Here is a 288,358-nt window from a genome sequence, read left to right as displayed (position 1 = left end):
GCACAAGGATGAATTCCACTTAATGTCCTGGCCACTTAACTCGCCCGCATCTTGACCCGATTTAACACATTTCGGATGCCATGGAGCAACAACTCATATACCACCATATTGCAATATCTCGATTTTGCACGACTTCTGCTTACATTTGGTACAGCCTGTCTTCAGTCATCCACCAAGACCTTGTGCCATCCAAGCCAAAGCAAATTGCAACTGTTTTGAGGGCAAAAAGTCGCGCAACGCGCCGTTGAGTAGGTGGTCATAATGTTTTGGCTCTTCAGTGTAGTTTGAAGCTACATCCTTCCGCTTGCAAGGGCTATTCGAAAATATACTGATTGGAATGGTTGTAACTTTTTCAATGTACTGTTGCATAAGTAGAATCCAAAAACATATTTCTTAACCATATCAATTCTACTTAAGATACAATAACACGCCGAACAACGATTAATTTTAAAGTTAAACAAGAAAAATCAGATATAATTAATTATAGAAGCCCCAAACAACTGGGAAAATTTGAAAATATAACGCTGACTTTCGTTGTTTAACTTCTAAATTAATATTGATCATATCACTTCTAATTTATTATAACTTGATTTGTAGCTGACATAATTTTTCTAATGAATTTTGGCTAGATACGGCTTTGAAGAATTATTTCAGTGATGAATGTGTATGAAGTTGACAGATCATTTTCAACACATTATTTAAACAATTCTTAAAATAATTCAAAATTATAACAGTTTTGTTAGAGACTAATGAATTAATTATATTATTCATCGGTAATGATTACGCTAAATAAATAATACTGAAGAGTAAAAAAAGAATAAAAATAAGCCTATTTTTGTAGACTATGATGAAATTCAAACTCATTTCTAGTCTCACTTTAAAATTTTCTTATTTCAGTTAGAATTTTTACATCTAAATTGATCAAATTTACAAATAATTCACCAGTGGCTGAGCGGATAAGACTGCTGCACTGCAGTTCATTGGTGGTTTGGGATGAGCTTGCTGTCTTAAAGAATTGCCCGTGAAAGCATCCTTTCCCTTCTCAAAATACACAAGCCAAATTTATGACCAATAGAAAAATTCAGGAGGAATAAAGATATTACATTCATCTAATTGATTAAATGATGCATATACAGAAAGTAATGGTTTTATTTTAGTATTTAAAAAATCTATCAACTTGATATTTTTTTCCTTTTCAGTTGTAGTTGCATAAACATACGTACCTTTATAATTTGAACATTTGCACAGATAAATTTTCAAGTGCATCTGTAATATTTTGTTGTTGAAATTGATAAACTAATTTAACAGCTTCAAGCTTCTCACTGGTTAGCTTCATTTTCTTTCGTTGAACAAGCAGTTCATCTAATGCAAAGTTAAAATTAAATAGGATTCTATATACAATAAACATTTAATAGGGAGTCGTCTTAGACCTACATCGCCCTTATAAAAGTGTTGAAGATTAGAAATCATGGCATTTTAGAAAATTTTAATAAGCAGTACAGGAAAAAAAAAAAAAAAAAAAAACTAAAGCCAAGTATTTCAGTCAGCCTTGGTATTGTTTGATTTTCAGACTTGTAGATTCGAACTGTAATAAACAGTGGCGTAGCTAGGGTGGGGCAAGGGGGGACATCCGTCCACGGACGCAGCATCCAGGGGGCGCCAAATTTATAATACACATTTTAGAATGAAATGTTTTCCATTCTTGGAACACAGAAAGGAACGCAAAATCTTTAGGTGTCCTCGGGCGCTGAAAACCTTAGCTACGCCTCTGGTAATAAAAAGTTCATAGCACAGAACAGCTAAGACATGTTTGAAATCAAATGATCAAAAAGGGCTAGAAAAAGTTAAATTAGGCATTACGTAAATATAGCAAAATCAGCGAAAAAATATGGCATATTTCTATACAGCACAAAGTCCGTAATCCGGACTCGTCGATTCTGGATTCTAGATCATCAATTTAAATCTGGTATGATGGCAGCCAGAAATTATACAATTAAAAATATGAAACCTTAATTTATGAAATAAATGCAATTTTGATCTAAAGGGTATCAAAATTTACAAAAAAAAAAAAAAGCTTAATATTTATTTGTTTACTTTATTAAACATTTCTTTTAATGTAAGTTGTTTCGTTTTTTGTGCTAATACTTTGTCTTTAATTCTATAAGCAGACATAATTTCTTGTTCAGTTACAAAGTTCCACTGTTCAAGTCCTGTAATTGCTGTGTCGAGAATACCGACTAACTTGTCAATCGAAATTTTTTCGTTTTCAATAACCTCTCTGTCACTTTCTTCACTATCGGAAGAGGTATTTTCTGGATATAAAACTATACTACAGATTTCGCCGTCCGTTAATTGATTGATGATTGAGGCATTGTCATTGCAATGAAATACTTCTGTTATATCATCTTCATTTATTACCACTTCTCCACATTTCTTTACAAAGTCCAATAACTGAAAAATCTCACCTTTAGTTTGCGATGTCCGAAAACCTTCAAATTAACGCCTATCATATTCATCGTCCTCTCCATGAAATATGGTAACTGGCCATAAATTATGCCAGGCATTTTTTAACGTATCTGGAGAAACATCCTCCCAACGCGCATGCGTAAAGCATACAAAAAAAAAAAAAAAAAAAAGTGGCTTTGAGGTCCGGATTATAGATTATTCCGGATAACGGACTTTGTACTGTATATTTTAGTGTTACTTGTTAGTTAAGTAATAATAGTAATAACATTCAGGTGAGGTACAGCAATAATTGTTGAGAATGACAGAACTAGGGGATGCAAAATGTCGTGGGATTATTCAAGAGAAGTTAATTTTTTATTTGGATAATTGAGATAACATGGAACAAAGTATACATAGAATATTTTATTTGTATTCTTTGTTCCTGCATAAAAAGAAGATTGTGTAGGTTTTCAGACTGATTTTGAAGGCAATCACTCACAGGTCCCTCTTTTTCAAGAGAAAAAAATAACAATTTTTTTTTTTTGAAGAACAGAGAGCTATGTCCTTGAAATCAACAAAATTTTATTTGAAGTCTATATCAAAATAATGTTGCTGTTTTGCCTATTTATATTTACTTTGGCATATTTCTCTTTGAAAGAACAGTTTATATCTGGGATTTGTTGATTTTTTTTATTCTATATTTATTATAATAAGCTTTTCTCTGAATTAATAATTTTAGATCAAAAGTCAATATCATCCTTTTTTAACATGACTTCATTCTTCATATTTTCCTTCATACAAATTATGCAGTTGTGATTACAACTATATTAAAATCTTTTGAAACTTGAACAAAAAAGCAAGTACCATGGTTTTACATTCTCATTTTTTAAGCAACTGTATTGATTAAATGGGTAGTCAGATGCACCTTGACATGGGATTTCTGTGTAAATCTTTTCTCACATAGTGGGCACTTAAAAGGACGCACTCCAGTATGGACTCGCACATGACGCTTGACACACGTAATATTAAATGATGAGTAGTTACACATAATGCATACATGTTTAGTGTAGTACTGTTTATTGAATAACTCTTTAGTAGAAGTAAATAAAACTTGATGGACTGCAGCACCACCATCTAAAAAAAAGTATATACAATTTCCTATTAAACATTAATCATGTTAATATAAAATCAGTTTGTATATTGCCACAAATAAATTTCATATATGTCACATCTTAAAATTTAAATGCTATTATATAAAAACTTATCATATTAATTTGAATATTATAAATCCATACTATCAAATATTTTCATGCCTAGAAACTTGCCAAGAAGTTCTCTGCGAGTAAGATTATGCAATTTGAATAAAAGTAACATATGATTTCTCTTCTAAATTAATATTTTGAAACTAAGCATTATGTCAAAAAAAAAAAAAAAAAAAAAAAACTGAAAGCCTTCAGATTTTATATTATGCCCAAAAGGGCATTATTTTAATGTTTTGTGTGTTACCTTTATTTATTAAATATCATATTCTTTGCACTTAAACAACAGAAAATACAATTCAACAGCAATATCACAAAAGATTTAAAAATAGCAAAACAGCATATCTTTAGAATTTCCAATACACAGTCTCACGCTGGAGATAAAAATGATTTTTCCGTACAGTGTTGCAATTACTCACTTTGAAATTAACAAGTTTGTTAATCAAAAATTCGTTAAAGCTTTACAAAATTTGAAATAGATAATAAAACAAATTAAATATTAAGACTTCGAAGTGCAGTTGGAGGGCTACGTTATTCAAAATTTGATGGCTCTAGGTACCGTTGTTTTTTCACAATGCAAGAAATATTCATGCATACATGCAGATTCTTCATTATTTAGTTTCTCTAAATATAATACGTGGCTATAATATTTGGTGGCAACAATTTGAAATGTCAATCAATGCAGAGTGAAATGATGCAAAATGCCGTTTTGAGATTAATAGCCCTTTGGGCTAAAAATTTGTCGTTGAACTTTCATTTATGATGAGAGGAAAACAAACGTAATCAAATACTGTTTTGATGTTAGAAACATCTCGCCCAACAGTGTTGGGCCAACACCTCCTTATAGAAGGAAGCCGGGACACTGGATTGTGACGTCACGCGTAGTCGTCTATGTCGAAACCCCGAGAGAGCAACGAAACAAAACAGGCTGTGCGCTAGTGCCGTACTTAACGTTGATTTCACTATTTGATATAGATACTTGGGTGGGATTTTATTCAGAGATTCAATTATATATAATGAATAATTTAATTACTTCAAAATTTAACACAATAAAATTTGACATAAATTTAAGAATTTTTTGTTTCTTATTTCTTGACTTTAATGAATTATACTTCCTTGTAGGTTTCACAGCAGCATTTAAAAAGTTAAAAATCAGCCATACTAACTTAAAAAAGGAATTTCTGACTTTTCCCTCATAATTTAATATTGCTTTATATTTTTCTAATATTTATGAAAAAAACCCAAATTATCTGCATACAAACTATTACTTATCATTTCATTTTTCTTCCAATCAGTAATTTGTCTTTAAAAGAAAATGGTATAAAAATGCACTAAATTGTGTCTATAATATGCTATGTGTCTTGCAAGTTTCAAATAAATTAGTATATCAGAGGTTTGCTTAGCAAATAATTCAATGTGCAATTTAAAATTATTGCTTAAATCTGTAGAACCAATAATATTAGTTGTATATGTACTTAACTGTATTGTGTTAGTTATATAGCTGAACTTGAAAATAAAGATTCACAAGTGAAAAATAAAAACATTTTATTTACAATTTTATGCAAGCAGTCAGCATAACAACACAACACCTAAGTTATAACATACAAATAAGTTAAAACCAGCTGATCTCTTTTTATCAATAAATTATTCAAACTTTCTTGTAAAAATTGAAGCAGAAATCTCATTAAGCATATTGCCATACTAAGAAATCTCATCAATTCTTATTTATTAACAGGTGTGAAAATTTCAAAACTGCTTCTATATTAATTGGGTCTCATCAGAAACAATAAGATGAGACTATGTGACCTTAATATTTAAATTTTGATACTGCAAGTTCAAGTTTCTATTCATTAAATTTCAACCCATTTTGTCTGGCAATTACAAACACCGTTATTAACTTTTTACAACAGCCAATTAATAGTTTCAAAATGTATTACGATACTGCCATAATATGGATAAATATCGGGCAAACACTTGAGAAGACCGTCCATTACCATTTAAAACACTTCAGGTGCACAAATGATATTAAATTTTATACGATGGCTATTATTATTTATGAAGCATATAAAGATACATTCAACAGCAAATGGATGTCAGCATCACCAGTATATGTAAAAACATTTATTGATGTTGTGTAAAGGAAGTGATTATCAGTTAATGTTTCAAATATAGAAAATAATAAAAATGTTTTACCTATGCACCAGTATCCAATTTGAAAGTATCTGGTCACTACATGCAACACAATTTTGTTGTAATTTTTCCAAGCTAAAATCGTGATCTTCTAAGTTACTCGCTATCAGGCTTGTTTAATTTAAGCAAAGAATATATCAAAATGATTTGTCCAGAAAGCCACCAGTCTTAATTATGGGACACCGATAATTTCAAAATGCACATGAAAATCACAGGTTTGTGAAATGAGTGCTCCTAATCAGAGACACCCTTTATTCAGCCAATTCCCAGAATAATAGTAGGAGTTATTACAAACCTGTTATTTTGTCACCATGCTGAAACACATAACTGTTATCTTGATAAAGTAATTTATCATATGGTAACATGAAAATTATACTCAAATGATATAAGTAATGGCCACTTAAAGACACAACATAGACCCTTTTTTACACAACAACAAATTAAAGACAAGGAAATGAATTTTTCAATATTTTTAAGTGTAAAACAGTCAGTACATGCCCATATAAAAAATATAAATTATAATGACCCATTCTCAGTATAAAAGCAGCAGTTACCATAAACTTGTCATCTTGTAAGCATGCTGAAACACAACTTTTATCATGAGAAAGCATTTTACAGTATGTTAACACCAAATGATAACCACTTACTAAACATTAAGTGGTAGCCATTTAAATACAACCCAGATACCATTTTATGCAGCAAACACTCAACAGCACGAAAATGAATTTTTCAATATTATCATCTTTCAAGTGCTCTGAATATAAAACAGTCAGTGCATGTCCATATGAACAAAATTATAATGACCCATTCCCAGTATAATAGCAGCAGCTATTATAAACATACAATTTTCTAATCATGCTGGAAACATATAACTGTTACCTCGATAAAACATTTCACCATATGTTAACACAAAAATTATATCAAAATGATAAGAGTAGTGGCCACTTAAAACATAACCCAGACACATTTTTATGCGATGACAAATTAAAGGCAAGGAAATTCCTTCTTCAATATTTCAAGTCATAGAGTGGATATATATATAAATATATTTATATACGTTTGGTGTGGCCGATTGCAACCAAAATACGAGGTGCACATATACATGTTATAGCAGTCCTATATACAAAATTTCAACGTTCTGAGGCTACTCGTTTTTGAGTTATGTGAGATATGTACGTACGCACGAACGTACGTACATACGTTCGTACAGAAGCCACGAAAAATTCTCTTCAGAATTAATTTTAGTTTAAGTTTTTTTAAGCAGTTTTATAATTTTTTTGAAGGAAAAGAGTATTTTATTCTGTCCTTACGTACAGATATGGTGCAAAAACATCGTTAAATTGCATTCGATAGCGGTCAAAATGGATATTTTCGGTGAAATATGCTGCCTGAAACTTTTCGCGATTACAATACTTCCTTTTTACTTCGTACAAGGAAGTAAAAAGGACATGCCTTCTTCAATATTTCAAGTCATCTAAATATAAAACAGTCAGTATATGTTCATATCAACAAAATTATAATGACCCATTACCAGTATAATAGTGGCAGTTATTATATACATATCATTCGGTAAGCATGCTGAAACATCACTTTTATCAGGAGAAAGCATTTTACCATATGTCAACACCAAACTTATACCCAAATGATAAAAGTAGTGGCCGCACTAAAACACAAACCGAGATACTTTTTTACGCGATGACAAATTAAAAAAAGGACATGCCTTCTTCAATATTTCAAGTCATCTGAATGTAAAACAGTCAATATCTGTCCATATCAACAAAAGTATAATGACCCATTACCAGTATAACAGTGGCAGTTATTATATACATAACATTTTGTAAGCATTTTGAAACATATAACTGTTACTTTGATAAAGTATTTTATCATGTTAACACCAAAATTATACCCAAATGATAAAAGTAGTGGCCACATAAAAACATAACGCAGACACTTTTTTACACAACAAATTAAGGGCAAGGAAATGAATTTTTCAATATTTCAAGTCAATTATAATGATAAAGAATCTTACCATATGTTAACACTAATTTGATATCCACTTAAAATACAACCCAGACACTTATTTACATAGATGCATAGAAATGAATTTTTCGTTACTATTACTTTTCAAGTGATCTCAAGGTTAAACAGACAGCATACATGAGTAGAAAAAAAATAATAAAGAATTCACAATAATGTGTAACAGTAACTGTTAGATGCGAAAATATTTTTTCAACAGAAATAAATCTGAACTAACATCACTAGGCTTTGCAATTAATTTTTTGCGTCTTGTTACATGCATTAAAGTTACTAAACTTACTAGTCTATGAAATACAGCATCATTTGAATTAAAACCTACATTTTTTAAATGTTTAATTGCTAAACACCCATTACATTTTTATTTATGCTTTAAAGTTTTCAATTTGCGCTCTTTTGCAATGCTTTTCTGGTTTAGTGTATCATTCTTTAATTTGCAATAATTATTTAAAAATGTGTTCGTTGATGACCAAAGAATCTGCTTTAACACTTTCTGTGACTCATGAGCTTTAGGGCAATCATCTAGATTTAAAAAAAATGTCATTTTCTATCAGTATGTCTAGAGTTAAGTTACATGCTATATCCCTCTGATTTGCAGAAAATAAAAATTCATTCTCAAATTCTTCAGATACAAGTTTTTGAATAACAACATAATTATATATTACTGAATTTAGTACATCAGGATGAGGATATAGAAGTCCTCTATTAAATCTTTTTATACAAGACTGTCCTTCATTTTCTACAATTAATTCTTTATCAATAGTTAGATTGCCTTTACAAATATCACAGCTTAATAGTTTCACAACTTTATAACTACAGTAACCAGCTATATACATTAAAATTGGTATGTCATTTTGAACATTTTGTATATCTTCATTTGTAATAGTTATTCTTCCTGAGAAAGTGCATCCAATATTTTCTTGCTCCAGAGATTCAATACACAGGTTTTTACAATTTAGATAAATAGGAATTCCTCCATACTTTGATGATTTAATAACAGTTGGCAGAAGACTTTGTAATCTTAATTTTGCTTCAGTTTCATATACTTGTCTTATAGAAATATTATGTTGTGAACCAGCCAGCTGTCTATATTTTCCGAATCTATTCTCTAGGAGATCTGTCTGAACTTTTCCTGGTAAAAAGTAAGTAAATTTTAGCTCTTCAATGCAATACCTTGCCATTTCGAGCAACGAATAGCTAGTATGTGTTAATGCAAAATGTGTTTCCTTAGTTAGTCCACCACTAGAACAGCCTAAAAGTTTCCACTGATCTAACCACTCAAGTAACTTATTTAAATAAATATATCTAACATCATCATTTTGCACAGTTAACGGCTTTTGATACTCATTCATCTTATGGTGTCCTTTAAAGATACTTTTGACATTGACTATTGACCACCATGTAGATATAATTTTAATAAATTCAGCTGTTGTTTCGTAATTTAAAATACTATTTTCTTTACCAATAACCATTATTGCCTCTGCAAGACGACTGTCAAATATTTGTAATGCTAGCTTGACATTTTGTCTTTCCAAATTGGTTGGATACAGAGCTTTCAGAGTCAAACCATAACTATATTTTACAATTCTGCCTGCCTCTAATGAATGGAGACTTTTTATACATGCAAATGCCGCTGTTTCGACCTTGGAAAAATTTTCAAAATTTGGATAAAATAAACATTGCCCAGAAGTTTTTTGATTTATCCAGTTGTTCCTGACACACTTCAAGATGTGCACTGAGTCAATAACAAAAAATAGTGGCCGAGATAAGTCTGCAGGGTTTTTATACACAATACTAATTTTTGGAGGCATACAAAATAATGACATGGCTTTTTTATTTATTGAATTATTGTCAGAGACAACTGCCACAATTCTATAACCTATATTTTCTAAACCAATTATAATTTTCTTAAGATATTGATACAGATCCTCAGCATTTAATGATTTAACTGGTAATATATGTGCCACATCCTTGAAAGGTGATAATAAGCTACATATCATAAAAACATAAGCACTTGTAGCAGCTTTTTCACAGTTGTAGGCCATGCCACACAAATTTCCTCCTTTAAAATCGAAACATGAATTTAAATGCACTTCATCCATCATAATAATTAGTTTTATCATTTTCTTCTAAATCCTTGCACCTTTGTTTAACATATCCTAAAAAGTCATCATTAAATTGCTCAGTAATAGGATTAAGAGAAAACGTTGAACAAATTCTACGAATAGTACGTGGATGGGGAATAGAAATGTAACCTGAATGTCGTAAAAACTTGTATGCATGCGGTGAGATCGAGTTTAACAAACTGCAAAAAATAAGTAAATCTGGAGTATATCGATACTTCTCTTTCTTTACATTTAGTTTATTTACTTGCTCTGAAAGGAAGTTCAGTTCAGTTTCTTTTTCAGGTAACACTCTTTTCAATTCTGAAAGCATATCATCCACAATTTGTATAGAATTCTTAATATATTCTTCATTTTGTAAGTTATGAGACAGACTTTCAACTTCCTTTAGTACTTCTAGAAACATATTTACATTACTAATTTTTAGAGGGAAAACAAATTTACCAATAGATTTTATAGCGATGTTTTTAATATAAACACATACTGTTAAATCCTCATTTATTACTACCGATTTCTGAATTTCTGGAGCTGGGTCACTTAAAATATCAAGTAACATAGTTGAATTTTCAGTATGTACAGTTGTCCAAAATGTTTCTAAAATCTGATGTTCTAGGCAATTATTGAATTCAATTAAACTTTCAAATGATCGTTCATTATCATACCGTTCTTTCATTTTCAAACTTTCTTCTATCTCTTTCTCCAGGTATTTCTCTTCTAAACGAGCTTTCTTCTTTTCTGGTGACATTCTCGATACAGAATTTGATGACATGTAGGATGGGCCATCAGGGAACTGAGAAGGTATGCATCCTTTTTTCAAACGTGGCCTAGAAATTGGGGCTTTAATTAACTTCGCTGATTTCTCACCATACATTTCGATTTCTCGTATTATTTCATCTGATCGAAAATGTAATTCACATACCTATAAAAGAAAATATTCAAAAATCAACTTGTTGTGAGTACAAAAGTTAGATGCATGTTAATATTTAGTAACAGAAGTCAATAAGCCCTATGATTTAAATAAATAATTTGATACATAAATACGAATTAAAAAACCAGTAATATCATTTCAATTACGTGTATAATTTAAGTAATTTGTAAAATCTGGAATGCTCATCATAATGATTACAGCTTTATTTACATTTAAAGAAAATTATATATTTGAGATAATTGTTTACAACAAACACTGGTTACCAAATACAAATAATTACCTTAAATACATCATACCAAACTTTCATATATCATTACAAAAATTTTAAAATGAAACCTATTATGATTACTTAGTAGTTCTTTGTCATATAAATTATGATAAATTTGGAATAACTACAGAATCTGCCTGCACAGTATACTAGAAAGCATTTACAAATTATTGGCATTTATGTAACTACTAAATTTAGAATTATTCCTGTTATATGGAACTTTGTTTCATTCATAAAACTTTGAAGGAAAATATTTTTTTGAAATGATTATAAAACAGGCAAGATTAAAATCTTTCAAACATAAAACTTCTTACCCACAGATCAAAATCTAATATCGTAAGCATAAACATCACACACCTATCAATAAAAGTAATAAAAAAATGTAAAGATACAAAACATAAAAAATGCAGTAAAATTGAACTTACTCTGGTATGTTTAGTAGGTTGAAAGCCATCTTTTCTTCGTAGACTCCTTATCCATTTCATCCGGAGTTCAGTCTCATTTGGAAACTTGAATACAGCCACTTTTGGTCCGTTTTTATAATTACCACGACATGTGGCTACAGCACATTTATGAGGCATCGTATAAAATTATAAAAGCACGAGACAATATATAAAAAAAGCACGAGACAATATAAAAACTCTGTCGCTAACGCAAATAACCACTCTACGTTCGTCGCTCTTGGCTCAACTACGGGGCTTTGATTTTGTTTGAAGGAGTGAGGTGAGTCAGAGACGACTACCTGTGACGTCAGATCTTCCCCTCGCTTCAGTGTCCCGGCTTCCTTCTATAAGGAGGTGTTGGTTGGGCACGGCCAAAGGTTGTGTCACCAGTCCAAAAGGGGCTATTAGTCTCAAAATAGGATTTTGCATCAGTTCCCTACAAATAAAGAATCCCTTTTTAAATTGTTGCCATCATATATTATCACTCTGTATTATTTTAAAGAAATTAAATAATGAAGAATCTGCATGAATGTATGTATTTTCTTTGCATTGCGTAAAAACGATAGTACTCAGAGCTATCATATTTTATCCTCTACCCAAACATATGCATCTGGAAGTCTGAATTTCTTCTGTTACCTATTTTTTAAACTTTAATGAATTTTTTATTAAGAAAATGATATCAAAGTAAGTGGCAATACACTATGCAGATTAAAATATTTTTATCTCCAGCACGACCAATGGGGGGAAAAAAAAATTCTCCAGCATGTGAGACTGTCCACTGGATATGCTGTTTTAAATATTTTCTTGAATTGATTTTTATATTGCATTAAGTGCAAAGAAAGTGATATTTAATAAATTAAGTTAACACGCAAAAAGTTAATAATAAAAAATAAAAAGAGTGTTGTAAGCCATCTTACTAAGAAAACTGAATATTGATATTATAAACTGAGAAAGGACTGGGAAAAAAATAGAAAAATGTGTGTCAGTACTGCATCAGGAATTCTAAAGACACGCTGCATTTAAAATTTTTTGTGACTTTACTGTTGAACTGTATATGATATAAGGGTGAAGAAAATTGTGCTTAAAATAATAAAAGCTAAAAAAAAAAAAAAAAAAGTTAGATGGAGTGAGTGCAACAGCAGACTGTGAGCTTAACGAAAGCACAAGAAACCTTAACAAATTCTCTTGGGACACCGTCAAAATCTGAAACCATTCAGATTTTTTTTAATATGTTTGATCCCAATTCTGGTATTTAGCTGGGCATGACAGTAACTTATGCCCAACCATTGTGTAAGCATGGATTACTTTGTTTCCAGCAGGTAATATTGCAAGTTAAAAAATACTCATGAACAGGTTTGAAATATTGCAGTGCTATGTATTTCAAGAAACTAACAGTCATTGCCTTCAGTACTATTCTTTATACTTTCTCACTGTATATCATTACAAATTAAATTGCTAAATTATGTTTTATAAAAAAAGGAACATGATCATCAACTTACAAATACACTCCAAAACATTATTATGTATTATGACACAGCATAATTGCTTATGCAATGACCAGTTTTGTTAAACGAGGTGTTTTTAAGGTGGAGAGCGAACTCTTTTAATAGAAATAAGTACGCATAATCCACATCTTAATTAAATGTATAATTTGTACTTTAATGTTTTTATTTTGGTGCTTATGAATATAGACATGTTTAGTTTCCCAATAAGATTGTATAAATGATCTCAAAATTTAGCAATCTTACCAATAAGATTAATAAATGTTGAGTAATCTTATTGGTAAGATCAGTAAAATATTCAACAATAAATCTGCAATTGTTATTTAAATAAAATACAATTATTTATTTGTAGGTAGCTTAAATTTATTATTTGCTTATACTAGTTAGCCAAACATCAAGTTTTTTTGGACAAAACTCATATTTATGCATAAATACATATGCTCAATGAAATTGGGATGAAGATCCATAAAGTCTGTGAAACTTCTTGCAGAATTTTTCTGATTCTTTCAAAGTCTCTGTGATAAAAATTACATATATATATACTTAGCAATTCCTGTATTGTGTACAGCTGTCATACACATTAACTTTTTTTTTTCATACTGGAGTATAGTTTTTTTTTCTAAGCGAAATTTATGTATCTGAAATTTTTCAGTAATCTATCTACCTCTCAAAATTGACTGTTTAATAATTTGCTATAATTTTAAACATAGACATTTTAAGACTGAAAAAAAAGTTTAATATCTAGCAGTGAATATATCAGTATTCTATCTAAAAGTTGTTTCAAGTAGATCTAGGAGCAAGTTATTATGTAATTATAGAGTATTATACAGCATATGTAATTTTTCCTAGTATCACATGGTAGCAACTAATATATAGACTTATTTACGTCACAAATACTGGACTTGGTTGGTGTAAATGAACATTTTCTTCAGACACACACACACATAAAATGTTTTTTGGGGGGGGGCAGGTTACTGGTGTAATTTCTCGCATCATTTAAAAAGTTCACTCAATACTTATCTACTACATTTGCATGATTTAATATGTTAGCTATTACATACTCATCATACAAAAGATATCAAACTCTTTTTTTTTTTCGAACATCTCTCTTATAGTTATATCTCTTATATTCAGTTTGACTAATTATTAGTTACATCTTTACATTTAAATACTTTTAGCTCCTCTCTTTTTATCTTGACCATGAATACATGCATATTTGAAGACTACTTAAAATTTAAACATTTCTTTAACCCGCAAGCACACGCACCAATCCGACGAACACGAGAACAAGCGCCGGGTATGTCATACCTGAATAAAAGAATTGTAATTAAAAGTTTGCCGAAAAAATCAATCAGTTTTTTAAAAGAAATTAAAATGTAAAACCAAGTTAATACTTCATTTTAGACAAAATAGGAAACAATAAGGAGAGGAAAAATTATTTACTTACAATTTTTTGAACATTGTCATATGTTCCATATACTTTTGTTACAATTTTCACAAATAAATCTAGTCTTTCTATCTTTTTTCCTGGGGTGCTCGGTACACAACTTAGGTTTTTTGGTGGGTGGTCCATTGTTAACATGTTCATCGGTGGTCAGTGTTTGTCCAGAATCAGGAACCACAGATGCTCGTCGTCGTTCATTTTGAACATTTTCTATTAGCTGCATCCCTAAGGCTTTGAGAAAAGTACTCATCCCGTTCACGAGTGAAATTTTCTTGTATTGAATCAATATAAATATTTGTATTGTCAACTACATGTTTTAACATATCTTCATCGATAAGCAATGACCAGGAATCTAAAGGTGTTGAGACGTCTTTGGAATACTTTGTATTTCCAGGGAGTTTAGTTATAATATTTTTGGCACCAATTCTAACATTCGTCCGGAATTTATTTTTGTTCCATTTTACTCCATTTTTTCCAACATAAAACTCATGGCTACATTCCAGAGTTTCATTTTCTGTTTCTGTATCTGAATCACTACTCTCTATGGGTGAATCATGATTACTACGTTATTCTTCGTTATCAACATCTTCCTCTTCTACACTAAATGAATCCTCATCAGAAGAAACTGTTTCAAGAAGATTTCTCAATCTTTTCATCTCTTCATCGTAAGGAATATACGGCACCATGCTTACAACTCAAGAAAAACCTATACTAAAAGCTTGAAAACGAGAAGTGCAAAGTGACTCACTGAGAAACACGAGTATACGTGTGGGCAAGACATGCCCGAACAATACTGTTCCTAAAAAACCGTTGCACCTGCCACCTCAGGAATTTCCCCATTTAAGTATGTGACCTTGAACTCATCTACACCAAATTTTGTCCTTTTATGAAAGAATAGGCGAGAAATATACAAAAAGAAAAATGCACATGTGTATGAAATACCAGCCGTGTGTGCTCGTGGGTTAAATGCAATACTTCTTCTCTACAACAACTTTAAATCTGTCCTACCAAAAATAACCATTTATTTACACAAATGTGTACTTTTTGATAATTAAGTTATATTCCAAAAAATCTTGATTTCAATGTGAGCGGCACTGCATCATCAGATTGTGGAGTACCTGATGCATTTGAAGACGCATACTTCATCTTCAAAATGTTGACAAAAGGTTATGGAGTGTGTGTTCTTTTTGAAAACAATCAAAGTAGACCCTACGTGAAAGACTGCGTAGCGAATTTTTGCTATGTCTTGAAGAACAGATACTACAGAGGAAGGTTTAAATAAGCTTTTTGTTTGAACTAATGTAACAAGATGCACTCACTCGGTGCTCACAATTCATCACCACTTGTGACTAAAATAAACTGAACAGAAAATAAAAATCTAAAATCACAATAAATTAGGATGGCTAAATGACTGGCTCCTTAGTTACCTAAACTGCTAAATCAGCTGTACACAGCAAAGCCAACACAGCATAAATTCAGACCTAACTCCGCTACTCCTCCTCATGAACTTCTTAAATAATGCTTCTGAACACACTTAGATTTTGCATACTGTGTCATTATAATTTACATTCCAGCAGGAAACTGGAGGGAAAGGAAATTCAAACTAAAAATGATTGGTTAAAATAAAATAAGGTCTTTACAAGGTAACTGAATTTGTGCTGTCAATTAGTTCCTTTATAGTGTTTCCGGACTCCTGGTACACAGTTCATTTCATATGTTCCTATGAGATTAAATGAATGGATTTTAAGTCTGGCTGTCAACAGATATTAGAATAAATCATGGATGGCCTTTCGTTTAGTCAGCTAGAGGTAACATAATGTGATTTAAAACTGCATACTTTCTGAACAAAGCAATGCATTAAAACCATTCCAATGATATTTTGTTTCTTCTAACTACCTGAATAAAACAGTAATATGGTTGCAGATTTCTTCTGGAACATCCTGTATTTGAAGATTAATGAAGCTATCTACTTGAAGTAAATTATTTTCTAACATAATATTACCGTCTGCCTTTTTTGTAGCTAGCTTCTTGCTAAAACACCTGGAAAATATTTCAAAAAAATCTTTTAAAATTTGTGTTGGCTATTTAATACAGAATCAGCTTTTACAGTGCAAAATAATATCTTTACATAAAATCATTACACTTTTATCAAGCATAATTAGGTTAGGTTAATTGATTAAGGCAAAGCAGCTCAAGGGCTATCTGGCTATGGAAAGGAATGATTTTGTGAACTACATTTTAAGGGGAATTGGCTCATACCAACATCACACATGGGGAAAAACCATGCAAACCAACCATGTACCCAGCACATGCACCAGTTTGGCAGGATCCATTATATTATTCACACTAACAGTATCTTTCTGCTAACGTTTGTATATTATTATTACAAAAGCATACTGGGAAAATGCAATCAAAGGCAAGTTAATTTTTTCTCATATTTATACAAATATTATTAAACTTAATAATGCACTAATAATTTTGTTTATCATATAATATTTATATAAATTGATAACATAATATTTAACTCAAATGTATTAGTAAATATAATAAATCATGTTCACTTTATGACTAGCAAATTTTGAAAAATATATACTTTATTTTGTTTTTTATTACTAATTTTAATATATTTTTTTCAGAAACAATGTCATCCCTTTCTAAAAAAATAAAATACTTCACACTTACTCTTCAATGTGGAATTTTGTAATAAAAAGAAGACATTCCCCTAATAACAATACCCATGGCAATACTCATTGAGAGGTGACAACCATGCCTGTGACCATAAATTTCAAACAGTCATTTTTCTAGCAGATACTGGATTACACATTTTCCATTCTAAAAATGTGTCAATGCTTTTAACTCAAACACACATAAATATAAAATGTTGACCAGAGTAATAATAAACTACATATTTATGCTGTGACATACTGTTACATCCAAATTAAGCTGAATAGCAAATGATTGCAGAATTAAAATTATCTTTCATAATACAGTACAAAGTCCGAAATCCAGACGTCCATTATCCGGAATGATCTAAAATCTGGACCTCAAAATCACCAACAACGTTTTCCTCGTAGGCTGTATGCATGCACATTTGATTCCCCCCCTCCGTGCATAATAAAACATCTGGAGAGTCCCGATTCTTAATTTCACTTCGACATTAAATAAAATGCATTGTTATTGAAGAAACAATCATTTTAGCATAAATTTGTATGATCAGTAATTTGGCTCTGGTGCAGCATATCTGCTTGGCACACATCTCAAACCGAAATATTCCACATAGATACATCATTGATCTGACGCCAAACTGGCGAATAATTATTTATTATACTTTCCTTTCATCACCGCATGTTTATCAAAACATGATAACTTGAGCATACCTGCTAACCTCTAAAGATAAAAATTCAGAAGATTTCTCCCCCAAATTCAGAAGAACACGAAGAAAATAATATCATGCTTTGATATAAAAAAATAACAATTTATACAAATAAAAAAAAAGAAAATTGTACACTTACATTAGTAAATCTCAATTAAGTAGTAACTAAAAATTTTATTAGGAAACATAAAACAAGAACTTAATGTTACACAAAAAAATTATTGCAACGAATTTAGAGTGCATTTTTTGGCTTTAGCCAAAAATTCTTTGGAAAATTTCCTGTCATAACAATTAGTTTCCTCATAACATTTAGCAATTAAAATGTTTTCTAGAGTGGTAAAATCCTAGTATACAGTGCAGCCTTGGTGCGACTTTGAAAATTATCGCCAACACCAAAAATGATCCAAAGAACGTCTATATATATATTATACACACATAGTATATATACTATATACGTACTATATACTATGTTTAACTGTATATTTTCTTTGAATGACCCGTTAACTACTCACCGTATACGTCCCGTTTTTACTGCTCATCATATAGTCGCCAAAAGTAGCCAAATCCCGTGTGCACCGGATACTAGGATTAAACCTCTAGAGCTTTTGGTGAAATTGAAGAACGAAACATAGTTTTGTTTTTCTTCACAACACTGAAGACTCTCTCGCACTCAGCATTACTGTGTGAAATTACGAGAATGTGACAATCCACGCTCGCTGAGTAATTCCCTTGCTGCTGAAGCGAACGCGAAAAAATAATCTGGTGCCCACAAAGAAAAGAGTGGGAGAAACAAGTTCAGCCCATTGGATTGGCTGGTTAAGCGGCGAGTTGGGAGAGACTGCAGGTTACTAGATTCGAAATAGTCGGTAGTTGGCGGTAAAACACGATACAATTGGCAAAAATTGCTGAATTGGCGAAAAATTCTAAAATTTTAACAAAAATCACTAAAAACACTTGAAAAAGGAAAAAAAATCGTAAAAAATGGATTACGATCGTAAAATCGTAAAGAGAAACACATTTTCGTAAAAAATACGAAAAATTCGTAAAAGTTGGCAGGTATGCTTGAGTAATGACTCATTTAGCAATGCCTAAATAATTTTTTTGTTAGTAATTGAATAATAAAGGAGTATGGTAATCTTTTACGTTGACAATACGCTTGGAGATGATTACAGATGCAGAAGTTAAATGCGAAAAATTTACCAAAATTTTCTTTCCATATGCTAAAAATAGATTTTGTTGCTGATACTCATAAACCTGCATCAGGCGGTAAGACATCTAGTGCTAGCTCTCAATAAGGCTTAAGTGCATGAGGGAATTTATTTATTCAGAACTCTAAAAAGCTTAAGCATGTGCAAGAAATAGACATAAATATAATATCAGTGCATAAATTTGTGCATATTAAGAGTATGCATGGAATTCACTATGATGCATTTACTAAAACAATACAATTTTGAACATGTTGAAACTTGTCATCATTTAACTAACATATTATTCAGTTCATTACCAACTTTGGTAAATATCGAACACATTTTAGTACCCATAGAAGATAAATATAGATAATCAGTACACACATGCTGTGCTACATTTTTTATTTTCATGTGTTGAATCTGCCAGGTTTGCAGCAATAAAAATTAATAGTGTACATGGTGATTACACTGTTAGTGTAAGGACTGCCCAGAAATGGTTTAAAAAATTTTAAGTTGGAAAAAGCAGCATTGATGATGAACCCCATTCAGGTCATTTCGAACTATCACAGTCAAAAGTCGTTAATCCGGACTCGTCGGATTAACGACTTTTGACTGAAATTCAGAAGAACACGAAGAGAATAATATCATGCTTTGATATAAAAAAATAACAATTTATACAAATAAAAAAAAAGAAAATTGTACACTTACATTAGTAAATCTCAATTAAGTAGTAACTAAAAATTTTATTAGGAAACATAAAACAAGAACTTAATGTTACACAAAAAAATTATTGCAACGAATTTAGAGTGCATTTTTTGGCTTTAGCCAAAAATTCTTTGGAAAATTTCCTGTCATAACAATTAGTTTCCTCATAACATTTAGCAATTAAAATGTTTTCTAGAGTGGTAAAATCCTAGTATACAGTGCAGCCTTGGTGCGACTTTGAAAATTATCGCCAACACCAAAAATGATCCAAAGAACGTCTATATATATATTATACACACATAGTATATATACTATATACGTACTATATACTATGTTTAACTGTATATTTTCTTTGAATGACCCGTTAACTACTCACCGTATACGTCCCGTTTTTACTGCTCATCATATAGTCGCCAAAAGTAGCCAAATCCCGTGTGCACTGGATACTAGGATTAAACCTCTAGAGCTTTTGGTGAAATTGAAGAACGAAACATAGTTTTGTTTTTCTTCACAACACTGAAGACTCTCTCGCACTCAGCATTACTGTGTGAAATTACGAGAATGTGACAATCCACGCTCGCTGAGTAATTCCCTTGCTGCTGAAGCGAACGCGAAAAAATAATCTGGTGCCCACAAAGAAAAGAGTGGGAGAAACAAGTTCAGCCCATTGGATTGGCTGGTTAAGCGGCGAGTTGGGAGAGACTGCAGGTTACTAGATTCGAAATGGTAGTTGGCGGTAAAACACGATACAATTGGCAAAAATTGCTGAATTGGCGAAAAATTCTAAAATTTTAACAAAAATCACTAAAAACACTTGAAAAAGGAAAAAAAATCGTAAAAAATGGATTACGATCGTAAAATCGTAAAGAGAAACACATTTTCGTAAAAAATACGAAAAATTCGTAAAAGTTGGCAGGTATGCTTGAGTAATGACTCATTTAGCAATGCCTAAATAATTTTTTTGTTAGTAATTGAATAATAAAGGAGTATGGTAATCTTTTACGTTGACAATACGCTTGGAGATGATTACAGATGCAGAAGTTAAATGCGAAAAATTTACCAAAATTTTCTTTCCATATGCTAAAAATAGATTTTGTTGCTGATACTCATAAACCTGCATCAGGCGGTAAGACATCTAGTGCTAGCTCTCAATAAGGCTTAAGTGCATGAGGGAATTTATTTATTCAGAACTCTGAAAAGCTTAAGCATGTGCAAGAAATAGACATAAATATAATATCAGTGCATAAATTTGTGCATATTAAGAGTATGCATGGAATTCACTATGATGCATTTACTAAAACAATACAATTTTGAACATGTTGAAACTTGTCATCATTTAATTAACATATTATTCAGTTCATTACCAACTTTGGTAAATATCGAACACATTTTAGTACCCATAGAAGATAAATATAGATAATCAGTACACACATGCTGTGCTACATTTTTTATTTTCATGTGTTGAATCTGCCAGGTTTGCAGCAATAAAAATTAATAGTGTACATGGTGATTACACTGTTAGTGTAAGGACTGCCCAGAAATGGTTTAAAAAATTTTAAGTTGGAAAAAGCAGCATTGATGATGAACCCCATTCAGGACATTTCGAACTATTACAGTCAAAAGTCGTTAATCCGGACTCGTCGGATTAACGACTTTTAACTGAAATTCAGAAGAACACGAAGAAAATAATATCATGCTTTGATATAAAAAAATAACAATTTATACAAATAAAAAAAAAGAAAATTGTACACTTACATTAGTAAATCTCAATTAAGTAGTAACTAAAAATTTTATTAGGAAACATAAAACAAGAACTTAATGTTACACAAAAAAATTATTGCAACGAATTTAGAGTGCATTTTTTGGCTTTAGCCAAAAATTCTTTGGAAAATTTCCTGTCATAACAATTAGTTTCCTCATAACATTTAGCAATTAAAATGTTTTCTAGAGTGGTAAAATCCTAGTATACAGTGCAGCCTTGGTGCGACTTTGAAAATTATCGCCAACACCAAAAATGATCCGAAGAACGTCTATATATATATTATACACACATAGTATATATACTATATACGTACTATATACTATGTTTAACTGTATATTTTCTTTGAATGACCCGTTAACTACTCACCGTATACGTCCCGTTTTTACTGCTCATCATATAGTCGCCAAAAGTAGCCAAATCCCGTGTGCACCGGATACTAGGATTAAACCTCTAGAGCTTTTGGTGAAATTGAAGAACGAAACATAGTTTTGTTTTTCTTCACAACACTGAAGACTCTCTCGCACTCAGCATTACTGTGTGAAATTACGAGAATGTGACAATCCACGCTCGCTGAGTAATTCCCTTGCTGCTGAAGCGAACGCGAAAAAATAATCTGGTGCCCACAAAGAAAAGAGTGGGAGAAACAAGTTCAGCCCATTGGATTGGCTGGTTAAGCGGCGAGTTGGGAGAGACTGCAGGTTACTAGATTCGAAATAGTCGGTAGTTGGCGGTAAAACACGATACAATTGGCAAAAATTGCTGATTTGGCGAAAAATTCTAAAATTTTAACAAAAATCACTAAAAACACTTGAAAAAGGAAAAAAAATCGTAAAAAATGGATTACGATCGTAAAATCGTAAAGAGAAACACATTTTCGTAAAAAATACGAAAAATTCGTAAAAGTTGGCAGGTATGCTTGAGTAATGACTCATTTAGCAATGCCTAAATAATTTTTTTGTTAGTAATTGAATAATAAAGGAGTATGGTAATCTTTTACGTTGACAATACGCTTGGAGATGATTACAGATGCAGAAGTTAAATGCGAAAAATTTACCAAAATTTTCTTTCCATATGCTAAAAATAGATTTTGTTGCTGATACTCATAAACCTGCATCAGGCGGTAAGACATCTAGTGCTAGCTCTCAATAAGGCTTAAGTGCATGAGGGAATTTATTTATTCAGAACTCTGAAAAGCTTAAGCATGTGCAAGAAATAGACATAAATATAATATCAGTGCATAAATTTGTGCATATTAAGAGTATGCATGGAATTCACTATGATGCATTTACTAAAACAATACAATTTTGAACATGTTGAAACTTGTCATCATTTAATTAACATATTATTCAGTTCATTACCAACTTTGGTAAATATCGAACACATTTTAGTACCCATAGAAGATAAATATAGATAATCAGTACACACATGCTGTGCTACATTTTTTATTTTCATGTGTTGAATCTGCCAGGTTTGCAGCAATAAAAATTAATAGTGTACATGGTGATTACACTGTTAGTGTAAGGACTGCCCAGAAATGGTTTAAAAAATTTTAAGTTGGAAAAAGCAGCATTGATGATGAACCCCATTCAGGACATTTCGAACTATTACAGTCAAAAGTCGTTAATCCGACGAGTCCGGATTAACGACTTTTAACTGAAATTCAGAAGAACACGAAGAAAATAATATCATGCTTTGATATAAAAAAATAACAATTTATACAAATAAAAAAAAAGAAAATTGTACACTTACATTAGTAAATCTCAATTAAGTAGTAACTAAAAATTTTATTAGGAAACATAAAACAAGAACTTAATGTTACACAAAAAAATTATTGCAACGAATTTAGAGTGCATTTTTTGGCTTTAGCCAAAAATTCTTTGGAAAATTTCCTGTCATAACAATTAGTTTCCTCATAACATTTAGCAATTAAAATGTTTTCTAGAGTGGTAAAATCCTAGTATACAGTGCAGCCTTGGTGCGACTTTGAAAATTATCGCCAACACCAAAAATGATCCAAAGAACGTCTATATATATATTATACACACATAGTATATATACTATATACGTACTATATACTATGTTTAACTGTATATTTTCTTTGAATGACCCGTTAACTACTCACCGTATACGTCCCGTTTTTACTGCTCATCATATAGTCGCCAAAAGTAGCCAAATCCCGTGTGCACTGGATACTAGGATTAAACCTCTAGAGCTTTTGGTGAAATTGAAGAACGAAACATAGTTTTGTTTTTCTTCACAACACTGAAGACTCTCTCGCACTCAGCATTACTGTGTGAAATTACGAGAATGTGACAATCCACGCTCGCTGAGTAATTCCCTTGCTGCTGAAGCGAACGCGAAAAAATAATCTGGTGCCCACAAAGAAAAGAGTGGGAGAAACAAGTTCAGCCCATTGGATTGGCTGGTTAAGCGGCGAGTTGGGAGAGACTGCAGGTTACTAGATTCGAAATGGTAGTTGGCGGTAAAACACGATACAATTGGCAAAAATTGCTGAATTGGCGAAAAATTCTAAAATTTTAACAAAAATCACTAAAAACACTTGAAAAAGGAAAAAAAATCGTAAAAAATGGATTACGATCGTAAAATCGTAAAGAGAAACACATTTTCGTAAAAAATACGAAAAATTCGTAAAAGTTGGCAGGTATGCTTGAGTAATGACTCATTTAGCAATGCCTAAATAATTTTTTTGTTAGTAATTGAATAATAAAGGAGTATGGTAATCTTTTACGTTGACAATACGCTTGGAGATGATTACAGATGCAGAAGTTAAATGCGAAAAATTTACCAAAATTTTCTTTCCATATGCTAAAAATAGATTTTGTTGCTGATACTCATAAACCTGCATCAGGCGGTAAGACATCTAGTGCTAGCTCTCAATAAGGCTTAAGTGCATGAGGGAATTTATTTATTCAGAACTCTGAAAAGCTTAAGCATGTGCAAGAAATAGACATAAATATAATATCAGTGCATAAATTTGTGCATATTAAGAGTATGCATGGAATTCACTATGATGCATTTACTAAAACAATACAATTTTGAACATGTTGAAACTTGTCATCATTTAATTAACATATTATTCAGTTCATTACCAACTTTGGTAAATATCGAACACATTTTAGTACCCATAGAAGATAAATATAGATAATCAGTACACACATGCTGTGCTACATTTTTTATTTTCATGTGTTGAATCTGCCAGGTTTGCAGCAATAAAAATTAATAGTGTACATGGTGATTACACTGTTAGTGTAAGGACTGCCCAGAAATGGTTTAAAAAATTTTAAGTTGGAAAAAGCAGCATTGATGATGAACCCCATTCAGGACATTTCGAACTATTACAGTCAAAAGTCGTTAATCCGGACTCGTCGGATTAACGACTTTTAACTGAAATTCAGAAGAACACGAAGAAAATAATATCATGCTTTGATATAAAAAAATAACAATTTATACAAATAAAAAAAAAGAAAATTGTACACTTACATTAGTAAATCTCAATTAAGTAGTAACTAAAAATTTTATTAGGAAACATAAAACAAGAACTTAATGTTACACAAAAAAATTATTGCAACGAATTTAGAGTGCATTTTTTGGCTTTAGCCAAAAATTCTTTGGAAAATTTCCTGTCATAACAATTAGTTTCCTCATAACATTTAGCAATTAAAATGTTTTCTAGAGTGGTAAAATCCTAGTATACAGTGCAGCCTTGGTGCGACTTTGAAAATTATCGCCAACACCAAAAATGATCCGAAGAACGTCTATATATATATTATACACACATAGTATATATACTATATACGTACTATATACTATGTTTAACTGTATATTTTCTTTGAATGACCCGTTAACTACTCACCGTATACGTCCCGTTTTTACTGCTCATCATATAGTCGCCAAAAGTAGCCAAATCCCGTGTGCACCGGATACTAGGATTAAACCTCTAGAGCTTTTGGTGAAATTGAAGAACGAAACATAGTTTTGTTTTTCTTCACAACACTGAAGACTCTCTCGCACTCAGCATTACTGTGTGAAATTACGAGAATGTGACAATCCACGCTCGCTGAGTAATTCCCTTGCTGCTGAAGCGAACGCGAAAAAATAATCTGGTGCCCACAAAGAAAAGAGTGGGAGAAACAAGTTCAGCCCATTGGATTGGCTGGTTAAGCGGCGAGTTGGGAGAGACTGCAGGTTACTAGATTCGAAATAGTCGGTAGTTGGCGGTAAAACACGATACAATTGGCAAAAATTGCTGATTTGGCGAAAAATTCTAAAATTTTAACAAAAATCACTAAAAACACTTGAAAAAGGAAAAAAAATCGTAAAAAATGGATTACGATCGTAAAATCGTAAAGAGAAACACATTTTCGTAAAAAATACGAAAAATTCGTAAAAGTTGGCAGGTATGCTTGAGTAATGACTCATTTAGCAATGCCTAAATAATTTTTTTGTTAGTAATTGAATAATAAAGGAGTATGGTAATCTTTTACGTTGACAATACGCTTGGAGATGATTACAGATGCAGAAGTTAAATGCGAAAAATTTACCAAAATTTTCTTTCCATATGCTAAAAATAGATTTTGTTGCTGATACTCATAAACCTGCATCAGGCGGTAAGACATCTAGTGCTAGCTCTCAATAAGGCTTAAGTGCATGAGGGAATTTATTTATTCAGAACTCTGAAAAGCTTAAGCATGTGCAAGAAATAGACATAAATATAATATCAGTGCATAAATTTGTGCATATTAAGAGTATGCATGGAATTCACTATGATGCATTTACTAAAACAATACAATTTTGAACATGTTGAAACTTGTCATCATTTAATTAACATATTATTCAGTTCATTACCAACTTTGGTAAATATCGAACACATTTTAGTACCCATAGAAGATAAATATAGATAATCAGTACACACATGCTGTGCTACATTTTTTATTTTCATGTGTTGAATCTGCCAGGTTTGCAGCAATAAAAATTAATAGTGTACATGGTGATTACACTGTTAGTGTAAGGACTGCCCAGAAATGGTTTAAAAAATTTTAAGTTGGAAAAAGCAGCATTGATGATGAACCCCATTCAGGACATTTCGAACTATTACAGTCAAAAGTCGTTAATCCGACGAGTCCGGATTAACGACTTTTAACTGAAATTCAGAAGAACACGAAGAAAATAATATCATGCTTTGATATAAAAAAATAACAATTTATACAAATAAAAAAAAAGAAAATTGTACACTTACATTAGTAAATCTCAATTAAGTAGTAACTAAAAATTTTATTAGGAAACATAAAACAAGAACTTAATGTTACACAAAAAAATTATTGCAACGAATTTAGAGTGCATTTTTTGGCTTTAGCCAAAAATTCTTTGGAAAATTTCCTGTCATAACAATTAGTTTCCTCATAACATTTAGCAATTAAAATGTTTTCTAGAGTGGTAAAATCCTAGTATACAGTGCAGCCTTGGTGCGACTTTGAAAATTATCGCCAACACCAAAAATGATCCGAAGAACGTCTATATATATATTATACACACATAGTATATATACTATATACGTACTATATACTATGTTTAACTGTATATTTTCTTTGAATGACCCGTTAACTACTCACCGTATACGTCCCGTTTTTACTGCTCATCATATAGTCGCCAAAAGTAGCCAAATCCCGTGTGCACCGGATACTAGGATTAAACCTCTAGAGCTTTTGGTGAAATTGAAGAACGAAACATAGTTTTGTTTTTCTTCACAACACTGAAGACTCTCTCGCACTCAGCATTACTGTGTGAAATTACGAGAATGTGACAATCCACGCTCGCTGAGTAATTCCCTTGCTGCTGAAGCGAACGCGAAAAAATAATCTGGTGCCCACAAAGAAAAGAGTGGGAGAAACAAGTTCAGCCCATTGGATTGGCTGGTTAAGCGGCGAGTTGGGAGAGACTGCAGGTTACTAGATTCGAAATAGTCGGTAGTTGGCGGTAAAACACGATACAATTGGCAAAAATTGCTGAATTGGCGAAAAATTCTAAAATTTTAACAAAAATCACTAAAAACACTTGAAAAAGGAAAAAAAAATCGTAAAAAATGGATTACGATCGTAAAGAGAAACACATTTTCGTAAAAAATACGAAAAATTCGTAAAAGTTGGCAGGTATGCTTGAGTAATGACTCATTTAGCAATGCCTAAATAATTTTTTTGTTAGTAATTGAATAATAAAGGAGTATGGTAATCTTTTACGTTGACAATACGCTTGGAGATGATTACAGATGCAGAAGTTAAATGCGAAAAATTTACCAAAATTTTCTTTCCATATGCTAAAAATAGATTTTGTTGCTGATACTCATAAACCTGCATCAGGCGGTAAGACATCTAGTGCTAGCTCTCAATAAGGCTTAAGTGCATGAGGGAATTTATTTATTCAGAACTCTGAAAAGCTTAAGCATGTGCAAGAAATAGACATAAATATAATATCAGTGCATAAATTTGTGCATATTAAGAGTATGCATGGAATTCACTATGATGCATTTACTAAAACAATACAATTTTGAACATGTTGAAACTTGTCATCATTTAACTAACATATTATTCAGTTCATTACCAACTTTGGTAAATATCGAACACATTTTAGTACCCATAGAAGATAAATATAGATAATCAGTACACACATGCTGTGCTACATTTTTTATTTTCATGTGTTGAATCTGCCAGGTTTGCAGCAATAAAAATTAATAGTGTACATGGTGATTACACTGTTAGTGTAAGGACTGCCCAGAAATGGTTTAAAAAATTTTAAGTTGGAAAAAGCAGCATTGATGATGAACCCCATTCAGGACATTTCGAACTATTACAGTCAAAAGTCGTTAATCCGGACTCGTCGGGACTTCGGCGATTCCGGATTATCGATTTTTCCGGATTATAGATCATCAGTTTAAATCTGGTAAGATGGCATGCAGAAATTACAAAATTAAAAATATGAAACCGTAACTTATGAAATAAAGAACAATTATGATCTAAAGGGTATCAAAATTTACAAAAAGAAAAAGCTTAATATTTATTTGTCTACTTTATTAAACATTTCCTTCAATGTAAGTTGCTTCGTTTCATGTGATAATACTTTCTCTTTAATTCTATTAAACAGACATAATTTCTTGTTTAGTTACAAAGTTCCGCTGTTCAAGTCCTATAATTGCTGTGTTGAGAATACCGCCTAATTTGTCAATCGAAATGTTTTCGTTTTCAATAACCTCTGGGTCACTTTCTTCACTATCGGAAGCGAATTATAATGACGAGGAACTTAATTTAAATCATATCAAAGACGGAGTATATCGAGATGAAATACTACACTTAGTACGGAATTATAAACCAAATAAAATAAAAACATCTGCTCTGAAGATAAGGATAGTGCTGACAGATCAACTTCCTATCCGCAGCGTGAAATTGATAAACAGATTTCGGATTTCAAAACATACTTTCGCTTTGTAGATACAAATTACATATTAGTAAATATATATCGGAAATTCTATTTGACATAATCTTTCTAATCTATCATAATCTAATAATGACGTTTCTGCCCCCCCCTCTGCCGCAGAGCAGCGTGAAATTGATAAACAGATTTCGGATTTCAAAACATACTTTCGCTTTGTAGTAAATATATATCGGAAATTCTATTTGACATAATCGAAAGTTCAAGCTTACTTTTATAAAATTGCTCTAACAGTCTGCAAAATTGATAAGCCGGATCCAATTCGAAGATTAAGGAACGACGCTATCTGCAACATTAACTGAATTAGATAACTTTAGCTTAGCGTATAATTCCGTTACACATTAAACGCGCATGCGCACAAACATATTCGCAGCTGTAAGGGTCTTATGCGCTCTCGTAAACGCCTGTGCGCATGCTTAAACGCGATGCATGCGCAGAAAGTTTGTAGCTTTGAGGTCCGGATTATAGATCATTCCGGATTATGGGTGTCCGAATTAGCGACTTTTAACTGTATAACCAAATCAAACGATTAATTCAGAAGTTTATAGTGAACAACTTAGCCGTCTAAACTCAGAATTGATCAAAAAACACCCACGATTGGTGAATATCAAGAAAGTGTTGTTTCATCATGATAACGTTTGAGCGTACGGCTCGAACAAGGCTGCAAAAAATTAGTGAATTTAATTGGGAGCTTTTGTGTCATCCTGCTTACTCACCAGATATTGCCCTAAGTGATTTTAACTTACAAAACTTTTTACTGGGAAACAAATTAAATTCTAAACAGGATGTACAGAATGAACTTTCAAGGTTTTTTTGCATTAAAACCAGAGTCTCTCTACAGCAATAGCATAAAAATGCTGCCTGTAAGATGGCAAGACATTGTAGATAATGGAGGAAATATATAATTGATTAAAATGTTAAATTGTGTTTTTTTTTATATTATTCAAAAATTTACCAAAAAATGAGCACGAATTTATGGACTGACCCAACAGATAACTAAACTAATACAATTCAGGCTTAATTGTCTCAGTGTGCAAGATAAAATTTAATGGAACAACTTGTCATTAGTTGCCAAGCTCATGATGCATAGCCAAATATGTATAGTGAAGGATAGCTAAATTTAATGATGACAGCCACTAATTTTAAAGGTTTTCGGATATCGCAAAACAAAGTGAAATTTTCCAATTAACGGATTTTGCAAAGAAATGTGAGGAAGAAGTAATAAATGAAGATGATATAAAAGAAATTTTTCATTGTGATGACAATGCTTCTCAATCATCAATCAATTAATGAATGGCGAAATCTGTAGTATGGTTCTAGTTAGTCGGAATTCTCAAAACAGTTACACGACTTCAACAACGTAACTAAACAAGAGATTATGTCTATATACAGAATTGAAGAGAAAGTATTAGTACAAAAAACGAAGCAACTTAAAATAATTTACATTCAGAAAAATGTTTAATAAAAAAATAAATATTAAGAATTTTTTTGGTAAATTTTGATACCCTCTAGATCATAAATGCTTTATTATTTCATAAATCGCAATTTCAACTTTTTAATTTTATAATTTCCACACGCCATCTTACTAGATTTTAACTGATCTAATATCCGGAATTGCCGAAGTCCTGACAAGTCCTGATTTCGGACTTTGTACTGTATTTATGTTTTATAAAGTTTGTCAGGTTATTCAAAGAGTATCAGTTGCCTGTTTATGTAAGCAATATTGTATATTAATTGTATAAACGTATGTTGATTACCAGTTCAGTGGTGATTTTTACGAGATAATATCTTTGACTGCAGATACTCAAAATTAAAATTTTTTCTCACCATTTCCAATATTTAGATTAAAAACCTATAAACCACTTTATGGAGGAAGAAATAAATAAATAAAATAAAATTATATATTTGTAAATAGCATATTTATACATTTATTTTGCATAAATATTTAAAAATGAAAAATATTAATGCAGTTAGCATATTATACATGCATTATACAATATTTATGCAAGACAATTTTATGTAATTTGGAATGATCTTAGAAACTTCTATTCCAGTAAGAAATATTATAAAAAGTTCAATGATTCAAGTTCTTAGATATTATACCACTGATGAATACCAGTGACGCCTAATTCATATTTTTGTTCCGGGTAAGCTGCTCAATATGTACGTGACGATGAGTCTTCAAAGAAATCTTATCCTTAGAAGATTTTGAGCAGATACAACACACATGAGGTCGCCCACCAGTATGTGTAAGAATGTGACGTCTCAAATGTGAAGTACAGTTAAAAGTCGTTAATTCGGACACCCATAATCCGGAATGATCTATAATCCGGATCTATAATCAAAGCTACAAACTTTCTGCGCATGCGTCGCTTTTAAGCATGCGCACAGGCGTTTACGAGAGCGCATAAGACCCTTACAGCTGCGAATATGTTTGTGCGCATGCGCGTTTAATGTGTAACGGAATTATACGCTAAGCTAAAGTTATCTAATTCAGTTAATGTTGCAGATAGCGTCGTTCCTTAATCTTCGAATTGGATCCGGCTTATCAATTTTGCAGACTGTTAGAGCAATTTTATAAAAGTAAGCTTGAACTTTCGATTATGTCAAATAGAATTTCCGATATATATTTACTACAAAGCGAAAGTATGTTTTGAAATCCGAAATCTGTTTATCAATTTCACGCTGCTCTGCGGCAGAGGGGGGGGGACAGAAACGTCATTATTAGATTATGATAGATTAGAAAGATTATGTCAAATAGAATTTCCGATATATATTTACTAATATGTAATTTGTATCTACAAAGCGAAAGTATGTTTTGAAATCCGAAATCTGTTTATCAATTTCACGCCGCGGATTGGAAGTTGATCTATCAGCACTATCCTTATCTTCAGAGCAGATGTTTTTATTTTATTTGGTTTATAATTCCGTACTGAGTGTAGTATTTCATCTCGATATACTCCGTCTTTGATATGATTTAAATCAAGTTCCTCGTCATTATAATTCGCTTCCGATAGTGAAGAAAGTGACCCAGAGGTTATTGAAAACGAAAACATTTCGATTGACAAATTAGGCGGTATTCTCAACACAGCAATTATAGGACTTGAACAGCGGAACTTTGTAACTAAACAAGAAATTATGTCTGTTTAATAGAATTAAAGAGAAAGTATTATCACATGAAACGAAGCAACTTACATTGAAGGAAATGTTTAATAAAGTAGACAAATAAATATTAAGCTTTTTCTTTTTGTAAATTTTGATACCCTTTAGATCATAATTGTTCTTTATTTCATAAATTACGCTTTCATGTTTTTAATTTTGTAATTTCTGCATGCCATCTTACCAGATTTAAACTGATGATCTATAATCCGGAAAAATCGATAATCCAGAATCGCCGAAGTCCCGACGAGTCCGGATTAACGACTTTTGACTGTATACATAGTCGAATAATTACAATAGCTACATCTATGGACCTTATACTTGTAACCAGAAGTTTGTTGAACAAATTGCTGAAGATTTTCATGAACAGAAGATCTGTGAGAAACCTGCACATTTAGTCTGGTAGAAGAATCTATTAAAAAAATTAATAATAATAATTATAATAATACAGAGAAAGCATATATAACACATTCCTAAAAACTAATCATTTCAATCAAACATTTCTAGAAAACTAAACAAATCATAAAAGTTAAGCAAAGGTCATAAACTTTTTTTTTAAAAAAATTCTTAATTAGCAAAAATTTAAATCTTCAAAAAATTGTTCTCTTAATGTGTTGTATAAACCATTATGGTAAAAAATTCATTAACATTTTCTTAAATGAACAAGTTAGAACTTATTTATTTTTTCTTAAAGGGTTAAAAAAACTGGTACTGTTCTCTTATCCGGTATAAATTTAGAAATATTGCATTTTATTTAGTTTGCATGTATATATGTAATTATGAATGTATGTGTGCATATGTATTTACATATACTATATGCACATTTCTGAATCCAGTCCATAACAGAACATTACTAAAAATCTTATATCTTTTTTATTCAAACAAAATATCATTTCTGTGGGGGGAAAATCAATTTTTCTGCTTTTACATTAAGTGAAACTTTGCTGTTAGATAACAGCTGACAGTTCTTGCAGTGAATAGATATTTGTAATTTATTTTACAATGTTACAAAATGGGATTAATAGTGGATTTATGTTAAAATATAATACATTTACATTCTGAAAGCTAATACTACTAATAATAATTTTTCTTGAATTTTAAAAAAAAAAGTCATCCAAAATGTACTTTAGGATTTTAAATGCTCATAATGCACGTTTTTGTTTTCATGTAAAACTGTAGACACTGTAAGTTGAGAAGTATACAGGTTTGGTTGATGGCATTATTTTCACAACGTCAAGTATTCTCATCATAAAAATTTCTAATGGAAATAAATGTTCCACAGAAATATTCATGAATCTTTTGGTGCTTTCAATCACTCTACTGAACAAGCAATTCGCAGCCTAATGAAAAAATTTGAAGAAATTGGATCTATTCATAACAAGCTATCTTCAGCTGGACCAAAGGCTGCATGTTCTCATGGAAACATTGCTGCAGTATGTGAGAGTATCATGAATGGTTCCTCAGCATCAATTTGTCAATATTCTCAAGAATTACAAACCTCTCAAACCAGGCTCTGGAGAATTTTGCACAAATATTTGTTTTTATGTGCCTATAAAATCCAATTAACAGAAGAAGTAAGGAAGGGAGATAATTTGCAATGCAAAAATTTTCCAAGTTGAATGTTAGAATGGAGATGAACAAATCTAGAGTTTCTCATCAAATTATCTTCAGTGATGAGACCCATTTCACTTTGACCATTCAAAGTGAAATGGGTCTCATCACTGACTCTTCACATCTTATGATCATGTCAACACTTGAGATGAGGAGAATTCCTGTATTATTCACCCAGAAACATGTAAAAATTTATTGTTTGTGGTCTTTAAGAATCTGAATCATTGGTCCTTTACCTTTGAAAATGGCAATGCTGTTACAGTGAATGTGGAGCATTATAGAGATGATTACAGATTTCTTGTGGTCTCAACATTATTGATGTTTAGGAATAGTCAATAGGAAAAGGCTACAAATTATACCATCTGAGTTAACATTGTACTGTTATATACTAAATTCCCTGGATGTGTGATTTCAAAAAATGATAATGTGAATTTGGCACTGAGGTCTTGGGATGCTGCTATTGGCTTCGAAAAGTAAAACTAAACAATAACCCTCAACTTTTTTAAAGGGAAGAGTCTTCTTCAGAAAGTATGAAGACCCTTCATAGGGTCTAAGGGAAGAGGAAACTTTTGCTTTATGAGGTCGTTAAATTCCTTGGGCAGGCAAAGTGGGGTAAACTTCATTTGAACAAATGGGCTATACCGAACATTTCTCCCTGACAAAGGACAATAATTTTTATTCATAAATATAGTAGAACAGTTGGACTGATATATTTCTTTCATATTTTAGACAGTAATTCAAAATTTATAATTTTAAACATTCAATGCTTTTGCAAAAACTTAAAAAAAAAAAGTGAAATTAGTTCTTTTATTACTTATCAGCACATACTATAAATGGTATGAGATTCAATTGCTAGGTAAGGTATTTGCTACATTAAAAATTTCTTTCATTCAAATCCAAGAATTTAATTTTTTCCATATGTCATAAACTTCAGTATGATAAACATTCAGTTAAATAGGGACTTGACACATTTTTAGAACAATTTCAGGGCCATTTAATTAATTTTTAAAATGTTAAGAGTTGTTTTTTTAAATGTCCAACCTGATAGCCTTTTTTCTGGACTATAAGTCTTTATTATGATTTCTATATATACATGTTTTCTATATGATACAAGGCCTTTTCTTAAAATTTCCAGTCCTCTTTCACTACTTTAATTGCAGTAGACTATACTAGAATAACTAGAAAGAGCTCTTTTCAAGGGACCAAATGCATAGTAGTTCATAGGTGAAATGTCATGGAACTTTGCAAGAATACATTGAAGATGTATATATGCAATACTTGTATAAGTCTTTATTTTTTTTCCAAGGAATGCTTTGGTACTTTTTGAAGTAAGACCTACTGCTTTGTCTCGAGGAAGTTTCAATTTCCGAAAGTCATTAGGATAAATAAATGGAATTTCTTTTGTAAATACTGGACATAAAACTTTTCTTTCGTAGCATGCTAAGTTGATCTTAATATTTATACAATCTGACTGAGACTTTATTTGCATTGACGAAATCAGGTTTGTCCACTTTTCTACCCTCTTGTTTTCAAAGAAAAATTTGCCTTTCTTTATTGCAGTCATTTAGGTAAACCCATGTTTGGTGGTCGTGTGTGCTTAATGCATGATATAACTAAAGGAAATAAGAGTAGACAATCTCCTATAACAAAAGAATATATTAAATACTAAATTACAATTTAAATTACATTGCAGAGATCAACACAGAGCTCGGAACACAGTTCGTGCTAGCGTCGCGTACCTTGTCCGACGAGAAGTTTGAGTGAGTAAAGATGTCGCTTTGCTGCTCCGATTAAGAACTGGATTTTACACGTGGCGCCATCTCATGAATAGAAGTTGAAGTATCTGTCGGAACGCCACAGTACTCCCCCCCAAGTACCATCGGTACGTTATAAGTAGTTTGGGTTAAATTTAACCTTTCTTCCAGATCTGGTAGTTTTAGGTTGCTCTTTAACGGGATGTAAGCTTTCTTCCGGGAGTGATGTTGATGAGGAAGTTGTTGGATCTTGCATTAGAAATGCTGGTTTGAGACGATCGATTCCAATCACTGATTGTTTGCCATTGCAGATGATGGTGAAATGTTTCGGTGTTCGTTTGACAACTTTGAATGGACCATCATATGAAGGTGTTAAAGTTGGCTTAATTGCATCGTTGCGCACGAATACGTGCGAAGATGTCTCAAGCGCAGGATGTACAAAATAGCTTGGCTGGTTATGCGAAGATGCTGGGGTTGGCGAGATATTGCTCATGGTCTCACGTAAACGTTGAAGGAATGTTGGAGGGTCGATAACTGGAGTAGATTCCGGGTGAAAGAATTCACCTGGCAGACGGAGGGTTGCACCATATAACATTTCAGCACAAGTGCTACCAATGTCTTCTTTGAATGCTGTGCGAAGACCAAGCAAGACTAGGGGTAAGGCTTCTGTCCAGTGTGTGCTACTGTGGCACTTCAGACCTTGTTTGAGAGATCGGTGAAAGCGTCCCACCATCCCATTTCCAGATGGATGGTATGGTGTTGTGCGAATACGGTGAATGCCAAGAAGAGAGGTGAGGGATGCGAACAAGTGACATTGAAATTGTCGGCCTTGGTCAGTAGTGATGGTGGTAGGCATGCCAAATCTTGAAAGCCACTGGGAGATGAATGCTCGAGCTACAGTTTCAGCGGATATATTTTCAATAGGAATGGCTTCAGGCCATCTTGTGTACCGATCAATACAAGTGAGGAGGTAAGTGTAACCATTTGAAGGAGGCAATGGGCCAACCAAGTCTAAGTGCACATGATCAAAGCGTCTTGCTGGAAGGTTAAATTGTTGAATGGGGCTGTGAGTGCGACGGGATACTTTACACCGTTGACATCTAATACATGAACGAGTCCATTCTGTGATGTCTTGATTCATTGCTGGCCAGACAAATCTGTCTACGATCAGCTTTTTGGTGGCACGGATTCCAGGATGTGCCAAATTGTGCAAGGCATTAAACACTTCACGTCTAAAATTGACAGGAATATAGGGACGTATTCTATTGTTCTCTATGTCACAGTAAATTTTAAGCGTTGGATCAATGTGCAGCGGTTGTAACTGAAGGGAGGTTTGTGGATTTGAGATTAGGTTCTTGAGTTCCTCATCATGCAATTGAGCTTTTGCAATTTCAGAGAAATCTGGGGTAGTGAGGTTGATATTGTTTACCCGAGACAAGGCATCAGCGACACAATTATCAGTACCAGAGACATATCTGATATCTGTACTAAACTGGGCGATGAAATCCAGATGTCGTCAGTTTTTCCTAAAAGCGAAGGTTAATGGTCGATGATCGGTGAAAATGATGAAGTCGTGTCCTTCCAAGTTGTGCCGGAAGTATTTAACAGCACAGTACACAGCAAGTAGCTCTCTGTCATATGTGCTGTATTTCCTTTCTGCAGTAGTAAGTTTTCTGGAGAAGAATGCCATTGGGGAAAGTCCTTTAGTGGTATGGGCTTGAAGCACTGCTCCTATGGCCGTGTCAGATGCATCTACCATTATAGAGAGCTGATCACTAGGTGAGTGATAAGAAAGTGTGGCTGCATTTGCCAGATCGTGTTTGCATTGCACGAATGCTGCAGATGCAGATTCAGTCCAAGGGACAGCTCGTTGATCGTTTTTTTTTGCTATTCTTCAGAAACTCATGTAGGCAGGCTTGTGTTTTAGCGGCATTTGGCAGAAAGCGTCGGTAGAAATTTAACATTGCTAGAAAACGCTTCAGTTCAGAGATGGTTTTGGGCTGAGGTAGGTCGTTAATTGCTTTGACTCTTTCCGGTAAAGGTTTAACTCCGTTCTGGGTGATAAGACATCCAAGAAAGGAAACTGAGGGTTGACCAAGTACACATTTGGATGGATTTAGTTTTAATCCATGATCTTTAAGGCGAGTGAAAATCTGACGCAGATGTTTAAAATGTTCTTCCGCATCTGTAGATGCAACCAGGATATCATCAAAATATGGGATGCAGAAATCGAGACCAGACAGTACTTGGTGTATGAAACGCTGAAATGTTTGGCCAGCATTGCGAAGGCCAAATGGCATATATAAGTACTCAAAGAGACCAAATGGTGTAGTCACTGCGGTCTTGGGGACATCTTCAGCATGCACTGGGATCTGATGATATGCTCTGGCAAGATCGAGGGTAGAAAATATGTTTGTTCCATGAAAAAGATGGGTACAGTCTTGGATATGTGGGACTGGATATCTGTCAGGGACTGTGACGGCATTAAGTCGACGATAATCTCCACAAGGCCGCCAGTCACCATTAGACTTTTTAACCATGTGAAGTGGACTGGCCCATGGACTTTTAGATGGGCGAATGGTTCCCTGTGCTAGCATGAATTCAAATTCTTTGCGAGCAGCTTTTAGCATCTCTGGAGAAAGACGACGAGGCTTGGAAAATACAGGTGGGCCATGTGTTTCAATGTGATGATACACTTCTGGCTGATGAGTATGCTGCCCTGATTTGGATGGGTTTAAAATGTCAGGGAATTCTGCTAATAACCGATGAAACCGTGTGCTGCCCGATAAAACACTTATGTTGGTAGGTACGTTCGATATGTGAGAAGCTTGGCCCTGTGATGTCAGCTGAGTTGTAGCATCAATTAAGCAATTATTCTTGACATCCACTAGAAGGTGGAAATGTGTCAAGAAGTCGACACCAATAATTGCTTGAGTTACATCCGCAATAATAAAAGGCCAGTTGAAAGTCCGGCGCAAGTTTAAATCAAGTGTCAATAGTTTGGTGCCGTAGGTTGCAATTTGGGTACCATTGGCTGCATACAGTACAAGTTTATTAAGTTGGTGAGCATTTGTTTTAGTTCTCGGGAGCACTGATATGTCAGCTCGAGTATCTACTAGAAAACATAACTGAGTTGAACGATCAGCCAGTACTATTCTGTCGATGTGGCGGACATTCTGTTGGCCAGCAGAAGACCGCCCATTTAGTTTCTCGCTTGTTCAAAAGTGCATGGAGGGGCACACTTGCGAGCTTGAGAGCCAAAATGCATATGATAAAAACATATGCCACTTGTGGGTTCTTTGTACTGTGTTCGAGTATTAAGACGAGATGGACTCCTGCTTCGGGCACGAAATTTATTACGTGGGCCCTGATTTGATCGATTGTATCTCCGTGAAGCATGAAGACTTGCAGAGAGTTCAGATACTTTTTTGGTCAATTCAGCCACTTTTTGTTCGAGGGATGAACTGGAAGGTGCAGCATTAGCAGCACTGACATAAGCTGGAGTAACAAGTTCATTAATTTTGTCAGCCATTGCTGCTAAACGGGTTAGATCTTCATTGGAAGCAGCAAGAATTATTTGTATGTTATTAGGGAGACGCGAAAGCCATAGTGACTTCAACAAGTCGTCACTAAAATGGCTTCCTGCCAGATCACGCATTCGTGACAGCAAGTATGAAGGTCGCTGATCTCCAAGTTCAAGTCCTTGTAGTAAAGTACGTATTTTTGAAGATTCACTTTCTGAATAGATTTCAATGAGCCGCTGTTTCAGTTTGGAGTATTTATCACAATCAGGTGGTTTGAGAATTAAGTCATGCACTGAATTCAGAATATCAGACTCAATTGCTGCAACTGCATGGTTGAATTTTGTAGAATCCTCACTAATGCGAGCGATAGAAAATTGTGCTTCGATCTGAGCGAACCACAATGAAGGATTATTTTTCCAGAAAGGCGGTGGCTTCACCGCAACGCGTGTGATTTGTGGCTCCGGTGGAATATCGTCGGGCATACTGATAGATAATTTTCACTTTAATTAATAAACACTTAACAGCACAAATATTGTACCAAGATGATACACTATTGATATTTTGCCATAACAATAAATATTTTAACCATGCATAAAAAATTTACGTAACGATACACACACAAATAAGACAGGGTCAGCAATTACACACACAAATAATATTTTACCGAAATGCATTTGAAAAGAAACCCTTATTTGAGAAAAAAAATGATGCGTTCATTTTGTATTGCGCACACACAAAATCACACAAAAAAATGTAAGTTGTTTATGTTGCTTCGTTTTTTATGCTAATACTTTCTCCTTAATTCTATAAACAGACGTAATTTCTTGTTCAGTTACAAAGTTCCATTATTCAAGTCCTGTAATTGCTGTGCCGAGAATACCGACTAACTTGTCAATTGAAATTTTTTCGTTTTCAATAACCTCTCTTTTACTTTCTTCAGAAGTGCCCATTAAACACGTAAAAAGCATACAAATAAAAAAAAAGGTTTGTGGATTTGAGGTCCGGATTATAGATCATTCCAGATAATGGACATCTGGATTACAGACTTTGTACTGTATAATTTTTACAAGTAACAGATCAGAAGAGGGAATATTTTCAGGAAAGAAATATAAACTGTTGTTACATATTTTTGTTGCCAATGTCATTATTAAAACCATTAATGCTGGGTATTATTATATCTTTTAACTAGTGGTTTAGAAAAACTTGTGATATAAATGCACATAAAGCTTGATTATAACATTCTAGTTGATGTGATAGTTATTTAGGTTTAAGTTTCTTTGTCTATATTTCAATATAACCTTACATAAATCTTCAAAATGCTTTTGTCACACTCTATTCTATATAACGAGTGGCCAACCTGCGGCTCTTTGAAGGATTATTTGTAGCTCTCGATAAATGTACTCCAGTTCCGTTTTCATTTTTGTGTTATTATATTTTTAAAAAATTATTATCGTTCCGTATGTGTTTCAAAATGTCTTTTAAATTACAGACAACAAATATGAAAGACTAAGTGCAAAGTTGTAACAAATTTTATTTCTGTCATTGTCTCTTGATTTTTTTCAGAATCCATTTGAAATTAACATAATTCAAGGTGAGTTTTCCATTTCCAATATAATTATGATTCAAAAAGTATTTGGAGAATCAGAATTAATAGAGGTGCAAGATCAAGCTCTACAATTAAAATATACATCGATGCCGATTACTGAATTTTGGAAATTTGTACCAAAATAGAAGTATTTTGAATTAAAAATTGCTTCTCGAATTATTTCAATATTTGGAACAACTTAATTATGTGAATCATTTTATTCCACTTTAAAATTCATGAAATCCAAATACCGATCAGTATTAACTAACCAGCATCTCAAAGAATTGCTGAGAAGTGCTGTCAGCAATTATTCAACAAATTTTAAAGAATTATCAAGAGAAGTAAAATAAATGTGTTTAAGTTTTAATATTTAAATTCAATATGCATATTTTGTACTTTTATTTATATGTTTTCAATAAATATAATTTCTGTAAAAAAATTTTTTAATACCTTTTAAATATGTATTTAATTGCGACTCGCGAAAAATTTCAAATTTTAAAAAATGGCTCGGACTATCAAGGAGCTTGGCCACCCCTGCCATATAAGATGCACTCATATTTAGTATGTGTATAAAATACAGCAAATTTAATTGTCTATATGGGGATTTTTTGGCACTGATTACATATAAAAAATTTCAATGCATTCTAAGAGACAAATAAGCAATTTCTCTTCTTCCAAATTGTCTCTTGAAATGCTGTGAACCTTCTTATATCTCGAAATTTTGCTAAACTATTATATTTTCATGCTAGAAAGCATGTACTAAGCATTAATCTGCTGCAGTAATTATTTGCATTTGTAAACTAACATAATGTGTGCTAAACTAATAGTCTGAAGCTATACGCATATAATCACATTAAAACATTAACCAGCTGTTAAACTTATAGTGGATTAAAGTAAAAATTTCTTATTCTAATAAATGATTGAATTACATAACTTTTGAATCTAATATGGACTGTAGAATTTATTAAATATGTTAAAAATCATAAATAAATAAATAGCCACAATACACTTCGGTACTTTCCATTTTGAGGACTGTAAAAATTTGCAGCGAAAATGTATGCGCAAAAGCACCAAATCTAGCAAACGAGCCCATTTAACAGCAAGCCAAATCTAGCGTACAAACTGATTTCAAATTGCGTACCTTTAGATAGTTCTATATTTCTTAAGACGCCATTGAAATACTAATTTTATTTGTAAATCCTTTTTTGATATCCTATGGATTTAACAATTTGGGAATTGCCCATGACAAAAAGTCTGCAATCCATGTACACATCAACCTATTTTCACTTTAAAAAAAATTCCAGAATTGCACAAAAATGGCACTCGCCCTTGACTTTATCTATGTACACATTGGACTATTTTCACTTAAAAAGTAAAAGAAAATTGACAAAAATTCAATTGTTTTTACCCTTGTAAAAAGCACCAAACAAATAAGTGGGTGTTTCTGCACTTTACCGAGAATGTTTTCAAAGAAAAGGCATCATTCATTACAGAAAATTATGTTTGAACAACCAACGAGATGAAATTATGCTTTAGCGATAACTCGGTAGCAAAATAACGATGCAGTAATCCATTCAGTTATGTTTAGCTTTTTTATATATATATTATAATAATGATGTGAAATAGTTATATTTACTCTTATGTTTCCATTCAGTTATGTTTAGCCTTTTTTATATAAATTATAATAAAAAAGTATTATATGAAATTAACCTTTCATCTAAATTAAAACAATAATCTTTAGATAGTTATTTACTATTATACTTCTTTTCTTGCGTTAGGGTTGCCGCAATTATTTTTGGCAGCACTGGCATCAATAATTGTTTGTTGATTTTTTACGGTTCTCAAAACGGAATAGTACCTAAACTTCTTACATTCATTTAAACAACTATATAAAAGATACCCTCTTTTAGTAATATTACTAACAATAATCATATGTGTAAAATAAAGCACAATGAAATTTACTAATTTTGCTTCTCATCCCATTTAGGCTGGAAATCCCGTTTCATTTCTCATAAATGATTAAAGAGACTTCTTTTCATTTTCTTGATATAAGAATTATATATTAAAAAATGAGTGACATTTATGCAATAATGTATACTTAATATTCATATTTATTTCAGATTAATTTCTTGACATGCTCTTAAAAGTCCTCATAAAAAAATATTTAAAAAAAATATTAGTTTTCATTCTTAAAAATTGTAAAACTATTTCAAGGCTTCTATTATACTCAAGTGGGTTTAGCTAAAATAAAAATACCTATACAATTAATATTAAGCTCCACCATTTATAGATGTAACTAGTGAAAAAGCATACAGCTTTACTACTGAAATGGCAGGCAATACTTTTAAAGACATACAAAACAAAATTTAATTTATGTATGGACATATTTTTTAATATATAAAATACATTCATACATCTTATATTCACATATGTGTTAACTCATACACATTTGAAATGAGCAAAAATATGTACAGTCAAAAGTCGTTAATCCGGACTTGTTGGGACTTCGACGATTCTGGATTATTGATCATCAGTTTAAATCTGGTAAGATGGCATGCAGAAATTACAAAATTAAAAATATGAAACCGTATTTTATGAAATAAAGAACAATTATGATCTAAAGGGTATCAAAATTTACAAAAAGAAAAAGTTTAATATTTATTTTTAATAAAGTAAACATGAACTTTCGATTATGTCAAATAGAATTTCTGATATATATTTATTAATATGTAAATGATCTACAAAGCGAAAGTATGTTTTGAAGTTCATTAAACAGAAAGTGGAATTGCTACAAAAAATAGATAAAGGCATATCCTTTGTTTATCTAAACTTTAACGTTTGTTTATCTAAACTTTGTTTATCTTTAATGCCGCGGCGCCGCGCAATGAATTGGAAGTTGATCTGTCAGCACTATCCTTATCTTCAGGGCAGATGTTTTTATTTTATTTGGCTTATAATTCCTTATTAAATGTAGTATTTCATCTCGATGTACTCTGTCTTTGATATGATTTAAATCAAATGCCTCGTCATTATAATTCGCTTCCGATAGCGAAGAAAGTGACAGAGGTTATTGAAAACGAAAAAATTTCGATTGACAAATTAGTCGGTATTCTCGACACAGCAATTATAGGACTTGAACAGCGGAACTTTGTAACTGAACAAGAAATTATGTCTGTTTATGGAATTAAAGAGAATGTATTATCACATAAAAAACGAAGCAATTAAAACAACTTACATTGAAAGAAATGTTTAATAAAGTAAACAAATAGATATTAAGCTTTTCTCTTTTGTAAATTTTGATACCCTTTAGATCGTAATTGTTCTTTATTTCATATATTACGGTTTCATATTTTTAACTTTATAATTTCTGCATGCCATCTTACCAGTTTTAAACTGATGATCTATAATCCGGAATCGCCGAAGTCCCGACGAGTCCGGATTAACGACTTTTGACTGTATCTACATTAATTTTAAGTTAAATATTAATATAGAATACAAGTTTAAATGCAAAAATTATTTCAATTTGTACGAGTAGCTTACTCAGAAATTATGTAAAACCGCATTGCTTTACTTCGCTAGTGCATTCTCATTAGAATTGATGAATTTAACCCTTGATTTTGAATTTTCTATATTTTTGCCTTCAGGTGAGCGATGTGAGTGCATCTTAATTGACTTAATTACTGCGAATGGTCTTAGGGCATAAAATTTAACTATCTAGGTAAAACTTCTATGTAATTGTATGCCAGTATTGAAAGAAACAGTCAATCTGATAAGTAATTGCTGTGAGTTGTTTTGAAAATGAAGCGTAAAATGTTATCAGCGAAGATATTCCGTTTGGTGACTTTATCGTTTGCGGCGGCAATACAGAAAAGTACCAAGTATATTTAAGGGTGCGCCTTGGATTATCTCTAAGTTGTTTCATTAATGGTAACCTTAGTTGAATATTATGGAAATACTATTATTATGTAATTGGTTGTGTGATTGCAGTGAATTTGAATGATGGGAAAAAGATTTGTAAAGCCTTGTTTGTGTGTTGGATGCTGGTTAGGAAGTATGTTGTTATTGTTAGGAAGTATGTTGTTATTGTTACACGGTAAAATGTCTGAATGTGGTAAGATTAATTTGAAGTGTAAATGAAGGTTTATTTAGTAGCCATTATAAATGTCTTGTTGTATGAAGGAAATGCATATGGTCGAAAGTCAGAGGATATACTTTATACTTATTTTTGAGAATTTATGTGGCGACGCCGCGTATTTCCAAACCCTACCCCACTTTTCAGGGAGGTTAGAATAGAAGGAGGGAGGGTTCGCAGTTTTCTCCACTATCGGGAAGTGAAACTCCACGGAACAAGCAGCGTCCATGTTTGTTACTTCAAAACATTGCAATACGGTAGTGAAACGTACGTGTTTGTAAGCTGTTCTATGCATGCATTTCCCAGTAAAAATATGTTAAATTTATAATGAAATGCTTCGCTATTGTTAGTTTTTTTGTTTTAAAGTTATAAAGATGATATCTGTAATTTACTAAGTACAGAAAATCATTAAGAAATATTTCGAAATCTAAATGCATGTGCATAACATTAAAGCCTTTAAAAATTATGATTCTGCATAATTTCAAGAATTTGTTTAGGTTTTATTAGCAACTTCTCGGGTATTATACTTTCCAATTGTTTCTTTAAGAAGTGATATTTCTGATTTATTCGCAATATTATTATAATTTATTAAAGAATCATTTTTACCTGAAATTAATAACAGATAATTATCTAAAAAATGGTAACATGTTGCTTTTCTTTTAAATGAAAGTTTTAAATCGATTCTTTTCACAACCAATAATCAACTTATATCAACAAGAAAATAAATATTAATAAAATAAAACAGATTTATGTGAATTCAATGATTTCAGTTTATGCGCGTTTCATATTTATGAATCTCAAAGAAATTACCTTGAATTAAGCTGAATTACAGAAATATACCTATATAAATTTTTGGATATATCTTTTCACATATTCAATTGTGTAAATATTTTACTTACATTTATCGCTGTACTGCCGAAAAATTTGTAAGCTTATGCAAAAACATTTTAACAACAGAACAGTTTATCTTGATCAAATGCACAAATTATACCCGTAACAGTTCACAAAACTTAAGAATGAATATTAATTAATACATAAAGAAAAGCGTTGCTTTATTTAACACCTTCACAATTCATAAAAATAGTAACAATTGATTTCTTACTTTTCATGAAAATTATAAAACGAATTATCTAAGCGTTCAAGTTATACAGTTTAAATCCTAGCATATATCACTGTATGTTAAGGAACGAAGATACCAGCTGTAAGCAAAAACATTAAAATGTATTTAACATGTTTCGATTATTATTAAGTTATTTTTGTCACATCTGGGAAGAAAACAACATGACATTGTTATATTTTTTAACATATTTCTAAAATTACATCAAAAAAAGAAAATCAATACTTACGTGTGAACAGTAATCCCAGGAATATTTTTCGAAAATCTATTTGTGCATCCATATGCAGTATAAGCTGGCATGCTTCAAAAAGAAAAGGAAAAAAAAATGTTACAATTACAGACTTCCTTGCACAAGTCACAGCGATAACAGTAACATGGCCGTCAAGCTTCACCGTTTAAGTTAAACCTTCCCTCCTTCTATTCTAACCTCCTTGCCACTTTTCGAATTTTTGACGTCATGGACAAATCGACTAGTTTCGCCTGGATGGTAATTCTTGAGCATGCGCTGAAGGGCGAGAAGTAACATAAACAGAACTTTGGCTTGCGCTTCTAAACAGTATTAAGTATATTGTCTGAAAGGGGATGTTTCCATAACCGGCACTTGGCGAAATTGCGGATTTGTTTACATCGGAAGTGAGCGTACGTGCGCCAGAATATGGTAACCCTGGTAATTGTTGCAACCCACACAGGGAATTTTCCTGAAGGAGGAAAAGGGAAATTTTCTGTTTACTTTTCGAACATTACGGTAAGAGAAAATAAAGTTTTTTATATTTTCGCAAAACGTTTATGGGGTTTTGGGAGTATCTTGTTTTCTTGTTGTATTTTTTCTTGTTTTTTCCATGTTTGGTAGGTCAGAGTTGTTTTCCCTTTCCGATTTCCCTCGGACAGGGAAAACAATTTTGGCCGCCATCTTAGATTTCAAAAACGCGCCAAGAGGCGCGTTTTTGAAATCCAAGATGGCGGCCAAAAAATAGCCAAGGGCCGGTTACGGAAAATTTCCCTTTTTTATTAACAAGAGAATTGAACAAAGCATATCGATACCTTTGTATCAGCAATATGAGTAAGTTTCTGTTTATTAAGACTTTTAAAGTTCTCAAGATGAATTAATTCGAATAATGGAAATAATTGACTGTAGCATAGAGATTTATTCATATTGCGTCCACTCTCGTATACAGCAAGAAAAAAAATTAAATATGAAGAGCGGTCTTTATCAATTCCGCAAGATTTTCCATATACAATCTTACCACAATTCCACATAAAACGTAAACAAAGTATCGAAGCTTCGTAATCGATTACAAAGCGCAGTGGACGCAATATGAATAAATCTCTATGCTACAGTCAATTATTTCCATTATTCGAATTAATTCATCTTGAGAACTTTAAAAGTCTTAATAAACAGAAACTTACTCATATTACTGATACAAAAGTATTGATATGCTTTGTTCAATTCTCTTGTTAATAAAAAACAGCAATTGTGCATGTAATGACAGTAAAAAATAGTGAAAATTTCTATATGTCTGTATTGTTGCCTAAGTAGTAATAATGCATGATTATAAAATAAATATTAGAATCTACTGAAGTAATAATTACATATGTTAGAACACAAGAAAAGAATCTGAATTTTTATTTATTTTAGTGACCCGTATTTTTTTTTTTTATTATGTTCATAGAGTTCTTTTTTAAGTTTCCCCCAAACAGCAGAGATGCGTGACCTAAATTTTGTACTGAACAACACAAAATTATGTTCAAAGAAAAATTAATAAATTCATTCTGCATTGCCTACGATTGCTAGTTAAAAAAAAATCATGTTTTCCATTTCTCCACATCGAAAAATTATACTGGGGGGGGGGAGACACCACTTCATTTGGCATTTGATGTTTTATATCAATAAAAATCCCATGGTTTTAACCATTGATTCTAATTTTAATCCTTCTTCATTGTTAGCTTTTAAGGAAATTTGCTTCTTATTTGCATTTTAGTCTCTTTCTGTCAATAGTGGTATTAAGGATTTGGTTTTTATCATTTAACCATACTCTCCAGTTTCTTTCTGTTGCTTCTCTTTCCTTACACCCAGTGTGCATGCCGTGCTGAATGCATTATTTCAGATTCAAAATGTGTAGACAGAAAACTGTACCAGGACGACAAAAGTGGTAATTTAACAACATTGGCATCAATTATCCCCTCCCTAAGACAACCACTTCCATAGAAATATTTTTATAGCAGCTGTGTCTGGCTGTCTTACATATGGTTTACTGTATTTTGTGATTTAAAATTTATTAGCTCGTTATAATACTGATGCAATTTAAAGTTTTTTCTTAGTTCAAACATCCCATGTTATGGATCAAAAAGTAGTATCTTATTATTATTAGTCATATTATTAAAAATTTCAAAATGGCTTTTGGAAATTTTCTTCCTTACGCAATGATTTGCAGTTTGGCAAAAAATCTTTCACAAGTTGGTCTTACTATGGGCAAGTATTGAATTTTGTTTCCGAAACGATAACCAGTAATTTTGTTTAGAGTTAAAAATCATTTCTATGGTATATGTAAATCTTTTTAGTTTTTAATATATTTCAAAAGTTCCTTTTCTTATGCCATAAGGCATGTGTAAAATAAGCTTATTTCCTTGTATTATTATTATTAAACCATTCAGAAGAAGCCTTTCTGATAATTAATCACTGAAACTTACGCCGTACCTTTCTGTTAATTAGAAAATAATTTTGGATAATAAAATAAATGTATTAGAAAAGTATTATATTATTAAAATATTTTTAAAAATATATTAAATTAATGTATTAAAAACCTCTGTAATTTAAAGCAAGCTTTCGTTCTTCAACTACATGTCCATTTCCGATACCCAAAGGCTAATTCCATCATAATAACTTATCTTTTACCCGGTCATTATTCAGTGAAACCTTTCTATTTGAAAATTCTGTGATTCAGATATTCAAATTAAATACATTAGGCAATTTGTGTTTATTATCTACATTTGTTTCAATAATGATGTTTTTGTTGGCATTAATTTCTCCAAGTAATTTAAACATGAGGTTGTTTAAGGCCATTTTTTATCTATTCATTTATTGAAATATTTACATTTATTACTTCTTATATATTAATATTTACATTTATTACTTCCCCCCATTAGATAATCCAAGAATTTTATATACTTATAATTTATGGTATAGGCTTGTATATATGCAATATGAATTTTTATTTTTAATTTTCCAGAAGAAAAAAATTCTTATCTTCTACTTGTTATCTCATTATCGGATTGTTTTATAAGGTATTTCTCCTGCCTTCGTAGCATGCCTCGGCACATATTCGGGAGGTCCATGGTTCTAGTCGCGGAGAGGGCATTGCTCGTTTTTCACGTCTCTCAGCTTCCAAAAAAATCCTAATGTCTCTACAATGTCTTCTTCAAAATAAACAAATAATCTGATGGAATGAAAATATTTTGGTCATTACAACTTTTAATCACTGCTGTTTACATCTACATTTCTTTTTTCACATAATTTGAAGTTTTCAAACTAAGTTTCAGAGAAATTTTAGATATCGTGCAACTCCTCTGGGGCATCTTCAAGTTAAAATCAAAATTTAAAACTATTTTTAATATTACTGGACATGCAATAGAATAAAAATATTTCTTTAAGTTTTTGTTACAAAAAATATTAAGCAGATCTGTTTTTATGATTAACATTATAATGAAATAATGATTTTCTTTTCACTTTCTGCATAAAATGCACAAATTTTGTATTTCAATTCTTTTTTAACATTTATTTTTTTGAGGATGGAAATGCTTCTCTCTAAAAAATTGCAATTTTAGAGTTTTTTCTGAATTTACAGATTTGAAGACAGTTGGATAGAAAAGCCACAATTTTTTAAATGGAGGAATAAATACAGCCCTGGCTTTTGTTATGCTTTATGCATTTAATAAATTTCCGCCCGACTGTTTATTAATTCTACCTAACACAATTAATCGATACTTGTTTCTAATATAGAATTTTAGCATCAATTCTACATAATAACATGAGTAATCTTTTTTTAATTGAATTTTATCAATATTATCAAAATACTTTGGCAAATACATTGACTTATACATCACTAAAGAAATACGAGTAAATACACTTCAGAAAACCTGTTTTAATTATAAGATTATTTTGAAAAACGTTGCTCGTTATAAAACTAAAGAATGGATTTTCTTTACACACTGACTGTTAAATTATTATATTTCAAATCAACAGACTGCATTTATACAATAAGACAGGATGAAAAATACAGTAGTCATTGAGGCAATTGTTGAGTTTCTGAAGAAACAATGAAAATTTTCAAATCTATCATAGTATACCCTGTTTAATGTTTAATATAGTATGGAAGGTTTTGTAAAGCATCAGCTATTAAAAAAAAAAGCATGCAATAGCTGTCAATGAAACCAAATAAAAATCAAACAGTGTTCTATTACACGTTATGGAACAAAATTAATGAATATGAACGTCTATAAACATTTTTTTCTTTTTTTAACTTGGAACAGATCTGGAAACATCAACCAGATCTTAGGCAATAAAATTAATAAAAATTTATGTTCATAAATACTTAAGAACAAAATGGCCAAAATTTCAACTAGATAACCAAATAAAGTGTTTGCGTTCTAGAGGATTTTATTTACTTCACATACATACATACATTATCTTTACATTTACTTTCATAACTCGTATGATATATAACATACTTCGTAACATACTCTTATCATCGAATGGTTATGATTTTCGATAATAATAAGCAAATTTTTTTTAACAGTTTCTACTTCGTGTCTGCAAAGTATTCCTTTAAATTGCAAGGTTTCGCGATATTAATTTTCCTTCTAACAAAGTTTATACACGAATCCAAACATTAAAACCTTCGTAATCGATAAACAACGGCCATTTCATTATCGGTGGCAAAAAGCTGCCTATCGATAGTAAAAGGACAGTTTGGGCCATCCGAAAAAGCGGCGACCTCCTAATGTAAGCAAACATCGTGCACTTCCGTTGGCGTTCCTCAGAAAACCATTCTAACTTCCCTACTCCTCGATGAAAATAATAGAATCGCCTCTCTCATAGGCTGCCGTTTTGAGATGTAGACGCTAGTCATAAATTATGAGTTGAAAGTTCGTTACCATAGCAACCAGAATTGAATTATCAGGCAGCAACGCCATCTATTGTTGCAAAGACGCACTAGTAATTCGTTTGGTAACAAAAAATACTAAACACCTTTTTTTTATTAAATATCATGTTTTACGCACTTAAACCATAAAATTCAATTCAACAGCAATATTATATAATTTTAAAAAAGCATATCTTTAGAATTTCCGATACATAGTCTCGCGAGCTAGAGATGAAAACGTTTTTTTCCGTACAATGTTGCCATTGCTCGCTTTGAAATCGTTGGGTTTCTTAATCAAAAACTTATAAATGCTTTACAAAATATGATATATGAAAGTGGGTAATAATACAAATTCCCAGTTCCAAATTTGGGCCTCCAGATGCCTATATTAGAATGGAGGATTACGTTATTCAGAGTTCCATGGCTCTAGGTACCGTTGTTTTATCACAGTGCGAGAAACATTCATACATTCTTCAGATTCCTCATTATTTAATTTCTTAAAATATAATAGAGTGCGATAATACTTGGTGGCAACGATTTGAAAAGTGAAACGCCATTTATCGTGAAACGCCACAAAATGGCAAAACGAAATTAATAGCCCCTCTGGGCTAAAACTTATTTTTAAAAATATCACACTAGTAGTAGTACAGCTACTGAAAAAAATATAAAGCTATTTTATAGTTTTATAATTATTATCATTATTTTTTTTATTTTTATTTTACAGTAGTGTGAATTTCGGGTATAATAATGAACGACATTTTTGTGTTCACAGTATTATTCGTAAGGTATTCAACTGTTAGATTTTAAAGTAAAACATTTTAGTTAGTATTTTAGTAGTAATATAATAATGAACGACATTTTTGTGTTCACAGTATTATTCGTAAGGTATTCAACTGTTAGATTTTAAAGTAAACGTAATTCTTGCTGTACATAAATCGAGTAGAAGCTTATCGGATGTCTATATTTGTATTAAATGAAGAAGGTTTATGTGCTTGATAAACTTATTATCTTCTACATTTTTAAAGCGTACAATTACAATTTATATCTATAATTTCAGGAATAGTATAACCTTTCTTTCAGTAGAAATTGCGTTCTTGTTTTCTGAATGTGGCTCCATATACTCTCTCAGTTCATCGCAAATTAAAATAACTATAAATTTTGGCAATCTGAAATACGCAATGAAAACATCTTTTGGCAGAGCAAAAGCATCAACATATTTTCTATAACTTCGCCACCGATTCAGAGATCTACGACCGTATTCTTCGTTTAAATATAAAAAAATCAGCGGCGAAAACACATATAAAGGCATTGTCTACTTAGTACGTCAACTGCACAACCCTGATTGACAACGCGGCAACACGTTTTCACGCGCTTTCGACAACTTCCGTACTCAGAGAATATAGGATGTCGGGCAGACCTGCTTTTTACTAGCAGCGACATCTGGCAGCCCACAACTTGCTGTCGACTTTCGTAGCGTAGAATAACCGTCCTGGTCTATCTGCTTGCTTCTTTACGCTATGCGTGCGAGAAACAGGTTTCAAGTTGTCTTTGAGTTTCTCCTTGCGGAGAAGAGCTTCTTTTTCGGCGGCCATTTTGGCAATTTTCTCTTTTTCTAATAGTTGCTGAAATTCTTGTAAGGTGGCAGGGAGTTGGAATATCTGTACATTAAGTCGGTTTGCAATGTCGTTGATTTTATTAAACAGTGTCTTGCCCGCTAGGTCTAGTTGTTGGTATCCAGATGTATCCAGGGGGGCTCCAGTTCGTTTTAGAAACATTTTCTGCTGTTGAATGGCTTCAAACTAAATTTTGAGTCCGTAAAATTCAATAATAAGATTAGATCGGACGTCTTGGGTATTTTCATCAGATGGATTGCTCTCTGTACACGATTGCATGTTTGGAGTATCCAAAGGTGTTTGTTTGCGAAGAATCACAAAATTCCATGCATGAAGGCTGTGTCGGCAGGCTTCCGAGAAATGTTTCGTCTATCTAGGAGGAACATGTCCCGGCTACGAGCAACATTTTAAAACTTTTCCGAAAATGTTCCGGCTGGAGACGTGTTCCTCGAACGTTCAACCAATCAGGCGAAAGTTCTGCTTCTGAAGGATCACGGGTAACTTTCAATATGGCGGTGGTTCTCACTGTGAAGTCATGGACGGTGGAGATAGAGGCTTTTTTAATTATTACTGTTTTGTTGTAATAATATAACTGCCTGCGTCATTTTTAAAATGTTTATATATTCATTAAATATATTCATTAAATATATAAACACGTAAAATACTATATTAATGAATATATTTTACGACGTTTTTGCACTTGGGATTTGTTTACAAATTGTTCATCGCCAAAAGTTCGCCAACTTTCGTATTTCGTGCTGATCGTGTATTATCACTTATATAATAGAATTTTATTTCTTAAATTTAAGTTGAATAATTTTTTTAAATCCGTTTGTATATGCGCGGCTTTTCTCCTAATTACTTATCTTTTAAATTGTAAATTGCATAATCAGTGACACATTTTAAACAGCATAAAAGATGCATAAAAAAAGAAAAGCATAGCTTATGTAATAATGAGAATACTCATTAAATTTGTCTATTATTTTCATGTTATTAATGAAATACTTTTTGAATTATAAATACATTAGAAACTATACTTTTATTGTAAATGCTACATATTGAAACATTGGAAATTTATGGATTTATTATTATTCATGATGAAAAACATTTGTAATCTTATTCATTACATTAATACTAATAAATATATATTAATAACTTCTAAACCATCGCATCTCTCTATCTGTATGCAAATATATGACTTATTAGATGTGTATATATATGTATGTATGAATACAAAAATGAACATTGGGAAAAAGTTTACTTGAAATTACTTTTAATTCATATAACGATCATGTAATTGGCAGCAACTGTAGTCATCAGTTCTTTGCAAATTATTATGGATATGTAATAATCAATTGAAAACTAAATGAGCAGCATTTGAGTACTAAAGAGTGTACACATTTTGTTATTGGTTTAATTCATAATTATATCATATGTATGATCTACGTAATATAAACATGACTAATAAATAATAAGAAATGTAACAGCTGTGCATTTATAAGATTTGATTACATAAAACAGTGCACAACTGATTATCACTTTCATATCTGTTTACATAATGAATTTTACTTTCGAATGAAGTACACGGGCCTATAAGTGGCCGAAGCGTCATTGAACACTGGTAGTTCTGTCTCAGGTTAGAATGCCGCTGTAACGTCAGTACACCCGTGTCGGGTGAAAGAAAGACAGGTTGTCTTTTAAATTATTTATTTGATAACCTAAAATAGATTTCTTGATTAAAACATAAAAATAAACTGATCATTACAGCCCTAAATCATACAATATCCGCTAACGCAGATTGGACGCAAAAAAGCGTCCTTTTTACTGTAGTTACAGCACAAAAAAAACTATTTTTCTACAGAAACCACTGGCGTGGTTTAGAACGTAAAAGATGCGTCCTGTCACCTCAAAATCACATGAAGAACTCTTACACAAAGATTTCACTCGTTTTGTTATCTGCGAAGAGAAACATAATTAGTTCCTTGTGTCCGGAAACTCCCAGGGTTTTTTATCTGCAGTTCTGCTTTTTGCAGGTATCGTCCATTACGTCCGCGAACAAACAGGAAGTTATAATTCAGCACCTGTGCCCGCGGGGGTGCTAGTAGTTGTATCGTCACACCGCGAACGAGCTGGCTATATGGGCGTTTTCTTGGTTTTCCCAATTTATAACTGGTATAAGAGCCGGTTTAAAAAAACTTCTACAAAGGGATCCCTCCTGTTATTATCCCTCGAGGCTTTGCGATAATCACATAAAACAAAATGTGCCCACCAGCGGCCGAGCGGTAAAGTCGCTGAACACTGGTAGTTCGGTCCGAAGTTCGAATCCCGCGAACGGGCTGGCTGCATGGGCGTTTTCGTGGTTTTCCCCATGTGTAACGTGTATACGAGCCAGTTTCCCTTCGAACGTCCTCCACGAAGGCATCCCTCCCCTTAGGCAGATAGCCCTAGTGTGCTTTGCTGTAATCTCAATAAACCAAACCATAAAACAAACTCATGATGTGAACACCTAATTTCTAGAGTTGGTATAATTAATGTGTTTTAGGTATATTACCGAGTGTTCTATGGGACAGTAAACAACTCGCACCTGTTTGATGGCTCATGTATTCATGTGCTTTATTTGATCTTCATTTTGCTGAATAGTATCTGCTGGCTGTGAGGATGTAAATATCAGCCATATAGATTTTTTGTCATAGAACGTCTTTTTTTTTTTTTTTTTTTTTTTTTTTGTCTGTTTGTTTGAATGGACAGAACAGTAATTATGAGCCATAAAGTTAGTCAGAAAATGCTTTCACCAGGTGACAAATTTTCCAGTGAGCCATCAAATTTTCAATGAAATGCAGACAACAGAAAATACACATAAGCGATGTGTGATAAATAGACTTATCCAGGACACGTTTTTAAACTATTCTTAGTGTATACAGAATTTGGCTATTACTGATGTAATTGATTGCTATAACCAGAAGTGTGTTTATCTGTTACATGAAGTGCCAGAGTGGAGGTCAAAGTGATTAACTTGATAGCAATCACCTTTCTATTATCTTCCATTACTAACAATAAAGTTTAAAACGAAAAGCGTGTGAGCGATACAAAACAAAACGAAGAAGCGAATGTCACTTGAAAGGAAACGTCACTTTCGCCAATCTGAGCGATAATTGATTCTTGTTTGGCTTTCAGCCTGTTTATCAAGTGAAGATGGTAACCCTATTTCGCCAAAGGGCGTTTCTCAGAACTGTTGCTGTAAACGTTTTGTTCCGGCAACAAATATCATATATGAACGAAACACGCAGTATGATTTTTTTCTGTTTTGCCCCTCAGCTACTTTAAATTGTATGCTTTTCAGAATAATGTTTGCTTTAATTTTGTTAAGAGTAAAGGTCATGTCATAATAATTTTAAGAGATTTCTTTCGCAACAGTTGTTAGAAACAATTGTTATTATTTAACATCTCTGATACTTTGAATATAACTGTACAATACGAAATACATTAATGTAAAATTTAAATTATGTATGACTTAGGGATTCCTCTTCCCAAATGTAAGTTTCCAGAAATTTTTAAAAATTTCTAATTCTGTGTGATAATATTTACATTTATCGAACGATAAGTATCTACACATAGTTGAACAAGTTTGACAGATTTAAATGCTATGACAGGTACAAAATCTCAGCTAATCATAAACAAATTTTCTACATAGTGCATAGATTAAAAATAAAAATTAAAAAAGAAAAAATGAAACTATCTATAAAATGATATCTGTAATATAATCTAATAATAATACAACTTCTCATGTTAAGCTTTAAGAAATAAAATTTAAAAGAAAATATTAAGAAAAATATCTGAAAGCCTGATTTTACATCACGCCCAAAAAGGCCTTTTTTTAACATTTTGTTTGTTACCTTTATTTATTAAATACCATGTTCTTCGCACTTAAATCATAAAATTAAATTCAACAGCAATATTTCAAAATAATTTAAAAGAGTGTATCTTTAGAATTTCCGATACACAGTCTCACGCGCTGGAGATAATTTTTTTTTTTCCCCCGTACAGTGCCGTCATTACTCGCTTTGAAATCGTTGAGTTTCTTAATAAAAAACTCATAAATACTTTACAAAATATAAAAGAGATAATAAAATAAATTCCAAATTTGGGCTTCAAAATGCCCATATTCGGGTGGAAACGTACATTATTCAAAATTTGATGGCTCTAGGTACCATTGTTTTATCACAATGCGAGAAACAAACATACATCCATACAGATTCTTCATTATTTAATTTCTTTTAAAATAATACAGGGTGAGAATATTTGATGGCAACAATTTAAAAAGCGATTCAGACTTTTAAAGTTTTTCGATGCACAATGCCAAAACGAAATTTGACCAAAAAGGTCAAACGTTATATTTCTCTTTAAGATAATAAACCATGAACGCAATATCAGTATAGTTGTACATTGCGGGAAAAAAAAAAAAAAAAAAAAAAAAAAAAAAAAAAAAAAAGGAACAGCTCTATATTTCCTGTTCTATTGGATCGATTGACGAAATTCAAATTGCGTTTTTCATGTCTCCAAAACGCGACTTAAGATATATATTAGAGTTATACATAGCATTATTCTAACATGGATATTTTGACACAAAATATGGACTTTTTCTGAAATAACATGCCAATTTTTTTCCATATTTCGATTCTACGACTTATATTATGCCAGACTGCCAAGTTTTCTAAAAATCGCACGAGTGGTTTTTAAAAAATTAGCTCCTCAATGTTAACTGAATTTGGTATATATTTATAAATCTTTTTTTTTTATTCTTCCTTTCACATTTCGAAATTTAGGTTCATTCCAAATAAAATTCACCAAATTTTTATTATTTATTTTTAAAATTTCTATTTTTAAATAATTTTTAAAAATTCTTCGAAAAAAATTTGAATTATAACCTATAAAATGTTTACCATCATTTTAAAGAAGTGTGTATTGCTAAGCATCATGCAAAAAATTAGAGTTTTTTATTCAAAATTTTCAAAGAAATATACGAATTTACATATTTTCTCGTTTTGAAATTTGGCATCTTTTTTTTGAGCGATAATAACGCCAAATGTGGTTTACGGATTTTGTTACAGTGATTTGCCACAGCTATTTCTAGCCTTAAATTTCAAATAAATTTTTACGGAGAATTAATTATATGATTTTTTTCCCTCAATAATGCGTAATAAATATTAATACTATATGAAAAGCTATTTTTTTTTTAAATTATTGATGATGATATTCACATTTTTAACTTTTTAAGAAAAATTTTTTCTCGTATCCTTTTTATTTTTTATTTATTTATTTTTTTTTTTAATAAATATTTGTTAGAGTAAATTTTTACCTTTGGCGTGTTATTGTCTGCTACTTTACTTCAGCTGCATTTAAATTGAATTGTCTAAAAAACTGAGAAAGTTCATTTGATGTTTATTTTAACAATGTTTTTAAGCAAACAGAACGTTGACAGTTAGGTCATGTCAGAGCTTTGAAAAATATAGATAAAAATATAAATTTTTACATTAATTCTCTTAGAAAGAATGTTTTAAGTAATAATTTCCTCTCATGTTGTAGCTTATATAAAATCACCTTCTTTAATATGGAAATTTTTAGTCTTAAATATCTAAATAATATGATTTAGATTGTTTACACCCGGTATAAGAATCGGGTCACTCGGTGGTACAGGATAAGCGCTACTGAGGTGGTTTATTTCTTTATCATTTAACAAAAATCTTTTAATTTAAATATTTATTCTTTGGACTTTGCTTTAAACTTTATGTATAGTTAAAATGTCTAGAAAATGAAAAGCATCTGATGCAACTGATATTTTAAAAAATTTGACAAGTATGCAAAATTTATGGAAGTGTAACAATCAAAAAATGTTAATTTTCTTGTGTCAGCACCGAAAATAACTGCCTGACTCTAAAGACTGAAGCAAAGAAGGAAATTAGGGGGAGGGGAAGCAAAAATTTAAAGAGGAATCTACTTCAAGGAAGTTGGGTGTTCAAAGAGAAAACACTTGGACGTGTACACCAGCAAATAGCAACAATTAATTTTGTACTAACGGAAAAGACAAAAACGGTAACATTGCAGATTAAAGTGAAGAAGACTGGATTTCGACTATATGGTTGTATAAATTTAAATTGCGTCACAAAACATCATATTGTACCATAAACGGAGCACCTATGATTTCTCAGTCGAATTATTTCCAGATTCAGGAATTCATACAGTGACGTATATGGATATCATCTAAAGACGTTTATCCTCTTGATGAAACTGCCTAGTCTCTAAAGACTGATAAAGGCTCTGACCAAATACTAATGAAATGGATTGTTAAGTTATGACAAAGCAGGGCTATTTGCCTAAAAGGAGAGATGCCTTCGTGAAGAACTTTCTAAGGGAAACCAGCTCGTATACATGTTACACATGAGAAAAACCACGAAAACTCCCCTGCAACCAGCCTGTTCACCGAGATTCGAGCCCCAGAGGAAACTACCAGTGTTCAGTGACCGCTCGGCTGTTTGTGGGCCCTTTTGAAATGGAAGGCGATAACTTTATTTAAAATTAATGTCAGAAATACCAAGATGTTTCAAAAAGTTGGATATACTTGCAGAATGCCTGGAGAAAATGAACAAGCCATTAAGAAGAAAAAATAAAGGATAAAATTTAGTATTTTTTAAATTTTTATGATATTTAATTCTTGTGATTTCAAAAATAAAATATTTGACTAAAATATGAATAACATTTTAAGAAATTAAATGTAAGATGATAAAATTGTGTAAAGCAATGGACACAATAATAAAACTGTTTGTAGCAATTTATGCAAGTCATCCTAAATTAAAATGTTGGATAAACATCTCTCATTCATATATCTTTTTTGAACGGAACATTGAAAGGTGTGTTAACAGTGATTTACTGTACTTTCTCTTTTAATATATGCAGTTTTCAAATGCATCGTAGTCTGGGTTACAAAGTATTCTTTCGAAAGAAACGCAATTCAAATAAATAAAACCAAATTCTGGAAAATTTATATTAATAAATATATTTAAAACGCGCAGTTCGAATGAATGAATAGGAAATTTTAAAACAATTATCTGAAGAGACAATGCAACACAAAAAATTAAAATAAAAGTCTAAACATTCAAAAATTACCTAAAATAATAACTAAAATATCTAATATAAAGAAAACTATTTAAAAAAATAATAAATAAAAGATGCACCTTTTATTTAAACTACGCAGTTTGAATGAGTAAATAGAAATTTTTAAAACAGTTATTTGAAAGAAACCATGCAACTTAAAACAATTAAAATGAAATTCGAAAAGAAAAAAATATTAAAAATAATAACAGAAAAATATAATGTAAAGAACATTATTTGAAAGAATGAACGAGTAGCTTTTCCCATCTCCCGCGCAATGTAAAAAGGGAAAGGAAAATAGGTTGCCATATATTAAGAAGTTCGCCAAGTGAACTAGTCTTGACGCAACTGAAAAGATAGCACCAAAACAAATTTTGAATTCCTCAGTAAATTTCGCACCAAATTTTACAAAATTTAATATTTAGGCATAATTTGAGTAGTAGAATCGAAATATGCAAAAAAATTGGCATGTTATTTCACACAAAGTCCGGTTTTGTGTCAAAATACCTATGTTAGAATAATGCTATATATAAATATAATATATGCTCGAAATCGTGCTTTCAAGACATGAAAAACGCAGTTTGAGTTTCGTCAATCGCCATAGTAGAACCGAAAATATAGGACTCTCCTTTTTTTTTTTTTTTTTTTTTTTTTTGCGCAGTGTATATGTAACAAATTGTTAAAAAAAATATTTTTTATTGTGTTTGTGTTTGGGGAGGGAATTTAAATCCTACCATATTATTTTATAAAACGATTCTTCAGAAAACGACATTATTTTGCAACAATATAATATCTGAACAATGGTTTCAGCTACTTGAAATTATGACATTTGGTTTAAAAGAAAACAACTTATACATAGAGTCTATATATTCGCATGTAGTATGTTCTAAGGTTTACCACAAATATGTAAAACCGTGAATGATAGCGAATATTATACATAATACAGGATATTTGTGGAAATTATGTAAATAGGATCACTTATAATTAATAAATTAAATAATAATAAAATATACTTTAGGCTGCACTATGTTACATACTGTAGGACTCTAATTAAAGTAATGCAAAATATACTACAAACTGTCTCGTACGGCTTTTCTCGTTTTGTTGAATTAATCTAATCCTCCAAAAGCCGAGTGAAGGAAAAAAATAATAATTTTATGTACAATATGTTGTATCATAAATTATAATACGACGTTTAGCTTAAGAGAGCTTCTCCTGACCCTTGCGCCGTTCGCGTTTATCCGCGCGGTGAATGATGACATAACTGTTTATTACGTATGTATGTATATGTATACCATTCTTACTTCTTCGCCTTTTTTCTCTGCTGTACGCAACTATGTTTAAGTTAATCTCTGTCATCAAAAATGTTCATTGATATTACAATCTATTTAGGCTCATTTATTTCTTCAATGGTTATGGGCCCAGGAACGTTTCAACTGTGCCTAATTAGCAAAATACTTATTTTAAAATGAACATTTTGAAGTTTTCGAGCATTGAACTCTTAAGCCTAATTCAGTGCAAGAACGGTTACGTCTAATCAACGGTAAGAACTGATCAGCGTTAAGCCTATTTTTATAGCGCTCAATCTTGTTTTTTTGGCTGTGAGAGACTGTATTACATTATGTCGCATTTGACTACTATAGAAAAGCTCGGAAAAGATAATTTTGACAGTTGGAAATTACAAATAGAAGCAGTATTGATTAAAAACGACCATTGGGATTATGTAACCGGTAAAGTGCTAAAACCTGCTGAAGGAACCGAAGACGAAAAGAAATGGCTCCAAGCTGATCAAAAAGCTCGCGCAGATATAATTCTTGCAATTAATCCTAGTGAACTGTGTCATATAAAGCATTGTGTGACATCAAATGCTGTGTGGAATAAACTCAAAGCCGTATATGAATCGAAAGGACTTGCGAAGAAGGCTACATTATTAAAACAGCTTTTATTTAGAAAAATGGTGGAAAGCGAAACGATGTCTGAACATTTGAATAATTTCTTCGAAATAGTTGATAAGCTTAAACAAATGGAAATTGACATAGCTGATGATTTATTATCGATTCTTCTGCACTATAGTATTCCAGAAAATTTTGAAAATTTTAGATGCACCATCGAATCAAGAGATCAGTTACCTAGTCCCGAATCTTTGAAAATCAAAATGTTAGAAGAATGGGAAGCAAGAAAAGGGAAAACGTCTCAAGATTCACAGAATGCATACTATACTGATTATAAAAGAAGAAATCAAGAACAGAAGAAAAATGAAAAATGGAAGGTAAATTCAAACAAAAATTTTCCAGCTGAAAGAAATTTTCGAAACTTGAAGTGTAATTACTGCTCGAAAATTGGGCACAAGGCATCTGAATGCAGAAAGAAAATAGCTGATAGAAAATATGCGCAATCAAATAAGGGAAATCAAGGTTCTATGATGGCTTCTAATTATGAAGAGCAGATTAGTTTAGCAGTAAACAATGCTTATCATAAGACCTTCTCATGGTGCTTAGATAGTGGCTGTACATCTCACATGTGCAATGACAGGTTATTTTCAGAATTTCACCCTCGAACGAATTCAACCATAAAGTTAGCAGTTAACAAAACAGCAAAAATTACAGGAATTGGAACTGTCCTTATAACAGTACCTAACGGAAATAAGACAATTAAACTTACGCTCAAAAATGTGTTATGTGTTCCGGAATTAAAATGTAATTTGCTGTCAACATCTAAAGCTACTGCAAATAATCGTTCAGTGATTTTTTACAGAACGACATGCTAGAATAATAGAACCAAATGGATCTATACTAGTGCAGGCTATTCGTCATGGTGATCTTTATTATATACATCCAAGCACTGAAACAGCTGCAATAGCACAGGTAAGTTTTTTGTAAAGTGGCATCTTAAATTAGGTCATTTAAATGAGTCTGATTTTAAAAGACTTAAGTCTGATAACATAATTAGAAATTTAAATTTTAATAACACTGAATCTAAAAGACTGCAAAGTCTGTATCAGAGGTAAACAAACTGTGCAACCTTTTCAAAAAGAATCAAAATTTCAAAGTGATGAATTACTGTACTTGATTCACTCAGATTTGTGTGGACCTATGAGAGTCCCATCCCATGCTGGTTCGCGTTATTTTGTTACTTTCATAGACGACAAATCGCGTTATGTCGAAGTCAGTTTTCTTAAAACTAAAGATGAAGTGAAAAATGCATTCATTAAATACAAAGCTGCGGTCGAAAATCGTCTAGGAAAGAAAATAAAAATCCTTCGGACTGATAACGGTCTCGAATATCTCGGAGAAGAATTTAATAAATATATTCAAGAATGCGGGATTAAACGAGAATTTTCTGCACCAATGACTCCTCAACAGAATTCGAGAGCTGAACGCATGAACCGCACTTTAACTGAAATGGCCAGATATTTGTTACTACAAAGTAATCTTCCCCAATCCTTTTGGGCTGAAGCCTTGAACTGTGCTGTTTATATTCGTAATCGTTGCCCAAATCGAAGCCTGGGAGTAAACAAAACACCTTATGAGTTATTTTTTGGCATCAAGCCAACTGTATCTCACTTCAAAGTATTCGGACAAAAATGTTTTGTACTTAATAAAAGGTCTAAAGGGAAATTCGATCCTCGATCAGAAGAACATATATTTGTAGGATACTCAAATGAATCGAAAGCATACAGGCTGTGGAATAAAAATTCCAGAAAAATCGTTATAAGCCGAGATGTTAGATTCATTGATGAATTTGAAAACTGTACTAATTATGATAAAGATTTAGAAGTTTTATTTCTCGATAAATTCCTGATAAAAAGAAGGAAAAACCTCTGAACGTAAATCAAATATCGGCTGATGAAATAACAGAAGACCCCTCAAATATGGCAGAAGCATCTGCTGAATCATCTGATAATGAAGATTCTGATTCCGAAGCACTACCTGAAATGCAGATTAAAAGGGGGGCAGGTCGTCCAAAGAAAGTCAAGACTGGGAAGCCAGGAAGACCAAAAAAGGAGTACCACAATATAAACATAGAAAAGGAAGAAGCACAAATTGCTGAAGAAGATACAAATCCGACATTAGAAGAAGCATTAAATGGAAGTTATGCTGAAGAATGGCATAAGGCTATGCGAAGTGAGTATGAAGCACTTGTTAAAAATGGTGCATGGAAATTAGTAAAGCGACCACACAACAAAAAGGTAATAGGATGTCGCTGGGTTCTTAGAACGAAATATAATGCAGATGGAACAGTTCAAAAGAGAAAAGCTCGATTGGTTGCTAGAGGATTTGCACAGGAACCTGGAATTGATTTTAATGAAACCTTTGCTCCAGTAGCCAGAGCAAGTTCTATAAGAACTGTGATTGCATACAGTGCTGAACAAGACCTTATGTTATATCAACTAGATTTTGTTATGGCTTATGTTAACGGAGATTTAAAAGAAGAAATTTTCATGGAACAAGCTAAAGGTTTTGAAGACCAAAATAATCCTGATTATGTTTATGCTTTGCAAAAGTCTCTTTATGGTTTGAAACAAAGTGGACGACAGTGGTATGAAAAATTAAACAAAAAACTCAAAAACTTTGGATTACAACCATTACGATCAGATAAGTGTGTATACAGAATGAAAACATCTCAAGGTGAGTTAATTCTAATTTTATATGTTGATGACTTAATAATAACAACAAATAGCTGTGATTTATATGCTGAACTTAAAGGTTATCTTTCTAAAGAATTTCATGTTAAAGATTTAGGCAAACTTCATTATTGTCTTGGAATAGAATTTAATCAAGATGTAAATAATAATTCTATTAGTTTATCTCAGCAGAAATATGTTGATAATATTCTACGAAGGGTTTAATATGCAAGATGCAAAACCAGTAGCAACTCCTTTAGATCCTAGTATAAAATTAAGTAAAGAAATGTGTCCTTCTGAAACTGAAAAGGAAGAAATGAACAATGTACCTTATCGCCGTCTAATTGGTTCACTTATGTATCTTTCTGTGTTTACTAGGCCGGATATTACATATGCCGTCAGTCACCTGAGCCAATTTAATAACAATCCTGGAAAATTACACTGGTTGGCTGCAAAGCGCGTTCTTCGATACTTAAAAGGAACTAAAAGTTATTGTTTAAAATTTCGAAAGACTGGAAAAGCACTTATTGGATATACCGATGCCGACTGGGCGTCTGATGTTAATACTAGAAAATCGTATACAGGTTACCTATTCAAGCTTGCTGGAAATCCGATAACATGGGAATCACGAAAGCAACAAACTGTTGCATTATCAAGTACTGAAGCAGAGTACATCAGTCTTTCAGAAAGTGCCAAAGAAGCAGTTTATTTACGTCGTTTTCTTAAAGAATTAAATTTTACTGCTGATTATCCAACCATTATATATTGTGATAATCAAGGTGCACAGAAGCTTATGAAAAATGCTGTTTATCACTCACGCACTAAACACATAGATATTAGACATAATTTTATTCGTGAAATTTATGAAAGAAATGAAATAGACGTTAAATATGTGCCAACAGAGAAAATGCCTGCTGATGTACTGACAAAAACATTAACTGCTTCGAAACATTCTAAGTGCTGTAAATTAATTGGAATAACTATAAATGATTAATGTTTATTTTTTTTTCAGCCGCCAAACGTCGAAAGGGGGGATTGTTGTATCATAAATTATAATACGACGTTTATCTTAAGAGAGCTTCTTCTGACGCATGCGCCGTTCGCGTTTATCCGCGCGGTGAATGATGACGTAACTGTTTATTACGTATGTATGTATATGTATACCATTCTTACTTCTTCGCCTTTTTTCTCTGCTGTACGCAACTATGTTTAAGTTAATTTCTGTCATTAAAAATGTTCATTGATATTACAATCTATTTAGGCTCATTTATTTCTTCACAATATAACTAAACTATTTCAAGTGATCGCAGGGGGGGGCGGAGTTTTTTTATCATCACAAAAATTAAATATACTTAAAGTATAGCTGATGAAAATTCATATAATGCTAGAAATAGGATGAAACAGAATGAGGGTGTGAGGGTATGAGTGGGTGGAAACAAAAAATTGAGGGGAATGTTGGTGAGAGAGAGCATCCTCTTTGACTACGGCTCTCTGGCTGATATAATTACAGTCATCAAGCGGATGTGCGTCAGGGGTAAAATGAGTTCTGAATCTGACTCCTCAGGATGAATGTAAAGTTGCTGGTTATACTTTTCGCTCCCCAATTTGGTTTACAGTTTACATTAGTGGATACTGTGGGAAGACAATGTATAGGACGTGCTTGAGCAGTTTATCTCAGTATTTCACTATTATTGTACTCGCTGTCACTTAACGCACATTTAAGAACACAAATTTTCCTTCCTGTGAGGATAACTAATTGTAACCATCAATAACAATACATTAGATACGATTGCATGGCGAGAAATTTAAACATTCCTAAACAAACTCCCACAAAGATGTGTGGCTAGAAATTCAGAGGTTGGGGATTTAAAACAATTTTTTAAAACTAACGTAATTACAAAAAATCCATTAGTTAAATAATAACCAAATAATTAAATGTTCAATTAAAAATAAGGAAAGATTAAATAATTAATTATTTATTGATTAAAAATAGTAATGAAAAACTAATTTAAAAAATGCCATCCATTATAAACCGTCATCAGCACGAGGTAAAAACAAAACTGTTCAAACATCATTTCTGCCATTAATTGAAAAACAAAGTTACCATGTATGATGCAATCCAGCCTGGAGACATCTACGTCATTTGCAGATATCATACGATTCTACTATGGGTCTACCTCCTAGACCATTTTCTGTGACATCACTTCCATCATCTTTTTATTGCTGCTTACTAGTACACAGAACAACCAATAAATCTGCAGTTGACAAAGTTAATAAAATAAAATGCTGGCTTGATAAAGAAACAGAAATAACCTTGATAGAAGTAGGAATGCCTGAAGAACTTACCAGTGGTGAAAAACAGGGAGATTCAGAATAGAGAATATTTACCACAATTCTCGATACAACTCCACATGATTCTTTCAATAAAAATTTTGATATATGAAAAGATTTGAACTCCCTAAGAACTTTAACAAAATAAAAGGCACAATTTCTAAAATTTGTTCATAAGTACAGGGTAATTATAATTAAAGTTCCACTTAGAAAAAGTTGTAGGAAAAGAACCACTGGTCAGAATTACTGAATGTACATGAAGTAATAAGGATTTTTTTTTTTTTAGTGTGAAACGGGGAAGGGGAGTGATCATAATTTTATTAATACATGGCGCTGTACTCATAATATGTGACATGCAAACCACACATTATACTTAAACAATAAACACACATGATATGTTCAGTTCCCTTTATTTGCAGAAAAACCTATCATGACTGTCAATCAAGAATCAGACTCAACTTATCAGGGTTTCTTACAAGAATGATGAATGTGTGTCAGCTGCCTTGATGAAGTTCCACACATTAATGGTATAAGATTCAGCACTGGTCCAATGTCTGTCAATGGTCTGCAGAAGATGATTTGTAAATTCGAAGAGACCTTTATTTAATGTGAGAGTTGTTGGCATAGTGAGGAAAGCAACTGCTTCAATATCAGTGGAAGATATGGCTATAGCATTGCAGAAACAGATGAGCAGTGGTTAGAGAAAGCACAGTGCAAAAGAAATTACCCAGTCTTTAGACAGGTAATTACTTTTGCACTGCCTATCAGCATGATTTGTAAAATTTTAAAAAACATTCAGCAATGCTATCCATTCAAGATTATTCATGTTCAGGAGTTGTTCCTGATAATCAGCCAATATGATAAACCTTTTGCTTTGCAATTTCTTGCTTCAATGGAAATGGACAATGTATGGCCATGGAATATTTTGTGAATAGAGAGAGTTCATTTTCCCATCTCCAAAGTTTTGTCAATACTCAAAATTGCAGAATATGGACAATGAATAATCAATTGCCACTTCACTGTGAAAAGAACACTGTACTGTGGTATATGTTTAAGCCAGTGATTATCATTGATCCATTGTTTTTCAAAGAGCTGGTCTTGTTAGCTATACCATTGATGGAAAATGGTATGAATTTCTTTTAGGCAACCAGATCATTCCAGTATTTCAACAGCATGCGTCAATAAGACAATTTTTATGCAAGATGGCACTCCTCCATGTATTGCAAAATGAGTGACGCAGCTGTTGAATATCCAATTTGGAAGTGACAGAATCAACAGCCATCATTTTTTAATAGCATGGCCACTACGATCACCTCACCTCACCTTAATTCTTGTAATTTCTGGCTTTGGAATTACCTAAAAAAATGTTGTTTACATTGGTGCAATCTTAACTGAATTGAGGATACACATTATGCAGGATATTCATAACATCACTGCGGATATTGTCCGTTCTGTCATGGAAGATGCTATTTTTGATTTCAACTTGTGGCAGAAAATGATGGGCAGCATAATGAAAATTTTTTAAGCACTAGTCCAGGGACAATTGAAAACCAAACCTCTGATTTCTTTTTACATAATCTGTGGCCTAGAGAGAATTAAAAACTCATTTTTTGGGAGGGGGGATAAAATTTCAACCTATTTTTTCATCAGATGAATTCCCATTGCTTTACACATATTCAGGTCAAATTTTAGGCCATTCTTCTAGTTTTTTAAAATAGTATTTTGAAAGTGGAACTTGGATTTTAACCACCCTGTACTTTGCAAAAAACTCAAACTATTCAGTTTAGATGACATTATTTTAGAAACGCTTCAAAAGCACATACTAAAATCATAAAAAAATTACAGTACAAAGCTGTCCCCTCTTTAAAAAAATCTGATAGGCTTCAGATTTTAAATTACGCTCACAGGTTTTTTTTTAAAACATTTTGTTTAACCTTTATTTATTAAATATCATGTTCTTTGCACTTAAGGCACAAAATTCAATTCAACAGGAATGTTGCAAAATAATTTTAAAATGAGCATATCTTTAAAATTTCTGATGCACAGCTCCGCGCACTGGAGATAAAAGGTTCTCCCTCCCTGTAGAGTGTTGCCATTGCTCGCTTTTATATCGTTGAGTTTGTTAATCAAAAATTCGTTAAAGTTTTACAAAATATGAAATTGATAATAAAACAAATTCCAAATTTGGACTATCAGATGCCCATATTCACAGTAGGATTACGGCATTTAAAATTGGATGGCTCTGGGTACTGTTGTTTTATCACAATGCGAGAAAACACATGCACATTTATGCAGATTCTTCATTATTTAATTTCTTCAAATATAATACAGGGTGATAGTATTTGGTGGCAACGATTTGAAAAGCGATATGTCGTTTATAGGATTTCGATGCAAAATCACGAAATGAAAACAATAGTCCTTCAGGAAGAAAAAGCCCCTTTGGACTAAAATATTTAGCACAATCCAGGAAAGAAGCAAAACTGCAACATAACCTATGAGAATTGATAATATACTAGAATCATAAACAAGAAAAACATTCCATTGAAAAAGTTTGTAAATTACTACAGCAGAAAATATTGAAAATTTAAGATTAGTCCATATAAAAATGAATTTGATTTTTTATGTAATAAAAATATGTATTGGATTTCAAACTTTCCTTATGGTGTTATGCAACTGAATACTATTTGATGAAAATTAATAATAATAGAAAATATACATAAAAGTGCTCAGACATTACGTAATGAATAAATAAACTAATTAAAATTAAAAAAAAATTTTTTTTTTAAAATTTCTATTGACTATTACACTGTGACAGAAAATGATTCATAAAAACAATGTGATAAATAAAAATGTTTTATTTAAAAATATTTTTACAAAATAAAAATATTTACAACACATATTTATATTTTTGGTGGCCATTTACATTCTACTTCCAAATGTTTCTCTTCAGGTAACCATGCCCAAAATTGCTCTAATAAATCTGTAAGTATAACAAATATGCTTTATTTAAGTACCTAATAAAATACAAAAAAACTATTTTATGATAATATGGGAATAACTAAAACTTCAAATCGATTGGAATGCTAAAAAATCATTAGATACTTATTTTCTAGTGAACAAAAAGTAAAATATAAGAAATAAGTTTACAATGGTTTTTAAACAATGTAAAAATAAGCTTGATTTTCAAAGATTACTTTTACCTTATGTTTTAGAAACTCTCTTCATAATAAAGCAAACACTAGGTTTCTCTCTCTCTCTCTCTCTATTTTTTTTTTTTTTTCCCAATGCATGTATGCACATACACCATACCACCAAAGTCCCTAGCCAGCCCTTATTTTTGCATCTGTAGGTTGTAGACATATAGTATTACACTTTGAAGGGAGCAAAACACACACAATAAGTCCAAAGATAACATCCATGGAAAGTACTGGCACAAAGGTGGTGGAATCATATTACTAGTAGGTTTCATCAATTTGAATGGCCACAGTGACCTACATATTTTTATCAGTGCAACTATGAAAACTGACATACATCGTGATAAAGTTCTTGATCATAATGTCAAGCTGTTTAGGAGTGCAATCGGTAATAACTCTCTTCTAATGGATCCCACTATCCTGCACTAGCGACTAATTATCTTGAGGGTGATGGGGGTAGTCTGTATATTTTCTGAATTCAAATTTGATAAAACATACTAGGGCACCAACTTGCACCTAACAATTTGCAGGAAGTTCAAGCTATCTATCATGAACGCACTTCCTTATCGCAAGAATTCCTACACAATCTAATATACAGCGTGAAAAATTGCATTTCAGTTAGGGGAGATTCTACACATTATTAATTTTTATAGGTATTTCTAAAAAGCTGTAACACCAGCTTTTCTCTGTCCTTGTTTAAATCACATTCCCTGTGCTTTTATTTAAATTTGATTTTTGCTGAAGTAGGCAATTCTTTATTTTGAAGACATACCAGGCATAACAAATAATGATCTTATGCAAGTTCCATATTTTTAGCAATGCGTTCATTCAAATTACATCAGTTTTTAAAGTTGTCCCTTTAGTTTTTCCTGCCAATATATTAAAACTAATTAGAATACCATACTTTAAAGAGTTCACTAGTTACTAGCCCAAAAGGGTTTTAACCCAAATTGGCTATTAGTCTCAAAATGGGATTTTGCGTCATCCGCTAAAATGGTGGAACACTTTCGCATTTTATTGCCCTGTATTATTTTTAAAGAAAATTTATGATGAAGTATGTATGTTGCTTGCACTGTGAAAAAATGAAAAAATCTAAATCCTATGCTGTGTCCCATCTAAATCCTACGTTTGTTATGATTCAGAATAAACCCACTTTAAAAATTCAAACAGTGATGTCAAGACCTAAATTAACATAATAAATAATTATTATTGTAACAATTTGTTTTCATATTATTATTTCTGTTCTATAATGTTGGAATCAATTCTATAATATTGGAATTTATTAAAATTCTTGTAAAACAATTCTAAAAATTAAAAAAAAGTTCTTCTCTGTGGACATGTGCTAATTTTATGTCAATAAAAATTTTATCATCAGAACTTTTTACTCTTTCCATCAATCTGCCTAGAAGTACATATTAAGTGAATGAAATAGGGCTTCATCTCTCATATTCCTCTCAGTTGTATAAATACACAGGTTTTTGGTTTTTTCAGTTTACAACTTGAACATAAATTAGATTGGTTGATTATTTAAATATGGTAAAGCAAATGGAGGCTATCTGCCTAAGGGCAAGAATGCCTTCATGGAGGACTTTTCGAAGGAAAAGTGGTTTGTATTCACATTGCAGATGGGAAAAATCATAAAAAAACCATACAGCCAGCTCCTTCGCCTGGACTGGACTGTGGGATGAACTATCAATGATGTTTAATTGCTTGGCCAATGTTATGATGCTTAAATAAGTTATTAGATTATAATTTACTATCTAATTTGAATATATTTAAACAATTATTACATTCTCAGTCACAAACAGTAGAATTTTGTTAACACATTAGTTTTTAAACTACCAACAATAACGTAAATAAACTTCTGATTATATTTGCTATTACTGTATTCAGCCGGTGTTCTTGGAATATAAGCTAAAGACAGATGATTATTGTCCAGCATTTTTCATCCTGAGAAAATTAAACAGGTGTTTAAATTAAGTGATATTAAATTTATGTTACAAGCTAGGATGTCAAATAATACAGGAATTTTAAATGTTTCACTGAGTAGCTGACTTATAATTTAAAGAAGATGATTTTTAATTTTACGTTATTCAGTCAGAAACTCCTATATTTCACAATGCATCTTCCCACTGTAAGTAGTATGTCACAATAACCTCTTCGCAGAGCCACTTTCTTCTGAAAATAAGTATGCGTACTTAGTAATAATGCATGATCTCTAGATTTGTCTCTTTGCGATTATTTTTCACGTCACAAAACTAAAATGTCCTATCAAAGGACAGTTTTTTTTTTCCTGATATGGAAGAGGTAAAAGAAATGTAACATTCTACTTACAGAGCCATGACAAAATCAGGCCTCTAAAACCTTTCTCTTTAATTACCTGTTGTATTTGTTTTAAGACAGGTTGTTGCATTAACGTAACTCAGTAATATTTCTGTTTTTAAAATACACTCCGATTACTTAACCGGCATATTGTGAACACTAGAACTTCAATTAGGCAAAATTTTTGAAAGTATGATCGTCGGAACTAGAAATTTGAAAGTAAGTAAAAGTAAATATCGAAACATAGTATTTGAAATTTTTACCAATTGAAAGCTGAATTTATATTATTATTTTTCTGAGGGGTGTATTCCTTCAATTTTGACTACATTTAGACTGATTCTTCGCTTCTTTCTGTAAAAGCGAAAATCTTGTGCATGATATTTCTATATTGTAGCACATAGTTTCAAACTAAGTATTTAATAATATAAACTACATTTAAGAGTTTGACAGTTCTGATTATGTCACATTTTTATAAGAATGTATGAAATATAAATTCTATATTATCCCTCTCATAAAGAATACAGTCAAAAGTCGTTAATTTGGACACCCATAATCCGGACCTCAAAGCTAAAAACTTTCTGCGCATGCGCCACGTTGGCACATGCGCACAGGCGTTTTACGGGTGCGCGTAAGACCTTGACTACTGCGCATATGCGTGTGCGCAAGTGCAGAATACGTTTTCGCCTGCGCGTTTAATGTATAGCGGACGGCGTAAGCTAAAATGATCTAATTATCTATTTCAGTTAATGTTAATGATTGCGTTGTTCCTTAATCTTCGAATTGGATCCCGCTTATTATTTTTTGCAGACTGTAAGAGCAATTTTATAAAAGTAAACTTGAACTTTCGATTATGTCAAATAGAATTTCCGATGCTGGAATTTCCAAAGGATCTACAAAACAAAAGTATGTTTCGATGTCCAACAAACAAAAAGTGGAATTACTGCAAAAAAAATGGATAAAGACATGAAGAATGTGACAGAGAGGTTAGTGAAAACGAAAAAATTTCGATTGACAAGTTAGTCGGTATTCTCGGCACAGCAATTAACGAGACTTGAACAGCGGAACTTTGTAACTGAACAAAAAGTTATGTCTGTTTATAGAATTAAAGAGAAAGTATTATCACATAAAATGAAGCAACTTAAACAACTTACATTGAGAGAAATGTTTAATAAAGTAAACAAATAAATATTAAGCTTTTTTTTTTGTGAATTTTGATACCCTTTAGATCATAATTGTTCTTTATTTCATAAATTACGGTTTCCTATTTTTAATTTTAGAATTTCTGCATGCCATCTTACGAGATTTAAACTGATGATCTATAATCCGGAAACGCCGAAGTCCCGACGAGTCCAGATTAACGACTTTTAACTGTATTTTAAATAACTAGTTTTTCCTCATACTGTTACTACTACCAATAATAATAAAATTGTACTCTTTAATATGTTATTTTCTGGTCTTAAAAATGATCAGAATTATAAGATTTAGAGTATTTGAAACTAATATTAATATCAGATTACTAAGTGGGGCATAATAAATGCTGGATTCTGTTGACTAAAAACCTTTGGGTGATACTACTACATCCAACATTTGATAAACATTATTTTAGTGTTATCTGGTTTACTTAAGCTTAATTTGCAGTTAACATGTCTAGATAATAAAACACAGTCTCCATAAAAGGTAAAGTTTTAAAAGAACTTGAAAAGAACACAAAATTTATGAAACTATAACTGTAAAAAAATATTATTCTTGTGTCAACAATGAAAACAAATATTTCTGAAATAAAGAAATTAAAAGAAAAAACAACGGTTTGTGGAAAACAGCTTCAAAGAAATTGCACATTCAAGGTGAAATACCTGGAGGTTTGGACTATATTTTGCTGAGTGCAGTGTGTCAAACATTCCAGCAAATGGACCTAGGCTAGCAAAAAAAGGTAAAAGAAATAACATCGTGCAGGGGAACTGTTTTTTCACTGAAGGGCCACATAAATTAGTAATAGAACCCTATATCATATCCTAAATGGAGAATTCAAATATGTCTGTGCCAAATTTGTTGAAGATTAAACAATTTTTCTGTCAAAGATTAGCTAGAAATGTTTTTAACACAGATCTTCATTTAATCTCCTGCCTTCAAAATGCCTATCCTTTAAAGATGGAAGATTAATGCAAGTTAATCAGAAATGTAATATAGGCAAAAATTTAAAATAAGGAAATAGTTTAATTAAAAAAAAAGTGTAAAAATAAAATTTAGTTTCTTGCACATATAAAAATTATAAAAATGAAAAGAAAATTTACTTTTTTGAAGCAGCCATAAGAACATTAAATAAATATTAAAATACAGGAAAAACATTAAAATTTTTGTTTAAAAAATGTAGAAAAACTCATAAAATAATTTAATAAAGAAACTGGAAAATTTAGTTAAAAAATTCTACTAAGTTACTAATTTGAAATATGTTATGTTAATAACTGAACACTGAGAGATTTTAAATTTCTCACTATCAGTGAAAAATTAAAGAATAAGTATATTGTGCTCTATTACAGGGTTCATACACATTTCTGCACATGGAAATTAAGTACTTTCAAGGACCATTAATGAAAAAAATTAAGGACTTATTAATAAATGGGAACTGAATAAATTCAATTAAAGATATTAGCTATGCCTGAACTTCACTTTTGTGATAGGATCCTGAGAATAAAATAAATCCACAAGTAGAATGCATTATTATTAAACATAATTATAAAATAAATTAGAGAATACAATAAACTTTATAAAATTTATCAGGTAGCATTAAATATTTTACCCTTATAATGGTTTGACACAACTGGACATTTGAAAGAAGATTAGTGACATTCTATTTATGTTTTACTAACAGCTTTATGTTGATTTTTTCTTTTATGTCTCATTTTGTCCCATATTTGCTTAGTTTAGAGGCTTAGTAATCAGCAGGTGGACTTGATGTCAAATGGCATAGGTTAAAATGAGAAGTAAAATCATAATCAGCATGATTTGTTACAGAAGACTGGCTATTGCCACCGTGGCTGCTGACTCAGGGTTAGAGATACTGTGAGTCATTATAGATTTACATGTCCCCTATTAAATTTATTTTTTAAAGTGGCCTAGTGCACAATTTAATTTTAATCTAAGCTGGCTCAGTAATTCATCATAACGTAGTTATCCAGGGTTCGTACACATTTCTGCACACGGAAATTAAGTACTTTTAAGGACCATTAATGAAAAAAATTAAGGACCTATGAGCAAATGGGAACTGAATAAATTCAACTGAAGATATTATCTATGCCTGAATTTCCCTTTTGCAATACCATCCTAAAAATAAAATAGATCCCTAAGTAGTACACATTATTACTAAACATGAATCAATTAACATAATTGTTAATAAGTTTGAGAATAAAATAAACTTTATGCAATTTATCAAGTAGCATTAAATATTTTACACTTATAATTGTTGGTCATATTTGAAAAAAGATAAGTGATATTTATATTTTACTAACAGTTAGCTTTATGTTGATTTTTTACTTCCTTGTACGAAGTAAAAAGGAAGTATTGTAATCGCGAAAAGTTTCAGGCAGCATATTTCAATGAAAACATCGATTTTGACCGTTATCGAACGCAATTTAACGATGTTTTTGCGTGATATCTGTGCGTAAGTACAGAATAAAAGATTCGTATTCCTCCAAAAAAATTATAAAACTGCCTTAAAATTAATTCTGAAGAGAATTTTTCTTGGCGTCTGTACGAACATATGTATGTACGTACATATCTTGCATAACTCAAAAACGAGTAGACTCAGAATGTTGAAATTTTGTATATAGGACTGCTGTAACATGTAGATGTGCACCTCGTATTTTGGTTGCAATCGGTCGCACCAAACATATATAAATATATTTATATATACATCCACTCTGTTACGCGGCTCAGTGATCTCAGTTTCTTTACTCTTATATGTTTGTAAATTATACATTTTTTGCTTTAGAAATGATTGAATTATGTTGTTTTTATCTTCCGGTTAACCCCTTCGGGCCAAGTAGCGGAAACGCGTGCTTATCGCGTTGACGCATGCACGTAAGACCTTTGCGGCTGCGAATATGCATGTGTGCAAAATACGTTTACGGATGCGCGCTTAATGTATAACGGACGGTATAGGCTAAGCTAAAATTATCTAATTCAGTTAATGTTGCAGATTGCATTGTTCCTTAATCTTCGAATTAGATTCGGTTTCATAAATTACGGTTTCATATTTTTAATTTTATAATTTCTGCATGCCATCTTACCAGATTTAAACTGATGATCTATAATCCAGAAAAATCGATAATCCAGAATCGCCGAAGTCCCGACGAGTCCGGATTAATGACTTTTGACTGTATACTTTAATTACCTTATTGCTTGTTTAAATGCATATTTTACACATTTTATTTTCATTACTCACCATTTTATGACTTTTAACATTATACATCTGAGAACTAAATACAGTCAAAAGTCCTTAATCCGGACTCGTAGGGACTTCGGTGATTCCGGGTTATAGATAATCGGTTTAAATCTGGTAGGAATCAAGATTAGGAATATTAGGAAGGTTTTTCATCAAAACTATATCTAAAATATCCCCTAGTCCGTTGTGCATATAGTGCGTTGGGTGATTGGGAGCAATGAGATTGATGTTACTATTGTGGATGAAGTTGCTTAAATTTTCTCCATTTCTGTTTGTGACTCTACAGTTTCAAGAGGAATGTTTAGCATTTAAATCACCTGCTATTAAGGTGGGGTAGTTATTTTCAGTAAGTAGTTTCAGATTATTGAGATCAAGAGTGCTGGAGGAGGGATTGTAGACGGAGATAAAAAGAAAAAGTCCTCTAAAACCACTATAGATAAGTACTGCAGCATTTTCTATAGTACAAGCAGGATTTAAATCATATTTGGCTGTTTTGATATGGTTTTTAATGAGAATTGCGTTTCCTCCCCCTCTATTATGTCTTTTCTGTAGATGCGGTAGCCTTGTATTTTAAATTTGTCGCAAGAGCGGAGATGGGTTTCATTTACTAGCATAACATCAATGTTATGTCTAGTAAGAAAATTTGAAATTTCCACTTGTTGGTATCTGATGCTGTTTGCATTATAGTAAAAAATCTTTAAGAAGCTATTTGTAGCTGAGATAAAATTTATTTGACTATGAGTTTGATTAAAATTCATAGTTTAGATTTGAGAAATATTCGAAGGCCGCCATACCGACCTCTAGTTTGTCTAATATTGTTTTTGCTGTTTTAAATTTCTGGAAGAATTCTTTAACTTGAGTGAATTGGATTTTTATCCAGTCAAAAAAGCCAAGTGGGTTTGAGTTTGTGTCTTCTGTTTTACTAGTGTTTTCATTTTCCTTGGAAGTATTCCATGCTTTTTTTGGTTTGTTCTCAGGCAGTGAAGGAAAATCCTTTTTGTTAAATTTAAATTGTTCTTTTTTCTTTTCTTCTTTGAAAGCTTTAGATTCTTCGATTTGCTTCTGAACATTATAAGGATGTTTACTGCAACCTTTGAAGGAAGAAACGTGATTTTGCCCACAGAGGGCACAGACAGGGAGTTTGTTGTCATTTTTTGTTTGTTTACAAGTGAATGTTTCATGAGGCTCTGCACATTTTAAACAGCGAAGTTTATAGTGACATTTGTCCCGTGTGTGCCCGTACCTTTGGCACTTATGGCACTGCACGGGTCCAGGGCGAGCTTTAAAAGGCTCAATGAAGACATCCAGACCTCTGAGTTTCTTTAGATCATATATTCTTTTACCTTCTTTATTTCTAGTACATTCTGCTATAAAAACAGGAAGATGAACTTTCTTTCCTTCAATAGTGTGAATTACTTGTCGAATTTTTTGAATTGGGATACCTTCTTGGGCAATTTCATTTTTGATTAGTTCCATATTAGCTGTTTTTGGAAGTTTTTTTAATTATTGCCTTGATAAGCTTTTCACTGTTGAGTTTAAAAGTATGAAAAGAAATAAGTAGTTTAGTTAGGTATTCAGTAACTGTGCGGTAGTGGTCTGAGTCAAACTCTTATGGTCAGTGTACCTCCACTTAGGTTTCTATGATATTTTTTGATATTTAATTGCTCTTCAAAATCTTCTTTCATCTTATCCCAATCCCCCGTGAAGTCTGCTAAGACTATAGGGGGAATGTGTCCTGCTTTTTTGTTGGGTGTAATAAATTCACCTTCCTCTGCTTCCATATTGTCTTCAGGGTTTAGTTCCTCGAATTTATTTTTTTGAGCTGGTTCTTCAATTTCGGAATTTGATAGAGTTCTTTTATGAGTTTTTCTAGGGGTTATGTATCCTTCTTTATCTATTGTAGTTTTCTTTTTGATTCTAGATTTTTGACTAGTAGTAATATCAGATTGATTTGTTTCCTCTGTTGGATTATTTAGGGTTTCTTTTTGTTTCATTTCATTAATGTATAATTCTAAGATTTGTATATCCTTTTCTATAGCATTGACGTGGGCTAAGTGAACTTCAGTCGCATTATTTGGATTAAATGAATTTTGATAAGCATGAAACTCAGAAAGCATAAGTTGCTTAAGTTTTTCTAAGTTATCGCAGGTAACTTCCAGATTTCTGTGATCACACACAGATTTGATATGGTTTTCGATCGCCTCCTAGTCCATGATATGAATGAAACCTAACTTTTAACCTAATAGCGAAAAGAATAAAGAAAACATACTTATCGCGAACATCAAGAAGAGACGACAGCAACTCAGGATCAGCTTCAGTAGTGAGAGCAATGTTGTTTTCCCTTACTTCACAAAATCGCAGGAATAAAGCAACGCCGTAGACAGAAAGAACAATTTCTTTAACCAACAGCAACACCTCATGCCAGCACTACTAAATCGAAAGTGAAGTTGCGAAGTCTGAGGGGGTTGAGCCAAAGCGACGCGAGATACTTATAGCAGAAGTAGGAATGACGTCATCTCACGGCAACCAATCAGCTATCGGCACGAATCGGCTTTTCAGATGACGTAACATCACGTTTCGTTTTTGCATCTCAATTAGGTTGAAACAGTCCATTCTCAATGCAAACAGTGGCAGCAAGAAAAAGAAGTAACTACTATATTACTTTAAAATAAGTACTAAACTAAATAAACATTTCAAGGAGGAGAGATGATGCAGTAAAAGGTTTAAAATAAGCTATATTTTCCAACAAATGCCACCCACATCATCATCTCCGACCTGAAATAAAAACTGAATGCCAGTATCTTTACAAAATTCAAAACAAGAATAAATAAATATCACAATTTCATTCAGAAATTCTTAAGAAAATTTTCCTTTAGGAAAATCTTATCCCATTATTCAAAAATTTTACCGTAGCAAAAAAGTCCAACATGTTACAAAACAATACAAAGACATATGTATGATCATACACTCAATACATTTACCCAGGGCCCTGGTCACTCATACAACATTCTACACTATACAGTTTTACATTTACCTAATATCCATCATAATATGACTTATAACATATTAGTTTCAAATAAACAAAACTCTTAATTTAAATACACACAAAAACCAATTTCATAAGAAAATTGTTCCACAAAATCTTATCAGGTTATGCTTAGTCAGCGGTTTTGTCATGGGATCAGCCAGATTATCTTTACTTGGAACATATTTTAAATCAAAAATTTCACTGTTCAATACATCACGAATGAAAAATAGTTTCACATCTATATGTTTTGTCCTTGAGTTTTCAATGGGTGATTTTGTAAAACATATAGCAGCCATGTTATCAGCAAATAATATTGGCCTCGAAACATAGTTACTTGCAATTTTAAACTGAATGCATTCATCCAAAATGTTTTTAAACCAAACTAATTCTTTTGCTGATTCAGTCATGGAGATAAATTCAGCCTCCATAGTAGACAAACTCACTCCCCTCTCTTTAAATGTACGCCAAGATACAGGTGATTCTCCCAACAAAGCTATTTGTCCACCAATAGACACCATATCATCCCTGCTTGAAGCAAAATCCAAATCTGAATATATATTGAGCTTCAGTTCCTTGCATACCAGTTTAAGTTTGTGCTGTCTGGTATTGGAAACGTACCCTAAAATTTTAAGTAATCTTTCCCAGTGAAACTTACCAGGATTGCTTTGGAACTGAGAAAATATATTAACAGCATAATCTATATCCGGACGAGTACGATTGCAAAGAAACGAGAGACATCCCAAAACATTTCTATAAGGATAATTCATCATTTCAGTCATTTCTTCTTGTGTACTGGGACTTTGAGACTTTGAATATTTCACACCTTTAACTATTGGAAGGGAAGTAATTTGTATTTTAAAAGACTTAAATCGATCAACTATGTCTTCTATATATAATTGCTGATGAATTAAAACACTACTATTCTCATATTCAAACTCCACATCCAGAAGCTTTCTTGTTTTACCCAAAATTTTTAAATCAAAATGTGAACTCAGGACTTTTAATATCCTTTTGGCCTGAACTTCACTTTTTCCCAAACACTACTATATCATCAACATAAACCAACAGAATGACAAAATCTTTAAAACGATAGACACAATTGCACCACTCAAACTTGATAAACCCTAGGTTACATAGTGTTCTATCCAACTCGTAGTACCATAATCGGCCACTCTGATGCAAACCATACAAGGCTCTATCTAAATGACATACAAAAGTTTCTTTATCTCGCTCTACAAAACCCTGAGGTTGGGACATATAAATTTCCTCTGATAAAGGAGCGTAGAGATAGGCACTTTTTATGTCGCATTGTATATTTGCCCATCCAAGGTGTGCAACTAAAAGGGAGAAAAAGAGCCTTATTACTGAAAAGTTGACTACAGGTGAGTAGGTTTCATCATAGGTATCGTATTTAATTTGCCGATAACCCTGAGCCACTAAACGAGCTTTAAAACGAACAATGTTTCCAAATTCGTCACGTTTAATGTTGAAAATCCACCTGCAGCCTAGTGGAGTCTTGTCTTTAGGAAGTGGAACAAGATGCCATATTTTATGCTTTCGCATGTTGGCCATTTCCTCTTCCATTGCCTCTATCCATTTAAGCTTTTCTGTGGATTTCATTGCCTGGTTATAAGTGTTTGGAATTGAAACATCTAGTCAGCTATCTTGGGTATATGACGTTGAAGGAGTACCAGTTGGGTCGATTTCACCACTATAAGTGTTGCTTTACTTGAAATCAAACAAGGTAGGATCATACTGAATATTATGTTCAGTGCAATACCTTTCTACATCATTTGGTGATTGTAGTCTTTGATTACACCCCCTCTCAAAATAATACACATCTGTACGAGTGCCGTCTGGCCTTGGAACAGGTTTACGAAGCCAAGTTACTTGTCTCAATGTAGATTGAGTGTCACTGCCAATTGTAGAAGAAGGTACATTGGTATCGGTTCTTTCCTCTATTTCAGAAAATAGCCAACTGGAATATCATTAGATTGGAACTCTATCCTTTCTTCAGATTCCAAATCAGGAAGGGTGCTCAGTGCAGCTCCACTGCCACTTTTCTGCATTCCAATTGACTCTTTAAAAGTAGCATTTAGGGTTTCTACTACCTTTTGCTCATTTTCCAACTAAATCTTGTACCCTTTTGTTCGTACACTGTACCCAATCAATCGGCCCTTCGTTGCCTTTGGATCAAGCTTAGAATTTCTTTTAGCCTTTGGAATTCCCACATAGGCAATCGTTCCAAATGCCTTAAGATGACGTACTGATGGTTTCCGCTTAGTGTATAATTCAAATGGGGTTCTATCTTGGCCCTTATGACAGATTCTATTAAATGAATATGCAAAATACATTACTGCATCTGACCAAAATTCGGAACTCATTCCACTATCATGTAAGATTGCACATACATTGTTGAGAGCTGTCTGATTAAATCTCTCACAAACTCCGTTCTGTTCTGGAGTGTATACATCTGTAAATTTGTGTTTACACCATTTTTATTACAATATGACCTGAATTGATCATTATCATATTCTCGCCCATTGTCAGTCCTAAAGTATTTCAATCTAAGGTTCAAAGATCTTTCCGCACGTGCTATATGCCTTTCAAATACTTCAAACACCTGACTTTTCTCCACAATGGGGTACACTACCACATAACGAGAATATTTGTCAATAAAGGAAACGAAATAACGTTCACCATTCCTACCTGGAATGTTAATAGGTCCCCATACATCAGAAAAAAACCCTTTCAAGTGGCCTCTTTACTTGAATACCTTCTAAGGGTCTATAGGAGATTCGTCTTTGCTTATTGATTTGGCAATGTTCACAAAACAAATTAGGTAAGTGCTTTAACACAGGAAGACCTCGAACTGAACGTCTCTTACTAGTCCTGACAATAGCACCATAATTTATATGACCAAACCGACCGTGCCATAATTCACTATTATTATGCTGAACTGTGAATGCCTCAAATTTTACAGATTTGCCCCCCTTTTTGACTATTTTCGGGAACACATGATAGTTACTTCCTATCAACTTAGCTTTGTACAAAGTTGAATTTTCATCATCAGTAACTTTAATTTTCCCATTTTTACCATAAAATCTTGCTCCATTGATATCTACTCTAGGTCCAGATATTAAATTTCGTCTCAGTTCAGGTGAGTATAACACATCTTTAAGCAAAATAACCGTATCCCCAAATTTCATTTTAACAGTACCCTTCCCATGAATTGGAAAAGTTACTCCATCAATAGCTACTAGCATATTCTCATTTTTCACAGGAGAAAAAGTATCAAACAATTCACGATTTTTACAAAAATGATGAGATGCAGCTGTATCAAAAATCCAACTATCATCATTTTCTTCCAAATTGTTAACATTAGCTTGAGCTATAAAATGTGACTGTGCATGGGAATTATTTTTACCTTTACTCAACTTGGGTTTGTTCTTACACTTAGGAGATGTTTTGTTACTACTAGATACAGCTGAGGAAACAGAAGAAGCAGGTGAGGGTGATTTGGAAAAATTACCTCTCATTCTACAGTATTTTTGAATATGACCTGGACGGCCACATTTATAACACTTGAGCCCTTTAATCTGCTTACATTTGGGTTCACAGTGAGTACTTTGAACTTCTATAGTCTTATTGGAGTTTTCCCTATCTATTTCTCTTGAGTTAAGACGTGTTTCCTCTGCTAGTATTTCAAGTTCAACATTTTTTAAAATGAACTTTTCATCTGGCCACCTCAAAATATTCTGAACTATTTGATCAAATTTATCTGGAAGGAACCTAAGAAACTGGAAACATATATATACGTCTCTTACAGCCTGATTAATATCAGCTAATTGTTCAGTTATGTGTTTTAATCTAGAAGAAAAAAAACTAATACTTTCATTTGGCTTAATTTTACAATTTAAGAACTCTGAAAAACAGGGACATATGTCTTGACCGATAATCTGGCTGAAAGTATTTGGCAAGCGTATTCCATGCCACTACCGGGTCATCAATTTCACATATCAAGTTTCTATATTCAGGGCTTACATTCATATAAATTAAAGATAATGCCAATCGACTTCTATTTTGATAGTCGGCAATAATTTCTTTTGTAATACCCTTAACATCATCTAAATCAGGACATTTTTCAATACCTTTAACCAAAAGCCATGCATTTTTTTCATTTAAAACAAATTTCATATCTTTGGACCATGTAAAGTAATTACATGCCTCAAGTTTAGCAATATTATGCATGACACTAACAGTAGCCATATTTGAATTTTAACAAAAACCGCCTCCCAATTTCTTAAGTCCTAAATTAACTTTAAACTTCAAAAGTCTGCACTAAAAATAACTCAGGGGCTAGTGGCCCATAACCAAAATGATGCTAAAGCAAAGTTTAAAGTTTGAAAAAAATTAAACATTCAGCAGTAGTAGCAATAAAAGCTCCCTGAGATATGTTGTGCAGACATTGAAGAAAATAAAAAATTTTGAACTTTACCAATTTATTAATTTATATTATTAACCAATTTATTTAATGATTCTGCTGATCTTGGTGTGATATTAACATTGGTGCTTTTAGAGGAATACTGATAAATAATTATATTAACTAAATTAAGCCGATAATTCAGGAGAGGAAGATTTTTTTTTACTTTTTTTGTTGAAAAGAGTATTGGCATTAAATACATCCATATCCATGATATTGAAGAAAAGCTTCTTATACCATTTAACAGTTTTTCTGAAAGATGGGTACTGACTAATGACGGAATCGCAAATTCTGCAAATTTTCTATTGTGGATGATCATGGAGAAGTACTTGCTTTCGACGTACTCGGCATACAGATGTCCGAAATGTCCTCATCATCATTAGATTCGCCAGATTCTTTATGATCAGAATATATCATAGTATCACTATCACTACTATCAGAATCTGTTTCAGAATCAATATCTGAAATATTTTGCATCATATCTGTTATTTCATGCTCTGTTAAACATTTTCGAGGCTTTGACATTGCAACGGTAAAAACAGAAAGAATTCACGTCTCACACGATCCAATTATTTTGTAAAAACTGAACTGCAAACCGAAATACCCAACGCTTATATAACTTCTCTACTTACAATAAACAACTACCACGTGCGAATTTAAAGAGACGTCATAAATCCCGCCATTCGGAAACATTTATTTCCCCTTTTGTTTATATAATCAAAACAAGTGTATGTGAGTCATGCTTCTCTCATTTCGAGTAGAAGGTCTAATGTACATGTATCTGAAACCATATGGACATACAGTGCCATCTTGTGGCAGAAATTATAGTTTTTAAAATGTTCCAGAACACTGGCACAAATACGTGACAGTCGGGGGTGAACGGGAAAACTCTCTGGCACGCCTGTGTGTTGGCCGGGAAGTGAGTGTGTTCGTTGCTGGCACGCAGACGTGACAGTTGGCGCGAAGGAGTTAAGGTTTTTGTGCCTTTAGTAAATCTGTATGCAATATGTTTAGAATTATCAACATTTTTAAAGTTGTTAAAGTGCTGCTAAGCCTTTTTTTTTATGGCGACCATTGATTGTTTACATTTGAAACAGCAGACTAGTGGATTTGTTGTCAATCTAGAGAAACTTCTTCGCAACAACAAAGATAATGCCTTCATTTATTATTGCGAATTAAATCATGCTTAACCCATTCTGGAATTTTTTCGAGGAAATAAGTGTTTAAAACTTACTTCGTAATTTTTAATATAGATATTTTGAGTTTTTATGTATTTTTGCCTTCTCGCGAAGTGAGAACTGAATTAATTGAATGAGAAATACTCAATCGTCTGTGAAAAACTGTTTCTTTTTTGTTTTGTTTGCTTAATTTCTTTTATACATCATTCTAGCTTTATTATAGTATTTGAATAGAACATGTGGCAACGATTAGATAATTCTATTCTTTAAATGATATAAATTTGTGCATTATGAGTTATTATATGAACGAAATATAATACTGTTAAGTGAGTTTAGCACCAGTGTGTTGCTATGGCAAACAAATGCTAGAGTGAATTTTAAAGAATGCATTTATTCTATTGTGGTTTATGCACTGTCGGCAAAGTAGATTTAATTCAATCCAATAAGTTTAAATGAAATGCAAGAAAAAATGCGTATAATTTAATATTCCGTACAAGGAAGTCATGTGGTGTACACATCAGATTTTTGTATGTCTCATTTTGTCACATACTTGGTCAGTCTAGAGATTTAGTAAATAAGAAGGTAGATTTTATGTCAAACTGCATAGGTTAAAATGAGAAGTAAGATCATAATCAGCATGATTCATAACAAAAGACTGAATGTTGTCACCGCTGCTGCTTGTCTAGAGAGAGACCTGCTGATTAGAACAAACCTGAAAGGCCTGATGTAGGCAAGGTTGGCAAGTGTTGAAAGTTAGTCAGACCCTGTTTTATGCAGTTAGTGTTGCAGCTTCGTGTACAGTTCCAGGGGTTGTAACCCAGTTAATATACTTTAAGGTTCCAATAAGCCATTAAAGCACCAGAGGTGATAAGTTGTTTTGTATTATTTTAAGTCTAAGATGCATAGAATATGTTTTACTTGAATTTTTACATTTTTATATTTTATCTTGTGACCACAGTAAGTATTAATGAAAGGCAATAACTCCCTTTAATATGTAGAGATAATTTTTAAGGTTAGTTATAAATAATTAAATAGTTAGTTATAAATAATTAAATTAGGTAGTTTGATAACCTTAGTCATTATTGATTTACAAGACCACCATTAAATTTTATTTTTTAACAATATTTGTTTAAAAAAGCCCTATTAAAATCAAAATCTAATAAAATTTCACAGTTTAAAGTATATGTAATTTATGACACAGATTCTTAAATGATATCAAGAAAATTATGCATTAAAAGCTACAGAACATTTATTTTTTGTAACAACAGTCAACAAAATATTTATCCATCATTTTAATTTGAAGCTTTCCCAGACATTTTGGCTACTTTATATCGATTTCCTTCTCTTTAAGCATCTTTTCTAACAATTGGAGATTTGTCTCAATATGCAAATCAATGCTCTCACTAATTTCTGCGTCTTTATCACCTAACTTGTCAACCTTTCCACAATGTACCTATGAGGGTTTAATTGATCTGGTAAAAGTTAAATAGTTCAAAACTCCTGACAAGTGTGAAGCATATTATCACTATGTCTGATATTAACTACAATATCAGACAAAGGTTTAAATAAGCCTCTTATTTAAAAAGAGCTTAGAACATAAAGGCATATTCTGATGCTAACAAAATCAATTACAGCTCACAGTGACATAATTAAACAAGAACAGTCAAATTCAAACTAATAATGTGGACTAGTGGTCAAAGATTATACAATTTAATTTAAATTTAATCTGGCTCAATAACTCTATCATATGAGGAAATAAAAATGGGGAATTATAGTAAAGAATGAAATCATAAACAATTGGGTAATTTACATAATAATAACTGCACATATCTTTGAAGAATAATTTCCTTTATGTATTCAGTTTCTTTCTTCAACACGTTTCCTTTTCATTTTAGAATTTTTGGATTTAATTAAGGATTTCTGTTATTCTAAAAAACACTAAATGTATTTATAATGTACAGAAAAAGCAGCTAATTTGATTTCTTTAGTACTATGAACATTCAGAAGCAATATGAAATATATATAGTAAAGGCCGGTTAGAGCTGATGTGGCAGAATTTCTAGAATTTAGTGACACACCGAACAATAAAATCTAGAAATGGCAAAACTTTTAGAATTTAGAGCGGGCATTGGAAGAAGAATTTAGAAAGGCACTAGGCAGCAGAATTTAGGATGCACAGAGACTGCATCAGGTGGGAAAATGCCTAGTGCCAGCTATGTGTATGATGCATTAAGAAATATTAATAATCTTTTAAACTGTAAGTTTTCAATTTCTTTATTAATAAAAAAACTCTTTCTATAATGCCTGCCCAATTGATAAGATTAGAAGCATTTTTGATATTTTCCATGTTTATGTCTAGTTAAAAGTAGAGAAAATAAAGGGAAGATAAACATGTTAAGAAAAAGATTCTAGCATCAGGAGTAAAACATTCAAATATTATGTCTTCATTGTTCTTCCAGACATTCTCCAAAAAGTAAGAAATTCATTGGAAACTTTCTGTAAAATACATCCATTACGCGTTGATACCATGGAGACATTTTTCATTTTGTCACATATTTATCGAATCTTCTAGAATCATAGGTCTATAAATCTTGCCTTCAAATCTTTCTAAATTTTCCAAGCTGCAATGTCAAAAATACTACAGAAAAATTATCCCAACCATTTCTGTAACAGCAAAAAGCCAGAAATATTTTGGGGGGAAAAAAAAGGAGGGAAAAGTACAAAATTAATTTTATAGAAAAAACTGATGCATATTCTGAGAATTTTGAATATTCTGAGACAATTACATGGGAAATATGCTTACTATGAAAAAATTAAAAACAAGATATTTTTAATTAATTACATAGTTAATTTTGTTTTTGCTAAGAGATGTTTCATAAATTATGCTTTATAGCATTATACCTTGTTTATTTTTTAGATACAAAATATTGTATAATAAGTTGCCAAAATGAAACTTTATAATATGACAGCAAAAATAAAAATGTTTTATTTTAATGTTACTTTTGAAATATAATTCCAAAATATAACACAAAATCTATCAAAGTTATGATGTTTTTCTTTTTTTTTTTCAATTTCTTTATTAATTAAAAAAACCCTTTTTATAATGCCTGCCCATGTTATAAGATCAGAAGCATTTTTGATATTTTCCATGCTTCTGTCTAGTGAAAAGTACAGAAAATAAAGAGAAGATAAATATGTTAAGTAAGAAGAAAAACATTCAAATATTATGTTTTCATTGTTCTTCCAGATGTTCTCCAAAAATTAAGAAATTCATTGCAAACTTTCTGTAAAATACATCCATTACATGTTGATACCATGCAGACATTTTTCATTTTGTCATATATTTCTTGAATCTTCTAGAATTGTGAGTCTATAAATCTTGCCTTCAAATCCTTCTAAACTTTCCAAGCTGCAATGTCTAAAATCCTAAAGAAAAATTATCCCTACCAATTCTGTAACAGCAAAAAGCCAGAAATATTTTGGGAAAAAATAGAAGGGAAAAAGTATAAAATTAATTTTATAGAGAAAATTGATACACATTCTGAGAATTTTGAATATTCTGAGACAATTACATGGGAAAAACTCTTACTATGAAAAAATTAAAAACAAGACATTTTTAATTAATTATAGCTAATTTTGCTTTTTATAAGAGCTGTTTCGTAAATTGTGCTTTACAGCATTATACCTTGTTTATTTTTCAAATTTAAAATATTGTATAAGTTGCCAAAATGAAACTTTATAATATTACAGCGAAAAATAAAAACGTTTTATTTTAATGTTATTTTTTAAATATAATTCCAATATATTACCATTATTTTAATGAAATTTATTAATGTTACGATGTTTTAAACAAAATCACTGAAAAATTCTCAGATCTCGGAATTAAAAAGTTTCTATAGCAAAATAAATCTTAAAATCGCCAAAATGTTAAAAAGTCGCCAAATTTAGAACTGTTTAATAAAAGAATTCTCATGCCCAAAAGCGAAAAGTTGTTTAAGAGCTCTTTTACTACAAAAAATGAATTTCGAAATGCTTATGTTTCACTTCTTGCTTAGAAACTCGAATATTCCATCATTTATATTAGAAATAGAAACAAATTATAACTCATGAACACATTCAAAAGGTAACCATATATACAGCAGTGAATCGGCAAAAAAATTTCTCAAAATGACAGTCGTAAAAACAGAAAGAAATTTCAGATGATTAAAATTAAGGACCTTCTGTTGATTTTGGCCAAAATTAAAGACTTTTAAAGACCAAAAATCGATTCCAAAAAATCTAAGGACTTTTAAGGACTCTTAAGGACCGTACAAACCCTAGTTATCATGTAACAAATTGGCAGGAAATGGTGTAGCATGCAAGCAGAGACCAGAAACAAATTCTGCCCTACAACCCCAAAACGTTAATTTAAAAACTATATGAGTGATTTTCATTCTGACAAGGAAAATCATAGCAAAGGGTGAAATTACAACTGCTTAATTTACATAATAATAACTGTACATAGCTTTGAAGAATAATTTTCTTTCTTTTTATGTATTGGGTTTCTTTCTTCAATATGAACATTCAGAATAAATACGAAATGATATATGATAAGGTTCAGTTGCAGAGATGGTGTAGCAGAATTTTTTTAATTTAGTGACACACCGAGCAACAAAATATAGAAATGGCAAAATTTTAGAATTTAGGAAGGCAGTAGGCAGCAGAATTTAGGATCCACAGAGATTGCTCTATAGGAAAAATGTGTAGTGCCAACCCTGTATATGATGCTGATGCATTGAGACATATAAGATGAATCTTTGAAATTGTCAGTTTTCAATTTGTTTATTAATAGAAAAATTCCTTTCTGTAAATGCTTGTCCATGTGATAAGATTAGAAGCATTTTTGATATTTTCCATGCTTGCATGTAGTGAAAAGTAGAGGAAACAAAGGGAAGATAAATATGTTAGGAAAATTTCTAGTATCAGAAGTATTAAATATTATGTTTTCATTATTCTTCTGAAATTTCTCCAAAAAGTAAAAGTTCATCACAAACTTCCTGTAAAATATATCCATAACATGCTAATACCATAAAGACATGTTTCTGCAATCTTCCAGATTTGTGGGTCTATAAATCTTGCTTTCAAATCCTTCTAAACTTTCCAGATTGCAATGTCTAAAATCCTACAGAAAAATTACCCCTACCAATTCTGTAACAGCAAAAAGCCAAGCCAGAAATATATTGGGGGGGGGGGACAGAGGAAAAAGTGTAAAAGTAATTTTATAGAGAACACTGACGTATATTGAAACAATTACATGGAATAAACTCTTAGCACAGAAAAATTAAAATGAAGGCATTTTCAATTAATTACATAGCTATTTTGCTTTTGCTAAGCATTGTTTCGTGAATTGCGCTTAAGTGCAATTTAAGCGTTATTACCTTGTTTACTTTTCAGATTCAAAATATTGTATAATAAATCACCAAAATGGAAAGTTGTTGCTAATGCTCACTTGTCTGACCTATAGTCAACTCAAGCCCACAAAATTCCTTGTTGCAAGGAGTGCAAGTTTAAGCCTGTTGTTGGCAACTGCCTTGAGTACCTTCGAGGTGACATTGCAATTTAGGTCAGTTCCCAATTTTGATGGAGAGCATGATGGACCTTGGGGGATGGGTCCGAAGATATCCCATCCCTCTTCTCCTAACAACCTCTGGAGAGGACTTTCGGCTCGCCGCATATTTAGAGTGCCCCCATGCCACATGGACACTATACATTTACAAGCATTCAAGCCTTCTCCGGGAATTGAACCCGGACCCTTCGACGAACTCTTCATTAGAAAAAATGAAATAATTTTGAAATGCTTATATTTCACTTCTTGCTCAGAAACTTGAGTATCTCATTGTTTATATAAGAAATAGGAACAAATTATATTTTATGAACCTATTCACCCATTCAAAAGATAACTACATTTGTCAATGAATTGCCAAAAAATATCTGTCCAAAATACTAATTCACATTTAAAATGGCAGGTAACAGACAGAAATTTCAGGTGATTAAAATTAAGGAGTTTTAAAGACCAAAAATTGATTCCAAAAAACCCAAGGTCTTTTAAAAGCTCTTAAGGACTGTACGAACCCTGCATTATTTAAAATAAAACAGCTTGATAAAAATATCACATTATTTCTGTACCAAGACAGGAAAGTTGCTAAAGATTTCAATATGGTAGCCTATACTGCAAAAATAATGTAGTGCTAGTCCCAATGTACCTAAAGTAAGATGAAGGAATCTTCTTACCCTATGTGATGTAGAAGGCCAAATCTCTGCTTATGGTATATGAATTATATCATCTTCATTTCTTGTAATTTAAGATTTAAATTTTAAAAGTAATCTTAAATTATTAAAGAAATAAAATAGAAGAGAAACACGCTAACGTGACAATCAAAATCGTAAAAAACAACCTTGTATTTAGCGTAGGTATAATGAAACACTCAATCGATTTTGAGGGCAGTTAAAGGTCCCTCCTCATCAGGAGAAAGAAATACATAGAAAGAAGAAAATAGGAGTAGGAGTCACAGAAACATGTGGTCCTTATCAGCACTGCACGTGGTTATAACTAGATTTTTAATCAGAGCTGCACTGGCCGCCTACTTTTACTGAGCCAGGCTATCTGATCAAGCATAAAGAAATATTAGCGAAGTTAAAATAGGGAGCGAGGGGCAAATGCACCTTACGCTCAAAATCTGAACTTCAAATAATGGAAAGCAACCACTGAATGGATTTTTATACCCTCTGGTAGTACCAAACGCGAGGAGGTAACACCATCTATCGGCAAAAATAACTGAATTAAGATAGTAGAATTTTAAAGGCATTAGGAAGGACTGGATTGGACTTCAAATCATTAACTAAACTTGCTAAATCTTTGTGAACGTGAAAAGCTTCAAGAAAATCCAATTCACCTATGGAAGAAGCCTTTTGGATGATTTTTGCAGACCCAAAATCAAAATTATGGTTAAAAGTCCAACTACATCATACGCTATTGAAGACTTGTTAATTTCGCCTTTTTTGACATAAGATTCATGTTCCTTGATACAAAACTTCAAGGCTCTTTTTGTTTGGCCAATATATCTTAAAACACACTGACACGATATACTATAAATTCCCCAAGAATTCAAGACAGAAACGCAATCTTTTAGAACCGAAGGGTGAATTTTATTAATAGGGGAGAAACCGACTTGAAAATTGAATTTCTGGAGAATCTGTGCAATTTTATAGCTGACAGAAGGATACAATGGAAGCACGACAAGGTCATTAATATTATTTCTAACAGTGGAATGTCTTCTTTGATGGGAATCTGAAAATTTTTTAACGGCTTTATCAATAATCACGGGAGAAAATCCATGGTCAATCGCAACTGCTCTCAAATAATTAAGTTCATTGGTAAGCAAAGATTCAGAGGAACAAACTTTTAGCGCGCGGAAAACATAATAGTAAAAAGAAGCGATTTTTTGCTTAACAGGGTGGCATGACTTGGCATGGGGTGGTAAACAAACTGCAAAGGGTTTACGGTACACAGTGGTGCTAAAATCGGTATCATTGCGGATTATAAGAATATCGAGGAAGGGGAGGGAATTGTTGGATTCAATTTCAAGAGTGTTTCATTATACCTACCCTAAATACAAGGTTGTTTTTTACGATTTTGATTGTCACGTTAGCGTGTTTCTCTTCTAGTTTAGTTTGCGCTATCAACCGGCATTTTCGAGAATATTTTACTGTTTATTGTTTTACCACATGCACCATTTTATTTACTTCTTTCCACGTGGCCATCATTTTTTCGGATTTGGTTTATGTTATCAACCGGCATTTTCGAGGTAATTCTATTTTTTATCGGTTTACCATGTGCACGATTTTGACTTTCGTTGCTTCTTTCCACGTGGCTATTGGTTTTCTGTATTGGATGTTTCTCTCCTTTTGGAATGTTTTTGTCATATGTTGATGAAAATTTTCTTCATTATTTATTGGTGTTTTTTCATGTTATAAGTAATTACTTGTTTGGACTTTCGTAATTACATTTCTTTTGTTCACTTGTTTCTTGCTTGTGCCCTTTTCACAATTTGTCCACTGACAGGAACTGATTTTGTAAGTTACGCCTTAAGTGTACAAAATTCTTGAATCCTCTACAGTTTCTACTTAAATGCAAGCATCAAAATTTCATTCCCAAATTTATACATGTGAAATGTAGCCTTAAAGCTTCCGTTTACGTTTCAAAAATTTTGCATAAATTCAAATTGGCACTTCTTCGTCACATTATAAGGGACACACGCAAACGTTTATCTAAAATTGAATTTGAATTTTATTACCTCCATTTAAAAATTGCTAATTCCACTGAAAATTTTTCCTCATTTGAACATACATCCTGATCTAGAACCAATACCGTTTGTCAACGGCATAAAAATGTGCTCATTTCTAAATTCCTTAAACTCACATACCAGTCGGATAGTCCCAACTATCTAGCTGATCTTCCCACTGTAAACGTTAACCCCATCGTTAATATCTCCAATAGGAATCTTTTGGAGGATCAGTTAAAAGTATTAAAATATAATTTCAACTTTTCAAAGACATCTAAACCTTCAATTCCTCAAATCATAGCCCCTATAGAGAAAGCCTTTAAATTCTCCAAAATTTCAGAAACGCAGAAGGATACAATCCGCCACCTAATTACTCATAACGTTAGTTTTAACAATAAATCTTTGGGTCGAATCTTAGTAAAAAGGAAAATGAGATCTTACGTGAAATTCATTCTGATACTAATATCATTATCTCTAAAGCTGATAGGGCCGACAGATCGTTGTTATGGACAAACACACATATATTACTGGAGTCTCTAAATTGATAAATGAAGGCCCATACTGCTCGATCCCTAAAGATCCTTCAACTTCGGACCTCAAGAAAGTAAAAAGTGCTATTAAATCTTCCCACATTCTGCCAACTCAGTTGAAGAAATCACTTATTCCACCTATTACTAATTGCGCTAGACTTTATGCTCTTCCAAAAGTCCACAAAACCGGTATTCCTTTTCGACCAATTGTTTCCAACATAGGTACTGCTTCATATCCTTTGGCCAAATATTTAGTTTCCAGATTTTCTCCTCTACTTGCTAACAATATTCACACTGTTCCAGTCGAAGGAGCACTAAATTGTCTTGAAACTAGGCTTCGAGAATTTCACTTCAGACATACTGAAATTAATGAGTTGGTTTCGCTTACTAAAGTTTCTCTGAGTCAAACCCACTTTGTTTTCCAAAATGCATATTTTCGTCAAGTTGAAGGATTGGCTATGGGTAATCCTCTCAGTCCGGTAGTTGCTGACATTTATATGTACTATTTTGAGATGAAATTATTTGATAAATTATTTTTTCATCTTTGGATTCGGTATGTTGATGACACTTTCGCACTTTTTGACGGTTATAAGGAGGATTTATCCGAGATTCTATCTATTATGAATTCAACTGATACAGCCATCCAATTCACTCTGGAAATTGAATCCAACAATTCCCTCCCCTTCCTCGATATTCTTATAATCCGCAATGATACCGATTTTAGCACCACTGTGTACCCTTTGCAGTTTGTTTACCACCCCATGCCAAGTCATGCCACCCTGTTACGCAAAAAATGGCTTCTTTTTACTATTATGTTTTCCGCGCGCTTAAAGTTTGTTCCTCTGAATCTTTGCTTACCAATGAACTTAATTATTTGACAGCAGTTGCGATTGACCGTGGATTTTCTCCCGTGATTATTGATAAAGCCGTTAAAAAATTTTCAGATTCCCATCAAAGAAGACATTCCACTTTTAGAAAAAATATTAATGACCTTGTCGTGCTTCCATTTTATCCTTCTGTTAGCTATAAAATTGCACGGATTCTCCAGAAATTCAATTTTCAAGTCGGTTTCTCCCCTATTAATAAAATTCACCCTTCGGTTCTAAAAGATTGCGTTTCTGTCTTGAATTCTTGGGGAATTTATAGTATATCATGTCAGTGTGGTTTAAGATATATTGGCAAAAAAAAAAAAAGAGCATTGAAGTTTCGTATCAAGGAACATGAATCTTATGTCAGAAAAGGCGAAATTAACAAGTCTTCAATAGCGTATGATGTAGTTGGACTTTTAACCATAATTTTGATTTTGGGTCTGCAAAAATCATCCAAAAGGCTTCTTCCATAGGTGAATTGGATTTTCTTGAAGCTTTTCACGTTCACAAAAATATTTAGCAAGTTTAGTTAATGATTTGAAGTCCAATCCAGTCCTTCCTAATGCCTTTAAAATTCTACTATCTTAATTCAGTTATTTTTGCCGATAGATGGCGTTACCTCCTCGCGTTTGGTACTACCAGAGGGTATAAAAATCCATTCAGTGGTTGCTTTCCATTATTTGAAGTTCAGATTTTGAGCGTAAGGTGCATTTGCCCCTCGCTCCCTATTTTAACTTCGCTAATATTTCTTTATGCTTGATCAGATAGCCTGGCTCAGTAAAAGTAGGCGGCCAGTGCAACTCTGATTAAAAATCTAATTATAACCACGTGCAGTGCTGATAAGGACCACATGTTTCTGTGACTCCTTCTCCTATTTTCTTCTTTCTATGTATTTCTTTCTCCTGATGAGGAGGGACCTTTAGCTGCCCTCGAAATCGATTGAGTGTTTCATTATACCTACGCTAAATACAAGGTTGTTTTTTATGATTTTGATTATTAAAGAAATATTATTCTATACCTCATTATAAAAATTTATAGCAACCAGTATCCAAACACAATAATCAAAATTTTATTTCTCTACAACTATTAAAAAATCTTGCAATAGTTAAGTTAATACAGATACAGTAACTACTTACAACTGATTGATTAAAAAAATAATACTCACATTTAGGATTTTCTTGCCATACTCTTTTTAAAGATGCTTTGGAATCTATTTCCTTTTTCATTACAGCGTCCAGTAAGTACCGTGTTCGAGGCACTAACCTGCACAAAAGTAAACATACTGGGATTCAAAACTCATTCAGAATTGATGTATGACTTGAATATTACTATGCATTACATATAGAATTTCAACTGAGTAATAGTTGCCATCATTTGTACAAAGAAAGCTGATATCAAGACCTCAAAATGGATCTGGTGTTAGATGTCTATATGCAAACTTGAAGTCCTGCATTATTAGTTCACATTGTATATAACTTATTAATGATTGGCCCATTACACAAATGCTGTTTTAAACTAATTTTAAAAGCAGTGTTTTGAACTAATTAAATATTATTCAGCTTACCTTGAATAAAACCCTGTCTACACAAGGAGACATGTCTCCAAACAAGGATTTGTGCAAGTCTGCAGTACCTGTGCCATTTCATCTACACATGAAAACATAACTCTGGTGCATGTCTGTGGTGCCTGCACCAAATTAGTGAGCATTTCACATGATGGGATACATTCCTGCCAGAGACATATATGGCAACAGTCCATGAAATTGCGTATGGAAATCAAGTGTCTGAAAAAGAATTGTACCTATTCTCAGCATTATTTAGGAAGCTAAAGCTTCCTAAATAAAATGGCCCAGATCATATGGTACTTATTCAATTTATGATATAATATTTCTTTTAGATCATAATTTCCAATTGAATTCTTTTGATACAAGTGATCTGCTATTATAACCTACAGAGCAATTTAATTTTTTACCTCATTTGTTAACATTAACTAAATCTGCCAGATGCCTATGTGGCTTCATGTTATCATCCTGTAAGATGAACTTGGAGCCCACTACACCCCAGAAAAGGCGAACATAGGGCTCCAAGACCTCACACCAGTCACAGAGCCTCTGTCAAAAATGTGGAGATGTGTGCGGCCATCCAACATGATGCCTGCCCAGACCATTACACCGCCACTGCCATAATTGTTGATTTCGGGGACAATGGAGGGTAGGTAGCAGGCCCGTCGGTGAAAAGAACGGTCGCTCAATGCTCCGTACTCTAATCACTATGCTGCCTGCACCATGCTAATCGGACTCCCCTGTCCGTAGACGTGAGTGGAACACAAATAGCCGGTCTTCTGGCAAATAACCCTGTCTCATTCAGTCTCTTGGAAACAGTTACCCTTGTTACATGGGTTCCTGTGGCTGCATACAGGTCCCGAAAGAGCTGAGAAGCTGTAGCGCCTCTGTTATACTTCGCTAAAATGGGCAAGTAGCGATCTTCTCTGGCCGTTGTGTCCCTTAGACGACCTTGCCCAGGCTTTCTTTTGATGGATCCAGTATCCTAGAACTGTTTCCATAGGTTACACATGATGGTGGGCGTTCAATTAAACTCTCTACATATCTGGACTTGCAATTGGCCTGCCTCTACCTTCTCACAATTCGCCACCTCATTCCACCATCTAAACGGTGGTTACTCATTTTTACTGTTCCAATGTGAATTTAACCGACTGCTGCAAAATAACATCAAGAAAATTGCTGAGGTGTGCTAGCAAATGCAATTCATCTTACCCTCCACACACTTCTAAAGCCTGTTTTTCTGCTGGCTCCACCTACACACACGTATGTATTTGCCGTACAAGATTTGTATTTTTATCTAGAAGCAGTGGTTTTTCCTTCAGTTCATTTCTTTTCATGCAATTCGATAAAATATGCAAATTCTCTTAATTTACTTCCCTAGTGTATAATGATTTTATTATTTCATAATTACACATAAAATGTTATTATTTACATTATATATAAATTTTCATATAAATTAATTTACATAATAATTTTATATTATATCTAAAATAGATTAGATTTTTAAGTAATTTATTTTTCTTCTTTCATGTGCTTAAAAAATGCTCTATTAATGAATCTACTTATTATGTGGTATATTTTATGCTATATATGAAGTAATCGATTTATTTTCTGCTTTTATGTAATGATTATATATATGCATTACATTTCACAATTAACTGTTTTCCTTTCCTGTTTCATTTATTTTATTACTTTTTAATTTACAATTTTTATTTGTTTTTTGTACTTTGTAATTTTTTTTTCAAATTTACTAGCAACTTTAATTATTGTTACTTTCTGTCTGCTATTAAGTGTTCTGTTCATTATTACTACTACTATTATTATTACAACTTATTTTTAAAATAATAAGAATTAAAAGATAAAGACATTGGAAACTTTGTAATTATGTTAGTTGTGAGATGGATGGATATCTTCTACTGGATACAAATCATGTCATCTGCTTTGGCTAAATAACTCAGAGAAACTTATATACAAAATCTCCCTGTGAAGACAAAATGCTGTCAGGAGACATGTCTATGAGGAAGACTTGTTCAGAGATGTCTCCTCGTGTACAGGGGGCTTTATAGAACTTGAATAACTTCCATTTTTGTGAATGTGACTATTTTAAATTTTCTTTTGCAAACTGGTAACTTTTGCTTCATTCCTATAGAATGATGTATCTGATAAGTAAGTCATAATAAGACATACTTGAACTGTCAATAAACAGTTTATGAAATACATAATAAACTACTGATCAGGCACTAAAATGATGTTACGTAATATCTAAAAAAACATGCAACTTCTACTTATTTTCATATTAAACAATTATTAGTACTCACATATAAGATACCATATGGTTACAATGCAAGTTAAGAAAATTAATTTTCTTTAATATTAAGTAAAAAATTCATTTTTCAACATACAACCATGAAACTATTGCAAAGGGCTTTTTGTGATCAGAACAATGAAAAACCAACTCAGTAGAAAGATGATGCATATGCAAATACCAGCACTGTGATGTCAGAGGATATATCAGGACATGCAAAATGCAATGCAACTTAAAAAGAAGAAAGGAAGGTGTATTTTCAGGCAATCTTGTGCAAGTGAAAGATTGTATGTGCAAGATGGCAGTAAGAAAACATCAGGATGCCTTTACACGTGGTAGAATGATTAACAAGTTTGAGGAAGGGCGTGGTTTTACATCTGTCACCTAAGACTTTGGAACTGATAAAAGTGTTGTTTCACGAGCTTGGAAAGCCTTCCAAATGACAGGAACAGCTGTAAGAATTCTTGATGATGGTCGGTAAGATTGCTCAGCATCTGCACCTGGCAACTGATGACAAGTGTTCTATTTACTATGGCCATATGATTTCATTTAATAAGCTTAATTTCTGACAGCTGCATACCATTGACAGTAGCCCATCAACAGCAGTATACAGAACACAGACTGGAGAACACTTTATCAATGAAGTCATATCCTCTTTACCAGTGAGAGTTCTTTCATTCTGACAAATGATTATTGGCACAGTTGATATGGACAGAGATAGAGACACACTTTCATTCCCCTAACATCAATGAAAGAGATCACTGGAGTGGTCTTGTCATACTTGTATGGGGAGTCATTATGATGAATGGGTGGATTTGTTAGAGGTTCACTTACTGGAGATTTATTACTGTGATGAAGTTATCCATCCCCGTGTGGATCTTTTACAAGGTGTCACTGGTCTTGACTTTGTTTTTATGAATGACAATGTATGGTCACACAGGACTCATGCTATTGAGGAGCTCTTGGAAAGTAATGATATCTATTGAATGGATTTGTCAGCATAGTTTCTTATTTAAATCTCACTGAACATGTATGAGATACTTTAGAACCGGAATACTCAACCCGGTTCCTAAGGTGACCTTGCATATCGCCTGCCATGCTTCAGAATTTTTTTTTTCCTACAAGTCTTTCTTGGGATTTCACATAAAGAGGGTTTGGTGGGGAAAGTGTCAGAATCTTGGTTGGCCTTGTCTTGGGTTTTGGAAACATCGAGGGTGATGGCATGTCTTCACATAATCCTTCTTATCGCCTCTGTCCGGTTTAAAAATGACAATGTGAATGCGCACTTCGGGCCTGGGAGACCTGGTTACCCCATTTCTGAAAAAAGAGGAAGAGATAAATTCCGGAGATACCTGTGAATGACACGCACATGACCTTGAACACAGCTACTGAGAAGGTTGAAAAATTTCCCCCAAAGGAGTAATTTCTGTATTATGTTTTTGTAACAACATGGCCTGGCAGGCTTGATGTGTGTCCTCACAGGTTAATAGGACGATAAAGTTTTAAGATTGTGGGCACAATATTAAAAGGCTCACCACACGAAAAAGAGCTGACAGAGAGTGACAAAAGTGGAGGTAACTGCAGGTCAAAGTCGACCCTTGACTCGAGACTGTATGACACAATTATACTAAGTATTTAACCAAGTGCAAAGGACAACTTTTGACCCACGTCTTTCACCAGTCTTCTTTGAAGCTTTTGGGAGTGACAGTGTTAGTGGTGCCCCCAGTCTTGTTCGGCACCCTCATTCTGTGTCAGGGGGCTTAGCGATTTTTTTTTAACCCATTAGCCGCTAGTGTTGCGTTGACACAATGGTCAAAATAAATGCATATATTAACATAACTACCTAAGATATTTTATACCAGCAGATGATTTTGTGTAGGGAATATTATGAAGATTATTTCTGTAAAAAAATATTTGCCTTCAACAATCATTTTGTTTATAATAATTAATCTCATATTTTAAGCAAAATTTTCGACCGGGTATTTTTGCTGAAAATATTGAACCAAAGAATCACTGTCTTTATGAGTGATCTATTTTTAGTCAAGGTCACCATTTATCAGAACATTACATCAGTCAGATGTTTTTATTTGTGTTTGGAAGGAAAAACAGGTGTTGCGCTGACACAACGTCAGCAAGAAACGGGTAGTCAATCTCCTTTTTCACTCATTCCTTTCGATGTTCTGGTTGTTTAAAAATGCCTAGAATGAGGTATCTTACATTAGAAGAAGCCCTTCAAAGATTTTTTGATGAAGAAACAAATGATGATAATGTTAATAATGACCAGAATGAAACTGATATTGTTGTTGTTCCCCCAGAAATTGCAGAATCTAGTGATGAAGAAGAAAGGAAGCAATTTTTTAAATAATGATAATGATATTTTACCAAATGATACTGCTGGGGAAGTTGAAATTCACGTAAGAAGTAAGTTTCAGTTTTCTAAAAGCTGTTATAGTCATACTAAAAAGTTTAAAAAGCAGAAGACTGAAATCTTGAAGTGGATAAAAAAGGAACTGTTAGTTATGTCTCAGGAAAAACATGAAGAAAGAGATAGAAGAGAAATTATAAAAGACAAAATACAAGGTAAAACTAGTGCACAGATTTTCGATTTTCGTTTTGGTTTAGACATTTACTATCTTCTCGTTGAACAGACAAATATATACACTCAGCGAAAAAAAAAAGCGTCCCGAATTTATTGCATCTGAAGCCTATATGACAAGATTTATTGGAATATTATTGCTTACAGAATATCATTCTTTACGTCAAGAACAAATGTATTGGTCTTTTGATAAGGACATTTCTGTTCCTGTTGTATGAGAATCGATATCACGTTTGCAGTACAGGAATATGAAGCAGAATTGGCATTTGACAATACTGATAAATTATGAGGTGAGACTGTATCTAAACTTACTAAATATCACCACTTTTTACTACTGGAAATATAAAGTCTCTTTTAGATTTCAGACGCGAGAATGCATTATTCCTTTTGCAAACTCCTATTGAGAGTGTAGAATCAGGCAGAAATAGATCAGCAATAGGAAGACCTAGTAAATTCAGCATTCAAATACCATAGCATGGAGATGGTATACATTTTATAGTAAAGTCCGTTGATAACAAAAGACTGTTGTAAAGAGTACCATAGCCAAACTTGTGAGAAAAGAAACAAGAATTGGATACAGTTTTGAATTGGTATTATTGCTTCCATTCGTAGAGAGGCAGAACGGAGCTGTTTTAATGCAATCAATAACTGAAGATTTATTTTTCAAACCCATTTCTTTAACAATTGCACCTGTTTTGGTCCTTGCACTTGAGTATTTCTTAGCGATTTCACTATCGGGAAACATTTTTCTAAATAAAGCTGCAGCATGATCCGATGCATTCAGTGGCAGGTTGTGCTCCAATAAAAAGGCAGAGAACAGACATTCTGCATAGATACATACTTGCCAACCTATGACACTCAAAAATCAGGAGATTTTTTTAAGAAATCAGGAGATTTTTCACAATGTTAAAAATACTTTTTAAATGATAAAAATATAGTTTTTAATAATGAATTAACTTTAAATAGTTACTAAGTCTTAAATGCAAGCAAAACAAAAATACCTTAGACATAAAAAACATTTTTATTACTTGCATCGTTTAAAAAAAAATGATACTTTAATCAGTTTTTATACAAATGTAATGGACAGTGGCAGATTTTGCTTTCGTTAAGAAAGGAACTTCATAATTTTGTTCATAGCAATTGCCACGTAGGCCTGCTTTCGCTAATAAAAGTTTTTCTAATGTGTCATCACTAATATTAGATCTAAATTTAGTACTCGTTTTCGCAACAACACTAAAAATCCTCTCACACTCCGCATTACTATGGGAAACTGTCAAGATGGCCAACATAATTCTAGAGAGTTCACTATATTTTAAAATTCCATCAGCACCTTTCAATTTTACAATTAAACTCCACTGGGTGTCAATCCTAGCTGATTTATAACTTCATCCAAGTTTTCTAATTGTAAACTGCAAAATTGCGACTGCAGTATATCAGTAGCAACATCAATATCGTCATCTTTCATGACTAAACGAAGTAACACAGGAAATCTGTTCAAAAAGTATCTTATATCAGAAAAAGATGCATTTGCTAGAGCAGAAACATCAGCAACTTTAGCATGCAAAATCACTTCAACGTTGACTGGAAATTTATGTAGTATGTAATCACATACTCGACAGAAGTAACTCCTAACATGAAGATAAAACTTATTTTTGTCTTCTTCTGAAAGTTCTTCCACTACTTTTGTAGTTGCAGCTCCTATTACCAAATCTTCATCTTTCTTCTGATTTTCTGTTACACCATAAATCACATCATATATAGAATTACAAGACAAAACACAGACTGGTTTTACAAACTTTGATAAAATGTCTTTAAACAGATCATAAATCATTGATTGCAAAACATGAATTAATGGAATTCTGCTTTGTAGAATTGCGTTAAGAACATCGAATGATGGCAAAATGAATTGTAAAAAAAAGCAAAAAGCTTTGTTAAGGTCCGAAGAAAAAAACATAAATATTCGTTCTTCACAAGATAAACTTACAATAATCGGAAAATGTTTCGTGTGCTGAGCAATTTTTTTATTTTGAGAGAAATTTGTATCAGCTTTACGCTTATATTTTGCAGTATTATTTTGAGAACTGCCAGTTGAATTGCTGAATGATGCAGATTTAATTTTCTCAAACCTATTTTTAACAATAGAAGTAGTAACTACATCTCCATTTACTTTAGGTGCTTTATAACTTTCAATAGAACCTTTTATCTTAACTCTCGAAGCATTTACTTCTTCTTTAAAAAATGCAAGAAGTGGGTTCCATTGATCGAGGATTCTAGATAAGCATTTCTTTAAAGACAGCCAGCGTGTACACACAAGTTTCAAAATTTTTCTTATTTCAGTATTATGCAGCTGTTGGAACTGTTTCAATTTTTCCTTTCTTTTAGAACTTATTTCAAGATAATAATAAATATCAACAATGTATTCATCCACATTTAATGGTAAAGAAGCTGCCCCTTTTTCAGCTGCTAAATTTAAGAGGTGACAGGTGCACCTCATAATCTGCAAATCTGAATTTGCCTTTCTTAAGATGCCTGCAACACCAATCTTCAAGCCTACCATTACTGGTGCATTATCGGCACCAAGTGCTAAGCAATTATCCAGAGGGACTGCATTTTCTTTTAAAGTTTTAATAATTAGCTGTGCTATATTAAAGCCTGTCGAATGTCCTTCTAAAGTGGGGAGAGAAAGTAAACTGCACTCAATTTCTGAAGACTCTGGATTAAAAAAAGAAACAAGAATTGGATACAGTTTTGAATTGGTATTATTGCTTCCATTCGTAGAGAGGCAGAACGGAGCTGTTTTAATGCAATCAATAACTGAAGATTTATTTTTCAAACCCATTTCTTTAACAATTGCACCTGTTTTGGTCCTTGCACTTGAGTATTTCTTAGCGATTTCACTATCGGGAAACATTTTTCTAAATAAAGCTGCAGCATGATCCGATGCATTCAGTGGCAGGTTGTGCTCCAATAAAAAGGCAGAGAACAGACATTCTGCATTAATCACTTTTTGGTCTTTTGTTTCCGAAGAAAAATTTAATTTTTCGTTTTTTTTCAAAACTACTCATGTTGTCCTTGTGTTTTTGTGTACGCACATGTTTGAGAACATCTGCCCTTTCACCATACGAAATCGAAAAATCGCAATGGCAGATGGTACACATCGCAAATTTATTACATTTCCTTGAAGAAATAATGGAAGGAAAGTCAACTGTGTACGATTTTTGAAACGTGCACGTGTATTTCACCTTTCTCGCAAGACATAACAAAAGACGATAATTTCTGAAACTATTTCCCAAAGGCACGTGTACTCACACAACTCAGGACAAGATGAACGAAATAGCGAAAGAACATCCAAATAACGGCCAACGGCCTTGAGCTTGCTTTGTGCTCATTGGCTAATATATGCCAGATTACACGCAGTGGAGCTCGATGCCCATTGGAGAACGACGTTTCTGGATACGTATGCTGTCACTCACAAAGCAGAAATTCTCAACTGATTCGCAAGGTTTTATTTTAGATATAATCTAGAGAAAATTCAGTTGCTTTCAGACGTCCAAAATCACTTTTTCTTTTTGTTCATATAACGAAGTATGAAGCCAAGTTCCATAAAAATCGTGAGAAATATTAAGAATAAGAAAAAGTCGGGAGAAATATATTGTAAATCGGGTTGGCGGGAGAGCGGTCGAAAATCGGGAGAGTTGGCAACTCTGTAGATGCAAAGTATGTAATGTAGCTTTACATCATGATTGTAATCACGCTTTTCATGCTTGAATCTTTCAATTGAAATAATCTGTATTTGTAAAAGAAATACAATGTATATTTTAATATTAAATTAATTACAAGTAAAGTGATTTGTAGATTTAAAAAACGTTATACAGCTAAAAAGTAATCCTGCGCTCCACTCAAAAGAAACATCACACGAGAACAATCCGACTCACTAAACATCCGTAGTCTTATTCCGCTGACGTTGCACGAACGCAACACTCGCATTTCCCACCGGTAAGAGCATTTTTTTATTTTCAATGTAAATTTATGTTATAAATGCTTAATTTAATATTTGTTATTATTTTCATGAGAAAAGAAACATTCCTTGTAGTTTTGGCGGTTAATAGGTTAACCACTGCAGCACGACGAGTGGGCCCAGGAAAAAGGCAGAAAAAATACAATTACAATTCCAGCTGGGAATAAATTTATTGCTTTGTTGATGTGAAAGGGAAGTGCGTGTGTTTGCTGTATGGTGCTTCTGTAACGTTGACCAAGAAATATAATGTGGAACGTTACTTTCAGACGAATCATGGAACATTTGCTATGAACTATCCGCAGACTTTGGAAATTAGGAAGAAAAAATATGTGATTTGAAAATTGAAGCTTTCAGAGCTGCAAATCAGTATTTGTTAGGCCAGTTTCAAAGTTCAAAAATGCAACAACGGCTTCGTTTAAATTTGCTCACTTCCTGGCAAACAAGAAAAACCATTTCAAGATGAGTTGCTGAAGGAAGCATTTCTTGCAGGTGCCGAGAGCCTCTTTAACGGATTCTCTAACAAGGGTGAAATCATCAATGCGATTCAGGACCTTCAATTATCAGACAGCACTGTGTTAAGGAGAATAGAAGCAATTGCTGATGGGTGAACAGACAAAAGCCCACTGGACGAAAGCGCACGTGACAAAAGCCCACAAAAAAGACTCCACTGAGATAATTGCCCACACGACTTATACCCACATTGACGAAAGCACACATTGATAAAAGCCCACACAGATAAAAGCTCACATTCATAAAAGCCCACATAGATATAAGCACACACTGATAAAAGCCCACACTGATACACAGTCAAAAGTCGTTAATCCGGACTCGTCGGGACTTCGGCGATTCCAGATTATAGATCATCAGTTTAAATCTGGTAGGATGGCATGCAGAAATTACAAAATTAAAAATATGAAACCGTAATTTATGAAATAAAGAACAATTATGATCTAAAGGGTATCAAAATTTACAAAAAAAAGCTTAATATTTTATTTGTTTACTTTATTAAACATTTCTTTCAATGTAGGTTGTTTAAGTTGCTTCATTCTTTATGTGATACTTTCTCTTTAATTCTATAAGCAGAGATAATTTCTTGTTCAGTTAAAAAGTTCTGCTGTTCAAGTCCTATAATTGCTGTGTTGAGAATACCGACTAATTTGTCAATCGAAATTTTTTCGTTTTCAATAACCTCTGGGTCACTTTCTTCACTATCGGAAGCGAATTATAATGATGAGGAACTTGTTTTAAATCATATCAAAGACGGAGTACATCGAGGTGAAATGCTACATTTAGTAAGGAATTATAAGCCAAATAAAATAAAAACATCTGCCCTGAAGATAAGGATAGTGCTGACAGATCAACTTCCAATTCATTGCGCGCCGCGGCGTTCCCCCCGCCGAGCAGCGTGAAATTGATAAACAGATTTTGGATTTCGAAACATATTTTCGCTTTAGATTACCTAGAAATGTTAAGTTTATTAGTTCTGATGATACTTTAGCAACTCAATATTTTGTCAAATGAGTTGCTAAAATATCAATACAACAATTTAAGTATTGTTGTATGGTTGTGCTGATACTTTAGCAACTCATTCGTCAATACTGAATAGGTAAAGTATCAGCACATCTATACAACAATATTTAAATGAAAGCAGTAAGCATAGATATGCAGAATGAAGTAAGCTTTGTAAACAATTTTATAGAGCTAACTTAATTTTGATAATAAACACTGATGTAAACAAATCATGTTTGCAAACATGCCCTAAAAGAACATCATCTACATCAGTATTTCTCAATTGGATTTACTCCAAGGACTGGTAAAATATTTCGGTATATTCTCACGGACTAAGTTTAATAATTCGATCCATTAGCACAATTTTTGGAGAGATAGCTGGATATTTCATGGACCGGCAAATATTTCTTGCAGACTGTCGGTTGAGAAACACTGATCTACATCACACCTTTATGTACTGGAGTATGTAATGTCCCGAAACATTATGCCTGTACCCATTACAACAAATAATGCCACAAAACATGCACCTATACAGCTATGTATCACTTATGTATGTCATGTAACATAATGCGTTTTACTTGATCTAATTTAATGCCCGGCGGTGGCAGAACTTGCAATGTTGACTGGAGTCACAATTTCATCATGACTCGAGGACGCCGAAAGGTTGTTAGATTTCTAGTCAGTATGTAGAGCTAACTTACTTTGGGTAAATATTAAGTGGCCCTTTCATTTCTATGCAATATAACACCACAAGCAGTGATCTATATTTTAAGCACGAGGTGTACTCTTGTAAACAGTTCTCTTGAATAAAAGTTTTCAACCTTTATCCTTATTCTTATTGTTACTGAACATCATGTTAATTAGTGAGTTTGGTTTGGTTGGTGTATGTGAGTACGGCAAAGCCTCAAGGGCTATCTGCCTGAGGGGAGAGATGCTTTCGTGGAAGACTTTCTAAGAGAAACTGGCTTATATACAACTCACACATGGGGAAAACCACGAAAATGCCCATGCAGCCAGCCCGTCCGCGGGACTGAAAACTCAGACTGAACTATTAGTGTTCTGCGACTTTACCCCTCGGCGAACTCTGTTGACTAGTGAGAAGTCACCAGCGATCTTACAGAAGGTCATTGACAATTTGCATACTCCTGTGAATGATTAGACCTTATAACTTTTTTGTTAGCTCCATTCTTGAAGGTAACATTTAAACATAAAAATTAAATAAAATTCTACGTTTTATTGGAGTTAGTTTCATAAAAAAAATTTCTATTGATTTAAACAAAGAAAAAAATTTTGAGTATTTGTTGAGATAAGCAGTATGCGTAACAACTTACATATATTACATTCTAAACGTGAACTTTTTTTTTTTATTTTTTATTTTTTTTATTTTTTTTTATTGGTAGAACGTATCTCATCTAAGACTTAATCATTTATTTTCGATTCGGAAAACTTTCAAGACACTATTCCTTTGAAAATAAATCTCAGAAAAATTTCAAATATCGGAAAAAATAAATAATTAGATGAATAAAAATTAATAAAAAATAAAATAAAAGCTGTACATTAAGAAAGCATCATTCATCCAATTCTTAAGCTTTTCATGTAGGCACAAGGCTCACCAGCGTCCAAGCGGTAAAAACGCCGAACACTGGTAGCTCGGTTTAGCGTTCAAATCCTGGTGGAAAGGCTGACTGCATGGGCACTTTGGTGGTTTTCCCCTTGCGTAACATGTTTACGAGCGAGTTTTCTTTAAAACATTCTCCACGAAGGCACGCCTTCCCTTGCCTTAGTGCCATTTCGTCCTTTCTCTTTTCATGCCGAGTTCAAAATAGTGTCGTTTTGTCCGCTGCCGTTCTCACTTATTCTGTCTTTCACATTTCATTCGCTGTTCAAAAAGTCACTTTATGATTAACAAAAGATATATATTCAGATGAAATGACCCTTACTACATTGACCTGACTTGGCCGTTGAGTTCTAATATTTATTAAACATTTCCTTTAGATAAATTTATTCCGAGCAGAATAATGAATTTCAGGCATGTTCAAGAGGTGTGTTTTTGAATCCAATTCCATTTTTGTCATATAGAGTCCATTTTTTTAATTTCACATATTTCTAAAGAAATAGAACCACTGTTCCTCTGCTTTGACAGAAAATTAAAATGCAGCAAGCGTATAACTTAAATGTACATGTTTTATTAAAAATATAGCGAGTCCTCTATAAACGCAACCGTTCACGATTTTAAAGGATTTTGGTTGCAGATATGATGGTCTTATATTTGTGATATTCACTGGCAATGCATGCTCACAAAAATACAGGTCTCTTTAAAAAGGCAACCTCTTAGAAACATTAATTCAAATAATTCATAAATTCAAAATAATTCACTATAATTATTTTCTAATGGATATTGGAACTAATTTAATATAATATCAATTAAAAATGGCTATTTACAATAGGAAGATTTAAAAGCACTATAACTGCAACTAAGATCACTGTAATTTCTCTTTCACAATCAGCTGTTATATAAGATTAGCTGCTTTCTGTGTATTTTTCATGTTGATATCTATACGTCTTGAACAAATATACAGCAAATGCAAGACAAATTATTAAAAAAATTGCAATTTAAAACATTAATACTAATTTTCTATTACTATACATAATAATGAATGAGGAATGTATATAATATGTATACTTAGCATCTAAAAATGATGGACTTTGAATCTGATGACTCTATATATTCATGTAGTTACAAAATTTTATTAGATGTTATTATATGCATAGTTCTTTGTAATCTTCACAATCTCTAATAAAATGCTACATATTTATTACTATAGATTTAGATGATTGTACTTAAATTTGTAGATATGTTGACTTCTAAGAACTTTTCCATCTTCCCCCCCCCAAAAAAAAATTAAATAAATGAATAAAATGAAAATTAAAAACACTATTCCAAATTGCTGCAGTTGAAAGATTAAGAGATTACACTTGGAATTCATTTTCTGACAGGGTGTTCAGCTGACAATTTTAATTTATTCAGAAATCTGAAAGAAAATATTTCTAGAAAATTGCCAAATTATAATTGTTACATTAAAAAAGCTTTCAATGAGAAATGTGCTTAAACTTTGATAAGCTCAGTCTAAAGTAAAGAATAAAATATCTCTTAGCAAAGTTTTCATTATGCTTAACTGTTTTAATATTACCAAACTAAAAAGGAACTAAAGGAAAAACTAAAAAGGAAGAAAATAAAATTCAAGTGTTTTTTAATTAAAAAGTTAATAGTTTTAATAATGAAACATAATTATATTTAATCTCAGCCATATTACCTTAAAATAGCATGCGAGAAACTTCACAATGATATTTTTCATTTTCACATACACATACTAAAGTTAAATAAGTAATAAAATGCAATTTCAGATTTATCATCAAAACGTTATATAGCTAATCACTTAATCAAAGAGCAGGAAGTTTGCTTTCAACCTAATAAATTAAACAAATAAAGTAGTGATAAAATATACAAACAGACATATATTTGGAGACATTAAAATTCAGATCTGAATACTCCATTTATTATAATTAAAATTATAAATACATTTTATAGTAATAAAAACCATAAGTCCCTTTTGATTATGTGTGCATTTATCATCGTGGGCTTATATGTATGTGGGCTTTTATCAGTGTGGGGTTTAATCAATGTGAGCTTTCATCACTGTGGGTATTTGTAGCATGGGAAATTATCAAAGTGGGCTTTTGGTGCATGCACTTTCGTCCAGTGGAGTTTTGTGTGGGAACCTTGCTGATGACATGCAATCTCAACTGAAGAGAGACTTGGAAACATGTGAATGGATTTCTCTCCAATTTGATGAGTCTATGAATATTTCCGACATGTCGCCATTAGCTGTTATGATAAGAATGGTATTTAACAACTTTTCTGTTAAAGAAAAATTATTAAAAATTCTGCCTTTGAAGATGAGAACGCGAGGAGAGGACATTTACAACGTTTTTAAGACATTTGCGGCAGAAATTGGCTTACCGTTTAAAAAGCTACCGGTGGTTACCACAGGAGCACCTGCCATAACAAGAAGAACCAACGGCTTTGCCGCTTTGTGAAGAAAGACGAGTGTTTTCCAAACTTTGTGTCTTATCACTGCATCATTCATCAAGAATTATTATTAAGTAGTCTTCTCTCTCCCTCTCAGATTTTTACTACTCTTTGTTATGGACACAGAATAGGCACACCAGCGGCTGAGCGGTAAAAATGCTGATCACTGGTAGTTCAGTCCAAAGTTCAAATCCCACGAGCAGGCTGACTGGGCATTTTTGTGATTTTCCCCATGTGTAAAGTATATATGAGCCAGTTTCTCTTAGAAAGTTCTCTACAAAGACATACCTCCCCTTAGGCAGATAACCCATGAGGCTTTGCCGTAATCACATAAAAAAATGGACACTGAATAAGGACTAATATACCATACATACTCTTGACTAATCAATAACTTACAGGGTATCCAGCAAAGGAGTACTAGATTTCAAAATTAAAAATCTCGAAAACAGTGATTGATACAGGAATACAACAAATGGTACATTTGTTACGAAAGCTGCATGCTGGTATGTAGTGACTTGGATTTTCAATGGAAACATGTCTAAGCTGTTTCTCGGTATTTTTTGTTTGCTGGAATGCTTTAAACTAGTCTCTACTGCAATTCTTCAGACAGATTTCCTTGGATTTTGTTGAATAATTCCAGAAATAGCTGCAACATTTTTCAGGAGTACCTGCAGTTTGCCTGCAACCAGATTACCGGCCATGCTTCCCATCCACTGGATATTTAGTAGAGAACCTGTGAAAGGTTTTCACATTGGTTCTGCCAGGAACCTTCACTTGTGTTTGAAAAACTACACCTTGCTGCCATAGGACTGTGATCTAACATTTGGTATTTTAGTACAAGAAACACAGGTTTTTCAATGGAATACATAATTTCAATGCCTTCCTCTTCTAGATTTTTAATTTTGTCATCATAGCTGGAAGTGAAAGAAGATGCATTTTGTATGCTTTAAAAAAAGAACATATTTCACCCCTTAAAAGAAAATAGCAGAACCAACTGTATTTTAGGGAACCTCGAGGCATTTCCATTCTGATACATGGAAGCTCCCACTGCCAGCGACCTACAAAAAGCATAGTTTAATGAGCACATGTAAACCTGGTATAAGGAATAAAATAAGAGACTCCTTTGCTGGACATCCTGTACCTTAGAATAACACAGAAAGGTGTATCTAAAAAAAAAAAAAAAAAAAAAAGAGAACAGTTATATAAAAACAAAGTAAATGTAAATATTTTAAACCTTGATAAGAGAATTCAATCAATGATTAAATGAATGAAAAAAATACTGACAAAAATATTGAATAACAATACATTATCAGTTACATTAATGAAACCCTATTCACTGTATTTCACTGCATCTAATGTACTCTGTATCCATTGTATTCTTCCAAGAATTTATCCTTGGAGCTGGATACTCCTCGCAGAAACAGAAGTGGGGAGTTAGTATTGTATGGGAATATATGAAAGATTCCAAAGTTCAAAACAGGCACTAGCTCCTTTTTTGTGAGAACTATTTTTGCCAGTACATTTGACATCAACCATTTTCACCAAACAAAAACTGTAATAAAACAGCATGTTTAGCACCAATAATAAGCATGGCATTACAACATAATCTAAGATCATTGGCTAAGTATAAAGTTGTTTAATTTTTGCAAAGAACAATATGTTATATTTGTAACTTGTATCTGCTGGTTATCTAAATAAATACAGAACTACATTTTTCTTTAAGTTTCTGCTGGTATGACTGACAGAATCTTGACCAACTCTCATGGTCCACAGAATTTTATAATCGGAAAAAATGCTTTACTCTTTCTTATGTTTCATGGCCTGCAAAAATACAACAGCCTTTATGCATGAAATGCTTTTTTTTTTTTTTTTTTCTGCTTTTGAAATTGTACTAGATTTTAATTGCAGGCTTTGGGCATTCAAGTTAAAAACAAATAAGATGAGGTGCTTTTATGATTTTAGACCAAACATTTTTTCTTCCACTCATTTGGCTCCTACCATAAACTGCACTTTTTACAAACTCAGCAATTCTCAATTTTTAGATAACTGGCATTCAGCGTTTCGTAACCTTTCTGGATATTCCAGCTATTACTGTACTTGAATTTAGAAATTATGAACTGAAAGTTGAAAATATTACTGTACATTTACATTATATCTACATACAGTCAAAAGTCGTTAATCCGGACTCGTCGGGACTTCGGCGATTCCGGATTATCGATTTTTCCAGATTATAGATCATCAGTTTAAATCTGGTAAGATGGCATGCAGAAATTATAAAATTAAAAATATGAAACCGTAATTTATGAAATAAAAAACAATTATGATATAAAGCGTATCAAAATTTACAAAAAAAAAAAAAAAAAAAAAAAAAAAAAAAAAAAAAAAAAAAGCGCTTAATATTTATTTGTTTACTTTATTAAACATTTCTTTCAAAGTAAGTTGTTTAAGTTGCTTTGTTTTTTATGTGATAAAACATTCTCTTTAATTCTATAAACAGACATAATTTCTTGTTCATTTACAAAGTTCCGCTGTTCAAGTCCTATAATTGCTGTGTCGAGAATACCGACCAATTTGTCAATCAAAATTTTTTCGTTTTCAATAACCTCTGTCACTTTCTTCGCTATCGGAAGTGAATTATAATGACGAGGAGTTTGATTTAAATCATATCAAAGAGGGAGTACATCGAGATGAAATACTACATTTAGTAAGGAATTATAAGCCAAATAAAATAAAAACATCTGCCCTGAAGATAAGGATAGTGCTGACAGATCAATTTCCAATTCATTGCACGCCGCGGCGTTAAAGATAAACAAACGTTAAAGTTTAGATAAACAAAGGATATGCCTTTATCCATTTTTTGCAGCAATTCCACTTTTTGTTTAATGGACTTCGAAACATACTTTCGCTTTGTAGATCCTTTGGCAGCTTTAGCATCAGAAATTCTATTTGACATAATTGAAAATTCAAGCTTACTTTTATAAAATTGCTCTAACAGTCTGCAAAAAATAATAAGCCGAATCCAATTCAAAGATTAAGGAACAACGCAATCTGCAACATTAATTGAATTAGATAATTTAAGCTTAGCTTATACCGTCCGTTATACATTAAACGTGAATTCGTAAACGTATTTTGCGCATGCACACACGCATATGTGTCAACGCGATGCATGCGCAGAAAGTTTGTAGCTTTGAGATCTGGATTATGGGTGTTCGAATTAACGACTTTTGACTGTATATGAAAAAATTGATTCTATAAGCAAATTTAGATTACCATATTAAGAGATTAATAAAGGATCTTTGTATAATTTACATAGTGATTACTTTGTATCATTTACAATAATTCTAAAAAACTGTAATATATTAATAAGTTATTAAAAAATCTTTAGAAATTTTTCTTCCATGTGGTTCAGATTTGTTTAAAGATTAAATTTAAACTAACATTTTAAACTTATAATAAAAAACGATACAAGGATACAGAAAATCACACTTTAACTTAAATTAATTCTTACTTAGCCCATGATTTTGTCATCATAGCTGGAAGTGAAAGAAGATGCATTTTGTATGCTTTAAAAAAAGAACATATTTCACCCCTTAAAAGAAAATAGCAGAACCAACTGTATTTTAGGGAACCTCGAGGCATTTCCATTCTGATACATGGAAGCTCCCACTGCCAGCGACCTACAAAAAGCATAGTTTAATGAGCACATGTAAACCTGGTATTGCAACATTCAGAATATACAATTTCTGATGTTTAAGTTTCAATGGTTTCAGATATAAAAATCAGCAATCATAAACAAACCAAAAGTTCCTTTCATATTGCAAAGGATTTTATCTTTTTCAGCATCATAACTTGGCGGTGGATCTTCTAATGGTTCTGAAAAATCACAGAGAGTAGGTGCAAAAGCTGCTAACCATTCTGGTTCAATTTCAACTGTACCTAAAATCAATTGCAAAAATAAAAAGACATTCAGTTATAATTGATAAATTCAGATACCTGAGTTTTAAAAGTTAAAACTTCAGTAGCTAGAATATTCACAATTATGCTCTATTTTATCACATTTGATGTACAGTACAAAGTGCAAAATACGGATATCCAATATTTAGAAAGATCGAAAATCTGGCTATCTAGATTATCAGAACTCCCCCTTTTTTTAATACTTTATGACTGCACATTTGATATTTATTCATAACAAAATATGTAGAGAAACCCAATTCTTAATTTCAGCACTGAAACAAACTTGCCTAGTCAATATTTATTATACTTTGCTTTTATCACTATTCACATGACTGGAAAATCACTGCAGCTTAGGAAACGATTCTGCAGCAATGTCTAAACATTTCTTTTTAATCTTAACTGAATACTACACACCATGGTAAATTTTCAACTTGACATTATGCTTGGCAATGATTACAGACTTCAGTTAATTCTGCTGCTAAGTACTTAGTGTGCTGATGAAGAGAAATTTAACAGAAATTTCTTCTGACATGCAAAAAAATAGATTTTGTAGATAGCATAGGCCCGAAGATTATATTTAGTACTGTTTGAATTGGTAATAACTGATTTTTCGTTCAGATAAACCCAGGACCGGTCCCAAAGCTGATGCAGCAGCACTAAACGGCAAAAATTTTATAATTAAGAGAAACACGAAGCAATAAATTAAGGGATGATGAAAAACTTTTAGAATTTAGAGAAGCACTTGGCAATGCAATTTTTGACCCATAGTGACTGCATCAGGCCAGAAAATGTCTAGTGCCAGCCCTGGATAAGCCTTAAGTATATGTGGGAATTTATCGGGACTCAGGAAGGCCTAAATCATGTGTAGGAAAAATAACTAATTTAACCCAGACTTAATTACTTTATCAGCATGCAACAGAAGCAAGATAAAATTTAGCAAAACAAGCCTTTAGTTATCAATGAATCTCACGATACATCATTAATAGTACATAGCTATATAATGATTGCTGCGAATTTGAAGGTGCTCAAATACTGCATGCAAAAAGTGAAAATTTCCAATTAATGGAATTGTTGAAGAAATGTGGAGAAGTAATAAATGAAGATAATATACCAGAAAATTTTCATTGTGATGACAATGTCCCAACCATCAGTCATCTAATGGAAGGTGAAATCTACAACATGGTTCTAAATCCAGAAAATATTGCTATGAAGTGTGAAGAAAATGACAGACAGGCTGTTGAAGATGAAGAAATTTGACAATTTAGTGGGAATTTTCAACGTGCCAATTACAGGACTTGAATAACGAAACCATATAACTAAACAATGTCTATCTATAGAATTAAAGAGAATGGATTAGATAAAAATGAAGCAAATTAAACAACTTACATTGAAAGAAATATTTAAAGCAAACAAATACACATAGGATGTTGTTTTACTCAGTTTCACTGATGACAACAGTAATGGCATTTAGTATTTTAATGATGAAAACACGGGAATATAATTAACACAAAGATAACAAAAAATGAAAAGAAATGACGAGTCCAGGGCATCATGAAAACAGATTAGTATCAATAGTATCATATTAGATGGAATCAGAGTATCCACAAAAAAAAAAAAAAAAAAAAAAAAAAAAAAAAAAAATCAGTCTTTCGCTTCCGAATTACATTGCTGCTTCTGCTTTCCTCTCCCAACCGGCATCCCCACGAGAGGCGTTCACATCTACAAAGCAATCACATGCTCCTCATTGGAGGTGGCGTTGCCATTCTTATATAAAGAGAAGGTTGTAACCCACATATGCATTTGAACTTAGTCCGTCTGGATCTCAGACTTTGCATTGTACAGAGGTATAATGAAACCATATTTTTCTCCTTAAAAGTAGACTTTTATTGATATAGAATTCATTTTCAAGGACATCAAATTTAGAACTCGATAAACAGAGATCAAGGAAAATATTTAATTTAGATATTTACGTACATTACAATACCTAATTTTAAACATTAAATTCAGAAATGCATACCTTAGAGCAAATATTTCACAACGGCTTATCACTATTGTAATTTTCCATGCAAAAAGAATTTTATATCTTTCAAGCTTAAAAATACATGATTCAAGCATTGTTGCCAGATTATGTGATTTTTCTCTAATTTGGTACTTTTGACAAACATATGTAACTAAAATTTATGTCTATTTTTTGCTACTCTGTCATTTCCTTGAGCTACATAAGTAGCTCAAGGAAGTGACAGAGAGCTACATAAGTAGCTCAAGGGAATGCTTTGCTACTTAAAAATTTTTTTAAACAAAATGTGTGTATGCTAAAACATATTTATTAAAATGAATTTATAATAAAAAAATAATAATTTATTTAGGCAATTACTTTTATTTATAAAAGGTGGCGACTGGCAGTCCTAGTATTTAATGAGCACATGAGCTCTCAGTTTCCAACATTAATCCTTGGAATTTTCATGTGTTTCATTCATTGCTTTGTTTAATATTTTAGTGATCGATGAGTAAGATCCCAAAATTTAAAACAGATTACAGTTGCTGTATTAACTAAAGCATGAATTATAAGTAACTAAAAAAAATTCAACAACACCTTTCAAGATGCTTGGCTTAAAACACTGATGTTTGAGAGCTAGTTAATAAGGATCAAAACAGGCAAGACAAAAGCTTATTGCAAGTTATGTAAATGTGAAACAGAGCACATAAAACTGATTTAATGAACCATAATACTTCTTTACTGTATGAACAAATTTTTATATTTTAAAATGACTGATTGTCTTATAGAGTGCTCACTATATTTTTTCTATAAGTATATTTTTTTTAGTATTACTTGATTAATTTTAAAAAGGAAGATTTTCAGAAATTCATTTATAAAGGCTTAACAAAACAGAGTCAAAATATCAAAAATTAAGACATGAATGTCTTCTCGTCAATGAAATAACTATATTATTGTACTGACAACGTATCAAAACATCATTCTTTACACTTTTTTCCCTATTAAAATTCTGCACAAAAATTTTTTATGTACTTCTAAAGAATACTTTTATTTATTTATTTACAAATATGTTAATACATTATATGTAATAATACATTAGCAATTTTTCTGTTTTTCGTGCTAATAATTTCAGTTTGGGTGACTTGTACAACTTCCATGAATAGATATATAATTTTTCTATTTATTATTACCTCCTAGAAAGGGAAAATTAAAACTATTGCAAATTAAAAGTTATGGACTGTTAATATTTAAGAGGTCTGTGTTAAAAATATTAAAAACTTGTAATAAACTTAAAAGAAGTTTAAAATTTGTAATGGGACATATTAAAATCATACATTAAATCAAAAGAATAGAACATACATAAAAATAAGGTAGAACATAAAAAAGATATAAATTAGAGACAATTTCTCCGATATGTAAACAATGATTTAGGTAACTTCAATAATGAATACCTCACTTGTTGCCTCACTTTAGTATAAAGGCCAATTAATTTTTTTTGAACTCATTAATCATAGATTGCATTATATTACTGACAGATGAGCCCAATTTGCAAAAATAAGAATATTAAAAGGGAAAATATTTCAAAAAGAGTATAAAGCAAAGTTATGCATTTTAATACTCTAAATACTAATACTGATGCTATTGCTACTTTGTGCTCAAGTCAGTTTTAATCCTAATTCTAGTGATAACATGCTGATTTATAGCCCTCACCACATATATTTCAAAATCATTTTGCTGGTTATAATGATGCTAAAACTAAACAATTGAAATTGCATAAAAATATAAGCAAAACCAGATTAAAAAAAAAAAAAAACATCACAAATAAATTTAACAATAAAAGAAGTGAGTTCTTTATTAGTAATCAAAATCTGATGAAAAATCAAAAAGTTATATCAGATAAGAATTTTAAATAAGTGGAAAGCATTAAGAATTAAAGTAAAGCAAGAAACAATGCATAACAAAAATAAACCTCTAACTCAGAAGAATGCATACAACAATATTAACAATAAAAATGGAAGAAAGCATCTTACAATGGATATAAACAAATTAACTGACAAACATCCTAAAGTAAGAGTTAATTAAAAGAAATGGAAATTAACAACTGAAAATAATCTGGTTTTATGGTTTTTATCAAAACTAATATGTCTAATAAAACAATGAAACAGCGAATTACAGCTTATAAATTATGGTACCCATGGGATTGAATTTATGAAGTCAGAAGCCTTCTGATTTCTGACATCACATAATACTGTCCAATCCTTTTGCTACTTTAGCTAAAAAAATTCTGGCAACACAGGATTTTGGTACATAAATTTTGATATTTAAATACTCAGTACTGAAGAGGGTTACCATTGAAGGAGGTTGCTATTTAAGGTGATATTGACTCCTGGATGTGAATGAAACAACATGAAACAGATTTTAATATAAAAATATATTTTATTCCACACATAAGAATGAGATTTGTACTGGAGCATTGCGTAGCAGTCTTTCTACTCCAATGGCACTCGCCAAAAGAGGGCGCGAGGCAAGAGTGAAGATTTGACGTAAACCTAACAGGTGATGTGCACATCTTGCAGATTGGCCGATGCGACGCCTCTCGCATGCATGATGAAATGCTACAGTATCTTCAAAATGTTAAAATCTTATTTTTCCTATTGATACTAATGCATTCAACATTAAGGACTCGAAAATTGCAAATGCAACTGTTCAAGAAACACGATATGCACCGTTTAATAATTTAAGCACCGTGAAAGCAAAGAAGCTATATTTATAATATGCAACATTGCTTAAATTAACTAATTAAAAAAGAAAATATTTGCTGGTGGTAGCCAAAAATAAGCACATGGCTGCTTTGATGATCAGATTTTTCATGGAGGTTGAAAGTAGAATTTTTAATTTCTTTACGACATTTAACATATGCTCACATAATTTTCTCTTCACGCTGGGCAGACAACTTTGCCTCATTCAATTTATGTTATCAATCAAACAACTCTAACAAATACTTAATTATTTTAAGATATGCTTAATATATAGGTAATCAGGTAATTAATAATGGCAAAATACTTTATAAGAATATTTATTTAAAAAAATGCCTTTAAGGAGAACTTCTAAGAAAAACTAAAAAGTAGGCTTAACTGCTGAAAATGCATGGGCCGGTGGCAATGTTCCATTTGGGGAGGGATGGTCCCCTGGCTACGCTTCATTCTCCGGGCACTGGTCCCCAAGAGGTTAAGGACTACTGGAAATTTTTGTTCGATAATGCTACTTCAAGTTTCCACATGCATGCACATGTTCATTTGAGACCTACACGAATGTCTCTCTTTATCTTGCATTTATATATATGTGCTCTCCTAAATTATATGAAATAAAAGGGTCTCGAATCATAATTAAGTGAGATGTGACAGTGTAAACTTGGCTACTGATAAAACTCATTTACAACATTGTATTTTGCACACATTCCAACAAAGAAGAAATGCTACAGAAGCATGTCAAAATTTAGTGAAAGTTTTCGGTGAGGATGCAGGTTCGGATAGAGTGTGCAAGAGGTAATTCGAAAAATTTGAAACAAGCGTTTTTTTTACCTTAGTGACAAGCCACCTAGAGAGTGGCCATGTTTGAACGGTGACAATATTGTCAAGACATGATACAACAATATCCTTTTTCGACAACACTGGAGATACAGAAGATTAACTCAGTTCAACAAAATATTTTGGACCATATTTGAAAATTAGGACTGATGTATAAATACTCGATGGCTGCCTCATTAAGTGAGAAACACTTGCATGATCGAGTCACCATATACACATCTCTGCTTCCCTGAAACAAAAATGAACGCTTTTTGGACTGGATGATAACCGGTGATGAAAAGTGGATTACCTATGAATACACCATAAGGAAACAAATATACTGTGAGCCCAGGCTCAGCTTGAACCCAAATAAGAGAATGCTGAGTATATGATGGAACCCCCAAGGACCAATACAAGATGGGCCTTTGAAACTTGACAAAAAAACTCAATTTGGAGTGATACTTTCAGCAATGAATGATTTAAACAAAACAGCCAAATGAAAGAAACAGGCAAATTTCATTAGGAAGAATATCATATTGTGTCATTATAATGCCAGACCATATGCTGCTTTTTTGTCAACAAGAAAACTATGTCAACTATGTCAAGCATATAAACAGTTAAAAAAAAGGTACTCAAAATGGCATACTGATATTCCTATGGATATATCTCACATTTAGACACTTGTCTACATGCAAAAGAAAATTAAAAGAAAATGTTTTATATTATTACAGACAAAACTCTCACCTTTCATATAGTATTTAGATGTATGAACAATTTCTTGATATACTACATATTCTGGTAGTTCTTCAAAAAGGATGGAGCTAGGATGTATGAAAACAGGATCTTCCAGATCTAAACACTAATAAAACATAAGAAATTTTATCAAATCATTTAAAGTTATCTTACTTTATCAAACTATTTAACAAACCTGACATTATGGATATTTTAAAAGTAACACACATCAGTTTATGCTCTATTTTATTTAGCATTTAATTCAAGTAAAGCTATTTTACAGCTTGATAAACATTTAACATTTAAATTAAAATTAAGATTTTAAATTATTTTTTCCCTTAAAACTGCATACAGAATAAAAGAAGAAAGTACTTACAAAGGCAGTAAAAAAAAAAAAAAAAAAAAAAAAAAAAAAAAAAAAAAAAAAAACTGAAACTATATTATAATAGAATAGGCTATAATTTAACATTAAAATAAAGTCCTGAAATTGTAAAAGGATTACAATTATTTTTTAACATCACAGAAAATGAATACCATATTTTTATGCATATTTTTCTCACTATTTTTTACTATTTGAAATAGTGTTAGCTTAATTTTTTTTTTTTTTTAAATTTTGCTTATTATTACCAACAAAAGTTTCCATGTCCCCATGATTTATTCACTCACTTTTTTCCAACTCAGCCATTTTTATCTCTAGCCATTAATTTTTATTAATCTTATTTAAACAAACTTTAATTTTCCATTTAGATGGCCTCAGCTAATATTTTGACGTAAAAAATATTTAGATTTTTTTTTTCTTAAAACAAACTATGAAAAAAATAATGTATGAAATACAGGCATGTACACCTGATATCATTAAAATGCATATTAAGTTTGATAACAAAATATCTGAAATATAACATATCAGTCGAGATACATAGTTTTAGCCAAAAACAAATTTCCACATAAAAAAAAAACCTTTTCCCAGGAAGCAATTTTATCTGCTGTTTTGTGCCACTCATATCAGATCCCTCTCAATTATTATTATTATAATTATTTTTGATAAATTTGATTTCAAGAGTAGCTTTTCCTAGAAATTTTTGAAGCTGATGTGAACACCGAGCATAGGAAGTGCAGAATACTTCTGATGAAATAATTTTTAAAACTTCTCATTCAAAATAAAAAAATCAAAATAAATTATTATTTTTTATTTGAAAAGCACTTGAAGAATCAAATTAATGTAAGAGGACAGGAAGGGAAAAGAACAGGCATAGCTGGTTGCAGTGTGTTTATAGTACAGTACAAAGTTTTTAATCCGGACTCGTCGGGACTTCGGCGATTCCCGATTATAGATCATCAATTTAAATCTGGTAAGATAGCATGCAGAAATTATACAATTAAAAATATGAAACCATAATTTATGAAATAAAGAGCAATTATTATCTGAAGGGTATCAAAATTTACAACAACAACAACAAAAAGCTTAATATTTATTTGTTTACTTTATTAAACATTTCTTTCAACGTGCGCATGTGTAAAGCATACATTATGCATAGTCGAAATTACAAAATTGCAACCAGAAAACTATTTCATGTGTACTCGTGATATTTATAATGACGAGGAAATTGATTTAAATCATATAGGAGTACATCGAGATGAAATACTACATTTAGTAAGGAATTATAAGCCAAATAAAATAAAAACATCTGCCCTTAAGATAAGGATAGTGCTGACAGATCAACTTCCAGTACATTGCGCTCCCCCCTGCAGAGTAGCATGAAATTGATAAACAGATTTCGGAATGGTTAGAGAAACAAATCACTTTCTTCAATGTTATGTTAGCAAAAAAAGCCGTTCTTGTCTTATGTGTCAATCCTCGTGATGAATTATTCCACACACAGCAGAATTATTTAATAACCTATAGGTAATAATTACTGCTTTTCTTTTACATTTCGTATTTGCAATTGTGTTTTCATGTGTATAGTATTTGTTTTCATGCATATAGTTATAATTTTAGTATTTTGCATGTTTTATTTATTTCTATTAATGTAGTCTTTATATTAATATATATTAAGAATTAGTATATTAAGTGCATAATGTCAAAAATTGAGGCCATTATATTAAAATCCTGATTTTATATGAATTTTTTAATAAAAGTACACTTAATTGCTGAAAATGCGCGGGCCAGTGGTGACATCTGATTTCCGGAGGGGGGGGGTCAGTCGCATGGTTGCGCTTCGTGCTTGTCCTCAAAGGGTTAATCTGATTGACTGAAAACTATATGGATGTAGAAGATTAATATGACATAATGCAGATTTAGTTTTCAGATATGACGCAGTTTCAAAATGTTATTGCTATTTTTAGAATACAGAGGGAAAGTTCTCAAATTAATAAGAGGAATTATGGGGCTATTGCTAATTTAAAATATAATTTATAGTTATATATCTTTTATCTTACACACACATCTATATCTCTCTATATTAAAAGATCTGAACTTATTTTATAGATCAACTATAAAAAAACTTAACTATGTTTACCTTATAAGCATTTTTAAGATGTTTGTCTTTTTTTGATTCCTCATCAGAATATCTCCTAGAAGGGATGAAACAACACTTTAGAAATACATTTAAGCATTTACTTACCTCAAAATTCAGGAAAATAAATTGATTGTGGTAAATCACACATTTATTCGTACTAAAAACTATTTGAATTTGAAATGTTTATTATAATTTATATAAAAAAACTAGTTTTTAATTTTCAGGCAATTTTTTTTATAAAATTATAATTTTTAATTTTAAAATTAATTATACTGTTGATTATTTGTTTGGAATACATCTGGAATAAAATCGAATTAGCTCTGTTTCTGCGATTCCTCTATCGGTGTTTTTCAAAATTTTTCCTGTTCCCGCGAAATTAGAATCCCACAGCTCTTCAGGAGATGTCACAATGAGTCATTAAGAAGAGCTGGGCAGTTTCTTTGTGAATAAGTCGATGAGTTCACAAATGCTCTCTAAAATCGTCATTGAGTTCGCACTTTTCAACGTGGAGGCAAGAAAACAGAAAGCACCCAAATAAACACAAAATTAACATTCAAATGTACAAATATGAAATACATAGAATAGAAACCTATGTACAACAAAATAAAAACAAATTATCATAAACACAAAAAAATTTTGGCACAAGCAGTAATCCAGCATGTATACATCTGATAAGAATGCTATCTGAAAAGGCTTTGAGCATAGGTTTGGAAGTAGGAGTATTCAACATTTACTGTAGGCCAGCATATCTATAAATGAACGCTATATGGCAATAGCTTGCCACATAGCATTGCAAAAGAAAACAAAAATATTGATAGTTCTGTAATTAACAATTTTGAAACACTGAACTCAAAAGTACACTCCCTGAACAATTCTCTATTCACATTTTCTGAAGAAGAAATTTACTGAATTAATTAAATAAGCCAAAGATGAGCTAGTTATGAAAAATCTACTGAAGTCAAGTATGAAGCAATAAATATATCTGGAAATTTGGGCAGCACAACACACATACAGCAGTGGAGAAATAATGAATCTTTATATTCTCTTCAATAATATTAAGATGAGAAGGCAGATATTTGAATTCTGAAAAATCTGTAAATTTACAACTGTAACAACAGTTTATTTTACAACATAAATTGATAAAGAATAATAAATTGCTCATATTGTGTAGTTTATTACCTATCATATTTCTGGACATTAAATGTATCTGAAGAATTTCTCTGTGTACAGCTTTGCTTGAAATTTTGCACTTTTATTATTACCAATGTTAATTGGTGGTTGTATTAGTTATTATTGACAAAATTGTTTTGATGGAATTACATTGATAAATCTCAGGGTTAAGGGGAAGGGCTAGTTGATTAATTTGCGTGACTCATTGCCAACGCTATCCTTGCAGGAGGAGTTAATGGCAAGTAGTCTGATGTCACAATGTTGCATCTGCGCTGACTTTGTCTATTTAAGATTGCAGTTCCCTTCTGCTCCAAAGAGATATTCTAGCAATGTAGACATCCCAAATTAATTTTAATCACATATATTACTTTCTGTTAAGTAGTGTGAAACTTAAACTGATCGCCCTCGAAGAAATTTTATGCTGCCTGCCAATACATTTCTTGTAAATTAATTAGCATTATCGTGAGAAGAATTTGAAAAAAACTTACAAGACTTTAATGCTTTGAAGGCTAATTTTAAGTTATTTGCATTACCAAAAACGAATGTAACTCTTCAGAAAATCTAGAAATAGAGCTACATTGTGATATAAATCTTGTTTAAAGATTTTAAGATACACATTTGATTAACTTTTATTAATACTCATCAAAAGATAAATAATTTATGAATTTTTGCAATAAGAATACTCATTTTGTTTTTTAAACATTTACATGAGAACAGTTTTTTTTTATTTTTAGCTGAAAATTAATAAGTCTATGAAAAAAACATGATTGCTGATGAATATCTACTATTTGTAATGACACTTTTTAGTAATTTTCCTCCAAGATTACAAACATCATAATGTTTTGTAGCTGAAAGGTGTAGTAAAAAACAAAGATGTTTATACTAATTTACATACAGATATTATTACTTTTTTCTGTTTTGTGTCACAGACAGATCTAGTAAATAAAAAACAGAATAGGTTGTCATTATTTATTCTTTTGTCCTTCTTGGGAAGCTTTCGTATATATATATTTTTTAGTTTAAATGAAAAGTAATTTACTTAGTACTTCAATATAACGGGTGGCTATAATTAAACTGACAGTGCTCACAGTGTTCTGTGGCACGATCTATTTGCGAGAATGACACCACATTTTGTAGAAAGATTAAACAAGACGGGGGACGAAGGATTCTGCGAAAAAACAAATTAGTTCCAAAAGTCACCGCTAGGGGAATATTTGGCGCTGTGTAATAGAAAATAGAGTGTTAACAAATGCAAATTAATACTGAATAAAATTACCTTTTATTATGCACATTTTCTGATTTAGTTCAAGTGCAATATGGCAACACTTTTAAAAAAGCGTAAAATCTACATAAACACCGATAAAGTCTCGTGATCTGCAATATCATGTACGCTGAGCAGAAGAAGTTCTTTATTCAAATTTCACATTACATCCATTCCCACAGTGCCAGCTGCTTGGGTTTTAAAAGGCAATGTGTTATGTTTCGAATCAATCGGATTGAAAGTTTATGTGCGATGTTTCCTTTAGTCGAGCGTGCGTTACTGGTCAAATTCTTTTACCTCAACAAGTGCAATGCATCAGCTGCTCTTCGTGCTTTTAAAACGCACAAAAAAAAAAAAAAAAAAAAAAAAAAATGCGTATAGGTAATGGTCCTGTGTCAGTTAATGGGCTAAAAGCAATGGTTGCAACGTTTGAGAAAACAGGTTCTCTGAAGGTTCAGTCAGGCAGAGGACGAAAACCTGTACCACAGGATACAATCGAAGCAGTTGCCACGGCGATTGTCGACAGAGGACCAGACAATGTTGCTGCCACCTCTAGTGCTCGTGGAGTAGCTCAGAATATGGATATGCCTTATAGTACGGTATGGAAAATCTTACGAAAGATTATCAACTTCTATCTGTACAAGATCAACCGTGTACAGGAGTTACTGTACCCTGACCATGATAAGCGATTGACTTTTGCTCTCACCTTTCTTGCCAGAATGGAGGTGGATGATGCTTGGCCGTGGAAAATCTTATGGGGAGACGATTCCCACTTTTACCTGAATGGAACTGTGAATACCCAGAACTGCCGAATTTGGGATGACAAATCACCACATGCAGTCACAGCAATTCCCTTACATTCACTAAAGGTAACTGTTTGGTGTGGGTTCACAGCGGAATTTATCGTAGGTCCATTCTTCTATGAGAACATTACCCCAACAAGGCCGGAAACCTGTTCTGTTACCGGAGAGAAATATCGCCACATGTTGAACAGCTTTATCATTCCGGCACTTCAGCAAAGACAATGCCTCGGGGAAATCATTTTCATGCAAGATGGAGCCCCTCCACATGTTGCTGTGCGGGTGTAACAGATGCTATGACAGAAATTCACAACAGAAAGAGTCATTAACCGCTACTTTCCAACTGCATGGCCACCTCGGTCGCCTGATCTTCCCCATGTGACTTCTGGCTATGGGGTTACCTTATGTCCAAGGTCTATCAAGGAGTGGTCCAGGACCTGGCTACGTTGAAGGATAACATATCACGGGAGATTTCTGAAGACATGTTACTTTCTGCTGTTGTGCACACTACGCACAGAATGCAATATGTGGTCCACAACAACGGCAGCCACACTGAACCTCATTTGAATGCAAAATAAAAGGTAATTTCTGTATTGATTTGCATTTGTTAACACTCTATTTTCTATTAAACAGCGCCAAATATTCCCCTAGCAGTGACTTTTGTAACTAATTTGTTTTTTTGCGGAATTCTTCGTCCCTCGTCTTGTTTAATCTTCCTACAAAATGTGGAGTCATTCTTGCAAATAGATTACGCTACAGAACACTGTGAGCACTGTCAGTTTAATTATGGCCACCCAGTATAACAATTAGTTGAATAAATGCCAATCTGAAAATTTTAATACTTAGTTGTATGTCTGAATTCCAAACTCTGACCAAAAATTTTTTGTAGATACCACCTTTTAGATTTCAGGGAAAATACAAGTACAAATTTGATATTATTTTTTTTTTGCATTATTTTTGTTTGCATGTTTCTGCAAAGATGTAGTTAAAACTTTTCAATTTAATTTTCATAGCTTCCTTTGTTAAAAAATAAATACCCCCTTTTTTTTTCTGTAATTGCTGCCCATCAGCTACAGTGGAACCTCAAGATACGAGTTTAATTGGTTCCAGCACTGAGCTCGTATAGCAAATTTCTCGTATCTAGAAACAAACTTCCCCTTTGAAAATAAGTTAATCTCCTTATAAAATCCAGTTAATCTGTTCCGCAACTCCAAAAAGCTTATTGCGATCTCATCTTCAGTCGACGTACCTGGTGTTTTTCGGAGAAGCTCCAAACACAGATTCTTAGCCTGTTTTTCATTAATCCACAGCAACAATAGCTTCTCAACATCTTATAGGAGTTTTGGATGGTGATTGGAAATAACGGTAACTCCTTTGGCCACATCAAGTTTCTTAATTTCTTTCTTCTTCTTCAGAATAGCGCAGATTGTCAACGACCGTAAGAATAATGGTCATTTGGCCAATTCCATCATTCTTACACCATGCTTATGTTTCTTGCCAATATGAGGAATTTCTTGCCAATTCCGTCAATCTTACACCATGCTTATGTTTATCTATTATTTCTTTCTTAAATTCAACAGACATAGCTTTCTTCTTCTTCTTTTTTTTTTTTTTTTTTTCCAGCACTGAGGCAACAATCTTCTTGGGAGACATCACAAAATAATTATTTTCATGTTAAATGTAAAAAAAACAATTAACTCGCAAGTGCACAAATACGTAGCTCAAAGAACACTGAGTGATCTGGCAAGGAGCTTCCCTGTGTTGAGTCAGATCAGGAAATGAGACACTCATACCCACAGCCATACCACATTCCTTGCTCGTATTTAGAAATGAATCTTTTGCTCATACTTTCCTCGTATATAGAAGTGCTCGTATCTCGAGGTTCCACTGCACTTTAAAATTGTGCACTGGTCCACATGTAATGTAAGTCTGAGACTGCTGATGTAAAGTATCATTTATGTAATATGTTTTCTTGCATTGCAGTAAAGTTGAATAAAATTCATGAAAATGAGAAAGATAAGGATATTGTATTTCACACTTTCCCAAAAGATAATTTGCTTTTCAAAAAAGAAAATGGATACGTTTGTCAAAGCCAAGATTCTATTATTGTGAAGAATGCAAGAATTTGTAGTGAAAATTTTCTATGCAGTGTTTGTAAAGATGACATGAAAAATGGCTTGCTTGGATTACTGCAAAAAAAGCAGTTAAAATCCAATACTGTGCAAAGAAAAGAAAAATAATGCTTTTGAAAGACTACACAAATTAAGTTTGAAGAAAATTCATTTTGAGGCTGATTATGAAAATGATGATAGGAATAATAAATCAGATACGAATGATTTTAAAACAGAACTTACAAATGATGATGTAAATACTGCTGAATGCCTTAATGCCCTAACTGTAAAAATAAACAAGAATGTATAGATAATTTAAAAAAAAAAAAAAAACACCTCATCATTTTAGGTAATTTATAATCATATAAACATCGAAGTAATTTCCCATAATTGCCCATCTTTTGAAAGATTAAGTAATTCTCTTTAGATACTGTGAGCAAAGCTGCTTTGTCAAACCTCAGACAACGCTCATGTTTTTATTCAAATGTAATGTATGTGTATAAATGTGAATATAAGTTAGACAATTATTTTAAAATTATCTGTTGTTATATCTAATCAGAAGAAAAACATGCCAATGTAAAATTTATAATGAGGTCAAAAAAGCAATCTTAAATTGGATTAAACTTTGAATAAAACTATCAATTTTAAGAGCAATCAAACATAAGTTCTCCCCTACCTGCAGGGGAGGGAAAAAAAAGACATATATATTCAAAACTACATCAAACTAAAGTTAAAATTGTCCCACTTAGTATGCAGATGAAGAAAAGATAATGAGTGCCATAGGTTTTCTCTCCATGATTTAAAATAAATGCATGGGGGGTCAACTTAAAAAAAAAAAATAGCATATTTTATATATTATGCTTAAATTATTAAATAAGTATTAACTTATTAAAGGCATACTGTAATAACATGCCCTCTTCTACATTAAAGCTACTTTTTCATGCACAGTTTTAAAGGCACAGTTTTGTTTGTTTCATGCACAGTTTTGTAAATTTGAAAACAGGCTGTTTTCAAATTTACAATGTTCTTCGAACTGTGTCTTTGCAGCCAGTGTCAACTTGACTATGTGAGCACTCCTAACTTCCTGTTTCAGAGCAGAAAACTCTATGAACTAGTGCTTCTCTTCAATGTCTTGGATAAACCCAATAATCCTACTCATTTTATAATTTTACATCAGTCCCTTACTTGCTGGATTATCACACTTTTATTGTATCCATATAAATTAAAACTGTATAATACATATTTGTTTAAGAGTTATAAAAAAGAAATTTAATTACTAAAATAATAATAAAATTTAAATTAAGAATCCAAATTAGAACCTGGCAACATGATCAGTAAATCCAGTTGTTATAATTTTCCTTAATTTTTCAATTTCATCATCATTTGGAGGATCAATTTAAATTCAAGAGGCAAAGTCAAATCTTCAAATGCCCTATTCACTGAAAAGCAAAAACAAAGTTTTATTGCATAATGATTTAGAGAGATAATAAAAATGCAAACAAGCCTTTTTACTGCATAATTTAATAACATTTAGAAATTTCAGAATACATTGAATAATTTTACTATTAATTTTATAACCTGGAACAATAATATGCTATATATGAAAAAAATTGATAAATCTCAAATAAAATGGAAGACCTAAAACACAGTACATATTATAAAAAATATAATTGGGAAAACATGATAAAGTGCTATGGGGTAAGATTTAAAATGCACTAAAATAATATGATTAAAGTAAATAGCAAGTTGTACATTTATCAGTACACCTGCAATGTTTGAAATTTGAATCTGGTTAAAACTGGTTCAAAATGTTATACAAAATGTTCAGCCATTTGCTTACATACAAACTGATTTAAATTTAAAGTTTTGCCATCCTAGTTAGAAGATCACTACTAGCATGATCTCCAAGGTTGGTTCAAACCACCATAAGGTTTGGCTGTTTGTACATGTCCTCCCCCTCCTCTTTCTCATGAACGTGATATTAGTTGTCTCCTATGGTATAACCTGGGTAGAGCTTTCAGAGATGAGACTGCTAAATGAATGCATTAAGTGGCAAGAGTTCAATCACTTGATACTCCCCTCTAAAGGGAAGGGAGATATATATATTTTTTTTTTTCCTGTAGAAAGAAGCAGAAGGTATAATACCATCAAATTTAAAATGCACAGGTTCCAAACCAAATGAAAAAGTTATGAATTTAAAAAATTAATTTTAAATTCTCTAATTTTAAACTACTGAATACAAATACATTGAATTAGAACAGCAACAGGACATCTCTCTTCAATATCAGAATGCAAATGCTCTGATGAAAGCTACAGCAAATGACATGTGACAGATGATGATGCAGACATGTCTTGATATATTTGAATTTTAGTGGCTAATTAATTTTATATTATTATTTATTGCTTTTATTTACTAAATAATGTTTTACTTTTATGTTCTCTAGATACATTTTCTAATTTTTATATACTTTGTCCTCAAACTGATGGCAAGTTTGTTTTTTGTAGATTGGCCACAAGATGCTCTCATGACAATACAATTGAGAATATATAATGCGTTTGGTAACTAAGCTGTGAAAATGCAAGAAATTTGTTATGCTAATAAAGACTCTGCAACCTCACCTGCAATTTAATCTAAGTACTTATAAATTGATGCTTTCTACAGTTACAGATTTTATACCTGATTTCAAAGCCAAAAGTTGTAGAGATTCAGATTACAAGCTTCGTCATCTAAAAGCTACGATTTTTGATTTTTGGAAATGAAAAATATGAATTTCTTTATCTAAGTGCTAGCATATTAAGCAGATGGTGTGCTAATTTTTTTTGATATTCCAGGAATTCAGAGTGATGTTCTTGCTGTATTGGAGGAAAAATGCGAATATTTGAATTCTGTGGAAAAAATATGTGTTCTCAGTTTTGACAAAATGCATATAGATCCAAAGCTCTGCTATGACTCTAAATTGGACCAAAAATTTGGTCCTTTTTAAGAAGTGCTGTTTGTTTTAGTCGGAGGTTTTGTTTCACAGTGGAAAAAACAATTTATTTTTTATTTTAAAACTCCAATGGAGAAAGAACTTTTTTCACTTACATAATACACATTGAATCATCTGGAGTAGAAGTGAAAGCCATAGTATCTGATTTAGGAGGATCTAGTACTTTGTGGAAAGAGCTACAGATTTTGATTAATAGTTTTCAATAGCCAAATCCTGTACTACAAATGCAATAAATATGGGCTTTTGCATATTTCGCATATTGCCTCAAATTACTGAGAAACCTTTTTTTAGATAAAGGATTTGTTTTAGAAGAGGGAACTGTTTTAAATGTTGATATTATTAAAGATGTTTAAAAGAGATTCAGGAGAAATTAAATTATGTCACAAACTAAAACTGAATTATTTAATGGTCAAGAGAAACAAAAGACAAAAAAAAAAAAAAAAAAAAAAGAGTTCCAGCAAAAACATTATTTTCAAGAACTACCGAAAAAGGTATACTTCACCTCACAGGAAATCAAAAAGCATCAAACTTCTTTCAGTTAATTGATAATTTTTTTGATGTTATTAATAGTACCAAGCCATACCCTCCCTACTTAAAATACTTAAAGCAGCATTCGGATTAATGAACATCATGACAAACAAATTAAAATTTTGAAATTAATGAAGAATGTCATCAGTGGATTAAGATTTCAAGGAAAATCTAACATACTGCCTTTCCAAAAAGAAATAATAATTTCAATAAATTTTCTTTTCGATTACACTAGGATTTGAAATCATCATATGATGTTAAATATATTTTAACCTCTCGATGCGCTTGAGAACTCAGATTCGAGGGCTTGGTAAGTTAAATGACCATCCATCACTTACTGAAGTTATATGCCGCTTAAATCTATTATTACTCGCTAATGAAGGTACCCAAATTATCTTCAAATGTGTACATAACTAAAGAAAGCAGAAATTTTCTTTCATGTTTAACATCAAAACTACTTGAAAGGGCTTTGGAAACCAAGAAGGAAGATTGCTTTTCCATTAAATACTGTTGATGATTTAGATTTGAATTTCCCTTATGACTTGGGAATTAAAATTGAATTCCGCTAGAGAAATTTCGACTGCAGAAAAAGAAGCATTAAGTTTGAAAAATATTCTATTCAGCTGATAGTACAATTTACTACACAGGCGAAGTATGTAATTGGCTCTTTAATTACTAAACTAGAGAAACATTACCCAGAAGTAAATAGAGATGTAATTCTTTTATTTTGCAGAATGCGAATTTTTATTAGGATATGTTTCTTAAATAAATATACATATGTTTTTTCCTCAAAGGAAAGCAACATGAAGGACAAAAAAAGTGGATTACTTCGAATGTGGCAACTAATAAATAATATTTAAATAGCTTGTAGTTGCAATGCGACTGCGAAAGTAAGTTTTTATATCATCTGCATTTAAATATAATATAATTTGATATTTTTCTGGATGGCACTTTAGAATAGCATGAAGCATATTTTAAATGAGAATTAATTTTTTAAGCACTTGTTAAAATTATTCTTATAATATTCTTAGTAACTAATTATTGATTTGATTTTGTGCTAGGTGGGCATTTTAGATAAATCATAATAGTATAAACATCTAAGTAATTAGCATAAAAGACCTGTCTCCTTAGCCCCCATTTTTGAAAAATTAAAAAATTCTTTTTAGGTATTGTGAGTAAAGCTGTTTTGTCAAAATTAAGACAACAATTTTACATAATGTATTTACTTAAATGTAATATAGATGTGAGTATAAGTTACAAAGTTATTTTAAAAATATCTGTTATTATATTGAATCAGAAGGGAAACATGCCAATGTAAAATTTACTTTTAGAAGAAAAATCAACTTTAGATTAGCAGAGTTATTCAATAAGGCTACTGATTTCAAGGGAAATCAAACATAAGTTGTTTAGCAGCAGCAAAAATAGAATTGCCATACATGCTTAAAACTACGCCAGTCTAAGCTTATTTTTAAACTGAGTAAGTATTATTATCTTTTTTAATGTTCAGTGTAAAATGCATACAGCAGTAACATTGTCTCTTCCAAATTATAGCTATCTTTCGCACACAGTTCATTTTAAATGCTGGTTCTTCAAACTAAAAACACTAATTTATATGTTGTAAATTGCATTTTTGCAGTCAGTATCAGCATGATTACATCATCACTTCTCACTTGTTTTTCTTTTTTTGATTAAAAAATTTTACTCCAGTCTTACACACTGCACTATGTTAATTTAACCAGCCAGTATGATGGAATGGAATTAAGTTGCTCCTATTGTTTAGGAATGACAATGCCCACAGTATTCAACCTTTACGAAGGGAATTTTACAATATAATGCATATAATTACAATGTTTATTCTGTATAAATATGTACTATTATTGCATCATGTTCTTTTAAGGGAAATTTCATGTAAACTAAACTGCATGAATAGTTAGTAATATCATATTCTTGGATACAAAAAGGTTTATAGAATGGCAATAGAAATATAATTAATAGGACTTGCATTGATCATTAAGTTGTATTTATATTGCATATACATGTAATATATATGCAATATTTAACAATCAGCGGAATGAATACCAGATGCCATAATAAATGAGTTAAAAGTTCAGAAACCAAACAATTATATGCGAAGTAATTTAAGAAGTAATGAGACACATCTTTTACACTCATTTGCAATGTTTTAAAGTAAAAGCTTTCATACATAAACAAATAATTCACCAATAAAACATTTTTTATTATATAGTTATTGGTTACTTTCCATCCTAATAAAACATTTTTATTAGGATGGAAAGTTACCAATAACTATATATGAATATAAAAGCTTTAAAATTAGGCATAGTTTCAATATGATTCTTTTTCGAAATCCTTTCTGAATATGTACTTTTATTTTAAGGATTGAAAACAGAGAGAGATCATGTCAAAATACAACAGAATTATTAAATCTTAATGAAGTAAGATAAAAGCTATGAATTTTTCCTTACTTTCTCGACATAACTGTACACACATTTTATGAACTTCTACCATAGCTTTATGTCTGATACCATTCCTAACACAAAATTGAACTTTATTCTTAGATTCTTCATAAATTGCCACGGTCCGCAATAAGACCATCATGTCCCCTAGTTGAATTGATTTCCCCTTTAAAGAAATGAACCAACATTTTTTTTAAAAAATGAACACACACACTTACAAACATAATATATAATTATGAAAAATATCCTGTATTAATGCAGGGTATATGTATAAATATATAATTATGAAAAAATATTGGTAAAATCAAAATTTATATTTTTACTCACCTTACCAGCCCCTATTTTCTTAATACCTTTCCACAAAATTTTATGATCTTCTTTCTGCAAGTGAATAAAAAGACAGAAAAATAAAAACATAATGCTGTAATAATAATGATAATAATAATAATGTAGGGAACTCTTTTTAAGTCAACCATCCATGTGTTCTATAGAAGTAAATGTCTCAGACATATAGCATTCAGTACTGATGTTTATTTAAGTTCTGACAAATAATGATCACTTTCAGTGATGATTGTCTTAGAAAGGTGGTTGTAATAGAAGCATTCACTGTGAACTGTGGTGGGGGGAACTGCTTTTGTTTAAATTTTATTTTGCCATGACAATTATAATAAGCAAATTAAAAACACTTGAATAAACCAGATAATAAACAATAATAGGCCAGGTTTTCCATGTGCTATGCTTGTTAGTTTTAAACCTCAAAGAAAATGTATTGTTTTCACCTAAATTATACAGTCTTGTCGCAGCAAAATATAATTTGTATATTCTAAAGGTTTGAATCAATCTGCTATCTATAAAGTGAGCAATGCAAAAGCAACGTATCCCACATGTGCACAGCCACTTTTCATAGTCCTTCATTCAAAAGCATAAGAACTTTATGTTTAAAATACAGTTAATCATTTATTAATTGAAACAGTAATTTAAAGGCAATAAATGCATTTCTTAATAATTTAAATCGTCACTTTTATTTTTTTAACAATGAATCCAGTTGATACATATTAAACAAAATGTAATTTATGTCAATGAGATACATTGTTATGATATAACTTGTGATTTAAAAGTAGGAAGCATACATCTTAATAAATTAAATCTTTATTTAGTTGTTAATAATGCATCTAATTGATATAAAGTAAAATGCATTTTAATTTATAATATACCCACTGAGAATTCTTGTGAATACTTGCACTTTGTTATAGTTAAAAAAAAAAAAAAAAAAAAAAAAAAAAAAAAAAAAAAAAAAAATATTCCAATGCCAAATTTTTAATGTCATTTAGTTAGTATAGGATCTACTGTTTTGTAATTCTTGCGTATGTTTCCCAGATTTAATATTTTTAATACTTTTTAAATATTCTGAAATTTTTAATAAACTCTTCTTTGAGCTGTCAGACTGCATTTTCAGTTTGCAGTACTTTTATTTTATTTTTTTAAACAGCAATATAGGACAGGAAACACTGAGGATGGTTGTTTGGGCATGATTGTGAGCACATATGGCTAAGGAGACAATTAATACAGGGTACAATGTTTATGTCTGCTATAAAATATAGTTAGTCTTTTACACATTTTCAAATTAAAATCTAATTAATCTAATTAATGAAGTAGAGCAAGACTATTTTCTGAATAGAAAATATAGAATAGAAAATAGTCTGAAAATTTTCTGAAAAATAGAAATTTTCTGAATAGAAAATAGTCTTGCTCTAGTTCATTGTTTTCAAAATAGCAAGCTGGGTAAACTTTTACAAATTAAGAGAAAATAACTTACTTCCATATTCAATAAATTTATGTATTTCCAAACATATTTAGTGGGAAAAATTACCCAAACTATGAGGAAGACATTGAAAAAGAATACTTTTCCTTTTCAAGATTAAGTAATGATTTGATTTATAAATGTTAACAGATTTATGTATGTTATACTTGGATAGCAGGAAAAATACTGAATACATAAAAAAATGAAGAACATGCAAATTATTTACCCTATAATTAGGTAATAAATTAAAATGCGGCTTCATTGCCTAAAAGGCATCCGTGAACTATCCGTTCCTTTCAATTGGCTTCTGGACTGGAATGTCCTAGTCCAATCTACGTTGAGTCACTTTTCAATCTTTGATTCGATGATGTGGGAAAGGCATAACTTATTTTTCATTAAGAGCAATTAAGCAATATCTATGGCATTCGTCAACATTAGTTGTTTGTTGAAATCTATTCTATGTAGAGATGACAGCAAAAAATGGCAATAAGAGGTGTTTAAGGTCAGGATGTCGGGAGTGTTGTGCATGAAGTTTAGAAAGCGTCCTGACTTGATGATGTAATTTGTTCAGGATTTCCTTATTATCAGGATGTCTTGTCTGTTGCCAAATTTTTCGAGCATGATTTCTTTGCTTGATAAGTGCACTCACTTTGATGTTTTCCTTTTTCTTTTCTTTGGCGGGTTTAATGTTTGCATCCAATGCTGTGTTTAGTTCGGACGTAAAATTTTGGATTAACATGTCTAACTCATACTTTGTACTGTCATGGGAGTGTACTGGTTATTGTTGAGAGCTTTGGTGTAGTTACACCAATATGTAATAAAGGCTCTGTGTTGTGGTGTACTACAATAACTGCTATCAAATTCCATGATATTAACAGCTAACTAAATATGCTGGCTTTGGAATGAAGTTACCAAATGTGCAGCAAATTGAAAGAACTGGGCATCTGGATGCGATTTGTTGAGCATGCATAATTTCAAGAACAGGCTGAAAAGGTCATTTTAGCCATGCACATGTTGTCAAGCTATTCTGTCATAAAGTTTAGTATCAGAGTTCAACAATAGTCATAAAACTATCCCAACAGTGATTAAACATAATGCAAATCAAATGTAATACAAATGAAGCAGTATAAAAACTTTCATCAAATCAGATACACATCATTTTATTCTATGACTTTTTATCATCTCTAAGGCAGCTGGGAAATTCCTTTAAAAAAAATCATTATGTTTTATTTGAAAAAAAAAAAAAAAAATCAGTGTGCTGTTTGACAGTTTCCAAAAAAAAATGAACGTAAGGCCATTCAGAGAATTTTGAAGCTGCCTGAAGAACCGAAAATCTGAGGGGGCAAGATCTAGTAAGCATAAGAGGGGTTATTTACTGTTTTTTTACTGTTTTTACTTATTTTATTTTATTTACTGTTACTGTTTTTTACAATTTACTGTTTTTTATTTTTTATACTTACTGTTGATCTTTACTGTTTTATTTGGTGGCAATAATCCATAATTATACATGATTTCTTTATAGTCCCACTATGCATAAAGCATTACTTTTTTGGAATGCAGCCTCCCCTTGATGTTATTAAAGGAAGTTCTTTTGCTCATTCCATTACCTTTTTCTTGTAGCAATATTTCATAATACAATCAAAAGTCGTTAATTCGGACACCCATAATCCGGAATGATCTATAATCCGGACCTCAAAGCTACAACCTTTCTGCGCATGCGTTGCTTTGACGCATGCGCGCAAGACCTTTACCGCTGCGAATTTGCGTGTGCGCGTGCGCAAAATACGTTTACAAATGCGCATTTAATGTATAACGGACGGGATAAGCTAAGCTAAAATTATCTAATTATCTATTTCAGTTAATGTTGCAGATTGCGTTGTTCCTTAATCTTCGAATTGGATCCGGATTATTATTTTTTGCAGACTGTTAGAGCAATTTTATAAAAGTAAGCTTGAACTTTGGATTATGTCAAATAGAATTTTCGATATATATTTACTAATATGTAAAGGATATACAAAGCGAAAGTATCTCTTCAAGTCCATTACACAAAAAATGGAATTGCTGCAAAAAATGGATAAAGGCATATATTTTGTTTATCTAAACTTTAACGCTTGTTTATCTAAACTTTAACATTTGTTTATCTAAACTTTGTTTATCTTTAACGCGGCGTGCAATGAATTCACTATCCTTATCTTTAAAGGCAGATGTTTTTATTTTATTTGGCTTATAATTGCTTACTCTATGTAGTATTTCATCTCGATGTACTCTATCTTTGATGAGATTTAAATCAAATGCCTCCTCATTATAATTTGCTTCCGATAGCGAAGAAAGTGACAGAGGTTATTGAAAACGAAAAAATTTCGATTGACAAATTAGTTGGTATTCTCGACACAGCAATTATAGTACGTGAACAGCGAAACTTTGTAACTGAACAAGAAATTATGTCTGTTTATAGAATTAAAGAGAATGTATTATCACATAAAAAATGAATCAACTTAAACAACTTACATTGAAAGAAATGTTTAATAAAGTAAACAAATAAATATTAAGTTTTTTTTTTTTTTTTTTTTTTTTGTAAATTTTGATACCCTTTAGATCATAATTGTTCTTTATTTCGTAAATTACGGTTTTATATTTTTAATTTTATAATTTCTGCATGCCATTTTACCAGATTTAAACTGATGATCTATAATCCGGAATCGCCGAAGTCCCGACGAGTCCGGATTAACGACTTTTGACTGTATCTACTTCCCATTTTCAGTAATGAGCTATTTCAAAAAAGAGCTTCTTCATTACTTTCAGCAAAGAATCTGTTCAAATTTGGGGTACATATACACCGTAGCAGCTTACATACCCAACCTTTTTCAAATGATCACATTCTACATTTTTTGCAATATTTATTCTGTCTGATAATTCCTGATATGTGTAACTTATATTTTCAACTTCTTTTAACAGGTCATTGTAACCAATCTCTAAAAACAAGGACCTGTTAAAAAAAGTTGAAAATATACTAAGTTACACATATCAGGAATTATCAGATAGAGTATAAATATTCCAAATTTGTTTACAGAGATTGGTCATCCAAAGTGGACATTATTTTTTAGGTTAAATTTTCATGCTTAAATTTCTCAAACTGCCTTTGAACTATGCCATAAGAAATAGCATTTTTTTGCATGATATACCACACATGCTATAATTCTGCAACATGAACAGAAAAGACTATATTTAAACATCTGATTTGATTAAAGTCACTCTATCAACAGTAATAAAATAATTAGAAGAAAACATACTTTGATTTAAAAACTACAGATTTTTTTGAATATTAAGTTGAAGAATATTTTTGTCAAATGCTTTATGTTATTTTATTTATTATTATTACTATTTTGTTAAGATGTTTTACATCATAATATTTTCATGCACTTTTCTTTTCCACTGTAATTATTTCATTAAGTTTTTTTTTTTTCTGTTTCTTATTACAGTCAAAAGTCGTTATTTCGGACACCCATAATCCGGACCTCAAAGCTAAAAACTTTCTGCGCATGCGCCGCGTTGACACATGCGCATAGGCATTTATGCGTGCGCGTAAGACCTTTATGCGAACGTGCATATGCGTGTGCGCAAGTGCAGAATAAGTTTTCGCGTTTGCATTTAACGTATAACGAACGGTATAAGCTAAAATTATACAATTATCTATTTCAGTTAATGTTGATGCTTGCGTTATTCTTTAATCTTCAAATTGGATACAGCTTATTACTTTTTGCAGACTGTAAGAGCAATTTTATAAAAGTAAACTTGAACTTTCGATTATGTCAATTTCCGATTCTGGAGCTCCCAAAGGATCTACAAAACGAAAGTATGTCTCGATGTCCGTCAAACAAAAAGTGGAATTGCTGCAAAAAATGGATAAAGACATGAAGAAGGTGACAGAGAGGTTAGTGAAAACGAAAAAATTTCGATTGACAAGTTAGTCAGTATTCTCGGCACAGCAATTACGGGACTTGAACAGTGGAGCTTTTTAACTGAACAAGAAATTATGTCTGTTTATAGAATTAAAGAGAAAGTATTATCACATAAAACGAAACAACTTACATTGAAAGAAATGTTTAATAAAGTAAACAAATAAATATTAAGCTTCTTTTTTTGTAAATTTTGATACCCTTTAGATCATAATTGTTCTTTATTTCCTAAAATACGGTTTCATATTTTTAATTTTAGAATTTGTGTATGCCATCTTACGAGATTTAAACTGATGATCTATAATCCGGAAAAATCGATAATCCGGAATCGCCGAAGTCCCGATGAGTCCGGATTAACGACTTTTGACTGTATATGCTTTTTTTCTGCACATGCTAGAATGTGCTTGAAAGTATCCTGAAAAACTGCTAAATCAACCTTTATTTTTCCTATAGGTAAAATTTGAACAGTAGAATGTAGAGTAGAATATTAAACATTTTCTTCTTCTTTAATTTAGCGTCTTGATAACATAATCAAAGAACTGGACTTTATAAGATATAGCAGGTAATACAGTAACTCATGTTCAGGTAGGATCATTTCAATAGCAGTCTTAGTACAGGGTTCATAGCCACATTAACTATTCCTGTTCCGGAAAGATCGGGAAACTTCAGTTTTGTTTTCTCAAACATTAGAGAGAGCATACAGGGTTCATAGCCACATTTTAGTTAAAAAAATAAGCACCTATAAGCACTTTTCAAGCACATTTTAAGAAAAAAAATAAGCACCTGTCTAATTACATCATACACAACTGCATAACCTTAAAAATTAGACTTGTAATTTAAAATATGAGAAATGAAGTACTTATTAAGAGAGAATAAGCATTACCTCAACCATGGAAAATAATTACTTTTTTTTGTTTGTTTGTTTTTAATTTTAAATAACAGTTCAATTTACAGAACTAGTTTACAATGAGAGAAAAAAAAAAAAAAACTATGAAGAACTAAACTATATTACAAGATTTAATGATGAAATTTCAGTTCAAAATAGAGAAAATAAATAATAATAAGGCATATTTATTGTATTTGCTTGGAATCTAATAATAAATACAATTAATTTTTCCACTCATATTGATATTTAAATAATTTAAATCTAAATTCTGAACATTTTCTAAATTTTCATTGTATATCAGTTTTCTCTTAACAGATATTGCAAGCAAAGTAATTTAAGTAAAAAAGAGGAACATTTTTGAAATCAGAAGACAGAAATTTGCTTCATGCAGTCATCTTTAACAGTAAAAGTTTAACTAACCCGCATACTTGGAATTGGCGAATGTTCGGACAGTCGAGGGTAACTTGAAGGAGCGGAGGGGGGGATGACTGTAGCCGCTCCTTAGATTTTTCCGCTAAATAAATGCTTTTGACATTTCAATATGTGCATCATATAAAAATAAACCAACGGATCTAAATAATATTCTGCTTAGCAAGAGCACAGTAAAACTCATTCAGTGAGTAAGTGTTCATAAACAACTCCTCAGTTAGTAAGTAAGTGTTCATAAACAAATCTTGGACTGAACATCAAAATTAATTATCTCTGCAAAATATCGCAAACGTTATTGCGCATTACGTGCACCGTAATTCTTCCCTACGTGATATTACGCAATCGGAATCAACAACTGCCGGTATTGGGAGAATAAAGAACTTAATAACTGGTGTTTTAAAACTTGGTGTTTTTCATTCTAATTTTCAACAGACGGCGTTAAATTTCCGGAATAGAATCATTCTTCGCTTGGGTTGGTAGACCGCAGAACTTTTAGTCCTATTCAATCCAGATTGGAAAGTGACCAAAAAAAAAGTTAGCATGACAACAGTTATTCTTGAACTGAATATTCTCCCACTAATAGGAAATACATTCAGATAAGATAGAAGAATAAAAACAGGCTTTGGTTTCATTATAGGTTATTGGTTTCATCATATTAATGTGAGGGCTATATTCCTTAAAAAAAAAAAAAAAAAAAAAAAAAAAAAAGAAGGATGTGTTTGTGGATGTTTTTTGATAGAAATTAGTTTGTATCCATTTGATACATGGAGAAGATCTGGAAAACGCTAAAACAGCGAGTCTTTTCACTGAGAAAAATTAAAAACAGCTAGAGCATCATATCTCTAATGCTTGGATAAAACTAGCATATCTGTCAACGTATCAAAGCTAAAAATCAAGAGAATTTTCTTAGCATCAAAAATAATTTTTAAAGGATAAAAGTATAAAAATTTAAAATGTTTTAAGATAATGACCTCAAATTCAGATAGTACAAAAATACTAACACATGATTATTTACATCATTTTATACAGATTTTGCTTTATTTAATAGAGAAGCATTATAATTTTGTTCATAGCAATTGCCACAAAAATATGTTTTTCTAATGACAGTTTTCCCAGTGTGTCACCAATAATTTTGGATTTAAATATAGTCCTTGTTCTCTTGAACTCTTTTGCAACTAGCAAAACTGAAAATTCTCTTGAACTCTTTTCTAAATTTTCATTGTATATCAGTTTTCTCTTAACAGATATTGCAAGCAAAGTAATTTAAGTAAAAAAGAGGAACATTTCTGAAATCAGAAGACAGAAATTTGCTTCATGCAGTCATCTTTAACAGTAAAAGTTTAACTAACCCGCATACTTGGAATTGGCGAATGTTCGGACAGTCGAGGGTAACTTGAAGGAGTGGAGGGGGGGATGACTGTAGCCGCTCTTTAGATTTTTCCGCTAAATAAATGCTTTTGACATTTCAATATGTGCATCATATAAAAATAAACCAACGGATCTAAATAATATTCTGCTTAGCAAGAGCACAGTAAAACTCATTCAGTGAGTAAGTGTTCATAAACAACTCCTCAGTTAGTAAGTAAGTGTTCATAAACAAATCTTGGACTGAACATCAAAATTAATTATCTCTGCAAAATATCGCAAACGTTATTGCGCATTACGTGCACCGTAATTCTTCCCTACGTGATATTACGCAATCGGAATCAACAACTGCCGGTATTGGGAGAATAAAGAACTTAATAACTGGTGTTTTAAAACTTGGTGTTTTTCATTCTAATTTTCAACAGACGGCGTTAAATTTCCGGAATAGAATCATTCTTCGCTTGGGTTGGTAGACCGCAGAACTTTTAGTCCTATTCAATCCAGATTGGAAAGTGACCAAAAAAAAAGTCCGTTGCTTGTTTTGCAGCGAACTGTAACAGTTTCAATATTCAAGATTTTGCGGAGAAAGGGGAGACCTCCCAACCTTCGTACTGTATAATATATTGGCCAAAAATATGAAATTATTTTGACTATTTGATTACTTTATTATCCCTTTATTTAAGCCATTCCGAATATTATTCCTTAGAAAAGCTAATCTGTGTTAAAACACAACCATTTTTGGAAGTTTACTATACTTCAGCAGTTACTGCAACTATGTTATTATAAACATTTATACATATGCTCATAATATGAGCATAACAATCATAATAAACGCGAATATGACCTGACCAAGCAGAACGAGAATGCAAATTTTTAAGATCTTGATAGAAATTCAAACGTGTGTAGTATTTGGGTGGGAGGAAAAGAATGCTGAATGTAGCGGAATTTTCTACTGCTTTCGCAATTCTTTGACCATCGTGCACACCATGTTAATGCAGAGAAAGGGGGAAAAAGCTATTTCCGGGAGTATGACTCACCATCTGGCATTCCATATTAGGAAGAAAAGTTGTTTATTTAGTTTCGGCTTTGGTATGGGTAAAAATAGCGCGTTCATTAAAAAAAAAAAAAAAAGGGTTCTAAAAGCAAAAAATAAGCACTAAAAACAAAAAATAAGGGCTTTAAAGAAAAAGTAAGCACCTATAAGGGCCTTTATATTTTATTTTCAAATATAAGGACTTATAAGCACTTATAAGGACCGCTACGAACCCTGTAGTAGCTTAATATACCATAACAACCTAATGACTAACCATTAAGGAAAAACCATGTGCCAAATTCCAGATTTCTTAAAAATCAATTTTCCAACATGAATGAATTTCATTATTAATGTCAATTTTGACAGATGTATCCAAGATTATGGTTCAATATTTTGAAGTTAACCAAGCAAAGGAGTGTATAATATGTTTAAAAAAAATCAGCTCTTTTTAAAGAATTACCTCTATTGATGCAATTACCTCTATTGACAAGATGAAGGAAAAATTTCAACAATGGATTATTTTCAATGAAGGAAAAATTTCAACAATGGATTATTTTCAATCTTTTCACATTACTCTGAGACATAAATATTGCATAAGAGAGCCTATAACCCTTTCAAGACCACTTTCAACCATTAAAGGCAAACATATATGATATCAAAGATATGCTCTCCCTTTTGTTATGTAACTTATTCCAATTTCACTACATTAGCCACACTAGATTTAGTTAAAATAAAGCACAAGTGCAATGCATGTAATAAAAAGTTCTACAGAATGGTCTGATGTTCTGTTTTTGAACTCTTTTATTCTTCTGAAAAATGCCACATTCTGTTGCCGATGTTAACATATAAGGGGATTCAGAATTTCTAAATAGCCTCATAAAAAAAACTGGAAAAAAAAAAAAAAAAAAAAAGAAGTACAGCTTTTTAAACGTAAAAATGTAACTGTAAAGTTCTGCTCCACTCAATAAAGAAATGCAATAATAAATAAAGAGGGTTTGGGAAAAATTTAGCTTTGCCTAAGCAGCTGGCACACCTTAAGCCCAATCTGACATTGAGAGCTATTTGCCTACAGGAATGGATGCCTTCATGGAGAACCTTTTAAGAGATACAGGCTTGTAGTGACATTAGACACGGGAAAAACCATAAAAACTCTCATCAGCCAGTCCATTCACTGAAATAAAAAAAACCAGGTCAAACTACCAGTGTTCAATGGCTTTACTGCTCAGCCACTCATCAACTAGGCCCAAATAAACATAAAAAAGGAGGTGTCCATATAGGCAATGGTGTTATCAATATTTGTTAATACTAATAAAACATAATAAAAACTAAAAATTCTGATTAATACCCTGCAGTCGGGGAAAAAAAAAAAAAAAAAAAAAAAAAAGCTTCAAAGATGAAAAATGCTACCTTTTGTTCAAATCTGCTCTGTAATTTAATCTAACTCATTAAAGAAATGAGAAGAAAATCGAAAACCAAAATAAGATAGAAAGATGATGGTGAAATCCTGAACACCGTCATCTTTCTATGTTAAAATCTTTCTATCTAAAAAAATTGCAAGGGCAAAATTTGATAAACAGCAATAACTACATAAGAAGACTAGAGCAAGCTTTTTAAGAGGACAAAAAATAACAATGGATTATTATTTAAAAATGGTCCCAAAAATATCTTAGGTTGGAGTAGATTTAGAAACTATGCAAAATAAGAGTTGCTTTTTCTTGGTCAATTTTAAATTATGTATTAACCTTTTCCTTCCCAATTTAAATGGATTATCAGCCAATCATATAATGATGATCATGATAATATACATAAAGTATGCGGAAAACACACACACCAAAAGGAAAATAATAGCTTACATACCTCAGTTTCATCCAAAGAAGAAACATTTGAACGCAAAAATATTTCAGGAACTGTCATTGCTGAAACTATTGCTATGATGGAAGAAATGCAGTTGTGTTTAAAAGAAAGCAGCAACATCTTAGCATAACGTGGGCTAAGTGGAAATCGAGACATAGCTTTACCAAGAGGAGTCACTTTAGCTGAGTATTCCCCTAAACAAATTACATTAATAAATTTCTTAAAAAATTTTTAAAATATAAGTTTTACTTATTTAAAATAAGTAATACTAAAAGTACAATCTATTAATCTCTCACACGTTTTATTTATAACTTTAAATTCACTGCTAATAATAATGAATCCTTTAACCTTACAATTCAGTATAAAGACTATGGTTTTGTAGCAGCATTCTCAAACCAATAGAAATTTTAAACATTAAACTTACATTTTTCAATATCTTTGTATCTTTCTCCCTTTTTTAAGTCTTGAAGAGCACCTAACAAAACAAGCCTTCTCTCAGCAGCCTGGAAAATTATAGCAAGAAAATAAAATATATTGTCAAAAAATTTATAAAATAAATACATATCTTACATGCAATACATTGCAGCATGCTGCCCAACCAGTTAGAATGATCAGTGACTCTAACTGCCATAGTGATGGCCCTGGGTTCGATTTCCAGAAAAGGCATGGCTTTAACTATTTGTCGCTTCACAGGAGGCAACCGTGGCCACTTATTAGGTGCTTCCATAATGAAATGGCCACCAATTCCAGACCTTGTAGTGGTGCAATGCTAATGGCTATTAAATAATGTGCCCGGCCATAAAAAAATGCAGCATATAAAAACAAAGATTCTAAACCTTTAGATGTATACCAATAAGTACCAGTAAGTTTTTAATTACCAGTAAGTAGTTATTAAAAAGTTTACATACAATATAAATGAAATAAGTGAGATCCTCTCCTCTCTCCCATTAAAGATAAAACTTAAAAATCATGCACTAGACATCATATCTTTTTTGACTCTCCACTAGGTTAACCAGTTATATTAAACAATGATATAAGAAAATAAAAAATAATTAATTGCGTATCTTCCTGCAAAGTAACAAATTCAAAAGAGCAAAAAGTGTAGAATCCAATACTAAGTATTTAAAAACTTAACAAGATTTATGATTGCTTCAATATTAAAAACCAAATATAAAATTTTACAGTTTACTTATTATTATGGCTATATGAAAATTTACTTATTATTATGGTCATATGAAATCACCTTCATTCAGTTGTCTTTATTATTAACAAAATGGAAGATGGATTAAAGTTAGCATGACAACAGTTATTCTTGAACTGAATATTCTCCCACTAATAGGAAATACATTCAGATAAGATAGAAGAATAAAAACAGGCTTTGGTTTCATTATAGGTTATTGGTTTCATTATATTAATGTGAGGGCTATATTCCTAAAAAAAAAAAAAAAAAAAAAAAAAAAAAAAAAAAAAAAAAAAGGATGTGTTTGTGGATGTTTTTTGATAGAAATTAGTTTGTATCCATTTGATACATGGAGAAGATCTGGAAAACGCTAAAACAGCGAGTCTTTTCACTGAGAAAAATTAAAAACAGCTAGAGCATCATATCTCTAATGCTTGGATAAAACTAGCATATCTGTCAACGTATCAAAGCTAAAAATCAAGAGAATTTTCTTAGCATCAAAAATAATTTTTAAAGGATAAAAGTATAAAAATTTAAAATGTTTTAAGATAATGACCTCAAATTCAGATAGTACAAAAATACTAACACATGATTATTTACATCATTTTATACAGATTTTGCTTTATTTAATAGAGAAGCATTATAATTTTGTTCATAGCAATTGCCACAAAAATATGTTTTTGCTAATGACAGTTTTCCCAGTGTGTCACCAATAATTTTGGATTTAAATATAGTCCTTGTTCTCTTGAACTCTTTTGCAACTAGCAAAACTGAAAATTCTCTTGAACTCTTTTGTTATGAGGAAGTATCAAGATAGCCAACATTACTTTAGACAAATAGATCTACATACTTTAAAATTCCATCAACATCTTTCAGATTTTCAATTAAATTGCATTGTTAATCAAAGCTTCAAAATTTTTTCAAAGCACTTTTCACACCATTTAGCAATGATAGAAGCGTATACAATAACTCAATCTCCTTTTATACTTATTGGCTGTTGTGCACATTATGTCTTTCAATTTACCTTTGATCTTTGTAATGCACCTTCTTTTAATTAATCAGTTATTATGATTTTTTTATCTTTCAACCTCCCACACTTCTTACCAGTATGAAAATTAGCTTTAACAATATTTAAGTCAAAGTTTTTAATCTTAAGAGAATGAAAGAGCTTTTAGCACTTGCATCCAATATTAATTTTTCACCAGCTCTATTTAAAAGTGGTATTCCAACTTTGGCATTTTCTCACTAGCCAATACTTTAAAATTACTTGCTGATAAAATAATTGAGCAGATTATAGCTTATTTTATTGAATGTGTAGTTTTAGACTATGTACCTGTGTTTGAATTAATTGTCTGTTATTGCTTAATTAATAAACAGAGCCACAAGTGGTGATTTGTCTGTAGCATAAGTTGTGCCTTTTATGTTCAATTCAGATCAAATAAGAAGGTTACTTTAAAACCTTTTTCAGACTTTGTGACTATTTAAGCTGTAGTGACAATTCACAATCTTGTCTAATAGGATCTACAGAACTTCAGCTGTTTCCAAATCAATAGCAACCCCATATAGTCACTGGCTAACCGAAACATGATATTTTCAGAGATATCTATTCTCACATGGCATTAAAGTAGACTACTATTCTTGAAACATATTTACCATATAGCATATACCTATAATTTCAAATTACATTTTTTAGTTTTCAGGTATATTTGTTGTATAATGCACATCCTTTTTCTTTGTAAAAAAAAAAAAAAAAAAAGATATATACATCACACATGTATACAAAGATACATACATCACACATGTATACAAAGATAAATACATCACACATGTATACAAAGATACATACATCACAAATATATACAAAGATACATACATCACACATGTATACAAAGATACATACATCTAACGTAATACATAATACAAACATTACACATAATGCAAAGATACATACATCATACATGTATGTATCTTTCACGAAAATGAGAGATACATACATTATTTCATGAAAATGAAAGATGCATACATGTGTGATGCTCTTACCCTTTGAAGTCAAACATTCGAAGATTTTTCCCAGGTTTTCCAACAACAGTATATTGAATTGACTAAGTGAATAATATGTGTATGTGGGAAATGGGAGTAAATAATTCTGAAATGAGGGTGCATTGTATTCAATGCAAATGTGTAGAAGAATGTTATACTAGGGTTTTGAGAAAAAGGGGACACTGAGGTAAACATACACTTCCGAACCAAATGAATTCATGGAATTAGCAGTTAGATGTTTTTTCTTTAATTATTTGAAGCAGTGATTCTGAAGTGAACATTGAAGGCAGGGAAGGAAAAGGAGGCCAAATGTGTCATACCAGTCTAAAAATAGTGTGTGAGAGGATAATAAAAGCATGGAATAAAATTAAACCCCATATAATAAGTCAAAAGTCATTAAAAGTGTAGTATATCTAACAATCTAGTTGGAACGGAAAATGATTATCAGTTTATGGATCAGAATAACAGTCATGGTGAAGATGAAACAGAATTCGATGATACACCTGGAGATATAACAGAAGATGACGAGCTTTTCGTATTATCAGATAAGGAAATTTTTTTTAATTCATAAGGAATGCTATTTAAAAAAAACATTTAGGTACATGCAGAAATATATTTTTTTTAATACTCACCTTTTCTTATTTTTTAAATCTATCATCTTTATATCTGATATATGTACACCCATAATTTTCAATCTTATACTTTGCATTAAAAGTGTGCATTATATGCCAGAATATATGGTATATAAATATTTTATTTCTTTTTAAATAGGTGATCCAGACTTTGCACAAAAAATGATTCTGATAGCGTCTGGACTTTTTGCAATTGCGTATACAATTTACAAATGAATAATATATTGTTTCTAACAGAAAAAGAAATCTATCCTGAGACCTTATTACATATTATCAGAATGCAGTGGTATCATGCTCATTTCTCTTATGAAAATGCAGCTTTCCATGATATACTACAAAAAGAATTTAGATAACTTGATGCTTAGATTCATTACTCATGTAATCTAAGTAAACAACCTCAAATTTTTCCTAAAAAAATACAGCAATGGATCTGTCATGATTCCAGCTGGATTTAACTTAGAAAGCCAATGTCATGAGCAAGTACAGTACAAAGTCTTTAATCCAGACTCGTCGGGACTTCGCCGATTCTGGATTAGGAGTTTTTTCGGATTACAGATCATCAATTTAAATCTGGTGAGATGGCATGCAGAAATTATAAAATTAAAATTATGAAACTGTAATTTATGAAATAAAGAGCAATTATGATCTGAAGGGTATCAAAATTTACAAAAAAAAAAAGCTTAATATTTATTTGTTTACTTTATAAACATTTCTTTCAATGTTTCAATGTAAGTTGTTTAAGTTGCTTCGTTTTTTGTGTTAATACTTTCTCTTTAATTCTATAAACTGACATAATTTCTTGTACTATTCCACTGTTCAAGTCTTGTAATTGCTGTGTCGAGAATACCAACTTACTTGTCAATCGAATTTTTTTCGTTTTCAATAACCTCTCTGTTACTTTCTTCACTATCAGAAGCGATACACTGAAACATGCTTTCGCTTTGTAGATCCTTTGGCAGCTTCAGAATCGGAAACACTTTTTGACATAACCAAAAGTTCAAGCTTACTTTTTATAAAATTGCTCTTAGTCTGCAAAAAAAATAAGCCGGATCCCATTAGAAGGTTAAGAAACAACGCAATCTGCAATATTAACTGAAATAGATAATTAGATAATTTTAGTCTAGCTTATACTGTCCGTTATACATTAAACGCACATGCGTAAACATATTATGCACAAGCGTAAATGCATGTGCACATGCATAAACGTATTATGCGCATGCGCAGAAAGTTTGTAGCTTTGAGGTCCAGATTATAGATCATTCCGGATTATGAACGTTCGGATTAAAGACTTTGTACTGTAGTTGAAAATATCTCAGAAGAGCATTTACTTTTGTTTTATGAATTTCTAGGGAATGCAGCATGGCAATTCCAGCAGGATAATCTCGATATATAGCATATGGATAATCTGCTTATACATAAGCCAAATATTTTGTAAATCTCGTTAATTCCCCAAAATAACAGCATGTTGAACTTGCCATTATGCAGTCCAGAACTTAATCCAGAATCTTTGGCATAGAGTCTACAATGCATATGCTAATAGGAGACAATAGGCTTTGTTTAATCATTGATTACGTTTATCTTCTGATGTCTCATGAAGGTACAGGCCAGTTTTATGTGCTGCACTCTGTATAATTATATTTGATGTATTACAAACTAAACAATGCTTTCAGTATCAGTTGATGATCTTGATAATTAGAAGAAACATCACAAAATTTTGCTAAATCAAGAAGGTGGGAATAAAATGAAAAAACTGTGAGGATTCAAATTACACATGCTTCGAAAATTGTACTAGATATGCTATCAGTTCTCTATATTTACAGCATTTTTCTTAAATTAAACTTACTCATTTTAATTACTAAATATACAAATGCAAATATTTTTAAAAAAAAATACACAAACCTAATGTTGATTATAATCTTTATCTATCAGGATCACAATACTGAATACAGTCAAAAGTCGTTAATTCGAACACCCATAATCCGGAATGATCTATAATCCGGACCTCAAAGCTAAAATCTTTCTGCGCATGCGATGCGTTGACGCATGCGCATAGGCGTTTTACGCGTGCGCGCAAGACATTTACGACTGAGCATATGTGTCTGCGCAAGCGCAAAATACGTTTTCGTGTGCGCGTTTAATGTAAAACGGACAGTATAAGCTAAAATTATCTAATTATCTATTTCAGTTAATGTTGATGATTGCGTTGTTCCTTAATCTTCGAATTGGATCCGGCTTATTATTTTTTGCAGACTGTAAGAGCAATTTTATAAAAGTAAGCTTGAACTTTCGATTATGTCAAATAGAATTTCCGATGCTGGAGTTCCCAAAGGATCTAGAAAATGAAAGTATACTTCGATGTCCATCAAACAAAAAACGAATTGCTATAAAAAATGGATAAAGGCACATCCTTTGTTTATCTAACGGTTCCGAAATCTGTTTATCAATTTCACTCTGCTCTGCTCTGAGCGGGGGGACGTCGCGGCACCGGCAATGAACTGCAAGTTGATCTGTCAGCACTATCGTTATCTTTAGGGCAGATGTTTTTATTTTATTCGGCTTATAATTCCTTACTAGATGTAGTATTTAATCACGATGTACTCCGTCTTTGATATGATTTAAATCAAATTCCTCGTCATTTTAAATATCACGAATACAAATCAAATAGTTTTCTAGTTGCAATTTTCTAATTTTGGCTATGCGTAAGGTATGCTTTACGCATGCGTGCATTGAAAGAAATGTTTAATAAAGTAAACAAATAAATATTAAGCTTCTTTTTTTTTGTAAATTTCGATACCCTTTAGATCATAATTGCTCATTATTTTATAAATTACGGTTTCATATTTTTAATTTTATAATTTCTGCATGCCATCTTACCAGATTTAAACTGGTGATCTATAAATCCGGAAAAATCGATAATCCGGAATCGCCGAAGTCCCGACGAGTCCGGATTAAAGACTTTTGACTGTATTGCATAAATGTAACATCAAGTTGTTCTAAACATTTTATTAATTATTATTTCATTCAGTTAGTTACCTTTTGTACTTTTTTGTATTGCATGTTATCATAAATTTTACTGTTAGTGCATATATAGACTCTCTCTTTTTTACATCCCTTAAAATTTAAATACAGTTTAAAAAAAAAAAAAAAAAAAAAAAAAAAAAACTACTTACTTTTAAAGCATTATTATCTGGTGGACAAGGAAAAGGGAAGTTCACAACTCTATCAATTCCAAGAGCCTAAACCATATAACAACAAATAACAGTCACTAAAGAGTAATTTAATTTTTCTTTTGAAGTACAAAAATACTTTCCTCAGCAAATTACATAATTGAAAAACAAAAATAACATATAATAAAATTAATAGGTAAATAAATAAATAGAAATTAAGAATTTTTTTTCAGAAAACATAATAAATGGGAAAAATAATTACTTTCATTTGTAACAAAATGTCATCAACTGGTATTCTCTTAACTTCAGGAAGAGAAAAATCTGGAAACTCATGTTCAAACACTGATGAGGAATACAACCTATAATTAATTAAATACATTAAAACATTGTTTACTGAATGAGAAAATTGCTCAGGTTGGATTTTGGATTAAGCAACATCCACAATACTGGACAACAGGTGTTCGGTGTCTGAAAGAGTATTGCTTGGCAGTATTGTTTTACGCCAAGCACAGTTTGCCTTTTAGTGTAACCCTAAAGTTATTTCGTTTTTTGCTGATTAGTATGTATGCAGATTGTCTTGATGTAAGAGCATATGGTTGCTCGCTTTTAGCTAAGTGACATAGGTAACTATAAGCACATGCGCGTGCTAGTATTCAATAATATTGTTTTTCAAAATCGTAAAAACAACCTTGTATTTAGCGTAAGTATATTGAAACACTAAATCAATTTCGAGGGCAGCTAAAGGTCCCTCCTCATCAGGAGAAAGAAATAACTAGAAAGAAGAAAAATAAAGGGGAAGGAGTCTCAGAAACACGTGGTCCTTATCAGCTCTGCACGTGGTTATAACCGGATTTTTAATCAGAGTTACACTGGCCGCCTACTTTTACTGAGCCAGGCTATCTGATTAAACAAAGGACAAGAAAATTACCGAAGTTAAAAATAGTGAGCGAGGGGCACCTGCACCTTCACGCTCACAATCTGAACTTCGAATAACGGAAAGCAACCACTGAACGGATTTGTTTGATCAGATAGCTTGGCTCAGTAAAAGGAGGCAGCCAGTGTAACTCTGATTAAAAATATGGTTATAACCACGTGCAGAGCTGATAAGGACCACGTGTTTCTGAAACTCCTTCCCCTTTATTTTTCTTCTTTCTAGGTATTTCTTTTTCCTGATGAGGAGGGACCTTTAGCTGCCCTCGAAATTGATTGTTTCAATATACTTATGCTAAATACAAGGTTGTTTTTACGATTTTGATTGTCACATTAGCGTGTTTCTCTTCTAGTCTAATATTGTTTTTGTTAAAATAAATTTGTTATTGTTAACATTACAGTCCATTTACTGAAGTTAAGTTTCATTAAATAAGTTTGAACTATTTTCAGCATGAACAGTTTGGTCGCTTTCGCCAGAGAAGAATATGGCTACTAATATTGTTTCATTGAATCGCCAACGCCACGTAGTGAAAACGAAACTTGGAACTTTGATAAAATTCCTTGATGAATATAAAATGGAGGAGAATAAACTCAAACATGATGTTATTATGAAGACTAAATTGGATGTTTTAATGGAATTAAAATTTCGGATTAAACAACGCATAGTGGAATACACCAATTTACCAGGGAAAATTGATTTGAAAGATAATCTAAGCTTTACACAAGAATTGGAAGAAAAAATCGAACAGTTCGAAGTAAGATTTAGAATTTTGAATTTGGTATATATTTATTATTATTTTTTTTTAAATTAAACTCACCAATTCCTCATTTCACAACTTGAATTTTAGGTTTAATGCAAATAAAATGTGAATTTTTTTTTCCGATTTACTTTTTAAATTTGTATTTTTTAGTAATTTTTATAAATTTTTCAAAAAAAAAAAAAAAAAAAAAAAGTGAATTAAAAAATCTATAAAACTTTTACCATCTTAAAGTAGATGCATTTCTAAGCATACTTGCAGAAAATTATATTTTTTTATTCAAAATTTTTAAAGATAAATGTGATTCTATACATTGGCAATCTTGGAATTTGGTTTCTTGCTTTTATGCAATAATAATGCCAAATGTGGTTTCATATTTTATTATGGTTTTCAATGAATTGCCACAATGTACTTAAAACACACAGTTCAAAGGAATAAGTAGAACATTTTAAAGTAAGCATTTGAAGAAATGTAATTCAACTATGCAATTCAAACAATTAAAATGAATTCTAAAAAAAAGAAAAAAATATACTTAAATAATTATGATAAAAAAGTGTTGGGAGTACAAATAAGTCTCTGACGTTGACAATAAATGGTGCCACCAGTAAGTTATGGTTAAAATTGTCTGATGTAATATTGTAAGGTTGGACATCTGTTTACATAACCTTGAAATATTAACAATTTTGTATAGCCATCATATATTTTTTGTGTGAAAATGTTGAGTTTTGAGGCATTCATTTAGAAGAACTTTTGATTTACTTCTTTAATTTGAGGAAATCTGCATCTGAGGCACATCGATTGCTTATAGAAACATATAATGAGGCTGCCTTAAGTGAAGACTGCTTATAGAAACATATAATGAGGCTGCCTTAAGTGAAGACTGCTTATAGAAACATATAATGAGGCTGCCTTAAGTGAAGACTGCTTATAGAAACATATAATGAGGCTGCCGCCTTAAGAAACTATTGTGATTGCTTCAAAAGTTTAAGAATGGTGAATTTGATGTTGAAGGAAAAAATTAGCAGAAGGATGAAAATGTTTGAAGATGCAGAACTGGAAGCATTATTGGATGAAGATTTGTGCAAAATGCAAGTAGAACTTGCATTTAGGTTAGGAGTGACTCAACAAGCAATTTCACATTGTTTAAAATCATTGAGAATGTTTCAAAAGCATGGAAATCGGGTTCCATATAAACAGAAGCCAATATTTTACATGTGAAATGCTGCTTCTCAGGCATAAATAAAAGGGCTTTTTCCATAGTACACTGGTGATGAAAAATGGATCTACTAAGATAACTCAAAAAAGAAGAAATCATAAGGCATGCTTTAATATTTACAGCCAAGCCGAATATTCATGGAAAAAAAATCATACTGTGTATGTGGTGGGATAAACTCAATATCATGTATTACGAGTTGCTCAAACTGAACGAAACTATTACTGGGGCTCTCTACCAAACACAACTCATGAGACTGAGTCGAGCACTCAAAGAAAAATGCACCCACTCCTAACTCAGACATGAAAAATTTATTCTCTTCCCTGATAATGCTTATTTACATGTTGTGGCGCGGATCAAAACCTAATCGGAAACACTTATGAAGAACTTTTCTCCCTCCTGCTGTATTCCCTAGATTTTGCTCATACGGATCATTACTTGTTTTGATTGATGATGCATTACCTGTCTCAGCAGTGCTTCACTTCATATGAAGACACCAAAAACTGGGTTGATTTGAGGATAGCCTTGAAAGATGAAGAGTTCTCCTGATGCGGTAACCATATGCTGTCAGAAACATGGGGGAAAATAGTGGCTGGTGATAGACAGTACTTTAAATAAAACATAATGTACTTTCATAATAAATGCCCAATTTATTATTAAAAAAAAGGCAGAGGATTATTTGTACTCTTGATAGAATATGAAGAAAATTATCTGAAAGAATAAACATTGTACCTCCTCCCACCTGCTTGTGCATAATGAAAGAGAAAGGGAAATAGCTTACCATAAATTAAGAAAAACTCTGTCAAATGAATTATTCTTGTTGCAAACTGAATAAAGTGCACCAAGATAAATTTTTGAATTTCTCTCTGGTTATATTTACAAATAATTTGAACCTACGACACAGTGTGCAATCAACTGGAAGTTGGAGCAGATGTTTTTATTTTATTTGGCTTATAATTCCTTACTAAATGCAGCATTTCATTTCGATGTATTCCGTCTTTGATATGATTTAAATAAAATTCCTCGTCATTATATATATCACGAATACACATCAAATAGTTTTCTGGCAATTTTCTAATTTCGACTATGCGTAATGTATGCTTTACGCATGCGCGCATTAAAAGAAATGTTTAATAAAGTAAACAAATAAATATTAAGCTTTATTTTGTACATTTTGATACCCTTTAGATCATAACTGCTCTTTATTTCATAAATTACGGTTTCATATTTTTAGTTTTATAATTTCTGCATGCCATCTGTAAAGATAGTGACTTGAACGTGAAATATATATAATAGGACAAGAACTTGCATTTTACGATGTGGCAACAAGAAGAGAATTCAGGAGATTTTTATATTTTTTGTTTAGAGAGTTTAATTTTTTAGTATTTTAATAGTTGTAAGAGTTTAACTGTAGTAGTTAAGAGTTTAAAATTTTAATAGTTAAGAGCTGCAGCATTTTATTTATTTATTTATTTTTTTTTTTTGCTTCTGTACTAAAATTCAAATAAAAGTATTTTGTTCATTCTGAAAATTTAGCTTTGTTCTTCCTACAAGGTTCAATATACGTTATATTGAAATAAGGAAAGGATTTTTACTGGCGCAGCCGGTAGGATCGGGGTTTCCCCGCATATAATTACGAACCAAAATAACTCAGGTAAGAGCTCAATTTACCTTGTAAACGTAAAATAATTAATTAAGATTACAAAAAGTTAATTATTGTTTCCATCATGGAATATTAGTTTATTTACTTGTCAAAGTAATGAATACGCCAGTGTTCAAATGTCATTTCATTTGACTCGCCAGAGTAGGTGAACAACACATTAAGTATTGATTCCACTGATTGACTTTTGTGCCAAATAAAATTAAATTCATTGTGAATTATATTTAAATAGAAAAAGAAAAAAAAGAAAAAAGAAAACAAATTGCTTTTTATAAAACTAAGAGTCTATTGACTGAATAAAATCAGAAATCAGTACTTGGCGTCAGCCAGCTGCTACAGTGTTACACATAGAAACAATTTTTTTTTTTTTTTTGTTTTTTTGTTTCCCCAACGAAAGAAAAAACCGCAATCAGGGAGTTCATACTTTAACTAATGTTAAGGATAAATTGAAGGACGCATTAACAAGAAATTAGTTTATTTTTTTTTTTTAAATTAAATTTGCAAAGAATACAGTTTATTTAAAATTGAGACATGGCTTTTATGGGATGTGGGAAAAAAGAGGATTTGCTGGTTTTAGCTGCTGAATTAGAAATTCAAGTAGATCCAAGTATGAAAATTGTGGCGATAAAAAATGAAATAATTCAAAGTGATACATATGATGAAGCATTTGCTAAAGAAGTGTTTTTAACGATTATTGAAGAGAGGAAAAGAAAAGAAGAGGAACAGTGAAGAAAGGAGAAAGAAGAGATTGAGGAACAGCGAAGGAAAGAAGAGATTGAGGAACAACGAAGGAAAGAAGAATTAGAAGCACAGCAGCATGGAGTTTGAGCAAATAGAGTTTGTATTGAGAAAACTCAATATTGAATCTTGTGTTCGACTAACACAAACTCCGCCAACAAATGAAAATGGACATCATAATTTTGATTTAATTAAGCTCATTCCCAAATTCAATTTAAGACACGATGATATTGTGATTTATTTATCCTTATTTGAAAGACAAGCTAAAAGGACAAAGATTGATCCTAAAGATTGGGTTTCATGTTTATTGACTTTAGCCATCTGAAACCATTCAATTAATTGGTAGGGAATCTGAAGAAAATTTTGAAGATTATGAGTACATTAAGGCCATTTTATTGAAGAGATTTAAATTAAATCCTTCAATAAAATGAAAGCTTCAGAAAAAAATTTGTGATGCAATAAAAGAGCACTGAAAAATCATGGAGAGATTTTCGCTACGAAATTACAAGTTATTTTGAAGAATGGATCAATGGTCTTGAAAAAATGCATTAAGATAATAATTAAGATTTAATTAAGATTGTCAGAGCTTATTTTAACAACTAAATGCTTGCATAGTACAGTACAAAGTCCGAAATTCGGACTCGACGGGACTTCGGCGATTCCAGATTAGGGGCTTTTCCGGATTATAGATCATCAATTTAAATCTGGTAAGATGGCATGCAGAAATTCTACAATCAAAAATATGAAACCGTAATTTATGAAATGAAGAGCGATTATGATCTAAACGGTATCAAAATTTACAAAAAAAAAAAAAAAAAAGTGTAATATTTATTTGTTTACTTCATTAAACCTTTCTTTCAATGTAACTTTCTTCACTATCGGAAGTGTGCATGGACAAATGCTTTACTGGTTTTACGCGCATGCGTAGCAGAAGTGTGCATCAAATGCGCATGCGTAAGTTTGTGGCTTTGAGGTCTGGATTATAGATCATTCCGGATAATAGACGTCTGAATTATGGACTTTGTACTGTATTTTATTTTAAAACCAATTAAAAGCTAAAAAATACCATTTCAAATTTAATTTGAATACTTTTTGCTTTTATAATTATATTATTATTATTTCATTGGGGAGATTTTTGCAAGTTCAGTGACACATTAAAATTTCAGTACTTTCTTTAAAAGAGAGGTTTTGAATAAACAAATTTAGAGTAACAGTCCCAAGTCATACCACATGAAACAATCTCAAACACTACTTCAAAAAATAGTTCATCAATTATATTTTGAAGATAAGAATTAAAATAATTTAAAGGAATGAAAATACAAAGCTGAGGATAATAATAAAACTTATTTTTAAAGATAATTCTTGCCTATAACAGTGTCCTCCTTCAGTTCGACCAGCACGACCAGCTCTTTGATTAGCAGATGCTTTTGATGCCCAAGTGATAGCAAATCCAGATATTCCACCAGCAAATTTGTCATATATTTTCACTTTAACCTAAAACATTCATTTTCATTATTAAATTTCATTACAATAACCAAAAAAGAACAGGAAAACTATCACTGCTTTTTTTTTTATGACAATGAAAAGTTATATTTCTGCGAAATAAGAAATATATCAGTTTTCTTACATAAAAATGCATAATTAAATGAACTTTACACTAAAATAATATACAATAGCTTTAGATAAAAATAACAAACATGTTATTGTAACAAACATAGCAGAACTAACCATTCTTTTTACACAACTGATATAATTGTATAAATGAACTAAAGTCTTGATATAATACAATTGATTAATACCTTAACTACTAGCACATCAAAATCACAGATTTTTCTCATGACAGAAATAAATTAATTACAGCAAATTCTGACATTAATTATAGCAAAGCACAGATACTTCATAGCAGACTTTTTAAAACAAAACTGACACGCAGATATATTTCACAAGAGGAAAACCATTTACCAGGAAATAACAGAGTATTAAGGTTTTAGCCATTAGGTTACTTCTCAGTATAATTAATATTAGTGTTCTCTTAGAAAATTTGCTTACAAGTCTCCAGACATGAAGCATAATATTTCCTAACAGCTTTTTTTATATGCAGAAAAACCAAGAAAAACCATACATTATGGAATTCCTTATAATCAAACTGCAAATACCTAATAAAAAAATCTGAGAACTCCAAATGCGACTTTTGTACTCACAACAGTTAGAGAGGAACATATGTTTTGTTTAAAGAGTGTTAGTCTTGACACTTTGATGCATCATTGACAAGAATGGAAAGGATAACTTAATATTTCATAATCAACGACAGCCAAATTAAATTATACTCACCTTGACAAGTAGTAAAAGAATAAAAAATAAAGCCATTAAAAAAACTGAACATTCTAAAAAGAGCTAACACAACTATTGCTAATTACACACTACAGTTATAATGATTACAGCCATTTTAAGTGCTTTCAAATGTTGTGTGTGATTTTTTTTTTTTTTTTTAAGTATACTCCTATTTAAATGTAACTATGAGATTTGACTGCATAATATCTGCTTGGCACTTGTATCAGATGTATCTACCAGTGCTCTGAATGTTATATTAAGATAAATGTGTTTTGCAGTGGCTCAAAAATGTTGACTTTCTGTTTATACAGAGATGATGGAATTATAAATCTCCAAAAAATTGCTTTTTGAAATCGCGATCAAGGTGCACAAAATAACAAGAATGTTACATATGCAAAGAATCTTACATATCTACGCAACTTATCTCAAAGCTTAAGGAAGAAAAAAAATTGCTAAACTGCAGGTAAAGCAATTTATCCTGAGCACAAAGATTCTGGATAACATGAGAGAATACTTATGAAAAGATCAATCATATCTTATTTAACCCTTTGCGGTGCATTATACGTTAACATCGGAATTTCAACAAAAAAAGTTGTATGCAGTTTATTTAGTCCTAAAGGAGTATACAGGTAAAATTTTGTAAAAATTGCACTTACCGTTTTAATTATGTGGGTGTTCCATTAGGTGGAACACTACGCCGCCAGAGCTTTTAAAAGTGCGACTAAGCGAGCATTGCAGTGAAGCACGAAAATGAGTAGAAGCGTTTGTATAAGAATGAAAAAACTCTGTATTATGGCTGTATACATGGTTTCCTGGATATACACAATACTCTTGAATATATACTGATAAATGAGATAAATATTTATATACACAAGTCCTATATACAAAAATATTTACAAATTTTCGGAAAGAGCGCTTTGGAAAGAGTTAGATCTCTTCGCGCCATTTCTGGAAAAAATTAATAATAAAAAAATTTACTATGATTATATTAACAATACAGAAAAATAAGCCTATAATATATACATACACAAAAAATATCTACACAATTACTGAAAATAAATGGGAATGAGACTAAAATGCGTCAGCAAAAAATTCGCGCATGCAGGGGTATTTGTGGGACCCCAAAAAATCCCCTGAAACTTTTACGGACTTACTACCGACACTTTGGAGTTTCTAGAAGGGGGGGGGGAGAAATGAAAAATTACAATTATTGAATACAAAGTATTGAATGACCTAATTATAAAAGTTCAATTAATTACTTTTTTGCAAAATAAATAACCATAAATTTTCAAACATATAAACTACTACATTTTATGTAAATATTTTAAATTACCTGAATTAATTCTTAAAAAAAAATTATCTAATTTCTGCTGCTTTTTTTTTATTTTCTGATGTTTGTGGGCTTGTCTTTCTTTTGTGGTGAACTTCATAATTGCAGGAAGGTTGACTTTTATTTTCCTCATTTACAGTTGAAGAAATTTCCCTGAGAACTGCACATGCAGAGGTAGAAGCAGTTTGCTTTTCTGCTAATGTAGAAGGTTTTTCAGAGACTTTTTATAGGTGACTCATCTGAAATACATGTTTTTAAGTCCTCTTAATATGTTTTCCAACTTCTGTTCATATTCAGTAAGACATCTTTGTGAATTGGATCAGTCAGTGGATTTTTTGAGCCATATTTTTCACATGAGGTTTCTTTAGAAGCCATTAAATCTTATTTAATAGTCTGCACTGCATCTAGGGAATCAATCTTAAGAGAGGTTCTATAGTCAGTGACAAGTGTATCCATTAAGTTGAATGCACTTTCCACTAATGGGCCATGGAAGCAGCTAAGGCAGGCTTTGACCAATTTAGCCAATGTAGGATACTTATAATCATTTGTGAAATCATCTTTTAAATTAAAAACTTTAGACCAATATTTATCAATTGTACACTTGACTTGATTTCCACTTTCATCAGAGCATTTCTTTGGTGATATCAATATCACTCTGGTATAACCTTATTTCAGCTTCTACTTTTGACTTTTCATTATCACTAAAAATATGGGACATAAAAGATGATAATTTTTCAAAAGCTAATATTGTACTGGTTTTACCTCTTAGCTCTGGATCTAATGCTGTAAAACTAATTAGATATGAATTTTTAAGGGGTAATTTCTGTTTCATATGCTGTGCTGTATTAGTATAAGCTTTCATCAGAGAAATTTGGAATTCTTTTGCTATTGGATGATTTTTTGATAATTTCTTCAGGAGAGTGGAAGCTTCTGCACCAGTAAATATTACTTTGCTAGGTAGATGGAATTCTGGATTTGTGACATCAACCTTTAATAAATCATTATAAGATGTGCACTCTATATTTTCTGGCTTCATAAAAAATAAGAAAAATTTTGCCATCAATTTATAAATACTGGAATGTATTAAATGAAGCATTGGTTTTTTTTTTTTTTTTTTTGTTTCAAATAATTTAATATATGTGTTGAACTCTGGTAATACTGCTGAATATAATGCCATATGCAATAAAGTTTTGTTTTGCATAACAAATAACCCATTTAGTATTCTTTTTTTCCGAGATAAAGCATCCTTTGTGAGTTGTTGGGAATGCAAGCAAGAATACACCCCTTCAACAATTTTTTTCTGAGCTGCAGAAATATTTCTTTTATTGTATACAGTTTCAACATAAGAAAAATAATCCCCTTTATCAGTTTTATCCAAGTAGTGAAAATAAAATGCAATAAGAGCATCCCACAGATCTTTGATTCTTTCTAAAACACATAAAATGTACACCCACCTATGGTCTGGTCTCTTCAAGGGCTTAAGTTTTTTAATGGCAAGGGATTCACAGATTTTGAAAAAAATTTCTCTTTTACTGCAGCTTTTCATATCAAAATAGATGTCATCAAACAAATCTTCTAAGTATCTACCAAAACATGAAGCAAATTTTTTTGCACAGTTATTAGCTGTGTGACATGTGTCACCATCAATATCTAATAAGTGAGGTGCTTTGTTTCATCGTAGTCTGGTTTCAACAGCCTTTTTTTTTCCACGCATGGTGTTACATGAGTCCATTAATACAATAATTAAGTTTGCCCATGGAATATTATTATCTTCAATAGTATTAACAACTGCTTTAAAAACAGCTTCTGAATTGCAAGATTCCATCTTTAGAGATGCAAAATGATGAACTACAACTTCATTTTGATTGTTGTCATAAAACTGCACCAATATTGCCAGTATACTTTCTTGAGCATTGCTAGTACTTTCATCGAAATTTAGAGAAAATGGAGTCTCCTTTAAAGTTTTAATGATATTTTCCTTAATAGTTTTTGCGAGCCCATATTTCATCTTATAACATGCAGTAGTCCTGGACATTTCCAACGAGTTTAGTGCCATCTGATCGCGGCTCAACTGTTTGCAGAGTTCAATTAAATTGGGAGCTACATTGAAAGAAAGAGAATTCTCGGCGATAAACGAAGTTATTAATACCACTTGGCGTGCTTTTCTTGTCACTATATCCAATGGCCAAGCATCAGTCTCCAGTAAGTCATCAGTATTTTTTGAATTAGCATAATTACTTAAAGACATTGAATGTCTAATGCACTTTGAATATTTTATGTGCGTCACAGTTTTAGAATGATTTGTGAAAGCTTTGAATCCTTCCCCACCATACTTCAGCAGTGAGTTACAAAAAACACAATATGCTTGTCCAGCAACATTTATTTTCTTGCACCATGTGCCGATGGTATCCCCATTACCATCTCTCCATTCAATCCAATTCCACCTAAATGCATTCCGGACACCTTCTTCTAATCGTATAATATCACTATTTATATCGAGAAATTTCATAGTGAAATTCTCTTGCATACATAAATAAAAAAATATTTCAATAAACGAAACGAAAAATTTACACATGCATCAATAAATGAAACGAAAATTTTACACAGCGGAGAAAAAAAAGTTGAGAAGCGATCAATGACAAATAGCTAATACGGCGAAAAATCCCCCTTCTCTACTTATTGGTGCCACGCCAGGACAGATAAGACCTTTGAACCCAGAGTCACGTGATCGCACATCTGGTCGAACGAAGTCTCTCCCTTTTTTTTCTGCCGCGCCTACTTGCCGAAAAGAATCCAGAAGAGAATGTCCGAGAACCGGGGGAATGAGTCATAACTCGCAATAAGGAAAGAACAAAAAAGAAGTTTTTTCCCCCTTTTCACGCATTATCACTGCCTTTGGAGAAAGAAAGGAAAAGTTTTCACCACACACACTGACCTTGTGTTTTCTGCTTTCAAAGCAAATAAAATTACCCAGATCAAAATAAATAATTCATTATTATTCCTATTTCCTTTTGAACGACGATCCCCGGAATTTCCGGGTATCGAAGTTCAAAATCCCCGGAGCACAAACATCCCTGCGCATGTCCAAGTAAAGATGAGTCAAGCTACTAATAAAATTCCCGCCTAAAAAACTACTCCCAAAAAATTCGAGATGCCAATATTAAGGTTTTCATAACACAAAACACACCTCACCCCTCAATACTGCTTTGTTTGAATTCATTCCCCCTCCCCAAATAACGGAAACAGAAAACGTAAAAAACAGATGTTCTCTCCTAAGCACAGATGTTCTGATTCGTAACAGCATGAGATCACTAAAGGCGCAGTGTTCCCGCTAATGGAACACCTGGTTTTATTCAATGATTCTGCGTATGGTTTTTGTATGAAAGATTTAAAAAAATTTAGAACAAATAATTTGGAGTACAGCCAGCAAATTTACGCCTAATTTTTTTTCCAAATAAAAATTTTTATATCATTAAAAAAATAGATAAAATTACTTGAAAAAAAGTGGATTTTAATAACACATAATAAATGAAAATTCTGTGTCTCCTTGTGATATGCTGCTATCTACTGTTTAAAAAGAAAAGTTCAAAGCATATTATAAAGGCATTTTTATCTATCTTTACGGTTGAATTTAAAGGTTTCAGAAGCGATTCAATTTGGGTGTTCCAAGTAGTGGAACACTGAGCCACAAAGGGTTAAAACAACTTGTCAACTTTTCAGTTTGCTAGAGGATGTATTAGAAAGACTTGAAATTTTATGTGACAATTTTTTTTTTACGAATAAAATCAAATTCAATACATTTAGTTACAATGTCCTAGCAAGATGTGAAGGAAAAGGAATGAAAAAAATTTTTAAACCTCTAAAATACTTTATAAATTTTGAGTCAAATGCACTAAAAAGTAAAATGATCAGTTTGTTAATACTGGTGGATTTTAAATCAAAATTGTCAAACAGAAGATTAAGTCAATTGCATATAATTATTACATATTACAAAAATATTTAAAACTTAAATACAGTCAAAAATAAACAAACATTTAAAATGAATAGTCCCCCCTCCTCATTAACACCTGAACACTAAATAATTCAAAAGTCTGGAATGAGAGACAGGCAAGTAAGTAGGCATATAAAAACTATTATACACACTGTTTATCATTAATTTAGGAAAAATCACAAAAATGATGACTACTCAAAAAGTTACATGTAGAATTAAATGAAACTGACCCACAGTATGCAACACATAGTAAAGTATAAAATAACATGAAAAGAAATGTGTTGTTTTATAAAATTAGCATATGTGTCAAATTGGATGTGTCAGTTTGGTATAGGAAAATTACCTTCAATATGGAGTTTGATCTTCCCTAGAAGCAACAGCACATACAGCAATGTGTCATGCTGTCAATTACATGGTTTATCAGTTTTGAGGGAAATTGGAGCCATTGCTCTTGCAAAGCAACTGCAAGCATGGCTGAAGAGGAGGATTGAGAGCAGCTATGCGCCTTCCTAAAGTATCCCAAACATGCTCGATACAGTTCAAATTTGGTGATCGAGCTGGCCACTCCATGTGCTGAGATAATCATCTATGAAACAAATCCTGCACAGTCCAGCGTTGTCATCTTGTAGCAGGAAATTATCACCTATAGCCATGGCATAAAGTGCACATAAGCATCAATGATGTTATCTCTATAAGCTTGATCATTCATGGTTCCACGTAGAAAGACATGGAGGTCCGTGCATCCACCCAAAGAGATACCACCCCAAACACAGACTCCTCCATATGCATCTTTTTCATGGATGTTTGATGAATGATAACAGGTTTCAGGTTCTTTCCAAATCAAACAACACCTACTATTACTTTAGAAGCTAAACCTGGACTTATCCGTAAAAAGAACAGACCTCAACTGATCAGCTGTCCAGTTGACATGTCCACCTCAAATGTTCCCTTTTCCCTTGTATGACGCTATGTGAGTGACATGCGAATGGCTAGTCACCTCACGATCAGACATCCTTCGTGGAGCCTTCTACATATAATTGCCGTTGACACCAACCTTCCAATGGTTGATGCAAGGGATGATCTGAGTTGAGAGGTCCTATTTCTTCATGCACATTTCAATGAATATCAGTCATCAGCACTCACAACAGCAGTTGGCCATCCTTGGCTGAACCTCTTGGAATCTGAAATTGTAACTTAAACCTCTGGGCAGCCAGAGTTTTCACTAAAAAAGCACAAATTTCCCGAAACTACTATGAGAACAAATTATTTTTTGATTTTAATGTAAAAACTCTCCTGGTATTTCATACTTGGATTTGTTTTCTTTGGATATATTGCCTTAATTTCTCTGACATATTTTAATATGCACATATATATACCTTCTTAAAGATATCACAAAAATTATTCTAGGCCATATATATATACCTTAAAGATATCACAAAAATTATTCTAGGCCATATACTATATACGGCCTTGCCACTTAGAGTGTTAAACATATGAGGTGCAGAAGAACTCACATTTAGCTAATCGGCTATTTCTGTCTGACTCTATCCTCCAGCCTTTAGTCTCTAAGTAGCTCTCCATTGTTGTTCTTTCGGTAAATGATGCTTGGAGTTATTGCTGTTACAAATTGATTATAGAAGATTTCTTATTTCAGCACAGAGAAATTTGAAGGCTTACTTTGAAACATGCAATTTTATGCTCCTCGTAGATGACGTATTTCGATTGCAGTACCACTAATTTGCATACTAGAGTTTTAATCAGCAACAATTCTTATTTGACAAACTTTTAAAATTTTATATGGATTGGCTTATTTTTGAACAAGTACTGCTATTTTTGTGATTTTTCCTCAATTTTTCAAAACAAGTGTAAATTATTTAAAAAAAGTTTTCTATTCTTCATTGAAATACTATTAATGTCGTAGAACATTCTTAAATGAGAAATCCATAATCTTATTTTTAATCACATAAAATCAAAAATATTACATTAGCTAAAAATTAATTTTTCACTTGCAATACATTTGGTTAAAATGTGTAATTGAAACATTATTTTTTATGTTTTATTTTATAGTTTTTATAACATAGAATTTGAAATGGCTGTTTCTAAATGCAAGAAAACTGTTCTTTTTAATTTGGCATAGATTTACATTCCTGCTGATTTTAAATTATGATTTCATCATTACATAAAATCATGAGCTGGATAAATAAATATTTTGATTTTAAAATCCATCATTGTTAGTAACTGGATAATAGCTTTATATCAGAGTTGCCACGCTACCTGGAAAACCGGAAAAAGTCAGGGAATTTGACCAAAAATTCAGGGAATTTCATACGATGATCTCCCCCAAAAAGCGAGTTTTGTGGCAATGTTGGAAGGGATTCACTTTCTTGGCGAATTGTGTATCATGTAAGCGTTATTTGGGCAGCTGGCATAGAGTCAATTTTCGTAGCTTCAATTAGATTGTCTTTTAGAAAGGCAAAGCAAGCTTCCAGGAACTTTGGTTTCGTGTAACCTTGAGAATCGCATGTGCAGTGCACGTTCAACTAAACAAAATACTTATTCTTGTATAAAACGAAATCGGTGGTTTAATCCTAGTATACGGTACTATGGAGGTTAGAATCAAAGAATATGTATTGTTAAGAAAGAAAACTCAGCAACAGGAAAGGCTTCATTCCAACGTAGAGGGAAACAGCTGAGCATGCGTGAAATATCTGTCGCTCGAAGCCAGTGTCGAAGTTCGAGGGACGTTACCAAGAGTTCATACAATGAATATTGTTTTAAATTTCTTTAAACTTTAAAGGAAAAGAAAATATTTTTTTTGCGTAAGTAAATTAATTAATGAATTATTTATTTTGAAGAGGGAAAAACACTACGAAAATTGGTCTTTAAATTATTGCGAAAAGTCAAAGAAGAAATGTTTTGTCAAAGAACGTTTTTTTCTTAACACAAGCTCCTCAATTTCCTGTACACATCGCGAAGAGGGAAATTCTTGCCGCCAAATCCCTTGGCAAATTTTCCCTCTGCTTTCTAGCAGTGTAATAGCATTACATCTATGGAATCTTTCCTTCTTTACATAGACATTCTTTGGTAAGAATAGCCTCCATATTATAAAGTAGCTTTATATAGCAGCGTAATAGCTCCATATAAAGGCTATTACGCTGCTTTCTAGCAGCGTAATAGCATTACATCTACGGAATCTTCCCTTCTTTACATAGACGTTCTTTGGTTAGAATAGCCTCCATATATTCTGTTCTAACCTCCATGTACGGTACATACGGGATTTGGTGACATTATGATGAGCAGTAAATGGCTCATTTTGGTGTTGGCAACAGTTTTCAAAATCGTGCCAAAGCCTTAGCGTATATTAGGATTTTACTGCAAAATCTTTTAAACCTTTTTTTTTTTTCCTATTTAATAAATGCCTTATTTGTCCTTTTGAAGTAAAATAAAAAAATAGTAATCAGTCATCTAGACCAGGGTTTCTTTAACTGTGGGTCGCGACCCACAGTTAAGCGACAGTCAAAAATTTTAGCAGTTTTGATATTTCTTTAACTTACTATATATATATTTTACTATTACCAAATATTTTTGCACAATGTATCTGAAAACAGGTAAAGATAAGGCAATAGAGACAAAGAAAAAAGGAAAAAGTTTCGACGCAATCTTTTTATAATATAAACATTCATTTTCCTTGCTTTGCATGTTACGCTGTCATTTTGTCTGTTACTTATTTAAAATTTTCCCACTGATGTATGTCTTAAAATTAGAAATTAAAGTTAATGACCTAAAACTGCAGTAGTATATTACAGTACAAGTGAAAAAATGGACATTTTCACTCACACGTGTCGGATTTGCGCAATACTCATGGGGTCCCACAAAATTTTTGTAAATATGGGGTCCTGAGGGTCGCAAATAATCCTCAGTGGTAAAAGGGGGTCACGATTGGAAAAAGTTTAAGAAACCCTGATCTAGACAAACAATTTAATATTCGCTAAAATATCGTTGATTATTCTAATACAATTTTTAAGTAATTATTTTTATTTTTATGTTATTCGGATCACTTAATGTTGCTTTTTCCCTTTAAATTTATTTATTATTTCTAAATAATGCTTTCAAATTTCAGGAAATTTCCTTTTTCATAGTCCTGAAATTAATTCTAGCAGTATGATGACACACCATCACGAAATTTAATGCAAATATTTTTTGCTTATGTATGCTTCTAAATAAATACAAAATACCTGAATTTATTTAAAAATATCATTAAATAGATTTCTTTCTTTCGTTTAGCAGCAAAATATCTGCAAAGCACATTTTTGAGTTTTCAAGTAATACCATTTACTTCTTAGCACAGCCAACAAGCATTATGCAGGTAGCAGGGTTGCCACTCAAACAGGAGAATGAAATTCCCTGACTTTTCCAGGTTTTCCAGGTATGTTTCGAGAAAATTCCAGTCTATTCGCGTAATGTACGTTGGCTGTGCTAAGAGGTAAATTAATTATGGTATTACTTGTACTGTGTAGCAAATTCACTTAATTATTCAATAAATCCCAGAGGACATTTATTCTTAATTATTCTTGGTACACTTTGTTTGACAATTTTGTTTACTTTTCCGCTTAAAAAAACTTAATAAAATTTAAGATATATACATTGGATAACAACTGTACATTTTATTTAATTATTATTCATGATCTCATGATCATCCCCAGTTCAACACGAGGCTAATCCGGTTCTTATAAATCACAACGCAATGCTAAAAGTCAGGTTAGATTTTAGGTAAATTTAATTTGTGTGAGGTGTATTCTTAAAAGGCACCTTAACACCTGAAAACACAAATATTATTATAACAGGAGTTGTTTTTTCCACTGAAGATTGTGATTAGAATCTGCCCAATCTGGAATAAAATAAGGCTTTTTTTGCAGACATTCTGCAGCTAAACGAAAGAAAGAAATCTATTTAATGATATTTTTTTACTAAATTGAGGTATTTAATATTTATTTCGCAGCATACATAAGGAAAAAATATGTGCATTAAATTTTGTGATGTCATCATGCTGCTAGAATTAATTTCAGGATTATGCCAGAGAAAATTTCCTGAAATTTGGAAATATTATTTACTAATAATAAATAAATTTAGAGGGAAGAAGCAACATTAAATTATATGAATAACATAAAAATAATTACTTAAAAATTGAATTAGAATAATCAATGATATTTTAGCGAATATAGTTATATTACATGGCTAGCCTAGATGACTGATTACTATTTTTTTATTTTACTGCAAAATGGCAAGGTATTTATTAAAAAGAAAAAAAAAAGGTTTAAAAAGATTTTGCGGTAAAATTCTAGTATACGGTAAGGCTTTGGCACGATTTTGAAAATTGTCGCCAAGACCAAAATGACCCGTTTACTGCGCATCATGATGTCGCCAAATCCCATTATTATTCTAAACAAAGAACGTCTATGTAAAGAAGAAAAGGTTCCATACAAGTAAAATGCTATTACGCCGTTAGAATGCGGAGGGAAAATTTGCCAAGGGATTTGGCGACGGAACCTGGCGGCCAGAATTTCTCTCTTCGCGATGTGTACAGGAAATTGAGAAACACGTGTTAAGAAGAAACATTCTTTGACAAAAAAAGAAAACTACGAAAATCCGTTTTTAAATTATTGCGAAAAATCCAAAAAGAAACGTTTTATCAAAGAAAAAATTTTTTCTTGGATTTTTCGCAATAATTTTAAAAGCAGATTTCCCCCCCCTCAAAATAACTAATCCATGAATTAATTTACTTGCACCAAAAAATATTTTCTTTTCCTTTAGAGTTTAAAGAAATTTTAAACGACATTCATTTTATGAAGTCTTGATAACGTGACCTTCGAACTTCGACACCGGTTTCGAGCTTTGACGCATGTACAGCTGTTTCTCGCTATGATGGAACAGAGCCACGTCTGTTGCAGAGAGGTTTTCCTTCTTTACAATACATATTTTTTGATTCTAACCTTCATGGTACCGTATACTAGGATTAAACCCATTTTGTTTTATACGAGAACAGGTACTTTCTTTAGTTCATGCACTGCACATGTGATTCTCGAGGTTACTGGAAACCAAAAGTTGTGGGAAACTTGCTTTGCCTTTCTAAAAAGACAATCAAATTCGAGCTGCGAAAATTGGCTCTATGCCAGCTGCCTGAATGACACTCACGTGATACACAATTCACCAAAAAAAACACAATTCACCAAAAAAGTGATCTCTTTCGACGTTGGTGCAAAACTCGCCTTTTTTGGCGGGATTGTTGTATGAAATTCCCTGATTTTTCCAGATTTTGACTAAAACACTTAAATTTCCTGACTTTCCCCTGAATTTTTTGGTCAATTTCCGAACTCCCTGACTTTTTCCGGTTTTCCAGGTAGCGTGGCAACCCTGAGATAGACTGGAATTTTCTTAAAACGCACCTGGAAAAGTCAGGGAATTTCATTCTCCTGTTTGAGTGGCAATACTGTTTATATTATTATATAAGACATAAAGTACGAAACTTAGAACTAATATTTCACAAGTTTGGTCTTTGTGAAATATTAGTTCTAAATTTCTTACTTTATGTCCTTAATGATAATTTTTCTGCAGCTTAACGCGAAAATACTAGGCATACTTATATTTTGTTTACAAAAGTATTGTTTTGTTTATATATAAACACACTTCGTAAAAATACTTTTGACCTTTTGATTCCCAAAATTTGGCAAGTTTAAACTTTCATTTGCAAGATTATTTCCCATGTTATTCAATGGTGTGAAGATATACATATAAAAAAACCCTGTGATGAACAATTTTAATATTAAATATGGATTTAAAAATTCAAAACTAAATAGAAAAATATCTATACTCAATTTTGAAAAAATCTCCTGTGGTATTTTGGATTGTCATCCCAAATATTTATGTTAAAAAATTTCAGAAATTGATGTTCAATAGAAGAAATTCAAAAATTAATTTTCAGATTTGGTAGAAATAAGCAGAGAACACATATTAAGTAACCTGAAAAAAAAGGGGGGAATCTTATGGCCTTAGTGAAGTATACAGGAGACCATGTAAAATCACTAAGGAAACAATATTAAAGTAGGAAAACTGATTTTCATTAAATGTAACAGGAACTGTCTTGCTATGATTTTCACCAAAGGATATTAGATGCACAGAAAACACATTCCAGAAAGGTAATATGCATCATGCTTTGATAAAAATTAAAAATTCAGGAGGAAAGATTAAAAATGTTCTTGAGATTACCAAATATTAAAAATAAATAAAATGAATTCTTTCAAGAAAACTAAGAGTTTGATAATAACTATACAAATCGAAATAATAAACGCTTTATATTCAAAAAGCTATTAAAAAATGCACAAACCACTTGGATGATTAAAAAAAACCAAAAATTTTAAAATCGCATAATGCAAAAATTTGGAAATCAGCAACAAAATAATAAATTAAAATCTTTTAAAATGCAGCAGTAAGTCACTTTTTACCCGCCCCTTTTTTTTTTTTTTTTTTTAAGTCTCTTTTGCTACTACTGATGAAATTTCCTCTTGAGATTTATAATACAAATATTAATTTTTCACACTGAAGCTGATTTGTATAATTAACCTTGTTTTTTTTTTTTTTCATATAAAAATCAATCAAATAATTCAGATATAAGTACATAAAACTACTCTCATATTCAATTTGTTGAGTATTAGAGACAAAACTATACTAAAGTTACACAAGCTTCTTCATATAAACTTCAGTTCATAACATCACTCAATTTTCAGTAGCTCTATAGGCACGACTGTAGGGAAACCACATGCCACAGACTTGGTTCCTGATTCGAATATGGGAGAAAGAATGTGTGGTTGGAACTATATCGATGGGACACTTAAAATACTGAAGTCCTCTCAAGAGATCAGTGGTAAAGGGTGGGAAAGGAGACCCTCTTATCTATCTTCCAAGAAGATATGGCTGAGGTTCATACCAGGAGTGTTAATAACAATACTTTCAGTTATCACTTTATATCTTACTTATTAATATAAAATTACATTTACTAAAATATTTAAGCAAACAAATTAATATAACATGGAATAACATAATGAGCATGATAACTAAATTTGCTTTTAAATAAGGTTCTTTGCAATTCTTTTAAATAAGGAAAACTTTTCCCTGTAACAGCTGAAAATTTACAAAAATATGCAACATATATAAACAAAAACTGAATAAAAGATTTTAAGGCCAAAATTATTACTTTTCCTGAGTCAACAACATATTTAAGTCCAGGGATTGTTATTGAAGTTTCAGCAACATTTGTAGAAACAACACAGAGACGTGTACCAGGAGGTGGGGGCTTAAAAACCTATTTTAAATAAGATAACGACACATAAAATTAGCAACAGCAGTTTAAAATATTGAAATATAGTTTTATAACTTAAAATAATAAATATTTTAATGTTATGTATGTAAACGATAAAACGATACCTAAAGCAAAAATTATAAGCTCAAAATGTTACTTATATATTATCCCATCGACCATGAAACTTTCGCTGTGTGATTTAGTGCCAGTTATGGATAAGCATGATGTCACAATACATGACTTCTGCACTTTCATTTGGTGTAATCCTGATTAATTCTCCATTCACCATCTTTTGATTTTATGAAATGGGATCTATATTAGCTATTATTGCTGTATTTTTTTTTCTACATCTGAAAAAGAATGAATCTGAGGGTTGTAAAATTCATTTAGGGTAAAACTTTACGTCCAAACTTATAATCCATTGGAAGCAGAACACATTTGAATACAGTCGACAAAATAGGTAGAAACAAATACCTGCAAGAAGTTTGTGTTCATAGAATTCTAAACAAAGTTTCTGATAAAATCAGACAGCCTAGCAAAATAGTTGAAATCAATGTAAACTTTTTTATCAAGAGCAAAAACGAAGCAGACTGAGCACTTCCACATCACTGGCTATTTGGTAAACTGTGCAGAATGTATGTTACATAACTGACAAATGAGTTACTGTAAGGGTTGCAGATAGAAGTGCAGCTGAGTATTCCGTATAAACAGCTTACAAGGTATTTTCTCCCTCCTTCCAACAAGCCTTTGTGGTGTAACAGTAGCACACTTGGCGCATATTCGAGAAATCCAGGTTCGAATTATGGTGAGGGCACTGCACATTTTTCATATTTCCAGCTTCAAAAAAACCTAATGATTCTACAACTGGCACCCAAACTAAAAGGTGGTGTCGCAATAATTTTTCACCACCAGGATTTGGTAACTGGGTCCTCTAACCCTCAGTCGCCCTTTAAAAGAGGAAGTATATAAGGTATTTTCTCCCTCCTTCCAGTATGCCATCGGGATGTAATGGTAGCACACTCGGCACGTAACAGAGAGGTCCAGGTTTGAGTCGCGGCGAGGGCACTGCACATTTTTCACACATCCCACTTCAGAAAAACCTAATGACTCTACAAGCTGACTCAACTTTTGTAGAATCTCTGCCAACTTTCTTGGTTTAATGATAGCCAGCTTTCACGTTCAATGTGATAATACCTAAGAATTAAAATTACACCAGAATGAAAACTAATATACCCCAGAACAAAAATGATATTATATTATGTGCCCCCCATCCAATAAAAATAATAATAATTAAAAATACTAAGAAAAGGTTTCTGTGCAAACGGAAGTAGAACTTGACTATTTTATGTGCAACTTCAAGTACAAGCAAGAAATATGACTTGGGAAATATGACCTCATCGAAATATGACTAGGGATAATGTTCCTAAGGAAGAATGAGAAGCAATTTTTGCATAGTACACTGGGAGAATTTTTCCTAGCAGTTGCAACCAATTAAAAGAAAAAAAACTCTTTTTTTTTTAATCTGGTGAAAACAAAAAAATGCACAAATGACTTTTGATCAAAAAGTGTATGTTACTTTCATGAAGAAATCTGTAAGGAAAGAAACAATGCATATGTTTAACTATTTAAAAATTTCCTATAAAATTTGTAAATATATCATTATATGGACAGATTTTGAATGGAGATGGATATACACCATCTGTGTGCAAAATTAGATTACTCATAACACTACAAAAATTTCCCTCAACAAATATTTTAATAACAGAAAAAATACTTCCCTTCCTCTCAAAAAATCTTCATTCATAAACTATAATGAGTTAGTGAGTTACAATGAACTATACTGAGATATTACACAGGACATTAAAAAAATAACTATATTTTGTCAGGCAATGGATCACACAGCCAACTCATACAACAGTTGCAAGAAATGATCCCCATGAATATCCAGATATGTCTGCATTTGTTTCTTCCTGTTTTTTAAAACTCTCACAAGCTCACAAGCTTTAAAACTCCCACTCTTCACAGAAGGAACATTCTTGGTGAAATCACCAACAATAGTTTCATATGAGAGCTTTCTTAATAAACACCTTTTTTCGCATAACCCTATAAGTGAAAATCTTGTGGACTTAAATCCGGGAAACAGTGTGGCTACCCGCCCTTCGAAAATATTCAATTTCCAAAATACTCATGAAGTAACTTCATGGACTGTCTGGCTATAGAGCCATATAATTTTCTTGAATCTAAGCATTATTAACTTCATCCTCAGTTAGCTCTCCTACAAACTAGTGAAGGATTTCACAATAACAATCTGAATTTAGAATGTCTTCAAAGAATATGGAACCAATTCTTCTTGAAGTAATAGCTTTTCTAAATAGTACAATCTCCTAGTTCTAGATAGTACAATCTACACTTCAGTTTTCTGGTCATGTAAAGTTTCAATGGCAAGTGGCAAGTAGATGTATGGCAAGTTGGTTGTTGGCGGTATAAATATGAGTTTCGCAACTTGATAAATGGATAAAATCATTCCAAAATATCCTCAGAATTCTCTGATAGAAATACAGTCAAAAGTCTTTAATCCGGACATCCATAATTCGGAATGATCTATAATCCGGACCTCAAAGCTACAAACTTTCTGCGCATGCGCATTTAATGTATAACGGATGATATAAGCTATGCTAAAATTATCTAATTATCTATTTCAGTTAATGTTGCAGATTGTGTTGTTCCTTAATCTTCTAATTGGATCCGGCTTATTATTTTTTGCAGACTGTTAGAGCAATTTTATAAAACTAAGCTTGAACTTTTGATTATGTCAAAAAGAATTTCCGATTCTGGAGCTGCCAAACGATCTACAAAGCGAAAGCATGTTTCAGTGTCCATCAAACAAAAAGTGGAATTGCTGCAAAAAATGGATAAAGGCATATCCTTTGTTTCGCTAACCATTCTGAAATCTGAATATCAATTTCATGCTGCTCTGCCGGGGGGGGGGCTGCAGTTCTTCTGTATCAAGAGGTTCTACAGAATAACTGTAACACTGTTCAAAACAGAGTTAGTTTTCTAATTACACATTTAATGTACTATGGTTAAACTAAGTACAGTAACATTTATATATTTAAAAAACAAATACCTAAAAGTGTTAAGAAACAGGTTTTTCACTTACAACATCAAAAACAGGTAAATAAAGTTGAAAATAGCAAACAACATTAACAAACAAAAGGGAGGGAACGTCGCAGGGCAATGAACTGAAAGTTGATCTGTCAGCTGCAGTTCTTCTGTATCAAGAGGTTCTACAGAATAACTGTAACACTGTTCAAAACAGAGTTAGTTTTCTAATTACACATTTAATGTACTATGGTTAAAATAAGTACAGTAACATTTATATATTTAAAAAACAAATACCTAAAAGTGTTAAGAAACAGGTTTTTCACTTACAACATCAAAAACAGGTAAATAAAGTTGAAAATAGCAAACAACATTAACAAACAAAAGGGAGGGAACGTCGCAGGGCAATGAACTGAAAGTTGATCTGTCAGCACTATCCTTATCTTCAGGGCAGATGTTTTTATTTTATTCGGCTTATAATTCCTTAATAAATGTAGTATTTCATCTCGATGTACTCCATCTTTGATATGATTTAAATCAAATTCCTCATCATTATAAATATCACGAATACACATCAAATAGTTTTCTGGTTGCAATTTTCTAATTTCGACTATGCGTAATGTATGCTTTATGCATGCGCGCGTTGAAAGAAATGTTTAATAAAGTAAACAAATAAATATTAAGCTTTTTTTTTTTTGTGAATTTTGATACCTTTTAGATCATAATTGCTCTTTATTTCATAAATTATGGTTTCATATTTTTAATTTTATAATTTCTGCATGCCATCTTACCAGATTTAAAGTGCTGATCTATAATCCGGAAAAACCGATAATCTGCAATCGCCGAAGTCCCAACGAGTCCGGATTAAAGACTTTTGACTGCAATTAAAAGAACTGTCAGAAACTCTAGGTATATTTTTACTTTTCAAATGCAATGAATGAATGGTTTAAAAGGTCGATTTCACAAAATAATGCAGATTTTTAATAACTCAAATTAATTTAATTGAACGATTAGTTTGAAGACAAATACAGTGAAACCTCTTTGTGATGAACACCCACAATTTCAGATGACTGATCTCCTTCATTAAGTGGTAGCTTCAAGAACATAAACATTTATAACCAGTGTTTATCTATTTTTTTCAGAAATAGTAGTCACTTTTAGAAGTGAGGTTTCACTGCAATGGAATGTCTGTAATATTTATTAATCATGGAACATTTAAAATTATTTATGGATAAAATAGCTGAAATTGCAAAGGCACAGATCAAGACAATGGAATGAAATAATAAAACAGCTAAGTGTACCTTTTCTTGCTCTTCGAATGGTAATATGGAATACAAAGGTAAAGTATATAAGGGTGTAGAAGTATCTTCTTTTAAAATGTTAAAGTTGTCACTTTGAGACATTTCATCTTCCCCATCTGATAACTGATGCTGCAGATCTTCTGTATCAAGAGGTTCTACAGAATAGCTGTAATAAAGTTCAAAACATAGTTTTCTAATTATGCATTTAATGTACTATGGTTAAACTAAGTACAGTAACACTTATATATTTAAAAAACAAATGTCTAAAAGTGTTAAGAAATTTTGGGGGAGGGGAGGGGAAGTTTTTTCAGTGACACAAACAAATAGCTTTTGTTTAATTATTAATAACAATAGCAGATTTCTCTTTTTTTAACAAATGAGCATTACTGATTGGCAAAGGAGTATCACTGCAGTTGGTATGAAGGTCAGTTTCCCTTTTTCTAAATAAATATTTTTCAAAGTGCTGCCATTAATAGTAGATATAAATTTAGCCCTTGTTATAGTAGCAACAATAAAAATTCTCATATACTCAAACCGAATTTTTTTGGGGGAATTTCCAGTATCGTTAACATTACTATTATTATTTATATACTTATTTTTCTAGACTTGAAATTCCATCAGTATCTTTCACTTTCCAATTAAATTCTATTGGTTATCAACCAATAAAAAACTATTCAAGGTATTAAGTAATGAGAAAAACAAAAGAATACCTTCAATTTTGTTTTATGCTTATGTGTGATATGTGCAAGATGACCTACAGTTTCACTTGATGATCACTGCTGAACAGAAACAGGATGTTGTCACACATACCTACTCTCCCATGCCTAACAGCAGTCTATGACTGAAAAAAACAGCACCTCTTTTTTTAATAGGTAAACTAGAGAAAAATTAAACAATTTCAGACACTAGAAATTGTGCTTCTATCAGGTTGGTGGGAATATGGTTTCAAATCAGGCTGGTGAGAACTTCATATTAGCTGGCACATATGACAATAAGAGATGATTCAGTTAGTTATATCTTTATAAATACTTTGGTTTTCTCTGAATATCTGCACCTCCATCAAAAAGTAAAGAACTCATTGGGAACTCTGAAGAAAATTCTTGTTTGGATATCTTCACATCTATTTTAATGATGTCTCCAGTGCTAACTGTTTCATTTAAAAAAAAAAAAAAAAAAAAAACTTTCATGAAATCTTTGTGTAATTTTTTTGCGCTGTTGTTCTTTTCATATACACAGCAATCTGTTTTCCTTAAAAAAAAAAAAAAAAAAAAAAAAAGGGGGGGGGAATTGCACAAACTTGGTATCATGCACTAATTTGGCACTATGAATTGGCCACAATCACAATTGCCAAAGAACAGTTGACAATTTAGTGTACACTCCAACATATTAAAAACAAAAGAGAGCAAACTCCACAGTTCCTTTATCATTCATTATGACGAAAACAAATGTATTCAATGCAAAAAAAAAAAAAAAAAAAAAAAAAAAAATACTTATTAGAAAAATGTCCGTTGAATTTCAAAAGTGCAAATTCATGTGCACTAAGACACATGTGTGCTCTGTGTATACCTGGTTTGCATAGAAATACTTTTACATAGCATAGTGCATTACCTCATCAACACTTATTCAATTCATTTCTTTTTGGTGTGGGTGCAGATAATCAGAAAGTAACAAAACTTTTCACAAGTTTTTAAAATTTTGTTTAAAAACTACAGCTAAATATGTTAAAGAAGTCGTTTATCTCATTAATTAAGCTAGATTGAAATAAACATAGGATAAGATAACTGGATTGATAATTTATTATCAGATGTTACAGAATTGATTCTAAAAAATATTTACTACTAAGAAAATTAGTACCAGTTTGTCATTACATACTAAATCCTTTCAAACATCATTTTCAAATTCTTTTTGATATAGAAAAGAAATACCAATGCTTCAGCTCATAGCTGACCACTTCACAATCAATAAAAGAATCTTTACTATTACGAGAAAAAGAATTTCAAGAACAAAGGCTTGCTTACAATGAGAGTGATTATTCATATTCCAAGTTCTAATTTCCTACATCCATTCATATAAAGGAAACCAGATGAGATAAAATATCAAATTAAACAGTGACAATGGAGGCCAATGTGTAAGCAATTAAAATTCACTTTCAAATTTAATACATATGCTATCACTGAAGGGAAAAGAAATCAGAATACCTATTCTTTCATTTCTTGAAAGATACAATTAAGAGCTTTATATGTTTCTTAGATACAAATCATAATGATTTCAATAAAACATTTAGAAAATATAAGCTGTCTCTTTTAGATTATACTTAACTTGGAATTTGTTCTGCATATCAAAATTCTGATTATATGAATAAAAAAATCTAATGTGTACACCACATGACTTCCTTGTACGAAACATTAAATTATACACATTTTTCTTGCATTTCGTTATTGGATTAAATTAAACCTATTTCGCCGACAGCGCACAAACCACAATAGAATAAATGCATTCTTTAAAATTCACTCTATTTGCTTACCATAGCAGCACTATGGTGCTAGATTCACTTAACAGTATTATATTTCGTTCATATTATAACTCAGAATGCACAAACTTATTTAAACTTATTTAATACTTTAATAAAACTTATTTAAAGAATTATCTCATCATTGCCACATGTTCTATTCAAATACTATAATAAAGCTAGAACGATGTATAAAAGAAATTAAGCAAACAAAACAAAAAAAAAAAAAAAAGAAACAGTTTATCACAGACGATTTAGTATTTCTCATTCAATTAATTCAGTTCTCCCTTCGCGACAAGGCAAAAACGCAAAATATCTGTATTAAAAATTACGAAGTAAATCTTAAACACTTATTTCTTCGAAAAAATTTCAGAAAGGATTAAGCATGATTTAATTCGCAATAATAAATGAAGGTGTTATCTTTGTTGCTGTGAAGCTACGTTTCTCTAGATTGGCAACAAATCCACTACTCTACTGTTTCAAATGTAAACAAGCAATGGCCGCCATCAAAAAAATTATTAGGCTTAGCATCCCTTAAACAACTTTAAAATTATTAATTCTAAAAATATTGCATGCAGATTTACTAAAAGCATAAAAATTCAATCATTTTTAAAGCAAAAAATGTACAATTTACAAACATATAAGAGTAAAGAAACTGAGATCACTGAGCTGGGTAACAGAGTAGAGATATATAAAAATATATTTATATATGTTTGGCGCGGCCGATTGCAACCAAAATACGAGGTGCACATCTACATTTTATAGTAGTCCTATATACAAAATTTCAACGTTCTAAGGCCACTGGTTTTTTAGTTATGTGAGATACGTACGTGCCTACGTACATACGTTCATACAAATGCCACGAAAAATTCTCTTCAAAATTCATTTTAAAGCAGTTTTATAATTCTTTTGGAGGAAAAGAGTCTTTTATTCTGTCCTAACATACAGATATCACTCAAATACATCGTTAAATTGCATTTGAAAGCGGTCAAAATGGATATTTCCGTTGAAATATGCTGCCTGAAACTGTTTGTGATTACAATACTTCCTTTTTACTTTGTACAAGGAAGTAAAAAGGATAAATAAAATGTTAATATGCCAAACATTTGGCATAATTCTACTCGTCATTAAAAATCTATGCTGCTTTGTTTCAATATACTGTTTTTTCCTGAAAAACAGCCTCAAAAAGGAAGCTATTTTATCTTGGAATATTTAAAATGGATAAACTAAATCTTAGCATTAGAACTAATACTCAGATGTTTAAGTTAAAAATAAATTAGAACTGAAGAATAACAATAATGCAGTTTTTACATCTCATGTAACTCACGCTTGCTGGACCTAACAGGAAAATATTTCAATTAAAAATCAAGCAACGTTTAATATAAAGACAACAAAATACAGTTATTATTAATAGAATTAAACACAATTACTCTTGATTTACAATGTACTAATAAAATTTTAAATAGGTTCGGTTTTGGTTTACTTAATTATGGTGCACTAGGTTTACTTAATTAAGGCACTAGGTTTACTTTGGTTTACTTAATTAAGCACACTAGGGCTATCTGCCTAAGGGAAGGGATGCCTTCGTGGAGGACTTTCTAAGGGAAACTGGCTTGTATACACATTACACATGGGAAAAACCACAAAAACCCCCATGCAGCCAGCCTGTTCGCGGGATTCGAACCTCGGACCGAACTACCAGTGTTCAGCGACTTTACCGCTTGGCTGCTGGTGGGCCCCAAATTTAAATAGGCAAATAGTTTGAAAAAAAAGGTGGAAAAACTATTAACTGAGCATCCAACAAGTCAGAATATTTATGGATTTTGTCATGAATGCTACGAAGAGTTTGAGAGCTTATTTTAACTCAGCAGTTCTCAACCTGTTTTCCCTATGTACTTTTTCACCATTGTCTCCCCCTTCTCTGCAAAACTGTAGAAATACATATACATTTGTTTAATAGAGAATATATAAATGAAAATTATCTCATATGAAATATGAAGTAAAATTTAGATGCTAAATGTGTACTGTTGAGGAAATTAATAATTGGAATTTGTAAATAACTGAACTGGAACTGTTAATTAAAATGCAAAACTAACGAATAAAATAAAAGAATTGCTGCTGATTCCACAGAAAGATTCCGACTCATCAAGGAGAATTAGAACCTCTCAATACAACCACCACCAATTCATGAGGAGTGCATTTCATCAATTCACATTTCTGAACAAAATACTCAAATTTTAAATTTTCTATTCAATTTTATGAAATCGAAATTTAAATCTTAAAGAAGTTTCTTTTGCAATTAAATTGTGTAAAAATTTTTCTTTCTAAATAATCTGGCCTCCATACTTTTTAGATGTAAAAAACTTTACTCTGTATTTCTTAATTTTTACAGTTCTTACCATACAGTTTTTATTATTATTTTCTGTTACTGTTTTGCTGAACTAACATACTGGAAGAAAATTCGTGCCAATGGCAACCCCTTCCTATCTCAATTTCACGCCATTACATTGGACACTCCCAAACTTTACTCATGGCAACCCTAGGCATCTAAAGAAAGTTACTGTAATAGTGCGATTTGTAATCTCTTTTGGTTAGGGTAAAACGCAAGTAAAATTTTAAATTAGTTTTGGCCTATTAATACATCAAAATTCCATGTTTATTTCTTTTGCTTCATTTCCATTTTGATTTTTGTTTCTTTTTTATCATATATTTTTCATTTATTCTTATAATTTTAGATTAAGTATTGTTTAGTTTGGATACTATATTTATTTTTGAAATTAATTGTAATCAATTCTCTAACCGCACATCAGGAAATTATTTGACATTTCTGAACATCTTTAAGATTTAAATTTGGATTTTATAAAACTGAATAGGAAATTTAAAATTGGAGTTGTGATTTTGTCCAAAAATGCAAAATGACGAAAAGAGCTCCTCATGAATTGTTAGTGGTTGTAAGGAGAGGTTCTAGTTTCTCCTGATAAGTCAGGATCTTTATATTAGAATCAGCAATAATTCTCTTATTTTATTACTTATTTTGCATTTTAATTATTTACAAATTCCAAGTATTAATTTCCATACTAGTACTAGTACACATATGCCATCTAAATTTCACTGAATATTTCATAAGAAATAATTTCATTTATATATTCTCTATTAAATTAAATTTTATGTTTGCAGCAATACTACAGGATGTTATTATTTTTAAAGTTAATTTTAAAATGTTTCTTTTTGCTTTTCTATACATTTGTTTACGATTATACACTTCCATAACTTAAAACTAAAAGTATAAAAAATGTTGATTAAAATTAAAACTTGAATAAAAGCATTATTTTAGATTCATAAACTAAAACTCAATATATACTTAACAATTAAATAAAAGGCTGACTGCATTTTCCCCTGAAACTAAGAAATCCCCCCTTGTTGAGAATCTCTGTTCTAACTAGAAACCACCACAAAACTCCTAATTGTTCTATTTTCCTCCTTTCTAGCAACAGTATTAAAACTGCTAAATTTTATGACAGTATAGAATGCAAGACAATTTCTATGCAATCTAATTTAATCGCATGATTATTTTCATTCTGATAATGGCTCAAAAATTAATAAGCTAAAATACAAAAATCACAGTCGGAAAACTTCCAGAACATAAATTATTTTGAAACTTTTGACATCTAGTATTATCATATATAAATCATGTAAGCTTCATTAAATGTAAAGCTTAAAAAATTCTGCTTCTTAATAAGCTTAATATTTAAGTTTATAAAATTATACTATTGAAAATAATCATTATTGAAAGAATAACACTCTCAGCTAAATAAATAGAGAATGCTTTAAATTATAAACACAACAAACATGATTAATCCTAACAGCAATGAATAATTAAGTGCATAATTAAGCATAACTTTTTAAATATTTTTTACTGATAAAATTACGTTAAAAACATACTAAAAAATTAAATGTTCATAAATGTAAGAAAACTTATAACATACTCATCAAGATTTATTTTCACAGGCAAGGAACAAAATGATTCGGGTTGGTCATCTTTTTTTTTTCCTTTTTTCCTCCTGTATGTATTTTGCACAATAGAAGTATTATTATGCTTATTTTCATTTGGATCTATTTTGTCCTCAAAAGGAAAAGTTTGTCTTAACATTTTACACAATTTCACAACTTCTTTTTCACCAGTTAAAAATACTAATATGGCACCAGGTGGTAGCTGCTTGTGGATTTTGAAGACCTAATGAGAAAAATCATTACATTACTTAAATCTCGACAAAGCAGTTATAGAACTTGAACAGTGGAACTTTGTAACTGAACAAGAAGTTATATCTATCTATAGAGTTGAAGAGAAGGTATTAGCAGCATAAAAATACAGAAACTTAAACAATTTACATTGAAACTAATGTTTGATAAAATAAACAAATAAATATTAAACTTTTTTTTTTTTTTTTTTTCTTTTTGTAAATTTTGAGGCCCTTTGAATCACAAACACTTCATTACTTCATAAATCCCGATTTCAAATTTTAAATTTTATAATTTCTATATGCCATTTTACTAGACTTAAACTGATGATTAATATCAGGAGAAATCTCAAATCCAGAATCACTGACGTCCCGACACGTCCAGATCTCGGACTTTGTACTGTATAACATTTTAAATTCAAAATACTTCAGTCTGAAGTAAAGATTGCTTTGCATTCCTCTCTGTCAAATTATTCAGTAAGATAATTAAATCGAGTAAAATAAGTAATTTAGTATATATTCAGTAATAATTAAATTCAGTAAAATAATTATCAAAAAATGAATATTTTTTTATCAAATTATGCATCTATCCCCCATTATGCTTGGATACAAATTAAGTAAATGTGCTCTTAGAAAATGTAAACTACACATTTTATTTCTATATATGTGTTCTGTGTATAGCAATAAATGCTAGTTTTATAATACCTGAATGCTAGTACCTTTATATATATATATATATATATATATATATATATACCTACAACATTTAAAAGTAGATGGATACTTAAGTTAGCTTTCTTTACCTCACATATCATATACACAAATGCAGACTACAATCTTCTAAAGCAATAAGATTAACAGTCACTTAGGAATTCTTAAGACAATTTTTCCTTTAAGGTAACTGAAACAGCATGCAGAAACTTTCAAGATATTCAACTCAAGCATCTAAATGTCCAACTCAAACCCACAAAAATCAATACTGGCATAACATACTGGGAACAAACAGCAATCTGGAAGCAATTTAAATCATACTGATTTTTAGTCTTACAAGAACACTGACTGCGAATAAATGCATGCATACTCACATACCCTATTTAGATCACCATTAATCAGTAGCACATTGCAGCAAAAGCTTAATTCTTCCTGCTTCTATAATATTAATTATGGCTTACTTTCAAATCAAACATAAAATGAATACTTATGATACATATGTTCAGATAATGCAATGGCACACTGGTGGCCTACAAAGCAACTTTGAGCAGCCTGCTAACACATTTCAATTGTCTATTTGTTCCAAAAAGGTGCTGTAATAATTTCAAAATTTTAATAATTTGAAATAAGAGTTCACATTTAAAAATGAAAATGAATAATGCAACAGAAAACCTATAAATGAAACTAATTGATTTCCATTGTGATATAAACTGTATTAAAGATTTGAAGATACAGACTTTATTAATTTTAAAACATATATATAAAACAATAAATACATTACAAATTTTTACATTAAGAATAATCATTTTGATGATACAGTTATATATGAACAGCATTTTCAAAATTTGTTACTTATAATATTCGACACAACTAAATTTCTGCTGTACAAATTAATATATACATTTTATATATCATAATACATTTTAACCCTTTGTAGCACAGTGCGCCCGGTCTGGGCACACCTAAAAATTTCCTTCTGCAAGCACAGAAAAATTGAATGAAAAAGGATTTATAGGTTACTCTGAACCTTCTTTATTTATAGGGGATGGCAGCTCAACACAAACCAGTCTATATATTTTAGCCATGTTTAGTTTTAAGACCCTCATTTTTCAAAGAAATCTTCCAGATTTTTTTTAGGCTATAAAAGGAATTGTTTGAAAAGAAATTTCTATGTCATTTTTTTGGCTGCATGCTAATCTCCTTATTCTATTTTTTTATTTTTAAATTTTTACCTTGAAATCTTCTTGAAATCAAACGGTGAACCCCAAATGTGCCCAGACCGGGCTCACCAATAATCCAGGACAACTGAGAGTCTGTATTCTTTGTTTCTCAGCATCTCATTGCTCAGTTCATTGACAACAGAAACGTGGTTCCACATCTGTGTTTCATTTCCTGTTTTTCTCTTTGTTCTTTTCTCTCTCTCCCCCTTTTTTTTTGGGGGGGGGGTGACGTTTGGTTATCAACTAACCAATTGTTGGGGTGATTTTCTGAAGGTCAACGGTAATTTTATCAGTTTACTGTTTGGTTTTTCACTAGAGCAGTTCTCTTTCGCTTTCGTTCAAAGTTTCGCTAGCACTACATTTAGTAGTTTTGAGTTCTAAACGTTTATTTAATTTTATAGTTTATAATTTCTAATTGTAGATATAATATTAGTTAATTTTTTCAGATTTTTAATTATTTTCCAAATGGATCGGAGAGGGCTGACCATTTCTGTTACATGAATTGCTTTCAAGATAGTGAATCTGATACGGATCCCGGTACATGTGCAAAATGTGCAATATTGGGTTGCGCTTTTTTAAAGGTGGTGTCACTTTCTTTGAGAAGTACCACCCTGGAAAAAAAAAAAAAAAGACTAAAGTGTAAATATGAAATGTAAATATCATATACGCAAGTTACTTTTTTCTTCCCATTCATATGCATGTAATCATCACATAACGAAAAAAGAGCTTTTTAGCAGAGGGTAGAGTAGCAGGTCTACTTGTGTAACATCCTGGGTAATTCTAATTATGCTATGGTCTTCAGAATCTAATGTTTTTTAATCGTAGGCAAAATCTCTATTACGCTCTTCCCAGCACTCTTTTCGAAGCTTTATATTCAATCAGCATGCCCAATTCAGGCACGCCCACAGAATTAAAAAGATAAGTGCTATCTTCACAAAATTTTACTTGTGTACTCCTCTAGGCCTATTAGACTGCCTACCTTTTTTTAAATCGAAATTCCAACTTTAAAAGGTCGCATGCTGGAAAGGGTTAAGACATGATAATCTTGACCAAGCACTTACATATATATTGTTACAAAATGTACAGGTGCGGTAAGATGGCTTCCCCCAAAAGCAGTTTTAGGGTTGCCATAAAATGGCAAGGGAAGGCAGGGCTGCCTCATTTGGCGAGAAATAGCCCATTTGGTGACATTTGGCAAAAAAATTCGCAATATGCCATGGATGGAAGAATTTGTTCCATGGAGAACCTTCTGGAACAAATTCTTAGCAGTTTAGCCCATAATTTTATCAAACACAAGCCAAAAGCTATATAAACCGTGCTGGTCCTCAGTCAGTTAGTGTGAGAGTGTGCCTTGTCTAGAGTGTGAGTGTGTCTCCTCTAGTTAGTCTGTGAGGAGTCGATCGAGTTGACAGTCGAACAGCGAATGCCGAGTGGGTAGTCAAATGCAGAAGAGTCTCTTAATGTATCACAGTTAGTGCATCGTTGAGAAAGTGTGTTAAGCTCCGGGAACGACTGAACCGAAGATTCAGGAGCTGTGCTTTGCATGTCGTCGAGTGCATCGCGAGTTGTAGTGTGGAGAGTCTTGAGAGTACGTGGAGTTCCGAGAATAACCGAGCAGAGTCAGGTGCTGTACTCTGGTGCTTTGCAGTGAAGCTTTCTCCACCGTTATAGCCTGATAGTGTGAGGACTGTGTCCCTGATTGTGTCAGCGTGTTTATAGTAATTTTTCGACGACTGTAACATGATTTTGGAGCTGTCCTGATTAATATTGGCTAAATAAAGTGCGTTTCAATATTCAATATTCCATCAAGTGCTGTCGTCATCATTCACTCCAAATCCACACGAACCCCATACGAACGTGAAGGAAGAAAATAATGTAACAACTGGTGTCAGAAAGAGAAAAATGCAACAATATATAAAGAAGAGAATGCCATAAAACTATCACAGCAATTTTAAATTTTATGCCACTGTTTACACTTAGAAGCAGCTTATGTTTTACATTTTTACCCTACAGTAAGTATGGAATTTCATTCAGCATGAACTTTTAAAAGCAACAACACAAGTGCTCTCTGATAGTTTTCTATATTTCATAACTTTTCATCATAAAAGCTTTTTTTTGCCTTATATATATAGCTTACATACAATTGGGAGAGTAGAGTTAATAATGAAATCATTTCTTTTATTTGAATGCACATTTAATTAATGTTTCATAAATGATATTTTGATCTGGAAATTTTCTTTCATGTCACATTTTTATTTGGATATGTTAACAGATATTAAAAAGTACTAATGAATACAAACTTTGTGATATGCTGCTTCAACATAGTCCTCTGGAGTCTTAATATTAAAATGAACTTGTACTTTATACTGGCGAGAATCAAGCTGGAAAAATAAATATTTTGATGTTAAGTTCTACATGCAAGCTAGATGCTCAATGAAAACTTGAAACAACTTCAAATAAAAATAAGTTACCCGTATTAAAAATGGTTGCTGCTTAAACAGTCTGGGATTTTCTGTGAAATCCTCCACACGTATAGTTGCTGACATAATTATTAATTTCAAAGGATCTCCTTTCTAAAAAAAGGTACCAGTTACACTCTTTATCCTAATTCTACAGTAAAAGCCTGACTATTTGTCCTTCAACTACTCTAAGCTCAAGTAATAAAAATATTTGAGTTTTAGAGACTGTCCTCCCCCCCAAAAAAATAAGTAAATGAGAAGCTTTTTAAGCCATTATAAAAATATGGTCAAAATGTGTAATTATGTATGTGACATTATAGCCATTATGCAAAATTTAACATCAATAATGGATAAGCATTACATTGCAATATAATCATTTAAGATGAGGAAGATAAATTGTCATAGCTATTTATCTGTTTCTTGATCCCATTTTGGTAAACTTATTAAAATCTGGAATGCACGGAACAGCATGCAATGGAATATCTTCAAAGAAACGGGATCTTGGCATACAGAAACATGCCCGTTAATAGGCATGATACATGACTTTATTTGAAAATGGATATACAATTGATTCTATTTGAAAATGGATGTCAGTGCAATATAAAAAATTAAAATATGCAATTTAAGTTTCTTACATCTAATAAAATACTAAAAGATCTGTTCTAGTGCCAGTGCCATGCATTTTCTGCCTAGTGTGCTTGCACAGGTTACACAAACTTCTGCCATAATAACTGTTGCTAATTTGGCAATTTCTCTGTCTGCCGTTTTTCATGGTTTATGGGATTTCATATTTTTATGGCCTATGGAAATATTTTATGGCAAATAAAATATTGGCTTTTTTAATATTAACTACATTTTTTATACATTCAATTATCTGGAATTTTCACGTACCTGGCACTTCCCAAGATTTCCAGATAGTCAAGCTTTTACAGTATATACAACAATAATATAAAATCTAAAAACAAAAGAACACAACATCTAATTAAGAACATCCGTTAAGAATCCGAAATAGATATAGAAAAAAATAACACTTTTTTATTTACAGAGACAAATCAAAAAATAAGTTATACTTGAATAAAAGTGCTACAAAATAAAAAGGTAAACAGAAATTAAGGTTCTTTATTGAATAATAAAAGCATATGTCATTTTTATGTGGTCTATAAACAAAATGAAATATTTTTCCCATAGTATAATAATGTTTTCCATGGCAGTAAAATGGAAATTTCTTCCAACATTTTCCAATCAATTCGTCAGTGGTTCGGAAACGTTGATAAGAGAGGTCATTCTTCATTTGTCAAAACGGTGGGTGGGGACAAACCTCTCATTTTAATTTCAGTAGCAATGTTTGTGTTTTCTGAGTTGTGGAGTTGAATTGGCGAAGCAGACAACTGAAACAGAACCACCAACTTTGTTCTTTGTGTGCAGCTGTTAAAAGTTGTGGCACCCATTTCACACATAGCTTCCCATATTGCAAGTGTTCATGAAAATGGAATGCATACTTCCATATGAAATATTCAGCATAATAAAAATTTCCTTAATTTTTATGCATCAATTGTCTTCAACAATGCGCTCGAAAGTTTTAGCACTGATGGAGGTTGCAGGTGGCCTGGGATGATAGTCATTAGTGATACCAGTGCCATCATTTTCAGATTGCCCACACCACATTGCAGGCTGCAATATTAATGCTTGCCACAGTAAGCAACAAATGCACAATGGATTTCTGTGTAATTTAACCCCTTAACTGCTGCAGGCATATATATATGCATTGCTCAGCCAATGCATTAACTGCCCCGGGCGTATATATATGCCCTTCCAAACTACTATCATTTGCTTTGTGCTGCTACCTGTAAAATTATTTGCAAAGCTTTGGAATGAAACACCACAATGACCCTGACAAAGTATGCGAAGGAGGATACTATTTCAGAGAAGTGTAGGGAGAAACTGGAGAGAGTGGTGTGTCTAAAACAGTGAAAGTAATGACTGTGCGGTATTGGCTGGTGTAGTTTGAGTAAAATGTATTTTTTTTATTCTGTGTACTCCATTTTCGTTTAGATTTTGTAGTAAATTCCAAGAATAAAGAAAGATATAATGGATGTTTCAAACCCATTTATCTTTTTTGAATTATTTTTGATGAACTGCTTGTGCTGTATATCGTTACTGAAACTAACCGTTTTGTAGATGAGTATATGAACCAACACCTTGCAAACGAAAAATCAAGAACAAAATCGTGGCATTGAACCAGTTCAGAAGAAGTATATGTTTTTTTAGACATACTAATTTCACAAGGCATAACACTGAAGCATGATATTACACTTTACTGATGTAAAAATGAATTGATCGAAACTCCATTTTAGGGATTTTTTTTACTATAAAAACATCATTTTTATTATACTTACATCTTTTTATTATACTTTTACTCAAAACATTAAATTTTGTGCATTCATTTTTTTCTTTTATTCTTTATGCTGTGAAAGTAAAGTTTTTAGAAAGTAAGACTTGCACTTAGTTTCCCCCTAATACATTGCATAACTACATGCGCCTGTGTGAAAAACCGTGGCACCGCGAAATGAATCTTGTACGTTTTCCACGGCGGTTAAGCATCTTGCCCATAAAAAATGTACAATTCCTCTTACTTCCAATGAATTCAGCTGATGTGACATTATGAACTCCTTTTTAAACATGTTCAATGGAAAAACACCACTAACTATATTTCCTTTTAAGTTCTTATATTTAATCAGTAAACCTGCGAACTTGCTATGCTCTACTTACAGTGCATCATCTGCCACCACGTGTAACTTTCTTTTTGATTTACCCTTGTACATTGCTAGTCCTGAAACTGAAAAACAATCTAGCAGCTAAAAATCATGATAATGTACAATAATAATGTAATCATGATTTTTAGTTTTCACTTTAATACAATAAGCTTAAATCACTTTACTATAATAAACTATAGTAATCAATTCGTCAGTGGTTCGGAAACGTTGATAAGAGAGGTCATTCTTCATTTGTCAAAACGGTGGGTGGGGACAAACCTCTCATTTTAATTTCAGTAGCAATGTTTGTGTTTTCTGAGTTGTGGAGTTGAATTGGCAAAGCAGACAACTGAAACAGAACCACCAACTTTGTTCTTTGTGTGCAGCTGTTAGAAGTTGTGGCACCCATTTCACACATAGCTTCCCATATTGCAAGTGTTCATGAAAATGGAATGCATACTTCCATATGAAATATTCAGCATAATAAAAATTTCCTTAATTTTTATGCATCAATTGTCTTCAACAATGCGCTCGAAAGTTTTAGCACTGATGGAGGTTGCAGGTGGCCTGGGATGATAGTCATTAGTGATACCAGTGCCATCATTTTCAGATTGCCCACACCACATTGCAGGCTGCAATATTAATGCTTGCCACAGTAAGCAACAAATGCACAATGGATTTCTGTGTAATTTAACCCCTTAACTGCTGCAGGCATATATATATGCATTGCTCAGCCAATGCATTAACTGCCCCGGGCGTATATATATGCCCTTCCAAACTACTATCATTTGCTTTGTGCTGCTACCTGTAAAATTATTTGCAAAGCTTTGGAATGAAACACCACAATGACCCTGACAAAGTATGCGAAGGAGGATACTATTTCAGAGAAGTGTAGGGAGAAACTGGAGAGAGTGGTGTGTCTAAAACAGTGAAAGTAATGACTGTGCGGTATTGGCTGGTGTAGTTTGAGTAAAATGTATTTTTTTTATTCTGTGTACTCCATTTTCGTTTAGATTTTGTAGTAAATTCCAAGAATAAAGAAAGATATAATGGATGTTTCAAACCCATTTATCTTTTTTGAATTATTTTTGATGAACTGCTTGTGCTGTATATCGTTACTGAAACTAACCGTTTTGTAGATGAGTATATGAACCAACACCTTGCAAACGAAAAATCAAGAACAAAATCGTGGCATTGAACCAGTTCAGAAGAAGTATATGTTTTTTTAGACATACTAATTTCACAAGGCATAACACTGAAGCATGATATTACACTTTACTGATGTAAAAATGAATTGATCGAAACTCCATTTTAGGGATTTTTTTTATTATAAAAACATCATTTTTATTATACTTACATCTTTTTATTATACTTTTACTCAAAACATTAAATTTTGTGCATTCATTTTTTTCTTTTATTCTTTATGCTGTGAAAGTAAAGTTTTTAGAAAGTAAGACTTGCACTTAGTTTCCCCCTAATACATTGCATAACTACATGCGCCTGTGTGAAAAACCGTGGCACCGCGAAATGAATCTTGTACGTTTTCCACGGCGGTTAAGCATCTTGCCCATAAAAAATGTACAATTCCTCTTACTTCCAATGAATTCAGCTGATGTGACATTATGAACTCCTTTTTAAACATGTTCAATGGAAAAACACCACTAACTATATTTCCTTTTAAGTTCTTATATTTAATCAGTAAACCTGCGAACTTGCTATGCTCTACTTACAGTGCATCATCTGCCACCACGTGTAACTTTCTTTTTGATTTACCCTTGTACATTGCTAGTCCTGAAACTGAAAAACAATCTAGCAGCTAAAAATCATGATAATGTACAATAATAATGTAATCATGATTTTTAGTTTTCACTTTAATACAATAAGCTTAAATCACTTTACTATAATAAACTATAGTAATCAATTCGTCAGTGGTTCGGAAACGTTGATAAGAGAGGTCATTCTTCATTTGTCAAAACGGTGGGTGGGGACAAACCTCTCATTTTAATTTCAGTAGCAATGTTTGTGTTTTCTGAGTTGTGGAGTTGAATTGGCAAAGCAGACAACTGAAACAGAACCACCAACTTTGTTCTTTGTGTGCAGCTGTTAGAAGTTGTGGCACCCATTTCACACATAGCTTCCCATATTGCAAGTGTTCATGAAAATGGAATGCATACTTCCATATGAAATATTCAGCATAATAAAAATTTCCTTAATTTTTATGCATCAATTGTCTTCAACAATGCGCTCGAAAGTTTTAGCACTGATGGAGGTTGCAGGTGGCCTGGGATGATAGTCATTAGTGATACCAGTGCCATCATTTTCAGATTGCCCACACCACATTGCAGGCTGCAATATTAATGCTTGCCACAGTAAGCAACAAATGCACAATGGATTTCTGTGTAATTTAACCCCTTAACTGCTGCAGGCATATATATATGCATTGCTCAGCCAATGCATTAACTGCCCCGGGCGTATATATATGCCCTTCCAAACTACTATCATTTGCTTTGTGCTGCTACCTGTAAAATTATTTGCAAAGCTTTGGAATGAAACACCACAATGACCCTGACAAAGTATGCGAAGGAGGATACTATTTCAGAGAAGTGTAGGGAGAAACTGGAGAGAGTGGTGTGTCTAAAACAGTGAAAGTAATGACTGTGCGGTATTGGCTGGTGTAGTTTGAGTAAAATGTATTTTTTTTATTCTGTGTACTCCATTTTCGTTTAGATTTTGTAGTAAATTCCAAGAATAAAGAAAGATATAATGGATGTTTCAAACCCATTTATCTTTTTTGAATTATTTTTGATGAACTGCTTGTGCTGTATATCGTTACTGAAACTAACCGTTTTGTAGATGAGTATATGAACCAACACCTTGCAAACGAAAAATCAAGAACAAAATCGTGGCATTGAACCAGTTCAGAAGAAGTATATGTTTTTTTAGACATACTAATTTCACAAGGCATAACACTGAAGCATGATATTACACTTTACTGATGTAAAAATGAATTGATCGAAACTCCATTTTAGGGATTTTTTTTATTATAAAAACATCATTTTTATTATACTTACATCTTTTTATTATACTTTTACTCAAAACATTAAATTTTGTGCATTCATTTTTTTCTTTTATTCTTTATGCTGTGAAAGTAAAGTTTTTAGAAAGTAAGACTTGCACTTAGTTTCCCCCTAATACATTGCATAACTACATGCGCCTGTGTGAAAAACCGTGGCACCGCGAAATGAATCTTGTACGTTTTCCACGGCGGTTAAGCATCTTGCCCATAAAAAATGTACAATTCCTCTTACTTCCAATGAATTCAGCTGATGTGACATTATGAACTCCTTTTTAAACATGTTCAATGGAAAAACACCACTAACTATATTTCCTTTTAAGTTCTTATATTTAATCAGTAAACCTGCGAACTTGCTATGCTCTACTTACAGTGCATCATCTGCCACCACGTGTAACTTTCTTTTTGATTTACCCTTGTACATTGCTAGTCCTGAAACTGAAAAACAATCTAGCAGCTAAAAATCATGATAATGTACAATAATAATGTAATCATGATTTTTAGTTTTCACTTTAATACCATAAGCTTAAATCACTTTACTATAATAAACTATAGTAATAATCTTTCTACTATAAATATAATAATTTTCAAAGGAAAGAATAAAATAAAACCTTTTCTCGCAGAGGCACAATACGAGAAAGAAGACCTATCAGCACATCCGAAAATACTGATCTTTCATGAGCTTCATCAATAATGATAACAGAATATTTTGAGAGGAAAAAATCCTGTAAATAGAGAAAAATATAATATGTGCACTGCTAACATTAAAAAATAAAATTTTAAATATATAAAATCAATAAAACCTTACATGTCTTATTTCTTTCAAAAGCACACCATCAGTCATAAATTTGATTTCAGTTTTTTCATCAACAGTCTTTTCGTATCTTATGTGATATGATACTACATCAGGCAGGTTCATTTCTATCCCAACTCTTGCTGCCATGGTCATGGCTGCAATTCTGCGTGGCTCAGTAATTCCAATAATTTTATTATGCCTATCATAAAAAAATAACTACATGAAATAAAATAAAATGGGTACTGTTTTTCCATAAACTTATAACTGATTATATAAAATAATTTCCTACTGCAAAATAAAAAGCAGAAATGAAGGAGACAAACTTTTTACGTACTTAGTATAGCCTGCTTCGTATAAAAACTGAGGTACTTGAGTAGTTTTCCCACTCCCAGTCTCACCATGAATTACAACAACCGAGTTTTCTTTAATTGCTTCCATAATACTTTGCTCTTCACAAAATATTGGTAATGCCTCTCTTGCAGCCTGAAAAATGTATAAAAAAAAAAAGCTTTTATAATTACAAACAAATGAAAAGATTCAAAATAATTAATTAATTTAAAATTCAGTTTGAAAGCCAACAATATGGTCTTTATCATAAATGTAGTGAACACATAGAAGAGCTTAAGAATTAAAGCAAGAGAACAGAAAAACATGAAAAAAAAATTTTTTTTAAATCAAATTTACTGATTTCTGTCATAGCTAATTAATTACATTAACTATCTTCTGCCAGTATTAATACATATATTAGTGCAGAATAATACCTCACACTTCTTTACTTTTTGCTACACAATGATTAGTCTAGCTTGATTATTTAGGGCTGCACAGTTTTGAAATTCTAAAGATTTCAGTTATAAAATGTACTCATTATTTTTCAAATGTACAGTTTTATTTGGTATTCCCCCCTCCCATGAATGAGTGATAACTTTAAAAGAATTGTGTCAAGAGAGTTGTGGAGGAAATATGTAACATGTTTTAGCTCTGAAGATTACTATTGCATTTCTTTATCTGATAATTACTAAATTATTTTTTTCTCTTACATATATACAAGCAAGAGTATAGCTTTATGATTTTATTTTATTTTATTTTATTTTATTTTTTTTTTTTTCATTTTGGTCATAGTGGTGAGATTTGAAATTGAAAGAAATTTTTATGAAAGTTTATTCTGTACATAATTTATGCAAAAGCTATTAAAAGCATCATTTTTATAATTAAAAGAGAAAACAAGTGTTTTGCAACAATATTACTTGCAATGTGAAACACTTTTTTATCTTGGATGGCACTAATGTGATGTTTGATGAACTGTCATTTTATTTATTTGAATATAAGCAGGAAATATGTCAAGTTTTTATCTGATATAATTTAAGAATGACTATTCTATTGTAAACCTGGAAACAAAGTGTTTTCATGCATAATTTTATTTATATACTGGAGATATTGTTATTATATGAGAATGATTATTCAACAAAATATTAACATTGTTTATAAGATTTAATTAAATAAAGCCGAATAATTTATATGTATGCCAGAAATATCTTTAGTTCAATATATTAGAAGAGTATTGAATAAGTACAATAATGATACTGAAATAGCATTTATGGATAAATGATGAGGTCAATCTTTTATAAAATGCTGATAAACTTGGTAAAAATGTTAGCATTCATACTATTGCACATAAAATAAAGAAAATACTTATGCTGAATATGAGGAAGGGTTCAATTAGAATCGTTCAGAGATTATGCAAGACAGGCTACAGGAAAAACACAGTAGGTAGGAAAAATTATGGATTGAAGAAAAGTTAGAGAGAAGGAATATAAGAATGTGAATTGAGAAATACGACAACTGAATCACAGCTTAAATGCTGAAATGTTGAAATAGATAAAGGGAGGAGAACACTAAAGATGAACCTTCTTATGACAAAAAATTTAATCCAGGTATTTGATCTAACATAAATGGATATTAGTTTGTAATTAGGTATATTTGACGAACAGGCTAAAAGAACAAATATATTGAATTTTGACACCTGATATTGTTTAACATATTTCTCATGCACCAGATAAATAACGAGATGCATAATAAATAAGGAAAATAATTTTATTGAAGACATTTAGATTTAGTCCTGAAAAATTTTAAATGAAAGTTATGCAACATCAAAGAAATGCAAATGATATTTGGCCCAATTCTGTATTTGAGAGATGGAGCTATTTTGATGAATGAATAGAAAATGCACAAGTGCATGATTTTGATTTAGTCAATCATCTTACTATCGTAGATCAAGTGAAAAAGCATGTTGCAATAGAACACTGGGACCAGTTTGTATATGAATGGTAAAAAATTACTTTGGTTTTAACCGGCTTACATTGGTGACCTGTAACATTGGATAATTATAAAAATTTTACAAGAATGAAGAGTAAAGAAAAATTCAAAAGAATTCTTTGATGATCTTGTAATCTTTTAAGATAATGTCCAAATTTAGAATAAATTAAAGTTCCCCCAGCTGCAGCAAATAAAACTGTGGAGCAATCAAATGCTGAATTAGTATCTGTTTGTCTAACCATGGCTCAAGTAAATGAAGTTACCATGCCAGTTTTTACATATATTGCTGGTGCCATTAGTTTGATTTATAAGAAATGTATAACTCTGGAAATGGTTACTGGAGAAAATGTGTGGGTACAGCAATCCTTTGTAGCTGAAGATGAACCCACAGGGAATTTTCAAGACACTGTAGCTAAGGCAGCTATTATTTATGACTCCTTAGAACAAGGGGTAGAAAACTACAAGGGTATTGGTCTTGAAAATCGGGCAAATGAATTCATATCTCAAGGTAAGGAAAATGACATTCTGATGCAATATTGCTTAAATGCTATTCAAACTAGATTGCAAACAAGAAACAAACCAATATCAAGAAAAATGTTTATAAAGAATCTGCTAAAATGAAACAACAGTCTCTAGAATTCAGTAAAGGAGATGCTAGGTTTTTATATATTTTAAACCTGAATGATGATTTTCCTTTATATCTGCTAAGAAATAAATTCTGACACTTTCATCTTAGCCCAGGAAGAAAATTCAGATATAACACTTAGCCTTAACTAAAAATGATTCAAAGGATGAATTTTGTTTGCTGGAAGTGATACAGAAACAGAAAACACCTAACTAGAGAAACAGAAAACTCATCAATCGGATGCCCAAAATAATTAATTAGTGGTTCTCCATGAGTATAGACAACATTTGAAATACTTGTACCACGAAAGAAAAACTCTCATTTACGGGTGGCTAAAATAAAAGAAGTTTAGATATATATTGTTTTTGGTCAAATAGCTTTAAAGAAAAGAATATTTCAGAAATCCTGTCACCGCTTCCCAGAAAGCAGAGAAGCCAAACAGATCCATAAAAGCTCATTCCAGTAGTGCAAAAAATATTTTCTAAAATAAATACAAATAGTTGTGGACTTTTCCTATGTCACTTTCAAGAAAAAGTTATAACGATCTGTCTTTCTTCAAAGTATGCAAATGCAGTTTCAGTAACAGATATTATGCCAGAAACAGTGGATAACTTTATCAGAATTATTCAGTAGGATGGATTTTTCAAACAGATGATCAAGGAACATCCTTTATGAGTGGACATGCTACTCAATTTCTGAAAACATTTAAGATAAACATAACCCATAGTTCTGTTCAACATCCCCAGAGTAATGCAGTTAAAATATTAAACCTTTTTCTGACTGCAAACAGCATGTATATTCTACACCAGTGGTTATCAGCCTTTTGACTAAAGCATACCATGTAAACAAAAACTGAAAAACATAAGTACCACCACTAAATTTTACAATGACTATTTTTTAATTTCTCAATAAAAATATTTTATTTGTGCAATCTATAGGCTATTTGCATTAAATATGAACACAGACAATTTGTATTAAATAAGAATAAATATTAATAAGGCTATTTGTATTAAACAAGACCATAGAAAAATGTGTTAATTCAAACAAAAATGTACTTTTAGATAAACACTGGGTTGACTTTTCTATTAACTGAGATTTTTTTTTTTTTCTTTCAAGGAGGTATTAAGAAGAGATACAAGAGTTACCTGGCTTATAACATTTTACACAATGTGGAATTCTAATTGTGTGAATTTCACCCCAGTCTTTGCTGAAATATCTACTAAGTATTTTTGTTTAATATCTTTTCTTTTTTCTAATTGTTTGATGTATTAACTGTATAATCACTCATATTATTCAAACTGTCATTTTAGAGATGAACTGAATAATCTTAAATTTGGGAAACTAGATGTTACTAGGTATTCAGAAGCAGCTGAAAAGTAAATACTTCCAATTTAGTTGTTGTGCAATTTGAATACATGTTTTCTACCAAGACTGTGGTTCTTAATCTTTTGACTTAAGTGTATCATCTTAACAAAAATTGAAAAACTTTAGTGCCACCACTACATTTTACAATGATTATTTTTCAATTTCTCAATAGAAATATTAAATATATAAATATATATATTGCCATCTGCACAATCTATTGGCTATATGTATTAAATATGCACACAAAAATAATAGTAGATTAAAAATTGGTTATCATTTTAATTATCAAAATTTAAGTTTTATTACTTTAATTCTAAAATTTAGAGCAAAATTTTTTCTTTTTAAAGAGAGATCAATTTCTTTATGTCTGGTCTTATTTCACTTAGTTTCAAATACATATTACGATTCATTTTTAATTTTGTTCTGTATTTATTTTTCAAATATAAAATGGAAGAAAATCCTTGTTAACACAATTGTGCAAAAAGGTAACACAAATTTAATAGCTCTATTTGAGATGCCATTAAATTCTTTTCCTCAATTCAGGCAGAAGTTAACAAGTGTGTTATTTTTGGAAGCTTCAGTTACAGTTCGATCACAGGAAATTTCTATCAATTGTTCTTTTTCTTCACAAGATAAAATTTTAGGTACATTTGAACAGAATGGCATTTCCAATCCAATTTACCTTTTCATAATCCTCAGAAAAATATATTTTGAAATTATTTATCATCGAAAAACAATGATTTTTAATGTCAGATGCTAATTCTTCTTTTATTTTCAAATTATTTTCGGTTAGAAAACTTTCTAAAAGTGGTAAAAAGCTTAAAATATTATTATCCAATTCTTTGATAACTGCATTCATTTTATCTCTAATGCTAAACAAATTAATACTTTGTCCTTGTAATTCTAAATTAATTTAACTTACCAAAAATATAAGCACAATATGCCCAATGCGTCAACCATAATTCGCTAAATAAACATTTTTGCAATTCAAATTTTGAATCACACAGAAAAATTTGACTTTCTGATCGAATTTCAAAAAGACAATTTAAAACTTTGCCTATAGATAACCACCGTGCGTCAGAATGTGATAAAAGCATTTCATGTTAACTGCCCATCTCTTGGCACAAAATCGTAAACATTCTTGAATTTAAAACACAGCTTTTAATAAAATTAACAATTTTCATAGCTTGATTAAAAATTATTTCCAGGTTTTTGGGAATTGTTTTTACTACTACACCTACATGATGAATGAAGTAGTAAGTAAATTTAGTTTCAGGTGTTACCTCTCCCACCCCCCCCTTTTTTTTTTTTTTTTTTTTTTTTTTTGAGGGATAACACCAGAATATTTCCCTGTTAAAGCTCAAATTCCATCACTGCATTTCAAGGAGTATCATTTTCAAACATAAAATTGTCAGTTACTTTGAAAATTTCATTTGCAGTTATTCTATAATGAAGAGATTCACAAAATAAATTCCACTTAACAACTCGTTTATCTTCATCAAAATGTATGTAAACTGGTAACTGAACAAAGTTTGTTATATCAGTATTTTCATCCAAATGCAAAGCAAAATACTCTTAATAGTGTTTAATTTTTTTCTTTAATAATAGAGTTTTATTTTTTGAATAAGTTAGAAGGTATTTCTCCTGCCTTCTTAGCGTGCCTTCGTGGTGTAGTAGTCTGCACACTGGGCACGTATTCCACAGGTCCGTGGTTCGATTCCCGGTGAAGGCGTTGCTCATTTTTCACATCTCCTGCTCCCAAAAAATAACTAATGTCTTTACAAAGTCTCTCTTTTATGAAATTTGTCATTTCATGAATTTGATGACTTATTGCATCATTTGATAACGTAATATTATTAGTTCATTAGCCACTTTTTTGTTGAATAATGTTAAAAATGACATCCTTAGCTGCTGGTAATATAAAGTTTTCTCCAATGATGTGAGCCTACCTACTCTTAACAATTCTTAGGCTTACTAGGTAACTACCTTCCAAAGCTTTTTCACTTGAAGTAACAAAACCTTTCATTACTTGTTTATAATTTTTGAACTCTGATAACTTTCTTAACATGAATAATAGCAGATGGCCAGGAACCATATTTATGAATTCATAATATTTTTTGCTGGCTTGGCTTTTATTACTTGTATACATCAGCTCAATTTTAAAGCATGACATCTACTTGAATGGTGATAAAGTCATCAGACCTACATCACAAGATGTAACGAAAAAAACTGAAATATTAAGAACAGAAATTAACAAAATATTCAAAAGCAAAATTATTTATATTGCTGTTTCATCTGCTCCCTTTTATTATCTATTTTATAAACAAAGAGGGTCGGTTTTTCCTTGCTCTTTTGCCAACCTCTCTTTCAGCCAATCACTAGCTTTCCCGATCCTGGCTTCTATGTGACACACTACTCAGTATTTCATTCATTTATTCCACCCGATGGACATTATTCACCTTACTCCTAACCACTTTGGACTTATTTTATTATCCAAACTGCTATTTACACCTACAAATATGCTACTTATATTTTAATCCCTTCGCGCCGATTGTCACGTCTTTGTGCCAGCAACGAACACTCTCACTTCCCGGCCGACACGCAGGCGTGCCAGAGCATTTTCCCATTCAGCCCCGACTGTCACGTATTTGTGCCAGTGTCCTGGAATGTTTTAAAAACTATAATTTATGCCACAAGATGGCACTGTATGTCCATATGGTTTCAGATACATGTACATTATACCTTCTACTCAAAATGAGAGAAGCATGACTCACATACACATGTTTTTGATTATATAAACAAAAAGGGAAATAAATGTTTCCGAATGGCGTGATTTATGACGTCTCTTTAAATTCGCACGTGGTAGTTGTTTATTGTAAGTAGAGAAGTTTAATTTTCGCTAAAGCATTGGGTATTTCGGTTTAAATTAGATCTTGTTAGATGTGAATTCTTTCTGTTTTTAACAGAAACAGACCGAATAAATATTTTTTAATAGAAAATTTGTTAGACGTGAATTCTTTTTGTTTTAGAAAATAATTAGATCTTGTTAGACGTGAATTCTTTCTGTTTTTACCGTTGCAATCACACCAAGATCAGCAGAATCATTAAATCCGCTCAGATTAACTGAAAGACATTTTCCAAAACTTTGTTCAGAAGAGACTGATAAGAAAATGAGATGACGATGCTTCGTTAGTTCACATTCCCGAAAAAATCCTCCAAAACGGCAAATGAGTTGTTATGAATGCAAGGAATGTAACGTAGGACTGTGTGTAGAATCCCTGTTTTCAAATTTTTCATACAAAAAGAGAATTTTAAGTAATATATTTAGTTTTCAGAGTCATAAAATGGTGAGTAATGAAAATAAAATGTGTTAAATATGCATTTAAACAAGAAATAAGGTTATTAAAGTATATATAAAAATATCTATAAAGCATAAGCCCTTTAAATACTCTATAGAGTTTTATTAAACAATGCGTTGATACTTCGGAAATTTCATGGATTTAGGCTTAGTAGCATAAAAGCCCCCGCCCCTGGAGAGATGCTCGCGTAAGACACTGCCGGCCTCTGCGAAAAGCGTGCGTTTGTGCTACCCGGCGCGAAGGGGTTAAGGTATTTATATTTATTAATCTGTGACCAAGCCAGGAATACATGCCTCGTGGCCTGCGGCCACCTAACAGAAAAAGTCCATTTCTATTACTCTATTTAACAACATCATTTATAACAAATTTTGTTATGTCTATGGCTAAAACGCATAAATTTACATGTGTTACATAAAAAAAAAAAAAAAAAAAAAAAAAAACAGTATATTGGGGTATTTAATTTTTGAATAGTTAAAAATACTTTCTTTGCATATCACAAGTGGTAAGCATAATCCCTGGTTAAGAACTGCAGTTCTACATTATTCACACTGCAGAATATATCTCATGAAAATAGTGAATTTTCACAGAGGTTGGTTTGGCTTATTTAATTATGGCAAAGCACACTAGGGTTATTTGCTTAAGGAGAGGGATGCTTTTATGGAGGAATTTCTCAGGAAAACTGACTTATACACATTACACATGGCAAAAACCACGAAAACGCCCATGCAGCCAGCCCGTTTGCAGGATTCGAACCTCGGACCGAACTACCAGTGTTCAAAGACTTTATCGCTCGGCCGCTAGTAGGCGATTTTCAAGAGGAAAAAAAAAAAAAAAAGATAAAAAGTAAAGATGTAAACACCATTGCTCTTGACTATGTTTTCAACTTAATAAACTGATTTAAAAGATGCCAGAATTTGACAATAAAAAATGACAAAAGAAAAGTATGATGAAAATGCTATTAGCAGAGAAATTAAAGAAAACCTTGTGATCATGCTAGCTATTCTGAAGCAAAACAAAACATCAGTCATATGGATTATTTCAGGAAAGAATGAAAATAAAACTTCAGATACAAATGATATTGTTAACATATGTAAGGATGAAAATAACCGTCATTAATTTAGCATATTAATGTGCAAAAACGAAATTTAGCAAAGACTAGAAATGGTACACTTCCTAAATTCCTAAGAGACTGCCCATGATATCATTCACAATATAGAAATTCTGAGTATAAATTCTAGCCACAATATTTTTATTTATGATGATATAATCCAACAGAATGAACCAGAAATAAATTAAATAGTAAACCAATGGTAGTAGACTCATGAAGGAATTACTCATGAAATATGCTAATGTTTTCTTAAATAATCCACGAGCCACATATTTTGTGAAGCATGACATCTACTTAAACGGTGATAAAGTCATCAGACCTACATCACAAGATGTAACCAAAACAAACGGAAATATTAAAAACAGAAATTAATAAAATATTTCAAAGCAAAATTATTAAACTGATTATGCATTCCCCATGATTTTAATTAAAGCTCCTGGGAAAGACCCAAGACATTGTATTAATTATCAATGTTTAAATAAAACTAATCCAACTCACTGTTATCCAATACTAAACAGTTCAGAGAAACTAGACCTGTACTTTCTGCTAAATATATAAATGGGATCGATCTAGCTAAAGCTAGAGGCAGATATTATTATATGAAAAATCATAATGACCGGCTCTTTCTGAATTAGGAAAACAGCAAAACAAATCATATAGATATTGTGTATCATTACTTGCATACCTTCAATACAAAGGAATCTTAAACCTAGTCTACCACAGAAGCTCTGCAATGATCTCGGACATGATCACTAGGCCAGGCCAAAAAAGACACTTTTTTCTACTTTTTTATCACTGCTCCCCAGAAAAGTCGCCTATCGCCTAGCTGTACAAAATGAAAAAAAAAAAAAAAATAATAATAATAATAATAAATAAAGCTTTCATATAAAAGTATATTTTCTATTCGTGTATCACACCCAATATTTTGAAAAACTTCAAAATGTTGTTGTCTTTCGTGAATTTTTTATAATTACTAAACTTACTACTATTGAAACGCAGTTGTTCCTAATGTAAATTTTATGGCTTGAGGAACATGAAAAAGTTTACAATTTGTAATTTTGAATTATTTACTGTTTGTGCAAAGAGCTCAAAAAAGATATTTTTATGCCAATGCCAATGAGGAAGTATTATACAGTGCCTGTGGTAACAAAGCCATGCACCTCCACATCAGAAGAGTAAAGGTAAGTAGGGTTGGGGAAAAACAGAAAAGAAGGGTAAGGAAGAGAGAAGGAAAGACAACATAGCTGGAATAAGAAGGGAAATCAGAGAAGTCCTCGTAAAAAAGAAAAGAGAGAAAGAAGATAGGTTGAGCCTGGGCAGGCCCAAGCTCAGGAGAAGCATAGAGCGAGAAAATACAGGAAACTTACAGAAGCAGAAGGCGAGAATTATTCTAAGTCGTCAGCAAAGTTGATCAGGATCTCAGTAGCTCCTTCGATGAATTTTTAAGCTGTAGTTTTAGCGTTCTTAATATTTTGGGTAGAGTTCATGATTTTTCACATCATTCAACCAATCAGTAGCCTCATCAAGGTTGGGACGTAGCTTCTCTGCCCCTTTTGAATTTGCTCTCTCTGCATAGGTTGGTCCTGGTGGTCTGGGCGTAGCTGTTTGAAAATTATTCAGAAATGGGAAGTCTTTGGTAATCAGCTCAGGTTTTCTCTGCTGTACTTTTTCTTTAGGGTTTTTCAAATCTTTCTTGATAATATTAAAAGCTACGGTAACTGCTTACATGTCCTAATTCACAGAAAAGACAGGTTAGTTTATCTTCAGGCCTTTTTGAACATAAAATACCTATATGCTCTTGACCATATTTGCAGCACCTTTGTCTTGAAACATGAGTGTTGAGTATGCCCGTATCCTTGACATCGATAACAATGAGCTGGTCGCTTTTTAGAACTATACTTCACTACTTCAATATTAGCACTGAACATGTTATTGAGATTGAAGATGGCATTTCCAGCTTCAGTTCTTTCCAGCTCTAAGAAGTATAGTGGTAGTTTGTCATAATTATACTTAGCTGATCTTCGAAACTGATGAACTTTCAGGATCATTTTTATGTTTCTGTTCTGTTCTTTCTTTTTACAGCTTCATATGATGACTACTTTCATTATCGTGTTTTATACTGAGATAAAAAGCTGGCATTAAAATCCAGCAAAATTATGCATATTAACCTCCTAGCTATAGAGATTATTGAATCTGTTCAAGAAGTGTTGTACCTAAACACACAATTTAAATAATTATGTTAATCTTTCATAACTTCATTCATTAGGGCATTTAGATCATTACAGAAAATAAGGAAACAAAATATTTTAAATAATGAGCTAACTATACGACTAGAGACAATAAATCTCATTATCTGATAAAAACAATCATGTAACCAAGTGATTTTCAATAAACATCTTAACAATTCATTTGCATCTATAATGCAGTTAACTGGTGACAAATGGAACTCTACCTGTACAATGTACTATGCAAAGAAAATAAGCAGCGATTTCCAGAAAGTTAGTGATGGCTGAGACATTATTATGACAGAATATCAAAACATATATACTATAAGGTATTTCTCCCACCTTCTTAGTATGCTTTTGTGGTGTAATAGTCAGCATGCTCAGCATGCATCAAGAAGTCTAGGGTTCGAGTCCCTGCAAGGACATTACTCATTCTTCACATTTGTTCCCCCCGAAAAAAAAACCTAATAATTCTACAGTGGCACCCAAACTAAAAGGATGGTGGATGATGATTCTCAACCACCAGGATTTGGCAACAGGGTCCCCTAATCCCAAGTCACCCTTTAAAAGGGGAAGTATATAAGGTATTTCTTCTGCCTTTTTAGCATGCTTTCATAGTGTAATGGTCAGCACGCACAGGGCATATTCAAGAGGTCTGAGGTTCATGTGTCCCGGTGAGGGCATTCCACATTTTTCATGCCTTCTGCTTCGAAATAACCTAATGTCTCTACTATACCAATAAAATGAACTGTTATTCAAATAAACAGAAGGTCTGATAGTACGCATGACCTAGTAAGGCCAAAAATCTGCTAGCCCAGTGGCTAAATGAATTAGGCCACTGAATGCAGGTAGTTAAATTTTGAATCACACATCCACCTGACAGGCTGGCTGCATGTTGGTCTCATTATTTTTCCTGCAGGTAACATGAATATAAGCCAGTATCCATAAGAAAATACTTCACAAAAGCAGCTTAAGAATTGCCATAATCAATTTAATTAACCTCAAATATAGTGAGGTTTTTTTGGGGGATCATCAACACTATGGTCAAGCCAAATTACTAGTTACGGAATTTATTTAAAAAAAATTACATTGGCAACATAAATGCACTATTTATCAATTAATCCACTGCATATCTTGTTATTTTCATTTTAATATATTAATAAATTTTACATTAATATCTGCAAAAATATAGTAATTTTCCAACAGTAATACTAATATGTCATGCAAAATACTGTCTTTATTAAAATTCCAAGGCGACATTTACCATTGGGTAAAACATGCATATGTGAAAAGCCATACACATATATCTATTCACTACTGCATAAAATAATAGATTTCACACCTGGCATAACCCATATACATCAATTAACTATCATACTTCCACTTATTTTATATGGACAAGTAAATAATCGATTTTTTACCTCTGCATTGCACATACAGCAAAAAATTTAGAATATATAATAAAGAAATACTTTCAAGAAATGAATATGAACATTCACAGTTGTTGAAGACAGAACTACAACACCACAAATATATGTGGTGCTACACTAAAGAGCCAAAAAAAAAGAAGTATAGGTGTACGAATGCAAATAATAGAGGTATGGAACCGATCATAGTTAAGCGTGATGGTCGGCAGCCCCTATTTAAGACAACAAGCATCTAGAAAAGTTGTTAGATTGATTACTGCTGCTACAATGGCAAGCTATGAAATGAATTTAAATATGATGTTATATACGGCATACGAGAGATAGGACATAGTATCCCCAACACAGTGCTAAAATTTGGATTTTCGTGTACAACTGTTTCACAAGTGTAGTATGAATATTGGGAATCCAGTAAAACATCAAATCTTTAACATTGCTGTGACCAGAAAAAGCTCATGAAAAAACGGGACCAAAGATGACCGACGAGGATCATTTAATGTGACAGACATGCAACGCAACTCTTCCTCAAATTGCTGCAGATTTCAATGCTGGGGCATCAAGTGCAAGCATGCGAACTATTCAAAGGACTATCATTGTAAAGACATAATTGAGGGGTCCCATATCATATTGAAATGGGCTTTTGGAGCAGATCCTTTCATGTACCATTGTTGATTGCACAACACAAAGCTTTACACTTCTCCTGGGCCCACCAACATCGTCAGTGGTCTTCTGATGATTGGAAACATGTTGCCTGGTCTGATGAGTCTCATTTCCAATTGTATCAGGTGCATGGACATGTATGGGTATGGAGACGACTTCGTAAATTCCATGGGCCCTACATGTCAATAAAGGATTGTTGCAGCTGGTGGAGACTCTGCTATGGTATGGGGCATGTGCAGTTGGCATGATATGGGACCCCTCATTATGCCTTGATATGACTGTCAGGTGAGAAATATGTAAGCACCCTGTCCGATCACCTGCACCCATTCATGTCTATTGTGCATTTCAATGTACTTTCTCGGCAGAGCATACCAGGGGTCCATTCCTACGAATTTTTCTAACTAACATTTCCAGCAGGACAATACAACACCCCACATATTGAGAGTTGTAACCGAGTGGCTCCAGGAACAATCTTCTGACTTTAGATATGCCCATTGGTCACCTATATCTCCAGACGTGCACATTATCAAGTATGTCTGAGACGCCTTGCAACATACTATTCAGAATAGATCTCCACTACCTTGTACTCATACAGATTTGTGGATTGCCCTGCAGGATTCACGATGTGAAATACTTCCAGTACACCTTCGGACATCAGTCAAGTTTCTGCCATGTCATGTTACGGCACTTGTGCGTGCTTGTGAAGGCCCTGCAGGATAAGAGCAGGTGTACCGGTGTTTTTTTTTTTTTTTTCTCCTCTTTGTGTGTGTGTGTGTGATTATGGCAAAGCCTCGAGGGCTATCTGCCTAAGGGGAGGGATGCCTTCGTGGAGGACTTTCTAAGGGAAACTGGCTCGTATACACGTTACACATAGGGAAAACCACGAAAACGCCCATGCAGCCAGCCCTTCTCCTCTTTGATGCACAATAGACATCAAACCCTAGTTAAAGAATGTAATCATTCAGCCAAATATGATTATCTTTACTCAGATGGCAGTGCAGCAAAATTAATAAGATTGTAGAGTTGTATGAAAATAACAATTTCAGTATACTTCAAGAATTTTCTCTGCATCAACTCACTAACAGGACATGTTATTTAAATCTAAAATAAAGGAACAGAGATACAAAGCCTCTAGCAAACTCAAAATGGCTTACATGAGCTGATGCAGAAAGATGTTTACCAGAGAGTTATGCTAATATTTAACAGACTGAAAGTAAATGAAACTGAAAGTTAGAAGTAAAATGGCTACATGATTCATTTAATAGGACAAAACAAATTTCTTTTATTGCTATGTATTTGAGCTCTCATCCCATTAGATGTAAAAAATCTGATCACTTAATGCAATTTCCGAGAATAAGCCAAAAATTTTTAGCAAATTTTTTACTGCTGAAGTTTGAGGATCAGTTTATATAAAAGTTCAAAATGATTTATAGATAATTCAACAACTAAAATAATACTAACCTAAATAATCAATTTTTTCTTTTTAAATTTAATATATATTCATTAAATTTCTCAATATCAGGATCCAATTAATAGTTTTCTTGCAATTTTATCTCTGAAACAGGCAAGCCCAAGTGAATATAATTGTCCTCAATTCAGTATTACTGTCATCTGCCTCTCAAATAATATCATAATCTTTAATTTCATCCATAAATATGGCTAATGAAACATTTTTCCAAAGATCAGACTATCATTCTCACTCATTTCTTTAGTATAAGGGGACCGGGAATCAACCTTGATCTTACCTGTAGATCTAGCTAAATTAGAAAATGTTTGGTGAAATACATAGCTCCATTTATAAGACAATTAAAAAATTCAGCTTATAAAAAGCTTTTCAATTTTGATTGAATTTTTCCAGCAAAATCTTACTATTCTTCTGGCTTATGTGATAATTAGTTTAAACAGTTGACCCATGACTAAGTTCTACTTACTTACATAGAAGTAACAGGTTATCATATAAGAATTCACTTTCATATCCATCCTTCCAAAAATGAACCTAAAGAAATGTACTATAGGCAATTAAATAAAATTTTAAGAAAGGAAGGAAAAAAGATGTGTCGTAGAAGACTATAGATGTCAAAATGAAATATGCTACAGATGATTAAATTAAAAAAAAAAAAAAAAAACATAAAAGTCATAAAAGAAGAAGACTGAATAGGAATCCAACTACCTAATTATACTATTAGTTTCAGTTAAGCTGAAAATAGAAGTTAATATTCAATGCTACTTCCAAAGTAGAAAAAGACATTGGGATTTCTTTCATGTTTTAACAAAAAATTCTATCTGAAACTTGATCCCAGACATAATATATAATCAAAGAAACAACTTACTGGGGTTTTCATCCGCAGAGAACCCGTCGGCGCTTTGGGAAAGAACCCGTTGGCGCCGTTGCATTTTTACTCGCCAAGTTCGCGGTTTATTGACGGTGAGCCAAGCAGTAAACGTGATTTTTAGTGCATGTAAATTCAAGTTAGCAGATAAAACAATATATTAAGCATATGGTAGTAAAAATTCACAGATAATAAGCATGTAGATGTAAAACTAACCGGTTTAACGTGATATACGAAAATAAATTTGTATTAAATTCAAGTTAGCACAGAAAAGAATATATTAAGCATAAGACAATATATAAGCATTTATAACGGAAATAAAAAATATAAATTAGTATTAGTGTACTGAAATTACCCGGTTAATGTGATAAAAGAAAAAAAAATTGTCTTAAATTCTGGTTAACACAGAAAACAATATATTCCTTACACCAGCAGTGGTTTGCTAATTTTGATGATCATGGTGATGCATCAAACTATTCTGTCATCTTAGATAATCAATAATATTTTTTATTTCAATTTAATCATCTATTTATGTCACACCCGGCATCCTCTGAAAGGTTATTGTTAGAAAAGCATTAACAATATATTAACTTGTTAAAATTTTATGCCATAAAAATTGATTTATTCTCATAATTTTAGATGACAATAACTAATAATAAAAATAAAAACATTACTTAATTATTTAAAATGCACATGCACATTTTTGCGGCCTACGGAAACAAATTATTTTAGAGGTTGGAAATCTCACGGTTCTTAAGAATTGTTCATAATTAAGAACACAACCTGAACAGCCATGTTACAAATTTGCATTCAGCCTTCCCGCCGTATTTTCTTCCATTCATCCCCAACCGAGAACCGGCATCTATCTACGAAAATATTTCTATCTATTCGTTGTTAAAAAATTCAGAAAAAATAATAATAAATTAGAGAATAATAATATAAATCAGCAAATGCGAATGATAGTGATAATTCAACAAAGTGAACGCAAGAGGAATGATTGCAAACTTCGAACAAGCGAATAGGATAAATCCGCTGGGTTACCAGATTTGAACTATTATCGCCAAAGTTGGCGATGTTTATATTTACCGGGTTCTCTGCGGAAGTGCTTCCACTTACTGATATGAAAAATGATTGCACATGAGAAGTACAGTCAAAGTCGTTAATCCGGACTCGTCGGGACTTCGGCGATTCCGGATTATCGATTTTTCCGGATTATAGATCATCAGTTTAAATCTCGTAAGATGGCATGCAGAAATTCTAAAATTAAAAATTTAATTAATTAATCTAAAATTAAATATGAAACCGTAATTTATGAAATAAAGAACAATTATGATCTAAAAAGTTTCAAAATTTACAAAAAAAAAAAAAAAAAAAAAAAAAAAAAAAAGCTTAATATTTATTTGTTTACTTTATTAAACATTTCTTTCAATGTAAGTTGTTTAAGTTGCTTCGTTTTATGTGATAATACTTTCTCTTTAATTCTATAAACAGACATAATTTTTTGTTCAGTTACAAAGTTTCGCTGTTCAAGTCCCGTAATTGATGGGTCGAGAATACCGACTAACTTGTCAATCGAAATTTTTTCGTTTTCACTAACCTCTCTGTCACCTTCTTCATGTCTTTATCCATTTTTTGCAGCAATTCCACTTTTTGTTTGACGGACGTCGAAACATACTTTCATTTTGTAGATCCTTTGGGAGCTCCAGCATCGGAAATTCTATTTGACATAATCGAAAGTTCAAGTTTACTTTTATAAAATTTCTCTTACAGTCTGCAAAAAATAATAAGCTGCATCCAATTCGAAGATTAAGGAACAACGCAATCATCAACATTAACTGAAATAGATAATTAGATAATTTTAGTGTTTATACCGTCCGTTATACATTAAACGCGCAAGCGAAAATGTATTCTGCACTTGCACACACACATATGCGCAGTCGTAAAGGTCTTACGTGCATGAGTAAACGCCTATGCGCATGTGTCAACGCGGCGCATGCGCAGAACGTTTTTAGCTTTGAGGTCCGGATTATGGGTATTTGAATTAACGACTTTTGACTGTGATGTAAAATATAAAAAAAATACGATGGCTTTGCTCTTTGCGAACCAGCAACCTTTAATTAATTTTCTGCAATTCAGCATCTCCCCTTAGACCATTACCTTCTAGAACATTCGCACCTATTACATAACCTCCTCATATAAATGCTGCGTCATAAGTTTTTCTACATTTTTCTAGAAGCTACTTTGTTACATAACCTTTCATATAAATGCTGCGTCATAAGTTCTCCTAGACAGATGCCTTCTCGCCTTCATCCTGCTAACACTTCCGAAATGCTCCTATTTCTTTGTTAGAACGTTATGACGTATTAAAGTTTAAAGTCAATCGTATCTAATAGTTCAATTACTGAATAAGTTATTTGATTAACTCCATCTGGAAAAAGTCATCTGTTCTAAATTAAAATAAAGATATGCTTGCTGTTAAAAGTGAAAATTCCTGAGTCGTCATTTTTCTCCGTGCTTCAATCATCCTAGCTTCGTCAACCATCTGCCAGAACGTGTAATGAAATAGCCTCACCATTTGCCCACCATGTGTTGGAATAACTGAAAACATTACAGTTATTAATTAGCCGGTAGGATTCGAACCTACGCGGGGAAACCCCAATGGATTTCAAACTCTGCTGCTTCAAACTACCAGTGAATCATCAAATTCATTTCCGGTGTGTGCTTTAACGGCATATTTTAAAAGTGCTTTGAAATCATCGAGTGTCTATGAGTGAAAAATATTTCGGAATCAAGGTCAGTGTCGCCAACGTAGTGAAATATGGTTAATCGTTTTTGCTCGCTTCGAATATTCACAATGTTTATGCATCTCCGATCATCGATCATCGCGTAGAAAGAAAATTAAACATCCAAAGTGCTTTGAAGGTCATAAACTCATCAGTGAAATATGAAATGCAAAATAATATTTTGTGCACTCTTACATGTTCAATGCTTTATTTGGCTAATTCTTCATATTCAAAAAATGCAATATTATTAAAACTCATGAAATGTGATCATGAAGTGATATTAAGTTCCAAATTGAGTTTATTTCGTTTCGGATTAAAAAAAAAAAAAAAAAAAAAAAAAAAAAAGTTGCATTTTAAAGTTATTGTTTTATGATTTATTAATGGTAATATTTTGCTTTAATCATTTTAAGATCAATGTTAATAATTCAAAAATATTATGATTTATTTAAAATGTAGTTTTTTGTACTTCTGATTGAGAAAAAGAAATTATTGAATTTGGTAAAAATTAGGAATGTTTTACTTAGGAAAGGTTTCTAATGCGAATAATATTTTTGTACTATTGTTTCAAATTTTTTTTTTTGAATTTTTACTGTATTTTAAGAATGAAATTATTGTTTGAAAATTTTAAATTCTAGGAATTTCTTTAATGTTTTTATGATAAACGTTGAAGGCTCTCACCTTATGAAAAAATACATTTTTTTTATCTAAGTATTTTTATTTTTTCATAAAATGGAGTGTGTTTTTAATATTCATATGGAATGACAGCAGTTCGAAAAAGGCCAGTTACCTCTACAGAAGGAACGGAGGCCTTTTCTACTACAGTAACTGCTAATTTGGCAAATCTTTTGGCCACTGGTGAAGAATATTAAACACCAGTTTGCTCAACTGATAAATCAATATGATGGAAATACTAGTATTTAGATAAAGTTATGGAGTCTTCAAGTTTTTTGAAGAATAAGTAAATTTTAAATGTCTTAATAATAGTGAAAAATTTGAAATTGTGTTTATGAATGGTGTTTTGCAAAATTTTTATATTTTAAAATGCCTTCCTTGAAAAACATAATTAAATAATATGAAAATTGGCATCTTAATTTGCAATATAATAGAAATATTTTCATCAACAAAAATTTGAAAGAATTTTATTTGAACATTTAGTTTGTGAAAAAATTTGAACTTTTACCATGTGGAACTATCAAGAACTTTACAAAATTTCATTGGACATTCTTACAGAACACTAAAATGTGCAATTGTTTTAAAAGAGTACAGTGTCTAAAATTATTATTGAATTCAAAATTTTATGACTTTCAATGAAATGTCAAAATTGATTCAAAATATCGGTCAAAATTTTATATGAGGAAAGACATTAAAACATCCAGGACATAGCGTACAAGCTTTAACTATGGCCTATCATAGTTCATGACTTTCTCATATAAAATTTTGACTTTATAGCATATGAAATTTTGAACATTAAAACAATGAGTTATAAATAAATATATAATATATGACTAATTTTAAGACTATAACATAATAAATATGGAATACTGATAAATAAATAAGTTATAATTACAAAAGTCCACAAATTTGTTTAAAATGTCCATTCTGTTGTTTTGAAAGTCCTTTTCATAAAAAGAGTTCGAATAGAATCAAAATATCTGGTAAAATCTCTAGATGCCAGATAGTCCACAAATATGATGCATGTTGATAGTTCACAAATATGATGTATTTTTTTTCGCTGAATATGTTTTCATAATAGTAAGCTTAGATTAGAAAATATTTTAAATTTTTCTTCCTTCAGATAAAACTTAGAAAAGAAATAGATTATACAATTTATGAATAATATGTGCATTTTTTCCTCTCATCGTAGGCAATTAAACATTGACATATTTTACACTTCAATACAAAATATTATAATTATTCAAAAAACAATTCAATATAAATAATACAATTATACACTAGAACATGAACACTTTCACTTTAAAACTTTGGCATGTCCTCGCCAACAGATCAGCGTGATTACTTGCTGATGGTTGGGGGGTGCTAGGTACAAATATCGAAAAACCTCCGTTGCCTAATACAAGGTAACTGGTTTTTGGCATTGTACATTACCTCAAAGTGGTTGTAGAAAAATAAAAGATCATATAAAATCAAAATTATAAGACAGATAACTTGTATAATCAAGTTAAAGTCTTTTTTATAATTCTGTAAATTAGAAACAAATATTATCCTACAATAAGAAGAAAATTTTTGCTACAAAATAATTCAAATTATGTGAAAAATATAAAAGGTCAAGATCGGGAGAATAATTTGTCATAATTAGGGTTTAAGTCTAAATCAGGTATTAAAAGTCATAATCAGGAAGATTTTTAATAGAGAATTTTGAAAAAAATAATTTTAATTTTGAACAGAGATAGGAATTCTACTATTTCTGACAGTTAGCTTAAACTCACTTGCTGGATTAAAAGGTCTTAATCTAGTTGAATGAACAATTTCTGATTTCTTTTTAGTTAAAGGATTAGGTTTATCTATTTCATAAGTAACTTCAGAATATTCTTTTAAAATTTTATAAGGTGCTGAGAATGGAGGAGATAATTTACGTGTATTAGGGTATTGAAATTCTTCATACATTACTAAATCACCAATTTTAAGATTACTAGGTTTAAAATGAGTATCATATCTTTCTTTATTTACATTATTATAATCATCAGATCTCTTTTGAGCTATTTTTCTAGCTTCTTCTATTGACGGATACAATTCTTGATTTTGAATTAAGGAATCATAAGGCAATTTTCCATAAATTAAATATGATGGAGGGAATTTTGTTACAGAATGAGGGGTATTATTATACTCTTCAGTTACTTGGGATAATAATTTTGTCCATGCTATATTACCTTGATAAGAATTTAGTTTACATTTTAATCTAGTTATAATAGTTTGATTAACACGTTCAATTTTACCATTAGTTTGGGGTCTATTTGCAGTAGTTAGCAATTGTTTTACATTATGATTCCTTAAAAAGTGCTTAAATTTTGAAGATGTAAAAGCAGCGTTCCTATCGCTTAAAATCTTTTTAGAGACCTGAATTTGGAAAATTTGTTTCAAGCAATTTATATAAGTATCTGTAGTTACACTTTTAGAAGCAAAAGTCCAGATATATCTAGTTGCATGATCAATAATTATGTGAATATACTTTTTAGTAGAATTATAATAATTTAAACCACCTACAGTATCAATAATATTTCAAAAGGTTCACTAACTGATGGTAAATTTTGCATTAAACCAAATTTCTTTTGTTTACTTTTCTTATTAAACTGACATACTTCACAATGTTTACAATAATTTCTAACATCTTGAACAATTCCTGGCCAATAATATTGTGGAGATAACAAATTTAGCATAAATGATACACCAATATGACCTTCAGTGCAGTTTATTTCAAATAATCTCATATCGTTTAACGAATGGATAAAATAAAAAAAATAACCATTCATCTGAATTCCCCAATCAAGTCATTACGGTCTTCTCAGTCATCTACATAGTATCGTAAGCTGTTGAGAGTTCCACTGCTTTCATCTATGCATTTGAAATCATTAGATATTTATAAAATGTCAGGACAGGATTAATCTGGTGCAAGTTTTTCCGAATGGATTTCGAACTCTGCTGCCTAAAACTACCAGTGAATCATCAAATTCATTTCCGGTGTGTGCTTTAATAGTATATTTTAAAAGTGCTTTGAAATCATCAAGTGTCTATGAGTGAAAAATATTTCAGAATCAAGGTCAGTGTCGCCAACGTAGTGAAATATGGTTAATCGTTTTTGCTCGCTTCGAATATTCACAATGTTTATGCATCTCCGATCATCGATCATCGCGTAGAAAGAAAATTAAACATCCAAAGTGCTTTGAAGGTCATCAACCTCATCGGTGAAATATGAAATGCCAAATATTTTGTGCTCTCTTACATGTTCAGTGCTTTATTTGGCTAATTCTTCATATTCAAAAAATGCAATATTATTAAAACTCATGAAATGTGATCATGAAGTGATATTAAGTTCCAAATTGAGTTTATTTCGTTTCGGATAAAAAAAAAAGTTGCATTTTAAAGTTATTGTTTTATGATTTATTAATGGTAATATTTTGCTTTAATCATTTTAAGATCAATGTTAATAATTCAAAAATATTATGATTTATTTAAAATGTAGTTTCGTACTCCTGAATTGGGAAAAAGAAATGATTGAATTTGATAAAAATTAGAAATCTTTTATTTAGGGAAGGTTTCTAATGCGAATAATATTTTTGTACTATTGTTTCAAAATTTTTTTAAAATTTTTACTGTATTTTAAGAATGAAATTATTGCTTGAAAATTTTAAATTCTAGGAATTTCTTTAATGTTTTTATGATAAACGTTGAAGGCTCTCACCTTATGAAAAAATACATTTTTTTTTTATCTAAGTATTTTTATTTTTTCATAAAATGGAGTGTGTTTTTAATATTCATATGGAATGACAGCAGTTCGAAAAAGGCCATTTGCCTCTACAGAAGGAATGGAGGCTTTTTCTACTACAGTAACTGCTAATTTGGCAAATCTTTTGGCCACTGGTGAAGAATATTAAACACCAGTTTGCTCAACTGATAAACCAATATGATGGAAATGCTAGTATTTAGATAAAGTTATGGAGTCTTCAAGTTTTGTGAAGAATAAGTAAATTTTAAATGTCTTAATAATAGTGAAAAATTTGAAATTGTGTTTATGAATAGTGTTTTGCAAATTTTTATATTTTAAAATGCCTTCCTTGAAAAACATAATTAAATAATATGAAAATTGGCATCTTAATTTGTAATATAATAGAAATATTTTCATCAACAAAAATTTGAAAGAATTTTATTTGAACATTTAGTTTGTGAAAAAATTTGAACTTATACCATGTGGAACTATCAAGAACTTTACAAAATTTCATTGGACATTCTTACAGAACACTAAAATGTGCAATTGTTTTAAAAGAGTACAGTGTGTAAAATTATTATTGAATTCAAAATTTTATGACTTTCAATGAAATGTCAAAATTGATTCAAAATATTGGTCAAAATTTTATGACAATAATTTTTTGTTTAAAAATTAATATGTTTGTATTTTCAAAATTAATATCTTTCACATTTTGCTGCTCTAATGCTTGTTCTTCCACCCTGCTCACCCAACTTTTCTTTTTAAGAGGGGGGATATATAAGATATAACAAAATATGATAGCTGTTTCAAAAAAATAATTGACGACCTCAAAATTAACATTCTAAATTTGGTAATCTGCCCCTAAATTCATCTCTTCTCACAGGTTCCAGACTTTTCTATCTTATGTAACGTTTTAATGCAGATGCCTCTCGTCCAATCAAATTACATCTAAACCAAAACTGTGAACTGAAACTTCAGCCTTCTTGCTATGAAAGTACTATAACCTTGCCCTTTTCCATGTTAACTCTCCTGCTGGTAAGACGCATTTCATCCCTGGTGCTGCCGCTTACTTGCTTAAAATGACGTCGTACTTCAAAATGGGAGTTATTCTATTCAAATATTATTAAGAAGTATCTTATCTGAAAAAGGATGATTTGATATGCATGGAAAAAATAAAGATTGTGTTTTTTCAAGATATGTTGTGCTAAATTGCGTCATCATGCTTTCCACTCTGCCACCTTCAAACCACAGGTTCATTACATATATATTCTTTAAACAGCTAACAAATTCTGCAATTCTATTTTTACTATGCTTGTTGGCTTTAAACAAAAACAAAAAAAAAAAAAAAAAAAAAAAAAAAAAACCACTCAAAAGTATTTTATGCAAAATTAAATAAGAATTATACATGGAATTCCAGATTTTTTAAAGTTAGTAAAATTATGCAAAATTTAATCTTAGATTAACGTCTGTTTCATGGAAAACTTTTGGCATTCTAACAAAGACTGAATGAAGTCCCTCTTCTTCAAACAATAAAATATTCAAAATAATTTTTCACTTTGAATAAATGAGAGATTTGAATAATGTGATAGTCAGAATTGAACTGCATAGTTTTATGATTTTTCTATAAAACCAATATCAATGAAAAAAGAATTTTGGTTAATTTTAAGTTTCAAACTGGTATGTTTATTTTGAGTTTGAATAAAGAAAAATTAAATCCACATACCTGTATTTCAGGCAGTCGGTTAAGAGTTACATAAACAGCAGGTTCCCGACTTTCTTGCGTATCACAATCATTCACTTTTACACTGACATTTTTATTTTCATCAATCGCACATTCCTTTTCTCTTTCTTTACTATTTTTCTCTTTACTTTCATCAATCATATTTTCTATCTTATTGCTGTCATCAGATGTAAAGTTACTTTTAACAGAAATTTCTTCATTTTCAGACAGAATGTTATTAACACATTCATCTGAATCTACAGCCTGCATTTTCTCCTCTAATTTATCAGGTGAATTTCCATCATCAGTACTATCTGATTCAGAACCTGAATCAGAACTTTCAACATTAAAATCTACAAAATTTAGGTCTAGTTTAAGTTTTTTGGGTGGATTTTCACAGTTTTTTCTGCTACCTTTAATATTGCTTATTTTTTTAAGATTGCTTGTAGAGGGCTTTAATATTATTCCTTCAGAAAACCTGAAATGAAAAATTAAGAAAGCATGTTAGAAAAACAATTAGCATTATAAGTTATTAATCATGACAATTACAATAGCTCTTTGTAAAGAAAACCACTCCCAGTATCCTTTAATTCTAAATTTAAAAGTAATCTTACCAACAACAAATTAATGAAAAGATGACTGTCCTATAATCTCAAAATAAAGGAAACGGAGAAAAACACAATACATCAATTAAACAGATGTATAAGTAAAGTTAAATGTAAGGAGAAAAGTAGCAGTAAAAAATGTTTTAACCAAATTTAATTTATAATGTAAGAATTCTTCATATAGTTATTTCTTAAAGAAGAAAAGTACATTAACATTTTACACTTTTAGTACAACTAATAACAATGACACAGATTTATATCAAAATTCACATTATATAAAAAAATGTTGTAAAAATTCTTTACCTTTTCACTCCAAGTGTCTGCATATCTGCTGTAGATGTCAGATGTTCTAAATCTTCTGGCACGGCTTGCACTTTACTTAATTTTTCAAGAAGTTCAGCTCTCTAGAATTTTAAAATAATAATAATAATAATACATAAATAAAATCAAAAAAGCTTTTAGATATTTGTACAGCTGTTAAAAATCTGCTTCCTGAAAAAAAGCTGATTTGAAAACAATTGTTTCAGTAACAACTGATGGCGCTCCAAGTATGGTGAGAGGAAAAAAGAAATTGCTCCATTAGTTTATTTCAAACATATGTAGGACATTTGATTCTTGAATTTCTGCAAAATGAGGGAAAAATTAATCAATACCCACAGATGTTTGATGTTATATGGCTTTCAAAATTGGTGTATTTTACAGACATATGCCAACATTTCAATGAATTGAACAAAAGCTTTAAGGCACAAGTAAAACAATTATCGTCATGTTGGATCTCATTCAAGTTTTTGATGCTAAATTGCATGTTTTCAGAAACAATATTATTACAAGAAACTACAAATATTTCCCAAACTTGAAAAAAAATATATCAAAGATTTATATGTACATGAGAAACTAGACGAAGAAAAAGTTACTGAAGAATTCATTTCTATAACTCATTTTTCAATCAAGGAGTTTTCAGCGATGTTTTCTCAGTTCAAAGAATTATCGGTAATGCTCAAGTTTATTATGTACCTTGGTGTGAGTTCATTTGATAAACTGAATTTGTCCCAATTCAATTGGTTGGAAATTGAGGAATTTGAAATGCAGCTGATTGATTTCCAGTCTAGTTCAATATGGATTCAAAAATTTATTGAACCAAAGAAAAAATTGGAATTGATTGAAACAGAAAGATTAACAAGCAATGCAAGGAAAAGTGGCAGTTAACGAAATTTTGGCAACTTGGAATTCGATTCCAGATACATTCAACTGTTTAAAGAAGCTGACTTATACTATTTTAACCATATTTTCATCTACTTATTCTTATGAATCATTATTTTCAGAGATGAATAACATTAAAAACTCGCTTAGAAACTGTTTGGCACATGATTCCAGTTCAGCATGCATTCTACTAAAAGTAACATCTTACAACCCTAATATAAGTTATTTGTTATTTAATCTGCAACAACACTAATGTTAACTTACTTGAATTACACATACATTTGCTGCTTTTTTTTTTTTTTTTTTGTTTTGTTAGCAAATTAAGAGTTTTGAGTTGCTAGTACTTAGCTTTATTATTTTCCCAATAATCATTAAGTCAAAATTATTTAACAAGCATGTCTATGGCTCATTAAACATTTCTTCAGAAAAAATGACACGTTGATCCATAAAGGTTCGCAACCCCTGTTATAGGGGATACTAATCATATGTAATGAAACTGCAATGATTATACCTTTTTTTAAATATTCTGCAGAAAGTGGTTCATAATGTGATTACTGCAAACTATTTGCAGTAGTCACATTATGAAAAAAAGTATGCTGTATAACATATGGCCATAACTGGTTAAACAATGGCTAATTAATTCACCACAGCTTAAAAAATACAATTATATTATTATATACAATTAGTGTATTCCTATATATTTAAATATTACATTGTTTGAATAATTACTAAGAGTATTGTTATTAAAAATAGTGTAACACATGCTATATGATTTTAATACCTTCCTAAATTTTAGAAATTACAAATAGGTAACCATTTCTGTAAAAAAAAAAAAAAAAAAAAAAAACTTTTCTTGAAATGTCACAAAACATTTGATTTTCAAAAACAGATTTTAAAATATTATTTCTTTTTTAAACTACGTATAATGATATTAAATTGTAAAACAATTTTAAAATTTTATGAAATGTAAAATTTTGCTTAAATTATATAAGATCAGACTATATCATTTACAGCGTTTCTCACACAAATAAGCAATACATTTTTAAAATGTCAAAGATAAATAACTAATCTTATGCATATTCAGTGGGCAACAACATGCTCTCATATTTCTGGTCATTCTTTGTTATGGTCACTGATATTATAGCTAAGTTAAAATGTTAGTACATCTTTGAAGCATTATTAACTATGGATATTAAGTTGGTTCAAGATGTTGTGCTCATATGTTACTGAAAATGCCACTGCTACAAGAAAGGTTTGAATTGTTAAACCATGATAACCACTTGAGAAAAACTTAACACCGAGGTCCCTAGGTCAAAGACCTTACCCCCAATCGAATACTTAAGTAATTGTGAATCAATACTGCACAATAACTGAATTAGGTTATATAAACAATACCCAAGATAAAGTAATAAGAGTACTACACTTATATGTGCCCTGAGGTCACTAAACACAGTGATACGTCTTGTACACTGGCTTTGATATGATTGCATGCTCTGCGATGGTTTTGGGGGCGATGTTGGTTTCTATGGCAACTCTTTTTATATGGAAACTTGGATTTTACTGTAGTGGTTTCAGTTGCTAGTTCGTTATGATGCAATGAAAGACGCATTGGCAAAATTTTAGTCGTGTGCCTGGCAGCATGTTAAAGCTACGTTGCCTACTTATAATCGGAAATGCGATTGTCTTATTTGGTGGTTTAATATTTTTCCATTGTTGTTCTGAAATGGGAGAAGATGCTTTTAACAAATTTGTGGTGAAATTGCTTTGGTGATGTTTGAAATTGGTATTTCTGCTGTTTGAAGAAACATTCATTCATTGTAAGCACATTTTATTTTATTCTTGTTCTTATTTTGTAAAATGTTATGTTCATTGTTTTTAGTATGAATTTCTGTTGTTATTGTTGTTCTTTTGAATTGTTCGAAATTTATTTTAGTTTATTTTGTTTATTAATGCATAATGCCTATATTGTGCAATTCATGATGTTTTTTAAAGTTTAAACAGAATGCTGTGCAGATGGTATGCATGAAATTTATTGTTATCTTAATTTATTAAAGCAAGGTGTGCATAGTTCGTAGATTCTTTTGCTGTCTAGATTGTGCAATTTGCAGATTTTTTTTTAAAGTTTAAACAGAATGCTGTGTACATGGTATTCTTTGAGATTGATTGCTGTTATGCTAATTTATTAAAGGTGTGAGTAGTTCATAGACTCCTTCGCTGCCTAGATGATGCAATTCGCAGATTTGTTTTTAAAGTTTAAACAGAACGCTGTGTACAGGGCTGGCGGAAGCAGACTTACGAGGTCTTCTTTGCAGGCAGGCACCGACCAGCCGACCGACACTGAGATATTCTTTTAATGTAAAAGAATTTGCACTTACCAGGGAAGAAAAATAAATGTACCTTAAATGCTACACAGGGATTATGGGCACTTGCGCCCTCCACCTTTCTTCTTCAGCTCATCCATCAATCGTTACATACAGTATCATACAAATAAGCAATACATTTTTAAAATGTCAAAGATAAATAACTAATCTTATGTATATTCAGTGGGCAACAACATGCTCTCATATCAAGTTCCAAAAGCTGTGGGAATTTACGGTGGGAGCATGTTTAAACTAGTAAATAACGCACATACACTGACTACACACGCAGAAGTTCTGCGCTACTTAAAATAATCCTTCTGCAGACCTAGTACCATATAATGGTCATTTTCCATGTGTCTAGAAAGCTACGTGTTATGTCTTTTACTTTGCTTAGTATAATTTCTATTTATCCTTATTTAATCGATTTTATTAAAAATGTATACAGTGAAATACAGCTTTTTTTCTTGACAATTTCTCTGAGGATGAGAAGGGGGTGGGGAACGGACTAGCCCTTTCTATGGGGGCAAATTTGTCATTTTGTCATACGTAAGAATGAACACAGGCGCCAATTTTTCATTTTCTTCGTGGGAGTTGGAGGGCGGTGGGTAAGATTTGCGTGGACGGAAATTCAAAGTTGTGTAGAAGATTTATTTTCTGTTTCGTGGGAGAGGAAGTTGCAGGGATTTATTGTCTGCATATATAGGTTATTTGCAGGGGTATATTAAGTCCAAATTCTTGATGTTTATACAATTTATTTAATGACTAGACTCCCCAATTAAGCATCTGTCTGTTCGTGCACGCAGTGTATCATTAGTCTGTTCGCGCACGTGTTTGTATAGAAAGGCAAAAGATATATAAAAAGTCACTTGAGCTTTACCTATTAGGCACGTAGGCAAAGGTGCCCCAGGTAAAGAACTGAGTTTTACATTCAGTTATTTTCATAAAACGCTGAGAATCTTTATTAGATTTTTAATATTAAATTGGCTTCTGAGGCTTCACCTCGTATTCCGCTGGGGAATGCTGCTTCAAATCCCCTGAGGACCTTGTCCTCCTCGTTAACAGTTGAAATTGCAAAATTAATTCCCTCAAGTAAAAACAGAATTGTCTACATTGGTCTTTTAACCTTGGGTTTACCCAACACAGTAGAATTCATACCAGTTGTAAACGTATATTTTTTGCATATTAACAAAACATTTTGCACTTTCCTCCTCTGAAATTTTCCGATTAAGGGCTTGGTATGCATTGTCCTCTTTCCCTCTCGATCTTTGGAGAAAATCTGAATCCGCCCAACTAGAAGGCATTTCAGATGTTGAATTTAATTTTTAGGGGTATTTTTAATGGCTATTTCTACAAAATGTATGAATAGCATTTACACTAAAAATTGAACTTCAAAATATCCCATGAAGGGGGGGGGGAGGTTCTATCTGTTGCTAAGACTTTAGAGGTTGTATTCCTCCATGGGGGAAATCAAACCATCCATGACATCTGTTGATTCTATCTTGGTGAGAATTCAAGGGAAGTGGAACTTGATTGTGGACATTCCATTTTTAAATATTGTCTATGGATTGCATGTCCAAACATTGACAGTTTTGGCTGTAATGCCTTTAAAAATCTGATTTTTGTTAACAGGTGATACATCAAAACAAATAACAACAATACAATAAAACATTGGAAGCATTTACAAGATTGAGGTTAGTAATAAACAAAAATCAACTTTAGAAGTCCACAACAGTTCAGTTATAAAAGATAAGTATGGTGCGTCATCAAAAAGGAAGATATATATATATATATATATATATACATACAGGTGGATTAAAACTTCACGTAAAACTGTTGAATGTGATGGGCGATATTTGCAGGGGCATTGTTATGTGGTTAACATTTGCCATGAGCTGGTATCTGTTTGTTTTGTTTTCGGTGCTGTCAAAGTGTTGCACAAATGGGTTGAGGTAAGACTTAGCTGGCGTTTGGGAAGAGAGAGAAGTTCCCGGGTCATTCTACACGAAGCACTTGGCAAGCATTTAAGTTTGACCCATCACAGGTCGAACTTTTCCTTGTTGTTTGTTAGAAAGACGCTAATTCTTCACCAACTGCTCGAAAACGTTATCAAAAAATTTATTTTTTTAGTTTCTCATTAGCTTCTTTTTTCTTTTTTTTTTTTACTTTTCATCTTTATTTAACAGATGCTATGGTTTATTTTAAAAGAAAGATTAGATATTTAATAATTAGAATTGAATTTTTAAATTTCAGTGTGAAATTTTGATAACATGGAAAAATAGAAGAAATCACCCGGTGTGCAAATCGTAAATGCAAAGCTGGAGAGATGCTGCTCTTTAAAAGCAGGCTGATGCAGTGTATCATTTCATAAAGGAGACGAAGACTACTGTGAACATAAATAATGTTTACATTTAATTAGCAGGAGAATCGTTTACAAAAGAACAAACATCATCCAGCATTTTTAGCTTAAATTGTGTGTTCAAAACATGGTTTTTGCATGTGCGAAAATTGCGTCTTTGGAGACATTTTAGGCTTAAAGTTCGAAATGTAGACAAAAAATTTAGATAGTAATATGGCCCCACGGAGTTTCACCAAGCGAAATTTGTCATCAAACGAAGACGTATATAAGAGTAGTTCCGTAATAAGTTTCAACAAATCTTGACAATATTGGGTTACAAGTTTAAACTGGCAAGCTTATAAGATCTTAATATTTTTTTTAAATATTTATTAAAAATAAGGATTAGAGTGAAAGTGGTAAGAGCAAAAGATTCAAATGTAGCAGAAAATGCCAGAAGCAGCTGATTGAGCTGGTGACATGTGCTGAAAACATGAGAAACATGGAGCAAGACAATAACATTGAGAGGTGAGTGTGAATCCTTGGTGTGTTAGAATTTAGAGTTAGGAGTTAAATAAAATTATATATACAATATATACACAATATAGCAGAGGAGAAACAAGTGGGAGAAAGACAAACATGATTAAAAATATAATACATTATTACGTATAAATTAATCAGTTTGATTACTCAAGATAGCCATGGACCTTTTGATGCTAGGTTGTTATAATCGTAATTACATACAGTAATTGTTTGTTATTTGTCTTAAGACACAGCTTTAGGCTGCTTGTAGTTTCTTACAATATGAACGACAAAAATATGCCCAGACTGGGCAAGCATAATATTGGGATGCAAGACAGTTTTGTAAACGAGTAACTTGTTGACTACAGACAGAACATTGTTTCAAGCAATTAAGGGAAATAGTCTAGCTTTACGTGCTCAAAATTTCTGGAGAAGAGATGTAATGTGTGGGTTCCACGAGAGAGTTTTACTGAGGACCACCTCAAGCTAAGGAACCTAACTGACGCAGGGAATGGATTCTCCATAACATGGTAGGTTTTCTTGAATTTTTTTTTTTTTTTTTTGGGTAAATAATGTTGCTTGAGTTTAGTTAATGTTGATCACTATTTTCTATAAACATAGCCAAGTCTTTAGTATGTGTATGTATTCCTGCATTCATTGTATTACTGGACTATTAAATGCACTTTGTGTAAGGATCGCAGTGTCATCAGCATACATTGCAAGTGTAGTATTGGATGTAATGGGGGTGTCATTCACATATATGTTAAAAAGCATGGACCAAGGAAGGACCCACGTGGGACACCAGATAATATAGCTCTGAGTGGAATATGTGCCTGGTAGGTGAATGACTAAGTCTCTACCTGCTAGAAACGATTTAATACCGTTAATGAATGTAACCTGGGAAACCCAGGATGTGTAATTTGTAAGTAATACATGGTAGCCTTTGCAATATCCAAAAACAGTCCACCTGTGACTTTTCTATGCTGCAGAAACAGAAACAACATGGATTGATGAATAGTTTACATAAAGATGCTGTTACTGGATAGAAATTACTGCAGCTTCATAGAAGTAAAGAAAAACTACAGTCAAAAGTCGTTAATTCGGATACCCATAATCCGGAATGATCTATAATCCGGACCTCAAAGCTAAAAACTTTCTGCGCATGCGCCGCGTTGACACATGCGCATAGGCGTTTACGCATCCGCGTAAGACCTTTATGACTGCGCATATGTGTGTGCGCAAGTGCAGAATACATTTTCGCTTGCGCGTTTAATGTATAACGGACGGTATAAACTAAAATTACCTAATTATCTATTTCAGTTAATGTTGATGATTGCGTTGTTCCTTAATCTTCAAATTGGATGCAGCTTATTATTTTTTGCAGACTGTAAGAGCAATTTTATAAAAGTAAACTTGAACTTTCGATTATGTCAAATAGAATTTCCGATGCTGGAGCTCCCAAAGGATCTACAAAACGAAAGTATGTTTCGACGTCCGTCAAACAAAAAGTGGAATTGCTGCAAAAAATGGATAAAGACATGAAGAAGGTGACAGAGAGGTTAGTGAAAACGAAAAAATTTCGATTGACAAGTTAGTCGGTATTCTCGGCCCATCAATTACGGGACTTGAACAGCGGAACTTTGTAACTGAACAAAAAGTTATGTCTGTTTATAGAATTAAAGAGAAAGTATTATCACATAAAACGAAGCAACTTAAACAACTTACATTGAAAGAAATGTTTAATAAAGTAAACAAATAAATATTAAGCTTTTTTTTTTTTTTTTTTTTTTTTTTTTTTGGTAAATTTTGATACTTTTTAGATCATAATTGTTCTTTATTTCATAAATTACGGTTTCATATTTTTAATTTTAGAATTTCTGCATGCCATCTTACGAGATTTAAACTGATGATCTATAATCCGGAAAAATCGATAATCCGGAATCGCCGAAGTCCTGACGAGTCCGGATTAACGACTTTTGACTGTATTAGATAAAAGTGCAACAAGGTGTATATCTCACTGAGTGAAAATACAGTCTTCACTACATTATGCTATGGAATTAAGATGGAATTCAGGACATTGATGCAAGGATGTTTGAATTATAAAGAAGTCTAGAAAGTTTTTCAGAAGCAATTTGAATCAAATGCAAGAATAAGAGTAATCCAGCTACTAGCTGAATTTTTCAGTATTAAGCATGCACCAGAAGAAGAAACGGGGTTATTCATTGCAAAGATAAAAATGACTGCGAACAAGCTGGTTGAGACTGGAGACAACTTAACAAATCTATTTAAAGGATTTCAGGCAATTTGATGTTTACCTCAGGAATACTCCAGGACTGCAGAGTTAATTTATAGGTGGATGAACGAGGATTCTACATTGAAAATTGCTGAAAAAATTGAAAAGGAAAGAAAGTTGACTCAGCATGTACTTGAAAGTCAGGTACATGCTGATTTAGAAGACAGCAAGCTAAGCGCTAAGTATATATAATATTATTAGCTCACTTACAGGGAAAAATAGAACAGAAAGTTGATCTAAATTTAAGGGGAAAATAGGGAATATGATGACAGGACCTTATCACAGATGTCATACATTTGGACATTTAACTGAACAGAATTTTCCATAAACATAGTGTAAAGGAAATTTTTAAATAAAAACCAGAAGTTTAAAATAGATGATAAAATGGGAGCTTCAAAGAACTAATGTTAGCAGAAAATTTTATATCAACCATAGATAAAGGGAGGTAACAAAAATAATTTTTATTTGGTCACAGATATAGCCACTACAACTCAATTTTGCAATAAAAAAATTTAATGACAAATTTTGAAGACATAAATTCTATATGTACATCTCTAGATATTTGAAAATAAAGTATTAGAAAAACATATCATCAATTTGAAGTAGGCAATCAAATACAAAGAAATTTACTGTCAAGAGCAAGTTTAGAAAAGGCTGGTACCTATTTTGTAGGTTCAAATGGTAAAATGTGGATATACTTCAATAATTGGAAGATTCTGTAATGCAAAGCAAATGGCCTCTATCATGTAAAACCACTAAAGTATGTAACAGATAAAAAGGAAGTTTGTTACAGTATGAAACCAGAAAGTTAAAGTAGACAATGTGGAGTTATGGCATCAAAGATTTTGCCACATAAATTTTCATACATTCAGAATAGTAAAAAGTTTAAAAGGGTTGCTGAAATCAACAAATGAAAGAAGTATAAACCTTGCATTACTGCCAAATCTCATATAATACCTTTTAAAATCTTTCCGAACAAATATAATAAAGCATTACAGTTGGTTTATTTAGGCATTTGTGGCCTATTTCCAGTTCCATCTAAAGGTGTGAGTAAACATTTTCTCGCTATCGTATATGACTATAGTAACTGTACATAGTACGAAAAATAAAAATGAATTGTTCATTAACTTTAAAAATCCTCATAGGTAAATGGAAAATTTGAAGGGAAATAGAAAATTAATTAATATATGCACCAATAACAGTGCTGAATTTTGTAACAGATAGTTTGAAAACTACTTACATGAAAATAGAATTACTCTCGAACATACAAATACACTGGTTATCATAAATTAAGGAAAAATCACAAAAATAGCAATAACTCTCTCAAAAATAAGCCAAACTGTGTAAAATTTGAATATGTTGCCAAGTAAGAGTAGCTGACTAAAACTGTGATATGCAAATTAGTGGCGATGCTTTCGGAATACGTTATCTGCGAGGAGCATAAAAGTAAATGTTTGAGAACAAGCCCACATATTTCACTGTGACATCAGAAATCTGAGATAGCCAATTCGTAACAATGGCCTCCAGGCATCATTTGTCTGCAGAACTGCAACAGAGAGCCATTCGTAGACTAGAGGCAGGACAAAGTCAAACAGAAGTGGCCAGATGGCTAAATGTGAGTCCTTCTGTGGTTCAGAGACTTTGGAGGCAATTTCAAACCACAGGTTCGGCATCTAGGAGGTTCAGCCAAGAATGGCCAACTGCTACGACGAGCACTGATGACCGATATTTGACATTATGTGCATGCAGAAATAGAACCGCTACTCCGACTCTTCTTAAATCCTCCCTTGCTGCAGCCACCGGAAGGTTCGTGTCAACGTTAACTGTGCGTAGAAGGCTTCACAAAGGTGGCCTGTATGCGAGGCGACCAGCCATTTGTGTGCCGCTCACGTCATGCCAAAGGAGAGACTGTTTTCAGTGGGAACGACAACATGTCCACTGGACGCCTGATCAATGGAGGGCGGTCCTCTTTACGGATGAGTCCAGGTTTAGTCTAGAAAGCGATAGTAGGCGTTATTTGATATGGAGAGAACCTAGAACCCGTTATCATACGTCAAACATCCGTGAAAGAGATGCATACGGAAGGGGCAGTGTCTGTGTTTGGGGCGGCATCTTTTTGGGTGGATGCACAGACCTCCATGTCTTTCCAAGGGAAACCGTAAATGCTCAGATTTATAGAGATGACATCCTTGATGTTTATGTGCACCCATATGCCGGGGCAATAGGTGATGCTTTCCTGTTACAGAACGACAATGCAAGACCACACAGGGCTCGCATCGTAGATGATCTTCAACAGGAAACAATTATGCGCACGGAGTGGCCAGCTCGATCCCCGGACTTGAATCATATCGAGCACATTTGGGATGCTTTAAGAAGATGTCTAGCTGCTCTCAATCCACCCCCTCAGACCCTTGTCGCACTTGTAACTAATTTTCAAGAACAATGGCTCTCCCTTCCTATGGAACTGATAGACCGCGTAATTGAAAGCATCACACATCGCTGCATGTGCTGTATTGATTCTAGAGGTGATCATACTCCATATTGAAGGTACTTTTTCCATAGCAAACTGACACCTTCGATTTGTTCATTTTATACATGTGCTAATTTCTATACTACCATATTTGTCTGATAATTTCTTTTTATGTTATTTGATGTCTTACTATATGTTGTATATTGTGGGTAAGTTTCATTAAATTCTACATGTAACTTTTTCAGTAATTGTGATTTTTCCTTAATTTATGATAACCAGTGTACTTACATCCCAGAAGAGAATAGTGCATGTGAATGTTTGAACCAAATGGCATTAGACATAGTTAAATCAATAAATACTTAATGAAAGCAAAATGGCAAAAGAATGGTGGGAAGAAGCTCTTGGATGTTTAGTACACACTTAAAAACAGGGTGCATCGCAAGAACAATCCAACACCTTATAAAATGTTCTTAATAGAAAACCCAGTGTTACTTATTTTAACCCATTAACCACCAAAACTATATGGAATGATTTTTTTTTTTCTTATACAAATATTAAGCATTTATAACATAGATTTACACTGAAAATAAGAAAATACTTTTAACATGTGGATAAATCAAGTGTTGCAAAATATGAATACAGATATTGAGTATGATTGTACTTGTGAGAACTTTTCTCTGTGTGGAGCACAGTATTACTTTTTAGCTGCATAATGTCTTATAAATCTACAAATCACCTGTAATTAATTTAATATTAAAACTTACACTGTATTTCATTTACAAATACAGATTATTTTTCATTGAAAGATTCAAGCATGAATAGCTTCAGTACAATCATGATGTAAAGCTACATTACATATTTCACATCTATAAACAATCTGGCTATGGCATTCTTTACAACAAAGTTTTCTGTTATCCTTGGACTTAATGATAAAATGTCTACCATCTCCATGTGGTGGCTTCTGAATACTGAATTTACTAGGTCTTCCTGTTGCTGATCTATTTCTGGCTCTTCTACACTTTCAATAAGAGTTTGCAGTTAATCTATATTTTAGGTGCCGATTAGATTATTGCCAAGTTGTTGTTTCATTTATGGTAACCTTGTAGAGACATTAGGTTATTTCGAAAGCGGAAGAGATGAAAAATGAGCAATGCCCTTATCAGGATTTGAACCATGAACCTCTCAAATACACATCGAGCATGCTGGCTACTACACCCCGAAGGCATGCTAAGAAGGTGGGAGAAATACCTTATATACTCCCCCTTTTAAAAGGTGACTGGGGATTAGAGGACCCAATCACCAAATCCTGGTGACAGAGAATCATCATCCACCAACACTTTTAGTTTGGGCGGCACTGTAGAGACATTAGGTTATTTCGAAAGCAAGAGAGATGAAAAATGAGCAATGTCCTTGCTGGGATTCGAATGACAGACTTCTTGAATACGCATTGAGCATGCTGACCACTACACCTCGAAGGCATGCTAAGAAGGCTGGAAAAATACCTTATAGCCTAAGAAGTTGAATGTTATGGAAAGCCTATTATGACGTGATTTGCATGATTTCAGTGAATTTGACTGATGGAAAAATAGTTGTAAGTGCTTATTTTAGTGTTGGATGTCAGTTAGGAAGTATGCTGCTTATTTTGTCCTGTACACCATAAAATGGCTATATGTGATGAGATTAATCTGGTTTCTGTGTGATCTGGAATGAAAGGGACAAAAGCTTTAACTGACTGGTGTGTAAATGAAGGTTTACTTAGCAGTCATTATAAATGTCCTGTTCGTACAAAGGAAATGCCTATGGTTGAACGTAAAGATCGTTCAGATGGCTTTGAATGGGTTTGTTACAAGAAATGCCTCCGACTATACGGAGGATATTTTCAACTCTTATTTTTGTTAATTTATGTGGTGACGGCAGTATGCATATTCTAGTTCAGATAATTTTAGAAAGATTTTGGATGCTGTTAAGGAATTTTGCGTGCCACAGACTGAAGACACAGATATTTCTAAATATAGTAAGTTGTATTTCCTTTTTGTAGTGCGTATATCTGATAACATGTATTTAATTTTTTTTATGTTATTTCATTGAGCAATTTAAAATGAAGTTTATTGAGCTTTGATTGGCTACAAATTTTGTTCAATTTTGGTGAGGAGTAACATTATATAACGTCATCATTCTCCTGATTTTTTCAAGTGAAAATAGATCGATATGTACATGGACAAGTCAAGGGAGTGTGCAATGCCAAGTCTGTGCAATTCTCTGATGTTTTTTTAAGTGAAAATAGATTGATTTGTACATGGACACCGAGTTTGTGCAATTCTTTGACTTTTTATTTTGGTTTTGTGTTGCGGCTAACTTAAAATTGTGCCTTCCTGTCCAACAGACAAAAATCGCCAAGGGGAACCCTTAAATATATTTTTACCGAGTTAACATATGGAATAACACAATCTTGTGTCTGAAATCTAAAAGAAACTTTTTATTTCAAGCAGTAGAAGGTCATTACATTTTCCATGTATTTTTCAAGGATGCATCAATGTAATTTGTAAAGATTAGCCACTGCCTTTTTTTGCCACAAATTCTTATTCTGTTATTGGCTACTAAATTGTCGCATAAATTGACACCAGTAATTTTGGCATTGTATTGTTCAATACAATGAACTGAGATACAAAGATCTCTTTATATTCTTGAATATAGCGGGAAACACTTTTTACAGAACCGTTTCTAGTCTGCACATTTGTATGAGTTTTTCTTGAACTGTTCCTGTAGCACTAACACTTTTACTTTTTAGATGACAAAGAAGACAAAATCATAACTGATGGTTCTTTTTTTTTTTTTTTTTTTATCTACTTCAAGTTTTCAGTTTTTGAAATTTTTCATATGACTACGTCTACGTAAACTTCAACTTTCCCAGCAGTGTCATTTGGTAACATATCCCTACCATTACGCAAAACATTATCATTCCCTTCTTCTTCATTACTAGCTTCTACAATTTCTGGTGAAACAATATCACTTTCATTCTGGTTATTATCATTACCTGTTTCTTCATCAAACAGTCTTTAAAGGGCTTCTTTTAATGTAAGGTACCTCGTTCTAGGCACTTTTAAAGCATGGAATGCATATCAACCACAGCATCTATGAATTAATTGTATTATTTAAAGTTGGTGTATCTTTTTTATGTTTTTGTAAGCCTCATGTAATACTTTGAAGTGCATAAAGAAATATAATTTTTCCCGTATTTTCTTTCCCACTGACACTGCACTAGTGCAACACCTATTTTCCCTTCCATCCCCACACAAACAATTGATTTATGAAATGTTCTGATAAGAAGTGACCTTGCTTATAAATAGATCACGCCAAAAGAAAGTGATTCTTTCAATAACTTTTTTCATTAAATATATTTCAGGTCCCCCTTGGCGAAAATTGGCGATTTTTTTGGTGCCATTCCTGCTTATGTGCAATGCTCTCCCAAGAAAAATGGCATGCTAAACATAATGCAATAAATAATAATTAAAACATAAAAATTTAATCTCAATAAACTGAATTTTAAATCAAAATAAAATAAGGAAATAATATAAAAAGGGAAATACATGTTATCTAATCTGTGCAGTACAAAAACAAAATACAGTCAAAAGTCGTTAATCCGGACTCGTTGGGACTTTGGCGATTCCGGATTATCGATTTTTCCGGATTATAGATCATCAGTTTAAATCTGGTAAGATGGCATGCAGAAATTATAAAATTAAAAGTATGAAACCGTAATTTATGAAATAAAGAGCAATTATGATCTAAAGGGTATCAAAATTTACAAAAAGAAAAAGCTTAATATTTATTTGTTTACTTTATTAAACATTTCTTTCAATGTAAGTTGTTTAAGTTGCTTCGTTTCATGTGATAATACTTTCTCTTTAATTCTATTAAACAGACATAATTTCTTGTTTAGTTACAAAGTTCCGCTGTTCAAGTCCCATAATTGCTGTGTCGAGAATACCGACTAATTTGTCAATAGAAATTTTTTCATTTTTAATAACCACTGTGTCACTTTCTTCACTATCGGAAGCGAATTATAATGAGGAGGAACTTGATTTAAATCATATCAAAGACGGAGTACATCGAGATGAAATACTACATTTATTAAGGAATTATAAGCCGAATAAAATAAAAACATCTGCCCTGAAGATAAGGATAGTGCTGACAGGTCAACTTCCAATTCATTGCGTCCCCCCCCCCGCCACAGAGCAGCATGAAATTGATAAACAGATTTCGGATTTTGAAACATACTTTCGCTTTGTAGATCCTTTACATATACATATTAGTAAATATATATCGGAAATTCTATTTGACATAATCAAAAGTTCAAGCTTACTTTTATAAAATTGCTCTAACAGTCTGCAAAAAATAATAAGCCGGATCCAATTCGAAGATTAAGGAACAACGCAATCTGCAACATTAACCGAATTAGATAATTTTAGCTTAGCTTATACCGTCCGTTATACATTAAACGCGCATGCGTAAACATTTTATGCGTCAACGTGACGCATGCGCAGAAAGTTTGTAGCTTTGAGGTCCGGATTATAGATTATTCCGGATTATGGGTGTCCAAATTAATGACTTTTGACTGTATAGACTCACCTTATTTAGAAATTTGTGGGCCTTTGGTGTGTGGCATGCAGAATTCCTTAGCAGTAACCAAAAACTTTTTAAATTATCTGAACTAGAATCTGTATAGTGCTGTCGCCACATAAATTCACAAAAGTAAGAATCAAAAATGTTCTTCCATAGTGCCAGACTGTCAGTGGCATTTCTTTCAAAAGTCCCTTTTTATTATGCCCCCCATACCGATAGTTTTGATATGAGCTCCGGATCCTTAAATGTCACTATGATTTACTGACAGATGAATGAAGCTATTATCAGAAAGACAATCGTATGATTTCCAAATTGGATATGATTGTTGCTCCACGAAAGATATTCTGTTGAATTACGTCCAACAAAGTCTCTTTTCTTCTGTCCTCAAACACTTAAAAAAAAAAAAACAACTTCTACTCCCTCGTTCTATACCACCAACAGCCGTTTTACCGTGTAAAACACAAAATAAGCAACATACTTCCTAACTGACATCCAACACAGAAATGTTCTCAAAACAATCAAAATCACCGCCATCATGCATTACAACCAATAAACATCACGATAGCGCCCAACCAAAAACATACTCCATAAAATACTCAGGTTATCATAAATGAAAAAACAACTTGGTGATAATCCAAGGGTACCCTAAAATATAAACTACCCCTTTGTTTATTTCTACTGTTTTATTAGGTCTTCCAATTTTATCAGGAACACTATCAGTACAAACTTCTGGCAGCTCAACTTTTCCAATCTATTATTGTTTTGTTGGTCATATCCTCCAACTATTCTCACTATTCAACAGATGTTAATTCTCTTGACTAGCCATAAATGAACTGCAGTCATACATGTGATTCCTCAGTCCTCAAGCCACATTCCTTGTTATTAACTAATGCTCACTTGTCTGATCTATAGTCAGCACAAGCCCACGAAATTCCTTTTGGTAAGGATCACAAGATTTTATGCTTGCCGTTGGCAACAGCCTTCAGCAACTTACAGGTGACAGTGAGATTTAGCTCAGTTCCATCCCCAATTTTGATGGAGGGCACCCTGGGGTGATGGGTCTAAGAGTCTCCTATCCCTCTTTCCCCAAATATATTATTGAAAGGAATTAATTCCTTTCAATAATATATTTGGTTGCCACGATTTTTCACACTGCATATCCAATGTTTACCCATGGTTACGTGAATCGAATGTGTAGATGTTATGAGTGACATATATACATTCGATTGTGTTGATGTCACTCATATTCGTTGTCACCACATTCGTTGTGACATGCTTATTCACAAATGGTGATAAATTATACTGATTGCTTATCAATTGTATAAATGGGATAATACGTAGGTATGTTTCAATGCTATTGCAGAAAAAGGGGGGAGAGGAAAAAAAATTATACTAGGGAAATATCAGAACATTTTTAACATGCAATGTATAAAAACTAAGTTACTTCTTACATTTAATTTCTTGTTCTTCTTTTCTAAAATTTTTTCTAGTTTTTTCCGTTGTTTTTTTGATAACTGTTTAGAAGTAATAGATGATTTTTTTGCTGCCACTTTCACAGCTTTTTTTTTACTACTTATTACCAAGGGATTGCTTGAATCATACTTCTCAGGAAGAAACTTCAAATCAAGCTCTACATTCTCCTAAAATAATAACAAGATGAAAATTTATTGAAACAAATTTGAATAAACAAATAAAAAAATTAATATAAAACTTATTTTACAAATACTAAATTGCTTATCAATTGTATAATTATTCATATACAGAGGCTGTTCACACATTTTTTAGACGATGTATATTGTATTCACAAAACTAAATTACATAAAATTCTTGTGTTTTAAATGTTCGACATCGCTCATTCTGAACCATCTTTCGACACTGCAATTTTCAGGATAATAATGCCTTTTGAAGTGGCAGAAGAGGTAATCTATCCCATTCCTCCCAAACAGCTTTCCAGAGTCCTGTTAGGGTTTTGGGACAACATTTGGATAATGCAGTTTTTAAAAGTCCGAAAGCACAAAAATCCACAGGTGACACATCGGGAGATTCAGTAGGGATATCAGTAAAGGATATGGCCTTGATACCAGTTTTTTGTTCCATTTCTTTTAGGAAATTTACAGTGGATTTTGATGTGTGACTTTTGGAGTTAATCTTGACATTTTTTTGCACTCTCTTTATTTTTAACTTGCCATTATAAGAAAAACCAGCAACAATCATGAATCCCTTAGAAAAACTTTCTTTCGATTCTTTGAACCATGTACTTAAATTTTTTCTCCCCTTTTATGATAATAAATGGCTTTTTTTTTTTTTTTTTTGTTACAATCATTTAAACACACCCATGCTTCATCTATTGTGACAATTGTTTTCCATTTTTCTTTGGACAAGTGTTTCTCATATAGAATTCTGCAGCGTTTCCTGCGTTGAGTGATATGCTTTGGAAGAAGACGATGCACATTGCATTTTTTCGCTTTCTTAAGATTTAAATCAACATTTATAATTTTGTTTACAGTAGACACCAAGCATTTTAATGATTTTGCAACTGTCCTTTGACTAGGGGAATTTTCTTTTAACATTAAACAACGTACCTTTGCAATAGTGGAAGATGTCCGTTTTTTCCTTGGATACTTGTTTGGAATTTTTGTCCCACTTGAGGCTCCAATTTGACGTTTTTTTTTCCTTTCTTGTTGATGATATTACCTATCGACGCCTTAGATATCACAAAGCCACGACTCTCACATCGTTTCTGGATAATGGAGTATGCATATTTCTCTTCGGAAAGAGTGTAAATGTAGCCTTCAAACCACTGTTTTGTTAAATTCGCCATTTTGAATAAAAACAGAACTTTCAAGCCACAGACCATAATTTTGACTTTTAAAAACATAGTACAATTGTAATTACTACTTTTGCAGCAAACGATTTTTTATTACCGCTTACCAAAAACGTTTAAAAAATGTGCAAACAGCCTCTGTATAATCCATTTATGCACAAAACATACTTTGGACATGAAAACAGCTTTTGAATTTCGAATACTTACTCCCTTTAAAAATAAACATTGAAAACAGGAGAAGTATAAGAATTGACATTAAATATATATGCTGATTAAGCCTCTGAGCGTTATGACTGGCTTTATCCGGTCATCAGAAGTTTTGCTACTCTGCATATATCGTTATTATAGCTTATAATTTAAGATATTTTGCTTTTTTCTTTCTTTAATAATGAAAATGTCATCTTAATGAATATAAGTTTATGAAAATACAGACTAAAGTAATTATACAAAGTCAATACATAAATACTGTTTAAATACTGGTCTTCATGACAGATCTAAAATTCTGCACCACTCAGATGGTTAACAGATAAAAGAAATGCATTCAATAAAACAGCATTGCATACTTATATAAAAATTTGTGCTTATTTCTTTTGTATCTTATTTTCATGTATTTTGTGTATTGCTGCACATCTTTCATTTCTTTACTGCATTTTGCATGGCAATTTTATGCTTACATTTAATGTAATTGATATTTATACTACTTAATAAATTTCAGGTTTATATTTATTATATTGTGCCCTTTTTATTTTATGTTTGTGGCTACTTAATTGTATTTGCACAACTTTAATTCAGATATTATTTGATAGACCATTTTATTCTGAGCAAAATGGTTTTAGAATTGTTAAGACAGCTTAGGTAAAGCCACAGAGACTGGCAGAAAGCCCCCTTAACTAGCCTTAACACAATGAATGTCATAGAGGTTACTGGTGACAGGTAAAGCCAAGATTACTAGAAACATGCAATTCGAGTAAATTTTCAATTTTTAAAAATTTTTCAATATTCACATCATTACTAAAACGGTGTAAAGAAATTAATGCAAAATAAAACATACAAAAATAATTTTATTTATATATATAACAAGTAAGCTTAAATATTATGCACACATTTTGTGATGTGTGTGTTGTAACACTTCAAGCAAATGAAAGGTAAACTAACGCAGTCTTCACAATATGTCACAACTTTTTGGTACAGTTTTTTTTTTTTTAGTTAGCCTACCTAGAATTTTTGAATCTTTCTCGTAGCATACTTGACAAAATCTTTGCATGATTTTAGCTTTTTCTGGCATTTATTTAAGTTCATGACATGGTAAGAGTTGATAAATTCATTAACCTGTCTGCTGTTATTAATATTCCACCAAAATATTCAACACATAATGATAAATTCATCTTGGCCAGATGGGCAATCCATGGGAAATGAGCAGGGCATTCAACATGTTAAAGAAAAATTTTGTTGCCAAAATTGTAACACTTGGTAATTTCTTGCGAACTTTTATTACATTCTGGAGTTTCTAGAATACAGATTTTTTTAGATTAATTTTGGACAATGATATAACTAAGAGGCTATCAAGAACCAGACGTCAGTTCAGTTGAGAACTGAGATTTAGTTTACTGCAGATGTTGTGTTACTGAGCTGATCTGATTATTTAAGATCTTAATGAACCTACATAACATACAACCAGAGTCAGCACCACAGCCACTGTAGCTGGAATAGGTATCAAACTTGCAGTCAGGAAAATTTTCAGAATTTAGGGAGCCACAAACAGTACAATTTAAGAGTCAAACCCTTGTACTGTTTATTAAGTCCAAATGACGAAATCTACTGAACAAGAACTCTTTTGCATTAGGAGTATGATATTCAACTGCCCTGTAACAGAATTAACATTAAACCCGAACATCATCAGAATCTTCAACGGTGTGCTGCTGCACTTCTCACAGGTGCTAAAAGATAGCAACATAAACAAGCAACCATACGCAAAGCAGCCACCAAGTACACTTAGGACATCACAAGATTGCTACAATGGTGACCAAGAGAGCTACGCACTTCTGTCCACTTAAGACAAATGACAAACTGTGTCATGCAGACACCAAGGCACTTCTTCAACCATCCTCCACTATGCAACAATGAGTCCCAACTAACATACTCATACACATACTCAAGCTACAGCTATCAATGCAACAATCAATTATATGAATGTACTAGCCAATACATGCGTTCAATTCACAATGACAAACCCAAAGTCCTAATACTGCATCAGAAATGCTTATGAAGAGATTGTGTAGTGATCTCAAGAGCCAATCAACCACTCATACTACAAAGCAGTTCCAATACCAGAATCTACAGCACAAGAACTCTTTTGTGTCAGCAATCTGATATTCGACTGACACATAACTGACCTAGGATCAAATTTAAAAGTCATCATAATTTTCAACGGCAAAGCAGAATAAACTACACTTGTTTTCATTAATATGATAATCTGCATATTTGAAAAAGAAGCAAATTTTATTTTATATGTATTTGAATACTTCCACATTGTTCTCAACAGTGGCATAGCTAGGATTTCAGGGCCCGGGAACAACTGAAGAATTTGCGCCCCAAATGCGCTAAGAATGGAAAACATTTCATTAAAAAATTTCGTACCATTAATTTGGCCCCACCTGGATGCTGCGCCCAGGGACAAATGTCCCCTCTTGTCCAACCCTAGCTACGCCACTCGCACTCAAAATTCATGGCAATTTTTATCCAACAAATTTCATAATTTCATTCATTATCTGAGAAAGTTCATTTCAAATTTTTTCATTGAAAAGAGCTACAGATGTGAATTGATAATAAAGTATTCCATAGATAGTTTAGATTAATTATTTTATAATTAAAAAAATTTTTTTTTTCTCTGATCAAATAAATTTTAGCATTTTACCAGAACAATTGCAAGTCTGGAAAAATTCCTGTTACAGCTTGAAACCAGCATGGACTAAAAGACATTTTTAATATTTTGGATAGTTGAGCATACAGAAAATGCAATTCACAGTAGTAAAGCCAAATGAATTGAATTTTATCTATACTTGCTATTTTTATTTATTAGTCCATTCCCCTATTTCATCATCTGGCATCACAGACCAGTTCAATCTGTATAATACCCGTGAGGCGCTCTTTAGTTAATATAACCATATCGAATAAGTAACTGTAACCATACCGAATAAGTCATTGAATACGTGTTATTTATCTTGACCATACACATGCTTTTTTAATTTCCTTTTCATAATGTCTGATTTATTGAAATCTATAAAAAAGGGCTCTTTTCAAACCCATACACTTTCTGCAATGAGTTGTGTAAAACAAAAGCAAATGTCTTACACTGCAAAATTCAAGCAGAAAGTAGCTTCATATGCAGAAAGTATGAACAACTGTGTTGCATCAGCCTGAATGAAAAGATGATCCGTGACTGGATGAGAAACATGTCTGTTTTAAAGAAAACCCCTAAATCTAAAAAGACCATACGTCATGGATCGTCATCTTTTCCATAACTGGAAAAGTGTTAAGTGACTGGATTCTAGACAACAGATGGAAAGGTTATGTCATAACTCGAACTGTGATATGTTTGCGAGTCGTAAAACTCGCAAAACATGAAAAATTTACTGCTGTAAACAACTCTTTTCATGCATCAAAACATTACTGCATGAGATTCATGAATCGTTATCACCATCATACGAAAATTTCACAGAAATTGCCAAGTCACTTCAAAGAGAAGTGAATAAAGTTCCAAAAGTATGTGATTGAAAAAAAAAATAATAATAATAACTAATTTTGAAATGCCCCAAACAGAACACGTGGATGAAACCAGCATGAATTTTGATCTTTGGCAAAAAAAGAAAAATGTATTAAAGATTGGTCATGAGAAAACTTATTTCACAGTAGTTCTCACTTGCATAGCAAATGGCAAAAAGTTGCCACCCATGATTATTTTCAAGCAAAAACCATTGCTGAAAAAGACAGCATATCTGTCAGGTGTTCTTTCCACGAAAAATGGTTGGACAGACGACACCTTAACAATTGACTGGTTTCAAAATGTATGGTTCAAAAAACCAGGAGCACTTTTAGGGAAACCTTCCCTTTTGATTTCCTTCTGTGATCCCAGGAGGGCTGACATCCATTTTATAATCATTAGATGTCAACATAAATAAGCCATTCAAGGTGAATATGTGCAAGTATTGGGCAGAATGGATACAATCTGATTTGCATACTAAAACCAAAGATAGTCATGTTAGAAAGCTGGACACAACTTTAATTGCATGGTGGGTGAAAAATATTTGGGACATGATTCCAGCTGAAATGATAATCAAATATTCAAAAAGTGTTGCATTTCCAGTAACTTAGATGGCAAAGGAGATGATGAAATCTATCCAAGTCATGATAATGACACTAGCTGTGATGAAATTTATGATAACTCGCCAATGACTAAAAAAGAATTTCATGATTTATTTCGCGATTCCAACTCTGAATCAGAATTTGAAGGATTCAAATAAAATTCTTTGAAAATTGTGTTCATTCTAAAATTTTATGATGTGCTAAAATGGAAATAAACAAAAATTCACTAAACTGTACATGAAATTTTATCAAGAATATCGGTACACTGTTTTTAATTAATTGTAATCACCGTGACTTTCATTTTCAGTAACCTATTTCACTATAGGTAGAAGCACACACATACTCTGTATTTTAGAATAAATCATTTGTTGGAGGGTTTTTTTTTTTTTTTTTTCCAGATTTTGGTAGATGCTTTGCTCTAATAACTGAAAGTAATAGACATTACCAAATACAGTACTAAGTCGCAATCCGGACTGGTCGGGACTTCAGCGATTCCGGATTTAGGATTTTTCTGGATAATAGAACATCAATTTAATCTGGAGAGATGGCATGCAGACATTATACAATTTAAAATCTAAAATCGTAATTTATGAAAAAAAGAGCAATTATGATCTAAAGGGTATCAAAATTTACAAAAAAAAAAAAAAAAAAAAAAAAAAGCTTAATATTTATTTGTTTACATTATTAAACATTTCTTTCAATGTAAGTTGTTTAAGATGCTTCCACAGAAAATTCAAAAAGTTCCTTTTTCTTGTGTCATATACAGTGGACTTTCCAATGCCATACTCCTCGCATAATTTTGAGACAGACACATTGCAGTCCTCTTGAAAGTGAGAGAGATGCAATAACGTTGATTCCTGCTCTGCTTTAGCAATTTAGCAAAAGCTCACCAACTAAAAGAAATATGTCTTTTTTTACTTTTTTTTTTTTTTTTTTTTTTTTTTTTTTTTTGAAGACACCTCGACTTTTTTCTTATTTCAGACACAACCATGAAGAAAAGCGTCCAAACGGAGCACAGCAAAGAAAAAGACAGAAGGCTTCCATTTTGGGAGTCCAGTCGCCGACCAGATCGATATTAAAATTTTTAGTAAACCTTCGACAATGACGTCAAGTGTCATTGCAACATTATCTCAATACGAGAGTGAAGATAGAGTTAATGAAAAATCTTACAGAAGTAACAAAAGTGAAGGACAAATTAGAGAAGACATTCAAGAAGAAACTAAAGAGTTCGAACAAAATGGAAACTTTGGAGATATTCATAATATTGAAGGAAAATTAGAAGACAGTGCATCAGACAAAGATAGAGGAGAAGAAGTAGGCGGAACAGATGATGAAGACATTAATATTTTGTTTTCTGACTTTGATTGGCCTTTCCTACTTCCATATAATCTAGAGTTGAATTAAAAGCGAAAGTGAAGCATTTCAAAACAAAGGTGGACCATTTGTTTCAGTACAGAGACAAGGGAGAAAAGACTAAGATGAAGTTTACGACATCTCACTGGTTCTATATCAGTCAACCAAATCTATATCAGTCAAACCTGGATGGCATACTCAAATAAAAATCAAAACTTACACTGCTTCTGCTGCAAGCTCTTTGGCTCAGATGCAAATTTGAGTAAATACATCTAAATTGGTGATGGGTTTTCAAGCTCAGTGGAAATTTTGTTGGAAGTTTCACAACCACGAAACCTCAGAACAACATAAAGCTTGTTTTGAAAAATGAAAAACTTTAAGAACAAATCTTATTGCTAATAGAACAACTACTCCAGTTAGACAGATAGCTGCTGAAACAGGAAAAAAAGTAAGAAATGGAGATATGTCTTAAAGACTTCAAAAGAAGACATTGTTTTTGGCAAAACAAAATCTTTCATTCCATGGCCACAGAGAACATAAAATTTATAGCAGAAAGTTTGTAGCTTTGAGGTCCGCATTATAGATCATTTTGGATTATGGACGTCCGGATTAAAGACTTTGTACTGTATTTTGAAGGTTACTGAAAGTGATTGTCTAAATATAATAATGTGCTGATATGGCAATGCTACTACAATAGCTGACATGCATTCAGTACAGTCAAAAGTCGTTAATCCGGACTCGTCGGGACTTCGGCGATTCCGGATTATCGATTTTTCCGGATTATAGATCATCAGTTTAAATCTCGTAAGATGGCATGCAGAAATTCCAAAATTAAAAATATGAAACCGTAATTTATGAAATAAAGAACAATTATGATCTAAAGGGTATCAAAATTTGCAAAAAGAAAAAGCTTAATATTTATTTGTTTACTTTATTAAACATTTCTTTCAATGTAAGTTGTTTAAGTTTTGCTTCGTTTCATGTGATAATACTTTCTCTTTAATTCTATTAAACAGACATAATTTCTTGTTCAGTTACAAAGTTCCGCCGTTCAAGTCCTATAATTGCTGTGTCAAGAACACCGACTAATTTGTCAATCGAAATTTTTTTGTTTTCAATAACCTCTGTCACTTTTCTTCGCTATCGGAAGCGAATTATAATGACGAGGAACTTGTTTTAAATCATATCAAAGACGGAGCATATCGAGATGAAATACTACATTTGGTAAGGAATTATAAGCCAAATAAAATAAAAACATCTGCGCTGAAGATAAGGATAGTGCTGACAAATCAACTTCTAATTCATTACGCGCCCGCCGCCGAGCAGCGTGAAAATGATAAACAGATTTCGGATTTCAAAACATACTTTCGCTTTAGATCCTTTACATATTAACAAATATATATCGGAAATTCTATTTGATATAATCGAAAGTTTAAGCTTACTTTTATAAAATTGCTCTTACAGTCTGCAAAAAATAATAAGCTGGATGCAATTCGAAAATTAAGGAACAACGCAATCATCAACATTAACTGAAATAGATAATTATTTAGCTTATACGTCCATTATACATAAAATGCGCACGCGAAAACGTATTCTGCACTTGTGCACACTCATATGCGCAGTCGTAAAAGGTCTTACGCGCACGCGTTAACGCCTATGCGCATGTGTCAACGTGGCGCATGCGCAGAAAGTTTTTAGTTTTGATGTCCGGATTATAGATCATTCCGAATTATGGGTGTCCGAATTAACGACTTTTGACTGTATTTGTGAACTCTGTCCTAAAGCATTGTTTATACACTGTAGAAACCACTTTTTCAATCTGTTTCAGCTGTTTCAAGAGGGAACGGTCTATACACCTGGGTACCTGGGCCAAAGGCATTACCACTATCGAACAAAATTAAAAAATGACTAATTATGTGAGAATTAACACAAAGAAAATTTCTAAATAATAATTAAAAAAATTGAGTTATATGAAGAGATGTAAGTAACAAGTTACATCATAAATTTTGTCACAAATAACTTTTAAGGTACATTGCTATACAGTACAAAGTCCGTAATTCGGATGTCCATTATCCGGACCTCAAAGCCACAAAATTACGAATGTGCTTTTAAAGCACACATCTGCTATGCATGCACGTAAAGTGTTTAACCACGTGCATTTCCGACAGTGAAGAAAGTGACAAAGAAATTATTGAAAACGAAAAAATTCCGATTCAGAAGTTAGTTGATATTCTCGACACAGCAATTACAGGACTTGAACAGTGGAACTTTGTAACTAAACAAGAAATTATGTCTATTTATAGAATTAAAGAGAAAGTATTAGCACAAAAAATGAAGCAACTTAAAAAACTTACATTGAAAGAAATGTTTAATAAAGTAAACAAATAAATATTAAGCTTTTTTTTTTTTTTTTTTTTTTGTAAATGTTGATACCCTTTAGATCATAATTGCTTTTTATTTCATAAATTACAGTTTCATATTTTTAACTGTATAATTTCTGCATGCCATCTTACCAGATTTAAATTGATGATCTATAATCTGGAAAAAACCCTAATTCGGAATCGCCGAAGTCCCGACGAGTCCGGATTACGGACTTTGTACTGTAATATAATAAAAAGGTAATAAAGTCAAGCAAGAATTAACATTATTAATAACAAGTTAATATAAGATAAGAATTTAAAAGATGTAGTGAAACAGAGTTGACTAATGGGGGAAGCATCTGGTACAAGCTTTTCGAGCCAGTAAAAAATATCCTGAAAGGGAGACATACAGCAAATAGAAGAATAAACAAGAAGTAGGTTAACTCCTTCGGTGAAAAATTTAAAAGGGGAAAAGAATAAAAATGCAGGTAAATAATAGATAAGTTTCAGCAATCTGAAAAATTGACACTGGTCCTGTCAAATAAAATACAACATACGATAACAAGATACAAAATATATACATATAAAAGAGGAGATATATACATAAAACAATAGACATAGTTTCAATATATAATACAAGTGATGGATAATAATGCAGGTAACGGTAAGAAAACACCAATCAATATTTACATTAAGTATGGCCATAGGGCATTTGCACTTAGAAGGATCATTAATGTCGTAATTACATATTTTAATGGCAGGGTTTTGAATATTTTTTTTTGGCTTTTGAAAAAATTCCTTGCTAATTTACAATAAATAAAATTAAGCTGGTTCATTTTAAGCTCAAAATGGATACGGTTATTACAAATGTACCAGGGTGAGTTTGAAATTTGACGTAATACTAATATACAATTTTGGGCTGTTTGGAGCCTCTTTCTGTTCGATTTGCAAGAATATGCCCCTACTGAGCAGGCATAACAGGGCATGGAATGCAATATGGATTTGTAAATGAGTAACTTGTTGTCTATAGATAGAATGCTGTTTCAAGCAATTAAAGGGAATAATGCTGTTTCAAGCAATTAAAGGGAATAGTGTTGCTTTATGAGCTCAAAACTTCTGTCAGAGAGATGTTATGTGTGGGGTCCATGTGAGAGAATTACTGAGAATCACCCCAAGATAAGGGACCTTCTTAGCCCAGGGGATAGATGCTCCGTAGAAATGCAAGGTTTTATCAATTTTCTTTTTCTTGGTAAACAAGATGGCATGCGTCTTGTTCTCAATCTGTGTGGAGTACACTCTTTTGCAACAGTTCCATTATGTTTAACATTTTTTAGGGCCTTAGAAAGTCTGTATGCATTTGTTTCAATTTCTAGCTACAGATGGTCAACCCTTATGGCGAATGTTAAAGTTACAGTTAAGTAACTTTCAGAAACTAAACAGAATACTCATTACGAAGTTGTTAATCCTGTATTTACGTGCTTTAAGAAGATTGTCAATCTCACTGAGAAACTACGTGATGTATGGAAATGATCAAAATTAGAGGAATGCCCCAAACCCTCTTCCCTTGAATACATGGTTTCTCGTTTTTGTGCTTATGGAATAATGCCTTTGAAGAGGTCTACGTTCAAATATATTTACAGATTCTTGGAAGGTTATACTAGAATATGGCTTTGTCCCAGGAACCCAAGCCTTGTGTCCTTCGGCCATCTGTGTCTTGGAATAAGCTTTTCGAGATCATAAAATTAACACAGCAAATTAACAAATTTTTCCATCATTTTCCAATTTCCATAAATTTGATTTTAATTTCAATTGCCAAACATAGTAATTTAAGACACAATAACACACCGAATAAATACTAATTCAGAAGTCAAACAACAAAACTCAGCGTTATATTTTTGTTGTTTGACTTCTGAAATAGTAATTTATGTCAACTAATGCTTTTATAAAATTTCTATTAATAAGGTTTCATCAAATTGCAGTTACGTTTTATTTCTGTCATTATCCTTTAATTTCGATGACTAGTGTCTTTGTTTCTCTTCCAACGTATGTTTTCCTGTTTTTGCTGTAAAAAAATTATAAAATAACACAAACTGGCATTTGAGAAGTGCATTTTGAGAAGTGGATAGAATATTACACTATATTTATAGAATTAAAGCACTTAAGTTTTTTTGGTGCTTTCTACGTAAAGTGTCTATTTTGGTCTGTTACTAAATATGGAAGATTAGTCGTAAGAATTGCAAAACTTAAAACACCAACAATTTGCAATAACAGTAATGTATCATATAATACCTATAACATTCAACATACGCAATGACAAATTTGTAAAATTCTCAGAAGCTTTTAAAAAGAAATCAGAGTGCTGTGTACATGGGATGAACAACCATAATGTATACGGCTAACCTTCGGAATATGGTAACATGTAGTCTGGCCATAATTTTTAAACATGCAAAAACTTTTAATATGTTGCTGTTTGTTCATTATAAGATCTATTAAACATGGCTAGTTCTTAACAGCAGAACGGAATGTATAAAGTGCCATGATTAATAAGCGATGCCGAAGTGATCTTGACATCCACAAAAAAGCAACTTAAAAGTATATTTATGCTTTGAAAAAACCCACAAAGGAATTATTTCATGACATGAGATTTTTACAAAAATAAATAATTCAAAAAATGTTGATTAGAGTTGACTTTAAGGTACCCCTTGTATTATCGTGAAGTTGTTTCGTTTATCACCAAGTTGTTGTATCATTTATGGTCACCTGAGTAGTAAATGTTATGGAAACCCTATTATGATGTAATCGTTTGCATTATTCTGGGAAATTTTGAATCATGGGATGTTTTACAAAGGCTTTTGTGGTGTGTGTTGCTGAGGAAGTACATTGCTTGTTTCATTGTTTAGACAGTATAATGGCTGAATGTAGTAGAATTAATTTGAAGTTTCTGTACGATTTGGAACAAAAGGGGAAAGTGCATTAATTGAGTGAATTGTGTAAATGAAAGTTTACTTAGTAGCCATAATATGCAACTACGTAGTATATTTTTTACTCTTATTTTTGTGATGATGCCGATATACGGATTGCAGTTCAGATAATTTTAGTTTTTGGATGCTTATAAAGATTTTTGTGTCCCACAGACTGAAGACGAACGAATTTCTAAATAAGGTAAGAGGATTTTGCTTTGTGTAATGCTAAAATACTTAACAGGTTTTTCCTTTTTTGTGTCATTTTATTGTTTGGTTTAAAATGTAGTTTATTGAGATTATGTATTTTTTATTTGCCTCTACTGTAGAATTGGGTGCTCCTTTGACTTTTTAAGTGAAAAATATATCGATGTGTACACGGACAAACTCAAGGGAGTGCATAAAGCATAGTTTGTACAATTCGGGGATTTTTTTTTAAGTGAAAATAGGTCGTGTGTACATGGATACCGAGTTTGTGCAATTTTTTTACTTGTTATTTTGGCTTGCGTAGTGTCGATTTTTGCGCCAAAAATCACTGCTACGCAGGCCAAAATAACAAGTCAATGCATTGCACAAACTTGGGGTAAAAGTATAGTTTAGGATACCCCTTGGAGATTTTTGCCGGTACATGGATACTGATTTTGTTCAATTCTTTGACTTGTTATTTTGGCTTGTGAAGCGCCAAATTTTGTGCCTAAATGGCTGTAGTGTAGAATTGGGTGCCCTTTCAATTAGCGATAATTTTTTGTAAAATTTTGGAGATGAAATCTCATTTCGGCTAATCTTTGGAATATGGTAACAGGTAGTTTGGCGACATTTTGGTAGGTGATAAAGCTTACTACCTAGGACTTTGGGAATAATGTGAGAAGTACTCAGTTCCGATTACGCATTATTTTGTGTGAGGGAAATGAGAGATCATGAGATATGTCATGTGACATTAATGGACGAATTAGTTCTTTAATTGGAAAAAGGGGGGAATCTGGAAATTTTGTATTTAGCTTTATTCTGTGTTGTGTGAAACAGTGTTGGTTAACCCTTTAAGCGTGTAGCGTTTGCTCCTGCGCGTGCACTGCAGTGGGGACGATGACGAGGTGAGTTCGTCAAGCATGCTTAAAGGGTTAATTTTGGGATCCCATGGCCCTATCTAAAGTGAATTCGAAATGGGTATTTAGTGGGATTCAAAGGGGTAGTAATAAGCATTCTTTTAAGGTTGTGCGAGATAGAAGTAAAGATTGCTTATTAAGTTTTATTAAGTTATTTATTCTACCTGGTACAATAATAGTATCTGATTGCTGGAAGTCATATGTTTGTTTGGAGGATGAAGGTTTTTGAACATTTTGCTGTGAACTATAAGTATGATTTTAAAGATCCTAAAACAGGCGCACATACGATTGCTTTTTATTTAGCGGAGGAAATAAGAAAAGTTTATCCGCCACATAATCAAGATTCTGAAGAAGATTAGGTAAGTTAGTATTTTTAATTATTTGAGGATATTATTTTTATGCATTGTTCTAAATGTAAGGAGTAAATAAATTAATATGGTGTTATTGGAAAATTGTTATTAGCAATGATTTAGTTTAAAGTAATTAGGATTGTAAGCTAATTTTTATTAATTTAATATATGTGCTTATTTATATCTTAAGTAGTGTTTTTTAATTTAATTATATTTTAATTAAATGATAGTTATTTTGTGAATTATATGTTTGTAGCAATTTGGTATATGTTTCAGTGGACGTAACCGTGCATGGAAATAATTTAAATATTTGACACTAAGTATTTGCACCATTTTTAATGTTTGCGTTATAAATTCGTTGGTGACGTTTATAATAGATAATTTAGAGGTAAAAGTTTTTGGATATTTTATTTATTTTATACGTGCAAATGTTCATCCTTGGAAAGGGTATATACTTTTTCACGATCAGGTAATTTCATGCTCTTTTTACCGAATTTAGAGATTCACAAAATTTTCATGCATTTCGTGAAATTTTTCTAATTTATGAGAAAAAAGCAGTGTACATGGATATAGTGAAGAGTGTGCGCAATGCCATTTTTGTGCAATTCTAGGATGTTATTTTAAGTAAAAATAAGTTGACATGTACATGGTTTAATTATATTTTAATTAAATGATAGTTATTTTGTGAATTATATGTTTGTAGCAATTTGGTATACGTTTCAGTGGAAGTAAACGTGCATGGAAATAATTTAAATATTTGCAACCATTTTTAATGTTTGCGTTATAAATTCGTTGGTGACGTTTATAATAGATAAATTAGAGGTAAAAGTTTTTGGATATTTTATTTATTTTATACGTGCAAATGTTCATCCTTGGAAAGTGTATATACTTTTTCGCAATCAGGTAATTTCATATATGTCCTTTTTACCGAATTTAAAGATTCACAAAATTTTCATGCATTTTCGTGAAGTTTTTCTAATTTATGAGAAAAAAGCAGTGTACATGGATATAGTGAAGAGTGTGCACAATGCCATTTTTGTGTAATTCTGGGATGTTTTTTTAAGTAAAAATAAGTCGACGTGTACATGGTTTAATTATATTTTAATTAAATGATTGTTATTTTGTGAATTATATGTTTGTAGCAATTTGGTATATGTTTCAGTGGAAGTAAAAGTACATGGATATAATTTAAATATTTGACACTAATTATTTGTAACAATTTTTAATGTTCGCATTATAAATTCGTTGGTGACGTTTATAATAGATAATTTAGGCAAAAGTTTTTGGATATTTTATTTATATTATACGTGGAAATGTTCACCCTTGGAAAGGGTATATACTTTTTCGCGATCAGGTAATTTTATACATGTGCTTTTTACCGAGTTTAAAGATTCACAAAATTTTCAGGCATTTTCGTGCAAATTTTTGTATATTATGAGAAAATAATCAGTGTATATGGATAAGTTAAGAGTGTGCGCAATGCCATTTTTGTGCAATTTTTTTTAAGTAAAAATAAGTTGACGTGTACATGGTTACTGTGTATGTGCGATTCTGAAAAACGCGGCAAGGAGTTTGCGATTCAGCACTTTTTCCCAATTTTGCAGTTAATATTTGTCATGATTAAGCAGTTTTTTTCCATAAACTTTCTAGCATAAGTGTAATTCGGCTAGCAGATTGTTGGAAAAACTGTTGAATAAATAAAAAGAAACATGTCTTTACTTCGTGAAGACAAAATGGCGGCGAAAAAAAAATAGAGGGTTGCTGTAGCAGAGTTTGTCGCCAAAAAATCGCCAAGTTACCATAACCCAACGATTAACCCTCATTTCTGGTTTCCACGATAGTTTAACTTTGCTTTAGCCTCCTGATTTTTTAAAAATAAAAATAGATTGATGTGTACATGGTCAAATTTAAAGCAGTGCGCAATGCCTAGTTTGTGCAATTCTGGGACTTATTTTAAGTGAAAACAGATCGATGTGTACATGGACGCAGAGTTTATGCAATTCTTTGACTTCTTATTTTGGTTTTGTCTAGCGGTCATTTTGAAATTGTGTCTTCTTGGGGCCGATCTTGTCGTCAGAAAAGAATCGCCAAAAAACAAGGGGCACCCAATTGTAAACTTTTACCGCCAAAATAACAAGACAAACAATTACACAAACTCGGTATCCATGTACACATCGACTTATTTTCACTTAAAAAAAATCCCTGAATTGCACAAAAATGGCATTGCGCACTCCTTTGACTTTATCCAAGTACACGTCGACCTATTTTCATTTTAAAAAAAATCCCAGAATTGCACAAACTTGCATTGCACACTCCCTTTACTTTGTCCATGTATACATCGATATATTTTCACTTAAAAGTCAAAGGAGCGCCAATTTGTACAATATAGGGAAACAAAAAGTAGGCACATAATCTCAGTAAAATACATTTTAAACCAAACAATAAAATAACATAAAAAAGGAAAAACATGTTATACATTTAAGCACTACTAAAAGCAAATATTCACTTACCATGATTTTTGAGTTCTCTTCGCACACTCAGAGCCATGTAAAAATCAAAATATCAGTCGTACTCAAATGACTTTTTTCAAACCACATACTCTTTCTGATCGAACGCTTCACATAGTGACCATGTGAACTTTTCTTCGTACAAACCCGTTCAAATCCATCTAAACGGTTTTTACGTTCAACTAGATGCATATCCTTCCTACATACAGGATACTTATAATGACTACTAAGTAAACCTTCATTTCCACACCAGTCCATTAAAGCTCTTTTCCCCTTTCGCTCCAAATCGTACAGAAACTTCAAATTAATCTTTTTACATTCGGCCATTCTACAGTGTAAAGAATCAAACTAACACACACCACAAAACCATGATTCAAAATTTCCCAGAATCATGCATCCGATTACGTCACAGTAGGGTTTCCATAACATTCAACTACTCAGGCTGCCATAAATGAAACAACTTGGCGATAAATCAAACAACTTCGCCATAAAACAAGTAGTACCTTAAAGTTTACTCTACCCCAAACTTGGTATCCATGTACCACCAAGGGGTACCCTAAAATATACTTTTACCAAAATCTTAACCAAACTACATATCAATATTCAATTACCTCTTCTTGCACATTACTAGGTAACTCGGTCACATTTGACTGAGTTCTTTGACGTTTTCTTATCCTCCCCATGCTTTCCAAGCACTTTGTCTGGCTATTAATTTAAATTTATATGAAATACGATCATAAATAATATAATATCAGTACTTTTTACTCTTAGAGACACGTTCACACAAATTACAAAATAAACAAGAAAAAACACAGGTTTTTCTTGCGTTTTGGGGGATATATTTTTCTTTCAATAAGAAGTAGTAGTAGTTATTTACGTAGCGTATTCGGAAACTAAGTACCGTTTCATTCTAGCGCCGTCGCAGCGCTGTGGTAGGCGTCCCGCGCATGCGCACTAGTCTTTCTTGTTCACTGACTTTCTATTGTCGCCATTTTGGTTGCTCTATGTTGTGTTTTCAGTTTGCTGTGCACATTCAAAATGTTTAAGACAATTAGTTCTCCCGCTGACTGTGAGATTCGTGCCGTGATTAAATTTTTGAACGCGAGGAATGTTAAACCGGCCGAAATTTATCGTCAAGTGACAGAAGTTTACGGTGAATACGCGATAAGTGATGGAATGGTGAGAAAGTGGGTAAGAATGTTTAATGCAGGTCGAACAAATGTCCACGCCGAGGCTCGAAGTGGTCGGCCTTCTGTTGTCACCGATGATTTGATAAGGAAAGTTGATGAAGCAATTCATGAGAACAGACGTTTCACAATGACAACTCTTTCAGAGGCATTTCCACAAATTTCACGCACTGTTTTGTTCGAAATTGTGTCTGACCGCTCGAATTGTCGCAAACTGTATTTCCGATGGGTTCCAAAAATGCTCACTGATGTTCACAAAACAAAGCGACTTGGTAGTGCCCTGACATTTCTCACGCGGTACAGTGATGAGGGAGAAAACTTTTTAAACCAAATTGCGACAGGTGATGAAACTTGGGTGTGTCATTTCACACCAGAATCGAAACAACAATCGATGGAGTGGAGACACACTCATTCTCCGAAAAAACAAAAGTTCAAAGTGACAAAGTCATCACAAAAAATGTGCACTGTCTTCTGGGATAGGAAAGGCGTTTAGCTTACTGAATTTCTTCCCAGAGGTGAAACCATTAATGCGGCACGATATTGTGAGACTTATGCACGGAACAGACGTTATGCATGCTCGCATGCTCACGGACAGGGCGAAATGTGCTTTCTCTTCAAAGCCTAACAATGATGGGCCGGCTATTACATTTGGCTATTATTCACCAATTTGTGTAGATTTTCGTTGGTAATTTTTTGTTCGTGTTGTGTCTAGCGGTCTGGGATGAATGTTCCTAAAACGTACTCGCTGTACCTCCTGCTGTGATAGTTGCTTCGCTGCTATTGGTTAGAAGAATATAGACGTAACATAGAGCTTTGACGTCATTTGTTTTGTCACGTGGTAAAGCTTCTCGAGCCCTTGTAATAAAAAAACGTTTATGGCGTATGTTTTAATCCTTTAAAAAATCAGTTAAGAAGTCAGAGATGATTTTATGTACAACTGATTTAATTCATATGTTAATATATATTTTTACTTTATGCAATACACACTTGAGAAATACCGGATCATTACAAAGGAAGGAAAATGGGTTATTTGCCTGAAAGGGTTATATCCATATTCTATTTTGCTAATGGATATTGAAAAAACAATATTTAACATAGTTTATTAATGTTTTATCGTGATACAACAACATTTTTAAGAACAAGATTACAAAGCTTACAATTATACACCTAAATTTATCTCAGTTTTCACCCTGAGATGGAATCCCAGAAAAAATATTGTTAATGATGGACTAGATCAAAGTACTGATATAGAGAAAGCACACGTGGGATCTTTTCCTTTACTGAATAACATCTGCCAGTCAATTTACAGCAAAATATATATGCCTACATTGCCTACTGTCCATTAAATTAAATATAACCTTTCAATCGCTCTTAATATTATTCTTGTTTTAAAAGTAATTGTTGTCAGTTAATTCTATCAGTAACCTTTAGTATGCATAAGGTAGTAAGAAATATGCTTTTTAGACATATAAACATTGCTTTTTTTCCACCGTTATTCTCCCTATAAATCTTTTTAATAAAAAAAAATCAGAAAATTGCAAAATTTTGGCACGAGAATCCTAAAATTAGAAAGGAAAGAGAGTAATGCTTTTATGTTGTATGCATGCAGAAAGATACGTCGCCAAAGATTTTACCAGAGACAACAGAAACTGCAGTATATGGTCCACCCCAATGCTGTAGTACTGAAATTCCCATAGGAGGGATCATAATCTGCAACCACACTGGTGAAAATATCTGGAGAAGTGCTGTCTGGGAGAATGCTATGTGTATACTTGGGTTGCCAAATAAATTATTTTTAGTGACATGTGTAGCCACATAAATGTTTCTTCGCAACATGGTTTAGACCATCAATACTTTTTCACAGCATTCTGGTGAGGTCCAGAAAATTAGAAAGTACCAAAATTCATCATTTTAGAATTATTTTGAGTAAGTTATACACTTTGTGAACTGTGATCTCAAACCAATTTCCTTTCTTCCACATAATGATTTTATTTGCATATATCAGAACTTTACTATTGCAATATGCTTTTGGAATGATTATTATTTCATTCTATGAGATTTTTACTATCCCATGACATAGCAGACTGAAACTAGAAAAAACGAACAGTTTTCTGTTTTCATTATTTTTAGCAAATCAAAAAGACCCATATTTATAAAATGAGAACATGGCTAACAAAAATGAAATATAACATTACATACACAATTATCAGAAGTCAGTTATACATGACTGTTACAGTTAAATAGTACTATTTATTGGCATTTTACCACCAAAGAAAACACACAGACATCATTGCTGGGAAATAGCTACCTCTAAAAATCTGAGATGTAATAAATAATCAATAGGTACACTGCTCAAAAAAAAAAAAAAAAAAAAAAAAAAATGGGACAGTGCTATATCTCCCGTTCTACTGGGCCGATTGACAAAATTCAAATTGCGTTTTTCATGTCTCGAAAGTGCGACTTAGGATATATATTAGATTTATATATAGCACTATTCTAATATAGGTATTTTGACACAAAATCGGACTTTTTCTGAAATAATATACCAATTTTTTTCCATATTTCGTTTCTACGTCTCAAATTATGCCAGAATACCAAGTTTCGTAAAAATCGTAGAGTAGTTTTTAAAATATTAGCTCTCAAAATTTTAGCTCCTCAATGTTAATTGAATTTGGCAAATATTTATTAATATCTCTTTTTTTATTAAACTTTTTTGATTTTTTCTCTCACATTTCGAAATTTAGGTTCATTCCAAATAAAATTTATCCATTTTTTGTGTTTTATTTTTTAAATTTCTATTTTTAAATAATTTTTATAAATCTTTCGAAACAAATTTTGAATTATAACCTATAACATTTTTACCATCATCTTAAAGTAGGTGTATTTTTAAGCATATATGCAAAAAAATTAGACTTTTTTATTCAAAATTTTCTAAGATATATACGAATTTACATATTTTCGAGTTTTGAAATTTGGCATCTTTTTTTTGAGCGATAATAACGCCAAATGTGGTCTATGGATTTTTGTTACAGTGAATTGCCACAGCTATTTTTAACCTTAAATTTCAAGTAAGATTTTACGGAGAATTAATTATATGACATTTTTTCCCTCAATGAAGCGTAATAAATATTTATTAATACTATATAAAAAGCTATTTTTTTAAAATTATAGATGATATTATTCAAATTTTTAACTTTTTTTTTAATTTCTCTCTATCTTCCTTTTTTTAAAAAAATAAAAGTAATAAGAGTAAATTTTTACCTTCGGCGTTTTATCATCTGCTACTTTACTTCGTTTAAATCGAATTGTCTAAAACTGAGAATTTTCGTTTGATATTTATTTGAATTTTATGACATTAACTGCATAATTTATTTCTAAACAAACTCTTGCTTTTGAAGTGGCTGAAAGAGCGGCTGATACTATCATCCACATTTTTAAAGCACAGTATATTTTTATAGAAACATAATATTTAGAATAATCATTTTTATAAAAGTCAAATTATGATATAAACATACAGCCCTCTAGAGACTGAATTAATGGAAGTTCAATGGTTATGTAGAAATGATCTGCAGCTACTTAATGGCTGGATAAGTCAGCAGATTCTGTGGACAAGTAAGAATAATTCTATAAACGCCACCCAACATTCAGGATTCAATTAACAACGAGAATACGATGTTTATTAAATGAATTTAAGAAATTTTAAAACGTAAAAAACCAACTCATTTTTATCCTAAAATGTATTTTTGTGCGTAGCGTATTTTCATTATATCCTTAAAATTCTAATTTAGAATGTAATTGTCAAGAACAGAATCCTAATCATCAGTAATATAATAAGTAATTATTACGGTTATTAATAAATCCTTCTTATAAAGTAATTGCAAATATATCAAAAAACTTTCTGTCTGAATGCAAATATTTTTCTATGCAAATATTTTAAATTTTATATTAATCAAGATTGCACATGATATTATTTATTTGCACTTCAGTTCTTACCGTCAGTTCCAGTAGAAGTTACAAATCAATTATATTTAATTAAGGATTGGATTGGATTATTTAATTATGGCAAAACACACGAGGGCTACCTGCCTAAAGCGAGGGATGCCTTCGTGGAGGACTTTCTAAGGTAAACTGGCTCGTATACACGTTATACATGGGGAAAACCACGAAAACGCCGATGCGGCCAGCCCGTTCGCGAGATTCGAACCTCGGACCGAACTACCAATGATCAGCGTCTTTACCGCTCCGCCGCTGGTGGGCTATTTAATTAAGGAATGACCATCTAAGTTTAGAAATAGCGTACCGTAACAGCAATGCAATTATTGGCGCCGTATCTTTCATGTTACTCCCGATTGGCAAGCTACATGATTTTTAATGAGTATTCGGGTTTTGCTAGTAACTTCCCTTGGAAATCGCGCTTAAACTAGGTTAGTTAGTTATTTGAACATAGAAAGAACATGGGAGCTATTTGATTTAGATGCTTTCATAGAAAACCTTTGTAAAGAGAACCTAGAAAACTACGAAAACCAACCATGCAGCCTGGGTTAGACTTCACAACAAACAATTAGTATTTAACAAGCTTCAAATGCTAGGCAACTGGTGAGGCTCCAATTAAATCTCCAATTTAATATTTTATTTGTAAATATTTAAAATATTGTTGTATTCTTAGACACAAAAAGCAGAATTTAAGTTTTGTTAACGTGTTAGTAAACTACTAAGGCGTAGTGCAAATGAATATTCAATTTCTTTTGCAATAATTGTATTCACTTAATATTCTTGGAATATGAGCTAAAGAAGGAACGTTCTCGGAAGATTAAAGTTTAAATCCAGTGATATTACGTTTGTCTTACAAGCTTAGGATCAAAACGATTCTGCAATTGCCCGAGTAGTTGGCTTGTAAATGGCTGTGAATTAAGCAGATGACTTTTAATCTTATGTTTTCAGTCAGAAAACGTATTCCAAATGTTTTCTATTGCATGACAATGCATCTTCTCATTATTCAATAACCAATCGGAGAACCGCTTGTGCTCCGAAAATAAGTATGTGTACTCAATTGTCCTACATGTTCTTCAAATTTGTCTTCTTATGATTTTTTCCTCCCCAAAACTAAAGGCCTCTCAAAGGAAAGTTTTTTTACATTGAAGAGACAAAAGGAGTATGACATCTACTTTTAGAGGCATGTCAAAAACAGATCTCTACAAGCCTTCTCTTCCATTACATGTTGTGCATTCAGACAAATAGTTGCATCAGCGTAAATTCTATAATCTATTTTTTGTTACACTCTTATTACTTTATTAACATACAGTGAATATATACTAAACCTTTTACTTCAGCTTCAGTAATTCGGAATTTTTGACGGAATTGTTGTCGGAACTAGGACTTAGAAGATAAGTCAAATTGAATATTTCGATAATTCAATAAATTCATGGTCGAAGTTTCAATATTTTATTTTCGGAGGGAGGGGAAATTTTTTCAGTTTTGGTCTAATATCCTAAGTATATTTACTTCGATTCTTTATTTTTCCTATAAAAGCGAAAATCTTACGCATGGTACACATATAACGCATAGCTTCAAATTAAAATTTAATAATATACAGGGTGGTTATAATTAAAATTTCACTTTGAAACGGTCATAAAAGGAAAACTACTGGATCAAATGTTATCAAACTTTGTAACCGTGTAAAGGATGTCATGGGAATTTATTTTCCGCGAAAAAAAGAAAGCTGGAAACCTCACCACCAGGGCAAAATGGCGCTGTATGCAATATTGTTAAACGAAATATGGGTCGGAATCTAACTTAACCTTTTGTTACACGGGTTTAATATGTTGTATACCCTTAAGAAACTTTGAAGTAGGCAAATTACCATTTAAAGGCGTTAAATCGAAAAAAGTCGAGTGCGCCATCCGTGTAAGTGAGAAATTCGTCCGTGAAAACCACGAATTAGCGATTAGAAAATGTGAGATCGCAAATCACTCGCACAAGTGCGTACAATCTGGAAATCGTTTTCTTACAGATCGCTAATTAGTAATTTTTGAAGTCTGAATTCGGCACTAAAACATGAAGATACTGATTCAAAACGCTTTTAATCGATTTGGGCCAAAGAAATCTCTCATGTTATCTATCTAGTTCCATTGCATTCTCTTACTGCATTCGACTGCATAGCAGTCATTCCACACCGTTTAGTGTTGAATGACAGCTAGTATTATAACTGAACCATTTTTCTCTGAAGAGCAGTCGACAGCTGGACCACTGTGATTGCAGCTCACTTAGAGTCAATGTTAAAATGTTTCGTGATACATGAACTGCCGTAACGTGGCATTTTAGATACTACGATTTTTATGCAGGGCTGGGCCCCACCTCACGCGTGTCGCACCACAGTTACTTAGGCAACATTTCACGAATGAAAGTCTTATAGGCCAACACTTCCCCTCTTCCCACCAGACCTCAACCTCTGTGACTCTTGGCTATGGGGTTATCTCAAAAGCACTGTTTATGGTGATAATCTAAACAATTTGGCAGAAATGAAAAATGTGATACACTGACATGTCCGTAACATTACTCCTGATATGCTAAGAGCTGCTGTCGAGAATGCAGTAACAGGATTTAACTTACTTTCGGAAAATGCTGGACGCTACATTGAACCTGCTTTGTAACACGTTTCGGAAAATATTAAACGCATTTTAAACAGATGTTTTCGTGTCTTATTTCATTTAACAATATTGCATACAGCGCCATTTTTCCCCTGGTGGTGGGTTTTTGAACTCTTTTTTTCCCGCGGAAAATAAATTCCCATAACCTCCTTTACACGATTCCCAAGTTTGATAACATTTGGTCCGGTAGTTTTCCTTTTATGACCATTTCAAATTGGAACTTTAGTTATAACTACCATGTAAATTAAACTTTAACAGTTTGGTTCAAGTTCCAGCTTTAAAAGTATATATATAAATATAATCTTTTATATTAATCTTCTTAGAAAAAATGTTTTAAGAAGCTAATTTTTCCCTCGCGTTACAGATTGTATAAAAAAACACGATCTTTAATATGATTTAGATTGTTTCAGCCGATATAAGAATCGGGTTACTCGGTGGTGAAGAATAAACACTGCTGGACTGTTTTATTTCTTTGTCATTTAGCAAAAAATCTTTTAATTAAAATATTTATCCTTTGGACTTTGCTCTATACTTTGTTTACAGTTAAAATGTCTAGAAAATGAAAAGCTGTCTTCAGCTGAAACACAGTTGATGCAATTGATATTTTAAAAAATTGACAAGAATGCAAAATTTATGAAAATCTAGCAATCGAAAAATCTTAATTTTCTTGTGTGAGCACTTAAAATAACTGTAGAAGGAAAGAAGAAAATTAGGGAGAAAAGCAAGCAAAAATTTGCAGGGAAAATTTGGCTCTTAGACATACCAAGTTGTTTCAAAAAGTTGGACGCTTTTGAATATACTTTCAGGTTACTTCAAAGAATTTAGGCGTTCAAAGAGAAAACACTTGGGCGTGTACACCAGCAAATACCATCAATTGAGCTTGTGTTATCAGAAAAGACAAAAACGATATCATTGCAGATTAAAGTGAAGAGCGACTGGTTTTAGACTATATGGTTGTATAAATTTAAATTACGTTATAGAACATCATATTGTACCATAAATAGAGAATCCCGTGATTTTCTCAGTCGAATTATTTGAAGATTCAGGAGTTTATCCAGTTTTGTATGTGAATGTCACCTAAAGGCGTTTTTTTCCCCTCCTGATGAAACAGCGGCCGAGCGGTAAAGTCGCCGAACTCTGGTAGTTCGGTCCGAGGTTCAAATCCCGCGAACGGGCTGGCTGCATGGGCGTTTTCGTGGTTTTCCCCATGTGTAACGTGTATGCGAGCCAGTTTTCCTTAGAAAGTCCTCCACGAAGGCATCCCTCCCCTTAGGCAGATAGCCCTAGTGTGCTTTGTCATAATTAAATAAACCAAAACCTCTTGATGAAACCAGTCTTTTCTTTCATCTCATACCTTCAAAATGTTTAGCCTCTAAAGACTGATAAAGGCTCTGACCAAATATTGATGAAATGGATTGAATTGGATTATTAAGTTACGTAAAAGCAGGGTTATCTGCCTAAAAGGAAGGATGCCTTTGTGAAGAACTTTCAAAGGAAAACCAGCTGGCATACACGGTACACATTAGAAAATCCACGAAAACACCCATGCAACCAGCCCGTTTACCGGGATTCGAACCCCGGAGTGAACTACCAGTGTTCAGCGACTTTACCTCTCGGCCGTTTGTGGGCCTTTATGAAATGGAAGGCGATAACTTTATTTAAAATGATTGTCAGAAATATCAAGATATTTCGAAAAGTTGGATGCTTTTTAATATACTTGCGAAATGCCTGAAGAAAAAGAGAAGAAAAAATAAATTTTTGGGTAAAATTTAGTATTTGTATTTTTTTTTAATTTAAAACTTTTTAATCTTATGATATTTGATTCTTACGATTTCAAAAATAAAATATTTGACTAAAATATGAATAACATTTAAGAAACAGGGTTCATAGTCGCATTTTAGTTAAAAAAATAAGCACCTATAAGCACTTTTCAAGTATATTTTAAGAAAAAAAATAAGCACTTGTCTAATTACATTATACACAACTGCATAACCTTAAAAATTAGACTTTTAATTTAAAATATGAGAAATGCAGTATTTATTAAGAGAGGATAAGCATTACCTCAACCATGGAAAATAATTACTTTTTTTTTTTTTTTTTTTTTTTTTTTTTTTTTTTTTTAATTTTAAATAACAGTTCAATTTACAGAACTAGTTTACAATGAGAGGGAAAAAAACTATGCAGAACTAAACTATATTACAAGATTTAATTATGAAATTTCAGTTCAAAATAGACAAAATAAATAATAATAAGGCATATTTATTGTATTCACTTGGAACCTAATAATAAATACAATTTATTTTTCCACTCATATTGATATTTAAATCTAAATTCTGAACATTTTCTAAATTTTCATTGTATATCAGTTTTCCCTTAACAGATATTGCAAGCAAAGTAATTTAAGTAAAAAAAGAGGAACATTTCTGAAATCAGAAGACAGAAATTTGCTTCATGCAGCCATTCTTTAACAGTAAAAGCTTAACTAACCCGCATACTTGGAAATTGGCAAATATTCGGACAGTCGAGCGTTACTTGAAAAAGAGGAGCGGAGAGGGGGGTAGACTGTAGCCGCTCTTTAAATTTTTCCGCTAATTTGACATTTCGATATGCGCATCATATAAAAATAAACCAATGGAACTGAAAAACATTCTGCTTAGCAAGCACCGTAAAACTCTTTTAAATGTTCATAAACAAATCTCGAACAGAACATCAAAATTAATTATCTCTGCAAAATATCGCAAGCGTTATTGTGCAATACGTGCGCCGTAATTCTTTCCTACGTGATATTACGCAATCGGAATCAACAACTGCCGGTATTGGGAGAATAAAGAACTTAATAACTGGTGTTTTAAAACTTGGTGTTTTTCATTCTAATTTTCAACAGACGGCGTTAAATTTCCGGAATATAATCATTCTTCGCTTGGGTTGGTAGACCGCAGAACTTTTAGTCCTATTCAATCCAGATTGAAAAGTGGGAAAAAAAAAAAAAAAAAAAAAAAAGGTCCGTTGCTTGTTTTGCAGTGAACTGTAACAGTTTCAATATTGGAGATTTTGCGAAGAAAGGGGAGAACCTCCCAATCTTCGGACTGTATAATGTATTGGCCAAAAAAACAAAATTATTTTGACTATTCGATTACTTTCCCTTTATTTAAGCCATTCCGAATATTATTCCTTAGAAAGCTAATCTGTGTTAAAACACAACCATTTTTGAAAGTTTACTATACTTCGGCAGGTACTGCAACTATGTTATTATAAACATTCATACATATGCTCATAATATAAGCATAACGATCATAATAAACACGAATATGACTTGACCAAGCGGAACGAGAATGCAAATTATTAAGATCTTGATAGAAATTCAAACGTGTGTAGTATTTGGGTGGGAGTAAAAGAATGGTGAATGTACCGAATTTTCTACTGCTTTCGCATTTCTTTGACCAATAGATCGACGGGCACCTGTCTGTACTCTTCGTGCACACCAAAGGTTATGTTAATACAGAGAAAGGAGAAAAGCTATTTCCGGGAGTATGATTCACCATCTGACATTCCATATTAGGAAGAAAAGTTGTTTATTTAGTTTCGACTTTGGTACTGGGTAAAATTGCGCGTTCATTTAAAAAAAAAAAAAAAAAAAAAACCACTAAAAGCAAAAAATTAAGCACTAAAAAAAGGGGGGCTTTAAAGAAAAAGTAAGCACCTGTAAGGGCCTTTATATTTTATTTTCAAATATAAGGACTTATAAGCACTTATAAGGACCGCTACGAACCCTGAAGAAACCAAATGTAGGATAAAATTGTGTAAAGCAATGGGCACAATGATAAAACTGTTTAAAACAGTGTATGCAAGTCATCCTAAGTTAAAATGTCGGTTATACATCTCTTTGATTTATATATATCTTTTCTGAACGGAACATTGAAAGGCGTGTTAACTATGCTTTACTGTATTTGCTCTTTTAATATATGCAGTTTTCAAACGCATCGTAATCTGTGTTACAAAGTATTCCTCCGAAAGAAACGCAATTCAAATAAATAAAATCAAATTCTGGAAAATTTATTTAAAATGCTCAGTTCGAAGGAATAAATAGAAAATTTTAAAACAATTATCTGAAGAGACAATGCAACACAAACAATTAAAATAAAAGTATAAGAATTTAAAAATTACCTAAAATAATAACTATGACAAAAAATATATATAAAGAAAACTATTTGAAAAAAAAATAAACGCTGCTCCTTTATTTACGCAGTTCGGATAGGTAAATAGAAATTTTTAAAACAGTTATTCGAAAAAAACCATGCAACTTAAACAATTAAAATGAAATTCGAAAAAGAAAAAATTACTTAAACTAATAAGTTATAATTAAAAATACAATATAAAGAATATTATTTGGAAAAAGGAACGACGGTGACTTTTTTTCCTCTCACGGGAAAGGAAACTAGGTTGCCATATATTAAGAAGTTCGCCAAGTGAACTATTCTTGGCGCAAACTGACAAAATAGTGCCAACATAAATTTGTGAATTTTCTCCGTAAATTTTGCTCCAAATTTTACAAAATTTCATATTTAGGCGTACTTTGAGTCGTAGAATCGAAATATGTAAAAAAAAAATTGGTATGTTATTTCAGAAAAAGTCCGATTTTGTGTCAAAATACCTATGTTAGAATAGTGCTATATATAAATCTAATATATATCCTAAGTCGCGCTTTCGAGACATGAAGAACGCAGTTTGAATTTTGTCAATCGGCCCAGTAGATCGGGAGATATAGGACTGTCCCTTTTTTTTTTTTTTTTTTTTTGAGCAGTGTACCTTTGTCACAATTTGAATTATCATTTTTAAAGCACATTGATACTTAATTATGTTAAAAGAAAAAAAAAAAAAAGCACTATCCTACTTGATCTGGTTTTCCTAAAGCTGGTGAATGCTTAAGCTATGAACTCACTAGTTTGACTCATTGATTAAGATAACATAATCTATATGTATGGCTGTTACAGTTATATTATTCTTCAGTTCAGAACTAAGTAAGTGCTACATAGCAAAAAGTTAAAGTAGTTTTTTTAAAAAGACCATTGTTTCAACTAATTTTGGTAGAAAAAAAGCAGCCCTTAGGTGCTTTGCCATATTCAAATAACCTAACCAAACCCTCGTTAGAGCATTATAAGTGACTACAGCTATAATTGAGCATAGAACTTTACAAATAGAAGGATAAATAATGTAAATTCATTTTTTCCAGATGAATCTTAATACATCAACACCATCAAGGATCACATCCATGGTGTGCATCAACAAAATGCCAAATTATGTCATGCATTATGCATCCCCATACAGGTCTGAAACCAAGTGTAATTGTATGGTCCATTACACTCCAGTTGCCTTCACGTTTAATGCTCATCGGTGGCCAGGGCAACCTGTATGAGTGCAATGGGCAGCAAGACATAGGAGCGTCAAAATTTTTAGAATTTTAGCAGGAACTGGAAGGCATAACTTGCAAACAGCAGTTATTTTATTAGGTGATAAAATGTCTAGCTCTGGCTTCGCTAGCAGCCAAGCAGTAAAGTAGTTGAACACTGATAATTCGACCTGGGTTCACATTCTGGTGAACAGGTTGGCTGCACGTGTGTTTTCATAGTTTTCCGCATATATGAAATACGTATAAGCTAATTTCTCTTTGAAAGTACTCCATGAAAGTATCTCTACCCTTAGCCAAGTTACTATACTGTAATCAAATAAATTAAACACCCCCCCTCAAAAAAAAGAACAGCCTCCATGTTTAATGTGCAGTTGAACAGGTGCCATTGTTTAGGGCTACTGTAAATGATTTATCAGAATTAAAAATTCTAATATTGAAAATATTATGCATAGTATAATGATTGAATCCAAGTAAAGAATGAGAAATCCAGATTTTCAGTGGCAGAAAATATTAAGATTTTCTTTATGTACAACAAACGTTTTGCTGTGTATGTTATGTGAGCACCAAGTACATTATGTACAAAAAAAAAAAAAAAAAAAAAAAAAAAAAAAACATGTGAGCACCAGGTACATTTTGTACATAATGTATTAACAATACATTATGTACAAAAATGCACTCCTTAATGTTTACCCAATGGAAGACTTCAAATGTGATAGATGATGCAGTATGGAAACTCGGGGTACAAAAAATGTGAAATGAATAGCCATTTGGAAGTGTGCTATGTGATCAATGTTCATAAAATGTCTGTAGCATGCAAGGTAATTTTTTAGTTTCTAGTTCATTTCCATAAATTGATTATTGTATGTATACTACTAATGAAAAAGCAGTGTTTTTAAAATCTGATGAATCATTTATTATTACTCTGAGGTTTTCGAAGCTCACTGCTGTCTATCTTTAGAGGTTGTCTAGAACTAGTGATCAACAAGGAATGTCTGGCACATAACAGAGAACAATTCCTAAATTCCCACCATTTTTTTTATTGGCCTATTTATCCCTTGATCTATGATTTCATCAGATCTGTTATCTACTGAATATATCAGGCCTATGATTATAAAAAAACTAAAGCACCACAGTCTATCCATGGCTATATCAGCTGAAACTGGTAATAATTGAAATCTCATTTTCTCACATATTCTAGGTACACATCCAGTATCTGTTTATCTTCATGTAATGGCTGTATGAGGTGGTATATTCCAAGTTTAACTGTTTTTTAAACCATGTATTTTAAGTCTAACTGATTTGCTTACAAATGTAGTTAAACCATGTATTAAAAGTTATTTGTATAATAAATATGGCTTTATCTCCTGTCTTCAATAATGTTATGCTTTTAATGGCCGTCAGTGTTTTATGATTACAACAGTTATTTATATTAATGTTAACCCCCCAAAATATTAAATCACTGTGGAAATCTACAAATTAGAGAAACTGCAATTATCATTTTCTTCTCATATTTGATCTAAGGCAGAGGTTCTCAACCTTTTGACAAATGCGTACCATCTAAACAAAAATTGAAAACCTTTAGTACTACCACCACCACTCTTGAACAAAGCTCTGATCGCATAAATTTACAAGTGTTAGAGAAAAAAATCAGGATGTTGGGGTTTTAAATTTTGAATTTAATAGTTAAAAATACTTTGCTTCTTTGCGTACCACCGGTTGAGAACCCCTGATCTAAAGAAATGCCCCCATGTTGTTTAGATTCATCCACACTCATTCCGCAAACTGTGGCAATTTCTACATTTGTGTCCATTAACAATCATATGGTAAGTGCGTTAAGTGTTAATATCAGTAGAACATATTCGCTGCACTGATGATTTTCATACTCTTTCTCAAATGTACACATATTTACTAATAATTTATTCATAGTAAATCATTAACAGAAGATTTTACTCTTTGATTTTACTTACTACACATTTTACCTAACTTGTTCGCTTTTATGCACTTTTTTAACATACACGTACACGTATGTTTACGGTGTTTGTTATTAATTTTTCATTAAAATGCATGCATAAGTTTTTTTTTTTTTTTTTTTTTTTTTTTTTTTTTTCTTCTCAGAATTTTACTTTTCATGATGAATAAGCATTATTTCCATCAAGTTGGAAAATTTGGATCTAGGAAAATATAAATTTTGTCCAGTTTTGTCAGACATCATTCTAAATCTCAAAACAAAGCTATAGCACATTATTTCAGAGGCAATTTTGATTAAAATCTGTCCAAAATAACATCAACAAGAGAAATTATCCTAGCTGTATCTAAGCAAATGTTCTGTGATACATATTTATGTAGGTATAATATATTTATGATATATTTTATTATAAAGATTAAGAGTTTTACTAAACATGTATCACTATTACCTAGCTCCATAATTAAAGCCTCAAAACATTTGTATGCTAATCTCAGGCAGGTCATGGCTGGCTTGGTCTTTAATGTATTTTCTAATTGGAAAAGCAGATATGAGACAAATATCATTTAGTAAGATAATCTACATGAGAGCATCTCTCAAGCAAAATACTTGCCAGAATTAATTACCTTTTAAAGGTACATTAAAAGCATGATGCTATGAAGAAAAGAAAAGTTCTACAAAGCAAAAAAAAAAAAAAAAAAAAAAAAAAAAAAAAAAAAAAAAAAAAATCTAAAGTACAAATTAGCAGGAAATAATCCAGCTTTAGTCCTATTTATTATAGCATTATTAAATTTATCGTTTTAAACTCTAATTAATTTACTCAGAAAAAATATTCTATTAAGAAATTTTATATTCTCATCATTAAGAAAAATATATTGTTTTAATATGTTTTTATATGGCTGCTTCATTTTACATAATATATTACTTTACGAAGCCAAATAATAGATACGCAAGCTTTAATTAAAAATCAATTGTGTAAACCATGTTTTGAAATTTTGATATGTAATTAGGTGCTTTATTAGTGTTGGAAACAAGATTTTGTAAATAATTCTTTTCTTTTCACAAGACATGCTGTATTTTTGTGTTAAATCTGTCTGGTATTTTCATGATGTTCACTGAGCACTGCTACTAAAGCATTAATTTTATATCATTATGCACAATGGTAAATGGTATGAGGACAACAAAATGGTTAGTCAATAACACAGTGATTATTTCTGGTGCTTTTTATTAAATCAGATCTGTAGATTTCATAAGCATAATAAAATCTGAGATAGAGTTAATAATTCATCACAAATCAACCTGACTGCTTTATATAATCTTAAACAATGCCTGAGACTTATGGAATAGCCACTTTAATGGGGAATGTCTTGTGTGTTTAATGAGTGTCTAATGTTACAGCTGATATCACTCAAAACAGTTTTATGCATCTTATCATGCATATGAAGTATATCATGATGTAAAATTTTTTAACAACAAGATGATAATGTAAATCGAGCCTCAGCAATGGACACTTCACATTATCAGATATACCCCAGTTCCTTATTTCCTTGATTTCGAAGCAGACAACCATTGTACACATACCTAGTGATCCTGTAACTGTCCAGTAGCGGGTGGGTTAACTATACTTCAATTTGTTGTAATGAGCATACATGATTCCATTAATTATATCCTCAACGATATCCCTGCCACTATGATAATGAAAAACTACAGTTGCTTATCATAGTGTTGAACTTAATTTCCCATCTGTGAAAATATTAATTTGATCCAAGACACTCTGATATTGATAAAACAAAGTATCATGCACATATTTCATGCAAATAAAATTATTTTTGCTTTGCATACATTGCTAATGTTTACTTCAGGACAATCTGGCTATTTTGTAATTGTAAGTCACTTCGTTTTTTAATTGCAATCTACTGGTGGGTGGGAAGAGTATAAAAGAAAATCGGGGAAAGTGCAGAATCACACATTGCTTGGTGCGTTTTTAAGAATTCCAAAAACTCGGTATCCATCAACCTATTTTCACTTAAAAATATTCTCAGAATTGCACAAAAATGGCATTGCGCACTCCCTTGAATTTATCTATGTACACATTGACCTATTTTCATTTAAATAGTCAAGTAAGTAAGTATTTAAAGTAAAGAAAATTGATAAAAATCCAATTCTAAGTAAAAAGCCAAAGTAATGGACACCATGCTGATAAGTCCAGGCTGATGCAAACGTTGATGCACCATACGAGAAGATAATAGGTGTGCTGCAAACATGCCCATTTTCTGACTAATGGTCCATGATGTGGTTGTCAATTTGACAGGGCTAACCTCACAATATGTCTGTCCTCTCGGGTGTTAGTCATAGGCACATGCCGTTCAGTATAATCGTCAGCATTCCATTGATGCCATATTCGCATAACAGTGGTTGAATGTCGACTAGTGCAACAGGCGATATCACAGAACAATAAACACACTCTCAATAGGCAAAAATCCTGGCTCTATCGAATTCCGACACTTGCTGGTAAGCATTTCAAATTATTATTCAAGGCATAACATGATATTCTGAGCAAATTCCAACTTACAATGTGCTTTCTGAATGACAAATCCACTACAAAACTTTTTGAAATTATTAATTCATCATGCCAAACTCTACCTCGAAATATCATAATGACTGTTTCCAAGTTTTTGAATGCTTATTTTTTTCCTGTTATTCACATAACTTAGTATGCAACTGAATATCCACATCCAAAACTGAAACAATGTTTTTTGATACATTATTGGTGACAAAATAATGTTCTAGCTTGTCTTTTTGTACATTTTTAAAAGGCGGACATCATCAGAAGTTGCTCTATATTTTTAAATGATCGAAAACAATACTCTTTTTCAGAATATCGGTTATTACTGTAAATATTAACAGTCCTCCATTTTATAATTTTGGTTCTAGAAAATATTAACATACCAATGAAATATTAAAAGATTAAACCGTTCTGCCAAAAATTTTCAAAAATACAAAACCAGTCTTGTTTTATTATAAAATAAATAAAAAAAAAATCCCTTCATGTCACCCCCAAAATTGAATCTCTTATCTTAAATCAAAAATCTCGTACATTATCTCACAACTTCTGATATTTGAAAATCTAAAGTACAATAATAAATACTTTTATGCTCCAGTAACGAAAATGTTTTTTTTACATATTTACATATTTCGTTTGACAAAATTTGTCTTCCTAGTAAATATATATTATGCCGTCCAAATAAAATACTTCAAGCATTATGTCAGAAGAGCTTTACGTTCTATATTCTTTACCAGATATGCATCAGCACTTTTTCAGAATACAAGCGTCTAGCCCCTCAGATGCTAGTTTCCTCCCGGTTCCTCCCTGAACATCTGCGCAGATTACTGCGCATGTCGTCACTTCCCTGAAGGCGCGTCGTATTTACTGTTATTACTGTTTGCACTGCTGTGGTAAAGTGTGATTGATGATACAGTTCTCTTTTTTTATTTTGCTTTCATTATTATATCTTCCGCATAAAATCAAGAAAAACTGCCTATTTCACGGCCAAGTACTTCTGTTTCCCCAGAAGGTATTTTTGATTCTGAATCGAATCAAAATGAGGAAGGTGTAATCCTGTGTGATAATTCTGATTGTGTTGTGAGTGATAAGGTTCATTGTGCAAATGATTTTAGTATAGCTGAGAGTGATTTTGTTTGCCGTGATTGTTTAAAACTTTCAACTATAGATACAATTTGAAACGCCATGCATATGTACAATAATACTACATTAATTAAGTCTCTGAAAACTAAGTTCTAATAGTATGGTTGATTGTGCAAATAATTTTAGTGTGGCTGAGAGTAATTTTGTATGTTCTGATTGCTTAAAAACGTACCATAATAAATGCAGTTTGAAACGCCATACCAACACATTACACTCTAATAATACTACATTAATGATTTTTTAAAAAGTGGTCAATCACCAAACTACAAATGTGAGGACTGCCATCTGAAATTTAGTGACCTAAAAAATTGGAAATATCATCAAAATAAAATTCATACTTCTAACAGGTAATTATGTGTGTCCTGTATATTATGCTAATTTTTAAAAGCGAGAAATAATATTTCATTTCAGTAATGTTCATGATGTTGATTTGAATCATACTGAACTAGAATTTAATTCATTTAATGATTTTTTTGGCATGGAAGGCAGAAATTGAAAATAGTACGAAGTCAAAATTTCTTATGGAGTAAGCATATTTAATATACATGGTGTAATGCCACTGTTCAGGAAATTTTATATCAGAAAGTAAAGGTTTGTGTCACTTAAAAACCCTTGGTAGCAATAAAATAAATACATATTGTGCAGCTGCATTAAAAGTAACAGAACATACAGATGGCAAATGTGTAGTGTCATATCAGAAAATACATACTGGGCATCGGAATGATTTAGGTCACTTATTTTTAACAACAGATGAAATAAAAAATATTGCATCAAAGATAGCAGCAAAAGTTTCTCTGGATAATATTTTAGATGAAATTAGAAATTCTCTATGAGATACCCGGCTTGAGAGGTTTCCTTTTCTTACAAAACAAGATTTACATAACATAAAAAAATCTTTCAATTTGTCTTCTAATTCTGTTAAACATGAAAATGATTGGGTTTGTGTAGATACACGGGTACCTCAAATGCAAAATTCTGAACATCAATGCATTTCATTTTATAAAACCCAGGGATCAACATAGCATGAATGAATATTGTACACAATATTAATTTCTAAAAGGAAATGATTTTGTTTTGATAATGATGACAGAAGCACAAAGAGAGATAGTGAAAAAATTTAGTTCTGACTTGTATATGTATTGATGGTACACATGGGGTTAATACATACAGATTTGAACTCATAACTTAACTTACAATAAATGATTTGCACCAAGGATTCCTGTGTGCATTTTTAATTTCTAATCGATGTGACCAACCTGTGCTATCAATTTTTTTTTCATGCATTAAAGAAAAAGTTGGGCAAATACAACCACAAATATTTATGTCTGATATGGCTGAATCTTTTTTTAATGCTTGGAAGTCTGAAATGGGTTTACTACAAAAACATCTTTTTTGTGCATGGCATATTGATAGAACCCGGAGAAACAATTTTAAAAAAAAAATCAATGGTGTTGAAAAACAGGCAAAAACATATAAAATTATTACTGTATTTGATGGCATATAAGACGCACCCTTATTTACGTGGCCACACACAAGGAAAAAAGTTTCAATAGCATGGTTTCTTTTAGTTCTCACGTTTCATAAAAGCCAAATAAACAATTATTGAATGCAATTACCTTCACGTATAAGACTGTGTCCTTCACGTATAAGACGCAGGTAACTTTTTAGAGACCAAATTTAAGAAAAAAAGTGTGTTTTATATGCCGTCAAATACGGTAGGTCTCACTTAGAACAAGACATTCATACTTTTCATACACTGAAAGAAGCAGCAATAAAATTACTTGAAGAAGATCCGGACATTATTGAATTTGCAAATTACTTTGAAACATATTATTTACAAAATAGATCTAGCTGGGCATACTGTTTTAGACTTCACAGTGGTGTTAACACAAACATGCACATCGAACGAATGCACCAAACATTAAAATATATTTACCTTCATGGAAAAAATGTTAAGAGATTGGATAACACTATACATGGTATTATGAGATTTGCAAGAGATAAAATGATTCATCGCTTAATTACAGCAAATAAAGGTAAATTAACAAGTAAGATTTGGAATTTAAGAATCAAACATAAAACAAATGAAACACTGTTTATATGTAGTTGAGAATGGGTAGTCTGTTTCATCAACACATAATACAGAAATATACACTATACATGAAAGTAACAAAACTTGTACATGTCACATACAGTGCACTGATATGCATTCATTGATATATATGCAGCTGTATTGATTCATCAGTTTGTAGAGGCATTAGGTATTTTTTTGGAAGCAGGTAAGATGAAAAATATGCAATGCCTTTGCCAGGAATCAAACCACGGACCTCTGGATACACATCACACCATGAAGACATGCCGAAAAGGTGGGAGAAATACTTTATATACTCCTCCTTTTAAAGGGCGACTGAGGTTTTTAGGGGAATTAATCGCCAAATCCTGGGTGTGGAGAACAATCATCTAACACCCTTTTAGTTCGGGCGCCACTGTACAGACATTAGAATTTTACATTGTAAGCAAGAGAGAATGAAAAATTAGCAATGCCTTCGCCGGGAATCGAACTGCGGACCTCTGGAATATGCGCCCAGTTGCAGATCACCACTCCAAGAAGGCGGGAGAAATACCTTATAAGTTATGTAGAGTATGTGCAAGCACACTAGAAATACTGCTACTTGTTAAATACATTACTGACATCAGCACACTATAAATACTGCTACTTATACTACAATTACAATACATAATGAATTATCCACTTATTATAGATGATAAAAATGAATTTTGAATTAAGTAGCCAAAAAAAAAAATCACAGACCCTCTCACTGGAACACAAAGAATGAACTAAATCAAACATGTTTAGAATAAGTAGATTCATTAAAATCTGACAAACAATGTGACGTGTTAGACAGGATTCTAAAATCAGCACCACTACAACTAGATAATATATGATATGTTGAATGCACAAGAAATACAGGTAAAAGTATATTTTGGGTGCCCCTCAGCGATTTTTGCTGGTACATGGATACCGATTTTGTGCAATTCTTTGACTCGTTAATTTTGGCTTGCGAAGCGGCGATTTTTGCCGAAAATAACAAGACAAGCAATTGCAGAAACTCGGTATCCATGTACACATCGACTTATTTTCACTTAAAAAAAAATCCTTGAATTGCATAAAAATGGCATTGCGCACTCCACTCCTTTGACTTTATCCATATACACGTCGACCTATTTTCACTTAAAAATAATTCCTCGAATTGCTCAAAAATTGAGTACATGGATAAAGTTAAAAGAGTGGCATTGCGCACTCTTTTAACTTTATCCATGTACACATCGACCTATTTTCACTTGATAAAAAATCCCAGAATTGCACAAACTTGCATTGCGCTCTCCCTTTACTTTGTCCACGTACACATCGATATATTTTCACTTAAAAAGTCAAAGGAGTACCAAATTCTACAATATAGGCAAACAAAAAAGACATAATCTCAATAAAATACATTTTAAACCAAACAATAAAATAACATAAAAAAGGAAAAACATGATATACATTTAAGCACTGCCAAAAGCAAATATTCGCTTACCATGATTTTCGAATTCGCTTCATACACCCAGAGCCACGTAAAAATCAAAATATCAATCATACTCAAATGACTTTTTTCAAACCAAGTACTCTTTCTGATCGAACGCTTCACATAGTGACCATCTGAACCTTTCTTCCTACAAACTCATTCACATCCATCTAAGCGGTGTTTACGTTCGACTAGACGCATATCCTTCCTACAGGGTGATCAGCGAATAAGCCCTGATTTCAAAATTAAATAACTCTACAACAAAAATCGATAGAATTATGCGGTAAACTGTACGTTTATTAGAAAAACTGTAAAAATGGTGTACAAAAGTTTATAAAATTTAGTTATGAAAATCGCTAACAGATGGCGCTGTAATCGCAATGACCTAACAATAGCCTTTAAAATGACCTAACAATAGCCTTTAAAAGTCGAAAGTGATCAGTACAACTGTTGGCTAGTGAAAAGAGGCTAGCGTAGAAAGTGAAATAATGTATTTTATTGAACAATGTGTATTTTGGTTCTGGAATTTCGCCCATTAGAACACAGTCCTATGGCAACACGTTGCAGATTTCAAAACCGATTCAATGTTCCAGTTGGACCCGATGCGAAAAACATTCTCATGCTCTTCACGAAATTCGAATGGACTGGCAGCATGGCTGATGATCGAAAGGGAAACGTTGGCCTAAGCAAACTATAGTCACTCCTGAAAATGCAACCAAAGCTTCTGGATTTGTTCAGCAAAATCCTAGGAAAAGCATCAGAGACAGGTTTGAACGGGCACACAAAAAAATATTTAAAAATAGCCTACGGCTGTTTCCATACAAAATCCAAAGTCATCAGGCCATACCCATGAAAGCTGTGCAACAAAGGGTTGACTTTGCGAATCAGATTCTAACAATGATCAACAACGACAGATTTGATGGGAGCTGCATCTGGTTCACAGATGAAGCACATTTTCATTTGAATGGAATCGTTAATAAACAAAACTGGAGCTTTTGGTGTACTGAAAATCCTCATTGTGTGAAGAAAAAGCACTGCATTCGCCTAAAGTTATAACATGGGCTGTGGTATGCACCAGAGGCATTATCGGACCCTTTTTCATATGAGAAACGATAACTACTGAACGTTACGTTACAATTTTAGAACAATTTGTCAGCATTCAACTAGTGTTGGAGGGTCGACTAGGTATCGACTGGTTCCTGCAAGATGGGGCTCGACCACGTCGAACAAATAAAGCTTTTCACTTTCTTCATGAATACTTTGAGAATAGAGTAATTGCGTTAGATTAGCCTCAATTTACTGACACAGGAATAGCTTGGCCTCCATATTCTCCCGATCTGAGTCCATGTGACTTCTTTCTGTGGGGCGCATTGAAAGACGCTGTCTATCGAAACAATCCTGCTACTCTAGATGAACTTGAATCGTTCATTAGTGTTGCATGTTATTCCATTTCCGTCGAGACATTGCAAGACGTGATGTCAAATTTCATTGTTCATTTACGCCACCTCATTGTTTCGAATGGTGAACATTTTGAAAAAATTGTATTTTGATTGCAAGGCCTGCTTTATTTTTTTAATTATTTTTTTGACTCCTTTCAGAAATAATTTTCAATGCAGAGCGCCATCTGTTAACGATTTTCGTAACTAAATTTTCTACACTTTTGTACACTATTTTTACAGTTTTGCTAATAAATGTACAGTTTACCGCATAATTCTATCGATTTTTGTTGTAGAGATATTTAATTTTGAAATCAGGGCTTATTCGCTGATCACCCTGTACATACAGGACACTTATAATGGCTACTAAGTAAACCTTCATTTACGCACCAGTCAATTAAAGCTCTTTTCCCCTTTTGCTCCAAATCGCACAGAAACTTCAAATTAATCTTACTACATTTGGCCATTCTACCGTCTAAACACACAGCACAAAAACGCTTACAAAACATCCCATGATTAAAAATTTCCCAGAATCATGCATGCACCCGATTACGTCACAATAGGGTTTCCATAACATTCAACTATTCAGGCTACCATAAATGAAACAACTTGGCGATAAATCAAACAACAACTTCGCCAAAATACAAGGGGTACCTTAAAGTCTACTCTACCTGAAATACATTTCCCAACTGCTAATAAAGATATTCCATCTAATAAAAATATAATACCCAAAAGATTCTCAAATACAAAACGAAAAGGAAACTGACAAAAACTTCTACAATAACTTCACAGAATGAAGACAATAATACAATTCTAAAAATTATTTTGGATCACAAAAATTTTGCACATAATTCCACTGAAGAAACTTAATACATCTATTGAAAAATATATATTTTAACAATAGTCATTAGTACCTATTCACAATTCCTTTTGTTCATTTTTATCATCTAAAACATCTTTCAACTGCCTGTAAGTGTTTTATATGTGTCAGATGATATTTTTTTCTTATTTATATAATACTATCTCTTTCTTTAGAACTTCTCTTTAATAATAAGATAATTCCAACTCTAATCCTTAAAATGATCAGGAACAGATGTAGAAGGTCAGAACACGGTTTTGAACCTTTATCTCAGGTCCTCGTGATAGGCTGATATATTCGGTGATTAATGAGTAAGTCTATTTTTGTTCATCCTCCTTGCATTACTGTCTTTCTTCCCCCCCCCAAGTGCAACAATACCAAATATTGTCCATACAATCAATCATTCATTGACTTTTAAAGTGTTCAGTCAATAGATTATTACCAAACATTTTTAATGTAGATAAATTTTATGTAGATATTTTGGTGAAACTGATTCAATCCCAAATTTGAACGGTAAGCAATATTTTCTACTATTCAATACTTGCTATTTAATAATTGTCCAAATTTGAACGGTAAGCAATATTTTCTACTATTCAATACTTGCTATTTAATATTTGTCAAGTTTTTTATTTTCTAATTATTCAACCCCATGTACATTCACATGTTGTGCACTGGCCATTTTATTATGTGTAGAATTGTTTAAAACTAATTGAACATGGTAACAAACTCATAACAGTTTTGTGAATTGCCACATGCTGCTACATTTTTATTTTGGGGTTTTAATTATTAATAACATTAAATAATAGAAACCTTAAGTTTTTTTTTAATACTAACTAGCTTTACATATCTGGTTTGCACCTTTAATAAGGCTTACTTGTACATTATGTAAACTTGTATTTTATGCCAATCAGTCCCCCTCCCCACACATGTTGATGTCAGCATTTATTTGTATTCCTTACATTTTACAGCAATAATTCATAAGTGTGTCTTATGGATATCTGAGGTATGAAGGAATATGTGAAGAACACGTTCCCCCCCCCCTTCGTTGCCGAATTTTGAAAACGTTTGAAATTGGTTTTTATGTATTCATATTGCATACATTTTAAAGCAAGAATCTTATGTACATCTGTTTCTTCCTTATATGAAAAAACATAAAAACATGTTTTGCACGCCAAATCTTAAAAAATCGCTTCTTAAATAACATCTTCGATACAAAAGTAATAAGCTCCTAAGTTTTGATATCTGTATCTCTAATAGCTTCGGGCGATGATCTGTACGTGAATAAATGAATAAATCAGATATTCTTCCTTTATGTATAGATTTATAATAAAACATCTGAACAAATAAATATATATACCAATTAAAAAGAAAACTATTTCAGAAAATCTAATAAAATTAATTAATTTACATTCAGTAATGCGCACCAAGTTCGTAACGTTTTACACGCGTGGCGTTTTAAAAAAAATCGGCTTTGACCACGCCCAGTTCCTTGGGGTAAACACGCTGCGCGTGAATCTACGCAAACGATCCAGGAGGAAACTAGCATCTGAGGGGCTAGACGCTTGTCTTCAGAATCCATGCAATCGGCTTGTCACGTGACCAAACAAGTTCGTTATTACGTAGCAAGCCGATCAGCCAATAGTTATTCAGCATTTTCTCAGTAACTCATTTTATTGTATCTTATGATTATAAATTCATTTGAAATGGCCAGAGATTTATTGCTTTAAAACTTTGTAGAGTGTGTTAAAAAGATGTTACTGGTATGCTATAACTTCAGTGTTACTTTGTTATTCTGACTGTTTGCTTAAATCTATAAATAAAAAATTATTAGTTTTCATTTGTGAAAATTCATTTTCATGTTCTGGTATACAACTAATATAATACAATTAAGTATATATGCAACTAATATTATTGGTTTTATGGATTTAAGTAATAATTTTAAATTGAATTATTTGCTAAACAAACCTCTAATATATTAATTTCTTTGAAACTTGCAAGATACACAGTATATTATATTTAAAGTTTGGTGCATTTTTATAATATTTACTTTTAAAGACAAATTACTGGTCTGAAGAAAAATGAGGTGGTAAGTAGTAGCTTGTGTGCGGATAATCTGGAAAATCCTTTTTTTTTTTTTTTTTTTTTTCATGGATATTAGAAAAATATAGTGCAACATTAAGAATGGCAACTTAAAATATTAAATTATGAGATTAAAGCAGAAATTCCTTTTTGAGTTAGTATTGCTGATTTGAACTTTATTAACTGCTACGTTTAACTTGGATGTGTAAATAATTCATTAGTTAGCCTAGAAATTAGAAGCAGAAAATTATTAAATTTACGTAAAATTTTGTCGTGTTAAACTTTTAAATAATTTATTCATTGTGTGTAATACTAAGATATTTCTTCTGCTTAAATAAGAACAATAATATATTTCGTAATGTTATGTGCTACAGTAAGATATTTTTCCTTACAAAAATGTATTTATAAAAATTATACTTAAAACTACAGAAAATTATGAAAAGAGGCAACTAGTAAGATATTTTTTCCCTTACAAAAATGTATTTATTATAAAAATTATACTTAAAACTACAGAAAATTATAAAAAGAGGCAATTTTTTTAATTTTGGAAGTGTTACTTCATACCATTTAAACCATGAAATAGAAAGGACGATCTTAAGGAAATACTTATCTTTTACAGAACGCCTACAATCCTTTTTTTAAATTTAATTATTCTTTAATAAGCAGGGAAGTACATATTTTGATAGAAATTAAACCATATTCCAATAACAACTGTCTTCATGCACAATATGTTTGTTAGTAGATTTATAGGAACAAGTTGTTTTATATTTCGCAATGTTTCCCTGTGAAGTAATTTTTTATAATTTAAAATAGTTTTAACGGTAAACGTCTGTAGTTAAATCATGGTCAGTGGCGTAGCGACAGGGGGACAAAGGGGTGCATGATGCCCCGGGCGCCGCTCGTAGAGGGGCGCCAAACGGTCTCCAAACAAGATTTTCCCGAAAATTTCAGTTTTTATTTTGTTCGATTTCTGGAAAATATATTTAAAATTAATAACTATTGTAATATAATTAATTATTTATTTTCTTGATTTGTCTGATAAAATGTGTAATAAAATATTTGCAGTACATCAACCAAAACGTTCTTTCTGACCATTTTATTTCTCCAAAGTAGAGATATATTTTTATTTTTTTAAACGAAATGCACGCATATCTCTCGCTTTTTATTTAAAACGATAACACGACCTTCTCCCGAATTTTTCAAACATATCTAGTTTCCAAAATCCGATTCCACAATCTGGAAATAACATTTTGGGAAAATCCTAACGCTTCCGCTTCAATGGATTGCATTTGACTCTCCTGTAAACGACTGATGGCCTTCTAGTCTACTCATTCTACTAAGTCATCTTGCTGAGACATCGGACTGACTGCTGCAAACAGTCAACTCTTGTCAATTGTTTTTAATCTTCTACTACAAAAGGAATGCTGCAGGTCGCTTTTCATTCCTTATCTTAAACTCATAGTTTTCGACGTCACAGACTAAATTTGCATATTCCCAACCTTTTAAACGTTATAATTTCCCTTTATAATCTCTTCTATTTCCTTTTGTTCAAAAAGTTTATCGATTATATGGTTTTCATACCGAACCCACAATATCCCCTAATTGTTTTGAGCAGTGAATGTTACTTCATGACGTTACTCCGCAGTAGAAAAGAAACGGAACCTAAAATTCCACTACAGATCTATAGAGAAAATGTTTTTCCAAACCTAAGAGTCGCACTTTAAATACTACTTACTATTTCGTTATCAAATGCTAGCTATGAACGTTCGTTCAGCAAATTAAAATAAATTTTCACATATTTACAATCAACGATGGGCCAAGATCCCCTAAGACATCTAGCATTTTTAAGTGTGGAAAGAGAAAAATTTGAAAGGATCGACTTTGATGATGTAAATGATAAATCTGCTTCATCCAAGGTAAGAAAAATGTATACATAGTAATTAATTGTATTCATGCATTATATTATTATTAATAAATATAAGTGCTCGACCATGTCGAGGTGCACGTGATTGAAGCGAGATAAGAGCAAATTAAAATTTTTAAGTTGGCTGGTGGTGTGTCTGACAATTTTAGATCTTTGGCACTCCAAGCACAAACGTGTCCGGTTGGCTATGTCCTTTTGCTTGCTAGGCCATACGTTGCTGTATCAGTTTCCTCGAAGCCTTGATGCCAGGATGTGACAGACGATGTAACTGACTAAAAATGGCATGGCGAAACCTGGAGGGAACATAAAGTCGAAATCTTGAATCCTGAACATTACAATAAAGTGATTTTCCAGGTGACAGCTGCATAGGCTGCAAGTTGAGATTGGTGGAAGATTTGCTTTTCAAGAGGGTTTGTAGTTCTGAATCCCGGTGTTGTTCATCCGCAAGGACAGCAAAGTTTATTGGCGAAGGAACGGCTAGTTGTTCAATACGAGACAAGGTGTCTGCAACAATATTCTGCGAACCCTCAATATAACGGATATCTTTTGATATATATATTGCTCGTAGCATATGTCGAAAATATTTGACAGCTTCATAAATTCCTAATAATTCGCGATCGTGAGTGCTGTATCTGGTTTGTGCTGGTAAGAGGTTTTTAGAAAAATATGAAAGTGGTCTCCATAATTCTTGATCTTTCTGTTGTAAAACTGCTCCTATACCTGTTGTTGATGCATCATCGTATAGAGACATTAGGTTATTTTTTGTAAGCAGCAGATATGAAAAATATGCAACGGCCTTCGCCGGGGATCAAACCGCGGACCTCTGGAGTACCGGCCCAGCGTGCAGAACCACTACACCACAAAGGCACGCTAGGAAAGCGGGAGAAATACCTTATAAACGTAGAGTGATAATTGTTTAGATGCGGAAGGATACTGCAAATTTGGTGCCGAAATTAAATCATTTTTCCATTTTTGGAACGCTTCGCGAGATTCTGTGGTCCAGGTTATAACACGTTTATCGTTTTTCTTGCTTCCAACCGAAAAAGAATTTAGAGGTGCTTGTATGGTCGCTGCATGAGGTAAGAAACGTCGATAAAAATTGAGCATGGCAAGATTCTTAAGTCGTTCACTGAAGATGGTTCGGGTATATCGTGGATAGCGGTGACTCTATCTGGAAGGGGTCGAACGCCATCAACGGAAACTTCATGACCAAGAAAGGATACTCTTGGTTGGCCAAAAACGCATTTGGAAGGATTAAGACTGACATCGTACCTTTGAAAACGTTCAAAAACTGTTCTCAAATGTGATAGGTGTTCTTGCTCTGAAGAGGTGATTAAGACGTCATCAAAATAAGGTACACAAAAGTCGAGGCAGATTAACACCTGATTTATGAAGCGTTGAAACGTTTGAGCAGCATTGCACCAGTTTTTGGAATATCAGCTGGGTTAACGGGCACTTGGTGATACGCCCGCTCAAGATCAAGGGTTGTAAAAATAGCTTTTCCGTCTGAAACTTGCATACAGTCTTGAATGTGCGGGACTGGATAACGATCAGGAATTGTAGCTGCATTTAACCGACGATATTGGCCACACGGGCGCCAGTTACCATTTCGTTTCCGAACTAGATGGAGCGGACAGGCCCATTAACTTTCTGAAGGACGGCAAATTCCCTGTTCCATCATGTATTGAAATTCCTCTTTGGCGGCTTTAAGCTTGTCCGGAGGTAAACGTCTTGGTTTAGCTGCAGTTGGAGGTCCGGTAGTTTCAATATAATGTAGTACATCGTGTTTGGATTCGGAACTACCCATAACTGGGCGCGTGTTTGTAGAGAATTCTCTGAGAAGTTGACGCCATGGGGAGTTACCCGAAATCAGTTTAATGCTCAAATCTTGACTATTGTGAATTACTCCCGGATAAGTTAAGTTGGTTGTGGAATCTATCAAACGGCGATTCTTAAGATCGACAAGCAAAGAAAATTTTTGAAAAACGTCAGCGCCACTAATAGGACTTGGAATGAATGGCCATTGGATGTTGCGGCGCAATCCTAAATCAACAGATATCAGGCGTTCACCAAAAATTTGAATAGGAGTTCCATTTTCTACATAAAGTTATAGCTTGGTAAGGACCTTTTGTTCGTGAAAATGTGGTGGAACGACAGAAACATCAGTCCCGGTGTCTACAAGAAACCTTAAGCCCGAATTCTTTTCGACACAGTGGGTGGCATTTGTTTGCCTTGTTTCCAAATTTGTGGTGGTAAAAACAAATAGCCGTGTTACGAATACTCGGCTTTCATAACGTTTCCTCAGTGGGCTAAGACGTGTATTTCGACCACGGGATATGGAGCGGTTGCGCTGAAAAGGTTGAGCTTGGATGGCTACTAACTGAGCAACCTGTTTGGACAAATCATCAATTTGAGCCTGTAACGCCCCAGTACCTGGACCAGGAACCTGCACTGCGTGTATTTGCGCTGGAATGGCCAACTTGTGAATTTTATCAGCGATTTCGGGAAGATTTTTAAGTGGCTCCCTACTGGCCGCTAAAATGGTTTGCATGTTAGATGGGAGTCTATGTATCCATAATATTTTAAGAATGTTATCCGTTAGGTTACCGGTGGCTAAGTCTGACATTTTAGACAGCAATTGAGAAGGCCTCTATCACCCAATCGTAAATCGTGCAACAACTGCTTGATTCTGTCTATGATTCTTCACAAACAGAAATTAATATTTTTTAAAGATTTGTATTTGTCCGTCGCCGGTGAATTCAAAATTATTTCACGAGCTGATTGCAGTACCTCTGATTCTAACACGGAGATCTCTGTATAAAATTGAGTTTCGTCGGCAGTAATGTGACTTAACTGCGCATCCAATTGAATGAACCATAACGATGGGTCTCGGCGACAAAAAGGTGATGGCTTAACTGCCACTCGCGCCAATTGTGAAGCAGCATCGTTGTCGACCACTTTATATCAATCAAATACGCACAATAATAATATGTATAGAAAAATAATCAATATGTTTATAGTGACACAGTTTCTTGGTACTTGAAATCAGAGAAATTGGCGGCTCAAATGCTGTAGACGATACATAGTTATAACCACTGAAATTATGACAGAAATATGTTGACTCACCGGAATGCGGCACAACGCTTTAAATGACAGGTGAAATGTTACTTGCATCTCATCACACTGGATAACTTACTGCTGCTCAGAATTTTGACATATAAACTCCATATTCGTGCAACATTGAAGGTTGCTATTCGTAATAAGTATGTGTTACCAATTATGATAGTACAATTTTTTGAGACAGATCATTAAATAATTATAACAATTGAATAGAATAAATATTATTTTGTTCTTTGTTGCTATGGGTTACCAGACTGGCAGCGTTGAGTTGTAGTAGGCAAGTTGCTACATATCTATTTATCTATAATGTATATTAAAATTTTAATTGTTTAAAAATCTGCACTTTTTAAAAACACTTATAACACCTTTTGAACTAATTCTAGATCATCGTATGTCTGATTTTTTCGCCGACACAGATGCATTTCCGAATCCAAGGATAGTGTAGTTAGGTAGTGATTATTCTTAATATATTTTTGAGTATTTTATGGCAGATTCAGCATTTTATTATAATTTGCATTATTTTCTTATTACGAATATATTCTATACATTATATTACTGAAATTTTTTATTGTGGGGGGGGGCCAAAAAGGTATTTTGCCCCGGGCGCCAGTCATGCTTGCTACGCCACTGATCATGGT

The 288,358-nt window shown here is 32.1% G+C and overlaps 3 protein-coding genes across 7 annotated transcripts; all 3 read right to left on the bottom strand.

The window, feature by feature from the left end:
* Positions 1 to 2,853: 2,853 nt before the first annotated feature.
* Positions 2,854 to 29,530, bottom strand: LOC146998561 (zinc finger Y-chromosomal protein-like). 5 transcript variants are annotated; one of them, XM_085811074.1, is made up of 4 exons: positions 29,376 to 29,512; positions 16,533 to 16,676; positions 11,990 to 12,126; positions 2,854 to 3,579 (listed from the first exon to the last, which is right to left on the bottom strand). In XM_085811074.1, exons 2-4 carry the CDS (start codon positions 16,628 to 16,630, stop codon positions 3,332 to 3,334), a joined length of 483 nt encoding a protein of 160 aa, XP_085667200.1. In that variant the 5' UTR covers positions 16,631 to 16,676; positions 29,376 to 29,512; the 3' UTR covers positions 2,854 to 3,331. The 5 variants fall into 5 exon arrangements, 3 of the variants coding, with proteins under 3 accessions (XP_085667200.1, XP_085667199.1, XP_085667201.1); XM_085811073.1 differs by lacking the exon at positions 29,376 to 29,512 and adding an exon at positions 18,522 to 18,806; XR_015039539.1 differs by lacking the exon at positions 16,533 to 16,676 and having other exon boundaries at positions 29,376 to 29,530.
* LOC146998562 (uncharacterized) lies at positions 5,233 to 11,973 on the bottom strand. The gene is made up of 2 exons (XM_085811072.1): positions 11,673 to 11,973; positions 5,233 to 10,970 (listed from the first exon to the last, which is right to left on the bottom strand). Exons 1-2 carry the CDS (start codon positions 11,826 to 11,828, stop codon positions 10,023 to 10,025), a joined length of 1,104 nt encoding a protein of 367 aa, XP_085667198.1. The 5' UTR covers positions 11,829 to 11,973; the 3' UTR covers positions 5,233 to 10,022.
* Positions 29,531 to 69,734: 40,204 nt separating the features above from the next.
* kz (putative ATP-dependent RNA helicase kurz) lies at positions 69,735 to 256,684 on the bottom strand. Its single transcript, XM_085811070.1, is given in 27 exon segments — positions 69,735 to 69,877; positions 96,429 to 96,526; positions 114,851 to 115,019; positions 115,141 to 115,278; positions 121,603 to 121,717; positions 124,107 to 124,161; positions 130,768 to 130,846; positions 130,849 to 130,887; positions 135,450 to 135,606; positions 135,768 to 135,821; positions 146,768 to 146,958; positions 147,189 to 147,267; positions 153,787 to 153,852; positions 154,046 to 154,142; positions 160,449 to 160,576; positions 174,983 to 175,090; positions 179,491 to 179,656; positions 185,986 to 186,233; positions 190,469 to 190,549; positions 190,640 to 190,741; positions 197,065 to 197,178; positions 197,262 to 197,448; positions 197,584 to 197,732; positions 221,606 to 222,080; positions 222,511 to 222,611; positions 239,459 to 239,647; positions 256,438 to 256,684. Coding segments are annotated over 27 exon segments (3,537 nt in total). The 5' UTR covers positions 256,510 to 256,684; the 3' UTR covers positions 69,735 to 69,797.
* Between the last annotated feature and the right edge of the window lie 31,674 nt (positions 256,685 to 288,358).

This window comes from Stegodyphus dumicola, chromosome 2 (assembly GCF_044657685.1).
Source record: "Stegodyphus dumicola isolate Sdum_Otavi_A_Nest chromosome 2, ASM4465768v1".
Taxonomy (NCBI): Eukaryota; Metazoa; Arthropoda; class Arachnida; order Araneae; family Eresidae; genus Stegodyphus; species Stegodyphus dumicola.
The sequence above is the reverse complement of the archived record's forward strand: the minus strand, read 5'-3'. Positions and strand labels throughout refer to the sequence as shown.

Coding starts and splice junctions, on each gene's coding strand:
- LOC146998562 (XM_085811072.1), bottom strand. CDS start 11,828: ATGCCTCATAAATGTGCTGTAGCCACATGTCGTGGTAATTATAAAAAC. Junction 10,971..11,672: donor AACCTACTAAACATACCAGA/GTAAGTTCAATT, acceptor TTTCTTTTATAG/GTATGTGAATTACATTTTCG.
- LOC146998561 (XM_085811074.1), bottom strand. CDS start 16,630: ATGTTAGAAAATAATTTACTTCAAGTAGATAGCTTCATTAATCTTCAA. Junction 12,127..16,532: donor CATATTACTGTTTTATTCAG/GTAGTTAGAAGA, acceptor CTTTATTTGTAG/GGAACTGATGCAAAATCCTA. Junction 3,580..11,989: donor GGGAAGATCTGACGTCACAG/GTAGTCGTCTCT, acceptor ACTTTTTTTTAG/ATGGTGGTGCTGCAGTCCAT.